General features: G+C 43.2%; 1 protein-coding gene across 1 annotated transcript; it reads left to right on the top strand.

Annotated features, from left to right (window-relative positions):
* Nucleotides 1-58,227: 58,227 nt before the first annotated feature.
* Nucleotides 58,228-275,457, top strand: CCBE1 (collagen and calcium binding EGF domains 1; the record flags this gene model as incomplete). Its single annotated transcript, XM_080919735.1, has 11 exons — nt 58,228-58,361; nt 58,777-58,857; nt 243,143-243,195; nt 251,589-251,723; nt 253,192-253,344; nt 262,200-262,303; nt 268,828-268,948; nt 272,303-272,442; nt 272,543-272,578; nt 273,255-273,290; nt 275,224-275,457. 11 exons carry the CDS (start codon nt 58,228-58,230, stop codon nt 275,455-275,457), a joined length of 1,227 nt encoding a protein of 408 aa, XP_080775861.1.
* Between the last annotated feature and the right edge of the window lie 12,901 nt (nt 275,458-288,358).

Genomic DNA, 288,358 nt, shown 5'->3' with positions numbered 1-288,358 from the left:
CAATATAGTATGTGTGCATATGGCGTGTGGTATGTAGTGTGTGTATATATAGTGTAATATGTCATGTGTGTGTGTATGTGGTGTATAGTATGTAGTGTGTGTATAGTGTAGTATGTCATGTGTGTGTTGTATATAGTATTCAATGTGTGTAGTGTAGTATGTCATATGTGTGTATGTGGTATATAGTATGTTGTGTGTGTAGTATAGTATGTCATATGTGTGTATGTATGTGGCATGTAGTATGTAGTATGTGTAGTGTAGTATGTATATGTTTATGTATGTCATATGTAGTCTGTTGTGTGTGTAGTGCATATGATGTGTGTGTATGTATGAGTACATGTTTTTGTGTATGATACTGGTGTGCACACACCATGGCACATGTGTGGCAGTGAGGGGACATCCTTGGGTATCAGTCCTCATCTTTCCAGCTTGTTAGAGGCAGTCTCGATAAGGCTGGAAGGCCAGGCTAACTAACATTCTTGGCATTCTCACGTCTTCACCTCCCATCTCCCACGGAACACTGGATTACTATCAATGTGTGCTCTGATGACCAGCTTTACATGGTCCTAGGGTCCACACTTGGGTCCTTATACTCTTCCCACTGGCCATCTCTCCAGCTTTATGTTGAATCCTTAACCTTAAACAGTACCTTAAAAGAGGGGATGTGACAGTACTCTCTTTATTCATGATTTTTCTTTTTGTTTTGAGACAGGGTCTCAGCACAGACTGGTCTGAAACATACTATGTTTTAGAGGTTGGCCTCGAACTCTCGTTTCCCATGTTTCTACCTACCAAGTGTTGTGGTTACTGTAAACATCGCCATTTTGGAACCGATCTTAACACCATGTTCTTAGCTGGGTGGTGGTGCAACACATATTTAATTCCAGCACTTGGGAGGCAGAGGCAAGCAGATCTCTGTGTGTTTGAGGCTAGCCTGGTCTACAGAGCAAGTTCCAGGACATCCAAGGCTACACAGCGAAGCCCACAGGCATTGTTTATTTATTCTTATGGTGGTGGGAATCCAGCAAAAGGCACAATGCATGCAAGATAAACATCCTACCAAGCTGTAGCTCTGGGTTGTACTCACGCCTTTACTCTCGGTGAGCTCAATCACCCGAGGCCAGTGCCCTTTGCTGTGGCCTCCTCTGATGATGTTCACATCACTTGCCTGGCTTCATCTCAACGTCTGGGAAGAGCATCATCTTACATGTTCACCAGAAGCATGGCCCCAACTTAACAAGTGCTTTCGATAGTCGAGCTCCCATACATTTGTGATACCTTATCACTGTTGTTCCATTGTAATATTAGTTACTGTTAATCTATTCTTATACCTAACTTACGAATTAAGCTTTACTTTAGGCATTTACATATGGGAGAAACAATATATTCAAGATTCCATATAGTCCATGGTTTCAGGTGTCCACTGTGATGTCTTCAAACACATCCCCTGCGGATAAGGGCTCTGCTGTGTTTGGAGATGGCATCCGGGAGGTAATTAAGCTTGGAGGAGGGCATGAGGGGTCCTCTATAATGAGATCAGAGGAGAAATTACAGTCTGTCTTCCATTCAAGGACACAGGAAAAGCCACTCTCTCCAAGCCAGGCAGAGTTCACACTTCGGGAACGGAATCTGGCCGCATCTTGACTGTTCTCATTTTAGCCTTCAGAACTGAGAGTTTGATGCTTGCTTGTTTTTTATGTCACCCATGTCTATGGCATTTTGTTATCACTGTCAAAGCCAGCTTGGATGCCTTCGTTTGGTTTTTATTGCTGTAATAAGCACCATGACAACTGAACCTTGTGAGGAAAGGGTTTATTTGGCTTACAGGTTACAGCGCATCATTGAGGAAAGTCAAGGCTGGAAATCAAGTCAGGAGCCTGGAGGTAAAAATTAAGGCAGAGAGAATAGAAAAACACTGCCTACTGGCTTGAGCCCCTTTGCTTTCTTATACATCAGGATCCTCACCCAGGTAGCAGCACCTATAATGAGCTGGACCATCCCATGTCAATTGTTAATTAAAAAACTACCTGGGACAGAGGAAGGGCCCAAGAATCAATGGGGTCAACCTTAGCTATGACTCACAGCATTGGGGATGTGGAACCTGAAGAGGCCACCTCCTGTAGCCAAGCACAAGCTCCAGTGGAGCAATAGAGACACCAACCCACTCACAAATCTTTCATCCCCCAAATGTATCCTGTCTACAGGCAATCCAGGGATGGGAGAAGGAGCAGAGACAGGGAATGGCCAACCCATACCGGGCCCAACTTTGAGACCCAGCCCATGGGGAAGCAGCAGTCCCTGGCGCTAGCAGTGATTCTGCTATGCTTGTGACGGGAGTCTAGCATGTTGCCCTCTGAGAGGCTCCTTCCAGCAGCTGACTCTAACAGATGCAGAGACCTACAACCAGTGGATGGAGCTTGGGGACTCTGATGGAAGAACAGCGAGAAGGATTTCGGGCCCTGAAAGAGATAGGAACTCGATAGGAAGACCACCAGAGTCAATTAACCTGGACCCTTGGGGCTCTCAAAGACTAAACCACCAACTAAAGAACATACACGGACTGGACCCAGGCCTCCCCACACATATGTAACTTGGTCTTTGTGTGTGTCCTGAACAACTGGAGTGGGGTCTATCCCCAAAACTGTTGCCTACACATGAGATATGTTCTATTGGCTGGGCTGCCTTGTCTAGTCTCAGTGAGGGAGGATGTGCCTAACCTCATAAAGACTTGATGTGCCAGGGTGGGGGATACCCAGGGAGGTCCCCACTTGTCCAGAGGAGAAGGGAAAGGTTGGGGGAAATGATTATTGGAGAGGTGACTGGAAAGGGGACAGTGAGCAGGATGTAAAGTGAATAAATAAAATAAAATAAAAATTTAAAAAAAGAAAAATTATACACATGGACTTGTGTGTGACGCAGGTGTTCTTCTCAGTAGAGGCTCTCTCTTCCCAGATGGCCCTAGCTTGAGTGAGGTTGACAAAACAGACAGACAAACAAACAAACAAAACCAAAAACAAGACTAACCAGCACACTTCACATCAAAATTTGTCTTTCTTGTCTTTCTGGCTAAAATGCCAACCATCATGACATGTTTGACAGACACAACAGTGATAGCTTATATTTTTAGCTTGAAGTAAAATAGCAGGATTTAGGGTCTCATATGTCAAAAGCTCCTTGGATGAGCTGTGAGTGGACTTGTTTAATTTTCATGGTGCATTTGAGATTTGGTACTGCTGACACCCATGTTAAGGCATTTTCTGGCCCAGAACTTCCTGGAAGCAGAAGCTCTCCGTTGTGGCCTTTACATCAAACATACCCGGGTTTGTTTCCTAGCTCTAAGGCCGACTGCAGGAGCTGCATGACCTCACATTGATGATGTAACTTTCCTAAGTCTACAGCCCAGGGGGATTCCTTCACGGACAAGCCTCTTCTCGTGTTAAATAGTAACTCAGCTAAGGCTTTGGTTTCCCTTTGTTCCAGCAGGGCACGTCTTTGGCATGCTCTTAGACAAAGTAAACAGAAGCTAGAGGCCATGTTTATGAGATGGAACATGCGTGAGATTTGCTTGCTTTCATAAGAAGCCTGTGCCCCATCCTCTTGAGCCCTCCGGGTTCCTCCGATGTTATTTGGATTGTTTCTGGGTTTGCCCATCTCCAACTTGGGTACTAGTTTTCACTGCCAGGCCAAGCCAGTTTCTGTTTTCCCTTTACTTCCTGCCTTCCGAAACTGCGTGGCTGTCATCTCTCCATGGACATTTTGTGCTCTCTGGCTTATGTTTATTTTTTTTTTAATCCTTTGATTGTAATGTAATTTTATTGGACTTTTAGAAGGATTACAGATACCCCAAGTATTTGGTATAGTGTAGCCGATGAGAAGGAAGACTGTTGTGAATTATCAAGAAGACTGACTGGTGTTCCTGTCCACACAGTGGACTGTATGTTTTAATGCAGTGTCTGGGTATTTGAAGAGTTGAGTTGGGAGGCAATTCTTTCTATTTGGGACAAGCCAATGCTGAGTGCCTGGTAGGAAAAAGGGAAAACTTTTTGAATTCTCTGGGTACAAGAACTTAGTAGATGATTCTTGGTTTGATAAAGATACGTGTAAGTCATAGAATGGGAGAAAGAGGTTCAAAAGAGTGTGGGGTGGGGGGGGGGGACCCAGGAGCAGAAGGCAGGTTATCCCTTAGCATCACGCAGAGGAGAATGTGTAGTCAGGGAGACATGACTGTTTCTCAGGGTTTGGAGCAGTTCACTATTCTCAAAATTCCTCCAGGTAAAAGAAAAATGTAAAGCAAGGTTGCATATTCTACTCCCTGTCTGTTTGTTGGAGACAGAGTCTCCTGTAGTCCAGGCTGCCTTCCATCTTGGACCGTAGCCACGTATGACAGACACAGTGGAACTTCTGAAGCTCCTGTTTTCACTTCTCAAGGGATGGGGTTCCAGGCTGTGCCCGTGTCTAGTTTATGTGGTGCTGAGGATCGGACCCAGGCCTCTGTGCATGTTAGGCAAAGACTCTACCGATGGAGGTGGCATCCCTTGCCCCGTGGGCTCTACCGTGCATTTTAAGTTGCCCACAAACTCACCTTTCTCCATTTCCTGGGATTATAGGTATGAGATAGTATGCACAAGTTTTTTTTTTTTTTTTTAATTTTAACCAGGATTTATTTATTTAGGAACCATGTCAGGTTCATAGTAAAATTGGGCCGAGAATAGAATTCCTGTTTCTGTTGTCCTCACAGGCTCTCCCATGGTCCAAGTCCCCTCACCCCCAGAGTGGCACATTTGTTACAGAGGCTGAACGTAAACTGAGACTTCATAATTCTGCAGAATCCATAAGTTATTCCACAACTCACTCTTGGTGTCCTTTCTGTGTGACAACTCTGCAGACATGTGTCCGTCAATAAAGCATGATAAGGAGTAGTTCTACTGTGTTGATCTCTGTGTGCCATGTTTATGTCCTAGGGCTGTGCAGCGCTGGCCCTGCCCCTTACTGGCTGCCTGTTAGTCACCTGGGCAGTGTGGGAGAACTGGGCCTGCACCTCGCTGACAGTAGCACTTGGGACAGCAGGCTCCACATGTCACCTGGGCAGGGCTGGACATCTGACCCTGCTGGTGTAAGTGAGGGTGACCCAGCCCTGCCCCCTGCCTGGGCAGATTAGGAGAGCTGGTAGGTTGAACAATTCAGTTACCACACAGACCCAGATCCTAAGGTTGGAGTTGGTCCACCCCCAACATCTACCTAGTGTTGATATCGTGGCAGAAGATAGAGGCCAGTGAAACCAGGCCGAAATCACTCGTAGCAATAAACGTGCAAGTAAAGATACTTGGACAAAAGGTATAGTGTGTGACACACTGAAGCTTCCACAGAGAGCTAATTTTTATTTAATTTTTTGTTTGTTTTCTTTTGGGAGTAGAGGTTTCGAGGACAGAGGAATGGGGAGATGATTGAGATTGGGGTATATGATGTGAAATTCAGAGAGTCAATAAAAAATTAGAGAAAAAAATTTAACTAACTAACACACACACACACACACACACACACACACACTACCAATGTGGCTGGAGAAGTTTTATACTATGACCAAGAGAAAGTCTTGTTTTGTGTCCTCGGTCTATTCTGAGCCTGGAGGATCTGGGCACCTTACCCATCTGGCCTACTCCAATATTTAGAACTGCCGAACAACGACAGAATATATCTATCCTCTAGAACATGACTCCAGGCTGTTTTCCTTTTGGGTGGAAGCAATCCACGGAGGGAGTTTATCTATGGGTGTGTGTGTGTGTGTGTGTTTGAGTGCAGATGCCTGTGGAGGCCAGAAGAGTGGCAGTTCCCCTGGAGCTGGAGTTACAGGTCACTTTGTGGGTACAGGAATCTGGTCCTCTGTAAGAGCAGCGATGTCCTTGGGCTTTAAGCCATCTCTCAAGCTCTAGTTTTTAATTTGCCATTTCTTTCAGTCTAGAGACTTGTATAGATGTCCTTATTTGAATAGTTTTAGTATTTGATGATGCTAAGATATAAGCATATGTTAACGATGTACAGGTTATAAGTTGAATTTGTGTCTGCATTTTTTAAAACAATACAGATTACACTGGGATTGGTTGTTTATGAATTTTAAAAAGAAACTCCATGGAAATGTCATTTGGTCTAAATACTCTAAAAAAAAAAAAAATCAGTCTTAAAGATTTATTGAGCATGATCATATGGCCATACTTATCTTGTCCTTGGCATTCATGGAGGAGAAGTTGGGCAGAAGTGTACACAAGGAGACTCAGAAACATTCGATTCCTTCTCCTGTCAGGGCTGGGCGAGCCCACAGAGCTCTCTCAATCTCATCAGCTTACTTACAGATTAGTACTCTGCACCCTGAAGGATGAGGACATTTGCCCAAATGGGAGCCAAAACAAACACCCGACGCTCCTGATTCCCCTCCAACAGAAAGATGCTTCATTTCAATTCCTGTCTTTCCTGGAGGTTAGTCAACATAATCAAACTGATGTGAGTGGGAGACAATGTGGAAGCTTCTCCTAAAATGTTCTTGACGGTATGGACTTGTGCTTCCTCTGAAGAACCTTTCTCTCAAGCTCAAGGCTGCCTGAATTCCCTTGTATGAAGGAGGCTGCAGGCTGGTAGACACCAGAGCTGGCATAGGGAGTGTCTGTGGCCCCAAACTCAAGGCAAGGTTGAGAGCTCAACTGGGAACAACATTGACATGTGGGCTGCACGTTTAGTGGTCAATTAAGAAAGGTCAGAGGGTGCCAGGGAAGAGCAGAGAGGTGTAAACAGGGATAGTCAGCAAAGAGCCACAGAAACAGGACACTTTGTGTGCTTATGCACTTGGGTACTGTTAGATCAAGGTCTAAAGAAACAATTAGTCAATAGGATCTTCTAGTGGCTTTTTAGAGTTGAAACAAGGGCAAGGAAAGACTGAAGATCCTTCCCTTGACAAGGCTGTCTCTCCTCCTCAGTAGTTTGTGTATCGCTGAAGCCTACTTTACTCTCAGCAAGTACGTCCCCCTCTGTGCCCCCTGTGTTTGTCTTTTCTCACTGAACAGATTCCAAAAATCCTTGGAATGGAATAGCCCATTCTGGAGAACAGAGCTAGCATGGGATTACTTAGACTCCATTATATAGATTAGAACAGTAAGATTCAGTTAGGGTTAGAATCGGTATTTCCTTGTCCATTTCAGTAAGAGAAAATAAGACAATGACATAGTATGAAACACATAGATATAATTTGAAAATTCCAAAAGAAGCAGTGAGTTGGCAACAGTGTGACTTAGGCCAGGCCCTTTAGAGAGTTGGAGGCTTTCTTAGAGCAGGTGGGTGAGCTGGCAGCCACAGATAGGATTTCCCATGGGCAGGACCTCTAGACAGCAGTTGCTGCCAGAGGGCTACAGCCTGTTAGTTCCCAGGCTAGAGAGCAGAGACCTTCTCCCAAGAAGAGGGCTGGGTGGGGCCAGCAACTTTCAGCTAATTTCTTACAATGAGCAAAACTCAACAAGTTTTCCTCTATTACACTGATAAGATCTCGGATGCCTACGATGGGCCATTTGGCCTTCCATGGATTGATCGAGTGGACTTTGCTTTGTTAGAACATTAAGGGCTCAAGAATCCAACAGAGGATTATATGCACACAGTGATTGGAAGTACTGTTTGTGAGACACAGCGTACACTTCCTGGACTGCGGGGTAGAAAGAACGCCCCATTCCTAGAACCTTGCCAAAGACACACAAGTTCACAGTTCAACTGCTCAGTGCTCAGCAGCTATCAGCAGCCATTGATACTGAGGACCGACTACAGGACGATTAATTTAGAGTTGCTGGGAAAGAGGTTTCCAGTGTCCACCTGGTTAAGAAGTGCCCTGAGTGATTACACTAAGCAAGGTATGAACCTCTCTAAAATGGGGTCCAGTTAGCAATATGGGGGGAGGCTTGCCTTTGGGCTCTGGCCTGGAAATGTGAAGAGAAGCAGCTGCTAGCAGAGAGACCAGGTTTTGTAATCAGAACATGTATTTCCATTGTCAGAAAAAGGGTCAGGCTATGGTAGGTTCCCGTCTCCCCATCTCTAATGCCCAGGTTCCTTTTGCTGGTCTGTTGTGGATTCCAAAAGGCTCCAGTGACACCCAGGTAGCATCAGACCAATCACACTGCAGGCTGCTGCTTTTACCAGAAGTATGGAAAGGAGCCATGCAAGACCCAGGGTACACAACTATTGTGTTCCCGTCTCCTTGGACAAGAAGGGTTAACTCCTTCCTTCTTCTTATTCAGGTGGTTGGGTTACATTTACCAGCAGCAGATATTTCTGAAACAGGTCAAGGAAGGAAATGTCACATTCCCCCTTTACAGACAGCCGTAGAATCAGAGTAAAACCTCTCAGTTCACAGAGTAAGCAAGAGACCGCCTCTAAGGTTGCAGATGTACTGGTTTGCAGAGGGGACACTGTCGCAATATGCATTGCACAGTAAGCAAAGGAAAGTTCATAGAACTGAGCCTGTTCATTTCATGCAGTAACTCCCATTGTTTCCCCGAGATGATGTACACTCTTGATTCATTGCTTATCCTTAAGGAAATATTCCCTGTAGCCTTATTGTGACCCTTACGGAGGATAGGAAGTTATAATGAGACATTTTCCAATATGTGTTCCAATAGATACTTTGAGGGAAAAGAAAGAGAACAATACTGCAGTCAGATGTGTTTGGGAACTGCTGCGTTCAATACATTTAAGTGGGTTTCTTTGCTATAGGATCTCTCAAATCTTTTATAGGCCAAATATATTACAAATCCCTACAGGTGGCAGGCAGCATGCAGAGCTTCCAATTTTTTTTTCTGCACAATTTCTTGTTCAGGGACCAGTTTATGGAACAAGGAGGCAATGTGCCAACAAAACATACTTTAAGAAAAAGTTAGGGGGTTGGAGAGCTGGCTCAGCAGTTAAGAGCACAGGACCAGAATTTGGCTCACAACTGCTGGTAACTCCAGCTCCAGGGGATAAACAACACCTCTACACCTCTCATTCACACACACACACACACACACACACACACAAGTACACACTTTAAAAAAGATTTTACATATGTAAGTACACTGTAGCTGTCCTCAGACATAGCAGAAGAGGTCATCTGATCCCAATACAGATGGTTGTGAGCCACCATGTGGTTGCTGGGAATTGAACTCAGGATCTCTGGAAGAGCAGTCAAGGCTCTTAACTGTTGAGCCATCTCTCCAGCCCATGTACACATGTTTTAAAAAAGAAAAAAAATACTAAGAGAAAATAATAGTAAAAGAAACAATGACATTCTATGATTTATTTTAATGTGAATAAACTTGAAAAAAAATGACAAACTTCAGCTATAATGTATTTCTAGGTTTCAACTGGATGTTTTAAAGAATGTGTAGATTCCAAAAGATAAGGGGATTAGAACACAATCAATATAAAAGTGTCATTTCAGTTCCTAAGTAGGTGAAGGTTGCACTAATCAAACTTATAGAAAGCTATTTTGATGGGCTAGAGAGATGGCTCAGTGGTTAAGAGCACTGACTGCTCTTCCAGAGGTCCTGAGTTCGAATCCCAGCAACCACATGGTGGCTCACAACCATCTGTAATGGGATCTGATGCCCTCTTCTGGTGTGTCTAAAGAGTGTGCTCACATATAATAAATAAATCTTTAAAAAAAAATACCTTTAAAAAAAAAAGAAAGCTATTTTGAGGACTCCTGGGATTGCAATTAAACTGCCTTATTGCTTTAAATTCATGAAGTGATCTAGTAACTTTCTTGACTAAGAAAGGTTTCCATAAAGTAACTGTCACATTACCAATTGAAATAAAAATATCTTTATTAGGAAAATAAATCAGCCAGACTCAGTGATCCACACCTTTAATCCTTGTACTTCAAAAGCTGAGGCAGGAGGATTGTTGCAAGTTTGAGACCAGCCTGGACCACAGTGAGGGAGTCTGTATGAAAATTAAGGAGGAGAGAAAGGAGAAGGATGGAAAGAACATATGAGCTGAACATACAGTTCATCTGGCAAAGGGCTTGCCTGACGTGCAAGAAAGACTGGCTGCATCGTACACACTGGGTATGGAGCTGCCTGCCCAAGGTCCCAGTACTTGGGAGGTAGGTAGCTCAGTATCATTGTAAAAGGCTGTGTGTGCATGTGTGTCTGATGTCTGTGGAGTCCAGAAGAGGGTGTCAGATTCCCTGGAACTAGAGTTTGGGGAGCTGAATCCTGGTCCTCTGAAAGAACAGAAGCGCTCTCAACTGATGAGCCATCTCTCCAGCGCCAGACTCAGCACTTAAAGATCACAAAAGGAAGATGTATCAAGGACCTCCAGAGACACAGAAACAAGAAAATGTGAGCACGTGGAAAGAGAGAAACAGACTGATAGAGATACAGATAGACAGAGAAATCAATTGATTTAGGAGACCACCTCACACAATTGTAGATGCTAACAGCTTCAAAGTCTGGAGGGAGGAGGAAGTCAGAGAAGGGCTGCCACAGCCTGAGGCCATAGGCAACCCTTTCTTCTTTCTTTTTGAAAGAAAAGAAGACAATTCATCGTTTTTATATGCATTGGTATTTTGCCTGAAATTATGTCTATGTAAGGTGCCAAGTATCCTGGAACTGGGGTTACACACAGTTGTGAGTGCTGGGAATTGAACTCAGGTCCCCTGGAAGAACAGCAGGTGCTCTTAACCACTGAGACATACATTTTCTTAAAGGGAGTTCTGTGCCTTTGCTCTTTAGCTCTTGAACTGATTGGACAAGGTTCACCTGCATCAGAAAGTAATCTGCTTTGAGTAAGTCTACTGATGTCAATTTTTTAAAATTTATATTTATTTATTTTATTTATATGAGTACACTGTAGCTGATTTCAGAAACACCAGAAGAGAGCCTTAGATCCCACTACAGATGGTTGTGAGCCACCATGTGGTTGCTGGGGTTTGAACTCAGGACCTCTGGAAGAGCAGCTGAGCAATCTTTCCAGCCTTACTGATATCAATATTAATCTCGCCTAGAGTACGTTTTTACAATAATATTTCAGCTAGTATTTAACCAAGTAACTGGGTATTGTGGTCAACTGTATTTTATATGTGTGATCCAACTTTATATGTATCCAAATTGATGTGTAACATTGACTACCACCATGAACTCTAGTAAATTAGATGGTTTGCAAACCATCCAAATCATGTAAGCTAAAAGATTTTTTAGTGTTCTGGTGTGGTGTGGCATACTTGTTCCAGGACTCCAGAGGGGAGGCAAGACTGAAGGTTAAGGGGTAGCTTGGGCTATGTCACCACTACCCCATTATCTATATCGGCTTCATATTGTGACTCAGAGTGTTTAAAAGACCAACAGCAAAACAGAGAGCAACATTTTCTGCTTCTCAGCCAAGATTCTACTGGAATCACTTAGAGCAGGGGTTGACAGTACGAAGTCTGTGACCAGCCCTGCCCCTCTGTTTTTATGTCTTTTCACATTTTTTCCCCTGTGGTCAGGGGAAAAACCCATCATAATATTTCATGACCCATGAACGTTATGTGAAATTTCCTGTGTACTGTAGTAGCTTTATCGGAGCTCGGACAACCATGCTCACTGATTTGTGACTTGTCTGTGGCTATTTTGGACTGCCCTGGCTAAAGTAAGTGGTTTCAATAAAGCTTACAGGGCTTCCAAGTCTGAAAATATTTTCAGTTGGCTCTTAACCAAAAACATTTGCTAAGCCCTGATTTAAACACTGTGTATGTGTTTGCTTGTGTGTATGGGAGGGAGAATATGCTTGTATCTATGCATGTACATGCTCTCTGTCTCTCTCTGCCTCTGTCTGTCTCTGTCTGTCTCTGTCTGTTTCTGTCTCTGTCTGTCTGTCTCTCTCTGTCTCTGTCTGTCTCTGTCTCTGTCTGTCTCTCTCTGTCTCTGTCTGTCTCTGTTTCTCTATCTATCTATCTATCTATCTATCTATCTATCTATCTATCTATCTATCTATCTGTGTGTGTGTGTAAGACCAGAGGTCAACCTTAGGTGTTGGTCCTCATGAACCATTTGTTTAAAAGTTATTTTTAATTTACTTTTAGTTAAAAAACTTAGACTATCTTTTATTTATTCTTGGACATTTTATATGTGTAGATTATGTATCTTGATCATATCCACCCCATTCTTCTCTTCCAGCAATCCTAGGTACCTCAGCACAGCTCCTCTTGTTTTTGAGACAGGGTTTCTTACTGCGACCTTGGGCTCTTCATTCGGTTATGCTGGCTGACCAGGAAACCCTAGACTCCTGTGTCCACCTCCCTGGCACTGGTATTACAAGAATGCACCACCACACCTGACCCTTTATAAGTGGGTTCTGGGAGTCAAACTCAGGTCCTCCTCAGTGTGTACCAGTCATTTAACCAATCTGTCCCCCCCAGAATCTAGAATAAAAGTTTGTTAGTTGCCAGGTTGAATTCTCATCCTGTGATCATAGCTTGAGAAAGACAGTGATGGAAGTTAAAAGTTTATTTGCAACAGCACAGCGTGAATCATACTGCAAAACATATAAGCCTTCAAACACCACGTAATGACGGGGACTGTATATTCTAGAACTCTAGGTGGAGTTCTGAGCAGGATGGGAAAAGTGGTCTTTTTGCCTCTTAATGCTCTGAAAACAGAGAAACCACCATCATATTAGGTCCAGGCCATCTTTGAAAATGTGTTCAGGAAGATCTGGGATCTTTGGAGATTGGGAATTGGTGTACTGGAGAACCTCACTTGCAGGTAGGTCCCTGTCTAACCAGAAGCATTCTGACCACAATGCTTCTCTTTCCACACAGCGCTGCACCACAGACCTCAGAGACAAACCCTTGCCTGTCTTAAAAGAGGGAGCCTTTCCACAAATACGGGGGCTAAGGTCTTGTGAAAAAACAGGCAGCTTTCTGAACCACATTTAAGGTTTCAACTGAGGGATGCCCACATTGCTATTGTCCTTTGAGTGAGATTTTCCACTGAAAGACATTTTATCCTACATTGTTAAAACCAGTGCTTTCGGCATTAGGGGCAGATAAACTAGAGAATAAATCCCGGCTTTGGCAATCTACAAGGATCTTCTGTTCAACTATAAGAAGACTACGTGTAGTGGTTGGAATGTGAAAAGTCTCTCATAGTTTCCTGTGTTTGAACAACTTGGTTCCCAGTTAGTGGCACTGTTTGAGGAGGTTTAAGGCACACCTCCTTTCTGGGGATGGGCTTCGGGATTTCCAGTTCATTCTTTCTCCATTGCATTTGCTATTTGAAGATGCAAGCTCCAAACTTCCTTTCACCAAGGAATGGCTGCTGTGTTTTTTCAGGCTTCCCTGTCAGGATGTGCTCTTATCCCACTGGAACCATAAAGCCCAATACACTCTTTCTAATATAAGTTGCCTTGCCTATGCCATTTTATCATAGTAACTGAAAAGTAGACACTGCACTGACTCATCATGGTTTAAACACACTAGCCCACACAGCTACCTTTCTGGTCTGGGACCAAGGGTGCACATTTGAACTGCCCACAATAAAGGAACTCTTCTCACAAAATCTCTTTCAGAGCCATGTTTCTCTTTGAGGGCAGAAGACCCCTGAACAGGAAGTATGGGTTCCCTAAAGAGACAATTGTCTACAAAGAATTTAAAATCATGCCTGACTCATTAAGTGCTCAGTAAATCTTAGAAAAGAAGATTGCAACATATTTTATTAACCAAAGTTAGTGTATATTAGAAAAATAGTGATGCACGTGTCTTTCCCTCTCTGCCTTAAGCATTATTCAAACTTTAACAAGTAGACTGCTACTTTCGTCTCATAAATCAAGGTTGTACAGTAAGGGAAGGGAATCAAAACACTTTCTTCCATCACTTCTCCAAGTTCCGAGGAACTCCAGTATCAGACCCTGAATGGAACTCCAGTACTTGAGTCAGCAAAGGGCACCAGGGTATCATTGAGCTGCAAGTTGGTTGACATCATTCCCAGGCTCAGGGAGCTTATTAGCTGTAACCATGGGAAGCTCTCCAAGGATTCGAACCACATTTTCTCATCCGTAAATTAAAGACCACTGTGCCATGTACAGTTTCTGGTCTAGTTTTGCCATCCAACATTAAGGTACCCACTAGGAGGCTGCTATAAAGGCAGAGGGATTTTTCAGTGCAGTGTAAACTATTTGCATCACACTGTTTATGCCACAGTGTCTAGAACACGGGAACAGGAAGAAGACATTGAATTGAATGGCTTTCTGGGGCCAAGTTCTTTTACACACATTTGTAGCTATAAGGCTTACGAGTCGCTTGGAGGGAACTGTATTATCCCTGTCTGTCAGGTGACAAAATGAGTGTGTTGGGCTGGTGTTTTGCCAACTTGACATTTGCCAAGCTAGTCACTTGGGAAGAGAGGATCTCAGTTGAGAAAAAATGCTGCCACCAGACTGGCCTGTTGGCATGACCGTGGGTATTTACTTCAGTGACTGACGTGAGAAGGCCCAGCTTTCTGTGGGCAGTGCCATCCTTGAGTTAGTATACAAAAGGAAGTTGGGCATACAATATTCTCTCCTGGCTTCTGTTCAGTTCCTGCCTCGAGCGCTGCTCTGACTCCCCTCAGTGATGGTATGTGACCCGAGAGTTGTAAGTTTAAACACACCCCCTCCTTCCCAAGTTACTTTTGGTCATGGTGTTTCGTCACAGCAGTAGGAATCCTAACTGAGGCAGTGAGACACTGCTGTCTGAGTACATACATCTTATACAATCCAAAAGTGATAATCAAAATTGTTTGAGTGAATAGATCAATGCCTGGATGAACAGATAGAAGACAGCTTCTTGTTTTCTTAAAGAACATGCTCCTCTAGACTGAGCCGAGATCCTCACTTCTGGCTTAGGTGGTGAGGAGGAGGAATGATCGGCATGATTTTGGCCTGAGTTTTCCTCATCCTTCTTGGATACCAGACATAAAATTCCCTCCCAACCTAACACAGTGTTCTCTTGGTTTATTTCTTCTCAACCTATATCTGTCATATTTCCAGCCAGCACAGGAGAGCCCTATTATTCACTATGACTCCCTTTTTCTGAAATTGATACAAGGCTATTTGATTGACTGGTTCTCTTGAAAGGTATTTTCATGTATTAATTCCTGGAAATAAATTACTACTTCTTTTGCTTTGAGTACATTATGATTTAACGTAATCTGGAGTCTCAGTGTTGGAGACTTCTTTAAAAACTGCTAGCACACATCCCGGAAAGAATGATTACCTTACTGTACCACTTGCAGCTAAAACTTGTTAGACACCTTCAATATTCAATTATATAAGGGAAGTGTTTTGAATTCCAGTCTCCTTATTAGCATCTTATGGGGACAGTCCTGACTTGACACGGTCATGTTGGACGGAAATGAGTCACAAACTGTCTGCTTTGCAGAGGCAATGACTAATGAAAACATGCACCTATGTCCATTAAAAGGAGACAGAGAAAACAGAGAGAGAAATGGAGGAGGAAAACAAAGACAGGGAGGGGGTATAAATAAGAGAGGTGGATAGAAAGAAAGATAGACAGACAGATACAGAAAGACAGACAGGCAGACAGATAGATGATAGATAGATAATCAGACAGATACAGACAGACAGACAGATAGAGATAGACAGACAAATGCAGACAGACAGGCAGACGGATGATAGATAGACAGACAGATACAGACAGACAGACAGACAGACAGACAGACAGATAAATAGATAGATAGATAGATAGATAGATAGATAGATAGATAGATAGATAGATAGATAGAGACAGGCAGACAGACAGATACAGAGAGACAGAGAGAATTATTAGGTTTGGAAGGGAAAGAAGGATTCAGCACTAGAGGGCATCTCTATCGACTTGTGCTGTACAGCCAACTGACATTTCCACAAAGCTCTTTAGCTCAGTCCCTCCGTCACCTCTTCATTCACGTGGGAAGGAGAACCATAGGTCCTCCCTCAGTGCCAAGTGGCGGTTTTTGGCTAAGCTTGCACGCTAGACTAAGAAATACTAAGCCCCAGATCAGGTGGCAGGGTGCAAGTCCAGAGCCTAGTTTCCTACTTTTCCCAGTGGCTTACCAGGTAATCTCAGTTTTCTAACCTGTGTAGTGGAGACGGTTCTGGGTTGATGGTGTTAACCTGGCTGAAGGATGGAAGTTAAGAAGAAGATGGAAATCCAAGTGTTTGAAGAGGCAGGCCTGATTGATTACCTGAACATGAAAACACTCCTGAATATACTTTTAAAAAAACAAATTTAAACCTATTCTCATAGGTCCAGCCATCATACTCATTGATATTTTATTCAACCACATCAAAAATTTAGGTGTCTGCAAAATCATGCACACAGATGTTTATAGTAGCTTAATTTGTAACTGTTAAAGCTTGGGGACAACCAACACATCATTATGAAGGCGAATAGATAAACAAATGGAACCAAATGATAGAGGCACATTCAGTGAGCTTTGAGGCCATGGGCAGACACTCAGGGACTTCTGGGAAATGAGAGAAGACAACCCAGGAAGACTGCATACCACATGATGTCCAGCACATTCCAGACAGAGCAAAACTATAGAGATAAAGAAGTTCGGTGGTCGCCGGGGGCTGGGGAAAAGGCTATTATGTACAGACGGTGAAAGAATTTTAGGATAGTCGATCTAGTCTATATAATGCTGAAGTGTCAGTTCCTGTCCTGTTGAAACCACAGAATATCTTAAAACCAAAGATGCTCCAGAGTGATTATTGCTGGTCAGTGTGGGATATTGACAGTGGTAGAGGCTGCGCATGGAGCCAAGGTACAGGAGCGCGCTCAGCAACTGACCAGCTTTAAAAATAAATTCTGTAAGTGTTTAAAAATGAGTACAAAAATTATGTGTCATAAGAAAAATCAAGTGAAGGTTTTAACTCTCAGAAGGAAGCTACTCCAAGCTTGACTTAACCTTCTAGCCATCTGCATATATAGAATTTCATTAAAAAAAAAAAAAAAGAAAGGAAGGATGAGATCAAGGAAAAACAATCAGAATTTGTGCAATAAAAAAAGAAATGGTGAAAATTAAAAGATTCTTTCTCAAAAGAAAAAGATGGACTCTCACTTTGCCCTCTAATCTCATGAACAGTTACGGTGTTCATAGGAACGTGAGCAGCAATCTGATCTACAAGATGGGGAACAAGCTGAAAGTCATCTGAGTCTTGCAAAGCTTCCTTGGAGATCCCTGTTCAGTGCCAGTGTGATGGAGAAGAAGTTGGCGATCTACATACAGCAGAGTGATGACCTTCTGAGCATCACAACTCTTCACTTACATCATATCTGTCAGTTTTCAAGGAAATGGGCATTTCGTAATGGCGATGTATCAGCTCATATGGGACAATGTCAACCGACAAACAGTTTAACATTCCAGCAGATTTATTCACTGTGAAGTAACTTACGTGTCACGAAGCTTGTACCACAGTCACATGCACCACAGGATGGTGACTATGTTCAGAATGACTCTTCAGGGGACTTTCCTTAAGGACCTGAATTCATGTTGTGGCCGATGATTTTCTTACTTAGGTCTTTAGCATATCCCATCTCTATGGCTTGCTGGAGAGCTTAATTCGACTAGTTTACCTAACTGGGTATTTCCTTTTTGGCCAGGAGCACAGATAGTAGCTTCCATTACATTTTCAGTGTGACTTTTATCTGATGAATAAGTCTGTGACCTAATGTCCTGTCTGACCACTTGACTGTGAGGCCAAACTGTTCACCATGAGTCAGGGGAGCTTCTCAGAGCCCCTTAGGGAAAATGGCTGTGAATAGGGCAATATCAAGAAGGAAAGGAGCCACAGAGTCACATAACAAATGTCTTTACTTAGGAAATAATGCCCAGCTACAGCAGAAATCTAAGGAGGAGCCTTGGGGCTGCATGAGATATAAGTTAGAAAGAGCTATAGAGACACAAAAGGAGCTAAAAGAAGCTTTGTGTATATTCTTTTCAATTTTTAATGTTTATTTTTCCATCCAACCATCTAGTCATTCATCTTACATCCCAATTGCAGCACACTTCTCAGTGCCCCCCTCCACAGAACTCCTCTACCCATACCCCCTTTCCTTCTCCTCTGAGAAGGGAGAGGTTACCCCCAGCCCCTGGTACCAACCGACCCTGGTATCTCAAGCTACTGCAGAATTAGGTACATCCTCTCACTTTGAGGCCAGACAAAGAAGCCCAGTTAAGAGCAGGCAACAGAGTCCTTATCCCCTTTGGGTTTCTCAAATCTTGCCCCAACTTTCCCATAAGATTTCCTGAGCTCAGTTTAATGCTTGACTGTGGTCTCTGCATCCGTTTAGTCAGCCTCTGGGTATTTTCCAATTGAAGAGATGTGTGTTCAGAAAGGTCCTGAGCTGTTCACATCCTGTGAGCTGATGGGGAACCTGGGAGTTGAAATATGAGATAAGGTACCATAAAGAGGGAAGAAAATGTAGCAAACACTTGAGATAGTAAGTAATAGCGTTTTGAAACATTAAGCCAGAGGTTCAGGACTTCTAATCCCTCTCCCGTGTGATCACTGGGATCTGCTGCCGTAAGTGTGGACATAAATACTCTGTTATCTAATGGATGACTGAGGATTGGGAGGCAGAGGCAAGAAGACTTACTGCAAAGCCCTTCCCCAGAGCTCAGAGGCATGCTTTCTGTGAGAGACCAGGAAAGCATGAGCAACGGAGGGCTCTGGTTTATGTCTTCTCTGAAGAAGTCTGCATGGGACACAGGGCAAACTTGACAGAAATGGAGAGTGAGAAATGTTGGCAAACGATAAGCTTTTAGATCGACCAGGGTACAGGGGCCCAGAGGGTACCTGAGGAGACAGGTCCTGAGTGGTCGGTGTTCACCTGCAGGAAACATTCCAGCCCTCTCTCTGGTCCACAAAGCATCTGTTGGCTTCTTCCTATTGTTCTAAAGAGGCACTAAATCAGCAGTATCTCCTAGCCAAGGCTAACAGATAGCAGCTACTATGAAAAATGGAAACACATAGACTTTTTCTGTCTCAAGACCTTTCTCCACACACCAACCATCGGGGCCACTACAAGCACCATGCCACAGCTTCAGGGGACTTGATACTTCAATGGGAAACAACAGGAAAGGTGGGATATGGAAGTTAAGCTTAGCCAAAATATCTTAATGAGAGAAAGACTTTGTGGCTGCCCTGAACCATTTTGAGGAGCCAGAGCCTATCAACACTTCATGAAGCTTCAGCAGCTTCCAGAAAGGAGGTTCCCAGAAATAATCCCTCAATAAATTCAGAACAGTCAACAGTCATTGAGAGAACACTTTTTCTACATGACTGGGCCAGGGCATGTCACTGTCTAGGAGGCTGCAGAGCACAGATGATGATAAATGGCCTCCCGATGCTGTGTTAAGTGCCTAGAGGAAGACTAAACATGTCTGTATGTTATCAAATCAGGGAACGACCAATGACAGAGTCATAAGCTTCTGTCCTTCAAAGTCAGGCTATATGTCTCAGTGATATGTACCTTTGGCCTTGGCTCACAGCTTAAGGTAGATGGGCAAGTCCACTTTCATTGTGTAAGCTAGGATGTGAAGTCATTACGAACCAGCCATGCAAAGCCCTGCAGTTACTGTTGTGGGACATAGCAATGTCTTCACAGCAGCAGTACAATGAAAGAGAAGAGGCAGACAGGTGAGAATATTCTCTTTTATGGTTAAGATATCACACATTCTTTCTATGAATCTATGAGAGGTTGTGGGACTAGAGAATTTGTTCAGATATGGACAAGACCCTTGTAATATGTTGAGGACCCAATTTTCTGCTCAAGTTCTATAGCATATGTAAGAGAAAAGATAATGTAGGTCTTGGAGAAAGGATTTGATAGTCTATTTTGTAAACTATGATCTAGGTTTGAAACAGCAAGTGAACACACAAAATGACATGATACTGTCAATTGGAGTTTAGTGAGGAATGCAGGATTAGAGGCTGAGAGGGCTCAGTGAAAAATGTATATGGAGAACCAGAAGCTTGCTTAGATGTGCAGGACTGGGTCACGTTTTAGATCTGTCTGTTTGAACAAGGGCTTTATAGGAGGTTTTCGTGCATAGAACACAGAGAAATTCACCCGAAAAAAATAGGTAGTTCTGCATGGAAGAGCAATTGGAAAAAGTAAGGTACTATTGCAACAGGGACATGGGTTTGTTGGACTGTGTCATCTGGTTTTACTGCTCTGAACAGATACCATGACCAAGGCAACTCTTAAAAAGGACAGCATTTAATTGGGGCTGGATTACACATTCAGAGTTCCAGTTCATTATTATTAAGGCAGGAGCATGGCAGCGTCTAGGCAGGCATAGTGCAGGAGAAACTGAGAGTTCAGATCTTCATCTGAAGGTTGCTAGCAGAATACTGGCTTCTAGGCAGCTAGGATGAGGATCTTAAAGCCCACCCTCCCACCCCCAGTGACACACCTACTCTAACAGATTCCATACCTTCTAATAATGCCACTTCCTGGGTCAAACATATGCAAAGCATCATAAATTAAAATTCCTGATCTGTTTCATCAAAGCAATGTGACAATGGAAAAAACACTCAACCTCAAAATTTTGGTTTCCCTATCTGTATGATGCAGCTGTACCTGTCTTTAGGTTGTAAGAAGTAAAAGACACAATCTGGAATTGGTGGGAGGGGACTAGCTGAGTCGGTATGTGTTTGATGTGCAAGCATGATGACCCAAGTTTGGTCCCCAGAACCACATTAAAATAAGTAAACAAACAAACAAACAAAAACCAAGACAAAAACCAAGCAGATATGGTAGTACACACTTATCATCCAAACACTGGGAAGTAGAAGCAGGAGACCCTGAGGCTCCAGCCTAGCTTAATTTTAGTCTCAGACACAAGTGACAGACCCTGTCTCAAAAACTAAGGTGAATGGTTTTTGAGGAATGATACCCAAGAACCTCTGGTTCTATGCATGCATGTGTGTGTAGGTATGCATACTACATACACACCATGACAATCCAAGTGAAGCACCCAGAGGAGAGCCCAGATTTGATAACTTGCAACAAATAGTCTTCTCGTCTCCATGAGGGGAGGAGGACCTGGGTGTCTTGTTTGTCATTGTGTCCTAACACAAGACATAGTAAACTGTCTACTCACATTTAAATACAATTAATTACTGAATGGATAGAGCGTATGAAAGCAAAGAAACCCAAGCAAGACACTCACAACAATGCCATCACCACTAAAACCAAGCTCCTTCAAACAAGTTGCCACATTTATTTAGATAGAATTTCCATGGGAATATTTCCTCCTTGGGTCATGGGAAAAGCAAACAACAAAAATACAAAGAACCTGATATCTCCTTAGTGGCATTATAATTAAAAAGAGGATTATCCGAGGGGATTATGCATGGTAACATTATCATGTTAAAATAAATCCAATTATACATTTGTAAAAGTTCAATGAGTGTTCAGGTTTCTCTATAAAGACACAGCAAACAGCTCTGTCAAGTATATAAAGCCCCAGGTAATTTGCTGAGCATACAATAGAACAAGCTATGGTTGTTTTAAAGAGTAGTTTTGTTTTTCTGATAAATGATGCCCGGAGCATTTATGATTATTTGCAATAGCTTAAAAAAATTAATGTGACCCCGATTCATCAGGTTAGATTATTGTACCTTAACTATAATTTTATGGTTCAGGTCACCACAGTATGAGGAACTGCATTAAAAGGTCACAGCACTAGGAAGATGAAGATTATTGTGTTAGAGCAACCAACAGGGAAACCTCGCCTGGTTTCCTATGAGGAAGAATTTAGAGTAGGTTCAGAGGAAAGACAGGACTTGTAGGTGGGACATTTCAAATGTCAGTGTCTTAGGATCTTAGGGTTTTTAAGTAATGTAGACTCTTGGGTCCCAGAGTGTGGAATCTCCATGTGCTCTGAGTCATAGCCAAAGTGGTGCTCATGCTGAAGGACTACCAGCCAGAATTTAAGAGAGTCCTTTCAAGGACTTCACTGAAAATCCATTCCTCCCTCCACTTGCTTTCGCTTTCACACACTCAGGTGCAAAAATGGAAAAGAGGTGATAAATATGTTGTTTCAACTTTTTCCATGATAAAAATTTAAATATTAGAATTAAAATATATGCATGTGTCTATGCTAATATAGACACATATTACAGTGAAGGTTTAGGACTTTGACCCCAGGCTTTGCTAAGACTCTGTATTCATTTCCTATTGTCATGGCATAGCTCCTTTTATTCTAAGGGTTTTGTTGGCCAGAAGTCCAAGTGGGTAGGAGTGAATTCTGAGCTTGGGTCAGATGTTGGTTAGATGGGGCTCTAATCTGGGGCCGATGAGGGAGTACTCATACAGATTGTTACCCCAAGTTTGTTTGTTTGTTTGTTTGTTTGTTTTGGAAAAGGATTGTACTGTATTTATCACCACAGACCCATATTCTTTAGAAACTTTGGAAAATAAATGTCACAGTCCTACAGGACAAATATTATGATTAGATTGTCAGTATATTGTCTCTTTTTTAAGATAATTTTTTTTAATCAAAATGTCACTTGTCTGCCAATCTCTCCAACTTGTCACTGCCCTTAACACATGTTACCATCCTCTTGGCCACCATGCCTCATTCAGACCCCAAGGACAGGCAGTGGCTGGTGGAAGACACTGTGGATACCTAGCAGCCATATGCCCTGGGGCTGCTGGGCACAGTGCATTATTTAAAACTCATTGTTAGTGACAACTTCTTAGGGCCAGGCTTTAAAACCGCAGTGATAATGGTGTTGCTTTCTTGCTCAGAGTTTTCACAGCTAGTTTGAGATCATCGATTTCACTGAGAATCAGGTGTTAAAAACAAGGAAATTGAATGACCAAATACATTTAAAATGTTTTAAAGCCCTGAGAATTCACAGACTGGCTTTAGGACATTTCGTTGTTGTTTCATTGGGACTCTCAGTGAGCAGCTTATAGGTTTGGCAAACCACATTTCCTACAATGGGGGTCTTGTAAAAACCTGTAACTCAAAATCCAAGTCTGAAATCTGGGAAGGAAGGCATTCTGTAAAATGGAGGATCTAATAAAACCAAAGATGTCTTATGCTCAATGCTGGCTGTCACGGAAGGGCTAGGCATCTGTTGGTCTGAGTAGCTGGTCTCGTGTGAAACCAACTTGGTACGCAATCACTGAACAATACAACATGTCAAGAGAAGTACATGGTGCACAGTGTGTCTTGATGGACCTGGACCGCCTTGGCCAGCGCTTGGTGATCTTGCCCATTGCTCTGCCAACAGGTATGGCTTCCTTCAGTGCTGTCCTGTTCTTTATCCACCAGGTGGTAGCAGACTCGGAAGGCCACCAGGTGAGCATAGTAAGCTGCCACAAGTATTGACACAGACTGTGTGCGGTGCACATAGGTGTGAAACAGCTGGTAGGTCAGAACCTGCAGATCATCAGGAGAAAACCGATTGTCATCCCAAAGCTCATGGTAGTGGGAAGGACGACTTGTACCCTGGATGCCAGCGTGACTGCACAGGTAGACGTCAAACTCAGTTGGGTGGGTGATCTTTGTGTCTACGCTTGTGCCTGCCGGAATGTTCCCACTCTTTCCAACCTGCTCAATCTTGTCTGTGCAGATGTGTGTGTGTGTGTGTGTGTGTGTGTGTGTGTGTGTGTGTGTGTGTGTGTGTGGTGCTGCTTCCCTGGCTGATAATCCTTCTCCAGCTTGATGCAGGCCTCTCTGATGGTCAAGAACTCATGATGGAGAACCTTCTGGAACTGGCCCTCGGAGATGCCGTCTCAGTAGAAGACAATGTAGTGGGCCTGAAGCATGTATATTTGTAGAACTGAATGATCTGCTCTCAAACTATAGCAGCCAGATCCTGGATGATCTCCTGTCAGTGCTGCAGTCTATGATGCAGCAATCAGAGGTTTCTTCCCATCCCCAGCTGGTGGGTGAGTGACATCAGCTCCCAGGAAGATGACAGGTTGCTGAAACCCTGAAGGCCTGCCAGTTTGCCATTGATCTTTAGGCAGAGATCGGATAGGGTCTGTGACGGGGTCCTCTCCACGTTCTTTATTTGGATGCACTATGTGGCCATTCCCAGCACTGTGTCTCCCACATGCTTGACTTACGCATACACAGGAGTTTCTCCAGGCAGGATGATCACCAGCAGCTGGAGATCAGTGCATGTGTTCTTCAGGTGTCAGAACATGGGTTCCACACTGTCTGCCCCCGTGCATATTTGCAGAGGCAGGGCTGATCCTGAATAGGCATTCAAGCATCTCTGGAGATCTTCCTTAGTTGCTCTTTGAAGGACTTGAGATGGACTTCTGTACACTGGTGTTGGGGTGCTAAGCAGGCTATGGCCCACACCTCAATCTCGATGCTTGTGTGGAAATGATGGTTTCTCATGTCCCCACACCCCAGACAGGGGAGACAATCACTTTGTTCTTGCCTCCTGTGGAGGATGAAGGCGGCTGCAGAACCTGTCCAGTCATATTTGATGTCTCATCTTTCACCATGATTCCAAATTCAAGGACATATGGGTTTGTATTGAAACTTGAAGTTTGCATCAATTTGCTGATCTACTCTTGCCCAAGTTTTAATAGAATTAAGTCAGTGTCTCCGGGGTGAGGGGCACCATACATTCATTGCCTAACTGATAATATTCATATTTCTAGTCCTCCCTATACTTCTGGTCCCTCTGATCTCCACCCCCATCAGCTGGATGGTTATCTTTTTTTTAAATTAGCGTAAAGTCAACTGACTAATAATGTTAATTATAGCTTTGAGATCTGTAATGTGAGACATACTTCAGGGGTGGTAACATATCATAGTTCTGGGTGTGAGGACGCTGTTGGGCTTCAACATGAGGATGAAGGCTCATATGTCCAAGGCTTGGGCTATAGATGCTAGTGATATTGAGAGGTGACTGGGCTCTGAGGTTTCTGTTTTAGTCCAATGACTCTATTGACAGATTCAGACTGAGATCATCTTATAAGACATGGCAGACACTTACAGAGTCCTAGTTGGAGTAAGCATATTATCAGACCCTTATGACAATGATTTTTGTCCTTAATACCTCCCTGGCTGCCGTGAGATGGGAAAGTTCATTTGAATATACACTTCCTCTGCTGGACAGCTTTATGTCAGCACAGTGATGGAACCAATTGCCATATACTTCTGAAACCCTGAATCAAAATAAGCATTTCCTTGCTGCTGTTGCTCTCTACAGCTGCGGCTGCTGCCTACTTACTGTTACTGGTTGCTGTTGGTTGCTGGTTGCTGTCTGCTGATGCTGTTGCTAGTTGCGTTTACTGGTGGCTGGTGTTTGCTGTGTATTGGTTGCTGTTGTTTGCTGTTTACTGTAGCAGTAAAAAAAAATAGTGATAACCTTTTAACCTGCACTAGTGCTGGCAATCGTAGGACCACATGGCATTGCTGGGTATCCTTATCTTAGTGGCTCCAAGCTACCTCTAAATGCTCACAGTGGCTTCTTTTGACCCAGGCATGGTCTACTCCACCCGCCCCTGCTGCTTCTGTCCTAGGTGGTCTCTGACTGCTCCAGCATGTTGTTTTTACTCACTTTTCTTTGTCATGTTGTTGCCAAGCCTTTCACATATATATCTCATTCCACAGGCCCTGCCCGCCCTCACCTCACATGGACAACAAAGCTGGAACTGCTAGTTCCAGCTGCATCTCAGCCATTTCTTTCACACACTGTCCTCCACAGCCCCGTAAAGTCACGACTCAACAACCAGTAATTTATCAAACAGGTTTATATGTTAAATTCTCAGTCCACAATCCCTCTACACAATAAGCTTACAACCAGTTGACAAAGATATAAACTTTCCACCTAGATAATATAAATTGACCCATAGAAACCCATGCGCTGAAACATCCCCGTCTGCTTCCATGTTGGCTCCTCTTGCATCTCTTCCTTTTTCTTCCTCTTTTGCTTTACCAAAACTTGGTTTCTTCCCACTCTCTACTGTCCAATCATGTATCACCTTGACATCAACTTAAAGTTTACTGGTTACTGGTTGCTGGCTATCGGTTGGAGATATCCTGACCAAAATTTCCCCAAGGAATTTGATGTTTCTAATCAGCAGAAAGCAGTGTAACAATATCGACCCTCCCACCACATCCTTCTTTCTCTCCTATCTAGTTTTGAGGGGTTGGAAAGGATAAGGGTGGATAAGGGTGGTAGAAATAGGATTCCACAAGTAGCCAAAAGTCCAGTTACCTTCTCTCCTTTCAACTGTTTGTCACAGCAGGAAACACTGACAGAAGCAGGCAATCTTGGAAGGCATTTTGAAACTGTTACCCTCTAATACCATTGTTTTCCATGCAGTTTGCATATCCCTAATCAAACATTGGAACAGAAAGTTCTGGAAAGAATGAGTTCTTCCTTGCATTGTTCAAATGTGTAAACACACTTTGGCCTGAGGAAGTGTATTTTTAAAATATACCCCAGACCCAGTGTTAAGAAAATTGAAATGACAAATTTTAAATTCTTTCAGTTTCCTTTCATGTTACAAGAAGCAACTCACTGTTAATCACAGAGTTATTGGAAATGAGTTTTCAAACTACAGTGATGTGAGCTGCTTTTTTTGCTAAGCCTCTTCTTCCATGAACCCAATGTCTTTAAGTCGATTTGAACTGGAATTTGGGGCGGAAGTACTTCTAGCCACTTTGCAGCAGGTCTTCCAGAAAACAAGCGTCACTGTCACTGTGGAATCCTAAATAGGCTTCTCCCCCAGGATCCATGCAAGCTCTGGAAATATCTGTCAGTCCTTAAACACAATCCAAGAGTCCTTGTTTTCTGGGTTTCACAAACTGTCAGTTTCGATTTTTATTGAGCAACAAGAAGTGGAGTTGTTTAATGGAACAAACAAAGCCAGCAAGCACGCTTTCCAAATGCTGGGTCTTTCTGTTCATTTAACTAAATGAGTTATTCCTGCTATGCCCGGAAGAGACAAGAATGTGGGCCTGTGGAGCATGCGCCTGGAAGGACTTGGATTGAGAGTGCCTCCCTGAGGTCATTTCTTGCAATCAGGCCTATTCTGAGTTAGTTTACTTTTTAAATCTCTAGGGTAAATAAATTAGATACAAATTGTAATTCCCTTGTGGTAGAATAAGCTGTAAAATAAGTAATAAATTAGAAGATGAAACTTCATGGTAACTCTTCATTCTCACTAAACCCCTCTAGTGGTTCTTTGCAGGAGTTTACAGACACGAGACTGGAGCCTCCCTTTCTGAGCCCAGTCATGACCTGAGATGGCAGCAGAGGTTTCTGTCCAGTTGGAAAAGACTGGTAGCATAAGATGCACTGGGGGGCCAACCACCAAACCCTGAGGCCCTTGACTATGCTAACTGAACAAAGAGCTCTTTATGTGCTGTTCTGCACTTTATGTGCCTGTAGCACCCACTGGTACGTTGAGACATACCCACTGAGGTACACTTACAAATGATTATGAAGTACACCCATGGTGCTGCTGAGGTACACCTATAGATGCTGCTGAGTTATACCTATAAAGGAAGGGCCTTTTCTGCTGCCTTGCTGAGGAGGCTCCTCTTCTTCTAGTGGGACCAATCAGAATGCCTTCAAATAGAGATGTCCTCACCAGGTTTTGATAGATGTTATAGAAACTGATCAAAACCATTCCAATCCACAAAATGCCTATGGGCCTGTGGTTATAGAAACTGATCCTGGCTGCTCATCCCAGTTCCCCTGAGTTTTTTTTTCTTTTGTTTACGGACTTAGTGATAGTCATACTGTGCCTTCAAGGGGTTTGTCTTTTGAGGGGCATACTTAAAATAAATTTATTGAGGTTCATAGCCAATCACTGGCATTTTTTCTTCTAATGTTTGATCTCTCTCTCTCTCTCTCTCTCTCTCTCTCTCTCTCTCTCTCTCTCTCTCTCTCTCTCTGTCTATCTTTAGTCAGGTCTTTTTCTATAGCTCAGGCTGCTCTAGGACTCACTCTCACTCTTTGGTCAGAGCTGAATCACACTAGCTATCTCTTCTCTTTAGCCTCCCACATGCTGAGATTATACACATACACCAACAAGCCTGAGCCAGATTGCTGCCCTCCACCCCTTCTCCTCTAATGAAAGAGCTAGATGTGAGACCCAGAGACTTAAGTATGTTAAATAAGGACTCTTCCATCCCTACCCCTATAAGAATAGAAGGAATTGTTCTAGCAGGGTTAGGCTCCTTTTCTGCTCTGTTTGATAACCATAGACAAATCACCAGCAACCATGGCAGTCAAATATTATTGTAAGAAATTCCAGAGTACAACATGGCTTTTCTGTTGTGTGGGCTAGTGCCATGCCAAAAGAATGAACTATCAATATAGTTCAAAGTACAGAAACTAACATGAATGACCCCAAACTTATACTGGATCTGGAAATTTAATGACAGGGTTTTTTGTTTGTTTGTTTGTTTTTGTTTTTGTGGTGAGGAGGTTACAATCATGAATACGAGATGTTTCTGACATTTATTTTAAACACATGTCCAATAGTCAGGTTTTGCACCGAACTGGCATTTGCTTGCATTCCTACCAAAGCATATAAACTTGCAGGAAATGAAAGCTGTGCTTCATCCTTTGATAGAAATGGAATCCTGGAGAAAGGTGGGATTTGAAGTTCCTCACTTATGCTTAAGAATTGGCTAGTTCCTGCTCATTTTTATTGAGTGTTAAGCTGGCTGTGAGGTTGTGTCTTAAAAACAACGTCCATGGTATCACCTATCCCACTAATCTTTCTGTTGATGTGTGTAACAAGAAAGGCAATTGCCCAACATCAGAGTAGGTGCAGATCAACTGAGGATGTCTGTCTGCCAAAATAATAATAACCTTTGGGTTTTCCCACAGTCATCAATAAGAATATACTTAATTTTTTTTTTATCACAAGCATTAGTTATTCAGGCAGTTAGGAATGTATTCCAGATCTTTTTATTTTTAGCAGAGGCTAAATTATTATATGATCTGAAACTACAGCCAGATGGTGTCTACTATTGTATATTTGACTTAACCAAACTAAATTCCAGTTTCCCACAAGAATACAATTCTCCCATCCAAGTATTAACCAGGCCTGGCCCTGCTTAGCTTCCAAGATCAGAAGAACATTAGACGTTTGAGCTGAGGACAACATTTTCCTGCAGAAATAGTTAGAAATCCTGGAAGCATTTTTTGATTGCTACGACTGCTGTGGGGGAGGGCCCTGCTGTCATGGAGTGGGTAGAGATGGAAGTCCTGCTAAATATCTCATGGCATACCAGACAGCTTCCACAAAAAGGATGGGGCTTCCAGTGCCTGTGGTGCTGAAGCTGGAACCCCAAAGAAAGAAGAGCGCAGTCTGATAAGTAGCTTTAGAATTCTCCGTACAAGCTGTGAAACCCACATTTAGAGCCATATGCTAGTCACAGAGACTGAGGAGTAACGAAAGCCTGACGCGTTTGAACTGCAGAACAGAAACTGCGGACTTTCCACAGGAGCTATTTACCCAGCCTAGTACTGGTGGTGCCTTTCTCATTGGCATTTTCAGTTAGATTTGCTCCAAATCTTTTATCAATAGAAATTTGCTTTCATGCTTTGGGATGACTAAATGGTTGCTTCAGGTTGGACCCAGCAGATGGCCCTGCTTCAGGCAGCAGGACTTACGGGGTTCAGCTCTTCTTTGGACTGGGATTTGGATTTGTTCCATGTGTGCTCTTTCCCGGGCCCAAGACACACCAGCTGTTCCTGAAAGGTCCTGCAGATGTGCAGGTCAGGGAGCAGACCCCATCAGGCATCAGGCCTGCTTTTTTTTTTGTGCTGAAGGTCAAGCCCAGAACTCCATGCATGCTGGGTTTTCACTCCATCTACAGAGCTACATCCCTGATCTCTTAGGTTGAGCATCTTAAAGCCAAGACTCCCAAATGGGACAGTCACTTCTTCCCACATCAGAGTCCAAAACAAGTCACATGGTCTAGCTATCATGGCCTAATGGAAAATTACCTCTGCAAAATCACATGGCAAAGAGTGTCATGGGTGTGTTATCACAGAAACACAGACACTCATATCCATTTCTTTCCATGATGTCAGAATTTATTAAATGAGCAATGAACAAGTTATGCCATTTTTGTTGACTTAACTTGCCAAGGAATTGCAATTTAATTTGATATTTGCCGTTAATAACCACAGGTTCTATTATTATAATTTTAATCATTAATGTTAATTCTTTAGTCATACACCAAACTCCATGGTCTAGCGTGGGTAGTCATTTGCTGCTGAATTTGAAGACATGACTTCAATTTCTGAACCTCTGTGATGGAAGGAGAGAGATGACTCTTACAAGTTGGCCTCTAACCTTTATATACATGCACATGGTAAATAAAAATGTTAAATTTAAAAAATATACTTCACACACTATGTAAGAGAGATAGAGTGTGAGAGACAGATAGAGACGTAAAATTGCCAGGAAAGGGTTAAAGGGTCTTTGCAGTTCAGAGAGGAGCTCCAGAAGCTGGAATCTGACATAGGAGTAGGGTGAGTCTGCTGGGGATTGGTTATGCCTCTGTGTGAGTCAGTTGGTGGGCGGGGCCTCTCAGAGGACAGCCATGATAGACTCCTGTCTGTAAGCATAACAGAATGTCCTTAATAGTGTCAGGGGTTGGTGACTGGGAGGGGAGCAATGAGCAGGATGTAAAGTTAATATTTTTTTTAAAAAGTAACCCTAGACAGAGATGCTCAGCGGCAGAGATATTAGGTCCAGTGGGCAGGCTGCTTTGAGGATTGGTGTGAAGTCAGCTGGATGTCATAGGTAGGAGAAACTGGAACTGGAGCCTGAGGAGAGAGGTAAGAACCCTCCTCTGTGGCAGTTTTTTAGAACAAGAGGACATGTGGCCCGTGACCGACGCAACATGTTGTTTTCACTCTCTTTCCCTTGGAATGTTGTTGCCAAGCCCTGCACACATACACATCCCAACTTCGTGGCTGCCCACCACTTTGAACTCAATTAAGTCTCCACATCAAAGAAAACACCAAAATACTCTGATCCAATTGGTATAATTTGCTCATCTAGATAAGTCAAATGATGCTGTACAATTCCATCCCTTATAAAATACTCATAACAACCTTATCCATATAGAGATGTGTGGAGAGAAACATCCATGTCTGCTTCCCTGTTGCCTCCTCTTGAATCTCTGCCTACTCCTCTTCTCTCCTTCCTAGACTTTTCTCTGCCCACCTTTCCTTCTCATCCAATGATAGGCTTGACCAGCCTTGTTGTATAATGACATCATTCTACAGCACTTTTATTCAACATGGAGTTACTCTGGTCAAGGCTGTTGTTTTATAAAGTAGAATCATTCAAGGTGAGGTATAGCTAGAATGCTGCTGCTGTTCCATCAACATAGTGTAACCTGGGACCCCACGACCACTCAACCCCCCTTACTCCACTAAAGTGCATATAGTAAGCAATCCCACACAGTAAAGTATATGTCTATATTTAATTTGATGATTTTTAACATGTGCTTTGAAAATCATACAGAAGATACAACGTCTCTTGATCATACCCACATCCACTCCCTTCTTCTCCTGGGCTCTCCATCACACAAGTCCCTTCCATCTTTATGTCCTTTTCAGGAGCTACAGAATGTTGATGGCTGCTGTGACAGGGAGAGTCACTTTTCTGGAGGATCGACCACTGGCAACTTGCCCATGCCCCAGCGGATGACCCAAGAACTATGAACATAGGAGCAGCTATAATTGGATTCTGTATAAAATGTATTTTATAAACAAAATGTTAACAGTAGTCAAAGTAATCTAATGTGCACCAGTCCTTAACTTCATTACCCAAACCAATTTTGTCATCATCATTTGTCAATCTCGAACCATTTGGAGTACGTATCTTTAAAATAATAAAGAAAACAATTGAAGATTATGGGGGAGTGTATTCTACATACTTTCACTGGTTAAAATGTAATGGAGGTAGCATTTCTAGTAAGGATGATGAGAACAGGGGCCAGAATTCACAAGTGCCAAAAAAAATCACGTAATTCTTTAAAAGTTTGTATCTACCATATATTTTAATTTATTTTTTATTGGAAATTTTCTGCATTTACATTTCAGATGTTATCCCTTTCCCACAATCTGATCCCCCTTCCCTCTCCCATTGCCTCCGTGAAGGTGCTCCCTCTCCCAACCACCCTCTCCCACCTCAGCACCTTGGAGTTCCCCTACACCCGGAAAACAAGCCTTTGCTGGACCACAGGTCTCTCCTTCCATTGATGTCAGACAATGCTGTCCTCTGCTGCATATGCACCTGGGGCCATGGGTCTCTCTATGCAAATTCATTGGTTGGTGTTTTATAGTCCCTGGGAGCTGTGGTGGGGTTAGTTAATAATTTTGTTCTTCCCATTCTCTAGCTCCTTCATTGGGGTTCTCCTGTTCAGTCTGACGGTTAGCTGCAAGCATCTTCCTCTCTATCAGTATGAATCTGGCAGAGCCTCTGAAGAGGCATCCACATATGGGGTGTATCCCCAGGTGAGGCAGTCTCTGGATGATCTTTTCTCCAATCCCTGCTCCTCTATTTGTCCCTTTATTTCCTCCCATGAACATTTTGTTCTTCCTTCTAAGAAGGACTGCGGCATCCACTTTCTAGCCTTCCTTCTCTTTGAGCTTCATAAGTTCTGTGGATGGTTCCTTGGATATTCCAAGCTTTTGGGGGTAGTATCCATGTATAAGTGAGAGCACACCATGAGTGTTCTTTTGTGACTGGCTCACTCAGGATGATAGCTTCAAGTTCCATCCATTTGCCTAGGAATTTCATGAGGTCATTGTTTTTCCAGCCTGCACAGAACTGGAAGAGAACAAGGAAGACACAAGAACGATCTCCTTACGGAGCCCATGGGCCTCCATCTGCACCTACGTGTACCTACCATATTTATTATCTTGGAATTTAAAGTAATCTCTGCTTTCCAGTGACTTTTTTTTTGGTCTCTAACCTAAGAATTAACAGAATGATAAATGCTCTGTTTGGTGATCAAACAGCTAGACCAAGAGACATATTACAGCTTTAAATCAAGAAATCTGAGAGCTCATGATGGCAAAGCTTTCTGTTGAAAGCTCTTTGGGGTTGTACATGGTGTTCTACAGAGATGTGTGTCTATAGACCTCTGCTTGACCACTTCGGAGGTGGCGGTGCTTATGCCGATGGGGTTCAAAGTGTAAGCAGTTTCAGATTGTTTAGGGATTAGGTTTTGAATGTTTATCAGCCTCTCACTCACTGCAGACTGACTTTGATAAGAGTTAAAAGAAGCATGAAAACCAGGAGGATTCACTTTCTGGGGCTGCCTGAAGAAGCGGTGCAGTCAAGAGCTTAAAACAACACAGAAGGTCATCATCTTACAGCCTAGCCAGCAGGAGTCTAAAGCCGAACTGTCAGCAGGAACATGATTCTGTGAAAGTGGCAAGGGAGAACTGTTCAGACCTTGGCATGTCTTTTCCTAGGTGTATGTGTGGGGGACATACATATGCACATGTGGGAGCACACACACATGTAGTATACATGTGTGCATATGGATGTAGAGGCCAGAAGTTGGCATTCAGGATTACCTAGAAATCTATTATCTCTGTCACCCAAGGGAGTGCTGAGGTTCCAGGCGGGCCACCACAATTGCCTAGTGTTTGTGTGGGTGTGGTGGAGGGGATTCTGGCCCTAGTGTCTGTTTGGCCTGCAGTAAGACATCTCCCCAGGCTCCAGTCCTTGTTCCTTCTTTGCTGGCAGATACAGCGCTGCAATCTGCACATGCTGACACATGGCCACGCCTTCTTGTGTGCTTTTCCTTCTCCCTATGAGGGCACTAGCCAACTCTATCCAGGTTCCATCCCACCCCAGCGTCACTTGGTTTTAACTAATTGCATCTGCAATGACCGCATCTCCATAGAGATTCCCATCTAAGACACACGTCTTTTTGAAGGACGCACCAGGAAGTAGAAAGTCCTTTAACTAACTGGGCATTTGTTCCCACTGCTTAGCTGGAAACAAAGAATAAATAGCAAGAGTATGTCCCTGCACTTCTGGAATGGCTTTAATTAACATGATGATGGAAAGTTCCCTTTGGTCACTCAGCAACCCAAATCCTGTTTGAATTCAGAACCTCAAGAACAACACATCATCACTCTGAGAGTGTAGCATCTACATAGGATGGCCACAGCATCAGAAAGATAACCGCTTAAGCTGATTACTGTGGTTTGGACAGTGGATGATTTAGCTCTTCTCTGCCTTCTAACTTTATTGATACAACCCAGTGTCACGGCAATGTATAACCCAGGGAGTCACAGACATTATAACTCAGCTTCTCTAACACTTTGTATGCTGGCTGCTAACTGAGCCCATTTTTATTCCAAATGAGCCAACAGGGAAGAAGCTATTTTTCCAGACTGGGACTTTGTTTAGAAAAGCTTGTCCCAGTGTATTTCAAACTGCAGGTCAACTCTCAAAGTCCCTAGTCATCAAAGACTATATCCGAACTATAGGCTTTCTGGCATTTTTCTCTTTATATCATTCTTGATAAGGAGTTACTGACTATTCTGAACTCTCAGAAATAATGCATACAAACCCCAGAGCTCACCGGTTAATTGATTGTCAGCTAACAAATCAATTACAGACAGATGTGATCTGCAGCTGAACTTTGCATGTGGTCTCTGAGCATCTCTGCTTGTAGAATGCTCCTGCAACATGGGGTTTGTAGTATGTTAAAAGGGCTGATTGTCTTAGTCAGGGTTTCTATTCCTGCACAAACATCATGACCAAGATGCAAGCTGGGGGAAGGAAAGGGTTTATTCAGCTTATACTTTCACATTGCTGTTCATCACCAAAGAAAGTCAGGACTGGAATTCAAGAAGATCAGGAAGCAGGAGCTGATGCAGAGGCCATGGAGGGATGTTACTTACTGGCTTGCTTCCTTTGGTTTGCCCAGCTTGCTTATAGAATCCAGGACTACCAGCCCAGGGATGGTACCACCCACAAAAGGCTTGGTCCTCTTAATCACTAATTGAGAAAACGCCTTACAGTTGCATCTCATAAAGGCATTTTCTCAAGGGAGGCTCCTTTCTCTGTGATAACTTCAGCTTGTGTCAAGTTGACACACAAAACCAGCCAGTACACTAACTCATGGGGGGGGGGTTGGAAAAATAGCTCAGCAGTTAAGAGCACTGACTGGTCTTTCCCAGGTCCTGAGTTCAATTCTTAGCAACCACATGGTGACTTACAACCATCTGTAATGGAATCCAGTGCCCTCTTCGGGTGTATCTGAAGACAGTGAGTGTATTCACATACATAAGACAAATAAGTTTTTAAAAAGCTTTTAAAAAATCCCCCTAGAACAAACTCACGATTGACACATAGGTAAGATACTCCTTACATATGAGAGGGCAGAGTGCCTTTCTGTGTTGACAGCTTTGCTTGTCAGTAGAAGTTAGACCACTGTTTAAATATTGTTTAGTTAATTGCCTTGACTCTATATTCTGAGAAAAAAAATAATATGGAGAGTGTGGTAGTTTAAATAAGAACAGCCCCCATACGCTCATATGTTTGAATGTTTAGCCATTAGGTAGTGGCACAGTTTGAGAAGGATTAAGAGGTGTGGCCTTGTTGGAGAAAGTGTGTAATTAGAGGTGGACTTTGAGGTTTCAAAGTCTTTTTTTTCCGCCTGCCTGTGGGGCTGAATGTACAATTTTCAGCTATTTCTCCAGCCTTGTTATGCTGTCCTATTCTCTGCCATGATAATAATAGACTAAACCTCTGAAACCATAAGTCAGCCCACTTAAAGACATTCCCTTGTAAGAGTTGCTGTGGTCATGGTATCTCTTTGTAGGAATAGAGCACTGACTAAGACAGAGATAAGTGATTTTCTTTATCCTGAAGTATTGGTGAGACATTATACATGATGTCTGTAGTCACAACAACACCCAGGAACAGGCATAGAGTTACTGAGGAAATGTAGAAAGAACAGATAACAATACAGAAAAGCTGGAATAAGGTGGGTGGTGCTCCCCCTGCTGGAGCAGTGCCAACTATGCAATAACTTGGAACCTGTAGAGGGTCTCCTCAGGGGAGCAGTGGGTTTTATACACTCTGGTCAATAGCTCTTAAATGCTGACACTTGGACCAGAGGAAAGCTTTGCCCTTGCTTAAAGAAGGATTTGCTAATTCCTGTGGATTTGAGTGAGGCATTGGCATCCTTGACATGGCTGTGGGCATGTCAACAATATATATTCACCCAGGACTTCTGCTTTTTACACATTCATGTGAAGGTGTGTGTGTGAGTGAGTGTGTGTTTGTGTGTGTGTGTGTGTGTGTGTGTATGTGTGCTTTTACATGCCACAGCAGACATATCATGTCACATGCGTAGTTCAGAGGCAATCTCAAATGTTGGTTCTTACCTTCTGTATTGTTTGAAACAAGATCTCTAGTTTGCCATCGCTAGCTGGTTTGTAGACTTCCAGGGATCCTGTGATCTCCGCCTTTCACATCACCAGGAAGGAACCCTGGGTGTAGGCACTTCCAAATCCAGCTGTCTGTGGGCTCAGGGAAATCCAAGTTCAGCTCATTACATTTGTGTAGCACTTTACCCACTGAGCACATTTTCTATACCTAGTAGTCTATCTATAAGATTTCTGTGCATTATTCAACATCACATGGCTGCGTGCAGTGGGAATTGTTCTTTCTTATGTCTGAAAAATGAAAAAACAGCTCGGTTAAGGTGCCTGCCTGTGGCCACATACCAGTGTCACAGCATCAATAGGAACAATGGCTAACTCCAGAATCTATGCTGGAGTTATTCCTAGGTTTGGGTTACTTAAATTATAACCTTAACTTATTTCTTTTGTCTTTTTCAAAGACAGTCTATAGCTACATTTCAGTCCACAATCACTTCAGAATTTACCGACCATGCGAGGGGAAATTCTGCTGTGTGGGCTGTAAAAGAGAAAAGATGCTAAGAGAGTCACTCTATCATCCAGAACCACTGCTGTGGTACTGCCTTTTACTATAGATTGGCCAGAATGTCAGTACTGAACGTTGGGTCTGAACTGAGCCTCATCTTCTGAAGGACAGGCAGAGACACATCTGTGCCATGAGTTGAACATCCCTTAGCCAGTACTCAGAAGGCCCTTGCATTCTTTCCCACTCACACAGGTTGTTACTCTCCCCGTGCAAAGCAAGTGTGCATATGTTCTGAATGAGAATGAGGATTATGTGTGACTATAAATAACATCCTCAGACACTACCCCCCATGAGCATATTCCAGGAAAACATTTGGGAGCCTCAAGGAAGATGAGTAAGCAGAAGCAACCTTGGCCAGCTCTGGTAAACTGTGAAAACAGGCATCTCAGGTCCCACTGCTGAGTTTTAACTCTGTGCCTGGGAGCTGCTGTGAGAATCACTGTTTCGCTCCACTTTGTTCTGAAAATACATTATGCAAATTCATATATACTCTCTCTAAAAGCAAAATAAAAGAGCGGATCATCTGGCTCTCACAACTGAATTATATGAAGTGTTAGGAAACCTTCGGATTGCATTCCTAGATGGGGAGATGAGAAAGGATTCCTTCAGAACACCTCTAAACGGCTTGCCAAGCCTGTCAGCTAAAGTTCTGTGCAGGACAGAGGATGGCATTCACCCTCTTGTTGACCTTGAGGGATGGGTTACTGCCATTCTTGGAACTTAGACGTGGCAAGCCCAAGAAGAGTTGCAACCGGGAGAGACAGTCACCTCAGAGCACAGGAGCACAGGATCCTCCCTCTCCATCCGTGCTCCCCATGGTGCTCACCATCACCTCTGGCAGACCTCTCCTGGATTACAGTAACTTCCCAGTGGGGAACAGGCCACCTCCAACAATCACAACACCTCATTAAGCCCTCCCTTCCGAAGTTCTCTCCCACTCAGGCTTCTAGTGGAACTGTGCCAACTCGGAAAGCCACTGATAGATTTTGAATTCTATTTCCTTTCCCTCCCCCAGACTGAGAATATCTGGTGAGGTAAATATTCTCAGAATATCTGAGAATTCAAGATTCAAGAAGAGCTTCAAGGAGGGTCTAGAAACTCACAAGCTCTCTGTAGAACGGGTGCTGGCTGGGCCGTGAGGACTGATCCAGAACCACAGAGACAGGGTTCAGTCCCTACTTTGTGTAACCTTTGGCTCTGGGCATACAGTGAGCTATGGCACCTTATTTCTGTGTCTGTGTTCAGCTCCGTGCCTGAATTGACAGTTCTGGCCTCTGTTCCAGATGTGGTCAGTTCTTGGCCTAACTTACCCATTTCTTTATATTTTTAATTGACCCATAAAAGACAATGTAATATTTTTGCACAAATATGCAGACATGAGTCAATCAATGTAGAATACTTGAGCTATCTATCATCTTAAATACTTATTATTTCTTTGTGATAAGAACATTGGAAGTTCTTCCTCTGAGCTACTTTGATTAGTATGTCACAATACTCTTAACTATGTCCACTCTCTCATTCCCTTACATCTCAGTCTCTAAGATTCTGTTAAGTCATTAGTCTTGGGGCCACTCCATACCCACGGAAACTTCTGCTATCTTTGTTTCTTTCACAGCTGTAGCCTGAAACTCTCACACGCTGAGTGATAGCAAAGAATAAGATGGTAAAACCCAGAAGGTAGGCAGGACAGAAGCTTATGTTATGACCTCCAGTATAGCTTGGGGTGGGGGTGGCTCTAGTAAAGGTGAGACTACCAGAATGAGAGCACTGTGCTTGGTCCCTCTGCTTTTATACCCAGAACAGCTGGCCTTTCTTACTGCTACTACCATGATGGTAGTAATAAATCCGAGGGAGCATTTTCAGATAGCTTCATATTTTTGATCTTCTTTAATCACAGCGAAGATGGAGGCATTTAACAATTAGGGAGCATGCATCCTATACAACAAAGGCCACAATGTTCCAAATAAGTTGGTTTCCTTTGTTATGCCACAACTATTCATTAGAAATACAGTGCAAAAGGCCTGTGTAGAATATTAAAAGGTGCATATAAGGTCCCCTCTTTTAGGTTTCTCTTTGTCCTTTTGCTTTTGTTTAGTTTTTATCTTCTGATTTTTGAGACAGAGCCTTACTATTAGCACTGGCTATTCTGGAGCTCACTATAAACACCTGCTCTTAAATTTTAAACTCAGACCAGCTTTGTTTACATGGGCTTTCCTCCTCTCTGCATGTGTTTGAGGCTGACATGATTGTGAAAATGCTTGTGGCCATCCATTTCCATTTGCCCACAAGACCTCTCAGCTCTAGGAATCTCCAAGATGGCTGCCTGTTATTATGTACACAGCCTGTGGCCACAGAGCTTGGCAAAGCTGTCTGGTCATGTAAGGACAGCCTTTTGAACATTGGTGCCATGAATCACCCCACTTGGCTAATTTATTTTGAGTGGCAAGAAATCTCTAAAGGACATGTGTTGAATTTAGTTCAGGCCATTTCTTCTTTTGGGGGGAAACCCAGAGCTTATCTGAGGCATAGGCTTCCCAGTTGGTGACTCAATTACAAGATGCCTGTGGGCTTGAGGGTATCAAGATCTATCAATGGAATTCTATTGAGCGATCTAAGGGAGATTTCTGCAGGGTCTGGACAGTGATCATGATGAAGAGTCTTTTTGGATAAGAGACAAAAGGAGGCATACAGATAGTGTGGAAGCTGACCCTGGGTATTCCTGGAGCAGATGATTTGTCTTTAGTCCAGGCTCCACCACTCAAAGCAGTTGTCCTTCCCAGGCCTGTAGTTCCTCATCTGAAAGATGGGACTGATATGTCTTACCTCATGAACTTATCTTCAGAACTGACACAGAACACAACAGATCATTTTGCACTGTGCTTGGATTGCCAGGAGTGTTTCTGAGGTTTGGTAAGTCACAAGCTCACCGTCTAGATCAGAACCAGAAAAACAGAGCACACTAACTTCCCAGAGCGTGAAGAATGGGAGGGTAATCCTCAGCCTGGCAACAGATAGCATATCACAAGTGAGATAATGGTCTTCGGGGGACATCCAGACCTCTGTAGGGTAAAGGCTTCTTTTCTGGGAAAACACAGACTGGTAGAGACATGGAAGAGGACCTGCAGTGTGCTTAGAGCTCCATTTGATCTCAGGGAGAATACATCTCTTTCTAACAAGGGATCTTTTTCTATACCAAAGTTCCTCTCACAGGAGCAGCATTAGCAATCTGTAGACAATCCTGATGTTTGCTTGTTGTAGCTCTTCACTTTGTTTTTCAGAGAAGCCGAGGCAGGAGACAAGTCATCCCCTTCAACAGGCGTGACACACCACAGCTGCCAGCATTGAGGAGATACCTGTGGTTGATAAGGGCACTTTCCTACGTTCATAGGCACATTCATCTCCAGAGAGCTCACCTGATGTTACCATGGGTGGTTTCCTGTGGTTATAATGCTATTTGGCACACCTCGATTCCTCGATTTCTTAACTATTCACAGATTTGAGAACAAGTATTTGGCCTTCAGAGAAAGAAAATAGTTTGCACAAGAAAGGACAACCCGCACATACAAACCTCTTTTTTTTTTTTTTTTTTGAGACTTGACTGACCATTGCAAGTGTTTTTTGCAAGCTTCGAGAAAGACACGAAGTTAAAACTCCAGGGCTGTCACGGTGGCGCTGTGCCCCTCGGAGCCTCAGGCATTTGTGTGTTGGGGTCAAATGCAGGAATCTCTGGTCACTGTGGTCCGTTCCTAATGGTAATCTTCCATGCTGGTGTTAGGGGAGGTGAAGTCACATGGTATGCCTGGATTCTTGCGATTTTGCTAAGCTGCACTGATGCCCAACTGGATCACCTCACTTCACAGTTCATCTGTAAAGGAGGCATCCTAGATAGGAGGGTGACGCAGCAGCAGTGCTGACTGGGGGCCTGACTTCTCTGTGCTGAGCTGTGTCCCCACCATAAAACGGGTGTCCACCATGGAGCCCTTCACTAATGCATTTGAAATGATCACTTTGCCAACACCAGGGAGCAAGCCCAGCCCAGATGCTTCTAGGAAATTGAATATGTTTCCTGGCCCTTTCCTGTTTGGGTCCAAACTTCCTTCCTTCCTTCTTTCTTTCCTGCCTTTCTTCCTTCCTTCTCTTCCTTTTTCTTCATTCTTTCCTTTGTTTCTTTCTTTCTTTATTTCAAAATTTTTAATGTGCACGCATGCGCGCGCGCACACACACACACAAGCACACATACATGTACCATAGCATATATGTAGAAGTCAGGGGAAAAGTTGTAGAAGTCAGTTCTTTCCTTCCACACAGTGTGTTTCAGGCTCACAGGCTTCATGACCCGTATTGTTATCTGCTGAGTCAGAGGTATTTTTATCTGCTGAGTCACCTTGCCAATCTAGATCTTTTTCTCTTAGTAAACTAAAAAGGAAGGAAAATGGCTGATAAAGAAACTTCTCACAGGACCGTTTTGTTTGATTGAAAGTCATCACCTCAGAAAAATAACATGGGGGCAGTAGTAATTCTGGGGGCCCAGTGGTCCTTTTCCCACTTACCAAGCTCTTCCTGGCAGGCCTTCTCCATGTTCTTGAGAGCATCCCTCCATTGTCCATGATCACAGCAAGTCAAACTGTACACACTCTTTAGAAACTCCAGTCATTTCACCGTCACACGTTCATTCTCTTCCCCCTGCAACTGGAAACAGGCTCTTTTGTTCTCTTAAAGACAACTGGACAGAAACTAGAGTCACCTGGGAAGGAAGGAAGGACTTACCCTGAGGAGTTGCCCATATCATGTTGGCCTATGGCGATGTCTGTATGCTATCTTCATGATTAATGTTGTAGGAGGAACCAGTCCGTGTGTGTGTGTGTGTGTGTGTGTGTGTGTGTGTGTGTGTGTGTGTAGAGATCAGATGACAATTTGTGAGTGTCAGTACTGTCTTGCTCTCTTTCCAGCCTGTGGGTTCTGAGGATTAAAATTAAATTCAGGTCTTCAGTTTTACCCACTGAGAAGTCTCAAAGATCACAGGCGTCCTTTCTCATTTCCTGGAATCTCCTAATAGAATTAGAACCATTTTCACATATTTTTCCTCTTTCTACTTAACAACATGTTAAAGATGACTGTTTCTCTAACTGTACTTAGGGTAGTTCAGGTGTGAGGCTCAGGTGTGAGGCTCAGGTGTGAGGCTCAGGTGTGAGGCAGACTCCAAGACTCTGGGACGTCCGAACCACAGATGGGCTCTGTGACTGAGCTTGGTGCTTCAGCAGCCTCAAGTGTGCATCAATCAGAATCCACACATTTCTTCTGCAGCGCTGTTTCCTGTTTCTCCATAAAGTCCAGCAGCTGACAACTCTTTTCTTCCTTGTTCTAGATAGAGTTTCATTATGTAGCCCTGGCTGCACTGGGACTTCATATATGTAAATGATGCTGGCTTCATATTTGCCAGCCTCTGCCCTGAGTGCTGAGATTTAAAGGTGTGTGCCACAGTGCTCTGTCGATAACAATTTCTTGAAAGGTATCAAAGCTTAGGGTTTTGGATATAGGTGTCAAGGACAGATTTTAAACTCTTGAAGGGTATTGTGTCTGTATTATTATTATATACAGGGACAAAGAGCCAGTCATTCCAAGCAGAAAAAACAAACAACACAAACCCTCCTCAAAACTAATAAAACAAACAACAATAACAACCACACAGGGAAAAAAGCCATACTGATCAAACAAACAAAGACAAAACCAACTTTAATCTGGAAGCAGGAAGCTCTAAGTCCATGTTTTGAATAACACCTGACATGATCTTTCTGGGTATGACCGGAGTTGGACAGTCCTAAATTGAAAATAACAATGCCCGCCTTGAAGACTTGCTTCTTTTCTCTCTATAACACCCTAGAGTGTGTTCCTAGGAACTGGACTCAGAAAACTGAGCTACATCCAAGCATGGTCTAAAAGAGCCCTGTTTTTCTTCTTCTTCTTCTTCTAGAAGCACCTAAAAATGGGCTGGCTAGGTTGATTGACAGTATTGTCACCAGCCAGCATCCACACAGCTCTAGCCTGGGCTGTGCACTGTGGGTCAAGGAAGGGATATGTGGAGTGGCCATTGAAGCTGAGCACTGTGCAGGAGGGTAGGGTTTTGTTTGTTTGTTCCTTTACTGTAACAGAGAAGGGCACCACTCACATTCCTTCCAGTCCCCCACCTGTCTTAACTAGGGTTTTGCTGCAACAAAACACCAGGACCAAAAGCAACTCGGGGAGGAAAGGGTTTATTTTGCTCACAGTTCATCATCAAAAGCTGTGAAGGCAGGAACTCATTTAGGGCAGGAAGCTGGAGGCAGGGGCTGATACAGGAGTAATGGAGGGGTGTGGCTTACTGGCTTGCTACTTATGGCTTGCTCAGCCTAGTTTCTTACAGAACCCAGGACCACCAGCCCTGGGATGGTACTACCGATAGTAGGCTGGGCCCTTCCCAATCATCACTAATTGAGAAAATGCCTTACCGGCACAGTAAAGCTAACCCTCATGGTGGGAACATAGGTGAACCAGCCCCGAGGGCGTAAACATGCTCCCGTGTTGGCCCTGAAACGTGTGTGCTGTACTGTGACTTGGTGGATGGAGAGATGCTCTCCTCACCTTGCCCCTGCTCACCTACGGGTGGTGGGAGAGCTGGTTTCAAGGTAATGAGAGCAGGAGAGCTGTCCCTGCCCCTCACCAAGGGCAGCACTTGGGAGAACAGGCTCTGTACTTCATCTAGACAGCACAACAGAGTTGACCCTGCTCGCATGGGGTAAGAGCGGAAGAGCAGGCTCTGCCCCTTGCTGGCTGTGGCATTGGGTGAGCTAGCCTGGGCAGAGCTGGAGATCTCGCCGTATGCAATAGCTGGTGGACTGGCCAGCTCAGGAAGAGCAGGCTCTGCCCCTTGCTGGCTGTGGCATTGGGTGAGTTAGCCTGGGCAGAGCTGGAGATCTCGCCGTATGCAATAGCTGGTGGACTGGCCAGCTCAGTTACTACCCAGCCCCAGGGCCAAGTCCAGGGCTTTGAATTGGTTCAACCCAACATCTACCCCATCCATGTACTGCTGGAGTGTGTGAAGGGGCTGGTCCTGCGGATCCACAGCTTCAGGATCTCCATGACACAGGGCAACGAGAGGATATCTGGGAGGAGTCCTGGTGAGGATCCAGTATTGGTCGTCTATCAGAAGCCAGAGGCCTCGAACCAGAGCTGTGACTCGTTGCAATAATCATTTGCAAGTAAAGAAGTGTGTACAAAACAGTCTATCACGGAACACACCGTGACACACTACAGCTTCCACAACAAGATTTTCTTCTTTTTTTTAGGGGGGACGGCTCCAAAAGCAGAGAGCAAGTATGAAGGGGGGTAAGTGGGATTGGAGTACATGATGTAAAACTCACAAAGAATCAATAAAAAAAAGAATGAAAGAGAAAGAAAGAGAAAGGAAGAAAGAAGGAAAAGAATGCCTTACAGCTGGAGCTTATGAAGACAGTTTCTCAGTTGAGGCTTTTTTCCTCTCTGATGACTCTAGCTTGTACCAAGTTGACATAAAACTAACCAGTGCCCCACCCTAAGGATGTGTGTGCCAGGCTCTAATACTGCAAGGTCTGACGAGATGGAAACAGTTGAACAGTGGTGAATACGGGGCTCAAAGGCCATTGGCTGTATTTCCACAGAGGCCTGATGAGTAGATGCTGCTAAACAGTGGTGATCTGACAGGTTCTCTACCTAATAGAAACTTGTCTTTCCCACCCTGTACACAGCCTTGGAAGGCTGGGCAAATGTCTTTCTCTCTCCGTGCCTTTTTCTTACTTGGTCCATGAGTTACGTAGATCTGTTCACAGTTCCCCATATCCTCCAGGTCCCCTCTCATCTTCTATAACAGGGCCACGACACTAGTCCCTATCACTTCTCTCCCGGCCTGTTCTACAATTTTAACCCCACAATATATTTTTCTCTTGAGCCTTGTGACCAGTAGGACACAAAGGAAATATAAGATGAGCCTCATATCACACAGCAGGTGAAGTTAATTCAAACAAACCGCTGAATCAGATATTTCGCAAGGTGTCGTTCATGTAACAATTTAATTAGCTATCGAGTGGATTTTCCCATGCTGAGTTTAAAAAAACACTCTTGTAGGTGCACACCTGCCACTTTGGACTGACCTCACTGTGTGTTCTGAGTTGCCAGTGTTTCAGACTACCTAGCACACGTCTGTATGGTTCAGCACTAGAGAATCTTTCAAAGTCTGCCTTTCACAACCCTACATGCCTACTGCCTGCAAGAGAGGCTTCAAATGTCTCTTTAAAACTTGGTGTTTGTCACCCCACCCTATCCAGACACCCCCGTGTTCCTAGCAAAACAAGATGGGGCTCAGCCTTTGCCAGATTTTACATATCTTTGCACATCTTATTTTTTAGCCTCCATTGGGCTCACGAGCTCTTTGAAGCTCCTTTCCTACCCTGATCAATGAGAAGTGTGGGGTAGGCTGAATTCTGTCTTCTAAATAGGCATGCATGGCTCCCTACAACATGCCAATATGTCACATTATTAGCAGACAAACTCTAGACATGTCCAAGGCTTCAGTGGGGGAGATAATTCTGTTTCATGGTTAGGGTCATTGTAATCCTAAGCATTCTAATAAGAGGGAAAGAGATGAGAGGCCAAGAAAGGGATACAATGAAGAAAATGGAAAATGCGCTGAAATGTTCTATAGCTGTGTTTAAAGACAGAGGCAGGACCATGAATTACAAACACTCTTCTGAGGCCATGGTTCTTATCCAGAGCCTGAGGGACACACTGGTCCTGTGATGCCTTGACTTTAGTCCTATGAGACTGATTTTGGACTGCTGACTTGCAGAACTGTAACCATTTTATTTAATTATCTGCTAAGCTGGCTGTAACTTGTTTCATTTTTATACCCTTCTATTAGTTCTGGAAGAACTCTGTACAATGTATCTTCATGGGACGGCTTCCCCAAACTCCAGATCCCTTTCTTTTTTCACCCAACTCCCTCTCCCTTTTTTTCTACCAAGGTTACTTTGTGCTGCCCAGATATTCTTGGATCTGTGACCTTCCACTGGAGAGTGGTTAATGTAACAGGGGCTACACATTCTTAGAGAAAACTAATTTTCCCTCTTCTAGAAGTTAGGAAAAGTGAGCTTCTTACCTCAGAATGGGATTTCAAGCCCTGTCTCCTCTCCGTCCTTTTTTGATGTGACTTGCACAAGTCTTGGCCTATCATCACAATCGCTGTGAACTCATACTCACAGCTCCTTTGCTGTGTCCAGAAGACACTTCCTCCCTGCACTCACCTATGCCTGTCTCTCACATTCTTTCCATTCTCTTTTGAAATGATTTCTGAGCCTTTGGAAGCACGGGTATAGCATATATGTCCTGTTTAGGGCTGAACGTTCTGAAGTCTCTTTTCTCCGAACCTTGGCCAGGTGCTGGTCTCTGCGTTAATTATCAACTACTGCTAATAGAAGCTCCTCTGGTCAGGGCTGAGAGACGCATTAACCTAGGGGTATGATAGGCCACTAGGAATTGATTTATACTATGTCTATTTAGCAGAATAGAAGTTGTTTTCTTTCTAGGTACTATTCCCCACACTAGGATATTTGACCTCTCTAGCCACATTGATGCCAGCTATGGCTTTCATTTTATGAGGTGGGCTTGACGTCTAATCAGAAAGTAGTTCACTCTCACATTTGTGTTCCTCACTGTGCTGGTGAGTATGTCTTGCCAGTCACTGTTGTAGCTCTTGCTGTTCACAGTTGGGTAAGACTGGTGATGACTTTTCCCCTCTGGTAGCAAGCAGAGCACCCTCCAGCGCCATGAAACTTCTGCTTGTGACTTGTTCCAGCCACTGTAGAGAGGAGACAGGAGATCTTCTCTCCCTAGCTCTGAATGTATCCCTTACCTCTTGCAAACAGCAGTGATGTTACTTTCTGGGATTTTTCTCTCGACTACAATTTCTCTCTACTAGTAGTTTCCTTTTCTGGTTGCCATGGGAAGCATATGAGACAAAAGGGACTCAAGGAAGAAAGGGTTTATTTTTCTGTTCGGTTTATTGTATTTGAGGCACTATGCATCGTGGCAGGAAAGGTGTGGCACCCAGAGCACAAAGGATGACAGTCACATGGTGTCTCCAGTCAGGAAGCAGAGATGGGTGATGTTCCTGCTCAGCTGATTTCTCCCATTCCCCCTTTTATTGCCACACTCAGTGTGGTTCTTCTCTGTTAAACATCATTGGGAAAAAAAGAAGAAAACAAACAAACAAACAAACAAAAAAAAAAAAAACCCACGTTAAAAACGTTATCTCCCAGGTGATTCCCGAGCCATTCAAGTTGCCAACGAAGACGTAGAACGAGAAAGCGACTGATTTCTGTCTCACTCGCTTCAGTTGCTATGACACTCAGCTGTGCTTAGCATCCGGTCAACCTTAGTCAGTTTTCCTAAAGAATGAATGAAGGCAGGGGAAAGCTCTTGCTTCCCTGTCTCCCAGTGGGAGAAGAGAAGGTACCACCATGTCAATCACTGCCATCATGAAGAACACAGAGCCTCCTCTGCTGCCAGCAGCAGGTGAGCAGAGGGGACACAGCTGGAAGGATGGAGGGGGTGAGGAAGGGTTCAGGATCAGAGTCCAGGGCTCGTGCAGTTGCATGGTTCATGCCCATGGGACCCGCTTGAGACTTTGAAACCAGAAGCATGGAGCTTGTGGGCTGCTTTGGATTTGTGGAAACTTGGAAAATAAACAGAGTTCTAAGGAAAATATTTTCTCTGCTCCTGAGGTCACTCCAGGACAGCAGAGAGATAAGGGAGTTGCTGAACTTTAAGACTTAAAAAAACAAAGGCAGAAAGACAAGGAGAAACCTCAGAGGGGTGATCAGACCAAGAAGGAGGACCGAGGGAGACAGGGGCTAGAAGACAGACAGCAGGCAAAGCAGCCAGATAAACGGGAGCAGAGATAAGAGGAGGGCTTGCAAGGAAAATCCTTAAAGAACTGGGAGTCAGAAACAGGTGATAAGAGTACAGTGGCAGAGGAGTGGGTGATTAAAGGAGTCCTTAAACTCAGCTCCACTGACATTATACAGCAGCTTTCTCCGTGAGTGCAGAAGGGGTAGCTCTGGGTATGGCCTATACTGTGAACATCCTATTTCTACCTATGAGCTGCCTGACACAAAGGCATCTTTCCTATCCCTGCTGTACAGCAACAGATGACTCCAGAGGTCATCAGATCTCCACTGCTAGGAAAATTGTTCCTTAGTCCGTAAGCAGTGATTTGGGGAGGGAAATGCATTAGGTGGTGGTGGTGGTAGTAGGTGTGTTTTAGGGCAGAGTAGCAGAAAGGTCAGAAAACAAAAAAAACAGTAAAGGTTAGAGCTAGAAGGTTCAAGAGTATCTGACTTCGCGAGGGATAACAGCTAAGACGATCAATGGTGGGGAATGGACAGAGAGAGAAGCAGACAAGGAGAGAAGGAGACCCCAGTGGACATGAGGAATCACGGTCCAAAGGGTTATGGCAGTTTGAGCTGGATCTGCTTGAGAATGGGACACTGGGAGGGTTCAGTGGTGGGTTACTGACATCCAGGGTCGTGGGCCATCAGTCTTCTATCCTTATGCTAAGATGCTAGAGCCAAAGCCATGTCAAATTGCCTACGCACGACTTCAGGCTCATTATAATTACACCACAGATAAATGCTGGAGCTGAAAGAAGCTTCCACAGGGCTCAACTCACTTTCTGATTAATGATCGCGATGCTCACCAGAGGTTTGAAACAGTAACCATCTCCGGGAGACACTCAGATCTAAACATCTCTGAAGCAGAAAGAAGGCAAACAGTTCCCTGATCCCGCAAGCAAAGACGGGTGCACACCAACGGGTGGAGTTAACGTGGACTCGGGGTATTTATCTGGCAGTCCTTTGGGATTCTATGCTGCTGGTAAAGAGGACTGAAGGAGGCCACATCAAATGGGTCTCAAACCATTCACAGCAGAGAGAGCTGGGGATGTGCGCTCTTGAGGCTGGGCTTGGGGGATGGAGACAGATGAAAGGAGAGAAAATGCGCATGTGTGTGCGCATGCGCATGAAAGAGAGAGTGGGTGCGTGTTAGATTGTGTGTCAAAGTAATCATCTATACTCGAGTTTGATTTGGATTGCTCACCCTCCTTTGTGAATTTTTCAAGTATCTGCTTCTAAGTGGAAAAGATTCCACAGGAGCACACCAGACTCTAAAATGTTCAAGAAAATCTTTTCCGCATCTTTCTTTCTACAGAAATGCTGTCCTGACTGCTTTTATAATGTCTCTGCTTTGGGCAGAGTTCTAGGTCTGTCATTGTCTTTCTTTGGGTCAAGGATGGGACAGGGAGGGTCCATTTCCAAAGCACCCATAGTTCCAGTGCCTTGAAACCTGATCTCCGTTTTTCAGCAGCCTGTACCCCTCAACCAGTCTGCCGTTCGCACAGGGCCAGCCCCCTAGATGCCGCTCAGCTTTGCTTCTTTTGTCCCCCACATTTTTATTGGATATCCTTTCATTTATACTTCAAATGTTATATCCCCCTACTCCCCTCCCCCTCCCATTGTCTCCATGAAGATGCTCCCACTCCCAACCGCCTACTTCCACCTCAGCATCTTTGCATTCTCCTACACTGGGAAAAACCCTTCGCTGGACCAAAGACCTCTCCTCCCATTGATTCCGGACAATGCTATTCTCTGCTGCACATGCACCTGGGGCCACGGGTCTCTCCTTCTGTACTCATTGCCAATAGGACAAAATGGCAACCAACAGATTGGAAAAAGATCTTTACCAATCCCACATCTGATAGAGGGCTAGTATCCAATATATACAAAGAACTCAAGAAGTTAGACTCCAGAGACTCAAGTAATCCTATTACAAAATGAGGTACAGAGCTAAACAAAGAATTCTCAACTGAGGAATATTGAATGGCTGAGAAGCATCTAAAGAAATGTTCAACATCTTTAGTCACTAGGGAAATGCAAATCAAAACAACTCTGAAATTCCACCTCACATTAGTCAGAATGGCTAAGATAAAAAATTTAGGTGACAGCAGATGCTGGTGAGGATGTGGAGAGAGAGGAACACTTCTCCATTGTTGGTGGGATTGCAAGCTGGTACAACCACTGTGGAAATCAGTCTGTCGGTTCCTCAGAAAATCAGCTTTGCTTCAGAGAGAGATGGGACATGCAAGTAAGAAATTAGGCTGGCCAGGTGGCTGATACCAGAGGAGGGACAGATCCTCGGGCTTATGACTACAATGCTGGACATTTCCCCCCAGGCAAACAGAGGGAATGTGTGCAAATTACCTCTCTTCTCATTTTCCCAGGAAGTACTTTGGTGTAGGGCTGAGATCATAGTGAGAAAAACCCACATCCTCTTTACAGCTCTATGTCTCAGACATTTAATTCAAACCACAGCCTTATTTCCTTCACCTCTGACATGCAGGAAGTAATGGAGCCAGGGACATAAGATTGCAAGCAGGGTTAAATGAGGTAAGGCTTGTATAGCAAACAGATCCATGTCTACATCACCAAGACCTCAAGAACTATTTGTTGTTTCTCTTCTTCATGCCAAATTCTTCTGAAATTATCATCCCCCATTAACAGCTCACAGGAATGTGGCTTTCTTAGCATTATGTCATGAGAGCATGCCTCCATTTTGATTAAGAAATAAGTCTGGTATTCCACTAGACAACTTTCGATATGAACGCTAAAATTTTTCTACACAGTGTGAACTGCTATGTTTTAAAACAATATTTTGGTTTGTCTGGAGGTACCGGAGCAGGGTTGAACCTAGAGCCTTGTATACGTTTGGCAAACCTTCATTTTTACTTTTTATAGGGAGATACTATGTTCCCAGGTTGGTCTTGAACTCAGTCAGCAGCTTGAGCTGGTCTTGGAGATACAATCGTTCTGGCTCAGCCCCCAGAATAGCTGAGATTCCAAATCCGAGCCAACTGACCCAGCTTCTGTGTTTCCTTTAAGCACAATCTTCTGGAAGACAAAGGACTCCTCAGACAGGCCTTTCACTTGCACATAGCACTCTATGTGTCTGTCATCCAACCAGAAGTGTTCAACAGCTGGGTACAGCTCAGAAGTGGACAGCGTGCATGAGGCCTGGGCCTTAGTCCTCCATCCCTCCCTCCCCAAAACTAAAACAATGCAGACATCAGTAGTGGGTAGATTTGAAAAGAATTTCCTAGGGCTGGAGCTTTTACCTAGCCATGCAAGAGGTCCTAGGTTTAATCCTTGATACTGGAGACACTGGGCATGGGTCTGCTCACAGATGGGTTAAACTAGCATTCCCTGACCCATGATTTGATTTGTAATAAGCAGAACTCTGGCAGACAGAGCTCAGAAGCACAGCTATTCTCAAAGGGGGAGGCATTACATCCTATTTTCTAGTAACTGTTACTGTGCTCAACCTACTTAGGGCCGTGGTAATTTCGTGTGATCTGACGAAGTGTAGTATTAATGATGTATCAGTGTCACCTCTGCTATGTAGATTAGGCTGTGCTGTGATGAGATGTCTCTTTCCATAGCAGTATATTTGACAGAGCACATTCTTGTGGGAAGCAGATTAGGTGAGACAGGTGGGCTGAAAACACGATAAAGATAAGGTTAGGTTTTCTTTATGAACTCTGGTATCACAGGATTAATGCACACCCTCTTTAATCTTTTCAACAATGCAGAGCTGGACAGTGGATTTGTATTTGTGGATAAACTGAGTCTTGGAGGTGATCAGGGGCACACAGAGTAGGATGCAGAACTAAAACTTAAGCCTGTGCAGATCTGAGTTGTAGGTCAAGAGTCGTCTTCCCATTTACGATGTCGTCTCTCCAAGCACTTTTGTGGGAAGTAATGTCAACTCCATATCCAGGAGGGAACAGTATTTTACTTTGTAGTAACTACACACACTGCACCTGTATGACTTTTATAGGTATATAATATAAAATTAATAATTAATGCTGTATACCTATATTTTGGGGTGAATGTCTAGTCACACCTGTGTGTGGTTGCCTGTATAGGACATAAGGACAAGAGGACAAAAGGTCCCTTGGGGTTCAGGTGCTTGTGAGCCACTTGTGCTTGTATTTGAAACTCTGGTTGATTGATCAAATGACTGATCAACAATCACTCTTGATGGCTGAGCTACAGCTCCAACTCCTATAATTACACTTATTCTACTAGAGATGTCTCAGTGAACTAGAAATGTATCTCATGCTAATATACTTTTCTCCATGAGCAAGGTCCTGGGGTCAATCCCTAAAACATGGTGGTGGTGGGTATAACTTACATCAGAAAAGTTTTGTGTTACTTAGTTTGAAATAGGTTCTTACATAGTCCGGGCTGAGCTTGAACTTGTCTTATAGCCAAGGATGACCTGCTCTGCCTGCCTCTACCTTGTACATGTGTGGATTTCAGATGTGGGCAACAGATGCAGAAAACAGTGATTGGTTTTTGCAGTGTGAGGAATCAAACCTGAGACTTTGTGCACACTAGGCAAGCAGTCTACTAACACTCTCCCAGCCCCTCCAATAAGGAAACTTTATATCAGTGTTCTTACCACCTGTCCAGTTAATCTGATACCTGGAGAGTCTTGTAGGGCTCATTGAGTGTTAAAGCCTTCTTTCTTTCACCAGTGAAAGAGCACGAAGGAGGGCAATGCTGTAAGAAGGGAACAGTGGCGTTAGTCTTAGCACAGCAGTTCCTGGTGTGATGCCAATGCTGTTTTCTAGAAAATCAGGGGACTTCACTGCACGTCTCTGCTTTTGGCTTCTTGTTTATACTTATGGTGAGAGCAAGATGGAAGGGTCACCCTCATCCTATGCATCCTGAACTCACTATTAGTGGGGAAAGGAGTTTCAGACTGGAGCAGTGAGAACACACTTCTCCAGCCCAAACTCCTAGACCTGACCCTACAGCTGCAACAGGCCAGAGAGACCTCGGACTCTCTCATCCGAAAGGAGGTCTGTCTCCCTGTGGAAGAAGCTTTGGCTGCTAGACCTGAGACTGTACAGTTTATATGTGCTTGTGTGCATGTGTGTGTGCATGTGTGTGTGTATGCACGTGCACACACATGGATACATTCAAGAACAAGTATCAATACATAAATAACTGTTTTTAATATTCTGAAAACCAAATACATGTTTGGTTTCTCTTTTTAAGTTTGTGTGTGTGTGTGTGTGTGTGTGTGTGTCTACAAATTAATGATTTTTTTCCTAGTGGCCTAATTCACCGTTTTAACATTGTACATAATTTTTTGGCCAGTAATTGGTTCTATCATGGACAGCAGAAGCTGGCACTTTTTCCCATTTTTGGAGAAGACTTTAAGCTTAGTGCTTTCAGTAAACGTTCAGAGCTCCATGCAAGTTAAAACCAAGGCTGGCTTAGTGGAAGAGAATGAACACCCCGCAGGCCAGGGCTTCAGTATTAAGTGTGTTCTGGCTGTTCTTGCCCTAAGCAATCTCTGACAATGGCACATAGACAAGAACACTTTTACACTTTTAAGGCGTAACCCCAGTTCTTTAAGCAGACCTGGCTGCTTGTCAATCAAAACTGAAACTGAAAGATAGCTCTCAGGGCAATGTGTTCATTCTCGGGACACCTCTCCCTAAGCCCATAGCTCACAGTACAAGCTGAACTTCCTTTGTTTCTGTCTTGTTTCTATGAAAGATCCTCCACCTTAGAGTTTGGTCCTTCTTGCTACATTTCAGGGAGATCAGTGTGTGTGTGTGTGTGTGTGTGTGTGTGTGTGTGTGTGTGTTCCATTACTTTTAAATTTAAAAATTATTTATTATTATTGTGTCTGTGCGTGGGTGGAGGTCAGTAGGCAGCTTTGTGGAGTAGGTTGTCTCCTTGCACACGGGCTCTAGGGGACAAAGCCAGGTCTCTGGACTTGAAGAACAAGTGCCTTTATCTCAAGAGCCATATTTTCCCTTCAGCCCTGTCATTCTCTCTCTCTCTCTCTCTCTCTCTCTCCCTCCCTCCTCCCTCCCTCCTTTTCTCCCTCCCTCCATTCATCCACTCCACCCACCCATCTATTGGTTTTTCCGAGCTAGGGTTTCTCTGTGTAACAGTCTTAACTGACCTAGAACTCATTCTGTAAAACATGCTGTCCCTGAATTCACAGAGCCTGCCTCCCAAGTGCTGGGAGTAAAGGCATGTGTCATCACCTCCCGGCCTCATTTTCATAAAAAAAAAAAAAAAACAATTGTATAAGCATTTTTTTTTCCCTTGACTTTTCTAACCAATTGTGTAAAAAATCTGACTCAACTCTTTAGGGTCCAAGAGCTGAGTTGTGATCTAATGTGCAGAGTCCACGGGTCAGAATCTGTCCAGCTTCAATTTCAGTCCTGATTTCTCCTTACCTGTGCTTCTCCGAGTGACTCTGAAACATGCGCGCATAGAGCATGCGCACGCTGCACACGCATCTATCCAACAGTGGCGACCTACCCTTTGCAGGAACGAATCTTCGCTAGCAACTCTCTGCTTCTAATTCCATGTCAGTTTTGTCCTCATAAGATGATGGAATTCTTGAAAACTGACTACCCCGGCTTCCATTCAAAGAGCACGCTCTGCTTAGCTTTCCTCTTCCCTCCCTGCCCCCACTTTTAGGGCACCCGCCTCTTTATTCTATAGCTACAGTTACCTCACTGGCTCCCAGGACATTTTCAGCCTTGCTGCTAAGATACCTGTTCCTCCTGAGCCCTGACCCAGTGTCACGCTCCCTCGCAGCCCAGCCCCCCTCAGATATGGTAAATTGTATAACTCTCCCCTCTCTGGTTTGTTTCAGGGCAGTTGACAGGTCTGTATGGGAAACACTGCCAAATGGTGTACTGAAAGAAGCAAGCACACAGTTCTCTCTAAGGTATGTGAGGTCCCGATCATTAATCTCCACTACTCTCCTGGGTAGGAGACTGTGGGCAAGTTCTCTCATGCCAGCTGCTTGGGGCAGATGAACTGGGCAGGCATGGTGTTTTGCAGGGTGCTAGAAAAAAATATGAATCTGTGGGAGGAAAATCTAGGACTCCCGAGCTTCCTGCCACTTGCAAACCCAGTTCTGAAAAACTGCCACTCGGGCATCAGGCTGCACAAAGGCAGGCTTGACGTTGGCGGGGCAGTTCCTCTTCTCCCACATTGCAGCTCAATATATGGCTGTTCGCATGCTCCCTCCACTGAGCACAGCACACCAAGCCAGACACGTTTCAGACCTGCAGGGAAGGAGTGTTTGGACGCTCTTAGCCACAGCTCTTCTCTTGAAGAGATGTGCTGACTATATTCCATGACACTTCCCCGGGCCAATGTGGATGAAGTGTGCGCTTGGCTGGCATCTTCTCAGGGCCCTTGTCCTTACAGATGCTGAGTGTAGGGACCAAGAGCTGGTATCAGCACAGGTTCTGACACCAGCTTAGTGCATACAGCCGACATGGCCCTGCCTTTACTTTCGGCCTTTCCTTTCTTTAATGTTGTTACCGTTTTGGTTTCTCTGTTTGAGACAGAGTTTCACTCTGCACAGGCTACCCTGGAACCAACTGTACAGCTCAGGCTGACCTCAAACTCTCCATCCTTCTGCCTCAGCTTCCCAAGGTCAGAGATTACATGGGTGCCCCACCACATCTGCCCGCCTTTGTCTTCTTGGCATTCATTGCCTTCCTTGAAAAGCAGCATGTTCATACACACGGCTTAGTACACGCTATTGAATACAACAGATGACTACTCTCCTACATCATGGTCTGCTGGTAGGATGACATCTATGATGTAATAGTGGAAATTTAAAACAGACATTTGTAAAAAAAAAAAAAAAATCAACATGTAACCCCTGCCCGCAGCTTGACTCTCTTCCTTCCAAGATGGGATCCAACACCTCTATGGCCCAGTTCAAGTTGATCCAGTGTGTCCTAAGCTCAGGGTAGGTTTATTTTTCACGTGTTCATCAAGATCTAGCCTCAAGAACCCAAATAACTGGGCTGGAGAGATGGCTCAGCAGTTCAGAGCACGGACTGCTCCTCTAGAGGTGCCGAATTCAATTCCCAAGCAACCACATGGTGGCTCACAACCATCTGTAATGGAATCCGATGTCTTCTTCTGGCGTGTCTGAAGACAGCGACAGTAAACTCATAAAATACATAAAATAAATAATCCTATAAACAAAGGAGAGCCCCCAATAACTGTTGTAAATAGGTTCCAATCTATCTAGAAACTTAAAAAATACCACCCTGAAAAGTTAAAAAAAAATCTGTTTTTGCAATGAATAACTTGTGCTAAAGATGAGGAGCCAATGCCCGGCGAACACTCGGAAGATGTTTTACATGACTCAGTCATAATGCCTCTAAATACACCCCTGCAGCTCACCAGTGTACGGACCAGAAAGCATGGTTTAACAATGTTAACTGGGACCACTGATCTACCAACTGCTACCTGAGTTTGAATCCAGGGATCGATCCCATGAAAGTTATTCTCAAGCTCTTCAGGACGAGCCAGTGGCCCCTGAACAGCTTATGCCTGTGAGGGAGCAGCCCCACTGGATTTTACTGTCTAGCTCTCTGTTTCTGTGAATGTTTATAGAAAAAAAAAAACCCTACCTGAATGAAGTGACATATGTAGGGATGTTATCGTGGGGCTCAGATAAGACTGTGACTGTCAAAGCCCTTGAGGGACACAAAACATTCAACAGATGGATATGGACATCACCAACACTAAAAAGGACAGTGTGTAGGTGCTGCTTGTGATATGTCTCACCAGAACAGACTATCATGCAACTCCAAACACCTCTTTACTTGGTCAATGGGCACCCGTGGGTTCCTTGTCCTTGTAGCCTGAGCTACAGAACCGATTAATGTTGCTCATTCCTCATTTAACTTCTTGTTTCTCTTACTTACTTTTGGGCCACGACTTTCTTCGCCTCACATTTCTGTTAAGGATTTCTCTCTGACAAGAACGGAAGAGTACATCGCAGCAACCTTACAACACTCTTAGGGTCCCTTTCTTTTTACTGTGATGGTGAATGGTATCACGAACTATCTGGTGGATGGTCCGGTGATTCGCACATCTTCCACGTCTTCCATACAGTGCCAGGTGACAACCCTAATGGCCAGGGCCTCCGGACCCGGGTGTCTTCAGTGGTTCCCCCAAGGCATTTTCAGCTCTGATGCTGTGTGCTGCAAGGACAAGGTCAGGACAGCAACAAAGCAGACAAATGCCCGGGCGGTCAGACAAGGAGAGGCCACAGGTAAGCAACCAGATGGCAAACTCCCACCTTCTTCATCACCCAGAATTAATATCCACTTCCGCCATGGCGGGGACGCCCTTCTGGCTGACTCTAGAGGTTCTGACAATCTGCACAGTGGAGAGTCAGCGCTCTGTGGGTGTGAGTGACTGTGATCTAGCTGCCAGCTGCCTCAGAGATTCTTCCTGCCTTGTTCAAAACGAACCTAGCCAAGACCCCTACAAGGTAACATTTAGGTACAGGCATCTGGATTCAAAACCCTCAGCTGGAAATTTCTCACTTGTCCTGAACTGCACTTACCAAGAAAATCGCAGCACAAAGGATCGTGGAAGAGAGAAACGACCGATTTTCCTCTAAAAAGGGATGAAGATTCTACACTTTCCTGATTGGGCTATTTCACGTTTGCAAGGGCGGTGCAGGAGACCCCCTGTAGCCGCTGCTCACTCCTTCATATTCTAAGCGAGAACTGGGACAGAGGAAAAGCACGCAAGAAGGCAAACGTTGTCTTGACCCTTTGCTATGGAAGTTAACTGACAACAGGAAGGAAGCTATTAACCCCGCTCCTCTCCTCCTCTCGCCCTGGTGACAGCCAGCAACTCCTCCTCCCAGGCTGAGACCTTGGAGCAAAAAATGCAAAGGAGCGCCTGGCTGCCTCAACTCTGCGCTTCTCTCCCAGGGGAGGAAGAGGGAAGAGAGGAGGGCGCAGCCTGAAGCCAAGTTCAGCCTGTTTGTGACTCGAGCCTGATCATCCAGAAGAGAATCCCGGGACTCCAGCATCCTCCCTCTGGCCGAGCAAGGCAGACACCCCTTTGACAAGCTTGGTTCACCCCCTCACCCTAAGTTTGAGCGCGCGGCCCGCAGGTGGTACGAGCGCCCCGGCTCTCCGGCGCCCCCTGCTGGAGAGACGGGAAAGCGGCCGCGGCCGCGGAGCCTCCCTGGGCACAGCGCAGGGAGAGAGCTCGGGCGCCGAGAAGAAGCGGCGAGCTTCCCCGATGGTGCCGCCGCCTCCTCCGAGCCGGGGAGGAGCAGCCAAGGGGCAGCTGGGCAAGAGCCTGGGGCCGCTGCTGCTACTCCTGGCGCTGGGACACACGTGGACCTACCGAGAGGAACCCGAGGACCGCGACAGGTAAGGGGCCACCTGCCTTAGAGGGAGGACGTGCTGGGTGCGATCAGGACTGGCTGGCGGGGTGCAGACGGACTCGGGTGGCGGATTCATAGGTCCCCGTTCGCTGAGTCGCTGGCCCGAGAGGTTAGCTGTTCCAGGTGACTCCCATCTCTTGCGGGAACCGCCTCGCGCTGCCAGCTGTGAGTCGGGACGCTGGATGCCCTCTGTCCTGCTTTCCCGCTGCGCTCCGGTGTGGACTTCTTTGGTTTTTCTTGTCGCTTGGTAGTGGGATCGCCCGGTGCCGGGACGCTGTCCTGTCTCCGCCCGGGAGCAGTAGCAGCTCTTGCGTCTGGACGCAGAGCCCAGAGCGTACTGCTCTTTGCTCTCCCGCCGACCTTATCGGAGTTTCCTCTCCAACTTTTTTTTTCTCCCTTAGAGAAGTGTGCTCGGAAAACAAGATCACCACGACCAAATACCCGTGTCTGAAGTCTTCGGGCGAGCTCACCACGTGCTTCAGGTAAAGCTGGGGGCCCTGCGGAGTCTAGAGGGACAGGCGTCACTGTCAAGCAGGGCTTTGGAAGGGCGCTGGTGGAGCTGGGGCTGTGTGTGCCCGAGTCGGGGTGGTGGTACTGAGTGGTGCGCCCCCTCAGTGCTCATGTTGTGCTCAGGGGCTGGCTGGGAGCAAAGCCGAGCAACTGAGTTGCAAAGTGCCTGAACTTTGAGAACCTGTACAGTTCCGCAAAAGGCTTTCACAGTAGAGGTTAGAGTGAAAAAGTTTGCAAGTCGATGAGAACCGATTGGATTGTGGGTGTAAACTTGGTGAAGAGGAATGGCTTCCTGCTCATTTGCGTTTTGTTTTGGAAATATAGCCAGCAACAAGGAAATGCTTGGCATTTGGCTTGCTTTTGACCTTGTGTTGGGACAGAGTGTACCACTGTTGAAGCCTCTGTAGGCTTAGTTCTAACCAGGAGGATTGTGGGTAGACGGTTGCCTTGAGTAAAAACAAACATCAAAATGGTTGAGACTCGTGGTCTTTAAGAAAAGGTCACAGGTTTACCTGGGAGAATGACAGCCACTTGGGGGTCTTCTTAAAATTAAACGTGCACAGGTCCAGCGAACGCTGACCGTGGTTTTAACCTGCTTCCCGGGTGATTCCTTGTGCAAGCGGGGAGTTAGAACAGGCGGGACCGATCCCCCAAGGAGAGGACCATGGTCCCTTGTTTTCTGTCTTTTGGAGCTAACAGTTGATTTGGCTTTTGCATCACTGAATTCTGAACTTCTGCTCCAGTCTCCCAGAGGATTGAGGTGGTACACACCCCTCAGTGTGTGCTGCTTGTGTGAGTTTTTAAGACGCTGTGCAAGGCGCTGGGTTAACACACAGCTGACTAAGAACCTGCTTGGGTGCTACAAGTAAAAGAAATCGCAGTGTGTTGTCGCTATGCTGTGGCCAGCACACAGCTAATCACACCGCGTTCTGTGCAGGAACCTTTCTCCCTCACGCCAAGGCTCGGGTGTGAGGTGCTTCCAGCGCAGGTCAGTGGGATCTGTGGAAGTACCATCAGTTTGTGCTTTTAGAGCAGCCATTGACAACTAGAATGGATTGATGTTAGCTGCATCACCTATGTGAGCTCCAAAAGGGGGCTACCGGCTCCTGCACGCGGTGGTTAGGAGAGCTGAACAGTATGAGAGGGACATGTTCTGCTGGTAGATGCGGCAGATGTAGAATTTGAGAGGTGCACACCGGGTGAGCAAGGCCATCCAGCTGGTGAAATGGCTTTAGTAGCACAGGCGTGTTTCATCCATGTGACCACAGTGTTTCCTAGGACATGTTGTTTTCCTATCATTGGAGCGTGTCCCTAAGATGGTTCCCTCATTTGTTCAGTCCCCAAAGGTCAGACGTCACATAAATCAGTGACAGTTACAGAATTTTTGTCAGGCTTTCAGAAACCATCGGCTCCTGATTGTTCTATTTGTAACGCTCTTTCTGCCAGTGTTTCCAGGTTCCTTAAAGGGGTGTGGTATCTCGCTTACCCTCGAACATTCAGATGCATTCACACATGCGTCTTGGCACAAGTGTTCGTTAACTAGTTGCTCCATGGAGCACCCTATTGGACCTAGCGTTCTGTCAAGGAAAAGAGTAAAGAATTTTGGTCGTATAACTGGAAGGGCTCTTTCAGCTTGAGAAAATGACACCAGTCCCAAGTCTGTTAATAGTATCGTTGTTTAGTTTGTAGTTTTCAGGAACTCATTGGACTGTCTAGTCTCATCTTGAACGCAAGATCTTTCTGACTATCCAAAGTGCTGGGATCGAGGTGTAAACCACTATTATGTGTGGTTGGCATAGTTTACAAATTTATTAATGTTTTTTATGGAGTTTTGTGCATATTCTGTTAGCTTTTTTCCCTGTTTTTATTTTGTTTTGCTGTTTGAGACAGGGTCTCACTCTGTAGCTCAGGCTGGCCCCTGGCTTCCAATCCATGCTAGCCTCCTCTTCCAACGTCCCAGGGGTGTTGCCCCACTGTGGCCAGATAATTTTATAATTAAAGTCATTTGGAAGTTTCCTCACTTCGTTGCTGTGAGATGCTGGGGTGTGACCCTATGGTTCCTTTCTCTTTCAAGTCTCAGCAGCAACTCTCATGACATTGTCTGAGCACTGGGTAGACTACCAGACTCCACTGAGGTCTTCAGTGGATCTGTGTCTTAATGAGATGTGTGTTGAAGTCAAAGAAATGCCATATAAAAACCAGGGTCTTCCAACCACAGACAGGGTATATATAAACCAGTGGTTCTTAATCTGTGGGTTGCGATCCCTTTGCCAAAACTCTATCTCCAAAATGGTATTTACATTATGATTCACAACAGTAGCCAAATCGCAGTTATGAAACAGCACTGACTGAAAATAATTTTATGGTTGGGGGTCACCACAACATAAGGAACTGACTGTGTCAAAGGCTCAAAGCATTGGCACTGTAAACTCTTTTGCTGGATCCTCAGGAGCTTGGAGAGGGGTGCATCCCAGCAGGCAGCTAGTGCTTTTGTCTGCACATCGCCCTAAGAGGAGAGCCATCACCACCCCGCGTGGAAAGCATGCTCCCACCCCGGTTCTTTTAAGCTATAAGCACCTAACAGGAAATGACTTCAACACTGAGAAAAGACCAGATGTCTAGTGAATGATTTTTAGCATATGAAAGGGATTTCCCCAACCCCCCCCCAAGGTCATTGTTGGCAAGGGGAGTAGATCTGAACCCAAGCAAAGTGAACAGGGGATGAGGAAAAGCCTGATTCGTAGCTGTGAAGTGTGAAGTGGGTTGGCAATTGTGTTTTGTCCTGGACAGCCTGGTGGCTTATGACTTCAGCTCTACTCTGTGCTTCAGCTCTTGATATTAAACAACAATAGTCTGAAGACTTACTTCGCACCCGGCGGGGCGCTGTGAGCATTGTTTGCACAGTCTCTGATGCACAGGGGCACCTGCAGCTTTTCTATGGTCTCAGTTTCCCTGAGTGGGGTCATAATAATCAGAAGAATGGAGCGTGTCATAGGTTAGCTCCTGCAGCCACACACACAACCACCATCACTTGAATCCAGGTTTGTCTAACTTCTAAGCCCTGGGCTCTTTCATTATCCCAGAGGAACCCCTAGGGTACAATGAATGTTCTAGATCCAGGGGTGGAAAAAGGAAGACTAAACTCAAATGGCTGAACATTTCTGACAGTTGGGGGGGTGGGGGGGACGTTAACACCCACAGTGATCTTGGGTATCCTTTAGAGTCATTGCCCTTGAGGTCTGTTTCGGACAGTTGAAGTTAAGGATCGTATTATATACGGAATGGGTTCATGCATTACAGCCTTCCTTTGGGTCCATGTCTCTAGAGTTTTTACTGCCAGCGTGCATACTGCCAAGCCCCCAGAGTTTAAACACTCTCTGCACGAGTGCCAGTGACAACTTCGTGAGTCTAAAGCTAACCTTTGCCCAGCATTATAGTCAGCACAAGGCATTCTCTCACCAGTAGTTAAGGTATCAGGGCCCGGGCATGATTTATCTGAAGTAGGGATTCATGACAGTCAAGTCAAGCGTGTAAAACAGGCACAGAAAGCCATTACGGCATTTGCTCTCCTACAACTATTATTACCACCTCCCCCATGATCCCCATCTCAACCCCTCCCCCATCAGCCACAAGGTGATTTTCCTTTGTCAAACCACGCACTTTATCTTTCTTTGATGGCGATGTACATCAGTAAAATGATGGGTTAAAATGTACATGCGTAGAAAAACAGTCCGGCTTTTATTGGGTGAGGCTATGCCCAGCGAACCTTAACTCTTTGGAATCTCTGGTCAAAGGTTTACATATCTATTAAGAACTTAGTGCCCTTCTGGATGATATTAGCACATAAAAGAATAAAGTGCAGATAGTCGAAGGACTTGATTTTGCACAAAGGCCTTTGCAACTGGATTGGGTACAGCTTAATTCAGATCCGTGTCCTTCTCCCTGTATTAATGACGGGAAAGAGACAGGAGCTAGGAATGATGTCTCAGGCAAGGGAAACCTTGACTTTGTTTCCCAAGGTGGCTCTTTACCACAGACTGTATTAGTGAGCACAGTTGAGAAAACCACCTGTGATTTTGGTCTTAGTTCCTGAGTCTCCAAGCAGAGGTGTGATACAGACGCCCCACCCCCCCAACCCCCTCCCAACCCATCCCAACACCCCCCAACTCCCCTTTCATTTTTCTACCCATTGCCTTCTCACGGTGGGGAAGTGGCGGGTGGGGGTGATCTAGACCAAGGTGGCTCAGGTTCCCATGGGAAAAAATGACATGGGATGCAGAAACTTGTACTTTCCTTCAAGATAGTACAACCATGTGGCCGTGTCGCCTGTGGGAATGTGGAGACCCATGTGGTGTTTCTGCAGATGTGTTTACTTAGAGAGAGAGGGCCACTTAATTAGGCTAGCACCGGGGGATTGATAGCACTGAGGTTTTGGTTGAAGGTCATCTCTCTGAGGGAAGGCCGCAGAGAGCGTTGTCCTGGCAGGTTGCCTATTGCCTTCCCCTTGGAGGGCTTGGATGTAATGTCAGAACACACAGGCTCTCAAACTCTTCGAATCTCAGCTCAGTTTTTGACCTTGAACTATGTCTCAAGATCCAGGCTTTCACTTTCTCCTTGGGAATCTAAGGATCGGATCAAAGGTGTTCCGAGCTGCTGTGAGCCTTGTAAATGAGTTAGCTTGTGTGATATGCTTTGGGGAGTTCAAGATGCAAGGAAAGTGCTGGATCAATCAGTGTCATTTCCTAGCACCCTCGAACCTCAAGTGCTGGGCATGGGGGTAGCTTGCAGAATTTGTGCAGTGGACACTCACTGACTTCTGTGAGTTTTACAATTGAGATTTGAAAAGAAATACACATATATAATTTTTTTTTAATTTTTTTATTTCTTCATGTCCTGTGGGGAAAAAAAAGCATGGTGTCTTCATCAATTGGGGCTTATTATCAAGTTCTGGAGGATAACCAAGAGCAATGATAGGAGTCTGTATTGTTCTGGGGTGTCCCCAGGATACTTCTGACCAACAGCTCTGGGGAAGTAACCCACACCTGGCAATGGGATTTTATCTGGTAACCAATGGTTTTTGGTAGGACCCAGCATACATTTAAAAAATAAAACTAGACTTAGATATAGCAGTGGTGTTTCTTTATTGGTCAACATGCCTTGTTTCTGGATGCTTCTCCAGGTGTAGGGTAGCCTAGAAATCTAGTGTTGTGGGAAATGAAACTGAGCGTCTTCACAGTCTTCCTTGCTGACCACCCAAGGTTCTCTACTTCAGACTACAGACAGACCTGTGGACATCACAGGCAGGTTGATTGGATGCTGACTCCATTTTAGGCGATTAGAGAGAAGTTTACTTTTTGCCTGGGGCTGGAAATGCTAGTTCCTGCAGAAATAAGATTTGAGATCCTTAGTCCGTTGGATTTTTCTTGTTTGTGGATTCTTTTGCTTCTTCCACTGCCTCCATCCCCTGGCCTACATAGCCGAGGAGGAGGAAACAGAGACTGTGGCTCACTCAGGACACGTGGCCTCTTTTCAGGAAGAATGCTTTCACAACCATCACAAGCCACCATGAGGAGGGGATGGGCCAAGGGCGGTAAAGAACAGAGAAGGCCCGACTCACAGCCAGGGAAGACACTCTCCCTTTCTGCACCAGACTGTCTATAACTGTCAACCCTCCCAGGCCATGGCCGTCTGTTTTCTCACAGCCTTGACCTCACAGGTTAGCTCTGTACTTGAAAAAGAGTGATCCGTCCATAGGCACTTGTTGAATGACCAAGTGATTGGCTGTTAGTGCAAAAAGAAAAAGAGCAGGCTGGAGAGATGGCACAGTGGTTAAGAGCACTGACTGTTCTTCCAGAGGTCCTGAGTTCAAATCCCAGCAACCACATGGTAGCTCACAGCCATCTGTAATGAGATCTGATGCTCTTTTCTGGTGTGTCTGATGACAGCTACAGTGTACTTATATATGATAAATAAATCTTAAAAAAATAAAAATAAGAGTAATGATGTTTGTTTAAAAAAAAGGGAAAAGAGAAAACTGGATTTAAATGTGTTAAAACATTGTAGGACTTCTGTTCCTGTTCATGTATGTGTTCTGTGTCCTTTGAAAGCTGAGCCACGGGCTGACATATGGCATGTAGGCAGACATAATTGCTGCCAACCCTAGTTACCTGAGTTCAACCATTGGGACCCACATAGTATGTGGAAACTAAATCCTGCAAGTTGTTCTCTGACAACCACACACATGTTATAGCATGACCATGCCCCCCAAACACACACACACACACACACACACACACACACACACACACACACACACACTCACTCACTCACTCACTAAAAAATAAATCAATAAAAGCTAAAAATGAGGAAGTTTTATTTTATTTAATAATCTTTTAAAGGAGATCTGGATGCATCATTAGTTCAGGCTGGCCTTGAACTCACTATTTTCCCGCCACAGCCTCCCAAGTCCTGGAATTATAGGTGTGTTACATCAAATCTGAAAGGAAGGCTGCTGTTGAAAAGAACTCAACCGCTCCTTTGTAGTGATACCATTGTATCCATTTTGCCCCAGCCCAGCCTGCTTCTCTGTCCTGCCCGCATGGTGCTCATGCTGGATACTGGTGATTACAGTGTCATCTCTAACTTCCTATCCTAAATCATACCCCCAAACGACACGGGGGCTCCTCCCCATGTGAGGCAGACAGTGATTGGGAGGACAGTTTTTAAGAGGGGTTCCTTTCCTTCTCACAAGTAGCAGAAGAGGGGAGGCAGGGATGAGAATGGTGGCCAAGGTCAGATTTTGTATCACTTTTCACGGTTCTCAGCTCACAGCTGCCCCACCGCTATGCTTTCATCGCAGTGTCCTGGGAGATCCGATCTTCTCACTCCCCATTGTTGCTGTAATGACTGCTCCCTGCTTCCTGTGGCTAACATCGCTTCATCTTTTCTAAATGAAGTTGGGGCAGCGAGCCTTCTTTATCCTAGAGGCTAGGTTTTCTCAAGAGCAGGTTTTCATTTCGCCGTGTCCAAATCCATGTTCAGCTTCCCCCAGATCTTCTTCTGCTTCCTGCTCAGCTGGACCAGGACGATTTTGTGAATGAGGGAGGCTGCTCCATTGTGAGGGCCCCCGCTTAGAGGCTGGAGAACAAAGCTTTCATTCTCTCCTGTCTCGTTCTTTATTTGGGGGATGAGAAAGCAGACAGCAATAGCATCTGCAACGCCTCTTCTGCCAAGTTAGCTCCCCTTCCCTTGGATCTATTAGCTAATTTTAAAGTCTTAGCGCTTTTCCCTTAGCCAGCACATGCCCAGTGAGTGCTTCCATTGGGCCAAGCTTGATTCTGGGCATGGAAAATGCATTTGAAGGGAGAATGCAAATGTCTGTTCTGGTTGGATATACAGGTTCTCATTTATCTTCCGGGAAAGATAAATATTTATCTTTATTAAATATTTTAATATTTATGTATATTTTTGGTGCACATCTGAGTAATGTTTATTTCCAGGACTAAGATCTCGAAGTCTCTTATAGCCTGGATGAATCTTTTCAGAAAAACAACAACAAATAAAGCAGCCCGTGCAGCTCCAAGCAGACACAAAACTACATGAATGGCAATGATCACTTCCCCCACCCCCGTCCTGCCAGAAATTAGTACGTACCACAAGTTTCTTCTAAAAATTTCAGGAACTTCCGGAGCACTATGGGAAAGCTAATTGGGGCCACGTGACTGACAGGTGGATGGCGAATTGTCCAGATGGGGACAATTCAGTTCATTGTTACCTTGCTCATGATGGTGAACTCTAAGCTAGACAGCTATGAATTTGGCTCCACACAGAATCATGAACTTGCTTAAAAACAAGAGTTTTTTGTTTGTTTGATTCTGACCTGTCATCTTCTTTCCTTCTGAGTGTTTCTGTGGCAAACCTTCCCTTACTGACAGCTCTCACATAGACTGTACAAGTATATGTCAAAATCAAGTGGCAGGGCCAGGACAGCCATCAAACAGCCTTCTGGGTGATTCATTCCCTTCATCCCTGACTAGCATATCAATCACAGGCTAGGATCCAAAGTGCCCTTGTCACACACGTGATACTAGAAAGCTTTTCATATTCAAGATAAAAATGCTAGTTATGTTTTTAAAAGTATACCTATAAAACAGTCATTTTCAATGAAAGCTGCCCTACTTTATAATTTTATTTGAAAATATTCCCCTCTCACCCCCCCCCCTCTGTGTGTATGTGTATGTGCATGTGTGCAAGTATGCATATGAAGGATAAAGAACGTAGAAATTTTCCTTTTGCCTTGTAGGTCTTGGGGATCAAACTTAAGCCATTAGGCTTGGCTATACACACCTTTTTCTTTTCTTAGTTTTCTATTTTTATTAATTATTTTATTTATTTACATTTCGAATGTTGTCTCACTTCCATGAACCCTTCTAAGAGGGTGCTCCCCCCACCTCACCCATTTAACACCCTCCTTCTCTGGAGTATCAAGCCTCCCACTGATGCCAGTCCTCTGCTACGTCTGCAGCAGGAGACATGGAACTGCTCACGTGTGCTCTTTGCCTGGTGGCTTAGTCCCTGGGAGCTCTGGAGGTCTGGTTAGTTGTTCTTCCTATGGAGTTGCCATCCCCTTCAGCTCCTTCAGTTTTTCCACTAGCTCTTCCTCAGCCCAGAGGTTGGCTGTATCTGTATAAGTACCTTTTTCTACCAAGTCATCTTGCTGATCCCCAAGTCATAATTGTATTTAGATCCACATTTGGCAAAAAGCATTCCATGTTACAGTTACACTGTATGTAAATAAAAATTTAATTTTTATTATCGTGCATGTGTGTATAATCTTAACTGTGGACTCAGTTCTTTCCTTTCTCCTTCCACTTTTACATAGGTTCCAGGGATGGACTCAGGTAGTTGGGCTTGTATGGCAAGTGTCTCTACCCCCGAGCCATCTTACTGGTCCCCAGTAAACAATTTCGAATTTGACTGTTATTTTCCCTTAAATGATGCCAACTGTTTGTTCTGGATAGTAATGTCTTCTGAGAAAATAGGGCAGATGGAGTGGAAAATGAAGAAATGAAAACTTCTGAAAGAAGAAAAATCTGAAGGAACAAGGAAAGTCATTTGCATCCTTTTTCTGTGCTAAGGATGTAAAAAAAGAAAAAAGCTGTCCAGCTAAGAGCAAAAGGCTAAAATTTTGACTGGGAAAGAAAAAGACACCATTGGGGACCATTTTTTAAAATATATGTACACACACATATGTTATATATTTGCAATAATATATGTTACATAATATAACTGTATATAATAAATTATAGTATATAAATTACATATTCTATACTATATAATAACCATATATGTTATATGATTACAATATAGTATATAATATATTATATAACATACTTAATATTATTATATATGCTATTATATATTTATAATATATAATTTATAATATATATAAAATATGTAACATTATATATTTAATAATTAAATATATCCTACCCATACCACACTCACGTGTGAGTGTTTGTGACAATTATGTTAATCCTGTGGAAGTTTACATGCTGGCGATGTGCCTGTTTTAACTGAATGAGTCTCAGTAGAATACAGACCAAGGTCTGAAAGGTGGTTGGCGAACCTGCAAACATGACGTTGTGTAATCCCTCAAGCCTGCCTACCTGCTACTATATCTTTTATTAGAATTATAGTAAAAATGCATAAGTACTATATTTTTAATATTTCCACCCTTCCCAAGCATTTATCCAACTCTTCCTGTATCCTCCCAACCCTCTCGAATTCATAACCTCTTCTTTATTTTTATTCTCTCTCTCTCTCTCTCTCTCTCTCTCTCTCTCTTTCTCTCTCTCTCTCTTTCTCTCTCTCTCTCTCTCTCTCTCTCTCTCTCTCTCTCTCTGTGTGTGTGTGTGTGTGTGTCTATAACCTAATGAATCCATTTAGTGTTGCTTATATGTACATGTGTTTAATGTTGACCATTTGGGATTGGATAACTCATCAAGGTCTCATTGACGGGGAAACCTGATTCTCCCTAAGCACCCATTCATTGATTATCTAAATCTCTGCATCTAGGAATGTGTCCTTGTGAAATGTCCCCCACCCACACCAGCATGTCCTAGTGTCATTGTGAGAGTTTTGTTTAGATAATAATACAGACGTTTCCTGGGTGCAATTGTGGTGGCGAGAAGACACTCATTCACAGCATCATCTTGGTTCTCTGGTTACAGTCCTCTCTTCTAAGAGGTGACCCATGGTGGATCTCTGTAGTAGTCTCTGTTCCCTGCACATGGAATTGTTCTTTGCCAAGGGGTGAGAGCTACACAGGCCCATGGGAATAAAGGTATGAATTTAGAGTGCAGTTAAGAAGCATTATGGTCTAGTAAACTGTTGGTAGCAGGTTGGCTTCACTAAGCATGTGCAGTTGGCTAGGTTTCTAGAACCAGGATGGTTTCAGTCCTGCTGAGAAGGTCTTAAAGTCCAACCTGAACAGCTGTTGGCTATCGTCAGGATGTGAGCGCCAACACTGCACCTTTGGGGGTATCTTACCAATGCTGATGGCTGTTGTGATTCATAAGCTTTGGAGCTGGGCACAGTCACTGGTTGATTCCCTCCTTGGTGGCTGGTATAGCTCCTTCTAGGACTATGAGGAGAGGAAGACACTTGGAGGCCTGGCCCCACCCAGTGAATCAGAATTCACATCTGGACAAAGTCCTGTCCCCAAGCAGGCTTTAAGGTGCCAGACCTCACTGCATCATTTCAGGCCCTCTCCCCCATCTGACTTGGCTCCCAACTTCTATTTGTAAGGCAGGGCATTTTGAAGACTTGAGATGAATGAGGATCCCGGCATTCAGGCTGTGGCCCAGAGGAGCTACTGTTGCCCACACTCTGGAGGTGGGTACCAGGCACAGCTTCAGGACACAGCACAGGTTGACCACCACGGACATCTTAAGCATAAAGGAATGGTGGACCTATTTCAGCAGAAGCTGGGGAAAGAATCTAGTCCTCATTTTATTGTGGGCATAAAGTCTAGGTCCTTCTCACTGCTTTTAGCTTTGCAAGATTCAGAGCCCCTGATGGAAACTTAGGATAATGTGTTAGCACCATCATGCTGGAGACTCTCATTCCTTGTCATTGGGGTCTGCTCTGTTACCCCGTACTTTTGCTTCCTACCATTTGTCGGAAGGTTTGAGGGTGTGCTTTGGGTTGAGAAGGATTGAGAGCATTCTTTATGAGATCTCCTGAGTCTAAGCTGATCAAATCCAAATCCCATACTTCAGATTCCAACCCTTTCCAGTGTTTGCTAACAGCTCTCGGCTCGGGGTCTGCAGCTACTTGGTGACCTCTGGTGCATTAAAATGTTTTGCTTTGTAGCTGAGCTGCATGAATTTTCTCGAGATATAAACACAGCTCCGGGTGTTATAAATGAAAGATGTAGTGTGTCAAGCTGGGCTATTCTTTCCCTGTGAGAATCAAACACAAACACTTTTTTCCACATCATATGCGCCACCCGGATTCTCTTCCCACTTACTCATAGCCAGTGCTTTAAAGTCCTCTCTTCTGACAGCAGAGCTCGAACACAGGACTGGTTGTGGGTTTTACTTAACTTCGTACAATACAAAGCAATATGTACTGTACTTTGGGCATTTCAAGGGCAAGTTCTATTTACCATCGATCCTGAAGGCAGTGCCCAAAGTACACAGCTACACAGCAAGTGGTTGTGTATGTACAATTGCATCTTCTTTTTCAGTGTTTTAACTGATTCCTTTGGTACAAAATCATAGAGATAAAAAGAATTATAGGTCAAGAATAAGAGAAATATAGTGTGCCTTGTTATAGAAGTGTTTGAGGGGTTCTTTATGGGGGATTTCTTGGAATTTGAGTCTGGAGAAATATGGATTGGTTTATAAGTGGCTTGTGTGTTTTAATACAGTTTTGGAGTTTGTTATACACCGAACATCACTGGAACAGATGGATGAAGCTAAGGTGGGAAGGAACCCAAGTGAGTGTCTGTATTAGGGTTTTCTAGAGAAACAGAGCTGATAGTTGGGTAAGTGATTGATTCTGTCTGTCTGTCTGTCTATCTGTCTGTCTCTCTCTCCCCCTGTCTGTCTGTCTGTCTATCTATCTATCTATCTATCTATCTATCTATCTATCTATCTATCCATCCATCCATCCATCTATCTATCTCTATATTTATCTATCTATCTATGGTAGATTTATTAGAGTGGTTTACAGCTGTGGTCTAGCTAGTCCCAAACAGGTTGTCTAACTGCAGAATCTCCAAAAATCCAATAGTTGGCCATGGGGGCTGGGTGTCTCAGCTGGTCTTCAAATACTCTGGAATCCCGAAGAAGAAGGCTGTAATACCACTGATGGAATGAACTTGTTAGCCAGAGTGAAGGCAAGCAGGCAAAGAGCAAGAACTACCTTCTTCTGTCTTTTATATAGGCTGCTACCAGAAGGTGTGGCCTAGACTTAAGGTAGATCTTCCCTTGGATCTTCCAATGTCAAATAATTCAGTCAAGAAAATCTCTCTTACATGTACCTAGCAACTTGGCTCCTAGTTAATTCTAGATATTGTTAAGTTGACCACCAAGAATAGCCATGACAAGGTCAGACAGTCTACCAGATATCCTTGTTAAAGCTCCTCCTAGCTTCCCAAGTTCTTTCCCAGAGGCCATGACTTTGGGGAAGTACATTTGTAAGTCTCGAAACACGTGTAGATTATAGTTGGTGGAGCTGACAACTGAGGTCCACAGATGAGAGCACCTGCCCTGGGGGAGGGGAGCTTTGTGTTCTGCTGCCATCCTGTTATCCCGGGGCAGGGTATTTCTATATTTCTATATAGTAGGAGCTCTATGTATATTATGGCTAATGCAGGGCTGAGGCAAAAGTTTGTATGATTCAGTTGCTGTGCTTCTAGTGTGGACTCTCCAGCATTTCCTGTCTTCTTGGTTATTCCAGCTCTTGTCCCTGCTTCTCGGTGACTCCTTCCTTAACCCTCTCATCTACAAGGCCCAGTCTCACTGTTGCTCAGGATAGTGGTAAACCGCAGAGCCCAAACAATGTTCACACCTCAGTCTCCTGAGTGGCTGGGACCACAGACATTGACCAACATGCTGAGATAGTGTCTATTTAAATAACGAAATGCAGTTTCTTGTTGTCTTGGAGGATTGACTCAATCGTTAAGAAAATAAGCAACAACAAATGCTGGTCAGACAAAAGTAGACCTGTATGCACTGCCGATCCGTGTGGAGTTTCTCGGAAAACTAAAACTCTGTCATCTGACGCAGCCACACTATTCCCCAAGTATTGACCCAAAGGCCTCAGCGTCCACATATTGCTGAGATGCTTGCACACCCACGTTTCTTGGTGTACTGTGTGATGTTGTAATGGCTCACACAGTGTTCCCTTCCTTTCTTCCCTGAGGTTGGCAAACCTTCCCTCCTGCTTTCAAGCCACATGAATCCTTTCCTCTTCACTTAAGGTCTTTTCTCCCTTCATGCTCCTTTTCACCCTTAATTTCCTTTTTTGTTTTGTTTTTGTTTTTTAAATTATTTACTTATTTAATGTATGTGTGCTCTATCTACACGTACACCTGCATTCCAGAAGAGGGTGTCAGAACTCATTACAGATGGTTGTGAGCCCCCATGTGGTTGCTGGGAACTGAACTCAGGACCTCAGAAAGAAGAGACAGTGCTCTTAACTGCTGAGCCCGTCTCTCCAGCCCCTACGAGTTCCTTTCTTCAAACTGTTCTTATTTATTGTTTTAATAACAACACCAGTATCTGTTCATTGCACATTTTGCATGCTGTGGCACACAGCTTAGCACTGAGACTCCTTTGCAATTTCAAATCACCAGGTTGCAGCTGTCAAGGGATTGGGTTTGCTTTTCCTGGACTTTTCTGTGTAGATGTGGGCAGGTGTACTTAGTTACTGTTTACAAGTGTTGTTGTTGTTGTTGTTGTTTGTTTAGTTACTGCTTACAGGTGTTCTTTTATTTTTGTTGTTTTGTTTCTTAAAAAATAGGATTTAAAAATTTTAACAAGAAAGAGGGGTTACTTATTGTGTGGACTGGCTGCACATGTGTGTAGCATAGTATCCTTAATGAAGGGTTGCACAGTAATTCATCTGTTTGGCAAATAGCTCCCTGTAAGGAAATTAGTGAATATTAAGGGCACCATACCTGATGCCTTAGTTTTAAAAATTATCATACTTTTATTCATTGAGAATTTCACTCATGTTTAGATTCTAAACTTAAGCACCAATTTTGTGTCCAGCCAGAAGTCACAGCTACAGTGACCATTGGTCAAAAAGATTGTACCCGTACTGAAAATGTAATTTTGTGCCCCGAACCAAATGGATCACATCTATCTCTCTAGCATTTTTATTGTTCTAGGTAATGCAAGTTATTTAATCACTTACTGCACACGGAATGTATACAGGAAGATGCACTGCCTTATCCTCAAATGCAAACGCTTTGCCACTTCTTGCAAAAATCCTGAGCATCTGTGCATTTTGATTTTGTGTCAGGGCTGCTGACCTTACCAGACTGAACCATAAGATGACCTGGTCTACCCAGGTATGGGCTTGCTGAGCACTCGGGAGGCATACCCCTAGTGTCCTATCCTTTCACGGTTCTGGAGTCAGTGGCTTGGTGAGTTCTTGGATGCCCTTGGTGTCTCTCTCCCTCTCTCTCCTCTCTCCCTTTCTCTCCTTCCCTCTCTCTTTCTTCCTCCCTCCCTCCTCCTTCCCCTCTCACCCCCTTCTCTTCACCCCTTCCCTTCCCCCTCCCTCCCTTCCTCTCTGAACCTAAGGGGAGAATGGCAGAGCTTTAGAGTTATTTCCAGAGCTAAAGTCTAACTGATCACTCACTTCTTAGAAAGCAGGGTGAACAGAAGCAGGCTAGGTTTATAGCTCCAGGGATTAGCTAGACATCAGAGTGAGCCTCTGGGCTGTGAAGACACTGAAGGCTGTGACAGAGTTATCTCTAATCCTCTTTAAAACAAGATGCTATCTGCCCCCCCCCTCTCTCCTTGATGCTTTTAAGGTTTTCTTACCCTAATCAGCTATGTAGAGAAACAAAAACACCCCCCCCCCCAAAATCCCAAAATCAAACCAAGCACAGCTGTTTAGCTCCCTGGGCATCTACCTTTGCCAGCCAGCTCTGTGCCTGCCGTAGGCTGGTGCTATGTGAACACAGACTCAATTTTCTCTCCGTGTGTGGATGTCTTCCCATCTGCCCACCTTTCCACATTCAGGCTGTTCATCCTCCCACAGGAGAGAGGAGGCTGAAGCCTGCTCATCGATGAACTCCCACATGGCAACTTCTTAAAGGAGAAAACCACTTTTATCTGGCAAAGCTCAAGCTACTGAAGTAGGAAGCAGAATGGGCTGAGCTTCCTCATAAAATTCCCCTTCCCATCCATTATCCAAACATACCGGGATTAGGATGCAAATCTCTATATCTACCTCTTTTTTAAAATTGTAAACCTACGTTTTGACGTGTGTAAAACCTTTTGATTTATTTATCTTACAGAGCAAAGTAACTGTCTGTAGATTCTAAGGACCTCCTGAACACACAGTGGAGCCTGCAGACTCTTTACTTCCATCACTGCTCCTGTGGGGTTTTTTGTTTTTTTGTTTTTGTTTTTGTTTTTTTTTTTTTTCCCTCCAGGCACCTGGTGAAACAAGACAGTTAGCTATACCATTTTGCTGCATGTGTTTAAAAACAAGAAGAAAAAAAACCTCTCTTTTTCTCATCCAGACTGCCAACATAGAACAGGGCTACTTCTAATGTGCTCAGTTAGTTCTCAAAATTTTTTTCTTTTTTTTTTTTGTTTTTTTTTTTTGTTTTTAAAGCAACTTTTCCTAAGCACTGTGCTGTCTCATGCAGGTTTCCCATTTAGTTAGGAGACTCCCGCCCCCCCACCCGCCCCCAAACATTTACACTGCTTGGGGTTGTATGACAGCAAATAGCCAGAAGCCTTTTTTTCATGCTAATAAGAACTACTCTGACACCAAAGAAAAGGTCACCAGCTTTTCTCTCAAAAGGCAGCTTTCTGTTTATTTGTATTTGATTTGAATGTATGTATTTGTATGCCAGTGTTTGGGCGTACACTTGTGTGCAGGCACATATATGCACATGTACAGGAAGACCAGAGGTTAACGTTAAGGGGAGGTCTTCCTGTCCACAAACAAATCTTTTAAAAAAATATTTTTTTTAAAATTGTGTGTTTGTGGGTCTGTGCACATAAGTTAAGGTGCCCATAGAGACCAGAGGAGGGAGATTTTCTGGAACTGAAGTTGCAGGTGGTTGTGAGCTAACAGACCTGGGTGCTGGGAATCAAACCAGGGGCACCCTGGAGAGCAATGTGTACTTTGTAACTTCTCCAGCCCAAATGTAGCTGCTTCTCACAGCATTTCAAATATGCCCGGGAGGCAGTATTCAGGGCATCCTCAGTGTCCGCCAGTGTGGCTGTCTTTGTTGTGTCTGCTTGTCGCATACTTTTTGGGGGCACTCTGAAGCAAGCCATACGTGTACCACCCCATCACCCACGTTTGAAGATCCCGTATAACCTGACTTATGCAGTCTCTCCACTGCCCATGAAAGCTTTGCTTCTCAGTGGTTAGTACTATTTCCTATGAGAGGCTCTTTTCAGTCTCATGGTATTTTCTGGTTAGCTCCCTCTGTGTGAATACTGTCCTCTGAGATAAAGACACCCGGCTTACTGATTTACCTCCATGCTTGGATTTATTCCAGACATGGAGCACATCAAGAATAAAGTAACGTAAATAAAAGAGAACACAAACGAGGAAAAAGAAGTAAGGCAAGAGATACTGGTGAAGCTGGGATTCAAAGCTGCAAATACATACTGGGAAGATGTATGGGTGGGCCATTTGGTGCTGAATTTTCTAGTATCCAGTGAGGAAAGATCAGTTACACACAGCCATATGGTAAAATCAGAATGATACCTCTGAGAACAACAACGGCTCCTTGAGAACAAAGAGGAACTTTTTACCTGAGCGTGCCTATAAAAGGAGTGACATGTAATGAGGGCTTCACCTCACAGCAGACACGCAGACCTCACAGGAGCTGTTCTTCCAGTGACTTGCTAGAATGTGGGTACCCCCTGCCAAGAACAGTAGGCGAATTGTGATGAGCGGGGTAAGGGTGGGGGCTCTAAGACGCTGTCTAGCACATGGTTATCGCTGCTGCCATCTGTGTTGCTGCATGCTTTCAGAGTTTATGAACTTGGACATGGGCAGACCAGGCGTGCTTCTTGCTTCTGACGTCACGTCCTTTCACTGTCTTAACCAAAAACTACAGACTTTCACCATCACGATGTTTCTCTGCTGCTGCCGAACGCCTCAGAAACCCTGCTTTTCCTTTCTTTTTCTTTCAGTCTCTGCTGTTAATGCCATCGTCCACCCCATCCCTAGGTTTGATATGTTCTCCCTGCATGAACAAATGCTGGGTCAGCAGGTTTCAACCTGTGGGTTGCGACCCCTTTGACAAACCTCTAGGTCCAAAAATTATATTACATTTCATAACAGCAAAATTATAGTTATGAAGTAGCAATGAAAATGATTTTATGGTTGGGGGGGTCATCACAACATGAGGAATTATATGAAAGGGTGGCAGCCTTAGGAAGGTTGAGAACCACTGTGCTAGGCAAAGGTTAGCCTCCTGGGAAGTATTTTGAGACTGTCTAATCCTTCCTCCTGTTCAGTCAGTTGGCTTGAGTCTCTCTGTCTTTGTTGCCTTTGTTTTTGTGTCTCTGCTGCCTTTTCTTTTCTTCCCCCTCTTCCTGGAGACAGGGTCCTGATGTATAACTTAGCCTGCACTGGAATTCATAGTCCTCCTGCTTCATACTATCGAGTGCTGGGATTTCTGGTGTGTTCCACTCTTAACTCTAAATAGAGTGACTTTCTAACCTCTGTGATACTTTTCTTGTTTACCTCCTGAATGTCACCTGGCTGTTTTTTGATTCAATAATGTGTACAAGTTCATGATCACTGAGAATTTTAGAGAGAATAGAGCCAGGAGACAGAAGTTGTTTTCTTTAGCTGTTTAGAAAGTCTCTTGTGGGAGCTATCCACTTGAAGTGGCTGCTTTGAACGATGTTGACTTCATTGACCATACACCTTCCTGTCCTCAGTGTCTGCGAGCTCTTGTGTGTGTGTGTGTGTGTGTGTGTGTGTGTGTGTGTGTGTGTGTGTGTGTGTAACAGGTTGAAGCAGATTTGAGCTTCAGTTAAGACTCTTTGCGTTTTCCTTTATATAGCGCCAAGGGAAAGCAATATTGGATGCACCAGTCACGGTGAAAGAAGACATTCAAGCTCATGGAATTCATTTAGTACCACACTGAGGTTACAGCGTGGATGTTTCTCCCTCAGAGCCCATTGGCCTCTGCCATTTGGATCTGGTAGAGATTAGAGAGCCCCACTTCCCTGAGCTCCCCTGATAACAAGGCTTTCATCACTGGGCACTGGAACTGCTCACAGGAACAGGGGTCACTGCTGTGCTGCTCAGCTTGGGCACAATTGACAGATCGGCTTTTGCTCTTTCCTTCAAGGTTTTCTCTCCTGATCCCAGCTACAATTTATTTGAATGCCGAGGTTTTTATTAACCATCCTGTTCCTATTTTGTCCTTTATGACGAGTCGTGGGTGATGAAGATAAGGATGTGTGCAGCTGAGTGAAGGTTAGCCTTCGACGGGGCAGAGAGCGAAAAGCCTTTTGAGCAAAACCTGGATATGATTAACTGCAGGCTTCGTCCAAGGATGTTTAGCTTTTATGGCTATTGTTGTTTATTAAATTCCTGCAGAAAATAAGTTTTGTGATAAATCCAAACTTTATAGGTCCTAAACCCCCTTTTCCTAGGAAAGCAGTTATTTTTTTTTATAATGTAGTTGCCAATTACACAAGATTCCTTACAAGTGTAAATATTTTGTGAAAGCAAGAGAGATTATGCTTGCTAGATGTTTCTGGACAGTGCCAAGGGGCATTAATAAACCATTAATTTTGGTTGTGCCAAAAATACTCTTACTGACTTCGTTTTTAATAGCAGATGTCATAGGTGATATGTACACGTTGAACGTTCACTGTGCCCCGGGCTCTTGTCAACAACATGCATTACACCTGTTTCAAATCTGGGGCCATTTTTAATTAATCTTCACTTTGTCTCATGGGCTTGTCAATCAACTCTGTCAAAATTGTAGAGCTTACACATTGGCAGCCGAGCATCTTCAGCTAGACTTGACAGCTACCTCTGCTCACTTCTCAGTCACTGTCATTGGAATTTTGCCTGATGTCGCAGCTCTCTGATAACACAACTGCTTAAACTATTCTCTTACAGCTCTGGTGTTACCGTTTGGGGTAGGCTTGAGGAGAGTTGGCCAGGCAGAAGGATCAAACTGGACCTCATTTGTTTCTATGGACCTCATTGTGATATTTTTGGCTTTGGTGTTGTCTGTCAACAGGATGTCTCGTTCTCTGACTGACGTGTCCCACCTTGTCACTAAGCAATATCAGGCTGGGTGGGACTTCCTTTCATGGTGCTATAAACCATCTAAGAACTCAAGACGGAAGTAGTCATAGGTAGAAATTCCCAAGGCCCGAGACTCTCAACGTCAGAGTTGGCTTGGGTCTCCAGGCAGAGTGGCCCAGGCCTGAATTCTTAATTCTTGTCAGAAAGAAACAGCAATTTGAGGAGTTTAAGGTCACTGTTGGCTACAAAGAAAGTTTGAAGCCAGTCTGGTATACATGAGATCCTGTCTCAAAATCCAACAAAACATAACAAATGAAAACAAAACAGTAGCCTAGGTGACTCTCTTTACAAAACCAGTGACAAAGGGCATGGAGGAATGGCACAGTAATTAGAACACAGCACTTGCTGCTCTTCCAGAAGAATGGGATTTCACAGCTCATGGTGTCTTGTTCACAAACGCCTGTCACTCGAGTTCCAGGAAATCTGACAGCCTGTGGCCTCCACATACATCTGCATGCCCTCATACACACACACACGCATGCAGAGACAGCCTCACCTCACACTTGGATAGCATACCTGTATTACTGTACCCCACTTTCATGGGTTCTAGGGATTTGAACTCAAGTCCTCACACTTGTACAGCAAGTGCTTACCCACTGAGCCATCTCCTAAGCTCACTTTATTCTTAAAGACCAGGTCTCACTATGTAGCCTAGACTAGCCTTGAACTCATGAATTTCTGGTCTCAGTCTCCCAAGTACTGGGATTGTAACATCAATAACATGTTTTCCCTCTCTCTCTCTCTCTCTCTCTCTCTCTCTCTCTCTCTCCTTTTTGTTTGTTTTTGTTTTCTGATACAGGATTTCTCTGTGTAACCTGGCTGCCCTGAAACTCGATTTGTAGACTAGGCTGTCCTCAAACTCAGAGATTTACCTGCCTCTGCCTCCCAAGTGCTGGGATTAAAGGTGTGTACCACCCCACCCCCAGCTTCTTTATTTGTTTTTATTTTAGGTGCATTGGTGTTTCTTTGCATGCACATCTGTATAAGGGTGTCAGATCTCTGGATCTGTAATTTCAGACATTTGTGAACTACCATGTGGGTGCTGGGAATTGAACCTGGCTCCTGAGACATCTCTCCAGCCCCACAGGCATCTTTTTTTCCCCTTCTTGTTTCATGGGGCCAATTTCCTTTTCCAAATAGCCACCTTTGACTACTTTGAAAAGAATTCCTTTCATGTCTTCCTCCACTGATCTCTGTGGGTGATAGTTTAAAGCCTTTACCTGCATGTTCTAGTCCAGTGCTACCTATTAATTCTCTTCTTGTGACTAATGACAATCTGTGTGTCCGAGAGAGGGCTTAGTGGTTGAAGGCACTCACAGCCAAGACATGTGATCTTCATTGGATCCCTACTGGTAGACAGCACCAACCCTCTCAAGTTGCCCTCTGACTTCCACAAACATGTCATTTCATGCACGTTTACATGTGTGCACATGAACAATAAATAAATATAATAGTTACGCTACACCGTCTCTTCACGTGGAGAGGTGAATGTACCACAACACAGGTGGAAGCCAGAGGACAACTTGCAGGAGTCAGTTTCTTGTCTCCACCCTTTGGGTTCTGAGGATTGAGCAGAGGTCAGCAGCCTTTACTTGCTGAGCCATTTCACTGGCTCCCAGGGTTTTTCAACTGATAAATAACTAAATAGATGCCCTCTGAATCCAATGGATGCCCTTGCCTTACTTTTCATCAGATTAGTGAACATTTCTGTCCTTACGCCTATGGTCTGATACCTTGAACCAAACATCCCACCAATCTGTATGTAACTGTCAATGGGACCAGGTTTTTATGCCCCACAAATTCAGCTAATGTCCTTGACCCACCAGGGTTGTTTTTATGAAGTTAGTGATTATCTTGTCCTTAGCTCATTGCTATTCCTTTGAACTAGCATTGTGACAATCTGCTTATAGTTGCCAATAAGACCAGGTTTTCTTGTTTGCTTGTTTGTCTGCTTGTTTTTTGTTTGTTTGGATATTTTTTGTTGTTTGTTTGTTTGTTTGTTTGGCTCCTTAGTCATGCTCTCCGGGAATGAAACTGACCCTTTTCCTAACAACCCCCACTCCACCCCCCCAGTTTTCCCTCTGACTGATTAGACCAAACAGCCTCTGAGCACACTTTTCTCTCCTCTTAATCCCTGCACACAGGCACACATACCCTCATCCCTCACATGACACAACTGTTCAAAGCGGCCCCTCTCCCAGCCTTATCTCTTCCTGCTCCTCCTGGTCTTCATACAGCAGCTGGTCTCAGGAAATTCCACTGAGAAGAAACCTACACCCAGTCACCTCCCCTGGAGATTTCCTCCCGTGCTTCCATGCTTGCTGCTGGGAATTTAAGCCCTGGAAGTATGCAGGTCCTGGTGGCTGCCCTCAAACTCAGCGGTATGTTAATGCAATTCGTCTCCTCCAACCTAATCATGAGCCTCCCCCAATCTAATCATGAACCTCCCCCAATCAAATCAAGAAAGTAGATTATTCCGTTGCCCCCCCCCAAACTCTGCTTGAGGGCAAACTGTGGTACAGCTTTTAAAATCAGCCTTGGGTTTAGACCTCATTTTGATAAATCTTTTAAAATGCTCTGTTTAGTGGGGTGCTAGGATTACAAATCATGTAGGATCATGGGAGGGGAGGGGGGAAATCACTTGCTAGGAAGAAACCAGCAGGTCATCTTGAGAGCTCTGCTCCAGTGTGTGGGTTGGTGCAGTATATGTTGAAGACAATGTGGCCCATCTCGTTATTTGGTATGTGACTGAGAGACGAAGTCTAAGGAAGATTGTGGCCAGCTGTCCTTTTAGCATTAACTTGTCTCTCCTGATCCCAGGCAGGTTCTTCTTAGTGTTCTGCTGTGAAAAACCCCTAGATGCCTCATACCCCGGCTTGGTCTCCCTACCCCTTTGTAAATAGCTCTCACAAAGCATTCCTCTGGGTCCCAAAGGAACACATCTGTGGACTCTAAGTTCTCTGCCATGACCAGATACTGCTTACAAAGTCCAGAAACGTGCTTTGTGGCATGGTGGGAGGAGACACAACTCCAGTAACAAACCCTCTTTCTACATACGATGAGGCATCTCCCATGTGCTCTATGTGACACTTTTCTGAGCAATCACGGTGGCTGGTCATGCTGCCTAGATAATTTTTTTTTTCCCTCATGCAGAATGTCATTAGCTCTCTGCTTGTGCCTTTTGTCAGCCATTAAACCATCAGTGTGTGATCTTCCTGAGGGCAATCTGGGCTACTCAGTCCCAGTTCTTCAGACCACCCCTTCACCCTAGCTTACTCAGGACTGCTTTGCACAGGCTCTATTCCACCCGTGCTGGCTCCCCAGTAGATGAGCTGGGCTCCCGCGGTGCTTTCTGCTTGGTGAAAGCCAAGTTCCCAGGCTGATAGTAACAGGCACAGAGCAGACAGATGTTCGCTCCACACATGTGCTCCACTGCCTGGTGAGCAAACTGCTTTTCGGTGGGAAACACAGAATCAGCAAGAAGTTGGCCTCGGGTTTATCCATCAACTCAGATCTATAAACACTGCTGCTCTGGAGTTTAATGCCTCCTGACACTAGATGCTGTTAGCTTTTCTTTTGCCTTCTGAGGAAAAAAACACGCTTTCCTTTTATTCACACACAGCGAAACTCTTTTCATGAACACCGCAGCATCTCAATCGGAGTTAGAAAATGTGACTTGGTGATTTGAATTGTGTGCTTCACGTTACGTTACTCCCTCCTAGTAAGCTTAGGAATGATTGCCCAACACTTAAAACAGGAGTAAAAAAATTCTTCCCAGGTCTTTGTACTGCTGTCAGGGCCTTTAATGATATACGCAGAGAGGGCATCACCAGTGAAGCTGCAATGGAGCTGAGGAGGCGGGCCTCCTCTGTCTGCATCTGAAGATGTCGTTACTAGCTTGCATCCTGTTTTTGCCTGTGCCCCTAGGACCAAGTTTCTGTCTCAGAAAAGTACCCCCTGGCTGATCGTAGTGGGCAGTAGAGGGCAGGCCTCTGAGAGCGGACCTGGGTTTGCAGATGACTGTGTGCGTCACAGAAAGATTCCAGCTGGTGTGTGTAACTGCTTTGGCCCTGGTGAACACTCCATACAGGAGCAGAAAGCTGCTGAATGATGTCTCTGAGTCAAGGCTGCCTTTTGCTCCTGGACTTATGGAAAGAAATCCAGCTGCCATGAAGAAACCAGAAGTATGTCAGAGTATGCAAGAAGGCTGTCTGGTTAGAATGAGAAATGTCCTCTCTGGACTCATACATTTGAGTACTTGGTTCCCAGTGTGTAGACTCATTTGGGAAGGATTAGGAGGTATAGGATGTATAGGTAGGTTGTTGGAGGAGGTGTGTCAATGGGTATGGAGTGGGAGGTTTTAGAAGCCCACACCAATTTCAGTTATCTCTCTCTACCTCATGCTTGTAGTTCAAGATATATGGACTCAGCTATTGCTCCAGCGCCATGCCTACCTCTGCCAAGCTTCCAGCTATGATGGTCACAGACTCACCCCCTGAAACTGTAAAGCCCCAAATAAACTCAATAAGTTCTGCCTGTTCCCTGGACCACCCAATACCCAACCCTACTTGTCCTTGGGAGTTGGAGGTGAGGTGGCTCAGAAGGCACAGACTCTGGGAGCAGGTGAGAAACATGGCAGCAAGCTGGTATGAACGCTGCTGCAAGCTCCTTTAATACCCTTCACCAACACACCACTGGTCCCAAAAAAGCATCTCTTCTAAACAGCAGTTCCCGATTGGCTAGTGCTGTCCGTGCACAATCCTTGATCTCTCAGCAAATCCTCAATTAGGTCCTACTGCAGGAGATGCTTTTGTCTACTCAGAGGTGGCAGGACAGTTCCTCCTACAGATAAGTTGCCTCGGCCACAGTGTCTTGTTTACCCCCCCCCCCAGTCCTAGTCCATGGCATGTAAGCTGGAAAATCAGTGCAGTTCAGGTGTACCATGGGAACAGTGACATAATTTGAGAATTCAGGGGTGAGTTCAGCCTGTTAAAGAAAAACCCTTATATTACCTACATTTATGTATGTCACATACCTTTTATTAAGTGGCATGAATAACTTCAGTCTAATTTTCCCATCTCCCCATTTGCCTTTTTAAGGAAAAGCCATTCACACACACACACACACACACACACACACACACACACACACACACACACAGACAGACACACACACACACACATCCTTATTCAATAAAAACTAAAAATAAATCAGAGTTCCCAGCTACTCCACTTCTACCTCTACTTTCTAGTTAGTGTCTACATGACATCCCAGCTGTCCCAGCCAGCTATGCAGCCCATGCTGGCCTCAACCTCATAGATACCTGCCTGCTTCTGCCTCCCTAGCGCTGAGCCATGCTATCCTATCATAGCAAAAGAAAAGCAACTGAGACACTAAAACTACTCTGCACACTTGCTAGTCTGCCACTTGCACCTTCCCCAGCTCACACCTTCAACTGTTTGGCTCAGTCACAGAGTCAGTAGCTCCTAAACAAGATGAGGGCCTCCACTGTGGCAGCCTAATTTAAAGGGCTGATGTGGAGGTAGCCAGCGGGTTTAGGCTGAGGCACTGTTTATGTTGTGTGGCTATTCTTTGTGGGGTTGTATGCCCGGGGGTGGGGGTATGTTCCAAGTTCAGGCTGTGAAACCGTAAGATGATGGTCCCAGTAGATGAGACTTTTAGAAAATGACCAAGGCTTTACCCTCCACGAGTGAGGTTAGTGAATGTCCTCACAAGCGGACCCCAGAGAGTTTACCCTTTCCCATGTGAGGAGAGCAAAGGAGAAGGCTCTCACCGGAACCTCACTGTGCTGCCCATGTGATGTTGAAAGGGAAGCTTCCAGTACCGAGATCCCCAAGTTCCAGGTGCTCAGCAGTCGTTTGGTTTGTAGTATGATATGCTGTAGTATTGTATGCAACACATCCCTCCATCTCTAATACACTTCCTCCTGCTCTTGATCCCTGTCCACTCTGCATCCTCCGTCTTGGCTCTTGGCATCTCACAAATACAGTCATAGCAGTTTCTCACAAGTTCCGTGTCTTTCAACCTCCACCGTATCTATGAAAATGATTCCTGTTACTTCAGAGCCTCACTAATTCGACCTTTTCTTTTCCCCATTGCCCTTCCTCTTACTTATGATCCTACATGACATGCTACGATACCTGCTATGTATTTCTAAAGCTTTGATATTTTTCATTTTATATGTATGCTTGACTGAATGTACATGTATGCACTAAGGGTGTGTCTGGTGCCTAAGATGGCCAGGAAGCGGCACCGCATCCCCTAAAACTAAAGTCGTAGAAGCCTATGAAAGAAAGCCATGTTGTGGGTATTGGGAACTGAATCTGCTTCCCTCTGTAAGAGCAGCCAATGTTCTCAACCACTGAGTCCCCATCCCCTGTTTATAGAGCTACATCATGTAACTGTTTAGTTTTCCATTGGTAGCAATGTTTGTAGCTGATTACTTGTTTAAGTTCCCCTCTGAACTATTAGAATAACGTCTGGATATCTTTTGTACCCCAGTGGTGGCAAAGAAACAGTAGATAGTGATTGAAGCATAGCTGGCCTTCATTTTTTGTCTATTACTAATTATATCCGAAATTGTATGTTTGAAAACTCATCCATATGAAGAACTTAGTATATAGCCGCTTGAGGTTCTTTCTCGTTATTTAGGAACATGAGTGTAAATCTGATATGAATATGTATGTGTATGTTTATATGCCTCCAGCTGAAAGGAAAGGAAGAACGATGTTCTTATTTTAACTCTTATTGTAAAAAGTTTTTTTTCTTAGCAGTCTGCATAGCACTGTGTTTTTTGTGTTTTTGTATTTAGTCAATGATATCTCTGTTTAAAACAGCCCCTAAGTGTAGTGTGGAGTCTCTGAGCAGTGTTTCTAAGCCAAGAAAAGGGCACGACACGCCTCACAGAAAAGGCTACATGTTCTATAGGTCTTGTTGACTGTGACTTTGACATTAATAGCTCTGTGTTACCTGTTAGATCAGGTCTTTGAACAGAAACACAATGGCTTGAAAATGTTATGACCAGAGGCTGACACCAGCCCTACCTAATTCCACTGGAGAATTTGGTTCATTATTTGCAACAACATTGTGATTACTTGAATAATGAGGACCAACTTGATGTAGTACCTTTGCAGAAATTGAAGCTTTAAGGGTTTTATGTTGAGTGTGTATGAACACATACATGCAGGCAGAGGTCAAGGAACAACCTTAGTTTTGCTCACTGGGTGCTGTTCATCTCAGTTTTGAGACAAGGCCTTTCACTTGGCCAGGAACTCAGATTAGACTGGTTAGCAAGCTCTAGTTATCTGCCTGTCTCAGTTTCCCCAGTGCTGAGATTAAAACCATGTTCCACCATGCATAATTATTTTATGTAGTTGGATTTTTTTTTTTTTTTTTTTTTGATGGGCGGTGTATGCTCCTCATACAATGAACTCTTTCTCTACTTACTGCTCTATCTTCTCATTCTCCATTTCTTTTCTTTTCCTCCTTCCTTCCCTTTATCCCTCCCTCCCTCCCTCCATTTCTTCTTACCTTTCTTCCTGTTTTTGAGGCAGAGTCTTAGTACTAGAAGTTGGGATCCTCTTACCTCAGCCCCCAAAAGAAAGCTCCAAGGAATTAAAGATCTTGCAACAGAGCATTTGGCTGATGAGGTTAACTGAAACTTTCATTTGTTCAGCAAATATTTATTGAGCCTCTACTTTTGAGTCAGGCACTGTGTACATTTGAGTCTCTGGATCCTTAACCTCCAAACAAAATGCATGTTGAACAGAGTCCCGACATCTCTAGTGAGTCATTACAAATTTACTCAGTTGTACAAATTATCAGCTCTTTTTGAGTTTCACCAAAAATATTTACTGTATGCTTTTGGTCTCCAGTCCCCATAGAGACAGACATCTGTTAGATGACTGAGATGTTTTCTTAAGTTGCAAAATTTTTCCAGATGAATTCCACAATGGGAATATGTTAACAGTATATTGTTGGAACATCTCCAGGGAAAATAGCTTTGGTCAAGGAAAAAAACACACATTAAGAAACAAAACAAAACAACCCAATCAATGGTCATTGAGTAGTCACAGGAGGAAATATTTTGCAAAGATGTATTTATTTATATTTTCCTCTTCATTCCAAAGTCTCCCTGGTAGTGGGATGTCTGGACAAAAAGGGCATTTGTAAATCTGTGGGTTGACCTTTTGGCCATGGAGTTATAAAGTTATTTTAATATAAGTAGATTATTCCAGCTAATTACTCCTTTGAATAAATTTCTGAACATTTCAGGGAGTACTCTTGGATTACTTCACATCATCTTAAAAAAGAAGAAATTGTGTGGGATTTTCTTTAGTTTGTTAGAAACAGCAAACAGAGATAGAACCTTTGACTTGAGTGGACATTTCTTATGTGGACATTCTCTCCAAAGGAAGCATTGAGAAGAGCATAGATGAAAATATCAAGGCACAGCAGCATTTGTGTAGTGTGGTTCAGTTGGCGTCTACCAGATGTTTACTTTAGGTTCAACAAGCCTTTCCCTATCACAGACATACCCAGAATATCACAAAGGGAAGATTCTGGGATGTGCAATTAAGGTTAATATCTAGGAATTGGAATACTGTCTGCTGAGAATGAAATATTAGAAGATGCTGTTTCCCTTGGGAAATGGGACTGGCTCCCGTGTAAAATGGAGTAATTTGAATTCTGTAAGAAGTCAAGGCAGCAATCTAGAACCCAGCAATCAGGAGACTGAGGCAGGAGGATACCAAGTAGTCAGTCTGCCTGGGCTACAGAATGAATCTAAGGTTAATCTGGGCAACTGGGTGATACCTGTCTCAAAACTTGAAAGAATATAACCCAGTGGTAGAATGCTTGCCTACCATGCACATCATCCCAAGCTCAATACTTAGTGTCACTTGTCTTCTTAAAGAGCATTTATGGTACACAATGACTGCTTAGTTGCTGAGTTGTTTGCAGCGCAAGCTTGGGGTTCATGGCACTTTATAAAAGACAGCATTTAATTGGGCTTATGGTTTCAGAGGGGTTCATGTTGGCACAGTAAAGACATGGTGGCAGGTACAGCTGAGTGCTTACATTTTTATCCATAAGTAGGAGGCAGAGAGCTAACGTAGAACTGTATGAGTCTTTGAAACATCAAAGCCTGCCTCCCCCAGTGACAGGCCTTCTCCGAAAAGGGCACACTTCCTAATTTTTTCCTTCCATCAACTGAGGACCAAGTATTCAGACATAAACCTATAAGGACCATTCTCATCCAAATTACCACAGAGACCCTGCTTCAAAAAAATAAGATGGCCATCAGTTGAGAAACACATACCTAGCATCAGCCTCTGGCTGCTTTACACTTGCACACAAGTCCACGGAGGAAATCAAATATGCATGAATGCATTTACTTTTTCTTTTTTTAGTCTACCTGTTAGACTGAGTGATCTTCGGCCTACTTAGCTGTACACTGTTAGAATTTGGAAAAGGCTCATGACCTCAGGACAGCAGCTGGTACCAAAGATGCTTTTGTTCGGATTGAGAAAAGCATCCTAACCTCTTGGCTAATCTTAAGCAGTGCACACTAGAGGTAGATCTCCTTTGTGCCCACATCTTGGTGTGCCCCTGATGAGGAAACAGCTACACAATCATACACAGAAGTCCTGAGCTCTGCAGGAGGATCCACAGAAGGGACCATCTGGAGAACGCTTATGGGCTGTTGTAAGCGCATACACTTCATCAGTGACCTGCTTTAAGGGCACAGCAAATGAGAAGCCATTTTGCAGAGTTCCTGGAGATAAAGAGACAAAGAAATGGAGAACTTAGCAGAGTGGGTGCTTTGCTCTGCCGATGCAACCTTCTTATTTCATATATGAACCTGTATGGCCCATGAGGCTTCACTCTGCATATCTGATTATACCACTCCATGGTGGTGGTGGTGGTGGTGGTAGTGGTGGTGGTAGTAGTAAAATGGTTTGCTTTAGTCAGCTATGCATGGACTTTATCTCTTCTCCCTGTCCCCGCTCCCTGCCCTGCCCAGTGTAGCTATATGTTTATGGGCTTTAAAGCATAGCCCAGTTGTGTTCTAGAAATGGGATTCTGTGGTCAGATTCACCCCTGGCATGGCTATCCTTTCTGAATACACATTAGGGAGCCTTGTGAGTTTTTGTTTCCAGGCGAAGTGCTAAGTCTTCAACCAGGTCAGTTCTGCCAATCCCTTTGAAGTTGTAGGAACAGGTTCCCACCTGCCCACCTCTCCATCTCTCGGTGTTAAAGAGGAGAAGGTATAAGGTCGCATGCATGTGTTCTGGTTTTCTGTTTGTTGTTCTTGCCAACTTGAAGCAAACTAAATTTATCTGGGAAGAGAATCTCAGGAAAATACCTCCATCCAGATTGTCTATAGGGAATCTTCTTGGTTACTGATCGATGCAGGAGGGCCCAGCCCATAAGGATGGTGGTGGTTGGTACCACCTCTCAGCAGGTAGTTCTGAGCTGTGAAAGAAAGCAGGCTGTGCACACCATTGAGCTTTCCTCCATGGTGGCTGCTTCAGTTCCTGCCTCTAGTTTCCTGCCTTGAGTTCTTGCCTTAACTTTTTTGATGATGGAAAAACATGTGGAATGGAAACATAACTGAAAATATATCCTTTTCTTCCCTAAGTTGCTTTTGGTGATGGCGTTTTATCATAGAGCAATATAAACCCTCACCAAGACAGCATGAATGAACGTTCACCATTGATGGTTTTAGAAGTGTCAATGCTGATCCTAGATTTTCTTATACAAATTGCTTCATGTAAATTATGAGACCACACCCTCCTGATATACATATTAAGAGCACTGATGGAAAATGTGCCAACTCCAGGGTTGGAGACCCATCTTTTTATACAGTTTTTTTAGTAACACAATCCACATTATTTATACTGAACTTCTTCAGGAGGCTAGAGATCGTCTAGTCCTTAGTGTTGGATTCTGCAGTCTGACCTCAGTGGAAGCCCCTCAGGAGACACAGGGCGTGCCTGAGCTTGAACTCCTTACCTCACTCATTCTTTTAGATGATCATCTGTCAGAGATGAGCAGCAAGATGGCGTTGACTGAGGTGTCAGTGGCCAAGCCTTTCTGATTATTTGGACCTGAGTCCTGTTTCATTGGGACAAGAAAGCTCATGGTCTCTAGTAGCCAGCCCGGGTCCTTATGGCCACGTATCCCCTGAATAGTCATTGCATCTTCTTCAGATCATAAACCGACAGAGAGCTTTTGCTTGTTTGCTTGCTTTTGTTTTTCAAGACATAGTTTCTCTGTGTAGCCTTGGCTGTCCTGAAACTCACTCTGTAGACCAGGCTGACCTTGAACTTAGAGATCTGCCTCCCTTTGCCTCCTGGGTGCTGGGACTAAAGTCAAAAGTGCTCCACCACTGCCTGGATATGACAGAGGTTTTTTTTTTGTTGTTGTTTGTTTGTTTGTTTGTTTGTTTTGCTTTGTTTTTTAATGTGCAACATTTTTATAATTAGGTTTAAAATAAAATTGAAGGTTGTCTTTAGTGTTTCTGTTATTTAAGAATTTCATACATTGTATTTTGATTATATCCATGTCTCCCTTCTGCTCCTCAGATCTACATCTCCTATTCTATACACACCCAATTTTCTGTCTTTTTTTTTTTAAACCCATAGAATCTCATTAGTGCTTGACTATGTGCTCTTGAATATGTGGCATTACTCGGGTCCTGTTGGATCTACCAGGGGCCATGCCCTTAAGAAAGCCAACTCTTCCTCCCTGGGCAGCTCTCAGTTACCAATAGCTCCTCAGTTAGGAATGAGACTTTGTGCCTGCCTCCTCCTCTCATGCTGGGGTCTTGTCTGGCTTGAGTTTCCGGAGGTGCTCAAAGCCTTCATAAATAGGAAAGAATGGCGTCACGGAGTCACTACCTGCGGAGGTTGGGATTCTGCACAAAGACTCTAAAGACTGTTCTACAGCTTCACCTTTAGCAAAGTCATAGAAGGCTAAGTTAACCCACAGGGGTAACTTTTTAACAATAGACTTACAGGTAGAACATTAGACTGTGAGAGACTAAGGGTGGAGCCTGTAGGTCCATGACCTGTACATTCCATTGACTCTGGGGGTCAGCCTAAGAAGCTACTTAACCCCCTCTCCATTTTTGCAGTTGTGATAACTTTTTCTCTTTTCTGGGGTCTCTCAGACAATGAGATGGTAGTACATGGTCCTTTAAATGCTGAAGCATCCTGTTCGATATTTTGATTCTCTCTGCAACTAAAATTTGTTTGTGCTTTAATAAACTAACATTGAATAGTTTCTCTAAAGGAAACCTGTAAAAAAGAGCGTTTGGTTATACGAGGAACTTTATTCTTTCGACAATATAATAAGCCACTTGTTTACAGTTTACCACTAAAATGCTGCCCACTTAAAATAGATCAATTAGTCAAGTAATTGCCCACTAGATGCCTCTGGGGGTAATTAGGCCAGCTGCTGTTCTTGCCTATCAAAAACTAAAGCCTACGACCTGGAATGCATATGCTCAGGGCTGTGTTCCTAAATTCCTTGGGCCAATTTAAAGCACTGGCTGTCTGGAAGCAAGTCAACTTCCTTCCATTTAGAGTATATTATATGCCAGCAGCTAGCAAATATGCAAGAAAATAATTTGGTGTTCAGGTAGTCATTTGTGCTTCTAAAACTTAATAAAAATCAAAATACAGGAGACATTTTTGAGTGAAATGAGACATAATTGTGAATATTTTTTTAGAGGGTTAAAGAAGAGGCCCCTATATGTCTAAGTAGTTAAAAGTATGTATTCTTTTTTTTTTTTCATTAGGTATAGGGAATTTCAGCTAATTCGTGTGCCAGAAATCTTACCCTATCCTTTAAAAATGACCACTCTTTTCTCTGAGTGACCAGAAGTAGACCTGTCCATTCACAGCCTAATTGTAAAATTATAGTGTAGAACTATTTGCCTTGGGGAAGAGTCATTAGTCTTTTGAGAGACTGACAAGTAGAAGTCCTGTCTGAAATAGCTTCTCTTCTCTGATGGACACCCTTCCAGACCAGTGCTCTGAGTAACCCTGTTTATTATGTTTACAATATAAACAACAATTAGAATAAATTATCAGATGAGGTACAGGTATGTACCACCCCGTCCTCCCCCCCAGGATTCCCACTGTGTGAGAAGTGAGCTTGGTGCTCTCTTTGTTTTGTTTTGTTCGTCTCTGTTAGAGCATTAATGTTGGGTGTGTGACAGACGGAGCCCACCAAGATATACCAAGAAGCCAGTGTATCTCAGTGGACGTGGTCTTGGCCAACAGCTGCCGACAGTGGGCCCTGCAGCTCCGACAACTTCCTGTAAACAGCATGGTATGCAGGGACTCCCACTCCTAAGAGCTCACAAAGCTAGTGCATAGGTTAGGCCTGGCCATGGCTCTTTTCACATGGAGTTTTATTGGAGCACAGCCACATGCCTTCATTCCTATGCTGTCTCTGGTGCGCTTCCTCATGATGATGGCTAAGTTGTTACACTAGAGACTTCAAGGCCATAAAACCTAAAAGGATTTGCTGCCTGGCCTTTCATTAAAAACTCTCCAAGAGAAACCCACTCAATTTGTTTTTTCAAAATCTGCCTCCTTAGCTGGTCATGGTGCCCTCTCATTTTCTTGGCAGTGTGGCTTTTACCTCTCGATTTTCACTCCTAGCCAAGTGAGCTGTCTGGCAGAGTTTAGGAAAGAGAGAAAGGCTCTCACCCACGCCTCGGATTTTAGTTTTGGATTTCCCCATTGAATGGGGGGGGGGGGGGGCACAGTCTCGATACAGTCACAAACACAGCACAAAATTGTGAGCAGAATTTTAGAATCAGGAGACAGCGAGCTCCTGGGAGGGGGGTGCGGTGAGCTCCCTCAAGGGTCAGGTGAAGGTGCAGGGGCAGTAAGAGGGAGGGAAGCTGGCCAGGGTCACATGACATAGCTATGGCGGGAGGCTTTTCCTTTGGGTCTTCTTCTCATAGTCATGTGTTGTCCTTTCTGCACATGCCCAGACAAAATACTCTCAGGATTCTTTTATTTCACCGTGAGTATTTTCGCTTTACTTTTTGCCAAATGTGAATTTATATTCGATTGACCAGAAGAAGAACCAATTAATGGTTAGAAGAAAAAAAAAATTAAATCACTGACTATTCAGGACAACTTCATTCTCCATTGTTTATCTTGTCAGTACAATTAAACAAATACTGAACATTGTGAAGCTCTTTTCCTCATGATTGTTTATCCAGTCATCTCTCAGCTACTGTGCTGGTTGGCCTTTTGTCAACTTGACATAAACTAGCCACCTGGTAAGGGCTAACCTCAATGAAGGAGTTGCCTCCATAAGATTAGCTTGTGGGTGTATCTTTTGCACATTTTCTCAGTGAATGATTGATGGGGGGTTGCGAGGGCATACCATTGTGGGTGGGTTGTATAAGAAAGCAGGCTGAACAAGCCTTAAGGCACCAACCAGTAAACAGCATGCTTCTGTGGTTCCTGTCTTAGTTTCTCTTAATGATGGAGCTCAAAGTAGAAGATGAAATAAACCATATTCTTTCCAAGTTGCTTTTCCTCATGGTGTTTATCACAGCTGTGAACATAGGATCTCCTTTGTTATTTTGTAGTTGTAGGATACACTTTGTTTATCACAGCGATGAAGAACCAGGGTATCCACTACAGAGTGAAATGTGTAACACTTCTTGTCAACAGTTACAATGCCTACTTTGTAGCTTAGTGTTTAACATTGTGACAAAGCATTTTGCACAGAGTCACGTTTTATGTTTCTAGACTCAGTTTATTAATTACTGCTCCTCATTGAGCCTGAAGTTTTGCTTATAGCATATCTGTTTATTCACATTTTTCCAAAGGGTGATCCCATTTTTATTTTTATGATTTTGCAAATTTTGAAATAACTCAGTTTTATTAAACGCAGGCTGGATTATCTAAGTTTTTGCCTAGGTAAAAATGAGCAAATTATTATTTTATTAATTATTTTATTTATGTACATTTAAAATGTTGTCACTCTTCCTGGTCTCCTTTCTGCAACCCTCCCATCCCTTCCTGGACAAGTAACCTCCACAGTACCAAGCACCTCCCCTCTTATTAATGCCAGAGAAGGCAGCCTTCTGGTACATATGCATTTTTATGCTTTGCAAATAACATGCAGTCATCACATAAGCCATATATGACAAGATTTCTCATTTTTCCCCTTCAGAGTAATCACAATTTGAAAAGAGTTGTTGAAAGAGGAAAGTTAGCAGAACCCACAGCAGGCACACAGCTCCCTCTCTCCGACCTGGGGCAGATCACTTCAGTGGAAGTCCTGAAACACCGTAATTTGTAATTTGTATAGTCAGCAAAGAACAGGATTAAACAATAGTGCCAGATTAAATGAACTCGTTTTTTAGGCCTGGAGTGTTTGTTGTCCTTCTGCTTCCTGGAAGGAAGGGTAATCCACTACGGGCTGGATTCATAGAAATACCTTTTGAGGCTCTCTCTGGACCCCTGGGGACAGAAGGGACATGTGCCAGCTGTGTAGTGAGGGAGGAATAGTGCTCTCCCTGAGAGAACTGGAGGAAATGCTAAGGCATCAGCGGAGGTGTATTGTCAAGGCCCCTGCCACAAACTTACTTGAGCGTTGCAGACCGTAGCTGAGGAGCGGCAAAGCCAGGTCATTAGAAGAAGACGGTGCTGCTGTATCAGGGGACCTCCTTCAAAAAGCATTTCAGTATAGGCTGCTATCCAACTCTACTAGACAGAGACTGTTCTCTGTAATGGGGAACTGTCTGTTTTACTTGCTTCTGAGTCAGAGATGGATTCTACTTGGCTTCAAAGCAGACTGTCTCGCCCTCCCCTTTATCCTGCTGCAAAGGTTTTACAGACCCAAGCTTGTGAAAGAGATTCTAACATTTTATTCTAAGTTATAGAATTTATATTTTACGACTCAATAGTCAGGGCTGCTTGGATGGCTTAGTAGTTAAGAGATCATACAGTTCTTGCAAAGGGCTTGAGTTTTGTTCCCGGCACCAAGGTTGAGCATCTGACAACTACCTATAACTCCAGCTGCTAGGGAACGGATGCTATCTTCTGTACCCCACGTGCATCTGCAGCCATGCACAAATACCCCCCATATATATATAATATACATAATTAAAGAAAAATCTTTAAAAAATAATAAAAGGATAAACTCACATCCTGTCTATTGCTCTCCATTTCAGGAGCAAGCCTTGCTAAGATGTGCTGAGCTGTGTTTACGAGTCTTGATTCTCAGAGGAAACTAACAGAGCAGAGAAAGCTGGCTTTCCTCCCATGGCTGATCGCCAGCCTAATTGCTTACAAAAGTGACCCAGCACTAGGCGTGCCTTCTAGGCAACAGTCTGACCTGAAGGGGCCATGGCCACTTTTCACTTAGAAAGGCAGAGTTTTGCTTCTGAGGCATGCACATTACTGAACACTTGCAAGAAACCCCCCTGTCTGTCAGCTCCTCAGTATGTCTCCATGTGTTATGTTGCTCAGAGGACTCAACATGTTCAGACAACCCTTCGTCCTCCCTTTCTGTAGCCCAGGTTTGACTGCTTTGTTTGTTATATCTTTGGAGAGAGAGAACAGAACCAACAATCACACTTTCAGCTGATGTTAACTCCATCCTATGTCCAGGTTCAGTGACTGACCACAGGCTGGAACCAATCTAACCAAAATAAACTCTTTAGCAAATTGGGTTTCCTTAATATTTTTATTGTTATTCCTTTAAAGATTCATTGACTTCTGTACGAAAACTATTTATATTTATGGTTGTATTACAGAAGAGAATACCAGACAGAAGAGGGCATCAGATTCCATTACAAATGGCTGTGAGCCACCATGTGCCTGCTGAGAATCAAACTCAGGATCTCTGGAAGAGCAACCACTGCTTTTTACCACCGAGCCACCTCTCCAGCCCCTGTTTTTACCCTTTTAAGGGTGGTTTGTTTGTGCCACAATTATGCCTAGTGACCATGGAGGCCAGAAAAGGCACTCCTTGGGGCTGGACTTACAGAGGGTTGTGAGACATCACGTGGGTGATGAGAATCAGACCAAGGTCCGCTGGAACAGCAGCCAGTGCTCTTAACCAATCAGCCACCTCTATCTCCTCTTTACAATTAAAACTTATTTTTATTTACTTGTATGCACACACTTGCAAGTGTGTGTGTGTGTGCATGTGGGGACAGAGAACATGGTTTTGGGAATCTGGTCTTTCCACCACATAGGTCCTGGGGATAGAACTCAGTTTGTCAGGCTTGGTAGCAAGAGTCTGTGCCTTCTGAGCCATTTTAACAGCCCATATGATCCAACTTCTGAGCCCATTTCCTGGGCTCTCTGTTGTCTCTGAGACACTTAGTTTCTTTGAGGAACGAAGATGAGCCCTTCTTCTCTCTCGGAGCTATCAGCCCAGATGCCTCCCAGCTGGGGTAGAGGGGTGTGAGTTTTCAGGGAAAAGACTCACAAGACAGTGCAAGTGCAGAAAGTTGCACCACCAGGAACTGTGTTAGAGGGAGAAGCATAGCTCTGGAATGTTGCGTGAGTTTTCCCCAGAGCATCAAAACCGCTTTGCCATCCAAATTCCATCTGGGATAATAACTTCAGAGGAAATGTCACGGAGCGTAAGTTGGTGCTAGGTGTTGCTGATCTCCAACATGATGATCTTCTGCATTAAAAGGATTAAGCATCTTTTAACATGTTGTGGACACTCTGCAACCTAACATAAGGAGTTGCCCAGAGGAATGGGAGGACAGTATGACTCATCAAGGGAGAACCAGGCTACTCTGGAGGTGTGGAGCCCCTGCATTTGATCTGAGTGCACTAGGCACGGTCTGTTCATTCACTCAACATGGTGTCTGGGGAGAGGTGGACACTGGCATCCTCTCTGTCTTCCACTAGGTATTGCTTTGCTTTTTCTTTTCTTTTTAAAGCATGTCTTTCAACATGCAGAGTGACCGATTTTTGGAACAGTCACAAATGGGTAAATGAGATAGATGTCTTTACCAGATCTGTCCCCTTGGGGTACAGGAACTCTGCAGAAAAGAAGGTGGAAATATTTTAAGAGCCAAGCCAGGTCGTGGTGGCACATCCCTCTCACCCCAGCATTTGGGAGGCAGAAGCAGGTGGATTTATGAGTTCGAGGCTAGCCTAGTCTACAGAGTGAGTTCCAGAACAGCCAAATCTGCCCCCAAACCAAAACCAAACCCAAATCAAACAACAACAAAAAAGAATGTGTCAGTATTGTAAGAGCCAGAGTGTCTGGAAGACACCAGAGAAACAGTGCCTTCCCAACGCAGCAGAACTGATGCACATAGGAACTCACAGCGACTGTGGGAGCGTGCACGTGGCCTGCACAGGTCCAAGCCAGATGGGGTCCCAGTGCTTCGAGGGGAAGTGGACATGCTTGCTTCCATCCCCAACACAGAAGCCATCTCCAACTGCTAACCGCTGGAAAAGGAGAAATGAGTTTTCTCCAATGGACTCTTAGTGGGTACAAGATCCACATGTATCCCATGTCTAGCAGAAAATGGCCACCACAAGCAACAGTATTTTTGGAAATTCCTTTTCTTGTCTTGGTGAGTTTGGACTTTTTTTTTTTTTAACTTTATTTGTCTTTTGCTTATCTATTATGGTTTCTTATTTTGTGTTTTTGCACATCTTGCTTATAAATGTCTTGGTGTATTTGTATTTTTTTTTTTTTTTTTTTTTTTTTTTGTTATTTTTGAGGGTTTTTTTTTAGCCTCTTCTTTTTTTTTTTCTGTTGCCAAATCTTTATTTATTTTCTTTTTCTACCTGTCACTTTTATTGAATGACTAACTTGTTTTCAAATTAAAAGAATTATTACAGAGTGTTAATTATGCCAATATTCTTCATAACCCAGTAAAATACTAACATGAAAACAATTTTTTAACCTGAAATCTATAAAGGAACCCAGGTCTTTTTTTCTGATTTTCTGATCCCAGGTCTCTCTTAAACTCATTAAAATATAGAAGACAACAGTGAAGTCTCACTGAAATAAACTGTATTTTAAAGTTACACATAATTTTGATCTTTGAACAATTAATATTAATTCTCTAAATGGTAACCTTTTCCGTTTTATTGAAAATAAATTTTTCTCATATGTTAATACACCCTGATTTGGTTTTCCCTCTCTCTACTCCTCCTAGTTCTTGCCCACCTCCCTTCCCTCTTTCCGTCTTGTATTAGAAAGCAGTCTTCTAAGGAGTAATCATAAAATAAAATAAGATAAAACAAAACCAAACAAATCTGAGTAACACATAAGAAAACAAGCCCAAGAAAAGGCACAGGAAACAAATGTGGACCCAGAGACCAACTGGTTTTTACATTCAGGAGTTTCATAAAACAGTAAACTGGAAGCCATGATATGTATGGACTAAAGCTGTAGGGTAAAAAGATAGAAATAAAATAGGATACAAATAAAACATAAGATACGATGAGAAAGGAAATGTCCCGTATGATGGAGATTATGGGACAAGAAGCCGTTACAGATGCTCTGAGTTCATTTTGTGTTGGTTACCCACCGCAGCTGAACACGCAGCCTGTGTTTGTTTTCCAGTGAGACTCCCATGGGGGGAGGAATCAATTTCTCATTTGCAAATGGTTATCAGTTATGCATGGCTTCCAGATTAGGGGTGAAGCATGTGTCTACTTCACTTTTCTGTTCTGGGCCCCCATCTTGTCACAGAGCTGTGCCGGCCCTGGGCATGCTACCACAGCCTCTGGGAGCTCTTGTGTGTACCAAATCTGTTGGTTTAGAAGACCTTGCTTCCTTGGTTCCTCCATCCCTTCTTGCTCTTACTCCCCCACTGCCTCCTCTTCAGCATGGTTCCCTAAGCCCTAAGAGGAGGGATGTGAGGGAGACAACCCAATTAGGCTTTAGAGTTCCAATCTCTCTCACTCTCTGCATATTGTCTAGCTGTGGGTCTCTCTTTTTTCCTATCTACTGCAGGAAGAAGCTTCTCTGATGACACATGAGCAAGGCACTGAGCTATGCATATAGCAGAATGTAATTGGGAGTCATTGTATTCATGCTCCTTAAGAAGAACAGTAATTTGGTTTTCCCTTAGGTCCCTGGGCTTTCTAGTCTCAGGTTCTCGGCCACCCAAGCCAGGGATGTGGTCCATCTCATGGGATGAGCCTCAAATCCAATCAGATAGTGATTGGTCACTCTTAAAGGCTTTGTGCTGTTAGTGTACCAGTGTATCCTGTGGTCAAGTCATCATTCCAGATCCAAAGGTTTGTATGTGGGTTGCTGTTTTCCTTTCTTCATTGGTAGTGTGCAGAGGACCTTCCAGTACCATGAACACTAGCCAGTAGAGTTACAGGCTCTGGGTAGGCACCACCTCTGCTTCTCTGTGTTCAGCGAGATTTGTAGATGCTGTACTGAGCAACAGACCTTGATGTCAGTTTGTGGAGAACAACCAATGGCCTTGGCAATAGCCTGGGTTGTCTGGGGGTTTCCATGAGGCCCCCTTTCACCAACAATTAGATGAGGTGCAACCCATCCCAGGAACTGGAGGCTTCATTCATGATCTATCTATCTATCTATCTATCTATCTATCTATCTATCTATCTATCTATCTATCTTCTTCATATATACCATTCATATACATGTGTACATATTATATATGTATATATCATATATGTGTGTATATATTTATTATATATATTTTCAATTATGTGTATATTTTAGGAAGCTTCTACTGTACCAAGAAGCAAGTTGGGGGGGTTATTCAGCTTACACTTCCACATTGCTGTTTATCACCAAAGAAAATCAGGACTGGAACCCAAGCAGGTCAGGAAGCAGAAGCTGATGCAAAGGCCATGGAGGGAAGTTACTTACTGGCTTGTTTCCTTTGGCTTGCTCAGCTTGCTTTCTTATAACCTATGTCTACCAGCACAGGGATGGCACCATCCATAATGGGCTGGGCCCTCCACCCCTTGATCACTAGTTGAGAAAATACCTTACAGCTGGATCTCATGGAGACATTTCCTCAACTGAAGCTCCTTTCTCTGTGATAACTCCAGCTTGTGTCAAGTTGACACACTAAAACCAGCCAGTACAATACCTAACCTCTGTGGTGAAACAGGTGTAGTCTGCTTATCAAGACTTAACAGCTAACATCCACACATGTGATTACAAACCATGTTTGTCTTTTGGGGTCTGGGTTATGTCACTCATAATATTTTATCCTAGTTTCATCCATTTATTTACTTGCAAATTTTGTGATCTATTTTAATACCTGAGTAATATTCCTTTATATAAATATGCCACATTTTCTTTATTAATTCATCTGTTGACAGACATCCAGGCTGCTTCAAATTTCTGGCTATTATGAATAGAGGCCACAGTTACCTTGCTATAAATCACATAAACACTCAATAAAGCACTAGAATTATAGACCAGTTCCTAAAATTGTCAGTAAATTATTTGCAAACAGAATCTAAGAACACAGCCCAAAGGCCATCCCTCATGATCAAGTAGTCTTCATCCAAGAAATGCAGAGATGGTCCAACATGTGTGAATAGATAAATGTAACCCACCATATAGACACACTGAAAGACAAAAATCACATGATCACCCCATCAAATGCAGAAAAGGCTTTTAATAAAAATCTCACAGTCTTTTCTGACATACGCTATGGAGAAACAAAGACTCTACCTCAACATAGTAAATTTGATTCACGGCAAGCCTACAGCCAATATCAAACTACATGGAGAGAAACTCAAATCATATCCTCTAAGATCAAGTACAAGACAAGGCTGCCCACTCCCTTCGTACCTACTCAATATGACATTTGAAGTCTTAGCTAGAACAATAAGACAGCTGACGAAGACCGAGGGGATATAAACAGGAAGGGTAAAGGTTAATGTATCTTCATTTTCAGATGTATACATAAGTAACCCTAAAAATACCACTAGGAAATCCCTACAGTTCATAAACTCTCTTAGTGATGTAGCAAGAAAGAAAGTACAAACGACAGGTATACTGAGAAAGAGATCAGAGAAACAATACATAGAAAGAATAAATATCTCGAGGTAATGCTAACCGAGTGAGTGAGGGACATGCCTGATTGCTCTAGCTTGTCATCAGTGCTGGAGTCTCTCTCCCAGCGCTTGTTTTTGTATTGTGTTGTTGAGGCTTGCTTCTGAGGTTCCTGTTTGAGTTGGTAAAATTTTGTTTCCATATTTCCCTCAGTCTGGGTTTTCTTTATGGATTCTATTTTCATTGTCATGCCTTGAGCTGTTTTCATTTCATCCATAGATGGATTATTCATGTCTTCTTTAAGGTCCTTGAGTAGATTCATAATAGCCCTTTTGAAGTCCTTGTCTTTTGCTTTAACGGCTTTCTATGTCTCAGGACCTACTGTAGTAGGGTTGTTGGGTTCCAGTGGAGGTGTCTTATCCTGGTGGTTACTGATTGTGGTTTTTACACTCAGCATCTGGCTTTGGAATGATTGTTATTGTCAAATCTAGATGCTGATATCTTGCCTTTTTTCAGGGTGGGTGTTTTATTCCATGGTTTCTGTTGCCCCTTTTGGTCCTTAAAGAGTGTGAATTAATGGCTGTGGATTGCATGATGTGGCCACTGAAGGCCCAAGGGAAGGACTTGTTTCTAGGTTTTGGGATCTGATTCTAAACAACAGGAATGTGCTAGAAGTGGTGAGACACTGAGCAGATTCAGAGGAAGGAAAATGTGCCTCTGCCATAGGGTCTGGTAGGCCTCTGGGAATGGGGCATGTGGGGAGCAGAGGCCCCAGCAGGAGATGAGTCTGGGCAATTTGGATTGGAGAACTGGAGGACAGGAAGGGCAGTAGAAAGCAGAGTAAAGATAACCTACTGGATTCCTTGACCAGGGAAGAACTCAGGGTGTTGGCAGCCGAGACAAAACAAAATAAAACAAAACAACCAACCTCATAAAAAGGCTCATACAATACATTCTGACCACAGTTTCCCTTCTCTCGTCTCCTCCCAGATGCTCCTCACCCATCCAACTCCATACCTTCTTTCTCAATATCTTTAGAAAATCGTCAAATAAAAAACCAAAACAAAAAAAGAACAAAACAAACAGGAAATAAAGCATGAGAAACATACACACACACACACACACACACACACACACACACCACACACAAAACATACACACAACACACACAACACACACACACACACACGTAGATATACACACATATACACATAACATACACAGACAGTCAGACAGAGAAGAGAGAGGAGAGAGAAATAAAATAAAAACCCAAAATTGGAAATTATACTCTACAAGCCAAAGACCAATAAGGTTAAAAAAAAAAGTTCAGACAAAAACCAAAACAAACCCAAAACCCTACACTTCCAAAAATACTACTGAGTTCGTTTAATGTTGGATATCTACTGCTGGGAGTGGAACCCACCTTTAAGTGTGGTTTGTATACTGGCGAGACTCCACTGAGGAGAGCTGTGTTTGCCTTTTCGAGCATTGGTCAATTGGATGTTAACTTCCAGCTTAGGGATGGGAGCGCATGTCCACTTCCTACTCTGAGAGCTGCGACCCCCATCTGGTTGAAACTGTGCAGTTCCTGTGCCTGTTGCTACAGTCTCTGTGAATTCATATGTGTGTCGGTCCTGTTATGTCTGGAAGGTGTCATCCATCTTTCTTGGCTTTTATAATCTTTCCACCTCCTCTTCTGTAGAGTTGCATGAATCTTGAGGGGAGTGTTTGACAGCAGCATCCCATTTAGGAGTGTTTTTTTTTTTTCCTCTCTCTCCTACAGTGCATCCTGACCACAGCTGCTCCCCCTCCCCTCCCCCAGATCCATGGCTCCTCAGTTTCCTTTCAGAAAAGAGCAGGTCTCCCAGGGATATCAACTGAAAATGGCACAACAAATGCAATAAGACCTAGCATGTATCATATCAAGGCTGGACAAGGCATGCCAGCAGGAGGGAAAGGCTCCCAAGAGAAGACAAAGGAGCCAGAGATAGCCCACACTCCCTCTGTTGGGAATCAAATAAAAACCCCAAGCTAAACAACCACAGCATATATACAGAAGACCTAGTGTAGACCCATGCAGACTCTGTGATTGTTACTTCAGTCTCTGTGAGCCCCTGTGAGTCCTGCTTAGTAGATTCTGTGTTCTCCTGGCATAGGACTGGATGTTCTAAGGTCTCTCCGTGCCTGCATATTTGTTACACAAATTACAGCATCAGCAAAAGAGAACAGTGGGTACTGATTTCGAATCTTGCACCTCCTCGTGTCTGAGAGGTGCTGAGCTTGGCTAAGTAAGTACAGGAAGATCAAAGAGAAGAGGGCGTGGAGCAGAGCTTGGTCTCCGATCCTGAGTGTGGATCTGGCCCCCTCTTTCCAGCTGTGGTTTGGTAAACTTGTTAGTTACTTTAATTTCTATGATCAAGTACTTGGCAAAAAAACACAGCTCCAGGGAAGTGAGGCTTATGCTGGCTCTGGGTTTGAGGACTACATTCCGTCATGGTTGGGGAAGTGTGTCAGTGGAGCATGGGGCTGGGTCTCCCCACTTTCTCTCATCTTGGTAGGATGGAATGGAGAAAAGGAGGAATGCCATTGCTCAAATGCCACCTTTTTTTTTTTCTGTTTTTATTCATTTCTAGTCCCTGGTGTCATGGGTGTTCAAGGTAGGTCTTAGCCCCTTATTCAGTGCTCCTAGAAAGGCTTCCTTAAGTATGCCAAAGATTTTCTTCAGTGATGCTGTAGCCATTTCTTTATTAAAACATGGATTTTGTTTATTACTGGTGTGTATGTGAGGGATGCATGTGTGCATGTGTGGAAGGCAAAAGTCAACTTTGTGGAGTGGATTTTTACTGGTACATAAGTTCTAAATACCCTTACCTGCTGGGCCACTTTGCTTGCTCTACTCTAGGTGTTTTTAATCCAATCATATTGATAATCAGAATTAACCATCATACCTGGACTTACAGAACTATCAGCCAAACAGGATCTGAGCTCAGATTGTCTTCTACAAGGTTCTGTGAGGCCCAGTCACAGTATATACAGAGCTCTCTCTCTCTCTCTCTCTCTCTCTCTCTCTCTCTCTCTCTCTCTCTCTCTCTCCCTCCCTCCCTTTCTCCCTCCCTCCCTCCCCCCCCCATGTGTGTGTGTGCATGACTGGATGGTTCAGAGTATGTCACAGTTATTTGAGTAGCTTCTAACTTGGGCTGCTAAGTGAGTTGTCCTCAGTCAGGCTTTCTGAGTTGTGCAGTAAGAGCAGACACAGGGAAATCTAGGTTTCCCATTGTCCACACACCCTCCTCACTGTGACTCCTCTTTATCTACGCTCCGTCTGCTCTTCTTGGTTACACAATGTAGTGCATTCATAGTCAGCAAGTGAAGACAACAGTAGATGTTAAAGTGAGGCTGCTGTGTGGCCTTTGAGAACAGCACAGAGACTCTGCCTGATGCACATCTCACAAACAACTGCACAGTGTGGGGAGACTTTAGAAAGTAATTTTGCATCCAAACCACTGAGTTTGTACATAAACCACTGAAAACGTTATCCACTTAGAACCCAACGTATATTGGTAGAAAAACAAAAACAAAAACAAATGAACCTTAGGGCAAATCATGTGGACACTTCTGTCCTTTCTCACAAACGTTTAGTTGAAAATCTCTCGTTTTAAGGAATTGGAGTTTATTTCTGGGAAGAACAGGTCTGTTCACTGCTTTCTAGAAAATGTAGGAAAACTGCAAATTCTGTCCACAATGCAATATGCTCATTGTATTAAAAAAAAAAAAAAAAAAAAAAAAAAAAAAAAAAACCTTGGACAGGGCAGTGGTGTTGCGAAGCAGTAGCAGGTGGATGTCTGTGAGTTCGAGGCCAGCCTGGTCTACAGCATGAGGTTCAGGACAGCCAGGGCTACACCGAGAAACCCTGTCTCAAAAAAAATCTTGGAAAGTGCAGGGCGTTATGCATAACAGTAACCCAAGCATAGCCGCTTCAGTGCGGTGGTAACCCTGTATTCTTCTAGTCTTTGTCCTTTATGTGACTGTTTCTGTGAGATCACGTGGGGTGTGCATGGTCTTACAATTCTTTTTCATGGTGCTGGAGACTGAATCCAGCGCCTTGAATATGCAAAACTGTAGCCTCAGCTGCAGGTGAAAATTAATCATAGCTGGAATGTTAAAATATAAAAGGGGGTGAGAGAATTGGCTCAGGAGAGAAGAGTGCTTGCTGCATAGGGACTTGAGTTCAAATCCCCGACACCTATGTAAAAACCCAGCACTGGGAGCCAGAGTCAGAGGCCAACCTGACTGAGACAGGGATCTTTTCATTCAGTGAGAGATTGCATGTCAAGAGAATAAGTCAGAGGGTGTCACAGCAGGAAACTTGATGTCCTCATCTGTTCTGCACATGTGTGCCTGGACATGAATAGCCCTCAACACGTGCATGTACCAGACACATGTACGCCACCCCTACCCCATAAATATATATATTAAAAAGTAGGGTGTGGTGTATCATATAATATTTTAGTTCATGTATATATTTATATATTATTGAATCAGACTAAATATATGCCACCAAATACTTGTTTACTGTGATTACCCTAACAAGCTGATGCACACCAGAACTTCCAGCTCCTATCTAATTACAGTCAGGTGTCCACTGGTCTTTTGTTTCAGTTACAGTTATATATGGACTCACGTCATTCATTATAGTTGTTAATATGAACTAATTCTATGTCAGAGTTACTCTTAACAAACTTCACTTTGCTGCACATTTATTTTATTTCGTTTTTTTTTTTTTTTTTTTTTTTTTTTTTTTTTGAGACAGGGTCTCAGTATGTAGACCCAGCAGGCCTGAAACTCACGTTGGAAACTAGACTGGCCCTAGACTCAGATTTGCCTGTCTGTGTTTCTCGAATGCTGGGATTAAAGGCAAGCATGTCCATGCATTTCTGCTGCGCTGAACTGAACCTATTTGGTGGATATTTTTAGGCAGAAATGAAGGCAAACATCAATAGAGATTAAAGAGGAGAAGCCTGGGAAACAGTTTCCAGGGCTCTTGCGAAGACTCTAACATCCGCTTTTTTTGCTGTAGTCACTCTTTTTATTATTAGATCCAAGCAACTCAGCACATTCCTTCTGCTTGGATGCCCCCATCCTGAGGCCGGTGGAATGACCAGAGCCTGGTGCTTGGTTTGCAATGGCCAGAGGTCCCCAGTGTCTGAGCAGGGGCTGGGATGGACTTGAAACCAGCCATCTGGAAGGAAAGGCTTTAGGGCTCTGGTCATTGTCTCGGGAGCCCCCGTGTTCACTGGACACTAGTGGTCCCCTTCACAGCTGACCTGACGGAGGAAACAGAGGACCAATGCTTCATTGGTGAAAGACTGGTTTACCTCCAGAGCACCCCGAACTCAGGACTCCTAGCCGGTAGCTGTGTAGTTTAACTGATCCCAGATTGTTCGCCGGGGACACGTGCAAACCGGGAAGCTGTAAGGAAGTAGGCCTGGGGTTATACAGACTTACGGTGGGGAAGACTTTCCTCTACTTGGAGTTGAAGTTTTCCAGATGGTTCTGCTTGTTGCTGGCAGGTTTTCCTAACCCATACTTTCCTTAAGAGTGTGGCCTGCCTTGGTCTTACATGGGTCTCGCACTTGAAGGCACAGCTGTTGTGAGTTCACATGGACATCGGCACCATCATATCTAGTACGTAGGATTCCACTGTAGGTGCTCACTCCCTCTGGCTTGTCTGCCCCCTCTGCCATTAAAATCCCTGAGCCTTAGTGGGGAGTGAGTATGATATGGATATCCTGAGCCAGCATGATTTCTTTCTTTCTGCATATTGTCCAGTTACGAGTCTGTATTAACCACGATGAGCAAAAAGAAGCCTTTCTGAGGAGGGTTGAGGGACTCACTATGGGTATAGGGAGAAGCCCGTGGACTCCATGCCTGCCTGAATGTAGAAATTCATCTACAACTCCATTAGTGCTTTCCTAGGGTAAGCCAATGTAAAACTTGTGTTTGAGTGTTTGCAATGATAAAATTTATCTGTTTTGTTTGGGTGCCAGGTCAAGTGCAGTGTTGATATTATATGAGTTTAATATGCATTATTAAATTTAGTGCACACTTTTATGATCTAAGCAACACAAGACAGTATATGTTTAATACAGGAAGATGTGGCCTGTCTTTGGATAGCTTGACCATTCTTCTTTCTGGATACTCAACCTCTGGACTATTTGGACAGGGTTGTCATTGTTTTTCCTCCAGGGCTGTGGCTGGCTGAGTATCTCTCACTAAATCTTCATGGGCCTAACAGAGCTTGGAAACACAACTTAATGGTGTGTGCAGATGGGGCAGGAGGAGGGGTATGTTCTGTTCTATTCTCAGCAGGAACAGGAGCTCAAGCTCAAGAGGAGGAGGAGAAACGAATGCTCCCAGCAGTAAAGAATAAAACCAGAGAATCTGCCCGAGTTTGAACTGGAGAGAATTGTTAATGTAACTTTGAAGACATGGTCTACTGTCCTCTGAGCAGTGAGTCTTGGAGGGGAAACTAGACCTAGGGAGTGACAGGTATCAAGGGGTGGGGAGGGTTGAGCTGTGGCTTCAGTGAGAACTGATTGGTCATAAGCTTAGCAGTGAGGCAGTTTCGGTCATTCTTAATACAATCGTTAGACTCCTAAAACAAGGCCTTGCACAGTGCTTCCCTGTCCTCAGACTGCTGCTCAGATCCACTGTTGGTCATTTCCCATGGGCTGAATTTTAGAAGGCCTTCTACCTGTGATGTCTTAAAGTCTGGGTCACAGGGAGGAGCCTAGGGAAGACCCCCTCCCTTATCCATGACATCATTTAAGGACAGTATAGGTCAGGCCAATTTCAAAAACAATTTTCTTAGAATTACTATTGCTATGATCAAGCACTCTGACAAAAGCAGGTTGGAAAGGAAAGGGTTTATTTGGCTCATGCTTCCACATCCACAGTCCAGCACTGAAGGAAGTCAGGACAGGAACTCAGGCAGGGCAGGAACCTGGGGGCAGGAGCTGATGCAGAGGCCATGGAGGGATGCTGCTTACTGGCTTGCTTCTCTTAGCTTGCTCAGCCTTCTTTCTTATAGAACCTAGACGTGGCCCCACCCATAGCAGTGAGAGCTCCCTCAAATCAATCATTAATAAAAATGCCCCACAGACTTGTCTATAGCTCCAATTTATGGATGTATTTTCTCACTTGAGGCCATCTCCCCCCGATGACATTAGCTGTGTCAAGTTGACATAAAACTATCCAGAACCACCATGATCTCAGGAGTGAATGTCCGACTTAGTCTTATGATCCACCCCTTGGCTTTCTCCATACCCTCTGCCGTGTAAGCCTGTCCAGTCACACTCCCCAACTGCATCTCCAGAGAACGTTCAGTTGTTAATCTCTGATCTTTTGTGTGACATTTGAGACTTTATTTGTTTTATTTATTTATTTTTAGTGAGTGGCTGGGAGGGACTCCTATAGTGCTGGATCCCTACTGTACCTTTAGCTTGTGACACAAAAATCCAGCACTGAGTTAGTTATTCACGCTATCGTATTAGATATCGAAGTTTGTATAATTGCTTTTCACTAAGCATGAAAGATTCTGGGCCAGTGAGATGACTTCATGGGTAAAAGCTTGCCACTAGGTCTGATGACCTGAGCTTGACCCCTTGGGAGTATTTTGGAATACATGCACACACCACATACACACATTCACTGAGCAAACAAATTCGATAAAAACAATGTAAAGATTATGGACATGTGTGGCTGATCTTAACTCTCTCTTAAGGACAAAGTATAATGTTGAATACACAGTGGCTACCAAGAAACAAAAGAATGCTATTCCAGGGTTTTGCTAATTTTTTTCTGTAACTTATTTTTTTCCTTTTAACATTCATCCTTAAAGCATTCTAATTACTATTATTTTAAAATTTTTATTTATTTATTTACTTCTTAAAATCTGCCTCCTCCCAGTCTCCCCCTCCCCCCCAGATCTTCCCCATGACACATCGAGTCTCTTCAAGATTAGGTGCATCCTCTCCCACTGAGGCCAGACAAGGCAGCCCTGTTGGGGATCAGATCCAACAGTCAGGCTATAGGGACAGCCTCAGCTCCAGTAGTTGGGGACCTACTAGAGACTGAGCTTTCATCAGCTGCCTATGTGCCATGGGCAGCCTGTGCATACTCTTTGGTTGGTGTCTGAGTCTCTGAGGGCTCCCAGGTTCCAGGTTAGTTGATTCTTTTAGTCTTCCTGTGGAGTTCCTATCCCTTCAGATCCTTCCATTTCTCCTTCAACTCTTCCATGAGACACAGCTCTGATTCTTGACAGCCTCTTTAGTAACACCAGGTTTCTACCTCCTTGATGTGGTGGCGCCACCTAGTGGGAGAAGCTGAAAAACTGCAGGTTGATTGGCACCCACGAGCTTTAACCCCTTGCAGTTCTTCCGTTTAAAGAGGCTGAGAGTTGGCTGAAGAGCTGGGGCAAATTCCCATGAGCCCCTAAGGCGATGGTGATATTACAGAATGTCCAGTAACTGGTGGCACTGGCTCAAAACATGGGCTTCAGCACTTTGAAATTTCTGCCACCGGAAGGTGGAGATCTGTGTTCCCTTCTTAGTCAAGGTGGGCTTGTGAATGTGTCAGCTGATGGAATATTAAAGAAGTAACAGTACAAGGAAAAGTCTAGAGAGATGACGCAGCCTCCTTCACTGGGATGCTCTGTCTTAGATCTTGGATCCCAGATCCCGGATCCACCACGTGAGTTTAGCATGGTTTTATTATGCTGAAAGGGCACAAGAAGAAGGCTCAGATGAACTGTACCAGCTGAACTTTGCCTGTCTGCCATTTTGTAAAGACTCTGTGGGAAACCCATCTCACCCACAAACCGAGTGGCACCTTGAAATCCCACTGATGCCACACCAAACAGAAGAGCCACCTTGCTAAGCCCAGCATAACATTTGGAACCACATAAGTATCAGCACAAAACGGTTGTGGTTGTGAGTCACTAACTTGGGGGATTTCTGTGGCAAATAGCTGTCTCTTCTACACCAGAATAAGAAAGTGATGATCACACATGTTAAAAATTGCTTTGGCTATGATCTCAATACAAATGTGTTTATACAAAAGATCTGTTTATGAAGAAAAATTAACTGATATTTTCCCCCAAAGGCTTTCAAATGATAAATTTTTCTTCTGCCAGCAGCTTTTGGCAACTTTTTCCTTTTATCTTACGGAGTGAAGGCGGCTTAACCAGGAGGCAGAGGCCAGAGTCGCTTGTCACAGCTTTGCTGCACATGGTGGCTTACAGGTCCTTGGGGACCTGGAAAACTTCTGTTTCCTCACGCAGACGGATGTTGGCATGTCAGGCTGAGTGTGTTCCATCGATGGGATGGTAGGGTTAGAAGTATGCTCCCTTTCTGGAAATTTTATTCTCCTTTGTTCTACAGATGTCTTAACAGCTGTGCAGGGAGAGAACCACTCAGCCTCCTGGCCTTTTCTAAATGTCCAAAGGATCTCCACCCCCCCCCCATTCCCCAAAGCTGCTCGGAACAGCCAGGCACATCACACATGCATATGCACATGTATGTCTGAGAACCAACAGTCACCTCAGGATCTGTGTCCCAGCCAGGGTTCACTGGGATCACTCCTAGAACACTGCATGACCCAAGTGAGCAAGCACAGTGACTTCGCTTTGGAAGGAATGTTTGGGACTGATATGGTTTCCTTAACTGCTCCCTCCTCATCTAATCAAACGCTCTGCAGACTGTTCTGTGCAACAGTGTTCTAGATCCTGGGAATGTGTTCAAGAACAAACCAGACAAAGATGCTATGGACTGTGGACTTTATCCTCTAACAGTGACAGAGGCTATGGGTTATAATCATAACCAATAATCAGAATGTACTATGTGTGAGAAGGCGGTGAACTAAGGGATTAATGCAGCAGGATTAGAAAGGAGCAAGGTGGGTGTGGTCTGAGGAGGCTTCCTTGGGACAATGGTGTCTAAGTAAAGCAGAGAGAGAGAGAGAGAGAGAGAGAGAGAGAGAGAGAGAGAGAGAGAGAGAGAGAGAGAGCGCTACATGATGTGATGGTTAATATTGTCAATTTGGCAGGATCTAGAGTCACCTAGGAGACTAACTTAGGGGCATGACCATGAGGGAATTTCTAGATTGGTTTAACTGATGCATCAAGATCCATTCTAAATAGAGGTGGCCTCACTTATGAACAGGAGTCCTGGTCTGAATAATTAGGCCTAGCAACAGCAATACTAATTTTCTTGTCTGCCTACTGACTCTGGGTGTACTGTGACCATAATTCTGCCTCAAACTGTGAGCCCGAATAAACCTTCCCTTAATTCTTGTCAATCATTTTTTACCCACATATCTGGGGGAAGATTTTTGGAAGAGGCAGCTGTTAATGCAAAGGCCTGAAGGTGGTCACAGAGTTTTCTTGGACCTCCCAGTGTTATGGGTGGATGCAGGCAGAGCTCTGGGAGGGTCACCATTGAGCCATCCCACTCCCAGAGATGTGGTAGCCATGGTAGAGTATGAACAAAGAGATGATAGGGTTTGATTTATTGCCTAGACACATTTCTGGCCACATTGGTGACTGCTGATGGAGAATCCACTCTTGGTGACCCGTTACGGATAGAATATAAAGTGTTCCTACAAGGCATGTGACAAAGAGTTGATGTCCTGCTGGTAGCATTATCTTGGAAGTCCTGGAAATGTTAGAAGATTGAGCATAGCATTATGAAGTAGGTTGATGAGACATGCTCTTGGGCCCTAAAGATTGCCCTAACTCCATCCTGACTTTCTCTGCTTCCTCACTGCCACCAAGCGAGCAGCTCTGTGTTCATGCTGCTCTGAGTTAGCACAGACCAGGAAAGAGTGGAGCTAGGTAACATGGACAGAAACCCCTGAGACCATGCATCAAAGCAAATCCTTCCTTGAGTTTGTCTTCTCAAGAAGGGTGTTACCATGACACAATCCAAGATGAGACAGAAGTATGAACAAGAAATCCCATGGGAAGCTACTACAATAATGCAGATGAGAGACCAAAGCCTGGGCCCCAGGCAGTTGAAATAAAAAGCAGCTGGGCTTTGAGTGAATTTTGAAGGTGGAGACAATAAGAGCAGCCCATTTTGGGTGAAGAGGTGAGGTCAGGGCGAAGGTAACTTCTGAAGTCCAGAAAGTTGGGTGACGTAGAAAGCAGGTTTGGGAGGTCAGCAGTCCCTTTGAAGCCACATCATATTTAAAATATGGAGTAGGCATCAGAAGAGAGAGATGGGTAGGAGCATGGACCTGTGGGTCTGAGGGCCATGATGGAGACCAGACTTTAATGGGTAGCTCTGTGTGAAGGTTGCAGGCGTGTGTCAGTCTAGGTTAGGTGGCCTAATGGTGGGGTGAGGGGACGTAGCCTTTTGCTAGTATTTGAAATGTGTTTCTGGCCATCGTGTTTTAATGGCTGGTATCTATTCCACAAAGTTCTAGACCATGTGATGATGATGGGATATAAGAGGTTGTGTGGCCCATGGCAACATTATTGGCCTGGAATATGGACTACATTATTGGCCCAATGAGGCAAGGGTCATTATTCTTTGATATTGTGTTAATGTTTAAGGGCTGTGAAGAGCTTTTTCTATTGCCTCTTGTCTTGAGGGTAGGGATGACAGAAGGGGAAATAAAAACCAAGAAAGCTACATTTTGCACATTGTATTCTAAGAGACTAGTAAAAGAAGAAACATCTTCTGTCTTATTTTCCTTCCAAATGAAATGTAGTGGCTTATGCTTAGGTGATTCTTTTTATACTGTTTATTAGTGGAAGCTACTCCCAAAGACAGAAGTTGGAATCCAGGAGAAAGACAAGAGTGGATAGTAGGGAGTGAAAGGGGCCAAAATACATTGTGTGCATGTATGGAAATATAATCATGAAATCCATTATTACGTATAATAAGTATTTGGCAACTAATTTTTAAAAATGGCTGCCAGCTGGGTGACTTAAGAAGACAAATATGGTGATGGGCCAGTCTCCCTCTGAAGGGCCAGTCTCCCTCTGCAGGCTCGGGGGAAGGTTCCTTCATTGCTTCTCCCAGCTTTGCGTGTTCGCCAGGATGCCTTGGCTGTCGTTGACTTGCAGATGGCTCCCTCTAGTCTCTGCTGTTACATTCACATGGTGGCCTTTCTGGGTGTCCAGATTTCCTTCTTGTGCAGACACCAGTCATTGGATTAGGGCCCAGTGTAATCCAACATGATCTCATCTGACTGTGAGCGCATCTGGGACCTCCCTGTTCCTAAATAAGGTCCCACTTTTGAGAGTAAGGATGTAAATGTGCCTCCCCTGGAGGACACAGATCTCATCAGGGCTGTATCAAGGGAAGATAGAAAGGTGGGGCTATAAAGCATTGTATAAACTTGGGAACTGTTGCTTTCAATGAGACGACTCAGTTAAAATAAATATCTGCAGTGTGGTGAATTTTTTGTTTCCTCTTTTCTCTCGTAAAAATTTAGATAACTTAAATAAGCCTTAACTTTTGTTGGGCTTTCTGGCGTTGAGAATTAGGAGTTCCATCGAATGTAACTATGCACAGAGAGTACCGTTTTGGTGCAAGTGTTTCTGTAGCCCTTAAGGAAGGCTGGAGACAGAACAGGTGCTTGAAGAAGTGGCTTTGTTGTAAGACTCCTCAAACTAATACTAAAACAAACAAACAACAACAAAAACCAAAAAAAAAAAAAAAACAAATCAAAACACCCCCCAAAAAAACACCCCCCCCCAAAATCCAAAAGCAAAACCAAACCTGCCCTTTAGTGTCAACACTAACTTTAACATAGAGTATCTGCCCTGAGTTTGGATGTGAAATGTCCTCCATAGACTCACATGTTTGAGTAGTTGGTCCCCAGCTGGTGGCCCTGTTTGGGAAGGATGTAGAACCCTTAGGAGGTGGAGCCTCACTGAAGGAAGTAGGTCATGGTACGTGGGCCTTAAGGCTTTATAGTTCAGCTCCACTTCCTGTTTACTCTCTGTTTTCTAAGGACAGATTCTGTGTGACCAGCCAGCCTTCCTGGTTGCAGTCATGTCTTCCCCGCTGTGATGGCCTGTATCCCATGCAAGCCTAAATAGACTGTTTCGCCCTATTTTGCTTTTGTTAAGTTATTTTATTACAGCAACAGAAACATAATCAATGTACCATCTTTTGAGGGAATTGTTGGGAATTAGAAATGGCATACTAAATGTCTTCTGGCTGTTGGTTCGTTGTGTAGCTTGGACTTCCCTCCTCCTTCTCTTCTTAGAATTGTTATTTCTTTAATGCATATGGGTGTTGAAACAGCATGTATGCCTATATACCATTTGCCTACCTTGGGCCACCAGAGGCTACAAGAGTGTGTTGGATCTCCTGGAGCTGGAGGTATAGATTGTTGTGAGCTGCCATGTGGGTTCTAGGAATCCAATCTAGGTTTTTCTCTACTCAGCACTTTAGTCTCTAGATGTAGGGAGAATGTTTTGTGTACTGCATGGAAGAATCACCTGTCAATACCAAAAGCTGTTGGCAACTTTTAGCTTAGGCAGGAACTAGTGGGTGGTAGTTCTGTCAGGAAGAGAGATCGCAGGATAGACTCAGTCACAGGAAGAGATTCACTCCAATATCTAATGAACCTGAGGAGAGGTAACTAGCTATGTGGCCAGACTTGGGATAGAAAAAACAGAATAACTTAGTTACAAGCTAGCCAGCCACAGCTTTTGGCCTAGGCATTTAGTCATACATAATTCAGTCTCAGGGTCAACATTAAGGAAACTTGGGTATGGGTGGAAAACTCTGTGGTTACATCCAGAACTTCCTTGTCAAAGATTACTGCCTTGGTGCTCTCATGAAATGCCTGAGACTGGGTACCTTACAACTACTATTATTATTTATCCATGACAGTATCTTCCTTTTTAAGGTGAGTGCTTTTTCATTCATTCATTCATTCATTCATTCATTCTTTCTTTCATTCTTTCTTTCTTTCTTTCTTTCTTTCTTTCTTTCTTTCTGTCTGTCTGTCTTCCCTCCCTCCCTCCCTCCCCCCTCCCTCCTCCCTCCCTCCCTCCCTCCTCCCTCCCTCCCTTCTCCCTCCCTCCCTTCCTTTCTTTCTTTAACCAGGCAACCACTACCCTGATGAGTTTCAGGAGTGACTCAGACCGGGTGTTGAACAAGTCGACCTGGCAGGCTAGGCACTAGCAGTGCCTCTGAGTTATTGGAGGCTCATTGCTGCTTTTTTCTATAATAGGATTCTTCTCAGGAGCTGAGAAAAGATGCTCAGTTGGTAAACGTTGCAAACTGTGTAAGCCTGGGGACCTGAGTTCAGCTCTTCAGAACCCATGCTGAAAAGCCATGCGCATGAGTATATGCCGGCAATCCCAGTATTGCAGGAGTAGGGTTGGGAGGACTCGCTAGCTAACCAGTGGGCTTCAGTGCACCAGTGAGAGACTGTCTCCAAAACCAAGGTGGAGAGTGAGGAGGACGCTTGGTGTTTATCTCTGTACCCATCCCCCAAAATGCTTCACATACTAGCACCAACTGTGTGTGTGTGTGTGTGTGTGTGTGTGTGTGTGTGTGTGTTAAAAGGACACTGAGGCTCCTTTGGATCTGGGCCATCCTGTTATACTTAAAACACCTCAAAGCTAGGCAGCCTGGGCTCTGTCTTTTGTCATCCCAGCCCCTGGAGAACGGCGAGCTTGGAAAGTGGTGCTCACTAGACGTTTGCAGTTCCAACAATCGCAAAGATACTGTAAAACTTTAAAAATAGCTTAAATTCATTGCAGGCCTGAGGTCTATCTTTCTAACCTGGATCCTCTGGTTTCCTCCTTTCACTCCTGAGCTGCCCCTGCCCTTGCTGTCTGCAGAGCTCCACTGTCCTCATGCAGGCTTAGCTTGGAGTGCACTCAACCACAGGCCAAAGCAGTTTAGACTGACCTATCCTTGTCTGGCCAGTGAAGAGGCAGTGACGGCATTGTTCTTGTCTAGTTGGTGGCCTTGCAGGGATGGCAGAGGGCAGCCCAAGTGGAAAAATGCTTCCTCACCAGAGGGTTCACAAAGCAGGTGACAGCCACGGGTCATTTAAAATGGCATTTGGTTGACCTCAGCAGGGATCTGGACAGACACCCCCCCCCCCCCATTTTTCTAGGAAAGTAATTCCATTGCTAAGTCTAGTCTTCCCTCCCCTTATCGCTTGGAACAGTGTACTCCGAGTGGCTCTGTGGTTTGCCTTGCTGAACACCAACAGATCACATTTAATGCAAACCACACACCTCTGACAGCCCTGGCCTCCTCCTCTTGAGCTGAGAAGCTGCTTGTGACTTTTGGCCCTGATTTTGGTCATGTGTTTTGCTTGCAAAATCGGATGTTCCTTTGAATGTGTATGTGCTCTTGAAAACACAACAGCTGGACACTGAGACTGCTGATGCTCCACTTGGCAGCTCATGAACTCAAAAGTGTGCCCCCCGTGTCTTGCTGCTTCAAGACAGAGGTGTAGGCGCCTCCTCCCAGGGTGCCACCTTGTTGCAAGGGTCTCTCAGCTTGAACCCAAAGTGACAGGAGAGTTTGGACATAATTATGTGCTGCTTTGTCTGTGGTCCCATCTAGGTTTTGTTTCTTCTGATGTGGTCCAGAGACCAATCATCCAGGAAAACATCCTGTATTGTATCCTCTCTTTAGCAAGCCCTAGGTTGAGCAACCAAATTGGTTAGCCAGTCTGCTTTTTTTTTTTTTTTTTTTTTTTTTTTTTTTAGCTTGAGCCACCATTTAAAAATAGACTTTCTTTGAGCAGTTTTAGATTCTTAGAAAAATTGAGAAGGATTAGGGGAATTTGCATCTAACCGACCTTGCACACATATGCATATGGCCCTCCAGAATACAATCTTTGTTACCACGAATCCAAGAGTGAGCCCTGACAGAAATATGAACTCAGCCATGGCAGTAGGACACAAAAAGCCATCGTATACTAAATGGCCAATTAATGCCACTTTTTACATCCCAAACAATAATACATACTCATCTGTTTCCCTCTTCGCTAAATCTGGCTTCTTGACTTTTCCCAAAATATCTGAATACATCGAAGTTTTAGGTACTGAGACTATTTAAGAGAATGTCATAGGGTGTAAAAATCCAGGAGATAAATCCATCCTAAGCTCCGAGGGATGGCAGAACTGTTGATGGGCATGCAGCTGCCTAACGTGGCTGTTTGACCTGTGCAGGATTTTAAGAGGGCGGTCTGGCATCTGTTCTGAAAATGAAGGCTTTTCTCAGAGGCAGGATGTATCAGTGAAGGTCCCCATGGGAATGGCAACATCTGATGGACCCTGGGAAGAAGGTGGGCAGGTGCAGACTGTGGAAGGAGACTGAGAGAAAGTGGCTTTGAGCTAATGCTGGGGCAGTCAGCTCCGAGTCAGGACACATTTGGGTCAACTTCTTTGCATTGAAGTTTTGAGGCTGCCCAACCGTGTTGCTTACTCATTCACATTGATCCTGAATGAGAATTATTCCACAGCTTGACTCCAGCCAATGGTGACACCAGTCTGTAGCCCATGGTTTTACCTCTGGGGTAATAGGCCCCACACGAGGTGACGATTTTCTGGTGGTTGGGATCTAACGTGAAAGCAAATAGTGAAAACAGTGACTATATGCTGAGACACAGGCCTTCCATTTCCTTCTGCAGAGTCACAACTACACAAGTCAGTTCCTTCTGAGTCACTGTGTGACTCAAACAAAAAATGTCTAACAAAACAAGGGGGAGGCAGTTTGTGTTTTAGTTCATTCAACAGGGAAAGCACTGCAGAGTAGCTCAGTTAATGGCAGCATGAACCTGTGCAGGAGACTGTTCACATCATGGTAGTCAGGGGAACAGTGCTTCAGGACATAGGGGCCAGGTATAAATTCCAGAGATTCCCCCAGCAGCAGCTCACTGCTCTCTTTCTATCACAATGGTACCCCCAAATGGGAGCAAAGTTTTCAGAACACAAGACTGTGGGGAACACTTGAGATTCAAATGCTGTCATGTGTCACATAGGTGACACCAGGGAGTCTATGGCTCTGAGAAGATTACTGATGGTTCTGGTTCCCTTTGTATCCTTCAGTAAACTGGAAATAACCACACCCCCCCCCCGTTTCTTTTAGGATCATTTTGGGGATTGGTTACACAGGTTTGAGGCCTGGGGTCAATGCTTGGTGGCTTGTCCCTGCCATCACTCGGTCCTGGTTATTTCTGACTCTGTGTCTAAGAGTAGAGTGGCTCAGAAATCCGACCTGTCTACAGACATCATCACTGAGTGATGTTGCTGACAAAATCTGTGATTCTGAGGACCCCAGTGCAGGTCACATGTGGTTGAGACATCTCTAATGATGCTATAATTAATTTGGACCCAAGGAAGGCAGATCTATCCAGGTAGACTGTCTGCCTGCAAGCTCTCAGCCTGGTCTCTATTAGCCCCTCCTGGTCTGCACGTGCAGGGGTTGGGAGGGGCGGCTTTAGCTGTTTTCTTTGGAAGTTGGGACCACCTGTGAGTGATACTTCCTGCAGCCCATGGCCTCAGCCTCCTGCTCTGAACAGCTCCAGTACCCTGGGAAATTCTTCAGAGAAAAGTAGCCCAGGCTTCACAGCTCTCATATTCCCTCTGGGATGAGCAGGGCTACTCTGGTCCCTGTCACTCCCTACCCCTGTTTCACCCCCTTTATCCCTGTAGCTTCTTCCATGGAGAAAAGAGTACAGTGAGCCCCCCCCCCCCCCCATAGCTCTGGCTAAACGTATCCATTAGACACCTGAATTGGGATACCTTGTTACATACAGTATCAGGATCTGTGGAACAGAATGTAGGTTGACAAACCCATTTTAAAGTGCTAAGAGACCACGGTGTCTTCTGTGTACAGCTGTAAGGTATGGCTACACACCCAGGGTGGAGAGTGGGTGAGGCAGGAATGTGTTCTGTTCTAATTCTCTAGACCAGACAATGAAGAAATGCTAAGGTCTGAACTGAAGGGGAAACATTTTTAAAACATTGTATACGTGTGTGAGCAAGCTTATGCTGCACACACACATGGTGGGAGAAATCCCAGGCTGCCACTCCCCTCCTGGGACAGTCATTCCCTTCATTTCACCATGTAGGTCTTAGGGACTGGTTGTCAGGCTTGGTGGCAGACACCTGAGCCTTTTCTCAGCTGTCTCTCCCTGAAAGGAAAACTTGTAGGCAATTTAGGAGGGCACTATAAGCCTTAGCTTTTAGGTTATAGAAAAGCAGGTACTTCTGCTGTGCTCCCAGCTCCTCCTCCTCCCCCTAACTTTCTCTCCCCTCTTCCCTCCCCCTTTCCCTTCTACCCAGCCTTCCCATTTCCTCTCCCTCCCAGTATTGCTTTTCTTGTTGCTTTTTTTGACAGCACAGCTGATGAAAGCAATAGGAAGAAAACTTGATTTTGACTCACAATTTAAAGAGCCATATAGGCCTGCAGGGAGTCATGATGGCAGAAGAGGGCACTCAACAAGCCGAGAGCAGACAGGAAGTAGGCTGGTTATAAAAGCTCAGAGCCTACCCTGGTGACTCACTTCCTCCAGGAAAGCTCTACCTCTTGAAGGAACAACAACCACCAAATGGCACCGCTGGTTGGGAACAGTGTTTAAACATATGAGCCACACAGGGAACACTGTGCCTCTGCTCTCTCAGGATGAGGTTGATGGTGATGAGGGACAGGTCTGTAGACCTGCTGACTAGGTAGGGATGTCTGGCTTTCTGCTGTAATCTCTGTGTCCGTGCATTAAAAGAATGGAGTGCTCTTTGCTTGAGTGATGTAGACCATGAAGCATCTGTGAAAAAAAATACTCTGTCAAAGGTGAGGTTAGATAAATTCAGCCGGAATGATTTAAGGCCTCCTTCCCTTGTGAAAAATAAAGGGGGTTTAAAAAAAATCTATGGCTTTAAAAACAAATCTAATATTCATTTGGCACCATCGACCAGTGAGAATATGAAAGAAAACTCCAAATGAGAATTATGGTATGTAGATAGCCTTACCAGATAATAATAAAAAAAATTACAGCATTAGGATCACTCTTTCACTGTGTTGGCCAAAAGCACGTATGTGGCACAGGATAAATCAGAGGAGGAATGTGAGGTCGGAGACTTCATTATTTGAGAAGGCAGGTGTCAAGGGTTCTTTATGGAGTTTAGAGCAACTGGCTCTTAATTTGGGAAGAGAGCTTTCACGGTAGTGCACAGAGTTAGGAGCTGAGAAGAAGCAGCATTTTAGATTCTAAGTGCATATCCAATTCATGACACTGCCACCATCTTGGAGTTATTTTCTACTTTCCGTTAACATTTTTTTTTAGGCCAATAAGGGGAAAGTTTAGTTTCTAAATGCTTTAAAAAAAGTATAAAACCTTAGTAGATGATCTGTTGTCATGATCATTTTAAGAGTCCTAATAGAACACTGTGTAGTTAATTGTATGTCATATTATTCAAAGGATAACAAATGTCCCTTCTTAATTTTCTCCATCATTACATACATAATTAAATTGCACTTACACTGTGTAATTGTAATTGTGCAAAGTTTCTCAGTCTGGACACCTATGATCTCAGCACTGAGGAGGCTGAGGCAGGAGGATCCTGAGTTCAAGGACAGAGAGAGAGAGAGAGAGAGAGAGAGAGAGAGAGAGAGAGAGAGAGAGAGAGAGAGAGAGAGAGAGAGAGAGAGAGAGAGAGAGAGAGAGAGAAAGAGAGAGAGAGAGAGAGAGAGAGAGAGAGAGAGAGAGAGAGAGAGAGAGAGAGAGAATAAGAACCCCCCACATATGGCATTATATAAGAGCTGGGAAGACCAAAGCTGTACATTTGAGTTCATTTTCTGTTGAGCTTCCACTACCCTCAAAGAGTAGCTTGTTTCCCGAGGGAGACTTTCTGAGGGAAAAACTATATTTTCATGTTCAAGTGGTTATCAGTCGGAGATATCTCCAGGGTTAGAGATGGGGCATGTGTTTACTTCTCTTTTCAGCTCTAGGACCCCATCTGACGCAGACCTGGAGGGACTGTGCATGCTGCTTCCGTTTCTGTGAGTTGGTCCTGGTGTGCTTTAAAGACCTTGATTTATTGGTGTCCTCCATCCCTTCTGGCTCTTACATTGTTTCAGCCCCCTCTTCCACAGGGTTCTCGGAGTCCTGAAAATGAGGGGTTTGATGGAGAGTTCAGTCTCTCTCTTTCTCTGCACACTGTCTAGCTGTAGGTCTTTTTCACATCTACTGCTTCTCTGATGATGGCTGAGTAAGGCATAGCAGAATGATCTATGGGCATAGCAGAATGCTGTTAGGACATTCTGTTGCTATGTTCCTATAGTGAAACAGTAGCATGTTGTTACCTCTAGGTTCCTGGGCTATCTAGAGGTTCTGGGGCACTAGAGCAGTGTCGTGTATGAGTTCCACTTCCTGGAGTGAGCCTGGAGTCAAGTCAGATGTTGAGCTTGGAGTCAAGTCAGATGTTGGTTAGATACTTCTACAATCTTTCTTTCACCATTTCCTTATCCTATTTTGCAAGAAAAACATCATTGTAGATCAAAACGATTGTAGTTGGGTTGGCATTTACATTTCTCCTTTCGTAGTGTGCAGGGCACCTTCTGGTTCTCTTTTATCTTCTGATTCCTTCTTCAATTTCCTACTTCAGGGTCTTAAAGTTTTAACATACACGCCTTTCACTTGTTTGGTTAGAATCACTCCCAAGATATACTTTTGAAGCTATTGTAAAGAGTGTTGTTTCCCTGATTTCTTTTTCAATCTGTTTGTCATTTGTATATTTGAAGACAACTAATTTTGTGAGTTAATTTTGTATCTTGCTACTTTGCTGAGAGCATTTGTCAGCTACAAGAGTTTCCTTGTTGAATTTTTAGTGTCATTGATATATACTATTATATCATCTACAAATAAATATACACTGTATATTTGGTTAGAATATATATTTATTAATATACTATTATATCATCTATAAATAAATATATGTTGACTTCTTCCATTCTAATTTGTATCCCCTTCATCTCCTTTAGTAGTTTCCTTGCTATGGCTCAGACTTACAAGTATTATATTAAATATGTATGGGGAGAGTGAGGAGCCTTGTTTTGTTCCTGATCTTAGTAGAACTGCTTTGAGTTTTTCTCTATTTAAGTTGGTGTGGACTATGGGCTTACTGCAAACTGCCTTTCTTATGTTCCAGTATGTCCTGTTTCCCTGATCTCTCTAGGACTTTTATCATGGAGGCAAACCACCATAAAATTAACATGTAGTCTACAGTATAAAACATTTGACTTTAGTATTGAACTAGGTACAATTAGATCACCCCTTAGGGCTTCTGGATTTTTAACTACATTTAAAAGATAAGAAAATGGAGTCTAGATTCACACTTTCAAATCTTTGTTTCTAAGAAGTGACATAATTTCCCAGTTAGCTCACAGCCTGTCTGATCATTCTCCACAGTGCAAGAGCTACATGGTGAGTCTAGTGTCCAGGGGTTGTATTCTGTTCTCCCGAGCTCACAGCAGGTCAAGTCTGACCTCGGGAATCTCCGTGTTAGGTTAATTGGCTTGAAGAGTGTTTCTGTGGATCCAGATGGAGAAACCTGAAAATTACAGTTGGTGTAAGGTAAGAGCTCCAGGCAAAGGTATCAATTGGCAGCTGCAGCTCAGGTATTGCTTTCAGCCCGAGAACAGGCAGAAAATGTAGCCTGAAGCAGCCTCTGCCTTCTGCTTTTATTGCAACTACTCACACTCACCCCCACCCCGACTCCTGCCCTGTGACCTGCTCCTGGCCAGACAAAGGCCAGCAGTAGCTCCCCGATGGAAATTGCATCCTCTTCATTTCGGAGCAATTGAGGGGCTCACATTTCCTGTCCTGGTTCTCTGAAGCTGACCTTCAGGTTAAGAAGGGAGTTTGAAGATAATGGCTTAGTCATGGGCTGGGCTCCTGTTCCTGTGGGTACCATCCTCAAAGGCAGTCTGCTGAACAAAGCATCCCAGGCTAGAATTTGTGAGCATTTCCAATTTCCATTTGTCATCAAAGGAGCTAATCAATGCTCTATGTTCAGCTGGTAACAAAGGGAAATACAGGCGCTCTGCTTCTTGCACCTAAGCCAACTTGAAATAGGTCTACGCCCCCAGTTTATGTGAGCCGTGATCCTGCCATGATTTATGCTTGCTAGAGTCAACTTTGTTATGTTGGGAGTTGTTGTGGCTCAGCAGTTCCCTACTTAGGCAGCTTATTCTAGTCTTCAGGAAGATTTCTTTTTGGAAGAATGATTTATTTATTTTTATTTTATGTACATTATTGGTGTTTTGCCTGCTTGTGTTATATGCATAAAGATGTCAGGTCCCCTGGAATTGCAGTTGCAGACAATTGTGATCTGCCATGTGGAAGTTGGGAATTAAACTCGGGACCTCTGGAAGAGCAGCCAATGCTCTTAACCATTGAGCCATCTCTCCAGCCCTGGGAAGCTTTTTTTTTTTTTTTTTTTTTTTTGTGACAACTGATACTTGGGCCCTACTCCTAAAGTCAGATGAAATTGGTATAGAGTGAAATATGAGAAACTCAATCTGTACCATCAAGATTGGGAACCAGGGACTTCACAGTGCCCTGTGAGACACACATGATTACTAATAGAATCCTTCCCACTTCATGGCTAGGAAAACCGAGGCCTGGGGTGGTCAGCAGACTTGCCCAGCATGGACATGGTCTGCCGGTGCCAGTGCTCACCTGTACAGGCTCACAAGGAAGTTCTGGTGAATGTTTACTGCACAGTGGGCATTGTGGGAAATTCTTTGTCTATTACAGTAGGGCTCAATTTCTGGGGAATGTAACACATGCTTAATCCAGGAAACAGTCTCTCCTTAAAGACTCTCTTCTCTGTACCCAGATTTCTGGGGCTGAATGGAGAAAGAGGAAGGTGAGTGAGCTTTGGAACCAGGACTGAAGGGGTGGCCTTGGCTTTGAGCCCTGGACTTTCACAAAAGATATGTGTAGCCGGGATGGCACTGCCTCCCTCCAGCCTGAAGAGCAGTTTGCGTCACGTGGAGGCACGTTCTCTGTGAAGAATGGGAAGGGCCAGATTTTGAGCGTCATGTTCTTCCTATCTGTTCTTGAAGTTGATCCAACTTTCTGCATAGTTGAGATAGTACCATATGACATGACCTGTCTTACCTCAGAGTTTGTATCAGACCATTTGCTGGGAGGGTCTCATAAATCCTGTGTCTTCTATTTTGCAAACGCTCCTCTGGCTCCCTCTTTTTATTTATTTCTTTCTCTCTTTCTTTCTTTCTTTCTTTCTTTTTTCTTTCTTTCTTTTTTTTTTTTCTTTTTTTTTTTTTTTTTTGCTAACTTTTCACTTAAAACAAACATTTCCTCCAGGTTGTCGTTTCTTGGTCTCTCTCTCTCTCTCTCACTTCCCCCAGGACTGAATGTTCTCACTCGGAACACCGCAGCAGCCCAGCTTGTTGGATAAAGCTTTCCACCTTCGGCACCTCTCTAGGGAGTCTTTACTCTTTCCCACTGGTCCTTACCACATTGATTTAGGGGAGTGGTGGGAGTTGGGGAGCGCTCTGGAACTGGATGGGTGGAGGCTTCTATGATGCTTGTAGATATTTCTATGGCTACCCGCATGGTGATGGAGGGTGTACAAGATTTTTTTTTGTAGCCTATGTTTAGTAGAAGTCTCCTTGCTAAGTATTCCCCTTTATCCCTATAAGTTTGCTTGCCTTTATCTTACAGTTATCTTTCCTTTTATGTACAGAACTCCTGCTGCAAAGGAACACAGCAAAGCTCCCTCAAGTATCTAGAGTTCTGACATTGACAGGGTCTTTGGGAGGCAGGCACTTTATTTAACAGCTGATTTCTATCAGGAAAACGTCACAGACTTTATGGAATAAAGGAGACGTTGAGTAAGTGTCTTCTAAGTGTTGTTCAGAGAGAGAAGAAAACAGTTTCTGGACCCCTGCTCGTTACTAATCTAGAAGACAGGAACTTGCAGTATGGTGTAATGACGGTGCGGATGGGAAATAAAGAGGTGATCTTTTGTTCTGAGAGCTGGCCAGGAGAGGCTGGGCATAGCAGATGGCACTGGAGATGGTCTTGGTACGAAAAGTAGAATGTGATGAATGGTCAGGGAAAGGAATTGAAAGTGGACTCCCAAGTAGGAATAAGCATTGTGCCAGGAAACAAAGAGGATGGGTGGATTCTGGCTTGGGATGAACTGGAAGTAAAGTCTTGAGAGGGGTCATCTAAACATGCTTTGCAGACTGTAGGGAGCTGTTATTTAAATCTCAGTGACTGATACTATCTGAGATGTGTGTTTGCTTGGAAGGACAGAGGACACACAGTAGAAATATTGGCTAGGATGCCCAGTCACAGAGTCTTCTAATCAAGATGTTGTAAGTTTGGACTCCTAGGATGAGAGAGAGGTGTGAGAATTGGACAGAGGTATGGCATGCTCATAACTGAATATAGTAAGAGACAAAGAGAGGAGTGTACATCTCCAGGGCATCTGTCTTAGACATCTAGATGCACCTTTCACTGAAAAATAGAATGTACCATGTAGAATGTTAGGAAGATGCCAGGGAGTTCAGTAAGCTGAAACTTGGACATGTTCTTCTTCATGTCCTAATGTTAACTTTTTATTTTACATGTGTAAATATTCTGCATGCATGTGGGCATCTATGCATGCCTGTGTCTCATGTGTGTGCAGTACTGGAGGCCAGAAGAGGGCATGGATCACCTGGGACTGGAGTTACATGATTATTGACCATTCTATGGGTGCTGAGAATCAAACCCAGGTCCTCTGAAAAAGTAGCCAGTGCTCTAATCACTGAGACACATCTCCAGCATCATTCTAAAAGAGCCTGAGATGTGTGGAGGTATCTAATGTCACCATGTCATGCAGCAAGTTAACAGAATCTGGGAGGTCAGTGTCTTCAGTTCAGATTTAGAACTGTGACCAATGGGGCAAAGCCTGGAAGAGAAAAGGGCTAGGGACCACAGAAATGAAAACCATATTCTAGGATGAAGGGCTGTTAGTGGCAGTCTTGAAATTCAAATTCCTCAGACTAAGAGGTGGGCTGCAAGCAGGAGGTTAGTGCGGGGACGTACTTATAAGTGTACATTCGTATGCATTAACTTGAGGACCTTGACAGGAATCTCAGTAAAATTGCCCTACATGCTGGCAAATGTTCAAATACAGCCAGTTGAAAGGGATCCTCCCAAATGAACTTGGATTGGCCACTCAATCATTCAGAAAGACTTCTTTCTTTAGTGGGAAGTGCTTTAAATTTAAACTAGGATGAAATTAAAAGGGTAAACAGAACACCGTTCTTGGTTGTTGCATTTGTATTCAAATATTATAAACTCTTTTCCATTGGAAAATACTCTTATACTTTAATTTTTAAAAATATCAAAAGTTCAGGTATAGAAACATGGGAGATATTAAAGATAAATCATGTCGATATTTCTAATTAAAATAGCATTAAGTTGTTAGGCAGTTAACTACTCTAAAAAGAATGGAGTGTTACAAATACCTTTTAACTTTGTTCTTTGTTTTTTACATTTTATTTTTTGGTGGGGGGACAGCGATGTTCGTGCCACAGTTTAGCATGTGGAGGTCAGAGAATAATTTCAGGGTTCAGTGGGCTCCAGAACTCAAGTCCCAAGGCTTGGCAGCACATGTCTTTATACAATGAGCCATCTCTTCAGTCTGGGATATTTCACGTTTCTAAATGTCGGTGAAAACATTAAAATTTGCTTGTCCCAGAGTGCTCATAATTTGAATTTTAATTTTAAAGAGAAAAGTGAATTTTAGCTGGAATACATTGAATGAATACATGGAATACTTTTGAATAATTTCTCCCTCTAAGAAGCACCCTCAAGGGTATTACAAAACTGCCCCATGGCAACTGTATCTCACTCTTGGTTAACACTCAGAGGGTAGGAAGCTGAATGCAATGCCTCGATGTCACTGTGGCACTCTGGTCATCTTCACCTGGCTCACACATCCCCCATCGCTCCTGTGCACACATGTGCACATGCACACACATCTGCATTTGCTTCAGTCATTCTCCTATTGTGAAGGCCTTTGCCCTCACCTACCCCGCCGCCTGCCTCCAGCCATCATTAGGGAGCTTCCTTAAACTCCATCCCCTGTCTGAATTCCTCAGACTCTAAAGTCTATGCCTTGCAATTTAGCATGTAATTATATGGTCCCTTGTCACAGTCTCTAATTCTTCCAGAGTTCTGTTTTCCAACCAGACTAGGAATTATCTCTGCCCTCACTCCCAGCATCTTGATTCCAGACCTCTAATGGAAGTGCTCAAAAGGAAAGTGAGAGCTTACCTCTTGGGTGACTGGCTGTGGTTTGCATTCTTTCCTCTACCAACTTCAGGGACAGAAAATCACAAGGGTGTACCTTAAGGATTCTCTGTGTGGCTCCCACAGCACAGCACTGAGCCCAGGCTTTGGAGCACCTTGGCATTCACATCCTGGCTTCGTAATATTTTAGCCGTGATCCTGACTAATTGATTTCATCTGTCTCAAGCTCAGATTTTTTTTTTAGGCCTTGCCCTAGAGCCTGGCAATAATAAATCCCTGTACTAGTCATGGTCATTGGTAAAGTCATCTATCCAGAAAGTTTCTACTTTCTAGGGAAGAAAGGACTGGCTCAGCCTATAGCTAGGGATGTTTCTGAATGGCCAGGCCAGAGTTGTGGGTGGCAGTGGGTAGCATAATCATCCTCTATTATAGTCCCGAGACAGATCTCACCTCTGGACAGCCTGGATATTGGAACCTGTGCAGAGCACTCAGTCCTTTCCTTTCTCAGTCTCCTAAGCCCCAGGTAGTACCCCTGCATTGTTATTTATTTGAGTGTATGTATGTTTGTCTGTATGGCCTTCCTAGGCTGGAGTTCTAGCACTTGTGTGCTGCCTGAGTGGGTGCTGAGAAGTGAATTCGAGTCTTCTATAACAAAAATATGTGCTCTTAACAACTGAGCCATTTCTCCAGCTCTCTGACTCTTATTCTTGCCAGCCTGAACAGAATCAGGGGAAATGTTGAATGTCAAATCAAAGTGACCTGTGATTGTTCACAAAGGATGTATTTTCAGATGCTACGGTTTGCACCCTGAAAAAGCCGGCCATGAGGTAGGCAAGGGAATGGCTCCGTACTCTAGTTCTCTGCAAACAAGCATGCAGCTGCACACACTTGTAACTACACTGCTGCTTGTCTCTGTGCTGGTACATGTGGGAGATCCTGGGCAGTGAAAGCAACTTAGTAGGCCAAGTGACCTGACTCAGAGCGTGGGGGCTTCTTGGTTGTTGATGGCATGGCAGAGCTGTGCCCACTGGAAACACATGACACTTCCCTGTTGGCAGCCGGTAGATCCCAAGGGGTTTGGGAGAGGATGGTGAGTCTAGAGCTTGAAATTCACTTCAGTAGCTGGCTGAGTCGACAGTGCCACTTGTCCTTTGGATGGTGGCTGGAACTCGGTTCTGTGTGTTTTATTCTGGATGTTGGCCTCATGTTTGGAGAGAGCTTCGCAGCACTCCTGGGAAGTGAACGGGGTTGTGGCAAAATGTCTGATTTACACAGATGATGACTTTGCTCACCATTAAGGGAATGGGGGAGGGGAGTTGAGTAATGATTGGACAGTAGTGAAACATACGGTGTCTACTCTTGGCCACCAAGGCAGTGAAGCCTGGGATTCCCTGGGCATTAGGCAAAGTTCTTACCTGTGCACAATAAATACTTTGCTTATGGTAAAACTCCACTTGAAAAGTGTACAGTCCACTCTTCAAAGTTTCTCTGAAATCTTCAAGTATGATGAGTACTTGACAAATTGAGCTTTGATGAAGAAATTTCCAGAAGATTCTATGGCCAAAATGCCATTTTGAAATCTCTGGAAGATTCTATGGCCAAAATGCCATTTTGAATTAGGTCATACTCACATGCTTCCCTGAAACATATCTCCGAAGCAGGGGAAAAGACCAGCAGAAGCTCTTTCTTAGGTGCTGTTAGCAGGAATACTATTCCATTGCTCTGTCTCAAGTATATCACGGGCCTCTTTTGGGTCAGGGAGATGGCCCAATGGTTAGAGGTGCCTGTCACCAACCACAAGGGACCAAATGGTGAAAGAGGAAAACCAAATCTTTCAAGTTGTCTTCTGACCTCTCAAAAGTATACCGTGTTGCAGGCACATCCACATACATGCCCACATAAAAATAAGATAAAAATGTAATAAGGTGTTTAAAAATAGCCTATTTCTCATTGTGTCTGAAGTAGGGCTTAGGAATCAGGCATACTGTGTTATTCACCTATAAGAGACTTAAAAAAGAAATCTTAAGAAAGAAATTTTGTAAAAACAGTTTTCACACACCAGGTGTCATGCACTCTACTGAGTGGCACACTTTGTTATTACCACTGTCACACCCATTTTTGTACTTGACTCACAGCCTGGGGGCAGAAGCAATGACGAATATCTCACACCGTGAATGACTGGAACTTGAAATTGTGTCAACTCCAGGATCTGTCTAACCACTTGATCACATTAGCTCTCAATTCCAGTGTGCTGCTCTGAGCGAAATCTAAGGTCACTGCGGGCAAGAAGGGAACGTAAGAGAAAAGAATGTGGACATTCCACAACAGGCAGATAGGGTCACCTATGGGGCCATGTAACTGCACCTTAGTTATTCATACAGTCCATCCATCGCCAATCACCGTAGGTCACTGGGCCAGTTCTAAAATTTAGAGTGGTCACATGATGGAAAAAACCCAGCAGTGGTCAGGTCTCCAGCCTGTTCATGTGAGAATGTAAGCTAGCCTGTACCTTCTTCACGGGCCATCAAATCTTGAGGGTCTAAGGCTTTGCTGCTACACACGGACTCTGTGTCTTTCTTTAGTATGTTGATTGGTACACCCAGAGCTGGGTATGAGCCCATTCTTTTATGATTTAAAAGAATGCTACAGTTGAAAGAATGCATTTGCTGGACAGAACTTTTGCTTTTTGGCCAGTCCCCTCCCCACAAGAGTAAGCACCATGCTTTTCTTTTGTCAGCTTGATTAACACGGTGTGCGTGCTTACGGATCTGCACTTGGAATGTGGGCATTCATCAACACTCTCCTTGGGCAGCTGGTCAGATGCAAAATGAGATCAATGCATACACACTGCCACAGTAAGGCTAACTATTCTGGTTCGTAAAGCAGTCTTGCTTGAAGATAAAGCCAACTGATTTTTTTTTTTTTCCAGTCTAAAATAGCTGGAGTAACCAAAGATCAGGGATTAAGGCACAACCACCAGAAACTATTCCTGGTGAGTCCTCTGAAACCCCTCCAAAGTTTGTTGATGTGACTGGGACACAGTGGGGAGACTCGGGTTATTCAGACCCGAGAAGAAGGCAGGGGCTCACATTTGGATACTATCTCTGAGGAACAGTCATGTTTACTATTTCACCCAAAGACAGTTTGTAATGAGATGTCATAATTGGCTCCTGAAGTATGTAGCTAATGAAAACAGACTCTAACTTATAAACAAACACTGTGTGTGTGTGGGGGGGGGGAGCGCACCAGGAAGTCAGCATTTCATATTTCATGTGTGCGCTTTGTGGTTTGTTCTGTGGACATTTCTTCTTCTTCTTCTTCTTCTTCTTCTTCTTCTTCTTCTTCTTCTTCTTCTTCTTCTTCTTCTTCTTCTTCTTCTTCTTCTTCTTCTTCTTCTTCTTCACCTTCTTATTTCCATGACAGGGTCACAGTGTCCCTGTCACAGCTGAGAAATTTCATCCCAAGGAAGATTTTTGGTTTTTTGGGGTTTTTTTGTTTTTGTTTTTGTTTTTGTTTTTAAGAACATGTAGTAGTTTTCATTCGAGGGCTGTCACGGAGCATGCAAGAGATTCAGGTGTGCTCTGCACCTCAGGATCTCCGAAAGTTGGTTGAAGCAAGCAGTCAAATAAGATTATGCTATTAGGAAAACAGAGTGTGCATGAGCGCCATGTAACTTCAGGGTAAGGAGGGGTTTCACCCATATCACTGGGAGGGTGATATGACTTTTATTATGTTTTTCCCAATGTGGATTTCAAGGCTTGAACATGGATCTATATGCTTGTAAGGCAAGCATCTTACCAAGGGAGCCGTTTCCCATCCCCTCTAGTTTTCTTCTTCATTAACTCTCCCAGATCAGCTTGTTTTTCTTTGACCAAAGTAGATGAGGGAGCTGTTCCTTCTCTAGAAACGGGCCACTGTTAGCTGCTCACTGGTGTGTCTGCTGATGATGAAGGAGTAGAAAATGTGGCCTTCTATTATCTGCCCAGTGATCAGAGAGGGAAGAGGAGAAGCCCAAACTCTGTTCTGGATAAGGGTTCGCTTTGCATGGCTTCCCATGCCAGCTCCTGCACCAGGGAGAAGCATACTCCTTCTGGCTGATGCTTGAGCCCTACCTGTAATTTATTTGGCTGTGAATCTTCTTGTGAAAAGGAAGAGGTGTCTCATTCATTTCTCCAATTTCTCCATTGTGACTCCCCACTTATCTGCCGTGTCTTGAAGTACCCAAGAAATGGAAGGTACTTCTTGTCACTTCCAATTTAAATAACAAGGACATCCCATCCATTGAGTGTCAAGCTTTCTCCTCCGTCACTCTCACAGCAGATTTGTGGTCATGTCCTTGTGAGAGTGGAAACTGAGGCACATTGAGATTGAAGACCTCCCACCCAAGAGGTGGAACAGCATGAGCTAGACCACTGGCTCAGGGTCATACTTCAGAAAGTCTGCATCTCAACCGCTTTTCTCTCTCTTCTGGTAACTTACTGGCTCAGTCACCAACAATTTCGCAAGGCTGAAGGGTCATGTTTCTCCTAAAACACGACCAGTGTGTTTCTTTCCAAAAGATAAGCATTTTCTAGGGTGGGAGGAAGAAGAACCAGAAACAACTTTGTAAAAGGAAGAGAATGCCAGTTTTATTCCATGTTCCTGTCGGATTTAAGAGTGGTCCCTGCACCATAAGCATTTAGCGGCTAATTCTGTAATTACCTAAAGATGAGCAAAACCTTGCAAGTGAAGCGGGAAGGAGAAAGTTTCTTGAAGCCGGGAGATGGTCTCCCTGGAGGGAGGAAGCCAGAGACTCTTACAGTCAGATGTTTTTACTGAGAGACGAGCCATCTTTATCTCCAAAGGTCAAATTCTGCCTCCTCACAGGGACAGAGTCTAGAAGGATTGTGTTAGAAATAATAATAAAACCTTCATTTGCTAAAATGTCTTAGCCAAGACCCGAAGGTCTGAGTGCACATGGATTCACGATTCATCACAACACTTGGCTTCTCTCATTTCTTCCCCTGGGACCAAACTTTGTGCCCTGACATTGGAAGCTGCTGGCTTCACAGCTTCTTTTCTTCTAGTGGTCCCTCTGGAATTTTCTGAATGATTGGTTAACTGCTGCCTATGGTAGACCTTGTCACTTTTCTTAATGCTGTGACCAAATACCTAACAAAAAGCTTAAGAGGGAAAGTTTTCCTTTGGCCTGCAGCAGACGAATGTAGTCTGTGATGAAGGAGGTTGTGTGCCTGTGGGAGGCGAGACATGGTCATGTTTTATCTGCACCAGGAAGCACAGAAAGATGATTGTAAACACTTATGATATCTTTTTGTTAGTCCAGGGCCACAGCCCAAGGAATGGTGCCTTGTTTGGGATGGGGCTTGACCTGCTTCCATTACCTAAGCTAGACACCCCCTCCCCCCAGATGTGGCCACAGATTTGCCTCCTAGGCACGTCTAGATCCAATCAAGTTGACATTAACTCTCACATAGACATCCCCTAAATCTGTTCAAGTATAACTTCAAAGTAAATGTTTTGGCCTGTTAGTCTTCCATGAGTTGTAATTGCTAATAACCACAAGGATTCCCCTGTCCCTCCAAGGGACATGTAAAGGAAGCCTCAGCATTGTCTACTTCAGGCCCATGCTGACCCCAGGAGGTTGGTATTATCACTTTTTTCCCCATAGCTCAAGCCAGGAAAGAGGTTTAACAAGCAACAAACCCGTTAATGAAGTGTGAATGAAGCTGGGCTGAGGTCCTCATTCTGATGAGATAGGTCTACCCTTCCAAGAGCACTGCCTCTAGTGACCACAGGCCTTTCTTCTGCTCCCATCTCTTGCCTGTCCTGCTGTTCCCAATTCTGTGACCCTGGGGACCAAGCTTGCCAACACATGCACCTTTGGGCAAGAAAGGGAAGCAGCAATATTTAAGCTTTAACAGCAACCTATGCAGTGTGTTGACTGTTTTTCGTCACACGGGTTACAGGAATACAAAAGAACCACAGGAAAGAATATAAAGGCAGGCCTTTGTTTATTTCAGTCCTAATGGGCCATAATGAAAGAGGGAAGAGGCCCACCTGAAGGTGCAGGAAGCTCACTGTGTGCTCTCTCCTGACACGGTATTGATAAATATAGAATGAGGAAAAATGGTTGCAAGAAAAAAAAAAAAAACATGACCAGTGTCTCTCCCTCGTACATTCTTGTTTTCTTCTCAAACTAAAGAGATCTGGATTCCAAGGGTTTGGAAATTTATTTGGTCCTCGGAAACTACTGAAAAGCTGTATAGTGGTGTTAGTGAAAGAGATGAGCTGGGACCCACATCTGTCACCCTTGCAAATGGCAGGCACTCTGGTGGATAAAGGTGGGGCCCCTCCTGAGACTTTTTACCCAGTCTGGCTATGTTACTGATTTTTAAATGGTTCTAATCTGTGAAGAGAGTCACTTCTCTACACAAGCAGCCTGATCAGTTGTTGGATTTGCTACTTATTCGAAGATTGCCAAAGCAAAAGTGAAAAGCACTCCTGGGAAAAGAGACCAAGTGTTGTGACAGGTGTATGTGACAGGGAAGCAGCTTCTTATAAAAGAGCAAAGTCTGAAACTGGAGTGCCTGGCTTGACAAAACTGGGAGCAGCTCTCGTCTGCCCTGAGTCTATAATGATCTGGACTAGACACAAGCCTCTTTCATGTAAGTTTTACTATGAGAGACGGTTATGAGAGAGCCGAAGTACAGCTAAGGTGTTTAAACGAACACCAGCTTCCTCTCTCTCCGTTAGGAGGGGAGATGGCTGTAGCAGCCTAAGGAAACTGTATTTACACACTCTTCCCTGTTGCCACTCACAGTGCTTGGTTCTCTCTGCAGAGATCAGCACAAGTGAATAGTCCCTAAGGGAAGAAAGGGGGTTTATTACTGCGAGTGAACTTCCTGCGGGTTAGTTTGTTTATTACTAATCAAGCATTTCATATCTCTGTACAATGTGTCCTTGTCACACCAACCAGATCCCTCCCACCACCTCCCCATCCCATGATATATCTCTCTTCTAAGTTCATGTCCTCGTAGCTTAAAAAATAACCCAGTGAGTGCAATTAATGTTGCCTGGATGTGCATGGGTGTGGGTTTGAGCCTGCCAGTGGCAATCTCTCCAGAACAGTGACTCTCTCTCTATCAGAGGTCATCAACTTCAAGTGGCTCCTCACATAGGGGTGATAGTTTTGACTGTGGACTTGTTCGGTCATCTAGCAAGGGTATCTCCGAGAGAAGTTGCTTAGATGAAGCTGACCTGTGGACATGCCTGTAAGGAATTTTCTGAGCTGGGTTCTTTAGAGGGGAAGACCTACCCTGATTATAGGCATCATGATTTCATGGGTGTTGCTCTGGACAGAGTGAGAAGGTACGTGTATGGATTAGCATGGTGGTCTGCTTTTGACTGTACAGAATGCACGGGGCCTTTAGTGAGTGTCTACTCTGTGACATGGCCATAGTGAGTGTGTACTATGTGACATAACCACAGCCATGTCAAGGAAGCCAGTGCTTCAGTCTCACAGGGGTGGCAAAGCGTTCCTCTCAGTCTGAGTCTGAATGTTGACAATGAGTGCAGAAAATGTCCCTCATACCTTTTCCTCCAAGTGCTTAAGGCCCGAAGACTACAGAGATGACTCCTGCTGCTATAGAGATTAGCTCCTTGTCCAGTTGTGTGCCACAAGCCTTCCCTCCATGTTTATTCACATGTAATAACCCTGTATCCCTATTCAGCTGTGTGCAAAAGCACCGCCTCCCTGTTCAACTGTATATAATAAATGCACTGAGCTTCCCAGGTCCTGTGGCTTCTCCATCAGAGGGCTCAGTCTACCTCATCCCAGATTGTCTGTGTCTGTGTGTTCATGTGTCCATGTGTTCATCTTTTCAACCATTTCCTCGTCACCCAAGGCAGGTGAAATCTTTTGAGCCATGCAGGGATTGTGGGTGTCACATGACTAGCTATTTCACTCTCCTGCTGCTTTGGCTCTCCATAGAGGGTGGACTGTAATCTAGACTTGTGATGCTTTTCTCTTAAGCTACTTTGGTCAGAGTATTTTATTGTAGCAACAGGGAAGAAAGCTGATGGCTGATCTTGCTTGTCAACTTGACTGCATCTGAAATCAACTAGAACCCAAGCTTCTGTACACTGTGAGAGATTTCCTTAGGTAGACCATTCGATATAGGAAGACTCAGCCTGAATCTGGGCCATACCTTCTGGTGATGGTCCTCATAAAAGGACAGAAAAGATGGAATCTTCTTGTCTGCTTGCTCTTTGTTCTCTCTAGCAAGTTTATCTGTCCTGCTGCTGCTGAGTTTTTTTGATAGTACTAGAACCCACTTCATAGAAACTTAAGACCAACTGAGACATCCAACCTCATGGACTAAAATATTAACCAGTTCTTGGAATTTTCATTGAGAACAACCATTGTTGAACTAGCTAGGTCATGGTGAGTGTATTACACACACAAACACACAAACACACACACACACAGACACACACACACAGAGTTTTTCTCTGTACACCCAGACCCATCTTGCATCTACTTGCTAAGGGAGGAGGATAAGGCTTACCTATGATGTCAGATAGCTAGAAGTAGAAAGAAGGTAGAGTGGTGAACCAAGAGAAGTACAGAGGGGTAAAGTGGTCATTTAATGCCACCCAGGTTAGTGGATGTGTCTGGCTGGATTCAAAGTCTCACTTAGTATCTTCAGAATACTCTTCATCTCTGTCTCTAAAATGGCTTCAGTCACAGGTACATTCAGCACATTCTTGTAGGTTTATATACAGAGAAAATAATAGATTCCTAAGTATCATGGGGTTGAGTACAGTCCCTGGCTTGGTTCAGGTGCCCATCTAACAACCTGTCACAGAGATCGGGGAAATATGAAACTCGGATCTTCATGCTTGGATCACATGCCTGCCCTTGACTATAAGAGTTGGACCATTGCTACCTCAGCAGCCCAGATAGACAGTGGGAGGAATGACTCCAGAGAGAACTCAACCACCAGGTTGTAGATTGGTTAGCAGAACAGGATGACTTCTAACCTTCACTTTTCCCAGTGGTTGGAAACAACATTCCCAGGTGCCTTCTATCCAGGATTCTGCTTGGACTTTATATCCTGCCTGTTATCTGCACTGAGTTCAGGTGAATTATTCAGTCCAGAGCAGCTGATGCAGGCCATGCCCAGCCCAGTGTGAATCAAGCTGTAGCAACTTTATAACATGAATTTTTATAGCAGTATAGCACATAGCTTTCTATAGCAGTAAGTCATTGTCTAGAAGAGGAGGCTTAGATGCTGGGGAGCCCCACGACCCAACTGCCCATGTCCCTGCCCTCCACTGCTCTAAATGTCTCTCTTCCCTTTCTCCAGTTGCCTTTCACCTCATTGTCTTCCATTCCATCTAAGGCTTCAAATTGTGTTCCTCAACGAGAAGTCAGAGGCAAGCTATCAATCCCATTCTTCCAGATTATTAGGATCGGACCCCCAAACGTCTTAGACACACCAGACTTGGTACCCTGACCTTGAGAAATTGTTTTGTGTGTTTGGAGTCAGCTTCTCTGCCTTTAACTGTGGAGTAGCAAAACTTCTTGTATTTGCTCTTAGGCTTAAGCAGTGCATTAAGCAGTCACGCATGGCTTTGGTATAGATCCCCTTCCCCTTCAGCATTAAGCTTTCCAGTTTGCTACTTTTCTGATTCCAGATTCCATTAGCATAACAAATGCTCATCTAAACAATGGGCTTTATAGGTAGATCTAACCAGCCTGAGTTCACTCAGCTAGGCAGTGGTAGAAACATCAACAGTCACGAATCAGAATTGGAGTTCATGACAGTTCAACTGTCCAGACCCATAAATCCTGGCACCAGGGCCAGCTAAACACATATGAACACCTTGCTGAGTGAAATATGTCATCTTTCCTTTCTGAGGATTTCTTGGGAAACATGTCTTCAGAAGTTAGTGTTGCTTCGTTATCACTAGTGTCCCTGTGTCTGTCTGCAGTCGTGCACGTCCCCATGGCCATCTTAGCAACTAGCAACTTGTAGTGCTGGTGTTGTAAAAGTATGTGTGTGCTTGGGCTGTGGGATGAAGGATTTGCTCATGTGAGAGTGGAGGGGCCCCTCAGGCCTGTCTGTGGTTTTGTTACAGCTGAACTCTTGTTGTTTTGTGTGGGATTTTTTTTTTATTCTTTAAAGTTATAATTCTTACAAGTTTCTCTAACTTTGTTTGTGCCCCATCTGTGGTTTTGTTGCAGCTGAGATCTTGATTTTGTTTTTTTTTATGGTGGGTTTTGTGTGTGTGTGTGTGTGTGTGTGTGTGTGTGTGTGTGTGTGTAATTACAATTCTTACAAGTTTCTCTGACTTTGTTTTTTATTTCTTTTATTTTCAAGATTAGAATTGTATTAGACCTTTGCCTTCTTTCTTCCATCCCCTTTCCTGTTATATCTTTTCTTGATCTTTTTCAAACTCATGGTTTGGTTTTTCATTAAGTTTGGTTTTATATATATATATATATATATATATATATATATATATATGCATGTACATATGTATTTCTAGACACATCTACAAAATGAGCTTTGTATCTAAGGCTCAGGGATTATTGAGGGCAATGAAGCTAAAGGACTGTAAGAGACAGAGGACCAGTGTGTTTGCTGTGAGGTTGTATCTCCTAGGAATGCCAGAAGCTCTACCCATAGTCTCACCAACATGACTGCCCAAACATGAACTGAAGGAAAATGACCACAAAAGACATGCTGACATGGTCACGAAGAAGCCCAAGAGGCCTTAACCCTAGACAAAGAACTACAGGAATCTAAGGAATGCTGAGAGTGGGAGAAACTGTATTCCCCCAGGAAAGAACAAATCCACTGGTTATCCAGGACCAAATGTGCAGCCTTGAAAACTCACATATAAGTAACACTATACAGACCGAGCAGGTTATATGCATATACTGAATGTATTTTAAATTAAAATATAATTATATTGCTTTCCCCTTTCTTCTAGTTTCTCTCATGTCCCATTCCCTCCAATTTCTTCCAAGCCCTTTCAGGTCTCAAATTAATAACATCTTTTATTTACACACACACACACACTCACACACACACACACACACACACACACACAAATATGATCTTCCAAGTCCATTTTTGTTGTTTGGATGTTTATAGTTTAAGGTCAACTATTTTGTTTTGAGAAACCAATTATGACCTCATCCCTGGGAGGGGCTAACGTTCCTCTTTCAGCCATCATTAGTTGCTTATAGATGTTCGTCTAGAAAGAATTAGAATCCATGAGATTATTCCCTTTCTGTATTAGCATGCCTGTTGATATTTTGTCATTGTTTCAGGCTAGTTTATGCATCTGTTTTATATAAGACTTTCACGGGAGATACACTCCTACAAATTTTCTGCTCCTTCTTCTGCAGTGTTTTTTGAGCCATACATTCGGGAGCTGTGATGTATCTATTAGGACTTGGCTCTCTACTTATCTGTTGATCTCTGTATTGTGTCTGGTTGTGGTTTTCTGTGATAGTCTCCATGTGTAGAGAGAAGCTTCTTTGATGTGTGTATTTATGTGTGTTAAGAATACAGTTATATGCACTGTGGTAATTTTAGATAAATATAAAATAATAGGTTTTCTTGAGGCATTACCAAACCATCTTGGCATGAGCTTTGTTTCAATCAATGAACCACACCATCTTCCAATCTCAAACTTGACATGGCTGGACAAAGCCTTTACTACAGGATAGAAATAGACAAAAGGCTTACTGGACTCTCACTGATTCCGTTCTAGTGGGCAGCAGATGACCCAGAGATAAGCACCCTGCTCAGCATCAGTTGGGAGAACCTGAGAGGCAGGTTGGTGAATGAGATGCATGACTCTAGCTACTGCGGAAAAGCTGAAGTCCTTTGCTGCTTAGATCACCCCCTTGCTATATGTGATGAACCAAGAACGATTTTCTGCTATTGTGGCCTTAGCATGCTTCTGAAATACATGTTGCTTCATCTGGAGTCATCTGTAAATGATGCAGATAATTACATGCATGTGTTTTCACAATGGCCAGTACCCCTACTCCAGTATCTCATGGCAAACAGGGAAGACTCATTTGGCAAAATTATTTCTAAAAAAAAAAAAAATGACTTTTGCCATTGTAGTCTGTTCTCAACTGGCCTCCCTTTGTATTTTCTGTCTAAGAATCACCTGCCCCTCTACCTTGAGTCTGTGAAAAAGACTCCCTTTTCTGTTCAGGGCCAGCAACTATGCCACGTGGACTGGTCATTTCCTGCGGCCTTCTGGTACTTTCTCTAGTAAAACATTCATTGTCATAGAATTAAAAATTCCAGATCACTAGCAGGTAGATGATTGTGTAGACTTCTTTTAGCTGAAAACAATGGAGGTTTTATGACTGTGGATAAGAACTCAGTCTCACCCAATTGGCTGTGAGAGGCAGTGGGTTACAAAGAAACAACCAACATACATTTGTGAATCAAATCTTCAACATTGAACTGGGTGAGGTGATGTATGGAATTCCAGCATTTGGGAAGCTAAAATAGGAGGATGGTAATTTAAAGGCCAACAGGGTCTATAAGAACCACCCCCCCCACACACACACAGAGTTAGATAATTTGGCTGTGCTTGTGCAAGAAAGGAACACTGAAGGTTTGTTTCCTAAACTTCCTGACAGTCCAGCTTTGAGAACTAATCCCTTCCGTAGTACCTACTGTCACGGGCATCCCACACTGAAGCCAGCCTTCCATGCCCCATTTCTGCTGCCATCCACACAGTAAGCAACAGAGAGGAGATGGAAATCCCTCAGGATTATAGCTGAAGTCCTCACCAATTTTAGTTAATTCACATTGCTGTCTGCACTTTGCTTTGGGGACTTGGGCTAAGGCCCTCAGGGATGTGAAATGTGGTTTGTGCAGCTGAGCTCCAACTTTTCCCTCAGCCCCAGTGGTTTGCAAACAGATAATCTGCCTGATGCCCATAAGTTAACCTAAACCTTCCTGTTTGACCCAAAGATACCCTTCATGTTTCTCTTTTACATTGTGGAGAAAAACCACATATCATTAACTTGATTTTTGGTCTTAAATGAGTGTCTAGGTACCATCCAGTAGATTTGTCCTGTGCTATAAGCATCACAACCAGGTATCTCCAGAAGTCTCTAATTCTTCCATTGGAAACTCCATACCAGGAAGCATTTATAGAGGACATTTCAGCCCGGGGACCCCACAAGCATCATTAATTAGTCTTGCCTTTTATATTCTGTAATTAGATCTTAACTTTTTCCTTTCTTTTAGCATTTAATGCATAAAATTTCAAGCCCGTGTCTGCATTTTCCACATCTGTAGACATTAGAAGAAAGTAGCAGGGAAGGCCTGGGGAAGCAGCTCTAATGTTTAGCACTATAGGGTTCCCAGGACCTTGAGTAAGGAGAGATGTGTTTTTCCCAAGGTTACCTTGGTCTGGTGCTCATATAAAGGTGGTCTGGCTTCTGAATAGGCAAAGTGAGAGCAGTAATGAGTTAGGATGCTGCCTTTGGGATGGGTTGGCTCTGCCAGAACACAGACCCATTCCGGTAGTCATTGATGTAGCTCCCATTTCTTGTTCTACATCCAGGGCCACATTCTGTAGTTCAGGCTATCCTGTAATTCACCATGTAGCCCAGGCTGACCTAGAACACCCAGACAGCCTCCCAAGTGCTGGGATAATAGGCATGAACCACCAGGCTCAGCTTGTAACATTTCTTAGGACCTAAGTGTGGTCTGCCTGTGTACCTAGACTTAATTGGTTACAGTTCACACAAACCAATAGAAGCTTGATAGTATGAATAGTTTTGATTTTACTCCCCCTCCCGCAAGTTAACATGCCTATACAAGGATATTCAAGTCAAAATTGCCTTTGCCTAGTATTATGAAGTTTATAAGTGTGTCTAGGGAATGCCCTAAACTTTCATGGCTTTTTATGTAGAAGAACTATGTTCCCTGTGTCTTAGATTTTCCTTTACAAGACGGGGTTCTACTTTCACTGTCTGTGCTACTGAATAAGGATGCCAGGACAAGGAAATGTGAAACAGCCCATGGAGCGCACAGTTTAGGATTTACGCTTGGTATGGAATGCATTACAGAAGTTATTGTTGGCAGTACTTAAAGCCTCCTATTCATGCTTTTCTTTAGCTAATCTGAAAATTAGAATGTGTCCTTTGATCCTGTACATCTAACGGAACATGTTACAGGGCTGGAGTGAGGGGCAGAAAAATGCTAGCTCAATATTTAAACGTGTGTCTACCTCTAAACACAACAGAGTGACTGAGAAATGGCCAGAGAGCCAGGTTTTCTATCCTGTTCCTGAAAGTCTTGTGCCAAAGTGAATGCTGTTCTACAACAGTCCTCAGAACAGCCGCACAGCTTAGGAAAGTCAGACATATTTGTAATGATCATCCACATTGAAATATTTAGCTTTGCCAACAACCTAAGGGTCTTTCCATATCTATGCAGTTAAAACTATGCAGGGGTTTGTGATTTATTTACTTAAAAACATTTAGTGTGTGTGTGTGTGTGTGTGTGTGTGTGTGTGTGTGTGTGCCATGTGCCGTGGTGTCCCTACGGAATTCTGAGGACAAGTTGCAGACGTGGGTTTTCTCTTTCTACCACATGGGCATTGGGGATCACACTCAGGTCTTCAGACTTTTGGACAAGTGGCTTTACTCACAGAACCAGCTCACCAGTCCCACAAGCATCACATTTTAGAATATGCTCAGCATCCTAAAACAGAAATCTTCCACCCTTTTCAAAACCATCACCCATTTAAGCAGCCCCTCCTTGTATTTTGCCATTTAATCGTGCGTGTGCATCTCTGACCACTAGAGCTTGCCCATCCTCTCGAATCGACGATGCCCTTTAAGATGTCTTTCAGGGCTTCATTTCCTCTGCTCTCAGTGAGACTGCTTTCTCAGTGTTTGAACTCCGCTGATGGCATAACACAAGGGGGGGGGGTCTTTGAATGTGTGAACCCTTAACATATTTCCACTGGGCAAATACCACCCAGAAGGCAAAGGTCACCCAGGAAGTGACTCCCCACTCAAGTTCCTTTGCCCATTTCTACTTTGCTGATTATGAATTTTTCAAAAACAAAGAAATCCACGAATCCTTATCTAGCTGTGTGCCTTTCTTACTCACGTTAGACTCTGGCATCTCTTGCACTGTGCTTTCTGCAGTTAGCACGGCATTATGAGTGTGTAAAACCTGACATATGGTTTAAAAAATTGTACTCATTTATTTTGGAGCATATGGGCATGTGTGTAGGCACAAGTGTGCTCACTGACAGGCACGTCTCTCCTCCTGTCATGTGAGTTCCAGGAATCGAACTCAGATCATCAGGACTAACAGCAGCACCTTTGACCCAGTGAGCATCCCAGCGGCTAGGATCTTTGCTGTTTTCTTTGTTTGTACATAGCCACAGAATGCTCTGTGATGTCATTCTGCTGTGGTTCCTCCAACTTCCTCTATATCAGGTTTGCCACCAGAGTTTTCTAAATCTCCACAATCCTGGGAGGAGTAACCTTGTGTAGGTTACATAGTTTGTTTGAAGTGTGGTTTTCTAACTGTGAGATTGCTGAAGTCAAGGTGTGAAGCAGAAAAAAAGGTTTTCCCTCTATTTTCTCATATCATCTAACAATATGCCTGTCCTCTCCTGTCCTAATAAGAGTGTACCTTTTATCTGTTTATTTTTTTTCAATTTTGAAATAATTGGTGGTATTTCAGTATACATTTAGCTTATATCTAAATAAGCTCAGATATCTTTCAGCATACTTAAGGACCATTTGTGTTATATTTGGTCTCTTTGTAAATTTTATTTACTATATTTTGAGATTTTTTTTTCTTTCTCCAATTAAAAAATTTTATATATCCAGATATAGCACATACACACAGAATTCTTAATCTTTATAAAAAAATTGTACTAGAAGCTAGATATGTGGCTCATGCCTCTGATCCTAGTACTTAGAAGACCGTGGTAGGAGGATCATAAATTTGAGAGGAGCCTGAACTGTTAAGCTAGACACAGAAAAAAAAAAAAACAGCACAACAACAACGAAATATTAGACATGTTCTTTTAATGCCTAGGGCACAGAGAAACCACCTGTGTTTTCTTCTAGTGCTTTTCTGGTTTAAATATTTCCATTTGCACCTGAGATCTGTTCAGAGCTTGTTCTTGTACGTGGAGTAAGATTTACATCTACCATTATCTTTTTCCAAATGGTTAGTATACCTCGTTGAGAACACATATGCACCCTGAACTTGAGATTGCACATGTCACAAAGTGAGTTTCCAAGGTAACCAGGTCTCCTCCTGAGTCTCTGATTGGGCTGCTTTCTGTCCTTGTGTGCTTTGCACCACCCTGTTTCAATTTAAAGAGGCACTGTGGTATGCTTTCATTTCTGGCAGGGCTGTTCCCCCTGCCTTTTAGTGTTTTCTTAACTATTCTTGTATGTTTGTTTTTCCATATGAAATTTAGTGTCACGCCTAGCTTCATAAAACCCTCAGAGTCTGATGTTTTCATTGGACTTGGTAATTTTATTGGAATTTATAAATTAACCTAATCAGAAGTGACGCCTTTATGATGCTGCCATCCTAGCCAGGCAAGAACACAGCATAGCTTGGAAGTTGTCCTCGTCTGTTTGTTTTCCCTTTGGTAGTGTTTTAAGACAGTTTTTGGACAAGTTTCACAAGGGGCCTGGGCTCACTGCTAGGTTCTCGCTGTTGCTACGTTGTATTCCACTTTGGGGAACTATCTACTGTGGACCACTTTGTTATCTTTGTTAGCTGGCTGTTTCTCTGTCTCCAGGCCTTCTAGCATCTTCAATATATAGTTTGATTTTTCCAGTTCTTGTGCCTATGGTTGATTTATGTTGCTTTAAGAGTTTACTAAGTAAAAAATGATGAGCTACATAACAGCAGCGACATTGTATTTTATCCTTGACTGTGTTGGTTCCCTCTCCCTTGCTGAACACCCTGACAGAAGCAACTTAAGGGAGAGAGGATCTATAAGCTCCACCAACAGCACCACTTGCCGAGTGGGCAATTACATAAGCCTATGGAGGACAGTTCTCATTCAACCCACAACTTGAGATGGTGGAAGTAATTCTCTTCCACCATTAAGGATGGACAATGACATCAAGATGTTGACTTTAGGAGGTGTAGCCAACTGTGTTTTAATTGTGCTGAGTTAGAGCAAAAGCTTTTAAAACACCCATAGAAATAATAACATTCCTCTCACTTCTGCTTATCTTGATATGATTCTGGATGCTAAACTAAAATATTCTTGAGGTACCCATCTCCCTGTTGTTTGTGGGTCACAGTAATTGGTATGGGGGTTTGGTTTCTGTTTCATACTGTGCTTGGAGGATTCCACATGATTATAAGCAATAACAATTGTGACACTGTTCTGCTGTGATAAATGACATCATTTATGGAATTCTGGGCCCTTCTGGTCCTTGACAGTTCAGCAGAATGAGCAGAATTGTGTGGAACTTGTGATTTTCTGAGAACATTTTTTTTTTTTATAAAATTGGTTTGTGCACTTTTTTGTCACTATGTGGACCATGCTGATGAATTACTTTTTCTAAGATCATACCATTTACTGAATTGACAATGTAGAAAGCAACTACTAGGTATAAGACAGACAGAGACCATGGGACAGAGTCCTTCACCACTCTTGCTCTCCAGGGTTCCCAAGGATGCCTTGTAGATCTTGAAAAGGGTGTCACCGTGGCTTAGCAAGGAATGAAAAAGCTCCTAAGATGTTCTTCTAGTGAAACCTTCTAGAATCCCTCTCACTAGGATTCTAGGAAAAGTTATCTATTAGGAAGTATCATGTGGGGCTGGGAAAGTGGCTCAGCCATTAACAGCACTGGCTGACTGCTCTTCAGTCAATTCCTGAGTTCAATTCCAAGCCACCACATTAGTGGCTCACTAACATCTATCTATCATGGGATCCAACGCCCTCTTCTGGTGTATCTGAAAAGCAACAGCATACTCAAAATAAATAAATAGATAGATAGATAGATAGATAAATCTTTTATTAAAAAGGAAGTATTATGCATTGAAAATCACAGAATCACAGAACTTTCCTCATAGCATCACTGTGAAAGCTACTCCATAGGGTTACTGGTTTATTAACAGCAGTGTTCAGCTTCCAGGTTGGCTAAGTATGCCAGGGATGCATTTATGAGGTATATCCTAGATGCCCTTCCGTTGTGAAGCTTCTCTAAAGGACACATGGGGAAAGCAACAGACACCAGGCTTTGCAGGTTGCACATTGTTGTGGAAGTTTAGTTTACAGCAGGAGCCAGATTGCTCCTGAACTATGGAAGCTGAACAGAAATGAAAACCAGAGAAAGAAAGAAGAGTTGCTTCATGCAATCTGGTCCAAAGGTGGGCTTAATGTAAGAGCGTCTAAATCAGTCAAAATGAGAACAGTAGCATGCAGTTGCGATTACGGGATGGTAACAATTTTTAACACTGAAAAGGTATTAAATTTAAGGCCTGTGTAAGTGAATGTCTAATCTAATTTGAGTAGACAGCCTGTCATTTATTAGCTGTGACTTTTTTGTGGTGGGAAGCCTTTTGAAATTCTGTACTTTGGGCTTGTGAGATGGGTCAGTGGGTAAAGGCCATTGCTCTGGCCTGATGATCCGTGTTCAGTGAGTTTAATCACCGAGATTCACATTGTGGAAGGAGAGAACCAACTCCCACGAGTTATACACATCCATACATGATAAAGTGCAAAATGTTTTATGTGGAATTTTTCAAAGTTTGTATTTTACCTACAAACAAAGTTAATTTGGGAACAGTTATTAAATTATCTTAGTTTTCTGTGTGATGGAATGTAAGATTAATTTTTGAATCTACAGTTCTATTGTGATCAGAAGGCATCTTGGACTAACAGCCCACATAAACTATGAAGGAATCAGTCAAGAGAATCACTATGGTGGAAGTTAGAATAGATATTTCATCATGTAACAAATCCCTCACCCTAGTCTCTCTTGTCTGTGTGTGTGCGCGCATTGTGCAAATGTATATGTGTATTATGCACATAAATGTTTGTGGGGTGTGCATGCACCAATCTTCATTACCCTTTGCCTTTTTACCTTGAGACAGAGTTTCTCACTAACTTGAAGCTCAGGGTTTTAGCTAGTCACAAGTTCTAGTAATTGACACCCATGCTTGCTTTTCCTGTGGGTTCTGTGACGTGGTGAGTGCCATTACTCAAGTCTCTCTTCTCAGGGATTTCAGGACAGCAAAGCACAGAGAACTTTATAGAATGGGAATGTTTACATTTTAGTTGATGTGGTGTTTATAATGTATTTATGTAGAATGATGATCACACTGTACAATGAACTCAGTGTGAATCCAAATTCTCTGTATATCTGCCATGCTGAATACGAATGAAGTTTAGTCCCTGTATAAGATCCTGAGTTTGAGTCCCAGCATTGGAGGAAATTTAACATATGGTACTTATTAGCCCTTTAGTGTTTTATTTAAATTTAAAAATCAGTGTGTTCAATGCCAACAGTTTTTATTATGGATTAATAAAGTCTGTAATAAACTCTGCAGATTAATTTGAGAATCTAATGTGTACAACGCTAAGTACCCAGCTCATCTCTGGGGCTTTGCTTTTTCACACCTTCAATGTATCTCAGAATTCTCTATTTTCTTTGCAGAGCTATTTGCTTCATTTTATCACTAACCATCCACCTAAAATTTTAGTGTAATCAAAGCAGTATCTAGACAGCCTTCATCTGGGTAGCTATGTCTTATAAAGACACAAACCTACATCTCACACACGCAGTGAACTTGCTTTACATGCTAGTGTTCTTGCGTTCATTTGGATTTTTGTCTTATAATCTTATTTGATCACTGTATTTTGTTTTGGCAATTTACACATCTTTTATTACTTTTTCTTGCTAATGTCACTAGCCAAGACTTCTAGAAAAGTGCAAAACAGAAGTGTTAAAAGAAGCCCGGAGTCACATCTTGGCAGAGGGCAGCACTTGAAGGGCCTGCAGACCCCTTCCACACAGACCTGTGAGTGTGAAGCTGTCGAGTCCCTCTGAGGTGGGTCCTTCCTGGAGCCCATCTGTCATCCAGTGAAATCAGACAAGGGCAACGCTGTGCCTCGCTTTCCTCAAACACTGTATCACTCAGCAGCGGTGACTCCTACCAAGCACATTCTGGCACCGGAGAGGGGTGGTGTGTGTTATTTTTCTTCTTTAATCTATGGCTTTGACAAGTTCCACTTATTGTTTGCAATGGTGTGACAAATCTCCGATCAGAAACGCCCCTAAGATGGTCCTGACCTGAGTCTGTATGTCACTGGGCGTGGCACTGCTGCTGTGTTGTGGAGAGTTCACACTGGTACCCCTGCTGCAGATCAGGTTCCATTCTCATGGTTTCATCCTTACCAGTCTTTGTTACTCTCTCTACGGAAGGCCTTGGGAAGAATTTCCTCTTGGTTCTCAAAGATTCTGTGCAATGGAGACCGAAGAACTCTGTCTGTATTTGGTAGAATTGTCAGTTAACTTGCTTTCTCTTCCTATGGTTTCACATTTGGGATAAAATAGTCTTTATTTTCTTATAGATTTCTTTCCATGTGCATTATTTTTTTTGCTTCTGATTCATATCTCCTAACAGAAGTCGGCTATTCCTTCACCTTTTTAAAGAATGAAAGCTCGTAGGGGCAGAGGTATAATTTGGTGGTAGCCTGCTTGGCAAACAGCATGTTTGAGACTCTGGGTTCAGTTCCTATTACTGTCCCCACCCAACCTTCCCCCCAAAAGTGTACTTTACATTAAAATTACTTATTATACCCTCTTTACCCAGGTATACCAGTGGCCGCTCTGATTTACTGGGTCTATCTTGTGTTTCTTGTGGGGTCTTCTGCTAAGCTTACAAGTTCCCATGCAAACTCGCCTCACACGCTTCTGTTGCTGCCTCAGTCCAGAGTATAGGGCTGTACACCCTCTATGTATACATCCAAATGGATGGCTCTAAACTTATGTACAAAGTATGGGCTTCCTCGTTCAAAAACAGAATGTAAGGCTGTGGATGATGCTTGGTTGATGGAGAGCTTGCTTATCACATGGAACAACTCTGGATTTGATACCCAGTTACTGAGTGAGCATGAATCTCAGCACTCAGGAAGTGGTGGCAGGAGAATTAGAAGTCAACGGCTATCCTTAGCTCTCCTGTGACTCCAAGGGGATCCTGGGATACAGGAGTTGGGGGAGGAGGAGAGAGCCATGCTGGGTCCCGTGTTCTCTTCTGTGTTGGGCATACAGCTACCGGCACATTCTTATTCATTTGTGAAGAATATTGAGTCTCTGGGCATATCCAGGTACTTAGACCTAATGTCAGTCTGCTCATTACTGAGAGGCTTGCTTCTAGTTGCATCCTGAGGCATGACTGGCTGTGTCTCTGGAGTAAAAAGAAGTCCACTGGCTTTTATCAAGATGCTTTTAACCACGAAATGTTTCACTGTAACCCAGAGGTGGGGCTGTCTCCTTGGTTTCAAGTGTGATCCTGGTAATGCCTTCCCTCTCCCCACACAACAGTTACATGAAAGAATTGATATCATGAAGGAACATACACACACAGACACACACACACACATACACACATACACACATACACACACACATACACACACACACATACACACACACATACACACACATACACACACACACATACACACACATGCACACACATACACACATACACCCATACACACACATACACACACATACACACACACATACACACACATACACACACACATACACACACATACACACATACACCCATACACACACATACACACACACACACACACACACACACACACCTACCTCTGTTTTTATTGACATTCTATGACTGCTGTTAAAGGTTTGTTGCTTAATTGGACTCCAAACTGAACTGAGGAGTCTCTTATCTAAAATAAACATTGAAGTTGGACCGAACACTTCAGCGGCCATGGGATTTAGATTTCTTTGTCATTTGAGATACAGAATAATATTTCAAACCTTAAGTGAAATTACCAGAAAGACAAGAGTGGGGAGATTTCCTTTTTTTTTTTATATCAACCCTTCAACAAATATAATCCAGTAAACAAAGTTTATTCTTTTCACCTCAGATTTTCACTGCTACATTTTTAGAGATCATGGGAATTAGGCTACAAGTACTAATTAAAATACAAATGTACAATTTGAAATCTTAGACAACAACTAGGTGTGGCACACCTAAAATCCCAGCATGTGGAAAACAGAGGAAGGGGAACCAGGAGTTCAAGATTAGCCTCAGCTATATAGCAAATACAAGCCATGTGATATAGTCTCAAAGTCCAACCTTCCCCCACCAAAAAGAATCTGACAGTTTTTTCCTTTTTCTCATTCTTTGGGACAAGTCTCACTATATAGCCTCAGCTAGCCTGCAACTCAGAGTCCCTGTGCAAGTTTTCTGAGTGCTGGCTTCAGAGGTCTGTGCCCTCATGGCTGGTAAGACTGTCTGCTCCCACTAAGTGATTTTCTTTTGAACAAGTTTTAAAGGCTGTAAAGTCCTGCGCATGTGCTGTAAGCTGTGTGCCCTGAAGACTGAGGATGTGGTGCTGAGTAGAGACAGAGTCCAGCTGCCAGGCATCTTCAACATTTATTTGTAACTCTCTCCACACATGGGTTTACAAGACCCAAGACGTTGCTCTACTGGTGCTTAAGGAAGGGATAAGATCTCAAATGTAAATACAGAGTGTCTAATAAAAAATATGAAAAAAAGAAGGAAGGCCAGAATGTGGATGCCTCAGTCCTTTTTAGAAGGGAGAACAAAACACTTAGGGGAAGAAATACAAGTCAAATAGAGGAGCAGGAATTGAAGAAAAGATCACCCAGAGACTGCCTCACCAGGGGATCCACTCCATATGCAACCACCAAACCCAAACACTATTGCTGATGCCAAGAAGTACTTATTGGCAGAAGCCAGATATGGATGCCCCCACAGAGGCTCTGCCAGAGTCATACAGGTACAACTGAGGATGCTTGCAGCTAACCATCAGACTGAACATGGGGACCCCACTGAAAGAGCTAGAGAAAGGTCTGAAGAAGCTGAAATGGTTTTTTTCAACCCCATGGAAAGAACAACATTATTAATCAACCAATCCCTCCAGAGCTCCCAGGGACTAAAACACCAACCAATGAGTACACATGGAGAGACCCATGGCTCCAGTTGCATTGTAGCAGAGGACAGCATTGTCGGGCATCAATGGGAGAAGAGGCCTTTGATTCAGTGAAGGCACATTTTCCCAGAATAGGGAAATTCCAAGGCACTGAGGTGGAGAGAGTAATTGGGAGAGGGAGCTCCTTCATGGAAATAAGTGGAAGAGAAGGGGGAATGGGGGGTAGGTGGAAGGGAATGGCATTTGAAATATAAATACACAAAATATCCAATAAAATAATTTTAAAAAATTAAAAAAAGGGAAAGTGTGATATCTCCCACCTTCCCGTCACTAGAAAATCTAGACTTTGAACTTTCTAGAAGAGAATCTTAGTAGATTCTAAAGAATTTGACTCTTCACTTATTTTTCTGGATGTTTCGTTGAACTTTTGTGACATGTCAAAGCCCACGCACAGTGCTGGCAGCTTCCAAGTGTTAACGCCACTACATATCACCCACAAGCAAGTGAGAAGTTATTATGATGTAAGGACATTACATGGGGCAGAGGGGGTATAAGATGGAAGTCTCCCAGATAGGCGATGTGGCTGAGATAAGAAACAGGAGTAGGGGTGTTACAGTAGAATTTCAAAAAATAATAAATTGGTTTATATCTCTACCGGCCCTGAGGTCTCACTCCTCAGGTCTGGTTTTAGTTTGGAGCCACATACACCTCTGGCACCCGGTCTGAGCCATCATCACGGCCCAATGTGTCTGTGCAACTCCCTTCCCTGGTGGTTTTCTACCACCATCCGTGGTGTTTCTCTACTCCAAAATCCCACATAAATACAACTCTACAGCCGGACAGCTTTTCATACAGGTTTATATATTCAACTCTCAATCCACAAACCCTCTACACTACAAGATTGCATCAAATAGACAAAGATACAAATTGCCCTTCTATATGAGATATTAGACCTATAAAATCCTTAATGTTCATAGCCATTTAACACCAATTAATATCACCTGGGTCTATCTGGTCCTTGGGAACCTCCATGTTGCCAGTACGACCTTCACCCTCCATCCTCTGACCTCCTCTGACCTCCTCCAACCTCTCAGTTCTCTCTATCTTCCTTGCCCCAACCAGTTACTGGCTTTCCTTTATTTTACTAATTAAAATGAGAAGGTTCAGTTGGAGTCATTTGACTAGGCAGCCCTTCTTGGGAAAGTGAAATTAACATTAAAGTACAAACAGCTTCAGGACAATCTACATAAGGGCAACTGTGTTACAGGGGCAACTTGGAGAAAGGCTGCATGGTACGCTCTGGGATGCACCATGCTGGAGACATCACAGGACTTGGTTGATGTTCAAGAGTAGTGAGGACCACAGTGCATTTGTCAAGACAAAGGAGGGGAAAAATCGAGTTTTTCCCTTTGGAGCAATAGCAGGGAGGTGCTGTGATCAAATTTGTCTTTTGAATGATTTCTCTGGCTGCATGCAAAGATCTTGATTTTTAATCTCAAGGATCTCATAGAGAATACGGCCAGGCGCATAGTTGGGACTAAAGACTTGCTCTTGTCCGTGTGGGAAGATCTCTGCCTTCATCAAATAGCCCAGGACCCACAAAGGGTACCAAGGGGAATAAAGCTTCTGACTTATTTTTAGGGGAGGAACATTTCCTGGGCCAATAAATCATAGGGAATTTATATTTTAGAAGAAAGAATATTGGCTGTTTGGACAAGAAAAATATTGAATTCAAAGGGCAGAGCATATCTCAGTCTTCTGTGTGCCTCAACTTGGGATAGTTCTGCCCTCTGCCCCACAGGAGATGAGTTATGGTCAGATATATGGAAGAGATCTCAGAAATAGCCAGCATTAAAATAGACAGATGGAGATGCCTTGAAGTCCCCTATCATCATCAGGAATCACCCTTTTTTAAATCCAAAGAGTTTAGGAAAAGTTCTTTGTGTATTTTTTTTTTTTTTTTTTTTTTTTTTTTTGCCCTGTACTCCCACCCCCACCCTATAGCCCTGGGCTTATAGTCAAAGCTGAAAGCATACATTTAAGTTAAGGTTAAAATGCTCAACTGAGTAAAATTATCCACAGGGTAGCCTCACGTGACAAGTCCAGGTTTAGAATTTAGCCTAGAACATGATTAAATGCTAACAAAAGCTAAGCCTTTTTCCCTTATAAAAATACATAACTAATTCACAGGAGTAAAATCTTCACTTCGCCTCAAGAGCAGGCAGAAGAGAAACCCTGAGGCAGCCTGATCTAGGGAAGTGCCTGGTAAAGGAGCGCTGGTCCACCCAGGACTCTGATCTTGCTGCTGCTGACTCTCTGTGAAACTGCCCTCTTCCTCTGTCCCTGCCTTGTGTGAATTATGTATTAATACATCACTGAAGTTCAGTTTTGTTTTTAAACCAAGTATTTAGCACTGACGGTGAGATCTGCTGGTCACCAAGAAAGTGGCGCCTGTTCTGCTTGGGGGGACACCTATGGCTTGGAGGGAAGAACCTCGAGGGCTAAGACTTAGAATCCTACAATGGAAAACCCTCAGAGGCTGTATGAGGGCTAGTCCTGGTCTGTTTTTATGGTCTTTGTAGGAGTTTAACTTCCTCGGTAAGTGAAAGAACAGCACTACATCTTGGATTTGAGATGTTCCCCAACATGCATGCACATGCACACAATCACATGCGTGTGGGCATGTAACCATGCAACTACACGTAGCCTCTGTAAAAAGCTTAGCCCTGTACTTGGAACTGTTGGGAAGTAACAAAAGCTTTAAGACATGTTTGCCTAGTGGGAGATCATTGGGTCACTGAGGGATTGGCCTTGAAGGGGGTTTCGGATCCCTTGTCCCATCTCCATTTTCTCGATTCATTTTCTGGTCCTGAAGTGAATGGTTCAAATTTTCCTTCTGCATGATCCCTAACTGAAGCAATGGACCCAGCTGATTATAGTCTGAAAACCTCTAAAACTGTCAGCTGAATTCTTAGTTCTTGGTGAGTTTAAGATCTCACATATTTGTTATGATTAAAGAAAGCTAATGCAGAGAAACAGTGGATAAAATTTCACGGGAAGCTACTTTTGATTTACTTCTTAAAGAAGAAGCATTCTGTGTGGCAGAGAGAAGACTGGAAGGGGAGGGGAATTGGACCCTGAGGGGTAGGAGCTGGCTGGTCAGCCTCAGAGGTCTCATTTTCTCTTTATAGTTAGTTCATAAGGCAGTGTGGGGGAGTAGTACCTTAGTATTGTTAGCAACAAGGCTGGAAAACCCAAAATCATGGGGCTGACAGGGCTGACAATACTGAGGATGTGGCTCTTTTGGTAGAGGGTACAAAGCCCTGGCTGTCTTTCTTAGAATCCCATTATCTGGGTGTGGGGGCACACACCTGTGATCTTAGGTCGAAACAAGGCAAATGAAGGCTGGTGGTTGTTTGAAGCTGCATAGAGAGTTTGAGGCTGGCTTGGGATACATAAAACCCTGTCTCAGTGACCCTCCCACCAGAAACAAAATGAAAATATTGAAATGAACAGCAAAGCAAGATGGGTAAGCCAGAAGGCAGGAGGTCTGAACCTTCGGTACATTTAGGAGACATTTTTAAGCACCACAACATAGGATGGTTGTTTTGACATCTGGTGGGCAGAAGGTAGCAGTTCGGCTCGGCATCCTACAGAGCACAGGATAAAAGCTTCCACTAACAAACCAGGTGTCTAGCCCTAAAAATCAGTAGTTGTGAAATGAGAGTATACTATCAATGTATGCATTTCCAGGGACCAGGACATCTCCCTTTGGGATTTACTGTTGGTGTGACTTAAACTGGAGCAACCATGAAATATTTCTAAGTCTAAGAGGCTGAGAAGAATGTGTTGCTTACACGGCGAGTCTGCTAGCTGCTGTGTTAAGCAAGGCTCTCACTCCTGCTCCCCATAGCTGCCTCTTTGGGACTTTCTTTTCATGAGAGTAGAAGACAGCTGAGAACGCCTTGAAATTTTTCCATAAGGAATGAAAAGCCCGCCCAGTAAGTTTACATTTCTCCTGTCAACATATATCCTCTTTGGCATCTCTTGTTGCTGAGCCCTGTGAAAACTTGTCACTTCTTCCTCAGACATGTTGGCAAGTGCTGCCCCAAATTAAGGGAAATAAATAACACAAGCCAGAGGCAATGGCAGAGCTCTGGCCCTTTGCTTGCCCACGGGGGAGGTAGAGTTTAATGGAAAGACATCAAGATAAAGAAATGTTCACAGGCTGGGTTTGCTCAGCACGTGGCAGTTACACTTGTGAGATCCCTACTCTAGCTGAGGCATGATATCCCAGCAAAGACATCCCTTCTTCCTACAGGAATTAGTTCCCTTTAAATCAGGTGTGACTTGTCTCCTTTGAGTTAAGGACCGTGACAGAGCTTTGGGGAGATTCTCGAACTACTTGCTCTTCTCCTTCCTCTTGATCCCAGAAGCATCCTTCCTCCGCAGGCTTAGCATCCCCAGTGGTGAAGGTGGTAGTGATGCTGGATTCTATTTTAATGGGAGAATGTGGGGGTCAGTGTGTAGTGCTAAAACAATTATAAATCCTGGGACAGGGAATACTGCTGTTGAGGGCCAGCTGTGGAACACTCCCACTGGCAAGAACACAAATGCCTATATATTTCCTTCTGCTGGTAGCCTCTGGGGTAGTGGCTACAGCAAGCATTGTAGGGATAATGAAAATCCTTGAGAATGATGTGATTTCTGAGATACACATATTTCTGTGAATGCTGATAAGCACATTATACAGAGGGTTTAATGAAAGCTGTCCTCAGTTGGAACCAGAAGAATGGTGATCATTTTCAACCTTCTGAGCAAAACGAATGAGGAGTTATCAAAGCACCTAGTGCCCAAGTAACACAGGATAACCTCTCAGTGAGAGCCTCTGGCTCTAGCTTCCTGGAGTTTAATGTATGAGATCCCTATGATTCCAAGGTTCTGGTGATGTTAAAAATAATCTACTCTTGGTAGGTACATTGTCAGATGTGTGTTCTATATCCTATTTGTATAATTATGGATCTGTAAAACATTGCTCATTTCATGTCCATAATATATTATATTAAAACTAATATACAGTATAGACTATTACTATATACTATACATAATATGTATATATGTATGTATACATATGTATATACAAGACACATATATACTATATATAGTATATATATGGTATATATTATGGTATATTAGTTTTAACAAATACAAAGCTTAATTAGTGCTTTATTAGTTCAATGGGCAATTATAGCGATTGCCAAAATAATCCAAAAAGTTTCAAAACTTACCAAAAGATAGCCCACTTAGAGGTTTATCAAAAGATTCCTCCTCTCTTCAATTTAGGTAGACTCTGCCTATGTAGCCCTAGCTGACCTCTATCTACCCTGTAGTTAAAGCTAACATTAAACTCATGATCCTCCTGCCTCAAGCTCCTTGGTGCTTTAACCACAGATGTGCAAGACCACACTTGGCTTTGCCATAGGGTCCTTATGTTCTGCAGGAAGTTTAACATGAACCAGAACCACATTTATCTCTGACATCACTCTGGGAAACTGAAGCTGACCTGCCTCTAAGCTGGCAGCCCTGTCTGTACAGTGATTTTAATATCTTCATGTCCTCGGTAATAAAAACAAACTTCTCTTCACCCTGTTCCAGCTCCTTTGGAATCAGGTCACTTCAGCCAAGTAAATCACATACTGAAATAAAAAAAAGTACTTCTTGTAGCTCAATATAGTAATACAACCATTGGGTGTATGTGCTGTTCCATCAATACACATGGATGTGTATCAACGTCTGTGCCCAGGTTTGTGTTGCAGCTCTGCTTATTAAGTCATAGGTACATATGGAATTGATTCTTCAAAGCCCACACATTCGCATTAGCACTTCTTTCTACTGGCAAGCATATTTCATCAAATGTGATGTAGAGGGTTTGAGACGGACTTTGTTATGACTCAGTGTGAGGAGTTGGGAATCACAGAGAGCGTGCTGTCAATCAAGTAGGTTGGTCCCTCATGTCCTCCACTGTGCTTTCCTTTTGCAAAATTAATCTTGAACTCCCCCCACTGCTCTGACAGACTTGACTCTCATTGGAGAGAAAACTAAGTCCAGCTGGACCTGATGCACAGAGGGGGGCATGGGGCTGCCTCCCACATAGAACTGTCAAGTCCGGTGACCTGGAACCACTGCTTAGCCAGAGTGTGCCCGCCCCACCTGTGTTCTGACTACTCACACTTTCCCTGACTTCAACCCCTTCCTATCCTCTCCCAGATCCACAGAGAATATGGCTAAGTTGACAGTTCCTCCCCTAGACTCTGCTTCTTCAGTTATGAGTTCACATGAGGACCCTCCGGAGAAGAACCTGGAGTCTTGTATTCTTTTTATGTGAGCATCCCTAGAGCTTGCTACCAGTAGCTCTGTTGGTCCTGAGCACAAAAGCATATCCATGACTGGTGTTGGGTTTAGAGAGAATGGAGATCAGGGAGGAGCCAAAGACAAGAAATCTAGGGGCTGGGGAGGTTTCTTGGTTGCTGTGTGGGCAGGAGGACCTGAGTTTATTCCCCTATGTAAAAATAGGGTGTGGTAGCACATACGGGTAATCTCAGTGCTGGGGAGGTAGAGGCAGGAGGATCTCAGAAGCTTGCAGGTTAGCCAGCCTAGCTGATGAAAGACCCTGTCTTTACAAGGTGAATAGATCCTAAGCAACCTCCAAGTTCCTCATCTGTCCTCCATATGTATATGCCTGCACATGTGCCAACATGTACTTGGGAACACACACACACACACACACACACACACACACACCATTATACAGACTCACTGGCGTCCTTGCTTCAACACTGAGCAAACAGATCATAGGGAAGGTGTGGGCTGGGTGAGACCCATAGATGTTCCGTCTCCTTCAGGCTTTTAGAAGCCATCACTCGTTTGGTACAAAGCCAGAAGCATTGAGGACCTGCTGCGTGGAGAACATTAGGAGGGAGGAAACTGGAAGGGCTTTCCCAGGGAACCATGGCTTGTCCCCCTCTCACAACTCTCTGCAGGGCCTAGCCAAAGTGAGTTCAATCTCACATCTAATGAGAAGAAAGAGGCTTTGATTCTAACTCCCCTGTTCCTTGTAACTTAGCAGTTCTTGTTTGCTTTGTTCATATACATGTTTATGACAAGTCAGACATCTTCATATGTAATGCTGGTCCTTTCGCTGAAGCCACTCATTAGCTGGTTTACTATAACCTTTCTCTGAAATTCTTAGGCCACAGTGAGGGAAGTACTTGGGTCTACAATGGCACAGTCAGAGTTTTTTCTTTCACTGAAAATAGATTTTTCTCCATATACTTTATTCTATTTACAGTCTCCCCTACTTCTCCCAGTCCCTCCCCATCTCACTCTCTCCCCGCACCCCTTCCCCATTTCTCTCTCTCTCTTTAGGAAACAAACAGACATCTAAGGGATAATAATAAAATACAATATAATGTAATAGCATCTCTGGAACTAGGAAGGCTAGCCAGCTGAAAGGAAGCTTCCAGTTCAGCTCCAGCTTGAGTTGTCTGTATCATGCAATGAATGTTTGTGGTGTCTTCAGCAACGGGGTCTTTAAAAAGTGTTTATGTATTTATATTTGATTATGCATGTCTTTGTGGGATGTGCATGTGTGATTGCAGGTGCCAGCAGAGTCTAAAAGCAGGTCAGACGCCCCTGGAGTTGGAGTTTCAAGCAGCTGTGTGTAGCCTGGGAACTAGACTTGGGTTCTCTACAAGAGCAATCAGTGATCTTAAGTGTTAAGTCCTCTCTCTCACCCTTCTTTTTTTAATGGTGAAAAATTTATTTTTTAATTTTGCTTGCCCTTTTGGCAATTAAACAATTAATTATGATATGATTACATTGTTTTCTCATCTTTCCTTTCTCTGCTTTCTATTGCTTCTCCTGCCGATCCCTTCCATGTCTCCCTTACTCACTCCCTCTCAAACTCATGGCCTCTTTTTTCTTATTATTGTTGCATTTATATGCAATATAACTGCATAAATATAAACATAACCTGCTAAGTCTATTTAGTGTTGCTTGTATATAATTTCAGAGCTAACCACCACTTGGTACTGCATAACAAACTAGGGACCCATTTCTAGAAAACTAACTCTCCCTTGATCAGCAGCTATTGGTTGCCTTTAGTGCTTGATCTAGGGTTTGGAGCCTTGAAATTTCTTCCTTCCATATTGCACATTTTTTGGTATTGTTACTGGTCGGGTCTTATTGAGGCAGCCATATGGTTGAGGTATCATGGGTATCTATAAATCACATAGATGCCTTGTGATTTATAGGAGACAATCTCACAGAAGACTTTCTGATCTTCTGGGTCTCTCTTCCCATGCCTTCAAGGTCAACTAGATAGCTGTTGGTTATTTTCTAGATATGAATACCATTATTGCATCTTTAGGGATATCTTGCCATGCTGGGCATTGTTGTAATTCATGGACATCAAAGCTGTGTAGGACTATTTCTTGACCTTTCTTGACAGCTTGCATAGCACCTTCTGGAACTTAGAAAAACCTCTCATTAGATATAGCTTGAACTTCTCAGTCCTGTGTCCAACGTGCATGGAGTCTTCATCAATTGGTACTTTACTTTCAACTTTTGGGAGGCAACCAAGTGCAATAGCAATAGTCTATTGTTTTCAGAGTGTCTCAGTTGCTTCTGACCAACAACTTGGAAAGATGTTTCTAATGTCTGTATATGGGTTTTGTAGATAATCTATGGCTTTGGCGGGTGGAGTGGTATAACTTCATTGAAACTTTCTCATCCCATCCTTCTCTCCTCCTCCTCCCCCTCCTTCTCCTCCCCCCTCTCTATCTCTATCTCTATCTCTTTTTTTCCTTATTCACTTAAGTACAACTGATACTTGACAAAGAGGTGAAAAACATAAACTGGAGAAAAGATAGTTCATGCTATCTGGTTTGTGGCCAACTATCAGGGGCCATGTCCTTCATGTTCTTAAAGATAACTGATTCTCCTTCCCATGGAAACCATCAAGTATTTATAGTTTCTCAGTTAGAGGTAGGGCCTCATGAACTGCTTAACACACTATGCATCATGTTGACTGGCATGCTTTACAGCCATGTTGAATCTGTCAAATACTGTTTGCTCTGGTCCTTCCTGGCCTCTGTCTCTTATAGTCTTTCTGCCTAGTCTTCTAAAACTGTTCCTGTTCTGGGAATGGGAGTGCGATATGGATGTCTTGTTCATTGCTGACTACTTCATTAACACGTATTCTCTGCACTTTGGTCAGGTATGAATTTTTGTACTGTCCACTGGGCAGAGAAAATGATCTGTTGAGTTCTGAGAGCTACACTCATTTATGAATAGAAGGATACAATTTTAGCAAGCTGGCTGAAACTACATGCATTCATCAGAACAAAGGTACTAGGTTCATCCTTGGAGTGAACTCAACCATGGGTCTCTGGTTAGGATTATAGTACCAGGCATGTGTTTCTTCCTATGGAGCAGACCTTAAGTACATGCTGGTGCATATGGCAGCAATTCTGATTTCTTGAGATGACAGCAGTGTGTTCTACTAGTGCTTGGGCTTTATCTACAATAACACTTAGAAGTTCATTGATTTGTTTTTAATCTCTGCAATTTGAACCATATCATTTCATCTGGAATGATCAGAATCAAAGAATAGTGTGAATGCTGTGAAGACTTTGACTCAGGATTTTAGGGTTACATTGGTTGAGGCTCCTCAGTGAATAAGGACCACCAGAATGCAGTAATCTCTCTATATCCTTGCAGGTATTGGTTTTCAGATCCCCATTGATATTCAAGTCTGAAAATAAAGCTCAAATTTCTTATATAATATGGTATAATATGTACATATAACACATGCATATACACTTTAAATGATCCTTAGGCACCATGTAGCATCCACTGCAGTGTTAGTACTATGTAAACATTTGCATGACCACATTAATATTTTGAAATGTCTTCTAAATTCTGTGTAAACAATTGTCATATTGTGTTCTTCAGTATTTTGACATGTCTCATAAATGCTATGTAAACAGTATCCAACTGTATTATTTAGGAAATAATGAAATGAAAAATCTTCTATAAATATGCAGTACAGATGCAATTTAAACATTTTTATCTATAGCTTGTTGAAACCCCCCTCAATCTGGAACCTGTAGATGTAGGGAGTTGACTGTCCATCTAGAGCAGTGGGTTTTAATCTGTTATTTATGACTCCTTTTGGGGGAATCAAAGGACTCTTTCACAAAGGTCACCTAAGACCATCAGAAAACAAAGATATTTACATTATGATTCATAACTGTAGCAAAATTCAAAGTTTAAAACAGTTGTTATGAAGTAGCAACAAAAAATACTTGTATGGTTGGGGGTTACCACATGAGGAACTATATTAAAGAATCTGAGTATTAGGAAGGTTGAAAACCATTGATCTTGCTATTGATCTAGAAGGAAAGAAGAAGGGGTGTGGAGGAGAAGTTGCATTATTGGCTCATAATATTTCAGAGATGGTAAAACTAAAATCCATGCTGCCAATGAAGTCTTGTGTATGAAGGGAAGAATGACATATTCTTTCTATGCTTCTGACTGGAGGCTGAGTGCTTCCTGCAGTGGAACAACAGGTCTTGTCTTATGTGAGACCTGTCACCATTAAAGTTAATCTGTTTTGATAATGGTTGATGGGCTTAGATGTTAATCATCAAAATTCTCTTTCCAGCAGCATGTAGCCAGCTGTTCATCCAAAAAGCCAGGTGCCATAATCTAATCAGGTCAACACATAAAATTAGCCACCTAGAGGCACATACATGTTTACTTGTCACCATCTTGAAGACCTGGCATCCTAGATGAAAACAGGCCTTCAGAAGTCATGGCCCATGTTCCTGAAAACTTAGATTTCAGCTACCTGTGCTTGACAGCTGTCCAGAGGACCTGCAGGCCACCCACACTGCTCTCTCTGCTGAAATTTGAACGTGAATAAGGTCATACTAGACAGGCAGTACGAGCTATGGCAATCAGCTGACATATTTTGAAGTCTCACCAAGCAGACACTTTTGAGCAATATGGCGGAATGGTGATGAGGACGTTAAGGAGGGGAACCTGGCGGGGAGGATCTTCTTTGACATGTGTCATTTAGAAGCATTGTCAAATCAACGAGGAAAACTGTTCTGTAATATTGCACATGTATTTAATTATGTTACCAGAAAAAAAACTTTCATATATTATTCTAGCATCTCAAAAAAAATAAAATAAAAAAATTGATCTGTAATAACAGGAAATCCGGAGCCTTTTATTTAGTCTCACTGTAACAATTGGTTCCAGCTTCATAAGACAAGGGAATGAAAAAAAAAAAAAACATAAAACTTTAAAACTTATGACAGCTGCAATAATACTCCCAGCTGCACTGAGCCCAGGCGCAAGCTGATTGGACGATTGGTTTAACGCAGAAATCTATTTAAAAGCACACACATGCTGTTGTGGACCTCATGGTTCCTTTTCACATTCAGCAACCAGGAAGATGCCAGCAAATGCCAAGAGGATGCCAAGTCGTAAAGTTCTTTTCATTTTTTTTTTTTTTTTTTTTTTTTTTTTTGTTCCCTAGATACCCATCTCTGCCAGAACATCTGCCGGCTACAAAGGCCCACATTAGTGTCAGTTTTAGAACTTGAAATACGGAGGTAGGGTGTTAATGGGTTTCTCTCATGACTAAAGACTAGACTAGTCTAGACTCCTCCCCAGTAGTGTAAGAGTGAGATGTGTTCAGTGTCTAGACAACATTTATAGCCAACTTGTTGACAACCTCATCGCTGAGCCCCACCCTGGTTCAGATGCAGTAGGTCTGGGATGGAGCAGAAGGATCCCCACGTCTAGCCCATTCTTGGGTTGGGACCAGACTTTGAGATCCACATCCCCATGTGTAGTCAGTGAGGGAATATACTAGGAAGTCATGCAAAGCTTACCTTACATGTTTCTATTGCTTCTCATCTGTTAATCCACTTGCTTTGTTACCTGGTGATTCTATCTGTCTGTCTGGCTATCTGGCTGTATATATAAAAAATATCAGTCATCAAAGATCTTCCAACTTCAATTTTAAAGTAAAAAGTAAGAGAAAGTTATGTAATGGTATAAAGTAATGGTATGTAATCATAAACTAAAGGCTTCAGACTTTGCTAATGTTATCAATAAGCCGATCTATAAACTGGAAGGAAATTAATTAGTCTAGGCTCCTCTGAGCTCAGAAGCATATTTCTACGGTGGCTGCCTGTCACTGCCCATGAAATCCTGGCTCAGGCTCAGGTACCGTAACTCAGCAGCCATCTTGCTCTTTTGATGGAGCATGAAATTAAAGCAATATGGCCCCTAGCTGAAGGACCAGTTTTGTGGGAACTGGACCCAAAGCACGGCTAGGGGACCATGTGAATGAGAGAGGCTTCAGTGTTCATCCTGATTGGTGGGCAGCCTCAGCCTGTCAGTTCTTCAGGAGCCAGTGGACTGGGGGTGGGGGTGCTCTGATTCCAGTTGTACCTTTGTCCTTTCTCGTGTAGAGGAGCTTGCATCCCATATGATGATCAGCCCCATGAGGACCTGGGAAGTCCTGGTCCCTCAGCACTTCCCCAGGGAATGACTTCCCTTGAATTTTTTATGGCAGTCACTATTCTGACCATGTTACACATGATTTTCCTGCCTTAACTATGATCACAGAGATTTTGCTTAAATCAAAGAGAAGGCATACAGAACCCCGAAGAAGTCAGAATCATTTCCGCCATCAGTGTGAGGCCAGGCACCCTTTTGACTTTCCTGATCAAAAACTTTCAGTTTACATGTGTTCATACAGAAGATGCTCCCCTAACCCCCCTCCCCCCAGTGGCTTTAAGTGCTGGGTTTATGGCTTGGCCTTTGAAGTAATATACCCTTTCCCTTGGAGCCAGTGACCTGTTTCAGCATGTAGTTCTGCTTGGCCGGGATGGATGAATGCTCTCCCCTTTGTGTGGGCCCAGGCTCTAGCAACCCTCGATGCTCTCTCCTAGTACAAATTGTGCTCAGTGGAAGTGTTGTTGGAGGACTTCAGGTTCCTCTTAACCCTGCATCTCAGTGAAGTGGGGAAGAAGGCCTTTCTGCTCAGCTGGAGTCTCATTTCCCGTTGAAAATGACCACACTTTACTCCCTTCTGTCTCCCACTGGCCACAGGGCAAGGCTCACATTAGGAGCTCAATAAAATGAATACTTCCGTGATAGGACCAAAGAGTAGTGAGAGATGTTAAAGACAAATTGAAGTCACTTCACTCATCTTGCTGGACAAGAAGAGGTTTTGGATCTGCCATGATCCAATGATTGCTTTATAAGTAGAGAGCCAAGCTGCTAGCAAGAATAACATTGTATATAACTGTTTATAACATTGCATAAGCAAGAATGTGGACTTTGTGTTCAATACCAGTGTGGTTTTAGTTTACTTTATCTTATTACTGTTTCATTATTTGCTAAATGGGACATCCACCCCTCCATATATATACAATCTTCTAGGAGGAACTGCGGAAATTAAAGGAATAGGTGGATCCCTACTTTCTAGCAACATGTTAGTAAGCTAAGAATACCCCAAGATAGTGAAGAGACTGTGGGGAGCTTTGCCATACTAGGTACAGCAAAGGTCTTAAGATTTTTGCACTAGGACATAGCAGAGTCAACAGATTCTATGGAATTTTAGGCCAGGATTGCTGGCAGGGGAGCAGGCTAGGTAAGGAGCTACTTACATAAGGGGTACATCTTCCAGAATAAATGTAAACATCATGAGTGATGACCCCAATTGAAGTGGCCCCTGGAGAGGGGACAGCCAGTGAAGGAGGTCTGTCATGCAATTTGCAAGGACACACAGATAATCCCAGACTGTGGTGGTGAAGGAGAAACTTGTGAAGATGTCTCTCCATGGAGAGAGTTCATAACCTACCTGAGAATCAGCCTCTGTGAGTCAGGGGCTAAGGATGTGCCAACATCAGGTATCTAGTTCATCCTCTTCCTTGTGAGCAGGATGGGAGGTCCACCTGCACAGCTTGCCTGGGCCCCATGAGACCTTCCCAAGAGGGAAGGAGGAATATTCTCAGCCAATGGCTCATGGCAGGTCTGGGTTTCCCACAGTGGCCACAGGGTCTGTGTCATGGTTCATGCTCAACCCCTATGGGAAACCCCTTCCTCCTCTTCTCATGCTCACACCCACTGTTCAGATTTGCTGCCTCTGATGGTCTGTCCAGTGCTATTTCTCAGGTAGACATGGCGGCACTAATGCCTTGGGACTATGAACATGACAACCCCTATAATGTTTCAGAACCATGGCTTGTGCTTTACTTCCCCTCTACATTGTCAACTTCTTTGTTAGCGAGGACTAATTTCCAGTCATTTTTAATGTCTTTGGGAGTATGAGAATCTCGTGGCCCCAACAGGCAGTGCACAGGGACTTGGAGACTGAAGTTAAAGTCTGCAAGATGAGATTCTAGACAGCCCAGCAGCTGCTACAGAACCTCTGATACCTTTGAAGCTGGGCTGTTGAGTCCTACAACACAAAACAAATAGTGATGTCATTTTCTTCATTCACAGGATGGAGAAATTCTGCAGCAGGATTTTCTGTTGTGTGGCCTTTTGTAATTTCTCGCTGCCATGGAGCCTTGCTACTGAATATGTGCTTCTGACTGTTGACCACATGGCCAAGTAATGTGCAAGTAGCAAAGCACTGTTATTGAAGAAAATCATAAGCAGCTGATGATGTTTATTTTAATGTTTTAGTCTGTGCCCTGTCCCCAACACACACATACACACACACACACACACACACACACACACACACACACCACACCACACCACACCACACAAACACACAGACACATACATACACGCACACACACACACACACACACACACACACACACACACACACTACCAAGGTGGCTGGAGAAGTTTTATACTATGACCAAGAGAAAGTCTTGTTTTGTGTCCTCGGTCTATTCTGAGCCTGGAGGATCTGGGCACCTTACCCATCTGGCCTACTCCAATATTTAGAACTGCCGAACAACGACAGAATATAACTATCCTCTAGAACATGACTCCAGGCTGTTTTCCTTTTGGGTGGAAGCAATCCACGGAGGGAGTTTATCTATGGGTGATTTCCCTCCTTAACTGCAGCCACTCAAGTAGATAAGTGGGAATCTGTCTACAGGCTCAGGCAGGACAAAGGTCAACAAAAAAGACAGGCCACCACCTAGAGTAGAGACTTTCCACACACTACCTCAGGTGCAAGCCTTTGAAATGGGAAATGAAGAATTTCAGGGAAGGCCCCTGCCATAGCTGCTCAGGGCCAGAGACTAACACATGACAAATTTAGTATCGTGCATGGGAGAACATGTGCCGATTCTGGTTAGATTTCATGTGGTTATTGAAGACACTGGTAGAAATCAGTTTTATTGCAGAGTAACTCAAAGGGCTGTGGCGGCAGCGCAGAAACCTGCCTCTGCATTCAACCCGCTGCACTGTTGCCATGTCTCCAGTTTTTAGATCAGTGGCTCCCGACCTTCCTAGTGCTGTGACCCTTTAATACATGTTGTGGTGACCCCCAACCAAAGAATTATTTTTATTGCCACTTCATAACTGTAATTTTTCTACTGTTACGGATCATAATGTAAATATTTTTGGAGATAGAGGGTTGTCAAAGGGGTCACGACCCACAGGTTGAGAACAGCTGCTCTTGAGCCATGGAGTCTTCGCCTCCCCTCCCCCCAGACCATTGTCTGTCTCTTAATACATGCCTTCTTGTCCCATGCTGGACACTGTCCCCTCCTTGGCAACATCTGAACCACATCCCTAAATAACTTAGTTAATATTCTAAAAAGACAGATTCTTACCTGGTGTTTGCTTTACCAATGGGTCAGGTGACGTCTGAGTCACTCCCCTAAGAATTATAGTTAATAATCTGAAAACAGATTTTGATTGGTATTTCTTCCACATGAATGTGTACATGTCTATATGCACACACACACATACACAACACACAAATATGCAAAAGGGACTTAAAAGAAATGTGGGTTATTGCAGAATTTTATTATTTGACTATACCTTTAATTCTTACATGTTGTTTAGAGTAGTCAGTAAGTAGAACACAGGTTTACAAATTGTATCAGCTTAAATTTCCACCTGTCTTCTCTGTCTATGTATTTTATTTAACCTAAGAGTTCACGAGTTTATGAAAGCTCTCCTGCCGGTCTTGTCCCTGGTGTCCGATTTTCAGCTGTACAACACCACACAAGGAACCCAGACTTCCAGCCCCAGAACTGTCAGCAGTCAAGGTGGCAGACTCGGACTGCTATGTAACGCGACGTTTACTGGCTCAGTACACCAGCTGGTCCAATGTACTTTGGCAAGTCCGTTGGAAAGAGTTTTAAGAAGGTATCTTGTGCCTTAGAAAGGAGACAGAGAATGCCCTTGAATCAAACAATAAAGCAGTCTTCAGCTCTCCAATAGTGGAGTCTGAGGGCTTTTCCTGCTGACATTTTCTGACTTTAAGAAAAAATTACTCTGTGTATGCATGTGTGTATGTCTCTATGTGAACGCACATCTCCGTATTAGTCTGTGTATCTGTCTGTTTCTGAACTCTTCTCTGTGTGTGTCTTATTGTGTCTGTCTGGCTATCTCTCATCTCCCTCTCTATCTCACCACCCCCTGTGTATGTGTGTGTGTGTGTGTGTGTGTGTGTACAAGTACCCAGGGGATGGCTCAAGCACACATATGGAGGAGGTCAGAGGACACCCAGTGGAAATCACTTCTCTCCTTTCAGCTTGAAGGTTTGAGGGATCCACCTCATGTCATCAGGCATGTCAGTGAGTGCCACACTCCTTGTTGGGCAGGACATCTTCCTTCTGTCAGCTGTAATAATAACATAGTCACAAAAGGGAAAGTAAAATATAAAGCTCAGAAAAGTAAACCTTTCCATTACTCTGTGAAACTTGACAAATACATGTGTATCAGAGAAAGAATTAGGGTAGCAGATGAGTCTGTTATAACCCTGCAGCATTCTGCAGTTATGGTTTTGGACCCGACATCTCTGTGAAGGTATTGCCTTAATCCTTGGTGCTGAGTCCAGATGGGAAATACCCTCTCTCAGGAAAGACAGACAAGCTGGGACCACAGGCTAAGCTAGCACCTCACAATTCAATTCTCCTCCATACAGAAGACCTGCAGGGAGTTCAGGGATGCTCATGATGGTCCAGAGTGCAGAGAAGTTGAAAGGGAAGCAGAGCAGGAGTTGGAGGACTTGGGGCACTAGCTGTGGTCTGTGACCGAGACTGATGCTCTGTGTTGACCTTGGGAATGTACAAAGCAAGTTACTGCTGCATGTCTTCCAAGTTGTGTGCATTGTTTTTTGGGCCAGGAATTCTGAGAAATGCATCGCGAGCTCAACTAAGCTGACACAGCCCGAAGGTAGCAGAATCTGGAAGTGTGCACAGTCCTATAAGGAATGTAAACAACACTGTCTTTGTTACAAGATTAAGCTGACTACCAAATTTGACTTGTATGGAATAGATCCTCTACTTTATTGAAAGCTACCTTAGAGTGGGTTGGGGAAGTTCCTGTGATTTTGTAGCAGTTCTCCACACGATTGTTCATTTCAGAGCTGAGTGTAACCTACAGAGAGTGGCTGGCTTTCTAAACAGAGAGGCACCCTCTTAATTAAATTCTGCCTTTCCACGTGTGCCCTACAGTTGTGATTCTGTATCCAGCTGCCTTTAATATTGCATAACCTTTTGTGTCCTGCAGCTGGGTCACATTCAGTAACTACTTGCAGAGCATCTGAGGAAGGTCCTCCTGGAGCTCCCATTAATCATCTGCAGGAAAAAATGCTGTGAGGAAATGTTCTGCAGGTCACTCCCCCTGCTGATTGAAGCCCTCCTCGAACTCGGTGCTTGGTCTTAGTGCCCCCCACTTGAATCAGTCTTGGAAGATGGAGTACAGGCTCCTATGAACCCTGGGGACTTTGGGCACAGTTTAGATTTGGCCCTGCTACTATCTGGAAACTGTGCGAGGACAAAATGCCTTTTGTGTGTCTCCCAAAACAGTGCATGGTAAAGCCAAGGCAGATATGTCACCAAGCAGGACACTGGGTACCAGGAAGCAGGGCAAAGTTCTGTGTATCTATGTGGCTGACCTGACGTTTGCTCAGCCTAGAATACCTGGACTCCCTGCTTCAGACTGCAGACCAGAAGCGGGAAAACAATTACCCTGAGACCTGTAGGAAGATACTTCATTAACAAGGTTATAGACAGCAAGACGTTTCTTTTTAGTACTTACCACGATTCCCCTAAGCTCTAGAAGAGTAGATTTACTGCCTCAGCACAAATGGGTTTAGGCGGCTTCTCTAGGACAGCAGTTCTCAACCTGTGGGTAACAACAACCTCTTTGTGGATCAAACAACTCTCTCACAGGAGTCACATATCAGATAAGCTGCATATCAGATATTTATATTACGATTCACAACAGTAGCAAAATTACAGTTATAAAGTGACAATGGAAATAACTTTAGGGTTGGGGGTCCCCACAACACGAGGAACTGCATTAAAGGGTCTCTGCATTAGGAAGGTTAAGAACCGCTGCTTTAGAATGTTCAAGTTATGAGCAGGATTGGCTTTCTTTTATACAACAACAACCCAAAAATGACACCTGCCATTTTCACACTGTAGGACAAGTATGTATCTTAAACTTTGGCATATTTGCACCCTTGAGTGCTTGGAAATAACAGCTTTGCTTCAAGTTCGATTATAAGAAAACCACGTGGCCTGCTCAGGGCCACTATCTTAACGTTTCTGAACGGGAAGCCCAGGAATCTGGTCCAAGAACAGATTCTTGAATTGTGACTTCTGGATCTGGGCTTCTGAAGCCAAGAGTGGGTGTGACACCTGTTCTCAGACCCAGCCGAAGGGGACAAGAGCTCAGGGTCAAGGTCACAAGGCAATCTCATAGCTTTTGTGACTCAATTCTGCCTCTCCTCAAGAGAGAACCAAGCATCTGCACCCTTTAAACTTTCTGCCTCTTCTCTTTGAGTCGGTGCTTTCTTCTTTTGGGGGAGTTTTGAAATGTCCTCTGGAAAGATGTTGCAGACTTTCGGGGCTGGACAGACATCTCAATAGTTAAAAGCATTTGCTGCTCTTGAAGAGGACTTGGCTCTGGTTTTCAGCACTCACATCCTGGCTCACAACCATCAGTAACACCAGTTTAGGGTATCTGACGCCCTCTTCCGACTTTCAGGGGCACTAGGCATTCATTTGGCTCATGCACATGTGTGCAGGCAAAACACTATTACACATAAAATAAAAATAAAATGAATCATTTTTTAAAAAAATTCCAAATCCTGAAATGGTGTGTTCCCCACTCCGCCTTTGTTAGAGTAGAATGGGTCACATTTTCAGCTTATGCTGGAATGTGTGGAACACACGTGCCTATTGGCTGAGCTGTCAGGGATGAGATGAATGTCTGGACGAGGAATAGGGGGACTCATGCCCTCCCACTGCCAAATGGTGAAGCCACTGCCTGCCTTAATCAAATCCATGTGGTAGCTGGCAGAGACCAGATGTCCTGTGTTCTAAGTTCCCATCCAAGGCCTTTTCCCATGTACCAAGAAGCTGCTTTATTCTTTCCAAACAATGGAGCTGCCAGTGGGACACCTAGGGTCTGATCAAATCCCCTGGAGTGGTGACTGGGAAAGGTGAGCAGGGCCAAGCTATGAACTTTGACACCTTCTTTCTTTTCCTTGAAGTAACCCCCACAAGACTGCCCTACCCAGCCTAGGGGAAGATGATGATCCCTGCTGGACCACAGCTCCTTTCTTATTACCTTCTTTTAAAATGTCTCTTATAGAGGAATGAGAAAAGAACCCCAGGTTATGGCTATCAGCCTATGACACAGCCATTGTGGCTTCTTCTTTAGAACTTTTAGAAGTCCTCCAGCCTACCTATATCTTAGGACCAGTGAGGAACAGTCAATGCATTAAAAATAGTTTGGTAACTCAAAGGACCACTGGTTCCTAGAGTAAACTAAGTTAAAATAAAATAAGATAAAACAAAATAAAGGTCTGTGTGTGTTGGGGAGCCAGGCTGTTGTGTGATAACACTGAGTTAATGTGTAGTTTCAAAATGAGAAACACGAGGCAGTAAATCACAGAAACAAGAAGCCAACTTTTCACCCTAGTACCTTATCATAAGCTCAGGTTGTGCATGTGGGGGCTGGAGGACAATCTCCAACATCCTTCCTAAGGAATGCTAACTACCTTAATTTTGAGAACAGGGTCTCCCATCAACTTGAAGCTCATCCATTAAGCTAGTCTGGTAGGCCAGGAAACCACCTAAGTACAGGGATTAGAGGTGTAATACCACCATACGGAGCTCATTTACTTGGGTTCTGGGGATCAATCTCTGGCTTATAAGGAAAGCAATTTACCAAGGAAGCCATCTTCCCAGCCCCTTGACAGAAGTAGGCTATTCCTCTGAGCACTGACTGGTAACTAAAACTCTCCTCCAGATGCTAGGTGACAATAGGCAATGCCTGGCTTAGGGTCTGGAGGAAACGAACAGGTCCAGCACTATTCACACCCATGCTCCAATACCACATTCTCACCCTCTGAGGCCAGAGCCCTAATTCACCAATGGTGGTGATAGCTGCTCCAGAGCTGGAGGAAACTTCTGAAAGCTGCCCAGTGTTGTTGAGTACAGGGCCATGACGCTGCAGGCGTCTCTCTCTTCAAAGAGAGACCTGTCTTTGTCTCAGTAGTAGGGAAATATCTACAAGGTCACATCTGCCTTCATAGCACATTTCTTTTCTCAAGCAGAAGTGGTTCTGTGCCTGGCATGAATTTTGTCTTAGACTTTCTTCTTCTTCCTCCTCCCACAGAAATGGAAAGAATTAATGGCTTGAATTTCTGATGGGGATGTGGAAGCAGTATCAGCATCTCTTGGCAGCTAGAAGTCCACTGTCACACAGGACCCATCAGTCTGTTGATTTTATAGGTGGGGCTGCCACTACATCTAGGTTTCATAGGCTTGGCTTGTGACTCTGGTTGAATGTTACTACAGTGACCTCTCTGAGCCTCAGTGTCTTTATCATTCAAACAATAGCGCTCCCTTTGTTTCTGGGATCTGTGATGCTCTATGTGTTTCTGTTTATATGAGACTTTGGGTTGATTGATCTGAGATGCACACTCTTCCCCTTCTAACGAATGACTGAGTAAGAACAGACACAGCCTGTGAGTTAGACTGGTTGTGCCAACGTGTTTTACTTCAACTTGACACAAGCTAGAGTTACTTTAAAAGAGGGAGCCTCAATTGATAAAATGCCTTTACCAGATTTTCTTGATTGATGATGGATGTGGGGGTGGGAGCAGGTCAAGAATAGTGAACTCAACTTGTTCATAAGTCGACAGCAGCACAGGTAGCAGGAAATCTTCAGAAGCACAAAGGAGCAGACGCCTGACAGCAGACACAGAGGATTAGAAGAGACACCCCAACACACCGTGTTAATTTTATCCCCTGGTGTTCTTTTCTTATGCCTTTTTAATGAATGGACTTGGTATAACTGTGTGGTAGATGAGAGGGAGGCCATCTTGACAGCTTTGGTCTAATGGAATCTATTTCAGGGACATAGATGTATGGTCTTTTTCTTTTTTCTTTTCTTTTTTTCTTTCCAAAGTAATTGAAAGTGTGAGTCCATTTCTGACAGAGGCAAGTGAAAATACTCCCAGCGCATTCTTTATAGGCTACCACCTAGGACTATTTATTGTAATAAATGGATGTGACCAAGAACTTTTCCCTTTTATTTAAACAGTTTCCCATAGTAAAGTGCTCTTTCCAAATCAGATTTCCCAGTAAAGAGTTAGGTCGAAATTCTTACCAACTTTTGACAGGGGGTAGGATCCTTTTGAATTATTAACTGAAGCAAGTGGATGCTTTGGATAGCTGAATTCTAAGGAGTTGTTGGACTGGCTCCAGTGGGGTACGAATCAGGATGACTGTTAATAGGAGGAATGTTTGTAAGACACATAATTTTGACAAAAACTGGATGAAGCATAGAGAGACGTTCCTGCCCCAGGAAGTTCATGAACTGACCCCGGATGAAACACTCAGCATGTGTTGTTTCATTCTGTAATCACAGCAAGCACAAAAGCATGAGTATCCTGGAGGGCATGAAGCCACAGCCCTCTGGAGCCTTTCATCAAGACGTGCAATCTGTTGCCCAACCCCTTGAGGTTTTCCTAGCAAATAGAATGTGGCAGAAGAGATTCTGTGCAAGCCCCAGGGTCTAAGTTCCTAGAGGCCCCCAGCTTGGAATGTTGTAGGAGGTTAGACTTCTGAATGATGAGAACAACCTAGGGAGAGGAAGGCCTGGTTGTCAGCTAACACTTGTGGACCAACCACCTGCATGAGGCCATCCTAACGCCTGCCAGATCCAGACCATCCATGGGATGCCTCAAATCATAAACTGGAATAAGAATCAGAGAATTGACTCTGAGAGGGAGAATGATAAACAATGAATCAGTGGTTGTTTTAAACCCCTAAGTTTTGGGGTGACATACTATACAATTATCGATACTCAGTTTATGTCTCTACAGAAAGGACAGGAGTAGGCAGCCATCTTCGTTTGAAGCTAATCTTTTCCCTTCCAATTCTTCTCCGCTTATCTTCAGAATTTGTGGTTACCGACGCATGTGGTATAAAGCCCTTTCTGAAGTGCCATGATGCTGGCTAGACAAGTGCCTAGGAACCTTCTGGGAAAGACCAATGTTTGTTAACCTTTTAAGGCTTTATGGTGTGTCATAGTTAATCAACTCTGACCTCTAGCTCCTCAGACACAGGCCGTAAGTAAAATAAATAAGCGTGGCTGCGTCTTCGTAGATTGTATTTGTGAGGATTAACAGTGGGGCCGGTTCAGTTTAACCAGCTCCTGCTTAGAGGAAGAGTCTGTGTGCTCCAGAGTGTGTGGCTGTTCTGGCCTGACATCTAGAGGAGTGAACTGGCCACACAGCTTGTAGCTTCTGCTGTGTGCTCCAGCTACCATATCATGTCTCAGGAAATGGCTTAAAACAACCACCCCATATTCATTTGCTTCTTGTTCTCCATTACAGCTAGACTTAGCTCACAGAGTCTTACTTGGGCTTACTGATATGGTAATTGCAGCCAGGATTTATGGAAGTGCCCCTTCCAACAATGCCATCATTTGTTGGACCTCCAGCAAAGCAAGTCAGCAGGCAGGGGTGTGGCAGATAGACTTCGGGCAAAGGCAAATGTCCAAAACTGTCCTGGGCAGACTGCTGAATGTCAGCTGGCTTTTCTGGGCAGCTAGGAGGGTAATGAGTAGCAGACTCAACAAAATGGGTGGGCTGTTGATGCCAACCTTGTGAGTTCTTTATGCCTTGCTTGTTCTTGAGAGAAATTAAGTCTAGGACTATTATCACCCTTTGTAGGGAGCAGCTGTAGATAATTCAAGTCACTTTGTGCCAAGAAGTTTGGGAGCAAGCTGATTGCTTGGCTGGGCACAGCTCTCTTGACAACAATATTGATGGCAGGGTCTTAAATATCGTGTCCTATGGTCTGTCTTGGAATCTCCCTTGTGACAGGCACTCAGATGGTAATTGGATGTGTCAGGAGCTTTTTGGGATATGTTTCCTCAGGGGGTTATTGCCTGATCAATACAGGTTCCGTCTTCAGCCCAGGCTCCCCAGATGGAGTTTGTTTGTAAAAATCAGCCTCAATCAGTGAGATCAGATATTACATGCTTGTAATTCACTTTGCTTTTTGGAACTGTCTTGCATCCTCCAGTGGGGTGGCCATTAGCATTTGCTCCTTCAAGTTTGGAGCTTGATTTATTTTTCTGGAACACTTTTGGAGATGGCAAAGTAACACAAACAAGAGTGGTTTAACTAAAAGCTGCATCCAGGGGGATGGATTGCTTTCTCTAGTATTCATGTCTAGGATGCTGCCATGTTTGAATAACATGCTGCTATTTGTAAGTGTGGATTAATTTTTAAAATCACATGTAAAGCACAGGGTGGTCTCAATTTCCATGTGGCATGAAGAGTCTCACAGTGGGAAGTGTGTTTCTTTGGAAGCGAATGAATTTGGCTTTAAGAACTTTGTGCAAAAAAAGAAGTTTTGTTTATCTTTGTAGCAATTAGGTATCTCTATGTGGTGTTCACTGTGTGGTTTCATAAGTTTTGTTTTGTATATAATTAACTGTTCCATGTCAATCTGAGAGTTTAAGTAATCTCTACATACCCTCTTCTCTATTTCTTTTTCCTTCTCCTCCTCACATTCCTCTTCTTCCTTCTCCTCACACTCCTCCTCTTCTTCCTCCTCACACTCCTTCTCTTCCTCCTTCTCAGATGTGTGATCTGTGAATTATTGGTGCTTTTATGAGCTACTTCAAATTATATGTCAGCTTTTACTTCAGATGCTAATTTAAGTTGCTCTCTTTTGATGCCCACTCGTATAGCATGAGCTTCAATCCAACTTAATTTGCATTTAGAACGGCCTCTCATTTGTCATCTGTGTAAGGCCTACATTCTCCAGTCATATTGGCCTCCTGTCTAACATGGATTATCATTATTGGTGCTAGGTTGTAATCCAAGAGGTATAGTAACAGTATGCTGTGGGAAGCCACCGAATTCGCCATTACAAGATGGCGCCCAGCCCGAAGGGAGGTTGGCCAGTTTTGAGATAAACAACTGAAGTGTGCATGCGAATATGCATGTTTTGATGACTCATGCTGACTCATTCTCTAGTCCCGAGTATGCTAATTAGGGCGCACAGAATGCACCAATCAGGTAGCAACACATTTCTCCTAAGCATATATAAGGAGGGTTGATTTCTGGGCTCGGGGTCTTTTGCCACTGCAATCAAACCCGCAATAAACGCCTGTAGAAGGATCCTGTTGTGGCAAGTCTTTCTTGCCAGCGAGATAGGCGATCTCTACAGTATGCAGTTACAGGACAACAGTGAGCACCAACACAGAAGTCTTTCCCTTTCTGCCACTGGCCCTGGGAACTATGGAATTTGTATTTTGTGTCTTCCAGACATCACAGAACTTGTAGCCCCTCTCTGCCTTCTTAGAATGTCATTTCTTACTTGACTGTGGCCCAAGGAGCCTGCTGTTGTACTAAGTTGTACTAAGTTGTACTAAGCTGATCATGGATACTAAAATGGAGCCATAGGTTTTCTTGTGGTCACAGCTGCTTCTTATTCTTGTCCATGCTTAGACAGATACCAAGATTCCCTTGTCTTGCCTTGGAATACACCTTACAAAAAGAACAGCCATTGGGCTGGCTGGATTGTGAATAAGGTTTTTAATAACAAAGTGTGTTTGTGCTATAAGTGAGAACAGAACCGAGATTTCAGCTCAATCACCCCGTCTCTTCCCAGGAAAAGTAGAATGAAGAAGTAGAATGAGGTGGAGCATAAGAGGAAGAGGAGTCTAGACGCTACCTCAGCTTCTCGTGTATTTGTTCTTCATGTGTCTTAGAGCTGAGAATAGAGACGATTCACTGCCAACCATTAGAGCATTTTTACACCAGCAAAAAAAAAAGTGTGCAGATTATAAAGGACTGACCAGTAAGCTAATTGACACTGTTCATTCACGACAGGAAGAACTGATTTTAAACATGCACACACACACACATATACACACGCGCAAGATACATCACACACAGAGATCCATAGGCACAGAAACACACAGAAACACACACACACACACACACACGCACTAATGTATGCACAAAGGCAAGCACACCACAATACACAGACACAGACATACATTACATATATGGACACCGAGAGACATAACACACACAAACACACACACATACACACCACACACTACCACAATAAAATGCTTAGTCATTCCTTAGCTTAACCAAGCTTTGGCCATCAGAACCTCAGAAAAGTATCAAATGTCCCTCTCTGGGAAATTCTCAAATCTACATAGGTACCCACCCACATTCTCTATTGTATGCTTGTAGTCTTGGCTGGCCTTTTGGCCTCACAATTTCACCTGGGACTTATTGCTAGGAGGGTGGGTCTCCAAGAGAGGAAAAGAGTATGTGTGCAGCATCAGGAACCATCTGATCGATTCTGCAATCCTTCTACAGACAGAGACTGGGCTTTTGAAGGCCCATCCATGCCGAGCCTCTTAGAGGGAAGTGTGATGGGATTTGCCTTTTGTCTATGAGTGTCACTATGCATGGGTGCTGCTTCCCAAAGTTTCCTCTGGAACAGCCTTTCTTACCACGCTTCTTCTCCTCGTGGAACTATACACGAAGAGAACCACAGGCAGAGTGCTTCAAGAGGGCAGATGACAACCCATACTAAGACAAAGTGACCTCTATGCCAAGTCTCAGGACTTAAAACTACCCTGTGTCCTGCAGGGCTGTGTAAGCTATGGGCTGGGCCAGATGAGGTTCTTATCAGGGATAGGAGTTCCTGAGATGTTTATCTGCTGTTTCAGATGGCACAGGGCTCAGAGATCTTTACCAAGCCCTCTTGGTTCCATGTGGAAATTTCTCTCCTTTCTTTTCTCTCCCTGCTTTCTTTCTCCCTCTTTTTCCTCCAACATCAACCCTGCTGGTCCCACATCAAATCTTCCCCATACCCCTCATTGGGACATTATAATTACTTCTTCTTTTCTCTTAAGCAGTGTTACTCCCAGGCTCATCCTTGAAACAGATCTACAGAGGCTCCCAGCTAATTAAGACCACATGCTTCAATCTGGTGTTAGATGCCTCTCTCAGCTGGGTCCCTTGTGACCTTTATAACAGCTTGCCATCACACACACACACACACACACACACACACACACACACACACACACACACCCTTTCCTCTAGGACTCTGTGCCTACAGCTCTCCCTAATGGCTCACATATGTAGCAAGCTTTACATTCAAATTCCATGACCTTGTGGGTTCAACCCACATGCCAATCCCTCCCACGTTTTAACTTCCCTTTCTGATCTTGAGTTATGACTATGGCCACATCACTGTTCATATGGAACGTCAACTATCCGTGGCGAATAACTGTGAGTTACTGCTTTATATAACTGACTTTCCAGTGTAAGTATTTTTGCTAAGGGTTGGGTGGTGGTGATGGTGATACTGGTTGTAATGGTGGTGGTGGTGATGGTGGTGGTAGTGATAGTAGTAGTGATGGTGGTGGTGGTGGTGATGGTGATGCCACTGGTGTTGTTGTTGGTGGTTGTGGTTGTATAGAGCATCATGTAACCTAGACAGCTCTCAAACTTGCTATGTTTGGAGGCTGGCCTTTAATTCCTAATTCTTATGCTCCATCTTCCTAAAATGCTCCAATTGCTATCACAGGCCACCACTCTTGACCAGGAATTATGTTTACTTATGCTTTAAGTCAATTAAATATTTTCAACATGCATTAACTAATCTTTTATATACCCTATAGATGATCATATCCTAGTAATATATTTAAACACATTTTATTTTCTGGTTGTGTGCATATGTGGTGGTGGTGGTGGTGGCTATAGGCACATGTGAATAATTATGGTGCCCAAACAGACCAGATAAAGCCATCAGATTCCATAGAGCTGGAGTTACAAGTGATTATGAATCACTTAACATAGGGCTGGGAACTGAACTTGCAAGAGCAGTGTGTGCTCTTAACTGCTAGACTATTTCTCCCACCCCTTGCACTTAGAAATGTCCACAAATTGTGGAAGATTGACTTCAAATGGATGTGAACGCGGAAGTTCTTAAGTTAGATGAACATAGCAACACCCCCTGGTAACTACAGACTAAAGCCTTTCAGGACATAGTCTTTTTTAGAGTGGGAAGAGAAAAAATTCTGGAGGCTGGAATAAAATGAGGAGGCTGTGGAAAATTCAAAGCTCCATTAGTTTCAACAGTAATTTGAAAACATTTATTGTAGACAGAAAACCTGGAAGATCTACAGATGTGACTTCATAGATGTTCCCCCTTGGAAGATTAGTACGTTTATATCCAAATAATAGACTTGGGAAACATTTAGAGAATGTATAATCGACAAAGGATTAATATTCCTAAAATTACTACCAGAATAGTAAAAATTAAAAATAACAAAAACAGAGCAAAGCTTTTGTTTCAGTTTGAACAGTTTGTAGTTCAATTATGCCCCTTTACTATATAATCTTGGGTGCTGAGCTCAGCTGGGTGGTTTCCCTCTTTATTGGGTCCACAGGGTCTCAGTAATCAAGATAGCTTCTTTATCTGGGGTCTCAGCTAATATAACTGGAACATCCAGACATTTGCGTCTCTGTGGAAGTTTACTAAAGAAAAGGTTGAGCTTTATACGGTAGCTTAAAATTCTAAGAGTCAAGTTTCTCCAGGAAGTAACCCACTGTCAATGTACCTATTAGGCCTGTGGAAGAGTCCTGATTTCCAGTTGACCACAGCAAGCCATGTGACCAAGGCCACACCCAGAGCCTAGGTAGGCTATGAGAACACAGAAGTGTGAATCTGAGATGGATTCACTAGAAGCTGCAGCACTGTGGTTCTAGCACACATGTGAACAGTTTGCTGAAGGAATGGGAAGGTATGATAAATTTGGAAATATGAAAGTTTGTTAAAGGAACACAGATCAAGCTGAGATTTGCATTAGGACAGGAACTAACCATGCATGCCATCCATACATTTCCAAGAGTGCCGGTAATATCTAGTATTTACAACCTTATGGAACATGGAAAATAGCACGATTCAAGAAAAGGTTTATTTGACAATGTATATCCAATTAAAATATGTGTAAGCTAAAAATTTTCATTTCTCCATATAAAAGTATCCCCGGAGCATTCTCAGAGTGTACTGTATATAGATTTACTTTTAGCATTTTGGGAGTTCCCCACACTGAATTCCAGTGAAGGGAGTTCCCTATCCTACGTCCACTCCAGAAATTCTTGTTGTTTCCTTGATCTTGGCCATTCTGGTAGGAGTAAGATGGGATCTCAAAGCTGTTTGGATTTGCATTTTCCTAATTGCTAAGGATGGTAGACATGCCATGAGATATTTCTTAACTATCTTTGACTCTTCTTTTGAGAACTCTTTGTTCTGATTTGTGGTCCATTTGTTTGTTGTTTGGACTCTCTCTTTCTCTTTTTAGTTCCGTATGTATTCTAGCTGTCAAACCTCTGTCAGATGTATACTGGCAAAGATTCTCCTATTCTGTGGACATCCTCTTGGTTAAACTGATTGTTTCTTTAGCTTTGCTGAAGCATTTTAGTTTTGTGAGGTCCACCTAGTGTTGGTCTTTGTTCTGGGCAAACGGGATCATTGTATAGAGAAGTGTCTATATTTATTTCTATGGTTTCTGTGTTGAAAGTTTCACATTGAGATCTTTGATCCATTTGAAGTTACTTTTGGTTCTGGGCTATAGAAGTGGATTTAAGTTTGTTCTTCTTCAGGTAGACATTCAGCTTTTCATCACTGCTTGTTGAAAATGTCTTTTCTCACGTGTATATTTTATTGTTTTTGTTTTGTTTTATTGCAACTTTGTCCAATGTTAGAGTTCTATAGTTATGCACGCTCATATTTGGGTCTTCTATTTTAACCTGCTGGTCTGCAGGTCTGTGTCTGTCCCAGCACTGTGCTGTTTTCATGAATATAACTTTGTAATATATCTTGATATCTGGAATGATAATCCTTTCAGCATTACTCTTTTTCCTCGGGATTATTTTAGCTATCCAGGGTCTTTTGCAGTTCCATACAAATTTTGAGTTTTTTTTTTTTTCTATTCTGTGATCAACGAAACGGAATTTTATTGGGATTTCTCGGAATCTATGAATACCTTTTTGGAGGATGGCTATTTTCAAAATGTTACTCCTATCAATCCATGAACACATGGTCACTTTCTTTTACTCTCTTTTTTCTTCCTTCCTTTCTTTTTTCCTTTCTTCCTTCCTTCTTTTCTTTTTTCCTTCCTTCCTTTCTTCCTTTATTTCTTTCTTAGTGTTTAAAGTTTTAAACTAAACGTTAAACACTTTTCTGTTTCTAAAGTTTATTCTGTTTCTTGTCATTTGACCAAAATTGTTGCTCATTTCTGAAAGTTTCCTGGTAGAATTTTTTGGGATCGTTTACATATAAAACCATGTCATCTACAAAAGGGGATAATTTGACTTCTCCTATTTCTATTTGTACCCTTTTAATTTCCTTCTCTTGTGTTATTGCTCCAGCTTTGACCACACTGATGGGGAAGTATGGAGTTAATGAACAGCCCCACTTAGTTCCTGGTTTCAGTGGGATTGCTTACAATGTTGGTCACAGGTTTGTCATATGCCTTTATTATGGTGAGTTATATTCCCTCTGGTTCTGCTCTCTCTAGGATCTTTATCATGAAGGCATGTCAAATTTTGATCTTTATCATGAAGGCATGTCAAATTTTGTCAAAAGCATTTTGTGCGGCTATTGAGATGTTCATTTGATTTTTGTCTTTACATTCTCTTATGTTATTTATTGTATTTATTGACTTGTTGGTGAGGCAACCCTACATCTCCAGGATACAGTCAGCTTGATCATGGTAGATAATCATTTTGATGTATGTCTCTACTGGTTTGTGAGCATATTCTTGACAGGTTTTAAATATGAGTTCCTCAAGAAAAGTGGCTGGTAGACTTATTTTTATGTATGTGTGTTTATTTGGATGTTTCAGTGGTACTGATTTCATAGAAGAAGTCTGTAAGTGTTCATCTGTCTCTGTTTTTTTTTTTTTTTTTTTTTTTTCTTCTGAATAATATAGGAAGGTTTAGCTCTAGATCTTATTTGAAAGTCTGGTAGAACTCTGCTATGAATCCATATGGGCCTGGACCTTTCAGTCAGAAGATTTTCCATTACTGACCTAATCTTCTTTGTTATTGTTCAATCCCCTCTTTTGTTAAGTGTCTATTTAGTTTGTTGATCTCCTCTTGATTTCACTTTGATTGGATAAGTCTAGAAATCCATTCATTTCTTTCAAAAATTTTAACTTACAAAGTACAGGATTTTAATCTATATTTTCCCTTTTAATAATTTGAGTTTCCTTTTGATGTTGGAATGTTTCCCTGTTTGTTTCTGACTCTGTTAATTTGGACCCTTTCTTCCTTTTGCTTAGATGGTCCAAAAGGTCTGTTGATCGAATCCTCTCACAGAACCAGCTCTGGATTCAGTGATGCTTTGTGTTTATTCTACTCACCTGTTCTCTGGCTTTTATTGTTTCTTACCATCTTCTGCATTTGGGCTTGATTGTTCTTGGTTTTCCAAATTCTTGAGTTGAACCATTAAGTCATTAAAGTTTGCCTGTTCTGATGCTTTGATGTAGGTACATTGAACTAGAATGTTCTCTCATTATACTGCTTTGAATGTGTCCCAGAGATTTTCGCTGTAGTTTCAATTTTCATTTAATTCTAGGAATTTTTAAAGACTTCCTTCTTGATTTTTCCTTCAACCCACTTATCATTCAGTAGTGAGTTGTTTAATCTCAATGAGTATATGTCCTTACTAGATATTTGTATGCTGTGCATTTTAAGTTTTATTGCATTATGGTCAAATAGAGTATGTGGAGTTACTTGAATTTTTCTGAAATTGAAAAGCTTTGTTTTATGTTACGTAATATGGTCTAATTTAGAGAAGCCTTCATGAGTTGTTGAGTGTAATATATATTCTTTGATGTTTAGATGAGATATTCTATAGATATCTCTTAGGTCCACCCGATGTATGAAACCATTTAAACTTGATGTTCCTCAATTTATTTTCCTTTAGATAAACTGGGTGTTTGTACTGAAATCATCTGCTATCAGTGGTTTGATGTTAATCTGGGTCTTTCATTTCAGTAATGCAGATTTTATAATATTGTTTGTACCAGAGTTTGAGGCATATATGCTTGGGATGTAAATTCTTCTTTATCAATTGTTCTCTTAGAAAAAAAAGTGTCCTTTTTATCCCTTCTGTTAGTTTAAAGTTTGGTTTGTCAGATATTAGGATAATAGTACCTGCCTGTCTCATGGTCCCCATTTTTTTGGAAAACTTTGTTCTATTCTTTCAAATTAATCTGGAACATATCTCTAAAACTGAGGTGAGCCTCATAGACAATGCATGGATTGATTTTATTTCTTAATCCATGCAACCAACTCATGTCATTTGGCTGGACAATTAAGGCCATTGATATTTAACTATTATTGTGTGTTTTGTTGATTGCAGTCATTTATTTATCTTTGTGTTTCTGTAATATAGCTTCATTTGTTTCTTTGTCTACAGTCTCTTGGCTATGTCTATTTCTCTCTTCAGCCCAAAGTATTGCTTTCTATATTCAATTAAGCATTGGCCCGCTTGATATGATTTCTTTAAAGGCTGTTTGCATTATGTAAAGTTTATTTCCTGTTCTCCTGAACTAAGGTAGATGATTTTGTAGATACAGTAGTTTAGGTTAATAGCTGTGAACTTTTATAACTTGTATTATTGTGTAGTGCATTGGCTAGAGGCTCCTCTGACTTACAAAGTTTCCATTGAGAAATCAACTGTTATTCTGATGGGTGTCCTTTTTGTGTGTATGAATTATGGTTTTTTTTTTTCTCTTGACATTTTCAATGTTATTTCTTCTGTGCATTTAGTGTTTAACTATGGCATGCTGAGAGCAATTTATTTTCTGGTCTTATCTGATGTTCTGCATGATATAATGTGTGTGTGTGTGTGTGTGTGTGTGTGTGTGTGTGTGTGTGTATGTGTGTGTGTGTGTGTGTTTCCTTTGTTTGTAAAATTTTTCTTCTATAATTTTGTTGATGACTGGTCTATACCATTGACCCTGGGTTCTTCTTTCTTATCTATACCTATAATTCAAATGTTTGGTGTTTTTATAGTGATACATTTTTTGTATGTTCCCTTTCTGTGTGTATGTATGTGTATTTTTAAGTTGTTTTGGGTTTTTTTTTTAACCACTCCTTGCTTGTTTGGTCTAGTTTCTCATAATCCATTTGACCTATAATATTTTCACTTGAGTTTTCTAGTTGGCTACTGAGATTTTCAATTCTATCTTCATTTCATTTTGCATTCTCTTCAATATCTCTATCTCCTAATCTAATTGATCTTTTAATTCCTCTGTCATCATCTTTCTCATTTTATTTGTTCTTATATTTGTGTTTGTCTTGGACTGTTTCTTTATGTTGGTTTTCAACTCCTTGAATTCTTTGAGTTTGTGATTCCTTTAAGTTCTATGTCAAGGTTCACCAAAGTAATTCTCCTCAGAGAACATTTCTATAAGAAGAATAGACCTTGGGCTTGGGGTTGAGAATGGGGGGGACATTGTCTTGATTTTCCATGTTGTCTGTATTTTTACAAGACCTGAGCACATTGGCCTCTTCTTTGACACAGTAGTCTGAGACAGAGCACATGAAGTTCAGAAAATGCAGAGCCCAGAAAGCACAGGGTGTGGATGTGTAGTGGACCAGATGAAGTCCTAGGAACACAGAAGTCTAGGCTGGCACACATGGTGTATGTCCTGATCAAAACCTGAAAGTTAGAGGCAGTATGGGTCAGACTGACCAGAACAGACTAGAGCACTGGACACAGAGCTTAGGCTAGACCTGGCGCTAGGAGAGGATTCCTTTGCAATGGAAGGATCTGGCAGACTCAGGGCTCAGGTGCAAGAAAGGAGGCTTCTGAGAGGTTGAATGTGGCACTGTTGTTTCTTTCTTATTGGGGTCTAACTACAGAGCCCTGGTTAGCTTGGAACTTACTATGTGAACCAGACTGGCCTCAAACTCAGAGAGATTGGCTTAACTCTGCCTCCCAAAGAGTGGGATTAAAGGCTTGCAATACCACACCCAGTGACGCCTTTCTTATAATTCTGGAAGGAATAATGGAAAAGCGGGGGTACTTAATGACTATTCTAAGTCTGTGAAGAGAAGGCAGAATTCTGGGGTTTTGTTTTTGTTTTACAGATTGTCCTCTGTTACCTGAGCTCATCACGGTCATCCAGGTTTCCTCTTTATTCTCACATCTTCTCAGTGAAGAGACTATGAAATTTTAAGTTTTAGGGCTGAAGAGGTTGTTCGGGGGTTAAGAGTATGTACTGCCCCTGAAGAGGATCGAGTTTGGTTCCTAGACTCGTGTCAGGGAGCTCACAAGCACCTATAAGTCACACTTCAGGGTGATCTGATACCTCTTGCCTCTGCTGGCACCCCCCCCCCCCCATGCACATAGTTTAAAATGATTTTAAAAACTTCAAATTTTTTACTTTGTTCTGTGATGCTCTTTATGGGACATCAGTAAGGAGTGGGGAAAGAAAAATAAAGAGAGAGAAAATCTGTCCCACACAAATTCTGCAAGATCTGATACAGACCCAAGATGCTGAGCCCCTAGAAGCAGCAGAGGAGTGTGATGGGTACCAGAAGCTGTGTGCGAAGATAGGTTGACTAGTACAAGGTTAGACTCCAGTGCTGGTGTTCAGTTACACGGGAGGGTGATTACAAGTTAACAGGATCTCAAGCTATAAATCACAATAGCCAGCGAAAAGGAGCCTAATGTTCTCATCACAAAGAAATGAGAACGCTTGAGATGACAGGGGGCTTAGCATCCAGAGTCAGCCTGTGCACAACATGGAATGCACCCTGCAAAGCTGCAGAGACCTGCCAATGTAAAGCCATGTAGACACTTCAAATGTCATAAAGCAGACTTGGAAGGAAAACAGAAACAAAAGCAACCCCCCCCCCCCACATCCTGCCTGACGTAGAGGGATGAATGGTTGTTGATACGCAACAATTCCTACTTTCCACATCTTGTGAAACCAATTTATTCTCAGTCTCTATAAAGAATGCATTCCTGCAAGTCACTCCTGGATCTGCCTCATGTCCGTCATGACAGAAATTCTCTCCTGGTACAGGGGTTGTCTCTGATGAATGAACTCTGTGGACTGCTTTAAGACAAACAAACAAACACAAAACAAAACGAGCTCGATGTCAGGTCAGAGCCAGACATGCCTGGGATGCCAGAGTGAGCCTCAGTTCGTTTGAGGAGACATTGGAGGATGTTACTGCTCTCAGCATTTGTATGAGGAAAACGCCATATATGCAGATAGTTTTCCTTTCATAGTGGAGAGTTAATAAAGTAGAGATAATATACGGGGATGGGTGGATAGCTGCTCAGCGGTTAAGAGCATCTACTTACAGCTCTTGTGGAGGACCAACATTCAGTCCCCAGCATCTGAGTCGGATGGCTCACAATCACCTGTTTAGCACATCTGACACTTTGGTCTTTGAAGACCCTTTCCTTCATTTGCATACTTCAACACACACACACACACACACACACACACACATGCACGAATGCACACATATGCACATGTGGGTGTGTGCACATAATAAAAATAATAAAGATAAATCTTTACAGCTACATGTAGATGTATTGTGAATGTTGCTATGGGAAGGATCAATGACATGCCATGACCCCAGTTTTCCTCAGTTAAGAAGTCATCCAATACAGAACTCATGTTTTTTTTTTTTTTTTTTTTTTTATAAAAGGGACAGTGTCCTGTGAGGCTTGGCCATCAGCTGCCTGTTGTAGTCCTTGTTCTGTATGTATTTTATAAATTTGAATTCATGTGCAACATTCTGTATCCTATTTCAACCCTTTTTATTTTTATTTATTTGAATTACTTAAATTTATTCTTTCATATATTATCTCCCAACTGCAGGTTTTCCCTCCCTTCTCTTCCTCCCATCCCTCCCCACTTCCACTCCTCCTGCAACCACTTCTCCACTTCCCTTCAGAAAAGGGCAGGCCTCCCAAGGATAGCAACAGACATGCATATCTAGTATCGATAAGACTAGGCACCTACCCTCATATAAAGGCTGGACACAGCAACCCTTCAAAGGCTGGACAAAGTGGGAGGAAAGGGTTAAGTTATTTTTATGAACTGAAAAAAATTACCTAAAATCTGCCTTCATGCTACATGCGCTGTAGCCTTTGCATTTTTTTTTTTTTTTAATGAAGGAAAAGACGATCTGTAGACACACACTGAGACTCCTACCACAATCTGCTCTTGCTGTCAGATGATTACATGCTACCTTCAGATCTATAAATCTTGTCCTTAACGTTCGTCTTAACAACTTTTGCATTTCTCTGAGTGGGGTCACTTAGCTTAAACACACAGCCAAGTGTTTCCTTTTTTAAGGAAAGTCACGTGCCTGTGTGTGACGGGTGTGTGAATGCATTTACCTGTGGTGGCCAGAAGATGGTGTCAGATTCCCTGCAGCTGGAGTTACCATTGGCTGTAAATTGCCTTGATACAGATGGTAGGAACTGGATTCGGGTCCTCCATGAGAGCGGTGCATGCTCTTAACGGTTGAGCCATCTTTCAAGTTCCCCATTTCTACATCTTAAAGTATTATCCATTAATTCAAGTCTTTTTCAGGGTAGAAAGAGATATATGGTTTGCTGTTGCATTTTTCACTTGAAGGTCTTCCCCTGAACACTGGATGTTACTGTGAAACTGATGGGGGTCTGGATTCTTTAGTTGGGTTGGTTGGGTGTCCTTCACAGATCATCCATGTCAGACTCCACAGGAAGTAATTTGTGTGGAATTCTAGGCTCCTGCCAATCAAGCGCATGGGCCTGTTTTTTGTGTTTTAATTGGCTCTGTACATGATTTCAGAGCCCAGTGGTATATGAAGCCATTAGTATTCAACACATCAAAATGGAATCTTTCTAAGAAGGAGTCCAAATAAATCTTAGATATGTTTGCTGTTTTTTTTCCCTTAAAAAAACAAACCACCACCCCCAATCCCAACAACAACAAAATCCACTTAAATCATGTTTAAGGGCAGGTAGACCACTTCGAGGTGACCTGGGCTTGGTGAAATCTTGGGACAATCAGTCTTTTTTCCTAAATGGGCTTTGAGCATTCAGCAATAACAAAGGATTCAACTGAAGCCACAAGAAAAAGGATATATCCAAGGAGGGTATTGGAAGGCTCAGTTCCATGGGGTTTTTCAGTGGGGACACTTGGACAACAAGGATTACTATTCCACGGGTAAGAGGGATAATTAGAAAGCAAGGGGGGATGCCACTGCAGAGCACCATGCTCTCCTTAGGTGGCCATTTGTACATCTCTGGGCCGTGCGTGTTTACCACCACAGTTACACAAAGTCTTTCAGACAACTGTGTAGTTGTACTTTCAGATAATCTAAATGCAACAGAACACCAAGAACGACTCCTAATCCTAGACAGGCAGAAGCACCATTTGCTGCTCCTTGTTGGCTATTTGATCAATAAGGCTATTTCTGTGATTTTACCAATGGGTCATCATCCAGTCCATACCTCACCTGTAAGGCTTTAGGTTTGCAACCAGAAATAGTATTCTGCCTCTTTGTAAGAGGTAGTTTCTATGTCTCATGGGCAGCATATCCAGAGGCCTTTTAGAATGTGTTAGGAAAGTTTGTTGGATCTCACACTGCCCAAATACCCCTTAAATTCTGGGAAGCTTTCAACCTCAGCCCATATGATATAGTTCAGTTCATTGCTTGAGCACAATCTCAGGACAGTTTCTTTAAGAATAGCTGTGGCTATGGGAAAGATGCTTATTAGGGAAGCAAAAGCTCTTGTTCTCTGTGTCTTGACTCTCTGGAGTTGACATTGCACAGTAAACAGATGGATGGAGTCTAATCTAGTCTTCTGCTGCAGCTCCTCACTTTCCTCCCAATGTGATTCTGTCTTTGTTCTCTGAAAACATTTCCACTTCCTGCAGTGGTCCTGCATCCTGGATGCTCACTGATGATCTCCCCTGGATACATCCAATTATCCAGTAACCAATGATCCTTGAGAGTGGATACCCAAGACTAAATCTTGTCCTTAGTAGGACCTGAACCAAAAGTTCAGTAGGTGGGTCTGAAGATGGTTCCGTGTTAACAGCACTTCCTGCTCTTGCAGAGAACCTAAGTCCAGTTCTAAGAACCCCATCTGATGGCTCACAATCACTTATTAACTTCAGCTCCATGGGGATCCAACACCTCCAACCTCCACCAATACCTGTACATAAGTACGTATACCCATATGGGGCACATAATTAAAAAGAAGAAAACCACATATTTGAAGACAACAGAGTTCCAGTTGACTATCTCTGTCTTCTGAATGCCATGCTGTACTTACTGAAATTGCTGCCTGCCTGGAGACCCTCACTAAGAAAGTAAAGCACATACTTTCAAGTGCTTCCTTTAGTAAGTTGATTTTAATTACAGATTATTTCCATATTTTCTCTCATCATGAAGCTCCATTTAAGTTACTTAGTTTAGGATTTTTGCCCATTTTATTACTGAGTTCCAAGACAAATTGTTACAAATTTGTTTCCTGTTATTTTTGGTTTTGAATTGCCAGAACCTTCATAATGGTTTTATTTTCTCTAGACATTTAAATACAGAACAGGCTCTTTCTATCATCTTGGTGCCTAGGGAAATCTGGGCACAGGACTTCTAAAAGGCAAACATGTCTGACAGGTTATGGTGTAAGGTCATGGTAGTCACCCTATCACACTGGTCAGATTTTAAGAGAAATTATTGAATACTACTTGTCAGATATTAAGAGAATGCAAATAAGTATCCCAGAATTCCTATCTGTGAAGGCATAGGAATCTGAAAATTTCAAGTACAACCTATCTTGTTTGGGGAAGAGGAAAGTCTTTGATCCTTGTCTAACAGCCTTACCTACTGTACTGCAAAGCAGTGGCTGAAGAGATACTCTATCTTAACATCTTTATTACAATGTGGTTTTTGTCTTGTTTTAGAACATAGAATGCCAAACAGTCTAGTAAATCCCAGATGTTAAATATGTCATCCTTAAGGTCACAAAGTCTCTGCTGCATCCTTGTGATGAGGTGGGATGCTACATAAACAAGGGGCCTGGTACCGTTCTGGATGAGACAGGTAGAAGGCTGCATGTTTTAAAACATAAAAATTAGAAAAGAAGAAAATCTTGTGGTGTAGATAGATTTGAGTTTATCCGTGGAAATGCTTCTGTTGGTGACATCATCAGTTTTAAAACCTTTGAAAAAGGACCTACTCCATTCCTTCAGAGTGGAATAATGGCAAATACCTTGCCTATGCCCACCCACAGTGCTGACTTTGACCTAAATCCAGCTGGAACAGGGACAGAACCAGTGTGCTCACTGAAATTTATCTGACCCTGAGTTATTTTGTGAGATCTAGCATGTGCTAATTTCTTTGGTTGTATTTATAATTTACTTAGTTAATGCTGTTAAGATCAAGGTGTTGGCTCCTTTGGATTGGATCTAATAGATCAGAATAAACTCAAAACAACCTCAGATGGCTTACATAAATTTTTTCCCCTTCGATGGAGAAAAAAAAATCATCAGTTTCTCAAGTATATACATTAACCATGTGTAAATAACTTCTCATTCCCATTGTCTCACAACTAGGAAGTTTATGGGTTCGAAGTGATACACCAACAGAGGGTTTCAGTGAGGATTCTAAAGATAAGACAGGAGCATTAACAAGTAGAATCACCTTGGGTAGATCAAAGGCATGCCAAATTTGGGAAAAGAATCCAAACCCATCTATTACAAAATTATTTTTAAAGCAGAAAGTCTTGAACTGTGTCCAGCACATAACTTACAGAAAGTTAAACTTAATAATCATAGTCTCAAGAATATTATATTAGATATGAAACATCATGACTTTTAGTGAGTATGCTTTGAAGGGTGGTCACATGATGCAATTTTGGGGAGAACAGGAAATTTTCTTTATAGTTTCCAAACTGATAAAAAGAGGTGGCTTGTTCTGGGAGAAGTGTGGGCATGGTGAGATTCGCCAGCCCTGGAGAACCAATGTGATGTTTACTTTCCTTTCTGATTTCCATCACTGGATGGTGGAATTTGTTCTTAAATATGTGTATGTGTATGCTTGTGTGTATATGAGAATATATGCCTGTGAAGGCTGGGGAAAGTGTGTAGGGTCCCCTGGAGCTGGATCTATAGGAAATTGTAACATGGGTACTGGGGACTGAACTTGGGCCCTTTTCAAGAACAGCACCCACCCTTAATCACTGAACCATCTCTCCATACCCAAGTGTCAAAACTATGTTAGTTATCAGTTGCTAAGTAACACACTACTTCACAACCTGACCACTTAAAGCAACACACATGCTTCTATTTAGTTTCTCCTGGTAAAGCATTTGTTTGCTGTCCGGAATCCCTCCTGGATCATAGTATGTGTCAGCTCAGTCACAAGGTTTAGGTTGCTTCAAGGTTCACTCAAGGAAAAAAGAGCTTTCAAGCTCCTGTGGTTACTGGCAGGGTTTAGTTTCTCATGAGATGCTGGACAAAGGGCTTCAGTTTTGCACTGGCTCCTGGCCACCCTCAGTGGTTTGCCAAACATGTTTCTACAGCCTAGCAGCATACTCTACAAAAATGTACAAACCACAAAGCAGCAGAGATAGTCTGCCCGTGAGATGGGGGTGATGGGCTTTTATAACTGCCATGCAGAGGTGGTACCCTATCACCTTAGACAGAAATAAATCACTGCCTTCAAGGGGAGAGGGTTACATGAGATATATTGCTATGAATTTAGAAGGTGAAGTCAGGGGCCATCATACATACCTGTGATTCAAAGGCCTCTAAAGTCCTGTCAGGTCACTAATAAGGAAATCACCTGTAAATGTTTCTAGTGCTTTTCACAGCATATAACTTGTTTCCGGTCCCTTCATACAGGGCAGTAATATGTATAGAGTCATATGTAGTGCCCTTTATCTGGTATTCACCATAAGTAAACACTACTATTTCAGTGTCATTAAATTGTCCTTTGGGGAATTTGGTATTTAGTATAACAGCCAGAGAACTTGTAATTTGTGGACAGAGAAGACAGAAGTAACTGGCGTGGAAGACACTGGCTATGGTGTTCATTTGTTGGCACTGGCTCATTGTTCTTGGCTATATCATGATAGTAGATAGAAATATGTTTGTGGTTAGGTTCAAAACTGGAATTTAGTTTCTCTGATGAATACAAACTTTATCAGAGATTATTCAGAATGGAAATTAGGAGAAAACAATGATGCGTGTATATTTTGGCAGCTGAACTTTAAGTGTTCCCTTGAAGTCCTTTGAACTTTGGAATACATCTGAAATTTGCTACGGACTTTCTGAGAATGAAATCATCCATTTTACAGCTCTTCTATATTACATTTAAATGTACTCATATTATTCTTGGCATCCTCACTTTATGAGGCCATAAATCTTTGGGTATGTTATCTACTTGCCATATTTAATGGAAAGCAAAATGTTTTGCTAAGTGGTACTTTATTTTGACAGTATTGCATATTCATAAGCATATCTATTTGAAATGTATTTTGAAGTTACTGTATTCTAGACACTCTCCAATTTTCTAAGAAGTAATTCAGAGTCTGTCCCAGTAGTAAACACTATTAATACTTCCACTTACAGATTAAAACAAGCAGTGCATGTGGAGTTGAGTGACCTGCCTGCCCAAGGGCACAGCAGAGCGAGAAAGTGTATCCTGAGTCAGATTTTATTAAGTTCATTGTGTTCAGGTTTAAAGGGTCAGATAAGAAAATATATTGAAAACAGAAGAAAGACTATCTACATGCCCTTTGAGTGGACACACTGAATACAGAGTCCTTTACTTACTGGTAAAAATAACAGCACACTCTGTCACCTTAGTTTGACTGGCTTTGTGTCACCAAAGACTATAATATTAAAATATTCCCAGAACCAGAGTTTAGAACTTAGAAACAAGGATTGGACAACAGTGTCCTTGGAAATAGATCAGAACTAATATGAAAAAGATGAATCTAACTGTGGTGTTTTGAATGTGAAGTCTTGCCATGGTGTCCAGTTGGTGCCATTGTGAGGGCGTGGCCTTGCTAGAGAGAGTAGGACAGGGTTGGGGAAGAGGATGGGTGGGTGTGGCCACATGTCATTTCCATTTTCTCTCTGCTTCCTCTTTGTGGCTTGACACGTGTGTCCTCAATTCTCAGCTTCCAGCTCCAGGTGCCACAAGTGGTACTTATTGCCACCCTGTCCCAATCGTCATGGACGCTAAACCTCTGGATCCAGAAGCCCCAAACATGCCCTTCCTTCTGTTAGCTGCCTTTGTCATGGTGTTTCATCACAGCAATAAAAAAGTAACTAATGCACTGACTTAAAAAATCTGCAGCCCCGAAGAGAGTCTCAGGCCTCTAGATGAAACACGGGGGTCCCTACAAATCTATACAGAAGTTCCACATTAAGAAACATCTTTAAAATGTCTTTTGTGGTTTATAAGCTAGTTTAAACAATTTTACTTTTTGAGGGAGGTTAGTGTCAAAAATGAAGAAGATGGAATATAATTTTGTTTCATGACAGTTTGTGCCCGTTATCCTTACAATTTTTCTTCTGTTATCACAGACAAATTGTATTTTTTTTTTTCTGGGAAAGTTGATGTTTTCCTAGCCAAGATAACCTTTTTGTTCTGTCTGGGTATAGAGTTCCCTCTTGCATGGCCCTGAGTAGTCCCAAGGTTAGACCAATTTCCTACACGAGCTGCAGCCTTATAGTCTGTAGTTAACCAGAGAGACTTGGTCATGTCATGGAAGAGAGAAAGAAGACCCAGGAAAGGATGTTTCCAAGTTTATTGTGTGGGCATCTGAAAAGCAACATGAAATTCAGTTTTCAAGACTCCTTCAGGCCAATTGAGAAAACAAAGGCTCTTAGAGGCTGATTGATCCAAGTCCCACTATTAAGAAGGGCTGAACTTGAGATTGTTTTTGTTCTAGAATCAAACTTATCCTTCATATGAATCATTTCAGACCTTTGCAATTGTCAAAGAATAATAAAGCTTTGTATTCGCCTGAAAACCATGTAACAAATACGACTGAGCCTTCCTGAGTCCTGGTCGCCCTCAGTGAAGTATCTGGCATCTTATTTAGGGTCTCTATTGCTGTGATAAAGACCATGACCTAAAGCAGCTTGGAGAGGAAAGGGTTTATTTATGCAAAGAGTCCATTACCGAGGAAGCCAGGACAGGAACTCAAATGGGGCAGGAAACTGGAGGCAGGGTCTGATGCAGAGGCCAGTACCGAATGCTGCTTACTAGCTTTTCTCTTATGACTTGCTTGGCCTGCTTTCTTCAGGCCACGCAGGACTGTTTGCTCCGTGGTCACACCATCCATGATGAGTTGGGTCCTTCCACATCAGTCACCACTGAAGAAAATGTATCACAATGTTGCCCATAGGCCAGGCTGTGGGGACGTTTTCTCAACTGAGCTCCTGCTTCCCAAATGCCTTAACATGTCAAGTTGACATAAATCTAGTCAGCACACATGTTGATTTTTTTGTTAACCCTACGATTCAATTAAATTTGGCTGGGAAATATTGGGAAAATTACACCTGTCCAAACTTAGACATTTTCCTTGATATTGGTCCAAAAATACAGTTGAGCAAACATTTACAAGACATTTGCATTGTATTAGGTCTTATAAGCAGTCTAGAGAAGAGCAGAATACAGGAGAGAGGGTTTGATGTAAAAGAGTCAAGTCCTGTGACTGTTACTCGCCACAGGATGTCCTGGAACCAATACCCTTTACTATTCAGAACAACTGAACACACTCTCCCAGTGTTCAGTGTTTCTAGTCAGTGTACTAACATGTATATCCCTTGACTGCAACTGCTATTCTCTTTGGTGTAAAAGGCATCCTGACGTGTCCTAACCTTATTCAGCTTATGTTTGTATCTGGTGTTGATTATTACAACACGCTATCTTTCTGGGTTTACATGTCATGTAAAGAATAGCTTGATCAACTTTTGGGATGCTCTCAAAACTTTCAGCTCCTAGATGTGCTACTGCAGTGCCTTGTGGGTAAGTGCTTTTGTTTGTCCTCAATCCACTTAAGAGTGGAGCTGCTGGGACTAACTGAGCACTTTTAGTGCGGCCAGGCGCTGTGTATTATTCTTTACGATCCTGCTGATTTTTACCTGTACTGACAGTATGGGAGTTCCAGTTGTCTGTACGTTTACTGGTAGTTGATAATGCCAGCCCTTCCAGTTTGTCACCTTTGAGGGTGCTTTTAATTTGTATTTTTTGTAGTTATTACAAAAAAAAAAAAAAAAAAAAACCCATGAACAAGTCCCCATGCTCAGTGAACACTGTCCCATTAAGTCTCTAACATGTTTGTCGCATAAGGAAAGAGCATGAGGTTATCATGAGAGTGGCCTTGGGTTCAGTTCCTAACACACACAGATACAGGCAACATGGTGTCATTAACATTGATAGTCTCATTTCTTTTCAACAGTAAGGTTTAATTACACTGTTGATCTCATTTTTTTCCTTAGAGTAAAACAGTAGCATGAATAATTGTTTATCCCGAGCGTTAGAGTTCTTGGTTCAGTTCTCATGGTTCTCTTAGGCATTGTAGACTTAGGTACTCATTAATGAGCTAAGAATTAACCATCATGTAGCTTAACTGTGGGGGATAGGATAGAGGACATAAGAATTTTCATTTCTTCTAAACCTCGGTGCCTTGCATATTAACTTTTTGGGCTACAGTGTGTGCTTCTTTTCTATATGCATGGAAATGCAGTGGATGTGTGCAGACTGTGAACATGTTATGCAAATCTAGGTGTGAGAAGGTTAGGAGCTGCAAGATGGGTAACAAGACAAGGCCAGGACTTGGATGTGAGACAAATGCTAGATACAGGAGATTGAGGAGGATGCATGGAGGGTTAGATCAGGCAGATTCACATGGAGAAACCCTGGTATAGGATGTGCAAAATCTAGCAAGGGGAGAGGTTGTGATATGTGGGCCTATAACATACATAATCTTCACACAGGTCTTGATAAACAGTTGTTGTGCTGATATTGTTGGATGTTATGAGCATCATATCCAATACACGTTGATGTATGTCGGTTTCTTCTACAGCAAAAACACTTTAAATATAATAAAGTTCAATCCAAACTTTTTACTATTTTCACTCTGAATTCCTTAGATGTGGGAGAAATTATGCATAGTCGATGTTAGCAGAGGACTATATGCATGTGTGAATATAAAATTTACACTAAAAGTAACTAAGATTACTCTGCATGATCTTCATTTTTGTGCGGGAAAAATTCAGCTAATCAAGAACATTTACCTTGGTGTACATTCCATTTCTGCATTATTATTTCAAAAGGCAAATGCAGTTACAGAACTGAAGTGGTTCTTCTGTTATTTTTGAGTAATTCCAGAATCATGAGCACTTGATCTTAACCTAAGAAAATTCCAACACTCAAGTTCTTTAGAACTTACCGTGTTCATAATAAAATGCAATTCCTGGTCACAATCTACTTTCTGTTTTATATGTAGCAGCTATGTTTGATCATATATTAAAGACAATGGAATAGAAGCCAAGAATAGCTCGGGGAAGGGGAAAGGGGGGGACTTGGGATCACGGTTTCAAAATATTATGAAAAGGAAATAATCCAATGCAACACTTCCCCTTTCATGTCCATGTCAGCCTGGCTCCTGACTCTCCACCCCCACCACAGTGCTCTCCAGTCTGTGGCTACTGGAGAACTGCCAGCCATCTACCAGGCAGATGTTGTCATCCAGCGTGTCACTGGTGGTATATGAGAAAAATGAATAAAGCCTAGATAGTCCCCCAAGTAATTTCATTTTATACAATTGTTATTCCAGAAGGAGAGTTTAATTTCAGTCTCTGCATTCCAAATCCTAAGTGGCTTCCCACGGTCAGTAGGACATGAACTGTGAAACCAGATGTATACAACTTCCTCCTGTTTGTGATTGGCACACACACACACACACACACACACAGAGAGAGAGAGAGAGAGAGAGAGAGAGAGAGAGAGAAACTTACAAGAAGGACATTGTGAATGATCATTTGTGAATTTACACAAAGTCTGCTGAATCTAGGAGTAGTGTGGCTTTTGAAAAAGAATGTGTCTAAAGGTCTTTAAGCCACACTTAAGTGTTTAAGACATGTGCTAATTTGGGGACCAGAGTGAGAAGTGATACTTTTCCACCTGAGGTGTCCTCTTAAGTACCTTCCAAGTGTTGACTTTTCTCAAATGTTAAAAACCGTAGCAAAAGCCAGGCATAGTAGCACGTATCTTTAATCTCAGCATTTAGAAGACAGAGGCAGGTGGAACTTTGTGAGTTCAAGGCTAGCCTAGTCTACAAAGTGAGTTCCAGGACACCAAGAGGTACTCAGTGAGAGATGCCTGTCCTCAGAGAAAAAGGACAGAAAGACCTGGTGTGATGTTTCATTTTAATTGTCAATTTGACAAGCACGATTTCTGATTCCAAGAAATACTTACTGGCAGGAGCCAGATAGGGAAGCCTTTTCAGAGGCTCTGCCAGAGTCATACAGATGCAGCTGAGGAAGCTTGCAGCTAACCATCAGACTGAACACAGGGACACCAATGAAAGAGCTAGAAAAAGGACTGAAGGAGTTGAAAGGGTCTGTAACACCATGGGAAAAACATTATCAACCAACCAAACCCTCCAGAACGCTCAGGGACTAAAACCCCAACCAATGAGCACACATGTAGGGCCCATGGCTCCAGTTGCATATGTAGCAGAGGATAGCATTGTCTGACATCAACGGAAGAAGAGGCCTTTGGTCCAGTGAAGGTGCCTTTCCCCAGTGTAGGGAAATGCCAAGGCACTGAGGAGGAGAGGGTGGTTGGGAGAGGGAGAACCTTCATGGAAGCAAGTGGAGGAGGGGGAGGAATGGGAAGGGGGAAAGGGGATAACATTTGAAATGTAAATACAGAGAATATCCAATAAATTTTTTAATGAAAAGAATAACAAAAAAGTGAACGTGGCCCCCAAGTAAGCAAAAAATAAAGAGAAAAATCTTAAAACAAACAAAAAAATCCAAAAAAAAAAAAAAAAAAAAAAACAAACAAAACAAAAAACAAAACCAAAAATCAAAAACCGAAGAAAGGCTTCAACTCTGAGAGTCTGGGCTGCTAATGTGCTCTGACTGTAAGCTGACTTGAAGGGTTTGCTTCCTGTTACTCTTGAATAGCCTCAGCCCTAATAAATATTCAGTTGAAGATAGTCTATCCTAGGCACAAAGTCCTATAAACTTGTAGTAGGGATTGTATTGTTTCTTTTTGTTCCCAAGAACAAATATTTATGTTTTTTCCCTTTTTCATATCCATTTTTTCTTTTTATTCTTCCTCATAAGAACCCTGAATCTATAGCCGATTAGATTCTTGGACAGAAGACAGGAAAAGGAAAGAAAGAAAGAAAGAAAGAAAGAAAGAAAGAAAGAAAGAAAGAAAGAAAGAAAAAAAAAGAAAGAAAGAAAGAAAGAAAGAAAGAAAGAAAGAAAGTCACATGATAGAAAATCGTGTGGTTTTTATTTTTATCTTGAAAGTGTCTCTTCTTGTCTTTCATGCAGGCTAGGGCAGGGATGAGACAAGACTTCCAGTGTCTGGGTCATTTCTCTTTTTTAACGTTTGGCATTCTTTTTGCTGAGGAATTGCATGGCCAGCAAGTTGATTTGGAAGATATCAGATCGTTCAGCTTGCCCTGTCATTCCACATTATGCTGGAAGGACACGGAGTACTCAGATGTATTTAAAAGGGTCCTCTCCATGGTTTCCCAGCTGGAGAATTTGATATTTTAATAATTTTGAATGCCTCAGTTCAGGGCCAGCACTCAGCAGATGCTGTAAGAATGAAAGAATTTGTTCCTTGTTGTGAAGCTTTCTATTGAAACATTGTACACAAGAGAACAAATTTATTTGCATTTAAAAATAATTGAAATACCACACAGTAAGAGAATGTGGAAGTTCTCTGGGAAGTTGTCCTCAGCAACAGTGAACAACATGGTTTGCTGATGACTTTTGAAAAGGAAGTTCTATTAGAACAATGGAAGGCAACAGGAAGGAAATTCATTCTCTATGTCTGTCTTTGTTTTTGTGTCTTCACTCTTGTCCCTCCATTGTATACAGTAAACTATAGTTTTAATTATATTCTCTGGAGAAGCACAGACGCCACATCGATCATTGCCTCATATCTATACAGATGTATTTAAGTAGTATTGCTTTTCTCAAAATGAGTCAGTCCATAAAGGCTTAAGAACACCTGCAATTGGCTTAAAGAATGAAAGTGTTCCATTTCTAATATACAGTGGGCTGTCCTGTAGTGTTACGGATTGGATGGTCTACTCCACAAGTTTAGAGTAAGGCCCAAGAGAAAAAAAAACATGTAAAAATATCAATGAAACAGTAATGTGGCTCATATAGAGTTGATCCAAGGATACCATAGCAACCCCATCATGAAAGGGCTTATAGATGTCTTGTCGTACTTTTAAAGTTAGTTCAAATCTTGTCATCCTTTCTGCTTTTTTCTAGCCAGTCAAGAACCCATAAGCCATAATTTTGAATGATTTTGAAGATGTTGTCACCACCCCCTCCCCTCTCGCTTTCTCTTGCTTCTCCTCCTCCTCCTGTTCTGCTTCCTCCTCCTCTGCCTCCTCCTCCTCCTTCTTCTCTCTTCTTCCTTGTGATGCTTTCTCCTCTAACCTCCTGAACATCATCCCTGCTAATGGGGCTGGAAACACAGAAAATCTTAGAGGGAAAAGCTTGGGATGGGCCAGCACCTTCTCTTCAGAGTTTCTTAGAATCCAAATTTTCTGGTCAGTACTCTGGATTCAAAATTGTGGGTTTGCACCAGAAAATATTGTTTTGATACCTACAAGTGGATCTTACATACTGGAGCTACTGTCGCCTGAAGAAAGTGTATACCTCGCTGAGATCATAGTTTTGCCCCAAATCTCCATGTGATGGAATAACTTACCACCAGAATTTTAATACCACCATCTTATAAAATATAGATTGTTAAGTCTGCTTGTTTATAATTTCTTGAAAATTATTTTATCAGACAAGTTTTAAAAAGTAATTTTTGTTCCTACCCTTCTACTTAGAGTTGGCAAATGTTTGCCATAAGTAATTAAGCTTTCCTATTTCAAGTTTTAGAAAAGTTAATTTGAACTAAGTATAATTAGCTTCTGAATGTTCTAATGGCCCATTCTGTTGAAGTACAACCCCAAAACATTATGTGGAATATCTTATTTGACCTTAATTTTCCACAATTCTACACTAATAAGTAATGTGTTATTTAACTTCTAGCTTCAAATAATTTCAGAGGGACCTACTTCTTAAAGGAGAGGTATGCCTGCTTTAAGGGTCTATCTAGTTCTACGGTGGAATTTTATATTAAATCTGCTAGGCTCTAAGCACATCCCATCATCACTTGGAGGAGCGCAGAGGAAAGGAGGAACCCAGATACCAATGTATAAACCTGATATACAAGAAAAGAAAAGAGTGTCTAGGGAGGGAAGATGAAAGAGATGCCTATGACCACCCATCTGTAACTTCTAATCTCTGCCCAATCGTTCCATCTGTTTATAATAGGACTACAGCCACGGTCCTTGGAGTTTGCATTACAAGTTTACAGAAGCCTTGATTATTCTTTTCTTCGGCTTTATAGTGGTTTGAATAGAAATAGCCCCCATAGGCTCATGTATTTAGATGCTTGGTCATTAGGCAGTGGCTCTACTTGACAAGGATTAAGAGGTGTGGCCTTGCTGGAGTAGTTGTGGTCTTGTTGGAGGAAGTATGTCACTGGAGGCAGGCCTTGGGGTTTCAAATGCTCGAGCCAGGCTCAGTGTTTCTGTCCTACTGCTGCTTTATGGATCCAAATGCAGACTTCTCACCTACCTCTTCAGCATAGTCTACCTGTGTGTCACTGTGCTTCCTACCATGATGATAATGGACTAAACCTCTGAACCTGTAAGCCAGACCCAGTTAAATTTTTTCCTTTGTAAGAGTTGTCAATGTCATGGTGTCGACTAAGACAGGTTTAAAGCAGAAGGATCCCTCACAAACTTTAATAACTAATTCCAGATTCAAAGCTATATAATCAATCATGTCCCCTCCCTCAGGAACTGAAATAACAGAAACTGAATCATAACCATGAGTGGGTTAATGATGTCAATCAGGTTCAAAGTTCATGTTTTCCTGGATGTTTGAGAGGTTGCACTCATTTGTGCTGTAGGTGACTCTGAATAGAGTTTCATAGACAGCTAGCTAAAGTGAGCATAGTCACCTGAAAACAAAGAACACAAGTCCATATTGATTCCTGGATGTAGCAACGAGTCTGACTACACGCTGAAAGAAAGGGTGTGGCTGCTTTCTAAGAACTCAGTTTTCAAGCCGGGGACCAAAACAGATTGGTTTTACCTCCCTTCGCTGTAACTCATAAAACACAATCCCAAAGCTTTCCTTCTATCATCTCTCACCCAACAGCTGATCGGTTGTTCAAACAGCCTACTTAATAAAGATAGGCTCATAGAGGGAGTGGTAGACTTGGGAGGATGCTTCACATACAAATATCTCGGGCTGTCTCACAGTGCTCAGTCACTAACACAGAAAACTCAACTGTAAAATGTGGCTGTGAGTGGGTGGGGAGGGCAGCTGAGAACTTTGACTCTGTCCTTGTTCACCTTAGACCCATCCCTGCCTTAGCTTCATGGTTTTTTTTAAACAAGAATTTAACATTATTATCATTCATTATGAGTATCTTTGGGAAAATAAAATAAATATATGTGAAAACACTTGAACATCAAGTCTAAGTTATAAGCTTATTTTATTTCAGTTCTCTATGGTCTATAACTATATTAATAGATAATTAGATGATTGGTAGGCATATATTATACATCAGGCACAGTCTTAAACATCTTATAGGCATCACCTAACTTAAACCTCATATGCCTTAAGGTAGGTATGTACAGTTGAAGAAAGAGAGATGCGGAAAGGTGGGGTGGCTTACTTAAGATCAAACAGTAAGAAACTCAGGTTTTGAACACAGATATCAGTCTAAAGATAATTTTATCAGGGCTCAGATGCCTACCACTGAGCTCTAGCTAAGCTAGGAGTGTGTCATATCCCAATGACTATTCCCACACCAGCATCTTAACACACACTTTTTTAACTGGAGAGTTTACAAGGTCTTTACTCAGTGCTAATGCAAGTCATGGAGGATGGCTGCTTGTGTTATGCTGATTGGAGTGCTCATTGCCAAAACTGAAAAGCAATTTGGCAATCATGTCAGTAATACCAATTAAAGGATTTTATGTGTGATCATCAAAGTTTGTATATATAAATAATGCACTGTGGAGAAAGGAAGCTGGACCATGGTTAACCTCTCTGATAGAATAGAATGTGACCAATAAATGTCATGTGTTCACGAGATATTTAACAACAATGAATATTTATTATTCTAAATTAAAGCCAGGACTGAAGTAGTATAAATAATACAATTTTAACCCAGCAGCAGTGTCTGTCTATATCAGCATTTATGGGGGAAGGCAAGAAGGTCAGGAGTTGAAGAGTCACCTGGGCTGCCATAAATACCAGGCCAGCCTGGGCTGTCAAGCAAGATTCTGTTGCAACTCCCATCAGAAAGAAATGCCAATTTTTAAAAATTTTATTATTTGTTATTATATATAATAGTTCTTAACCTTCCTGATGCTGTAACCCTTTAATACAGTTTCTCATGTTGTGGTGGCCCTTAACCATAATTTTTTTTTTTTGCTTCTGCTTCATAACTGTAATTTTGCTACTGCTGTGAATTGTAAATATCTGTGTTTTCCAGTGGTTTCAGATGACCTCTGTGATAGCATTGTCTGACACCCAAAGGAGTTGCCACCCATAGGGTGAGAAACACTGAGATATGTATATGTGTATTTTACATAATTAGCATTTATGAGAAACAGGATTATGCAATTGGTACCATTGACTCATACCTAAGACTTTCAATTTTGTATATTATAGTACAATAGTTTCTTTTTAGAAAAACTATGACCTTAAAACTTTTTCTTGACAAAGTTGACTGAGTCTGATGGGTTCACGGCTTGGAAGTGGGATTTCTCAAAAAGTTTTTATTCCGTAAAGCACACAGATTGCCTGTAGCATTTTCTCCACATTCAAAACATTAACAACAAAAAACCCAAATGAAAACAGATCCACTGGCAAGATGGCTTGGCTTGTGAGAAAAGGCCAGCAAGCCTATCAGATTCCATTAGAAACTGTGGGCGTTTCACCTGAGCCTAGAGGGTGGCTGCCACAGGGGAGGGTGACGGTTGGCTGACTGGATAGAGAGAAAGAACACAGCAGGCACGGCCTTTGTAGAGGAAGCATTGGAGACTCCCAGATCCTCTTGGAATTCCCTCCTGAGCTCCTTGTGGTTCGGGCAATGTTTTCTCAAGGAAAAAAACAAAAAAAGACAGTAATATATTTGATCCAGTGCTTTCTTCAGTCCACATAATTCATGACTACATTTCTAGATTGTCATTGCAACCAAGAACCAGAGAAATCTGTACTGAAAATGCAACTGTGTTGAAATCCTGATTCCGATCCAAACTCACAGTTCTGATACATCTCAATATCAGAATTAGGGGATTTTCATGTGTGTAATGCTTTTCAGAATTTGGCTCTTAATCTTGAACTTTATAAAAATTCTTGCATGCTTAAAAATAGTCATCTCTGCTCTTTGTTGGGCAATACTTGAATGCAAATGTAGCACAGAAGATAATTGGCAATGAAAGTTAACGATTCCCATTCAGGGCTGTAAAATCTGTGCCTCTGGCCCAGGGCTGAGGACAGATGGATTAAGCAACTGGACAAGTTCAGTCTTCAGTGACTATGGTTCCAAGACATAGCTTTATAGTCCCTTTGACTATTGAAAATAAATAAAACTCTATTGAAGATCACATTCAGTGTGTGTGAGTTAGTTTTATATTGCTCTGACTAAAACCTGATAAAAACAATTTGAAGGGAGAAAATTTATTTTGGCTCTCAATTTCATAGACATTTCGTGGCAGTGAAGGCCTGGCTATAGGACAGTGTGGGAACAGCTGCACCAGGCATCACAAGCCTGTGGGCAGAAAAAGGAGAAGATACATCCTTGAAAGGGTGGCCCCAGCACCCTGTCTCTACAAGCTAGGCACCACTTCTGAATGGTGTTACAGTCCCCAAAACAATACCAGCTGGGGGACTATGAATTCAAGACATGCGCCTTTGGAAGGTATTTCAGAGTCAACAGTAAGAGAAAGACCCAATGGCGTTAGCTTAGTTAGTGTTTGGCATCTGCAGGATCTTCAGGCTTTGGATGAACGTGTTTCAGAGCTATGTGCTCATTTAAGGGATCACCCAAGTTCTCTTCATCTCAAAATTCTAGAAGGAAGGTGTGTATAATTCTGGTGTGGGGGGAGTCTAGAAAAAAGCATCAATTCATGTATTCTGAATTGTAGTCAACTTTGTCTAGTTTGTCAATCAGCCAACACATAGGATTACAGAGCATTGTCTCTCTGTGTATGAAATCCCCAGTGGTTGGCCAAAATCTTCATTGCAAGATGTCACTTAGCAAATGCTCAAAATGATGCTCTAACTTAAAAATTCCCCTTTACTCATTGTTAAAGCAGATATGCCAAGCTTTACAAAATTCACTTATCACCAGAACTCACTTCTGTTGGTGCCAAAATTTTATAGTTCATATCTGTTAAGAAATTCTGCCAATGGAATGCTTCCTGCAAAACTTAGAGCATGGCTTCAGAAAAAAAACAAAATATTTCCTATAAAAGCCATTTCCCCTGGATATACTCAGCAAAATCCACTAATTGCAGGGTAGCTTGCTCGCATTGAAAAGTTAGTTTTATATTGGCATACAGCACCAACTGCCTGCCTAGGGGTTGGACTCCCCCACACTGCTGAAAGGCCTCAGAAATACCTCACAACCCAGATTAAATAATTAACTCAAGATAAAATTTAAAGCAAGATGAAAGGTTAGGTTAGGCTTTGTTGATATAGCATGGAACGCAATAAAATTTCATCTAAATATGGAAAATGAGATTTTTGGGAGGCAGCGATCATAAATTACAATAAAAGCTGAATGAAAATATTATCCTGTGAAATTAGGTCCAGAAAACTATACAGTTGTATCACATGATCTCAAATAGTGAGAAAATAAAATGTGTATTTAAAGCAAGATATTTGACATTAGCTTCATTTACTGTTATAGATATCACTTATATCTTCCTGTAATTTCTGAAATCTTACCTATTTTAATTTTTAAGCACATTACCTTTTATAGCATTGTAGCTGTCAGTAAATAGTCAATAGCAAACTTTGTGTATTTCTACTTCCTTTCCTTACATCACTGTCCTCTCTTCTAATTAGTCTCTGTTTGTCATTTCTGTAGAAGACCATTTGATATACTCTACAGGTTCTCATTTGTATTTTCTTTTTCAAAGTCCAGAGGAAATTATGGAAATCCTGAGGAAAGTCTTTAACCTAGTAAAAGAACAATTTTTAGATTGAATTGTAAATGTTTACATTGAGTTTTCTATTTTTAATTGAAATAGGGCTTTTTACAATATATTCCAACTATGAATTTTCCCTCTCCAATCCCTTCCCAGATGCTCCCCACATTCCCAAATACACATCCTTTCTTTCTCATCTCTAACTGGGATACAAACAGGCACCTGAAAAGAAAAAAACAATGAGAATAAAATAAGATAAAATAAAAACAAACCAGAATAAGGTAAAACAAGCCAACAAGCAGGACAGGAAAACAAGAGCCGAAGAAAGAACACAGGGAACACAAAGACACCGAGACACATGCTCGCACACCCTGAACCCCTCTACCCCCCCCCCCAAATAATCCAAGATTCGAAACCATAATAGCCAGCAAAAGACCTGTAAGTGTGTTTGGAGACATGTATAACAGAGGTCCTGAGTTCAATTCCAGCAGCCATCTGTAATGGGATCTGGTGCCTTCTGTCCTGCAGGCATACATGCAGGCAGAACACTATATTAATAATAGTTATTATCATAATCTTATAATTATATAAAATTATTATAATAATAAAATTATTATTATAAAAATATATGAGGAAAAAAATGTCCAAAGAACTATGAGAAAAAAACAAAACAGCAGCAAAACTAAACAAAATGCCATTAAGTTTGTTTAATGTTTACTGCTAGGCATGAGATTAAATTTAGTTATCTTTCAAGGCAAAGGTATTTTCATTTTTTTTCAAAGTTTTAAAAAAAGAAAACAAGGTACCATAGGGAAGTCTTCATTCTCAAATAGTGAGCCTGTCAGTCAACCCCACTGAGCATGAACAGTATGTCATCGTATGCTGTGTGGACAAATACGGTGATAACATTTCTTGCCTTTAACCTGTGTACGTTTAGACGTATCCTAGAAATGTGTGGTGCAGAACATAAAGTGAAACATTCGGTTATTTCGTTTTTCTATCTCACAAATCTTAAAATTTAGTCAAAAACAAGTCAGTAAGCAATTATATTTTACTAGGATATTTTTCTGCTGAAAAATGCTATACTGTGTCTGATGTAGCCCAGTTCAAAAGTGATACATCAGAGTTTATATGATATGCAGAGAAACTCAAGGAGCAGCCTTGTGTGGCGGGCGAACAGAAGCGGGCGCTCGTTTGTTTTCTTTAAGCCGCGTTATCACGGCTCTACGGTACCAGCGTGGGAGAGCACTGCAGAACAGTGGTGAGTTCAGCTGGAGCACAAATGACCGAGCAGCACGCAGTGTAAACTCCCCTCCCAAGCAAGAAGGCTGACGGTGCGGCTGTAGAACCAGTGGAAAGACTATGACTAAGCTATGGGAAGGTGTTTAGATTGGGCAGGAGACCAAGACATGGGGCCTGGGCACCATGGTGCGAGATGGGGGTGCAGAAGCTCACAGACGGGAGCTCCCTGGAACTGAGTTTGAACGTCACTGCTTCACCTCATCTTCCTGGGGAAGACGCTTGCGCTGCAGTATAAAAAGAAAGCTTTGGTTTGCTGCAGACTTGGAACCTGAAACTTGTAAGCATTGTGTTTCCTCAGACGCAGCGCAGATGCACAGAAGGCACAAACAAGCAGGGAAAGCCAGCTACGGAAAGGGACTGAAGAGTCCTACGGACACAAGCATAAGACCTAACGCTTTAAAATTATCTTTATTTGTCATGTGTGCACATGTGTGTGCATATGTTTGTGCATGTGGGGCATATGGGGAGTGTGTGTATGTGTGTGTGTGTTGTGTGTATGTATGTGTGGTATATGTGTATATGTGATGTATGATTGTGTGATATGTGTGAGTGATGTGTGGCGTTTGTGTGGGGAATGTGTGGTGGGGAGGTTGTAATATGTGGTATATAATGTATGTGTGATGTGTACGTGATTGTGTGATTGATGTGTATGTGGTGTGTATGTGGTATGTGTGGCATATAGAATGTGTATCATGGGTATGTGTGTGTGTGTTTGGTGTGTGTGGTGTAACATATGTGATTGTGTATGTATTTTTGGTGTGTGTGTGTGTGTGTGTGTGTGGTATGGTGTGTGTGTATATGTGTGTAGAATGTATGTGTGTGGTATATGGTGTGTGTGTGTGTGTGTGTGTGTGTGTGTATACAGGCCAAAGAATAACTTTCAGAAGTTGGTTCTCTTCTATCATGTTGGTTACAAAGATTGAATTCACATCATCAGGCTGTAGGCCAAGTGCTTTTAGCCACTGAAACATCTTGCTGGCCCCACATATTACCTTTATAATAACATAATAATAAAATATCAAATTACATAAAAATAATTCTTAAGAATTCTAGCATCCTGTATATAGAGGTGCATATATGTACAAATATATCCCTCCTGTGAGTAAGCTGTGAGCTAAAAGAGAAATCTTAACTTCAAGGAAGGGGATGATGTTCTTGCTGTGAGTAAGTAATTACTAAATGAATGTGAGAATAGCAAAACATTTTATTCAATTAAACTTACCGCTTTCTTCAGACATGGCAACTTACGGAATAATGCTTTCTCTGCAGCATCCATTCCCTGGTTCCATCAGTACCACACTGCTTTGGGTTTGGAGAAAATGCTTCTTTTTATTCATCTGGTCTAGAGTCAACCATCATCCTGATCACAGGATCACAGCACATGGCTGAGGTGTCACTAGTTAGAGCCTTGTCTTCCAAAACATGGTGATAGCTTCAGAGCTGTCTTCCCAGAGGGCAGACTCAATCCTAGGGTATAACAACCTTGAGCTGGCATGCATGAATCCACCCACACGTGAGAAGTCAGTCATGAATCCTTGGGGCAGGACCCAGGAAACCTAGTTTACTATATTTTCTTCATCCCCTGATTCTAAATTTTCTTAGAGTGCTTGTACATTAAAGGTTCAGTGTTCACCCATTAGACTGTCTTCTGTATTCTTGTTTCTTTGACATATCAGCCACAGTAAACAATAAATAAGCAAATAAATAAATAAACAAATAAATAAACAACCTACACAAAAACTCCTCATTTTTAAAGAACTGTTCTTTTTCTCTTATCAATTAAAGCTATTGTGTGCTTTTTTAAAGTGAAATTTTTTAAATTATTATTTACCCACAACTAAAAGAAAAAGAAAATTATCAGTGTTATTCTACAAAGATGATATTAGCATTATATCATTATAAGATTATAAGGTTTTCTAGATCTCAAATAGAGTATAAAGTGATTTCTTTGTGTTGTTCCCCCCGCGCCCCCCCCCCGCCTTCCAGTTTATCTTGTGCTAATTCTACACTATCCCATTGCTCCCTTTTCAAATCACACAGCTCTTCATTATATGACTCATAGTTCCTGCTTTAATGATGCGGAATAGTTGGATATTATTTATTTCCTTTAATGTTTTTCAGTGATAATTTAAAATAATCTTCATGATCATTTTGTTGGAATAAATTCCTAGGTGTCAGAATTCCCTGGATCCAAGTTCTCATAAATTGCTGTCTAGAAAGTTGTACGTGTTTATATTTCAACTTTAGTGGCATGAGGAGGTTTGTCTTAGTCTCATCTACTCTGGACACTAACATTTGGCCAAAGTTCCTTCTACACACGTTCTTTTACTATAGGGTGTAAGACTTAGAATCATCCTCCCCTCCTGTACCATAAACTCTAGGGAGAGACATAGATATCAGCCTGTACCTCCCACAATGCCTAGAACAGAGTGTGTATTAGTTATGGGGCTGACGACTGGGGAAAACAGACAAAATTAACTATCAAGTTTTGTTGAGTTACTGACAAACTCTAAGCCCTTTCGACTACTGAATCCTTAAAACTAAGAGTCATCCATCTCCTTGGCTATAAATCCTGTCTGCTGCTATGTGGTGATAGGTCACTGTCACCACAGCTCAGCTTTTTTGGGAAGGTTGGAGCTGATTAAAAGAGCCTGTCTACGTTATCATTGTCTCCTCTTTCCCATGATGAGTAAATGAATCCATTATCAAATGAGAACTATTGGATTTTGTTTTTCCTTCAAACAATGGCTGTATTAAGTTGTGTGTTGCAGCCAATCGAGCTGTCTCTGGCTCCTGCAGGAAGCGCAGCAGAGATGCCTGACACCCAGAGAGCTTCTCACTCATACTCAGGCTGCCTCTGCTGACGATGGCGCCACTTTAAGGTTGTCATCTTTCTGGCTATACAGAAAGGTACCCACACAATCCTTTCTGGCTTTTTGTTTCAGTCTAGCATTCAATAAAACGCAGAGACTCAGAACTACATTATAAACTAGGCTAATTTGTGCAAGATGGGTGTTGATCAGTCAGAGGCTTCATGGGCATCCTCTGATCACCTGCATCTTGGTGTTCCATGGGTTTTAGACATATTAAATACATGTATTTTTGACTTATCATATTTTCCTTTCATGGTGGCTTTTAAGGAGGTAACCTCGCCACAAATTAATGTATAGAATCTGCACTAGACTGAAGTATCTAAATGTCGAATGTATATCTGAAGGGGAGGGCTAGGGGTGTTTGAGAGAAAGCTTAACGCGCATTTTATTTATGTGGAAATGACCTAAGCCTGAGGGTAGAATTGGTTTGAAAGAAGGGATGCTTGTAGCTAACCATCCGACTGAACACAGAGACCCCAATGAAGGAGTTAGTTAGAGAAAGGACTAAAGGAACTGAAAGGGTCTGCAACCCCATGGGAAGAAAAACATTATCAACCAACCAAACCCTCCACAGCTCCCAGAGACTAATACACCACCAATGAGCACACATGGAGAGACCCATGGCTCCAGGTGCATATGCAGCAGAGAATAGCATTCTCTGGCATCAATGGGAGGAGAGGCCTTTGGTCCAATGAAGGCTTATTTTCCCAGTGTAGGGGAATGCCAAGGTGCTGAGGTGGGAGAGGGTGATTGGGAGAGGGAGCACCTTTGTGGAGGAAATGGGAGAAAGAGGAGAGTTGGATGGGGGGAAAGGGGATAACATTTGAAGTGTAAATACAGAGAATATCAAATAAAATGGGGTAACAAAAGCAAAAAAAAGGAAGGGTATATAGTACCTTCTAATGAGGAAGCATTAGAGCACTGCGCTTTGACATGTATGATACTATTCAAATATAGTAATGTAGGTTACCAAGTCAGACCCTCACTAAGGATCCATCTGCCTGGCCTACTTACCTACCCAGCTGTGGGGACTGACCACCAAAGAGTCTTGAGTATGAGCAACCAGCCAGACTGTGAATATCAGTTAAGTAGAAGTTTGACTAGCTAGCTAGGATGGTCACAGTTGTGAGCCAAATTATTTCTCAGGAAGAGAAACAGACCCCAATGGTGAGTCAGAACAGAAGGGTGAGCCAGATAAAATGCGCTGACACCCCTCCTCTCTGCCCAGATCACTTTGCCCCTTCAGTGGAAAGTTAAGGACTATCATCTATCCCTAAGCACCAAGGGAGGCACCTTTGCAACAACAAACATTGACGGCTCCTGCCCCCATTCTTGTTTTTTTTTTTTTTTATCTGCATACCTTAATGAAGAGTTGGAGATATTTACATTCCTAGTGGCAAAGGGAAGACTAAAGTCTTCTTGTAGAAGAAAATCTGTATCTTTGTCCCCTTTTCATGCAGCTTCTATGAATAAGGGCGTTGTATTTGGCAAAGCTAATTAGAAGAAAGTGAAAATGCTTTAAACATTAAAATGTGGCCAGCACAGAGCATAAGTTTTGCTTTTTTTTTAACCCCTTTAGTCTCCCCTTGGAACCTATCAAGTAGGTGTTCCTGGTCTCCGCTCCTGCAGCTAAGGAGCCTGAGGAACTTTCCCACATCAAAGCTGAACTTGGCAGAGACAGCTCCAGTAGCCAGGGAGGTTGATGCCGGCTCCTCTGTAATCTCATTTCCCTTCCAGGATGATTTCATCCAAGCCAGGGGAGGGACAGCCCAGGACCGTCTTATTTTTTTGTGTAGGGTTTGTTTCTGTCTCTTCATCTGATGAAAGTCACCTTGACCCTCTGCTCTCTTATCACATCTGAAGGGCTTCCTGTGCCAACTACCCAAATGAACAACCGAACGAGGTGGTATGAATTGGTGGGACCAAAAACTGAAACAGAGGATCTCTGAGAAAACATGGACACGAGAACATCTTAATAGCCAACAGAGAGAAAAAGCCAGTGTGTGCACACTTGGTAGGACTGATGTGTGGATTACAGGTCTGGGCAGTTCGTAGGAGTAGCAGCCCCTGCCTTTCTTGTATCCTGTGTTCAGTGTTAACACCAGTGTGGGGCTCATTTTAGACAAGAGTGGATTATGACAGGCATCTTCTTTCTCTCTTGGGTTTCACTCTCCCTCTTGCATCTCTAGGGCTTACAGGTTTTTTGTTTTTGTTTTTGTTTTGTTTTTGTTTTTAATTTTTGTTTTTTTTTTTTTTTTTTTTTTGCTTGTGTCTTAACAGGACCATTTGTCAACTTTGGAGACAGCTAAACAGACATTAATTTAAAACATAAAGAATACATGAGAATGTTCTGCCTCTTAGCTTTGCCAACAGAAGAATAGAACTATGTGTGTCTGAGCCTGGCCTCAGTTGTGGCAATTTTGGACACTGACTGAGCTAGCGTCCGAAAATCTGTAATGGCAGATGTTTGTTGCTGGTTACTGAAGCCAGAGCAGGGCCTGAATTAGGCTTCCTGTTGCTGTGCTGAAACACCGTGACCCAATAATTGAGGAGGGCAAGTTTTGTTTGGCTTACACTTCCCCAGCCCCATCACTGTTTGTGAAGGCTATTCTTGGTGTCAACTTGACTACATCTAGAATTAACTAAAACCCAAGCAGCCGCTTGGTATATCTGTGAGGGATAATTTTTTTCCTAATTAAGTCATTTTGTATGGAAAGACTTTTGAGGTGGGAAGATACACCTTTATTTGGACCACACTTTCTGGTGACAGCCTAAATAAAGGACAGCATATAGCCTGTAAAACACTCTAATAATCTCTCTTCCTTTATATAGATTTAGTCTATTTGTTTTGTTCTTCTACAGAACTCTGAGTAAAATACTCTTCACCCTTGAATGAAGTCAGGAAGGGAACTCAAACAGGGCAGGAACCTGGAAGCAGCAGCTGATGTGGAGACCAGGGAGGAGTATTCATGATTGAATTAATTCTTATAGCTTGCTCAGACTGCTTTCTCATAAGACCCAGGACCACCAGCCTGTGAGTGGCACTACCCACAATGGGCTGGCCCCTCCCCCACTGGTCACTAATTAAGAAAATGCCCTACAGCAGTATTTCTTAACCTGTGGGTCTCGACCCTTTTGTGAGTTGATTAATCCTTTTATAGAGGTCACACATATCAGAAATCCTGAATATCAGATATTTAGGTTATGTTTTATAACTGTAGAAAATTACAGTAATGAGCTAGCAATAAAAATAATTTCATGGCTAGAGGGTACCACAACATGAGCCATTAACTGTATTAAAGTGTTGCAGCATTAGACTTGAGAAATGCTGACATACAGACTTGCCTACAGCCTGATTGTATAAGGGCATCTTCTCAGTTTAGGCTCCTTCTGTGAAGACTCTAGCTTGTGTCAAGTTGACATAAACCTAGGCAGCACATGCAGCCAGCCAGCCAATACAACTTAAACTCTATCTGCTGAAAGTCATTTCTGGTCTTAGGGATCAAAACCAAAAAGGCATTCTTTGTCATGGTGGGCTTTTTAAAACCGGTGGTTGCCTCTCAGAATTGTAGCCCTTAAAAATACATTCGGTATTTCTTTTTGATGCAGAAGAGAAAAGTATGTTTGAATCCCTACTGGGCATCTTCATTCCACAGAAAAGGGAAGAACTGGACAGTGGCCACCCCGACACACACAGGGCTCCAACCTCAGAGCTTGAGCTAACTGCAAATGTCAGCTGTGGCTTTTTAAGCCACGTGAGCCGTGAGGTGGTGGTATTGGCTATGCAGACGACCAAACAGCAAGAAAGCTTAAGTGACAGATCAAGGCAGAGAGGTGACCACACTGGTCTTCTCACCTGGAAGGCCCCATGTTGACTAAGGAGCCCAGCTGGGTTGGTCAGTTTGAAGAAGGGTAGGGTGTCGATTGCCCTTCAGCTGTTGTTGTTTAACTTGTCCTGTGCTGGCCTTGAACTGTTGGGCCAGTTCATCAGCAGGGGCCTACTGGCTGGAAGCAAAAGCCCACGGGTCCTTTGTTTTAAGCTGCCAGGCTTCTGGCACAAGTCAGGAGGGTAAGGAAGAAGCTAGTCATCTTGAAAATTTGCTACCTTTATCAACTAGCCGTGGCTTCCAAGGCACAGCCTAGCAAGGCTCCTAACCCCTTAGCGGTCAGCTTTGAAGTGCTGAACATAACACTGTGCCTTCCTTCTCTCTGCTTCCTGGGAAATGGTATGACTTGACAAGAATACTGGATTTATAGAAGCAGCCAAACTCAAGTCCAATCTCCAGCTCTGAGACTCGATTTTACCTGGGTTTTGAAAATCCAACTTAGAATGTCATGTTTGTGATGTAAGCTTTCACCTACTGGACCTTTTTCCCAGCTCCCTCTGTAACATGGGTTTCCCAGATCTGCTGCAGACAAGGCACATACTTCAAGGTAAATATTGTCGAGTCCCTACCTTTATTTTCATTCTTTAAGCACGGCCTTTGTCAATTTAAAGAGCAACCAGAAGCTAGGTTTCCTGTTACTCCCGGCTTGTGGGCTTTCTCTACTACTGAAAGCTCCCAGTCTGCTCAACAGAAGTGACCATCACTCAAACTGCACATCTGGCTGCAATGTCAAGTTCCCTGATGACATTCTCACATTAGGCCTGGGCAGCCTTAGAATAAAATCACTAAGAAGGAATAAGATGGCTGGAGTGTTCCTGGACAGGCAAGCAAGAAAAGTCTCAGTTCCTGGATGTCCCTTCCTTCTCCATTCTAACGCTCCTATCCCCCCATCCATTCCACCCAGGCATTTCCTTCCTCAATAGACCAACTTAAACTAAAAGAGTACACCACTTACTTGAACAGGGTTCTGGAAAGTTTCCTCTTGAGGGCACCAGAGGGGCTCACAATTCTTACTTACTTGTGCCAGTCCTGCCAGGATCCTGTGAACATGCCCAGGATGCCACTGAGATCTGTCCCTCTGAGGGGTCTTCAGTTCCTCTCCTGTGTCTCTTGTTTCTACAAATATAATCCCAGTACTCTTCCCTTGAGTGAAAATGGGAGCTCACTGGAAGACTAAAAAGCAATCATTAAACCTAAAGACAGAAAATGTACACATGAGAACGTAAACACATGAGCCTCATGAAGACAAGAATCAGGAGCTAAGATCATTTTCTTGTGTCTCTTAAAACACCTGCTTCCTGTGGCTTCTGTCTGCGTCTGCTCCACTCTGCCTTTCTTCTCTTCCTGTGTTAATTAACCTATAGGTGTCCCCAAATGCCTAACCCAGTCATACAGTCAGCCACCGGTGCTTGGCTCTGTTTTCCACAGCTGACGGTAGGATCAGTCTCTTACTTCAGAACTCCTAATCGGTTCCATTGCTCTAACCCTGCCATGGGTGGATCCCTTCAAAGCTGGGTCCTCTCATAAATGAGGAAGGGCTTCCAAACTATGAGGCACCCAGGAAGGGGAACTGCACCTTGAGGAAAGGGTCAAGTGCCCTAGAAGTAGAAGAGGGTGTTTATCTCCATTCTTAGCTGTCAGGGCTTCTCAGACAAGCAGTCTTGCATTTCGGTATCAGTGAAATTGCAGTCAGCCAGTAGCAGTTCGTATACAGCCTGCATGGCCCCCACCTGCACAAGCCGTGAACTTAGCAACATCAACACTGTCACCAATGTCTCAGTTGCCAGGACGGAAGTCTGAAGACACAGTAAAGCGCTCTTCTGGCACTTGGCAGCCAAACATTGCTCACAGAGAGGAAACAGTATTAAGGTCTTCAGAAGCTCTCTTAGGAGGAGTCTCAGGCCCGCACTGGGTGCCCATGGAGTCAGGTTCTACATGTGCAAGCATTTCAAGACTCTCTTGCCTTTCATCTCAGCAAGGGGGAAAGAAGGAAGGAGCAGGCAGATCTCTGTGAGTGGGAGGTCAGCCCTATCTACAGAGTAAGCACCAGACCAACTAGGATCTCAGTAGTGAGGCACTGTCACAAAACAAAAGAGCCTCTTAATCAACCTGCTGTGCATCTCTGTATGTGTATGCATACTTCCTGTGATGTCATAACCCACCTGATTAAGACAAAAGGAATAACTTCAGATCTTCAGTGAAACTCAACTAGGATTGGCAACTAAAAAAAGAAAGAAAGAAAGAAAGAAAGAAAGAAAGAAAGAAAGAAAGAAAGAAAGAAAGAAAAAACAAACCTTATTACCCAGGCTAGTGGCTCATTTCAGCGTTAACTGTGGGCTTCCGTCTAGTGAAACATCACAGTATCCTCCACAATGGAAACAGCATAGTGAAACTCCCATAACTGTTACCACAGAGAACCTTTCCTCAGGACACACATGGCAGACAGCCCAGCTTTCTCCAGCATCCAGACAGCAGCAGCAGTGAACAGATTCCAGTGTGCATTTGTCCTTCAAGGTTAAAGAAGAGGATGCTTGCCATGCTGGACTTCTCAATGTCAGCAGCATTTAGGGTCTACATTGACGCGGGCTCATATTTCAATATTGGCTCTCCCTGCATCACCCTGGAGCATAGATGCCCCTGGCTTTTCGACTTGCTTCCTGTCTCTGACAGCCTAGCATCCTATCCAAGAGCTGCAATCTTTCCCTCTCCCAGTTTCCCCTGAAGCCACCCTTACCCCATCCATTTAAAAATGTGCTGGTTCACCTTAATAATTTCTCTCTTTCTTGCCCAGAAGAAATGGCATTTAGTCAGTGAACTAATCCTGTCTAAACATACTGTTCATCGAGAAGAATCTACCTGTTTTTAATTCCTTCCCATATGAAATGGCACGTTTCCACTGAATGGCAAAGGCTCTCTACCATGCAGTGTGCTGCCGTGAGCTTCAGAAATGTGCTAGATTCAAAACGGGTCCAAACGCTCATTGTTTCAATATGTGCTCATGAAGATTTCTGGTTAAGAAAAAAAAATTCTTCATTGTTTTGCCTTTTTATTTTGCCTCCTGGTATCCATTACATTCAAAATAGAAAGGTTAGTATTTCATTAGAATTGATCTCCCATCTCTGAATAGAGAGAATTGCTAGGGCCTTACTTCATATGTTAATTACAGCGATTGATAGGTGGGCGGCACCTCTAAAAGCCTAAATGACTTAGCTGACTGTCCATCACAGCCACTACATATAAGCATTTGATTTTCATCCCTGTTTGCATATTCACAGAGATATCCTTCAGACTGGCTTTTGATTTTAATGGTTAGGCCATCTGCAAGAGGCAGCCGACCGTGCTAACAAATATGGAATTAAGGAGACAGCCCCTACCTATTGTTGACAGTCTGTAATAGAGGACATGGGACAATTTGTGATAATTTGTGAACTACAGAAACAGGGAGTCTAGGTTAATTCATTAGCAGCACAGCAACAGCAAAACCTGTGCTATGGAACTTTTTTTTTTCTGCTTGTTCCCCGACCTGAAGTAGACAAAGAAAATGACAAAGAAGACCATGCGGTGTCACCCATCAGGCAGCTGCTGACATCTGGGCCAAAGCAATTTAAATTTGACTTCAGTGTTTCTGGAAGAATTAGGTCACTGGGAGGGATGTGGTCCTGGGGAATATTTTGTCTAGAAACGTCTTATCACTATTTCTACAGATAGTAAATGGTCTATGTGTAAACAATCCTTCTGTGAAGCATCTTAAGCCTAGTATGTCTATGTCCCCTCAGTAGGTCTGGGAACCTAAGCAGGTCTGTCTGACTTCAGTACCCAAGCTGTTGCCGAAGTGCTGGGATTTTTCTTTGTTCCCATAGCAACACTAATCACTGTAATACTTTACCTGAAGATTAATCTTAGAAAGTAGGGCATAAAGAAAGGCCTAAGTGTTTGGTGAGGTTGGTAATCAGTTGTAGTCATTAGGGAAATTCTGGCTGTACACACAATGTTAAGAATGTGCTCAGGTTAGTTGGATTTGTGGTAGACCCTGGTATCTGAAGTTTGGGTAATGGTTGTCATTGGATGGTAAGTGGATCTGGAATACTGTAGTGTGAGGAGAGGACAGTAAAGGAGCCTGCTCACAGTAGGTCTGCATCAGCACACATGGGGAAATGGGTTGGAAAGTCCAGTGGGTTTGGAATATAAAGAGCCTCAGAAGCCAGCATATGGATTCTGACAGGCCCTGACATTCAGAGACAGTGAGTGAATCAGGATTTAAGCCAAGACAGTTTAGAGAAACAAGACAAGCAACTCTGAAGATGTTGGTTTTGGAAAAACGCGGATGGCTCCTTTTCAGATGTTTTGACTTGAACAGTTTCTGAGATCCCTTGGTGATGATTTTCTGGGGTCATTGGAAACTGGACTTGGACTGGATTAGGAGGTCAGACTAAGGATGCGGGTACGGGAATCAGCAGTTCCAGTAAATGCCACAGTGAAGGCTGCCTGTGCACACAAAAGAACAGAGCCAGAGGGAAGCCTGAGTCAAGGAAACATCAACTGAAAAGGGGTTGAGGAAAAGTGGACCCGACATGGGAGCAAGGCACTGGCTTGTGCTCACTTGACCGAAAGCAAAGATGTAGGTTGACGGTTTCCAGTTTTATCGCCTCAGAGTTGACCTTTAATCTCCTAGTTTCTCTCATGGGAACCTGCCTCAATATGTGTATGTCAGTAGAGCTCCCTAGCCATCTGGAAGGACTGCTACATACTTAAGGAAGTGGGGTGCTATCCTAGTCTCCTTGAGCTGCCATAAGCAATGTCCATGGATGTCAGAAATGGAGCAGGTCAATCAATGTCTAGAATACCAGAATTCTGAGATCCTTCTGGAAGCCTTGAGGAAGGGACTCTCATACACCTCTCTTCACCTGATACTGATAGATGCAATAGTCTTTGGTGGGTACTGTGGGGTTTTGGGTTTTTGTTTTTGACATGTAGGTAACTCGTTCCACTCCATGCCTCCATAGTTACATGTCTTTGCATACTTTTAGTGTCTCATTAAAACGTGGTTAACTAGATCTGGAGTGATCTCACCTCAGTCTTTATTTACATCTTCATAGACGTTACTTCCCAACAAGATTATATTCTTAGAGTCCTCAGTAAACATGGAATTTTGGAGGAATGCTACTCAGTCTTAATGTCTCTGCTGTGTTTGACTACAAGGATTCGTGCCCTTTGACCTCACTGTTTCTTTAGACCACTACCCTCGCCAGAGCACCTGTAGTTTAATTTCTGTGCAAATGGTATCTTCTTGAATTATCCTAATCCTATTTGCCCTCCATTCTGAATTAGGCTTCACACTACTAAACGTGCTTTTTAATAATGTCTTAACTCCCATATCAGTCTTCATGAGAACAAGTCCATCTCTCTTTTTTGGCCCAGTATCCAGGATTTTTAGCCTTAAATCTAATGTTCTGCTGCCTAGACCTTTGCAGCCCAAATTTCTACTAGTATTTATCTTTTATTCTGAATGACTCTTTTGTTTCCATCTTAACATTCCTTTATTAATTAGTTTAGAAGATATGAAATTGGGTAACTTAGTAAAAAATTAAAAAAAAAAAAAAGCCTCGGTTCTCCAAGTTTCCAAGTCTCCTTTACTCTTGCCAAATCAGATTTGTGTGTCTATTTTTTTATATCCATGGAGAGGTGGACAGTGGCTAATCTAAAGCAGGATGTCTATGTTCACACTGCTTGGTCATGGTTGAAAGGGATGATTAAATAGGTTTTTCTGTGCCTGCAGGTCTATGTCTATACATAGTTATGATAACTCAAGTTTAGCATAAACGTTTAATAGTATGACTGGTACAACCTATGGCATCAGGCCAAGCCATGGCCTCTCTTATCCTTCTGAGTTATCTCTGGGTTTCAGGTTTAGTTTGAATAAGTCATCGTGTGGGCCCCTTGGAAAAAGAAGAGGAGCCTAGCAGCCAGACCATTGTTTTCAGCTGTTAATAGCTTGGATGTGGCATAAAGTTCTATAGGTTTCCACTTCTCCTTCCATCTCACTGGAAAGCTTCCAGGCATTACCAAGATATTCTGACATTTTTTTTCATACACATTGGGAGCTGGTAGAACACAGAGGGGCCATCTTACCCAGACAGCATCGCCTTCTCATTCTGCAATGAGGAAGTGACCGGGAAGTGAGTCTGCTTCCTGGTGTTTCAGGATGCATTCCTGCCATGGCAAGGAGGAAGTTGTGGATTTTACTTCCATAACAGTAACTTTTTCACTGTGATTTGCTGTGTGGCCTTCACGCAGCCAGAGTGGCGCAGAAAACAAGGACTATAGGAGGTTACGAAGAAGAAGGCTGCAGCCTCTATGGCTTAGAGAGCAAGGAAAGATATCTGTGAGGGAGAGAGACTGAAGACGAATCCTGGATCATAGGCAGAGTTAGCAAGATCCTATTCCCTGTGGGGTAGGCAGGAGAGTTTAGGCTCCAGAGCAGTGTCATTTGAGAGAATTAATCTGTTCTGGAGTTTGCCTGAGGACACTACTTCTAAGGCATGGCAAGTTTAATTTGCTAGCCAATGTAATCTAAGCTTCCAATCTTTAAATAAGTGAAAATAGTAATTGTTAATAAAATCCTTAATTAAGAGAACTATTTCCAGGCTAAGAAAGAAAAGGGTAGATATTCATGTCCAATATTGCTACCAATAATGGTTGAATTCTGCTAAGGAAAAATACCTTTCAGTGGAATAAAACTGGATTACAAAAGCAAGAAAACATGCATATAGCTAGAATTCAATTATTTAAATCTAGTATCTTGGAGTTATTCCAGAAATTCATAAAAAATCTAGGAACTCTAGCATAGAATTGCTTAGTTTGATTACACTGAAGCCCTATGCATATCTATTTAGTTGTCAAAAACTCAATGATCTGAATAACTTTTCTCCACCCTTGGGATTCTGTCTAAGACATGTTTAGCACTTCAGCCAGATCCTGAGGAAATTGCAGAGATGAACCAGATGGGACTCTTGCCTTCTAAAAGCTCAGGGTCCACATAGGACAATGACTGTGTCAACAAATAGCATATGAAGGAAGAAGAGAGGGTGTTTTCAGAGGGTATCTATGGCTTGGGCCGGTGGGTAGACAGCAAGGTGCATAGATGAGGCCCTTCCACCAATAGTAATCTATTTATTAGTCCAGTGGCTGTGACTGGATCAATGATGGTTGGGTGATTTAAAAAAAAAGCCTGAAAGAGTGAGTAAGGCTCCTTGTGCTTTGTAAGAGATTCAAATGTGTCATTCAGACAGTGGGCGCCAAGAGATTAAATTGCGGTGTGTGTGTGTGTGTGTGTGTGTGTGTGTGTGTGTGTGTGTGTGTGTGTGTTTGTGTGTGAGTAGAGATGGTGGAACGCAGACATGTTCAGATGTCAGTTCCTGCATTAAGGGTTTGTGTTATAGAATAATTAGGAACCTGAGCTTTGGAGTCAGGCATGCCTGGGCACAAATTCCAACCCAGTCACCTGCTTTGTTACATAAGCTGGCCAAGGTGCTCACCCTCTACAACCTTCAGCTTCCAAATCTAATGCCCTCACACAATACTATCCTATGGCTTGGTGTCCTGACAGAGTGTAAACATTCATAGCATATACTCAGTGAAGAACAGCACTGTCTGGCACCTGCTACCCAGGTACCCTGACTTCCAGGTTTTATTTCCAGTGCCCTTACTGCCAATGACACTTGATGGTATGTGTGTAGGAACTCAATTTACATCTGGGCAGATCAGATCTCTCATGCCACTCCTACCTTCTTTGCCCATAGCCGAGTGGTATCACTGCCTCACCACAAGCTGGTCCCTCAATAGAATAATCATAAACTCTTTGCTACAGAAAGGGACAGCAGGGCAGAGCTTAAGTCTGAGGATGCCTGGAGCCTGTCTGTGTGAGATAGCCTCTCCCCTTGTTACCTTTGCCGATCCGTTTAGAGGTCTCTGTTGCTTCGTAAGGGACTTTGTAGTTCACAAGGGATATGGAATGTTATGTGTGCTCTGATGGGAGAGACAGCTTAAAACTGGAATAGCTTCAGCAGCTCTTCCTTCCTGCCAGAGAGTTAAGACTATTTGATTTCAGCATCCTAGCAACAGATTTGCCGCCAATGGACCAGCATGGTGTTTGCATAGCTCTTCTCTGGCAAGCCTTCCCTTTCAGAAATGGAATTTATGGCTTTGTCCTTCATGGACCTTCCCCCCACCTCCCCTCGAGGAAATTAAATCCACAATGCCAAGTCATGTAAGCTCGAAAATCCCAAGGCTGCAACTTTGGTTCAAGTATACTGGGCATGTATGGGCAGCTGCCAGCTGTCCTCTGGCTCACCTTTGTTTAGATAAACAACTGAAAGTGTGCCGTTTGGGGCCTCTCGAGTCACACAAAGGAATCTATCTGGCTGAAGCCTTCTTAATTGGAAGCAGGAGATAAGAAGGGACACAGCCTGTTGTTTTCTTGAGATGTTAATTGCAGAAAAGGCAATGGTTGCCTTCAAGTTGTTTGCTGCCCAAGTCACAGGGTTAGACTGGTCAGACATTTACCTTATAGAAAAGTAAACCATGTTCCCAGATCCCACAGGGAGTTGCCAAGAGTGTAAGATACTAAGGTAGAGTATGGGTGGGGGTCAGGGTGGGGCTGCAGACAGCACTATACAAGGTCCAGAGTCCATGACATTACACCCTTGCTCAGTGTTGGGTGGTTTAAGAAACAGTGGTGCCTGGCTCCATCCCAGAGATTGTGACTTAATTATTCCACGATTGAACCTTGGTGTTCCAGTAAATATTAAATTTAGAAAGGCTTATCTCTTTACCGGCCCCCGAAGCCTCACTCCACAAATGCTACTCTCTAGTAAGGAGCAGAACGCACGGACTCTGTCACTCAGTCCATAAGATATACTCCCCACAAGATTCCCTTCCCAGGCCGTCACTCCGCCCACCCTGGTGCTTCTGCCCAGACAAGTTTCTTTACCCCAGTGCCCAACACAAACATGACTGTAAGGCCCGATAGCTTTTCATGCAGGTTTATGTATTCTCAATCCACAAACCCTCTACAGGATAAGATTACATTCAATAGACAAGGATACAAACTGCCCTTCTATAAGAGATAAAAGACCTATAAAAATCCCTTAAAAATATTCAATTCTACCTAATGCTAATTACGGCCACCTGGATCCAGGTCTACTTTCTCCAGCTCCATCGTGATTCCCCCTGCCCACCAATCTCTGTTCCTCTTCCTTTTCCCTACCTTTTCTCCTACCTCTCCACTGTCCAATCATGTATCGACTTAACATAAATCTACACCTTGGTATAGTTATTCTTAACTGAAAATTTTAAAAACAAGAAAAAAAATTAAAAGGCTTATTTCTGAGCTTTCCTCTAGTTGGTTTCCACATGTAGCCAAGACTGAAAACCCTCATCTTTGCCCTCTTCACTTAAATACCTCAGACTGGCACAGATTGTGAGAATGAGGAAGTTCTGAGAAGATAGAAACCCCTTTGTGGGGGCAGGAATTTATGGAAGGCTACCAGGAAGAGGCCGTAGAACCAAAACTTGAATAATAGGAAAACTCTGTGTCCCCCGCACCTGAGCAGGCAAAGGTGTGATTGTACCTCTTCTTGACCAACTCACCTCATCTGAACAGCAGATCCAGTTCTTAGCCTTAAACATACTTCCTCTGTTAGCTTCCCCACAGTCCCAGCTTACGTTTAAAGAAGGGCAACCTGGCCTGTTTTACTTTCTTGTGTCAGTATAGTAACCATGGGACCTTTGTTCCACCTTTAAAACCATAGGCATAGAAGGGAAGAAACCATCCTAGGTGAGAGAGGGGTAGAGCCCCAGCCAGCACACAGTCCCCAGAAGCCCCATCAGCCAGATGTTCCAGTCAAGCCTCCTTGGTACTTTTCCACCAAGTAGGCCTGGCAGGTGAAGGCATGGAGGTTTCCACATTTGTATTTCTTTTCATTCAAAGTTCATCCACACCTTACACCTGGGCCACTGAGACCTGGTCTAATCCTCCTCACCAGTGAATCTCAGGCAAGATTCAGAAGCCGCCTGATAAATGTCTTGTCCCATACAATAGAGATAGCTGCACACCTTACCTTCTCTGCGATCCTGAGGATGTTGAGAGATGATAGCCTCTTGCCTTGTGACTTAGCCCCATATGCAACTGCCAACAGAAGTTTTCCACACACTTTCAGAGTTTTTGCTGATGCCAGGCTGCAGGATCTGACCAAAGGAGGGCCACTATCTTTGGGAGAAGGGAAGGAAGACGCAAAGCTTGGATTTCCCTTCTCCTTCTTGACTTTCCTCTGTCAAGTCCAAGGAGAGATGCATGGGGAAAGCAAATAAATGTTTCCCATTTCGGGTACTGTTTCCTTCACCACATGCCTTCCAGAGGGAGGCTTTTCCAACTGACCCAGTCTTGGGCAAAGCTGTTTCATAAAGAAGGCTGATGGATACTTAAAGAGCACCAGTGACCATTTGGTACATGAAAGAAGCCATCATTCCACGGCCTGCACCTGCTGAAGGCTTCTAGACACCTGAGAGATGGCACCTGACTAAAGTCAATGTGTCTGTGCACAGTGCCAAACCAAAGTGAAATGTCATGCCCAGCTTCCAGCCTGATGTTTGACTAATGACTGTCTCCACTGCTGTGACTGTGGAAATACAGAAAATCAGTGTGGCATTTGCTCATGGTGATCACTCAGATAAGAGTCACAAAAGGAGAAATCATCATGTCATAGGTCTTCAAGGCTTCGCAGGATGACATTCTCCTATGAGATGCTTAAGATGTGAGCTATCAACACAATTTAAAAACAGGATCAGATTCTGACCAGCATTGTTAAGTCATCCTTGGGACTGTGTGTGGCCTAGATGGTCCTCAAAACAATGTTGCAACATCCCCTGTGAGTTGTCTGTTCACAACCTTTAGTCTCTGCCTGGGGTAAGCATGGAAGGGGTGGCTGAGCCCTGTCCTGTAGAGCTGAATGGTTCATGGCTTTCTCTCTCTGTCCCTCTCTGTCTCTCTCTCTGTCTGTGTTTCTCTGTCTGTCTCTCTTTCTCTCTGTCTCTCTTTCTCTCTCTCTCTCTCTCTCTCTCTCTCTCTCTCTCTCTCTCTCTCTCTCTCTCTCTCTCTCTCTCTCTCTCTGATAGACTATTCCATGCTTGTCAGAAGATCTTGGCCCAAAGTTAAAGTCTCTAACATAGTGGTTCTCTACAGTTCTCCATGTTGTGGTGACATCCCCCAATATAAAAAAACTATTCCATTGCTACTTCATAACTGTGATTTTGCTACCGTTATGAATTGTAATGTAAAGATCTGATATGCATAATGGAGGCTTTTGTTGTCTGTACCTAAACTCATACTGCTGATCATAAATATACTTCCAGCCCTGGAGTAATCTCAAGATCTTCCCAGTGTTAATGTGGCATCTCAGGCACAGTGAACCACCATTCATCTGAAAGAGGAGAGGGTTTGCCTGGTGTCATTAATCACACACCAGATAGTACCCCTTTCTACCCTTCCCACAAAACATCACTCCACCACAGTATTTGAGACAGTGATGGCAGTGCTACCTACTCTGCTGAGAGCCGTCATAGTTGGGACTCTTCATTTTATCATAGTGTCTGGGGTTCTATACATGAGTTATACCTCTCAGTTGAAAGCCAACCCAAGAGCTGATAATAGAAAATTTTGGCTCTTCTAGTGTCTGCTTCTCCTAACTGACTGTTGTTTGGCTCTTTCTTAGAATTTAGCAATGAGTACTTCCATCAGTGGACTTGCTGGTGGTGATTGGAATTCATGAGTGAACAATCTTGAGCCCACCATGGTTCTTATCCAAGATTACACATGCCTTTGAATGTGTAATTATGTGGCCCTCTTTGCTTTTTGTCTTAAATGCCATACTTAGGTTGGGGAAGAAACTGTTCTTACCAAGTTTAGGGGTCAGTTGGCCATAGAATACCCTAGAAGACCAGATGGAAAAACATCTGAAATATCTGGGGGAGGCAAGATGGTTAATGGCCAACTCTGTGAAGCAAACATGTTATTTACCAGTGTTAGTGCTCAGTACTTTGGAGCCCATGGGAGGGTTTCTTTGGCTAGAGACAACTACGGAAAAAATCAAAGAGAAGACGGATTGTAACAAGGCACTGCCAATGAGCCACTTGGAAGTTGCCAAGGATGAAAAGCTTCCTCATGACTTAGAGCAATCACACATTTCTAAAACACGTGTTTTGGACCCTTTCCTTGCTTGGTTGGCTCTGCTTGGTACAGATGGGATCTCGTTTAGACCTGGGCTCTAAGGCTTCCTCAGGGCCACCAGTAAAGAATTTACTAACGCTATAAAACATCCGGACACTCAACTGTTCTTCGTAGAACTGAAATTTCTATGACCAGAAAGGCTTCTATTTGAACTCTGAGTGATTTTTGTCCATACTCAAAGAGTAATTAATTTTTGATAACTCATAGGAGCCTACCTGGAATGAATCTCCAACTCAAAAGCCTCTTCAAACCAGATGTTGTTTTCTATGTTACTGAGATAACTGGAAAAGAGCAGAATTTTGGTGGCAAGTAACACGGACGGACATGAACTACAAGGATGAAGGGAGTTTGGGTTAGGATGGCAGGAGAGTGGTCAGAAGCCAGGCAGTCTTAAGCTTGCTTGCTCCAGTCTCTCTCCTGGCAGTCTTACCTGCTCCAGGTTTCTTTTCTCGTCTACCCCTTTGTTTGAGATGTTAGCTCATTCTGCTCATTCAGGACCCCTTTTCCACTGCCCAAGCTCAGCTCTATTTCCAGAAATTCTGTGTACATAACAAAGGGGTCAGTAGGCCCTATCTGTTGGAAATTGTTGGATAGAGTTTGTTTTGGCATCTTGGGAATGTTCTGATTTTTTTTTTTAAAGCAATGGTTCTCAACTTGTAGGTCACAACCTCTTTGAGAGAGGCCAAATGACCCTTTCACATCAGTTGCCTTAAGACCACAGAGAAACACAGATATTTACATTTCCACTCATAACAGTACCAAAATTACAGTTATGGAGTAGCAATGAGAAAATTTATGGTTGAGGGTCATAGGGAACTGCATTAAAGCATTACAGCATCAGGAAGGTTGAGGACCACTGATTTAATGTTTGTGTTGATAAGTCTGTATCATGTCAGTGGTACAGACTCTGTTTTTATCTCATTACTATGAATTTTTCTGAGGTAGCTATCACAGCTTGCCAAAGGTCAACATTCAGCTATTTGTTGTACTGCTTAATCTCTCTCTCTCTGTCTCTGTCTCTCTCTGTCTCTCTCTCTCTCTCTGTCTCTCTCTCTCTCTCTCTCCCTCCCTCCCTCCCTCCCTCCCTCCCTCTCCTTCTCCTTCTCTCTCTCTCTCTCTCTCTCTCTCTCTCTGAATGTGTATTTGTGACTATGTGTGTATTTGTGTGTGTGTGTGAGTATATATGTGTATGTGTGTGTGAAGGCACACAAATGCACGTGTGAAGGGATTCATTTAGTTTTCCTTGTAATAAATTTTTTTTCTTTGTATATAATACCTGTGTATAATCCATGTTAATAACCTCCCACACCTTCTCTTTTCTTCCTGCCACTGAGGCCAGTCCTACTTCTTCCCTATATCTTTTAATATTCATGACTTTTTGAATACTGCCTCATGGCATTTAACTTGTGTGTTTGGCTATGAGTTTCGAGTTGTCCAATGGAGGTGGTAGGCTCAAGGTTTTATACACAACTGGCTATTATGACTTCCCACCTCTGAGAATCTGTTACCTGCTGTGAGTTTTACTAATAGTAAGAGGTTAGGGCTCTATGAGTCCCTCCTCAATTCATAGCTGACTATTAGCCAAGATAGTCTTAAATGTTACCTATAATCTTAACATATAACACACACACATACACACATCATTGTCATCATCATCATCATCATCATCATCATCATCATCATCATCATGCTTTTTACTTATTCATAGACTTGATTCAGTCAGGACTCCTAAGAATAGATATTAAATGTCCTGGGTGGCTTTGTAGCTTCAAGTAGCCTAGTTGCCAAACAGCCCTAAATTCTGGGTCCAGCTGCATCACTGCAAGTTATGGACAGCTTGCCTGAACTGTGTCAGCTCCAGTTCCTCATCAGAAGCAGCAAAGTAGATGGTATTCACTCCAGATAAAGTGGAATGCTCTGATCCCCGTGGGTCAGAAGATGGTAGAAGCAAATCCATTCGTCATTATTTCCTACAAGGCTCACTGCTGAGGTTCTACCTTGTGCCAGGCAATTTTGAGTCAGTCCTTTACTTCTGCCAGTCCATAATTCCTTTTATTCTCTGTAATACAGACAGGGAGGGAGGGAGGAAAACTGAGAGCCCACAGGAGACAAGAAGAGATAAAATGGGGTTGAGAGGGATCGAAAGGGAAGAGGAGAGAGAGCCGTAAAGTCTCTTTTTATAAATAGTATCTAAGGTTCTTTCCAGAAGAAAGAATTCTAGCCAACTTCAGTTCAGTAAAAACAGACAGAGCAACTGTGATCATTCAGACACTTGGGTAAGTGCTTGCAGCAGCTGGGATTCTATCTCTGCCATCTTAGGGTTCATACCAGTAAGTAGTAGAGGACATATGTAAACCACATAACAAAGCATTCTCTATAAAGGTACTACTTCAAATTATTTGCTTTCCTTTTCTGTGATTAAACACCATGACCAAAAGCTACATAGGGACTCTACCAGTGAGCTATGCACCAAGCCTGTTTTGCATCTTGAGATAGACTTTCCCAGGTTGACCTTTTACATCATCTTCCCAAGTGGCTGCGAGTACAGGTGCCTATCCTCAGGTCTAACCTCTCTAGCTTCCTTCTTTATTCTAGCATGTTATGAAGTCTTGGGTACCTATAAATTTTTCAGAGCCCAGCTTCATTTTTTAGTGATCACAATCCTTTTTTTTTTTTTTTTTTTTTTTTTGCCTTCTACACCTCTAGACTTCACCTCTGGATATTTTGGTTTCATTTTAAATGCTCCTGTCTATGATTATTTTAGTTAACCTCTAGCAATGAGCTGTGGCTTTCATGATTTCTATATTATTACTGGATTACTCCATTAATTACTTAATAAGGGGTAAAGGGAACCATTGCTTGGAAGTGAGCTTCGATTCCCAGCTGAGAAACTACTGGGCTCATGCAAGTTAGTAGTGAAGCTGGTAGTCAGCATCAGCAAGTTACCCTGCCTACCATATATAACTCCTCAAAGGAGGCCTCAGCCACCAGTGCCTCTCCCCCATGATCCTGGCATGCCATTCTGAGGTGGCCACAATGGCAACATGCCTGTGTTCATCTGGCCTCTGTAATTGAGTGAATGATCTTCCCTGTGTACTGAATGCAGGATGTTTTGTTTCTGTCTGCTGTTGTCCCTAGTCACACATATGCATTTCTGCCATTGATTGTCACTGAGGACCAGTTCCCAATAATTATCATCTTTGTCTCCTGCACCACTAGCTCATGGCAGGGGTGGTCCTTGGTTTCCAGCAGCCTTCCTTCTTGTCCCAGCTCAGCTACTAATAGGTGCTATAAGCCTCTGTTTTCTCAAGGAAGGACTATGAGAATTAAATAGTCTATGAAAAATCCATAGCTTAACTTATAAGAAGATTTTATGTGTGGGTTAATTAGGTTAAATTGAATTCTTTGGGGTTTTTAATACTCTTCAATTTTTAAAAAGAAATTTAAAAGTTTTATTTTTTATGTGTATGTATGTTTAGATGTGTGTGTGTGTGTGTGTGTGTGTGTGTGTGTGTGAGAGAGAGAGAGAGAGAGAGAGAGAGACTGTGTACACACCATGTCAAACAGGACCTGAGGAGGACAGAAGAGGGCATCAGATCCTCAGATCTCCTTGAACTGGAATCTATAGACCTTTGTGAACAGGCATGTTGGTTCTAGAAATTGAGCCTAGGTTATCTGGAAGAACAGCCAGTACTCTTAACTGCTGAGCCATCTTTCCAGTACCTACTCTTCAATTTTTGACTCTGATATTAAATTGTTGTTTATAAAGTTCAGACTTTTAATAGATGTCTGCTTCCATGTGAAAGTGATTTAAATGGGTAAGTCTAGCTTTGGGATGAAGTTCTCCTTCCAATGACTTAGATATGACTTAATATCAGGTATGCTTTATTTTCTTTAGGATTATATGTGTATGCGAAATAGGAAATGGCATGTCACAATTATCTAGCCTACAAAAGAAGGTGTCTAATCTGTTCCTCTGTCTTTTCATGGGAGACGGCACCTTTAGACTTCCTCATTTGGTTCCCAAATGACCAGCTTGTGGGCAGCAACTTGAATTATCAAATTGTATCTGCACATTCTTGTACTAAGATCTAAGATGGAAATGTCCCACTTTCATTGTGAAATATTTTTTAAAAGACCTAGTTGTCAAGAGAACTTAACCTGTTCTGTGAGGAAAGGAAAGATCATAGCCCCATCAGGGCAGAGCATCCTCAGCTTTGAATAATTCACAAGGAAGGCTCCAGACATTGGCATTTCAAGGATAGGCAGTTCATAATGTTCAAAGGCCCTGTGCAATTTGTTTTTGGAGTAAAATAAAGGCTACATGTCCTTTGGACACCTTTCTGCTCACTAACCTTGTACCTCAGTAGCCTTTCTAGCATGGATCCAATTTGTTCTGTCACTTCAGCTTTGGATGTGTGTTATGTTCCAGTAACCAAGACCAAAAATAATAGCTTGAACAAGATGGATTTTTTTTTTCATCTCTTGCACAACACTGTCAGGTGTCCTTGGCTCTCTTGATGATCCAAGTGTCTTAGACTCAGCTTCCTTGGGTATTGATTTTCCTGTCACTTGATGTATTAGTTAATTCTCTCATTGCTGTAACAAGGTATCTGACAAGATCAAATCTGAGGGTACAGTACATCCTGGTACGGAATCTGTGGTTAGGAGCTGGTCACATGTCTAGAGCCAGGAATGAGAGATTTACACACCTTTTTCCCCTTTTCTGTCCACAACCTGTGCCAGCTACATTCAGAGGCAATCTCATTTAGTTAGACTTTCATGGAAATGTGGTCACACACAGGCTCAGAGGCTTGGCTCAGAGGTGGTTCTAAGTCCTGTTAAGTTGGCAAGATTAGCACTCAGAGCTGATGCTGACTTCTCATTCTACCTCCACAATCAGACACCCCTCACCCACCTTGGGGAAAGCTGAGAAGGGAAGAGAGAGAATGTATGCCTTGCCATTTAAGGATGTTACTTGAAAAGCAAAATTTCCTACAACCTCCAGCATCCTGTTAGCCAAGTGTAAGTCACAACATCACCCCAAGTAGGAAGAGAGGCTGGGAAACAAGGCTTCCATGTGAGAACTTACAAACCCAGTAGAAACTTGGGTTTCTGTGACTGTAGGAAGGGCCACATAGAAAGAACAGTAGACTTGATGGCTATGAGCTCATTAATTGAGTTGAATCTATCAAAGCTCTGTTTTCCCTTTCACTTAGCATAATCCCTTCAAGTTTTATCTATGTTCCATATGTTGGGGTATCTTTAAGACTGATTCTCAAATCCCTCATCTCTGTCTTCTCCCCCCGCCCACACACACCACATGTACTCACACACACATGAATGTACACACACACACAAACACACACACGGGAAGGGGGAATGTCTTGTTTATCTCCCTATCAGTTCGCACTCAGGTTCCCATCTTTGAGACATTGAAGTTGACGCTGCTGTGAGCACTGGTGTGCAGTGTCTATTTGGGCCAGTACTTTCTCTTCTCTTAACAGGGGTCCTTAGGACACATAGTAACTCTGCTCAATTTTTTTAGGAACCACTGCAGCATTGTCCTCATTTGGTCTAAAGCTCGAGTAGTTATGCACACAGCAGCAGGTTCATTATGATTCTTGTATATTTGTTGTCAAGACTTGGTAATAACAAGCTGAAAATGTAGATGAGTAGTTAAGTAGGTTGTGGGCATTTCTTGGTTTCGTTCTGGGTTTGTGTTTAACAATTGCAGCACGAAACACTAGACTATGGCTTTGGCTTGGGAGCAGCACTCTCTGGTTAAGTCCTGTTAAAAAGGCAGAGCCAAGTATGCCCAGATGGGAAGTGAATCATTTTATTTGCTTCTGTTCTCAGGGCTTTGGTGTGAAAGGAATTGTGGTAGCTTGCACGAAGCTAAGCAAAACACAGTAAAGATTTCAACAGAAGGAAAAGGTTAAAAGGGAGAAAGAAAACAGTCCTCACTTCAAGGAACTTTACAGGGAAATTCAAACTCTCTTTAAAACACTGAGCCCTTAAGAATGAGCCCCAAAGGGACCCTCATCTTTGCATTCCCTGGCAAGAGGTTGTTTACACGTTTGCTTCTCAGGCTAACTACAGCCTGGTTGGCACAGGGAACATAAGTTATGCAAACTCTTGTGTTTTGGTTTTGTTGTATTTCAGGTTTTTGTTTAGTTTTGTTTGTTTGCTTGTTTTGGTTTGTTTTGGCTTAGGGCTCATCTGTCCTCATTTAGGACTGAGAAACTGTGAAGATGTCCTATCTCTGTTGAGTTTTGAAGCCATTCCTCTGTGGCCATTTCCCTGGAAAGGAACTTGTAGACCAAAGGAATTCTTTAACACTTGGGTTCCCTGGGCCTAGACAGTAGTGTCACCTACAGATGGGAGCTTCCACCAGGCTCTCTGTTTACTGTCCCAGAGTCTGGAATTTCTGAATATGATTTTCCAAAATGAATACATTTCTCACAGCGGTGGGAAAAGGGTATTCTGTGGACTTCCTGGAGCTTGGGAGAGAAAAAGAATAAAACTTTCTCAGAGGACTGTCAAATGACCTTACCTGCTTCCTGGCCTCAGTTTTCAACAGCTGATGAGAGCCTTGTAAACTGTGGTAGAAGTGAGGTTGTTTCTCTGCTGTAACCACATTTGAAGGTAATTTCCCTTTATCCCCTATCCTCTCATCAATTCGATCCATCCATCCCATGATTTCAAGGGAAAGTGGTCCCCTAAGTCCTTGAGATACAGATTTTCAAGTTTGTTTTTCATTATTATTTGGGGGTGAATTTGTGACAGAGGGAGTGAATAAAATTTGTACTTTGCTCCCTGAATTAAATCAGAAATTCCTTCCTTTCTCCCATTCCATTTTGGTTTTTGGATGAAGAAGTATGCCTTTTAGAAGTGGGAGAAAGGTCAGCACCAGTAACCAAAAATATTCATTACCTGGGAGCCTGCTGGCCATGCCAGCCTGGGAATCAAGTAGGTGACTTTACTCTCCTTTCTGTCTCGTCTCTGGTCCCATAGCAGTTCATCAGAATGTGCCTGTCTTCCCTTTCGGTTTCCATTCCCTGGGGAATGCTCAGAACCTAAGGGCAGTCCCAAATGTTTGTCCTTTACCCCATCCCTTTGCGTCAGGCAATAGATGCTCTTACCTGGGAAGCCACTGGAAACATGGCCCTGGGAATCCAGTAGGCAATCTTCTCTTTCATTCCTGTCTTTTTTTTCTCTATTACAACTTTATTTTTAAAAAAGAAGGATACATATACAAATTTTTAAAGGTATTTTGGCATAACACTATATGAATATATTTTTGTCAGTACTTAATTCTTTTAGAGGTTTGATAGCATGCATTGAAATCCCACTAGTTACCATAAGCATAAAGTACATGTAGGACAGAACGTAACATGGAAACAGTTTTCTTGGTGAGTATAGATTAAGCATAATGATCTTTGAATACAAAAAATTGTCACAAGGCTATATTCTTAGCTCTTGGATTATTAATGGTTTGAGGTCCAGGTGTACCACACTCTGAGAGGGTGCTATACATTTATTTTTTTCCTAAGAAGGACTGAGGCTTTCTTTTTTTTTTTTTTTTTTTTTTTTTTTTTTTTTTTTTTTTTTTTGGCCTTTGTTTTTCTGGAGCTTCATATAACTGTCAGTTGTTTCTGAGGTGTTCAGAGCTTTCTGGGGTTAGAATTCAATTATCAGTGACTGCATATTATGTCTGTTCTTTTGTGACTGGGTTACCTCACTCAAGATGATATTCTCTAGATACATCCATTTTCTTAGGAATTTCATAAAGTCATTATTTCTAATAGCTGAGTAGTACTCCATTGTGTAAATATACCACATTTTTTGTATCTATTCATCTACTGAAGGACATCTGGGTCCTTTCTAACTTCTGACTATTATAAATAGTGGTGCTATGAACATTGTGATGCATGTGCCCTTATTGTATGTTGGAGCATCTCTGGGGTATATTCCCAGAAGTGGTCATTTCTTTCTTCCATCTCCAATTACCTAATTTCATTCCCCTACACTATATACACCAGCAGGGGCCTATCTTCTAACGTCACTACCTGAAGACTCTATAAAACCTCGTGGCAGACCTAGCTTTCCTTCTTCCTGTAGATCCTCAGCACTGACCATTTCTACCCCATCCCCATTCCTATCTGTAAACATCCAATACCTAAAGACACCTTCTACCTGGGACCATCAAGGATGGGGACTCAAAGAATCACTTAACAGGAAACCCAAACCAACCACACTCTCCTAGGATCTAGAGAGGGTAACAGAGATCAAGAAATGGAATTCCCACCCAACAGAGGAGACCCAAGAACTACAATTATCCCAAATGAACATGTCTAGACATCACAAAAACACACATAACACACACATAATAGCATCTAGGACAATATAACACTACAAGAACCCAATGATCCAATGTACAGCAGGGCTTGAGAAACGTAATATAGCAGAAGCACAAGACAAGGACTTCAAAATGGCTACCATGCATTTGTTGAGGACATTAAAGGGATGTGAAGAAATACATTAATGAAATACAAGAAAGCACAGCAGAATGAAGTGTTGAATATAATTCAAGATGTGAAAGAACAAATATAAAAATAATCAGAATAGAGAAAGAAGAAACCCAGGTGAAAGGCACATAAAATATTTTTTTAAAAATCAAATAATATCTCTTTAACCTAAAGAAGTAGATGATACCAACGTACAAGCAGCACATAGAATACCAAATAGACTGGACCAGAAAAGAAATTCCCATGATTCCCATGACACGTAACAATCCAAACACTAAAAATACAGCATAAAAAAATAATATTAAAATCTAGATGGGAAAAAGACAAAATAACATATAAAGGTAGATCTACTAGAGTAATATCTGGTTTTCAATAGAGACTAATGGTCAGAAGTGCTGAGACATGTTCTTCAAGCTCTAAGAGACCACAGATGCCAGTTTCTACTGATAAACATGGCAAAACAAAACAAAATCATAACAACAGAGAAGAATTTTTATAATAAACCCAAATGTAAGAAGTGTCTGTCTACAAACCCTACTCTACAAATGTCACTAGAAGGAAAACTTCAGTAAGAGGTTAACCACACCAAGAAAATACAAGGAATAAATAATACCAAACCAGCAAATCAGGAGTAGCGGGGAGGATGGCTCACACCAGAACAACACAATAAGAATCAACAAACCTTGCTCATTGATAACTCTAAACACCAATTATCTACATTCCCCCATTAAAACATACATGCACACACTCACAGACACACAGACACACAGACACACACACACACACACACACAGAGAGAGAGAGAGAGAGAGAGAGAGAGAGAGAGAGAGCACAAGAAAGAGAGAGAGAACATCCACGTTTACAAAATTAGAGATGCAAACATAACAACAGTCATCGAGGAAATCCAGAGTCTCCAGAGTCTCACAAGGATGTGTTTTAAAATTCTGTTATCCTGTACTCTACCAAACTGAAAAAGCTAAAAGCAGTAGGGAAATTTTTTGTTATGTACCACCTACAAGATCAAGATCAGGTAAGGAATTTATACCCTCTACTAAAACAGAAGGGCCTATCACTCCCCTAAAAATGCCCATTACCAGCATTCACCTTAGAGTTCTCCCAGATTTTCAAAAAGGAATTAATGTCAATAACTCTTAAATTATTCCACAAAGCAGAAAAAGAAGGAACATTGCCAATTCTTTTTATGAGACTACAATTACCCTGATACCCTAACCACATAAAGACCCAACAAAAAAGAAGACTACAGAAAAATTTTCTTAATAACATAGATGAAAAAAAACTTAATAAATAATTGGAAACTAAATCCAAGAACACATCAAAAGATCATCTACCATAATCAAATAGCCTTCATCTCAGAAATGTGGAGGGATCATTCAACATATGTAAATCTATAAGTCATACATATAAACACACTGAAAGGCAAAACTGCACAATCATCTCATTAGACTAAGAAAGGGCCTTTGATAAAATCCAACACTCCTTCAGGATAAAAATTGGAGAGACTAGGGTTACAAGGAGCATACATCAACATGATAAAGGCAGTTTACAGCAAGCTCAGGGCCAACATCAATTTAAATGAAGAGAAACTCTAAGCAATCCCACTAAAATCAGGAACAAGTGAAGGATGTGTCCTCTCTCTGTGCCAATTCAATATAGTACATGAAGTTCTAAAACAACTGAAGGAGATCAGCGGATACTAATAGGAATGGAATAAGTCAAAGTATTCTTATGTACAGATGATATGATTGTATTTATAAATGACCCTGAAAACTTCACTAAAAAGCATCTACAGATGATATACAATTTTAGCAAAGAAGCAGGCTACAAAATTAAGACTGAAAAAGCAGTAGCTTACTATAAGAAAATGATAAATAGAATGGGAAGTCATGGAAACAACACCTTTCCGAATAGATTCAAAATAAATAAATAATAAAGTACCATGGAGTAACTGTAACCGAGCAAGTGAAAGGCACGTATGGGAAAATCTTTAAGATCTTGAATAGGAAATTGAAGAAGCTATCAGAAGATGGGAAGATACCCATGCTCATAGATGAGTAAGATTGGTATAGTAAAAATGGTGATCCTACCAAAACCAAACATATCCAATGCAATTTCCATCAAAATTCCAACACACTTCTTCACAGAACTTGAAAGGGCACTTTTCAGTTCCATATGGAAACACACACACACACACACACACACACACACACACACACACACATGCACACACACATACACACGCACACACAGAAAGACAATTATGATGTATTTGCTTATATGTGGATGTTAACTGTTAAGTAACTGATAAGAAAATCACAATTTGTATAACCAGAGGTTAGGAGTAGAGTGAGGGAATGAAGGTAAAGGGTCTCTCTAGGAAAGGTAAATAAAATAGATAATTATGGATGGGAGGAAGGGTTTGTATTGAGATGATCAAATGGGGAAAAATAGGGAAGGTATAAAGGAGGAGATGCAGATGAGGAATGGAGAAGAACAGCTAAAACAGTGGTCCATTTGAGGGGTTGTATAAAAACCTAATGTGTGTGGTATGTGGTTGGTGTGTGTGTGTGTGTGTGTGTGTGTGTGTGTGTGTGTGTGTGTGTGTTGCTCTCCATGAACTGAATGAAAGTCCCTATTTCTAAAAGCAAGAAGACAATAACTACATAGTTCATTGAACACAGAGAAGTTGAGCTGCCATCTACCTAAAACCTTCACTTTTCAGACTAGTGTTTAGGCTGTGGGAAGGTCCTCTTCATGCTACCACAGGGGAAAGGTAAACAAGTGCACACCCTGCGATCTACAGCAGTGGCCTGCCTGCATGATACACTAGTGCTCTAATTGTATAGTGACCAACCACTATCTGATTTGAGTTAAGACCCCCCCCACTCTATGACATGGGGCACATATCCAATGCTGCTTCTGTAGGCAATAATCTGGGGGTATATAGACCAGGGACCTAAGGGAAAACCAAATACTACTGTCCTGCTATCAGAACACAGCAATAGAATGTCTCCTAATGACATTTTGCTGTACTCATGTCTTGCTCAGCCATCATCAGAAACATGTCCTTCCATAGTAGATGAAGGCAAATGCAGAGACCTACAATTGAACAATGTCCAGAGAGTGAGGAAGGGGAACACTCAGTCTTAACTGGGACATATCCATCAAATCCCTCCCAGAGGCTTAGGAAATTCTGTGGAAGAGAAGGTAGAAAGATTGTAAGCACCAGTACAGATAAAAGTCACCAGGGAAATAAGGCCTTCCAGACACAACAGGACTGGTGCACATAAGAACTCACAGAGACTGGAGCATGCACAGGGCTTGCACACATCTAAGTCAGACAAGGTCCCAGCCCTGAGAAGGAAAGTAGACACAAGCCCCAGTCCCTAACTCAAAAGCTATCTCTGACCGATAACCACTTGCAAAGGCAAAGTTAGTTGTCTCTAGTGAACTCTCACTGGGTATACAAACCACATTTAAGGGCAGAGCCAATGCCCAGGAGTAAATACCCAACACAAAATGAACTCAGTGACATTTTTGAAGACTTTTTGTCCTTACAGATCTTTTGCTTACACACTATGGTTTCGGATTTTATTTTTATGGCTTTCCTATGTGTGTGAGAGTATGTTTCCTGGGCTTTTTTTCTGTTGACTCTTGATTTTTTTTTCTGCTTGTTTTTGCAGTATTCAGCTTTGTTTTTGTTTTTACTGTCTTTTTGTCACCATTAGCATTATCTTAGTTGCCCATTTGTGTTCTAGTGAGAGAGAGAGAAATAAAGGGTGTGCTTTTGGGTGGATGGGAAAGTGGAATGGACCCAAGAGGAGATGGGGAGGGAAAACCACAACTAGAATATCTTGTATGAAAGAAAATCTATTGCCAATAAAAAAGAGAAGGAAGAGGAGGAAGAGGTGGTGGTGGTGGTGGTGGTGGTGGTGGTGGTGGTGGTTAAAGAAAGATGAGTTTCAAGGTGAGAGCAACAGGGAGACATTGCTTTTGCTGCTTGTTGTTGAAATGGTAAAGCTGCAGCATGAACGGCCCGTGCTGGGCACATCCGTGATGTTGCCCATGATCTCTACAGTGGTCCCTTGAGGCCAATAACATGTATCCATGTTTGTTCAGTGGGAAGCTGAAGTCCAGCAAGTGTAGGAGGCAGACCTGAAGTCACAGCCTTAGCTCATTAAACAACAGAGCCAGAATGGTGAAGTCGAATTCTCCAGATCCCCAGCTTGTCCTGCATTAGTGGAGACTAAGACTAAGAGCTAAGATGCTAAGAACTGTCAAATGCTATCAAAAACACAGTCCCCCCATTAAACAGAAAAGCTGTGTGTCTGGAATGTGAGTGAGCAGTTATGTAAGAGAAACCCCAAGCAGATCTTGGAGAAATTACAGTAAGGGTGTAAATATTGGTCTCCTACCTTATTTGACCCTTGAAGGTCCTTTCTAGTCTTCTGTTTGTATAGATTTTTATAAAAGTTCTAGGCTAATATAATGACCAGAAATAGCCTGGTGAACTTATCTTCATCTTGTAATTTCATGTTTTCCTTCTAAAAGTGAGCATGCACACACACACACACACACACACACCTGACGGCAGGGCTATGTTTCTGGCTGTATAGTTTTTATTCACAATTTTATTCGTGTGCTAACTCCCATGGACACCCAGGGGAATCATCCTTAGGCCTTCTTGATTAGCAGATGTTGCTCTTGCTATGTAACAACAATCTAATCACCACTTCCCCTTGCCAAGAAATGAGGAAAGCATCCTCATTTGGAAGCCCAGCTATAACACATGATGTGGATTAAGAAGGGCTGCCTCTCCAGAGTCCCCGAGAGTAGTCTTCAACATAGTTTGTTTTTCTTAAAGATAAAAACTGCACAGCAGTGTTTGGAGTTCTAACAAGTGCCTGGCTTGCATGACAAGATTTCACTTGGGCTATCTTCAATTTTTACATATAAATTATGTTGTATGAAATCTTTGGCATGGTGTGATGTATGTAGCTGGTGTTTATTTTCCTATGCTTGAGAATCCTTCACTTATTTTTAAATGTCAATCTATGATCGGTGAGTATTTTAATATGCTATATAATCATGTGTCCCAATAAATTCTGGGGAAAGTAGGAAGGTGGTGACACATCTGAGTACCTCTTCACTGGCACCAAGAGCTGGGCTCAATGATGCAATGAATAAAAACCCAAAGTGCACATTAGTTGTTAGTTAAGCTGGTATTTAAGTGGTATGCACCCAGCTAGAAACTCAGAACTTCTCTCGAGTCTTCTGAAACATACCAAATCACTTTGGCTGTCATTTCATCTTGTAAAAAGTCATCCAAGGAAAAGCTATGCACTTCCGGTGTACATCCCTTCCTCCAGCACTGCAGGGCAGAGATGTAAAGATGTCTGGAGATTGTTGGCCAGCCTGTCTGACCCAGGCTGTGAGCTCCAAGTTCAGTAAGACCCTATCTACTATAAAGTACATTTTATTTAAATATCATGGAGAGCAACAAGGAAGACACATGCATGTGTATACACACACACATGGCATACAAAACTACACCCATCCCCCAAATTTCCCTTAATAGAAATGATGGAACCAGGAAAAAACTGCACAGTCTGAAACCTTTCAAATGATCAAACTGGAGACAGTACCCAAGAGTAATGTCTTGAATGAAGAGAGAGTGAGGGTGATAACGTGTATTATGAGATCTGTCATGTGTCTTCGGGTGCATTAGGAGCGGTACCTAAGATGTAACACTTACACAGAAGTAGGAAAAAACTCATACTTGGATGATGTTAGATTTAAGTATCAAAAACATATGTTTTTCCACCCAACTTTTCTCGTGGATCACAGAGTGATCCAGAACTCTGCTTTTCCTCTTAGGGCATTCTAAAGAACAGCTACAAGTATCTCAGCAGGTCATAACTGTAAAGTTGTGATGAATTGTGCTATAAAGACGGTGTTCCTCTTGGCTGCAGGTGGCTTAGACTGTTTTCTAAACTGTGGAAAAATTGGCTGGGTTTCGGTTCCATAGAAATATCAAGGTTGGACTCTCTGGTCATCACCTAATGCTAATGTGTTCCACATGGGCTTCCCTTGGAGTGAGAAATTTTAGTTGGAGATGTTGGAAAATGATGCCTAATTGTGTCATCCATACTGATACTGTAAACTGTCACTGGAACACTTCTAGATCAGTGACCATTGGCTGTTTATATACAGCCCCACTTCCCTTAATGAAAGACAAGCAATGTATACCCCTCTCATATAACCTCTACTACAGCATGGCAAGGGTTACCACTTGAGTCAGTGGTCTTCAAGCACTTCTGAGTCAATGGTCTTCTACTGCTTGAACCTTGGGGTACTCTGTTAACATTAATGGAACTGCTTAGACTGGGGAGAGGGTCTATTTATTAGTATCATATTAGGGTTGGTGTTCAACCCTTCTCAAGGTCCCATCCACAAAACAAGGAGCATAGTCACATGACCTCACCATGGAAAAAAGAACTGCCTACTCCTAGTGCCAAGCTCTCTCTGCCTGGATCTGGCAAGAGGTGCCACATACAATGCTACTCAACGGGAGAAGATACTGATTCCCTTAGTGAGTAGATGGTTTCCTTCTATAAAAAGATGCTGAAGAAGGGGTCAAGTTCATAAGTCTGTTTCAAGAAAACCTGACACCATTTTTCGTGTGTGTGTGTGTGTGTGTGTGTGTGTGTGTGTGTGTGTGTGTGTGTTGCCTGCATCCTTCGATGTGCACCATGTACATGCTTGGTGCCTTTGGAGGCCAGAAAAGGGCATTGGATCCCCTGAAACTGGAGAGAGAGCTGGTTTTGAGTTGCTATGTGGATGTGGGAATCAAACCCAGGTCCTCTGGAAGAGGGGCTTGTATCCTCTAGCCCAGCATTTGTTTTCACAAGGACAGTTTGCCTGTGTGCTTCTGAAGTGAGGTTGCCCCCAGAGCTGGCTTCCCTAGGAGAGATGTTACAGGAGATAAAATGAGGCACCGCACCCAACCCAACTTCAGAGTCTCTTACAAATATGATTTTCTGTGACTTTTAATAAGTTTTACAAAGATTTACAGAATAGGCACCTTGTAACATTCTTATATTTTTAGAAGAGATTAATAAAGTATCTCCTCCAAACAGTAAATCACTTGGCAGACAAGTCATGTGAGTTGAATTGGCCAATATTATAGACTGTAAAAAAAAAAGTCTTTATTTTTCTTCTATAGAAAATAAATTTTTTTCGAACAAAATATTCTGGTTATGATTTCCTCTCTTCCCACTCCTTCCATCCAGATCTATGCCCTTCTGTCTCTCCTTAGAGAACATGCAAGCATCTAAAATAATCATAATAAATTAAAATATGATAAATCAAAAACAAATCAGAATAAGACAAAACAACTACACACACAAAAAAAAAAGAACCAAAGAAAAAGCACAAGAAATACATGTAGATGTAAAGACACACAGGTTTGCCACTAAAGAGTCCCACAAAAAACCCGAACCGGAAGCTATAATATACATGCAAATGAGCTGTAAGGTTAAAAAATATCCCTGACCGCTGAGGTGGGAGAGGGTGGGTGGGAGTTGAAGCATCTTCATGGAAGCAAGGGTAGGCAAAGGGGGGATTGGAGGGGAACAAAGGGGATAACATTTGAAATATAAATATAGAGATTATCTGATAAAAATAATAATAAAATAAATCTCCGACAACATAATAAGGCAAAGAACCTCTGTGGAGTTTGTTTTCTGTCAGCCATCGACTGCTGAGCATGGAGTCTACCCTTAAGAGTCTGTTTCCCCAGAGAAAACTAATGTTTCATTTGCAAGTCCCTACAAATCGGACATAGCTTTATGAGTTTGGGGCGTGGTCATGTGTCTAGTCCTCTTCAGCTCTCGAGCCCCATGCGGCTCAGACCCAGGGAGGCCCTGTGCGCCCTGCCATGGTCTCTGTGAGTTCTTATGTGCACACAGCCCTGCTGGGTCTAGAAAGCCTTGACTCGTTGGTGTCCCCTATTCCCTCTGGCTCTTACACTCTTCCCATGTCCCCTTTCCCGGGGTTCCTTGAACCCTGAGGGGAAGGATTTGATTGGAGACACCCCATTTAGAATTGAATGTTTCAAAGACTCTCCTTCTCTAGATATTATGATTTTCTAATTGTAGGTTCTGTATCTGTTTTCATCTGCTTCCGGAAGAGGCTTCTCTGAGAAAGCTGAGCAAAATCACAGATCTAGGAGTGTAGCAGAATGTTGCTAGGAGTCATTTATTGCTTCATTTAGCAGAGCAGTAGTGCTTGGTTTTCCCCATATGTTCCTGGCCTGTGTAGTTTCAGGTTCTTGGCCACACAAGTCACAATAAATATCTATGCCATCTCATGGAGTGGGCCTAAAATCAAAACACAAGATTTTTGACATTATTTTTTAGCAACATTTATTGTTGGCAGGTCACTGGCGTAGAGCAATGGTTTTGTAGCTGTGTTAATGGTAACCTTTCTCCTCTGGTGGCATGCAGAGAACCTTTTGGCACCATGAACATTTGTCAGTGGAGGCAGTTCTCAGAAGGCACCAGTACTTGTCTGTGTTGAATGAGTTGTGTAGGCGTTACCTTCGGTAACAGGGTCTTGCTGTCAGTTTGTGGAGAGTAACCAATAGCCTGGCTTGTTCACGGGTTCCCACGGGACTTCTTTAACCAAGAGCTTCATTTGGTGAGGAGAGATGTCCAGTTGGGGACCAGTCTCTCCCAATCTTTGGGGATTATATTCAAATGAAAAATAGGTCAGTGAGCTACTCAAAAAATTCCGAGCCCACCAGGACATGTGCCATTGGCCCCATTTAAACAGCTTTCAAGGGAAAGAATCAGTGTTGAAGGGCAGGAGGCTTCTCCCACTGCTGATAACATTTGTGGGTTTTTGTGTTTTTTTTTCTATCTCCAATCTATCTTTGGTATCTCAAAGCTGTATCACCAAGGCAGTGACATAAACTGACCATTGAGTATTTTTACTACAGTTTTATTTTAATATTTAGAGAAGTTTTATAGTTTTATAATTTCAATTTTATAGTAGTAGTAAATAACATTACTACTATTTTTAGAGAGGGGAAAGGGGGCACATAACATATCACACATGTAGAGGTCAAAAGCCAATGTCCAGGAGCCAGCTCTCTCCTTCTACAGTGGGATTCAGGAATTGAACTCAGATCATCAGGCTTGTGTGCCAAATACTGTAACCCACTGAGCCATCTGGCTAGCCTTAGAATTTACAATCATTGTAGTTTCTGTTTCTTTGCTAAAATTTGTTTAATTAATTACAAGTATATTTTCCTTTATGCCTTTGAACCGTAAAGAAGAAACTACTTTGAAGTCTGACTGTTCTGACATCTGGGAGTTGAGTCTCTGATGGTCTCTTTGGGGGAGGGGAGGTCACATTTGTACAAGCATCTGTTAGTAGCTTTGTGTCTTGTACTCATTTAGAATGTACATGCTTTCCTTGAGCAGACAGCTTACTAGATTAGATGTGAAGTAGAAAAGTGGTCATGGTAGGTGGTAGTTCAGGATTCATCTAATCTTGTCTGTGGTCCTTCCTTTATACACTAAAACTGTATTGTCCTCCAGAGGCAATTAATCTACTTTGTAGGACCCAGAGGGTTTTATATATTATGTGGTAGGTCTTGGTATTTGGAAGATATGGCCATCTGATTTTAATAATTTTCTTTTTAACCTCAGATTATATTAAAAATACTCCACCTCTATCTTTTTTGAATACATTATTTTATACAATATCGCTAACTATAAATAACTTTATTTACAATCTAACGTCAGGTCTAAGATGCTTTTTTTGTTTGTCTCTTAGGAAAAAATGCTGCAAGGGATATAAATTTGTTCTTGGACAGTGTATTCCAGAAGGTATGTAATTTAATATATGATTTCATCTCCCCTTTTTTTGGTTTTTTTTTTGTTTTGTTTGTTTTTATCTTCCCTTTTTATAACTAATTACTGAAGCCCACAAAGTTTGTGTCCATATGGGATGTGTTAGCTATATGTATATTATGTGCACCTAGTTATGGATGCTATCATAATTCTCCTCTATGGTTATTAGATTCTTTGTGATGTGTTCTGTGTAAGTCACTGGCATGCTTAGATTTTGTATCCATGCTTCACAAGCTGTAAACTCGTCTCTGGCATTACATGTCTAGTTGTAATATGCTCCTCTTCCTGAACGCTCTACCCGCTCTCATGCATGAAACTTCAACCCCTTTGGATGATTTCTGATAATGCCAACCAAATACACAGCTCAGCCTTAAAGTTAGAAAGGTTGAAGGCACGGAGTGATCCTCTGTCCACATGCATCAGAGTAAAGGGACAGCAGGTGAATCACATTGAACACCATGAGCAGGTTTTAATTACATTTTTGTGTGCTACGGAATAGAGCTCAGGCAAATTACTTTCTAAGTCTTGCATTTACAGTCAGGTTTTGCTATCAAGTCATACAAGCATTTGAGAATTTTGCCTGCCATATTTAAAAGACTTAAACTAGGGGCTGATTATTATAAAGTACTTGATGATTGGTGGGTACTGATGCTATTATTACAAATGTCAGTAAGTATCACAAAGACATTACTGTGGAGACATTCACGGCAGATCCAACACAGAGCATCAGTGGACAGAGGCAAGCTCAGGATAGCGAGACTTGAGCCAGGGTATCAATCAAACATAGCTTCCCAGGGCGTAGGTAGGACAGGAGTACTGCAAAATATTCCAGAAAAGATATTGACATGAAAGACTGTTTGAAGAGCTGGGGGTTCATGTTCTTGTGCTGGGGTGGGGACAGGGAATAGGGTAATATAAAATAGCTTCTTCACTGTCTCCCTAGAAGCTGTGTCTCTTTTAGAGCAGTGGTTCTCAACCTTCCTAATGCTGCCACCCTTTAATACAGTTCCTCAAGTTGTAGTGACCCTCCCCCAACCATAAAATTGTTTTCATTAGCCACTTCATAACTGCAATTCTGCTACTGTTATGAACTACAATGTAAATGTCTGATAAGAGTTGTTCAACCCCCAGAAGGGTTGTGACCCACGGGTTGAGACCCACTGCTCTAGGAGCCTGGAAACCCAGAAAAGCTAATTCTGTTGTGTTATCTCATTGAGCAAAATGTCTCCAGCATCTTGAATTAATTGACTCTGTCTACTTCTGCCTTTTACAGAAGGATGGAAGAATTTGCTAAACCATAGACATACCCAGGCAGAAGCTGTTAGGGGTTAGATCCACACGTGACTTCTCATGTCTTAGGTCTCTCTGAGCGGAGAAGCCCTGTCCCAATTGATTCTGTGGGTAAAAGCCAGGTGGGAGGGAAAGCCACGTAAGTCAGAAGAGTCCCATCAGACCTCAGCTCTTCTCGGTCACCAGCTGTGTCATTTAAGTTGCAGCTTGGCAAATAGCAAAGGAAATTAGGTTTAGGCCTGTCAAGCTAAGATCGTAAATAAAGATTATGTTCGACCTAATTAAAAACATATGGATACTGTTATTTGGCATTTCTTTAAATGGTAGGCACTGAAGTTTCAAATGCCTTGGCTAAAATCTAGCCTCCCCCACCTTAAAGACAACAGCACCTATGATTGGGAACAACAAGAACAGCAAGCAGATTGCCAGGGAAAGTAGGTCTGACCCTGTTGTAACTCCCTGTTCTATTGCTTTCCATCAGAATAGCATTTAACCTTTATTGATTTCAATGTACAGGAATAAAGTGGTGATTCTTTGTTTTCTTTCCTGATGATGTCATCTGTAAAGAGGTTCTTATCACTCAAGAATAAAAAGAAAGAACCAAGGCTGATGGCACAGCCTGTTGTCCCCACACTAGGGTGACAACAGCAGGAAGATCAAGAGGTTACAGGTCAGGGGCTGGAGGGGTGGGTCAGCCATTAAAATGTGTGGACGGCTTTTTCAGGGGACTGGAATTTTTTTGCAAACAACCACATCAGACAGCTCATAACCACCAGTCACTCCAGCTGCAGGGGATCTAATGTCCCTTTTTGGCCCTGGTGGGCACCTGAATTCCTATGCACATTCCCCATACAGACACATATACAGCTACACAAATGAAATTGAATCTCCTATTTTAAAAAGTTCCAGGCAAACCTGGGCTATAGACTGGGTTCCAAGACCACCAAGACAACAAAGAGAGAACACGACCCAAAAATGGGAGGAGAACTGATAAGGAATGCAAAGTACACAGACAGGACTTCAGATTAGACACAGAGCTAATCAGTGGTATGTGTGTACAGACACACACAGACGGGGGGGGGGGGGGAGACAGACAGACAGACAGACCAACAGACAGACAGACAAAGAAATCGATTGTAATTAAGTAAGACTGACTCATGAGCATGTGGAGGTGTCTAAATGTCAAGTGAGTCACCTGGTTTACGTTATAGTTCAAACCCAAAACCAAATTATTAGCAGCATCCCTCTTCAATAAGATTGCCCTGCCTTCCAACCACTGAGCAAGGCTGACCTTCACCATGGAGTATAATCTGATTTATTCAAAGCTGACTAAGTTTATATGTTAAACCTCATCCTAAAAATACACAGAAATTGAGCTGGACATGGAGGTCATGGGCAGAAGGGTTGCCTCAAGGCACCTGGGCTTCAGAGTGAATTCCTAAGCTACAGTGTAAGACCCTATCTCAAAAGCAAAACAGTCCACACAGAAACATCCTGGAATAAATATTTGGCTGGGTATTTGGATATCTGATTTTCAAGTAACAAGGCCATGACACCTAACACAATGATACCGTGCAAAAACAGCCTAAACATGTCCCTGAGGAGGCTACAAAGCGATGCTAAAATTTCTCCTTGCTATTCTAGAATATAAACAATGTGGTGTCAAAATGAGTAGCACTTAAATGTGATGATGTGAAGTTAATCCATCTTATGAGCCACAATATGGAAGGGAATGAAGATAGAAGCACACAGATATTTAAGGATATTCGTGAGAGAAGAAATGAATAGCCAGGGAAACCGTAAACCTCAGTTTCATTATTAGCCACATAGTCATACTTCCCTCACCTTTCATTCATTCCTATTACTTTTAGCCTAATTAATGCCTCACCTCCCCAATCACAGTTCTTATTACATGGACAAGGTGCTCCCAATCCTCATTCCTAAAGATTCTAAAATATCAGTCCTACCTGAATCAACATAGTTTTCTGTTGGCTTTAGACTCTGGTCATAGTATTGACAACACTAGGAGATAACCAAGGGCCCTTATGGTCCACACCCATTTACTTAGCTTATGCAGAACTGCAGAGCAATTTCCACTCCGTGTTTGGAATCTGTTGTCTGTGGATACACTGACTTCTTTCCTTGACTGGGACACAGGCATGAGGAAGCCAGTGCCCCAGCAGGAAATTGGTGGAATCTCTCTTCTTTTTCCTAGATGGAGCATGCTCCATTTGGAGCTGAGATAGCTAAGCTGACAGAGCATAAAGCCACAGAAACACCAGCACTTTCACAGAGAGAACGCTCGAGTTGGGTAGACGGGCAGACTGTGTTAGTGTGACTGTTCTCTTTCTGTGTATTCCTAGGATGAGATCAACCTTTAAGTCAGTCAAATTTGAATAAAGTAGATTATATTCTTGGTGCAGGCCAGCTTCATACACTTTAGGAAGGCTTCCTCTCCTGTAATGAAGGGTGAACACTACCAGCTCACTGGGAACTGCATACTGGCCCCTGACTTACAATACATACTCCCTCTTGAAGGACTTTCACCAAAGCCAATATTTGGGTACTCTGGCCGCGCCCGACTGACTTCCAAATTAACCACCCCACAGATAGCAAAAAGAGATTAGAATTTCTAAGCAAACCTGCTGCTGATGGAAATAAAGATGTTTCCCATCTAATACTTTAAGTCCAGGAGAGTGAGCTATAGCACACCTGCAGTGGGTTATTCTGGCCACCTTACTCTGGAAATGGAGTTCTGTTGAAGCCCAGATCTAGCCATTCTCGTAAGCACTGCCTGTGGCCTCTTTACATGTCAACCATAAGGCTAGGTGGCTGAATGTAAGGCTGTAAACCCAAAGTCTACCCCTTCCCCCCAAAAAATGCTTGCTGACACATTATCTAAGAGGAATAGCAGAATGGTTGGGCAGATTCATTCCAGCTAAGCAGTTATGAACTGAGCGTCAGCTGGAAAGGGAATCACACTGTTTATTCCAGGGGACATCATCTCTGACAGGTAGCTAAGCAGTAGTAAGAACTGAAAGCAAGAAACCAGAAAAGTAGGGATAATTTTCCCCAGTCAGACACTGTCCCTCGAATAGCATTTAGTGTCACTGTGAGATCGCTGTGATGTGAGGATGTATAGTTTTGTTATCAGTATTTTAAAAGAGAAGAAATGGAAACTACAAAGCCTCAGGATCAAGCTGGGGAAAGTGACTTTATGCTTATAATCCCAGCACTGGAGAAGCTGGGATGGAAAAGAATGACCCCAAGCTAAGGCTAGCCTGGGCTACATAACAAGACCCTATCTTAAAACAACAAAGGCCATCAGAACACTCTTCGGGTGTTTAAATTAGGCATGTGAGGGAAGGTGACAGAATGTCTGACTGTCAGAGAAGAGCATTATGGGTATTGGTGAGACAGACTAGGCTATGATGAGGGCCAAGAAAGATGTGGCATTAGCAATGTCACTAGAAAGCCGTTTAGTATATCAGCTGTGTGGCACTGAGGTAATTTTGAAGACCTGGCTGGATTTAATTGGAGGTGAAAACTTGTGTAACGGTAAGAGTTATGAACACAGGACGAAGAAATGGAAGTAATCGTGTCTAAGCAATGGTTTCACACACCTTTAATCCCAGTACTCAGGAGGCAGAAGCAGGCAGATCTCCATGGATTCAAGGCCATCCTGATCTACAAATGAGTTCCAGGACATCCAGGGCTACACAGAGTAACCCCCATCTTGAAAAGAAACAAAACCAGCCAAACAAAAACTCACAAATGATGCTGGCGTTTGCAAGTCTCAAGGGCTCTAATGCCAGACCCCAAATGCAAGACTGTACAATGGCTTAGTCCTGATTAGTGTAGGCTGAGAATCCCTCATCTGAAATGCTCAGGACCAGACATACTTCTTACGTCAGAGTTTTGGGACTGGGGAGTATTTGCCCAGACCTTGCTTTTTGAGCATCCCTAATCTGAAAAATCTGAAAGGCTCCAAAATCCAAAAACATGCCACTCAGAATCAAGTTTTCAAATTAGGAATCCCTTACCTACATAAAAAGGCTAGATTAGTTGATCAGGAATGAACTGCACAGAGCTCTCAGCCTTTATGAGGATGGCCTGGCAGTGTTATGTACAGTAAGTAGATTTAAAGGTAAAGACTCTTGGTTAATATGCTGTTTACAGCAAAGACTCTGGGTCTGAATTAGAACAAGCTGAGACGATAGAAAGTAGATAAAATGGAAAGATAGGAACTGTGTGGCTGAAAGTGGGTGAAAATGGTGTGGAAAACAAAGGAGTGCTCCCCTCAGAAACCTACAAAGTGGAAAAGGCATAAATCCACAAGATTAAAAGGAACGGAAGAGCAGATATATCAGCAACAGAATGTTGGAAGCTAGAGAACAGACTTGGGGGTGGGAAAACTTAGCAAGATGGGGAGAATGAAGACTTAACCAGCACCAGGAAAAGCTAAGGACAACTGGCTTCATACCAAACAAGACAGTCAAGATCACTACAGAAGCCAGAACAAGCAAGTAAGCAGTACTCACGGCCACTGCATCATCAGCTCTGTCTCCTAGTCCCTTCCCTGCTTGAGTTCCTACCCTGACTTCTCTCAATGATGGACAGTGACATGAAACTATAAGACAAAATAAACCTTTTTCTAATCCCCCCCAAAGTAGCCAAAGTAGAAGGGGCTTTGGGGTCACTCCATTGATAAAGTACTTAGGGTACAAGCATTGAGAAGCTGTGTTCAGATCCCCAGTGCTCACATCAAAATGCCAGGTGATACTGTCTGAATTTTCATGGATAACTCCAGAATTTTCAAGGGCAGAGGTAAGTGGAATCCCAGGACTCACTAGCCAGCAAGTCTCCCAGATGTCGGGCGCCTCCAATTTCAGTGAGAGACCCTCTTTCAACAAGCGAGGGAGAACATTCCCAAGAAAGATACCCAACATTGACCGTTGACCTCCACAGACATGTACATACAAACACAGAAACAGAAAGAAATGAATTAGCTAAAAGTTAAAGAGGTTGCCCTCCAAGATCTTGTTCTGTGTCAGACAGAACACTGACCTCACATGAGTAGGCAGAGGGACCCCGAGATAGTTCTGAGAAGGTGAAGCACAGGCTTCAAAAACACAGTCTAGTGACAGCAAGAATTCAATACCTAGAACAGGGGCATTCGAGTCATGCTCAAGCACTGCCAATTCAAACACCAAACCTGGATCTCTGTTTATTTGAGATCTGGTGACTTATTCTCAGGCAAACATTTGGAAGTATTACGTGGTGTTACACGACATCAGTTGTAGTCATGACTAAGACAATATTGCTGGATGGATCCCAGACCTCTGGGGCAACAGACAGTCAGGATTGTTGTTCTGAACTCAGAGAACATGACCCATGGGTCTTGAAATAAAAATGTCCATTGACCCAAAATAAAACATAGCCCACGGAAAAGAAGGTGAGGCAGGTTCGAAACCAATAGCAACCCCAAAACATAAGATTGTCTTAATTTTGGAAAACCTCCAAACAGGGTTATCTGGAGCTATCTTAATTCTGGAAAAGTAAAACAGGGTCCCCAAAAGATAAACAGTCAGAATTTATAGCTAAGCTCAGCAGAGAACAGCTTTCAGATACTCGGTGTTTTACAAACACTAACATATCATTCACCTAAAACTCCAAAGAAATTGCTGACAGTATGGAGAGACTGGGAAGTGTGTTGTTTGAGGAGTTCAAGGAGATGATCAACATGCTAAACACACCTCCTGCATGACTGGAACTCAACAGGGAGTACTTACGGGAAAGAGTTGATATAAACCGTCCACTGCAGATGCAGGGGTGAATGTGAGAAGGAGGTAGAAGGAACACCCCTGGAAGCAGGAATAGAAGCGGACACTGGCACAGTTGCTTCTCACAGCAAGCCTTGCTGGGTACCACGGCTGGCACAGGTTCTTTAGGCAGGCACTCTTGTCTTTCCTCCTCTCTGGGGTTTCTGCCCAGTGACGGGAACCACTGGTTGGAAAGGGTTGCTCACCAGCCATCCTGAGACCTTGCTCTCAAGCCAAAGGAACCTAGAATTTCATTGAGAAGATTCTACAGAACCAAACAGTTTGCAAGCTGGTCATCATCTATGCAGGCAGAACAGACCTAGACCTGTGGGAAGGAATACTTAGAAAGGGCAACTTCAGGGCATCATGAGACTAACATGTCACACTAACCCTGCCTGTGTCAAGAGATGACAAGCCCACCTGTTTGGCTTCATATATACCAGAGCAGAGAAGAGAAGAGCCAGGCTCTTTCTGTATCCACGGAGACTGTATCTGTCAGCACGTGAGGAGAGCAGAGGTGATTAATGAGATGTTGAATCTTGGCTGGAAGCAAATGCTGAGCCTGAGCTACTGACTGAGAGCCAAAGGCCCTTCAAGAGAGGCATTAAACACCAGTTCATCTGTTCCCAGAGAAGCACATGCCCTAATTCCTTGGGTAATAGAGGACCCACTCTAATTTGCATGGGCTGTAGGCTGGTAAGACATTTATAGCCAGAGTGTAGGACCAACCCTCTGAGTACCCCTGTTATACTCACTTGCGGAAACAGGCTCTGAAAAGTGTCCGCAGCTCCAAAGTATCCACGCTACTCCTCAGAGCCTGCCTGACTCTAAGCACTTCCTCTCACAGCATAGCACTCAACTGTCACCATCTCTGGCCTGTCCTTACATTCTGCTGGAACGAGTTCACGCTCTGTAACATTTGGAGGAAAGGACAAAACAGGTCTCATGGATGCTATGGCACAGGGATGCCGCGGCACCTGGCCACACTCTGGGTAGCGATGAAAATGGGAGGGTGAGGAGGTGCCTTAGGGAAGAAAATTCTAGTAATGTTCACTGTTAGTCATAGAGATGCCGTGCATTTAATCATCCAACGTGGCACTCCCGGTAACGTTGAAAGCGTCGATAGCCCTCTAAAAGTAGCCGGTCGTACTTACATTTTAACCTGCACCAAAGGACCGCTCTCAAAGTCTGTTCCAGGCTACGGCTGGTTTACCCACCTCAGGCTGAGACTGACGCGAATCCGCTCTTCTCTTCCAGACTATGACATTTGTGCCCAGGCTCCCTGTGAGCAGCAATGCACGGATAACTTTGGCCGTGTGCTGTGCACGTGCTACCCAGGGTACCGATACGACCGCGAGAGGCACCAAAAGCGGGAGAAGCCATATTGCCTGGGTGCGTAAGAAATGCATTTCCGGCTCCCAGAAACATGCCGGGTTCCGGTATGTTCTGTTGTTGGATTTGCTGCGACCAGTTCAGAGGAGTCGCTCTAGTGTGTGATTCCTCCCCTGAAGTCCTTGTACTTGTGGGATGGAGTGTTGTTTGGTTGTAGCCTGTGGATCACCCAATAGCTTCCTTTCATCGTGTTAATCAAAACAAATTATGTACAAGAATGTCTTTGGGAGCTACAGCTGGAGGGACAGAGGAGAGATAAGAGCTAGAGAGAAGGGACAATGTCCCTCATAAACTACAATGGTGTAAGACAGAAAATGAAAGATCAGAAGCCAAGAATCAATCCAACACTAGGGTGACAGAGGCAGGCAGATCTCTCTGAGTTCAAGGCCAGCCTGGTCTACATACTGAGTTCTAGGACAACCAAGTTTACATAGAAAGACCTTGATACCAAAATAAAATAAATCAGAAACATAAAATCACAGATCAAAAGGATAGGTAGTTCCAGGGACATGTCCATGTAGGCTTCAGCCGAGACGGCCAGCCTCCTGATGGCAGTGTGTGGGGCCAGGGTAACACTTACAATGCCACACTCTCCTTGGCACCCTCAGCTCTTGTCAGAGCAAGGCCTTTGGCAGCTTGCCCAGGGAGCATTTGGGAAGCTGCCAACTGCCTGAAGTTCAGGGCTGGGCTCTGCCTCCCACACGTGTGGAGTCTGAGGTTGGGTCATTGTTCTTATCCACGGCAACCAGGTATCTTCATCCAGTGGTCAGCGAGTGGAAGGCAGCTTTCCCTTTCTTCTGTGGTGAGAAACGTTTTTGTTTCCACCCCATACCACAGGGAACCTAGGGACAAAGTCCATGCTGACCCTATTGTGGTCTCTTGTTTGATAATCTCATGGCTCATTTCCACAGCTCACCAGGGGTCAGCTAGGGTCAGTACAGAGCAGGGGCTGTCTGGAGAAACCTCTCTCCAGGAGGTCCATCTGACTGTTTACTTTTGTTGGAAGTAGCTTTTTCCAATTACTGTCATGTCTCTTAACTGGGAAGAGACCATTGCTAAGTGACCTTTGGGTCCACCACCATGCTGTTGGGAACGTCCCATTACAAAGTGGGGGAGCTAAAGCCTCAGAGCACAAAGCTCCCTGTGAGAAGTAAGCTATGTTGCTGGGCATCTTCCACAGAGCCCTGGGGAGTGCTTAGGGCTGGCCTCATTGTCACACTCTGCAGGTAAGTGAGTCTCTGAGGCACCAAGCCACATGACAGACAGGAGCTCCGCCACTCTAGGTCTATGACAGGCACATGGATGGTCCAAAGGGAGGTGTTCATGTATGTCCCACATTCCCAGCACTGGTCTTTATCTACACTTCTCTGGTCCAGGTCTAGAAGTGTCTCTTCTTCGTACCAATAGAGGGACCAGGGTAATGTTGCATGCTGTGTTGAAATTGTTCTATGCATTTGGTTCAAACCAGATATCAATGAATGTGCCACCAGCAACACCTCTCTTTGTGCACATATCTGCATCAACACCATGGGCAGCTACCACTGTGAGTGTCGGGAAGGCTACATCCTTGAGGACGATGGGAGGACCTGCACGAGGGGAGACAAATACCCCAATGACACTGGTGAGCAGGAAAAGCATAATTCCTCTGTGTGCATGCTTCTGTTAGATATTATATAGACTGCCAGCTTAGAAATTATTTATATAGATAAAATGATGTCTAATATATTTCTATAATTTATATTCTATAAATGTAGCTTATGTGTACAATGCATATTATATGTTTACATGTATAATGATACTTCATATATATTGTGATATGCCCATATTATATATAATATACATATTGTTATATATAAAATACATTTAGGTTTAGTCTATAATCCTTATTATATAATTATACTATATATGGTAAATTCTATTTTAATGTTGCATATGTATTATTTGTTTAATTTTATGCATTTGTATATAGTATATATTATACACAATATGTAAATTATAGGTACTTGGGAACCCAACACTCTTTTGGGGACTCTGTGCATGATGGGGCACTTACAAGGGGGACCTAGGTGCAAGCCAAAGACCAAACACATTCTACAGAGAGTTAATGGGAACAGAGTCCAGGTCAGCTTTTGTAAGCTGGCATGTACTGAAGGGGGAGGGGTGGCATGTACTGAAGGGGGAGGGGTGGCATGTACTGAAGGGGGAGGGGTGGCATGTACTGAAGGGGGAGGGGTGGCATGTGCTGAAGGGGGAGGGGTGGCATGTGCTGAAGGGGGAGGGGTGGCATGTGCTGAAGGGGGAGGGGTGGCATGTGCTGAAGGGGGAGGGGTGGCATGTGCTGAAGGGGGAGGGGTGGCATGTGCTGAAGGGGGAGGGGTGGCATGTACTGAAGGGGGAGGGGTGGCATGTACTGAAGGGGGAGGGATGGCATGTACTGAAGGGGGAGGGATGGCATGTACTGAAGGGGGAGGGGTGGCATATGCTGAAGGGGGAGGGATGGCATGTACTGAAGGGGGAGGGGTGGCATATGCTGAAGGGGAGGGATGGCATGTACTGAAGGGGGAGGGGTGGCATTACTGAAGGGGGAGGGGTGGCATATGCTGAAGGGGAGGGATGGCATGTACTGAAGGGGGAGGGGTGGCATGTACTGAAGGGGGAGGGGTGGCATATGCTGAAGGGGGAGGGGTGGCATGTACTGAAGGGGGAGGGATGGCATGTACTGAAGGGGGAGGGGTGGCATATGCTGAAGGGGGAGGGGTGGCATATGCTGGAAGAAAGTTGAGAAATCAGTAGCACTTGGCTGTGTGTTTCCAAGAATCTAAAATGAATAGAGAAGAAGCCAAATGTACTATGTTCCCTCAAATAAAATGTGCTGAAATATGTATTTGTATAATTTACACATATGGTCTTAGTCTATTTCAGCACAAGTAAAAACTCAGTCTATATCATGTGCCCATCTGTGAACTAGTTGATTGGTTCATGAGCAGATAAACAGAAAATGAGAGAGCTTGTACATTTTCACACCAATTTGAGAGAGGACATTTATTTAAATTCCTAATTTTATACTTGCATTTCGCATATGCTCTGTCAAATAACTCATTTTGGATCAGTTCAAGTCAACTACAAAATTTCCACCAGCTGGGGCTTCGGCATGGTACGGTGAGGCTGCTGGGCATCAACACAGCAGCCAGAGTCATCCAAGGTGGTCACTAGAGCCTAGGATCAGCCTGTATGTGGGGTTAGTTCTGTGAGTCTGAAGAAGAAAGAATAAAGCAAATGAGGAAGAAAGAGAGAGGAGAGAAAGAATTCCCAGATTGGTGGGCAAATGCTTATAACATTCACTTGCAAAGTAACTGTGATACCTCCGCCAAGTGCCGAGCTAGTCATTAAACTTTAGAATTGTAGCCTTTGGAGACCAGTGCTAATCACCTTTCATCTGGAATGAATTTTGTGGCAAAATCATCTTTGATACCAATCTTGGCCAGACAAGTTCTTTACAGAGAAGGCCTAAGCCATTTAGAGGACCAGAAGTTGAGTTCTGTGACCATTGTGAGCATGTATATGTGTGTGTGCATATCTGCACACACACACACACACACACACAGAGACAGACAGAGACAGAGAGAGAGACAGACAGACAGAGAGAGACAGAGAGACAGAGAGACAGAGAGAGAGAGAGAGAGAGAGAGAGAGAGAGAGAGAGAGAGAGAGAAGGGCTGAGCCATTCCTGGGAAGGGAGGAGGCTCCTGGGGCAAATCACATTAGGAAGATGTGCAGGGAGATGAGAAAACCAGAAACATCTGGACATTCACAAGATGGAGCCTCAGCTTCAAAAAGGACCAGGAGGCAGCACACAGCTGGAGACCAGCTGCCTCATCAGGAACAACTACAAAGGCAGATTCTGAAGGGCAGCTTGGTTGAGTCATGGAGAAGCCACCATGTGCAAAACGTAAATGCAAAATAGCTCCTTGGAGCCAGTTCAAAACAGGGCATTTAGGGATCCTGTGCATGGGCTAGAGGAACTAAATATGGGGACCCCTTCGGCATCTCTGAATCATGTGGAGCCTACCCATCAAGAGGGCACGCTAGATCAAGGGAGAGCAATCTTTGAGGAACAATGTTTAATTGAGAAAATAACTTAGAGACCATTTTTTTTTACTCAAAATTAAAAAAAAAAAAATCTCTCCACTTTTGGCCCAAGAACAAAGAGGATGGGAGAGAGTCAGGGAGGTGTGGGGTATCTCAGGGAGGTGTGAGGTGTGGGGTATCTCTTAGTTGTCCTTTATTGAAATGAAGGTGTTCATTGACACTGGGTGCCTCTTTTTAGCAATCCATGAAGATGTGGAACTGGGGGAATCGTCCTACAGGCAATCATTTTTGCTTTGTAGAAATGGCTTTTCTGTTGGTTGCCTAAGTCATCATAGTGATTGGTCTCTTAAAAAAAAAAAAAAAAAAAAAAGGCAGGATGGAGTCTGGAGAGGCCAAAAGCAGAGCAAAACCATCAGAACAGCAAACACGTGTTTCTGAGTATCAGGCCAGAAATCCATACTGGTTAGGGTTCAGATACCCATAACAGAGAGCTGGCCCTTCCCACAAGAAGTGCCTGGGTCGTAGGGTGGAACCGTCTCCAAGGACAGGACAGAGGCAGTAAGACCAGATGAAAGTTTCAGAGGCCTCTGCTGGATTTGATGTTCTAAGTTCGTTTGTTCTCTGGTCTCCAGAAATCTCCATCCCTTGCATGCGGCAAGTGTCAGGAAGATGATGATGACAAAGCTTTCATCATGTGGGGCAGGCCTCAAGTCCAAGCAGAAAATGGTTGTCTTACTCTCTGGCTCTCACAGGTTCACACCTAGTAAGCTATGATGTATAGCCCAGGACAACTTTGTCTAGAGATAACCCACAGTGGGCTAGGCCCTTCGGCATCAGCTAACAATCCATACTATCCCCCCACAAACATACCAACAAACCAATGGGATCTGGGCAATTCTGCAATCCAGGCTTTTGTCTCAGTTGAATCTAGGCTGTGTCAAGCTAACTGACTGCCAGTTAAAGCTAATTAGGACCCTAGGATCTCACATAATTGCTTAAGCGGCCTCAAAAACCTAACAGGGCTGGAAAGATGGCCTGGTGGGTGAAGTGTGTGCTGTGCCAGTGTTAGAATCTGGGTTCAGATCCTCAGCTCCCACAGAAAAGAGGAGGTGCAATAGCACATATCTCGAACCCCAGAGCTAAGGGACTGGAGATAGGCAGGTCCTGGGGCTCGTCAAACCAAGCAGTCTAAGCAAAATAACAAGCTCAAGCTGGAAGTTCATTTGAGACCTTATCTCAAAAACTGAGGTGGAGGGGCTGGAGAGTTAGCTTAGTACTAAGAGCTGGGCTTAGGTTCCAGCATCTATGCTGAGACTCTTAGAATGACCTGTGATTCTAATTCTAGGAATGGTGCTCTCTTCTGGCCCCCTCAGCACCTGCATGTGCACAGTACACATACATATACCCCATCACACACATATGCGCATGCACACACACACACACACACATACACACACACATATTTTGAGCTTTTTTAAATAAAACAAGCTGGAGAACACAAGAGGAATTCACCAGATATCCACACTGGTATATTCATGTCACGTAGCCACACATACATGCAAACTAATAATTTGTAAAAGGGATATTTATAATTTTAGTTTATGGTTTATTATATGTGTGGGGTGTTTGCCCTACTTGTATGTTTGTATACCACACGTGTGCAATGTCTGAGGAGGCCAGGATAAGGTGTTCTATCCCCTGGAACTACAGTTACAGATGGTTATGAGCTGAGGTTTGGATATTGTAGCCATCTGACTCCTCTGGAATAGTGACTGGTGCTCTTAATCAATGAGCCATCTCTCCAGCCCCAAAGTAATTTTTTAAAATATATCATAGGTAGTCATGTCCTGAAAAGCACAGATTAGAAACTACCTATGTCAAAAACCTGAGCTCTGGGCTAAACTTGATAAGACATCTGGGCATTCTCAGACAAAGGTGTTAGCAACAGATAGAGTGGCTGGGGTGTGAGGGCCTGGCTTGGAGCAGGTGTAGACAGGGCAGACCTCTTTCCTTACTTCGTATTCTGAGATACTTGGTTCCTCTGACGGTGGCACAAACAGGAAATGTCCCTGTCTTTCGCTCCTACAAGCCATCTGGTGGTTTTGCCACCAAGCCTTACTGAGACAAAAGCTTAAAGAACCTGCGGTGAGTTGTAGATTTTCTCTTGTTTCCCTCTGTCTCTTCCTTCACCACTGTCCATATAAAGCAACTCCGTGGGTTTGGAACAGATAAAGCACACTAACAAAACGCCACTACCAGGTCCTTCACACTCTCCAGAAGTGTGATCCCTACAAAATTACTTGACAATACTTACTCTTAATTTTTCATTTGACAGTCTCCACTGAACTCGGCAGCTATGTGCAGAGGGATTTGATTTGGTTTTATAATTTACAAAGAAGCATCGTTATTGCTGTGTTCAGTGTCCCAGTAGAAATTGAAAAATATCATTCATACAGATAGATATGAGAAAGGACATGTTCACTGTGCACCCAGAAGGTCCCTAACCTAATCCAACTGCCTGCCCACAGAGCCACCATTGTCTCAAGACACTTTGTCCCCTGCCTCTGATGACTCTAGGGACAGAGAGAACAAAGGAAGGGAAGGGCCCTGGAATCTCCTGTCTGACAGCCATGATGCCACAGGAAGTTCATTGCCTGGAAAGTTAGAGCAAATGGCCGGGGCTGGGTCAGTGCTCACTGACTGTGGTTTGAGATTGATCTCTGGGCCCGTTTTCCTAAGTGTCTTCTGACACTATTGATCTCCAGCTCCAGGGCCCCTTTACCCTTGGGAAACTTCCAGATTTTCTGGGATCTGCATAGCAATGCAAGTCCTGCCTGCTTTTTTGTTGTTTTTGTTTTTGTTTTCCTGTCCTCTCTCTATGCAAGTTCTCAGACATAAAAACACACCCAGCTCTAACACCTTCTGTGTAGGGTCCATTTCTTATTGTATCTCAAGGGTGAGCAATTTCACATTCGAACAAGCAACTCCATAGAAAGATGTGCTCTCTGCAAATGAAGCCCTCCAGACATGAGGCAGCTAAGCATTTCCATCTGCTTTGAGCAAATTAGTCAGCCCAGTATTTCATCGCCCCTTTTTTTTTAAATGAAGATAATGATTATTGAGTATAAACATATGACCTAGAAGTCACTTCTCCCTGACTGGTATATGTTTTGAGTTTGAGGGAAGTTCTTTAGGGAGAGATATTTCTTAAGCTTTTCACTGTACAATGTCTATAACGTTAAGTCAGACAAATTTAAAATGGAAGTCCAGGGCCAGTGAGCTGCTCATCAGAGAAGCTTGATGGCTGGAGATTGATTCCAGAACCCATGGAAAGGTAGAAGGAAAGAAATAACTGCACAGAGTTGTCTGACCTCCACACGCATGCCTTGGCACACATGTACATTCTCATGCATGCACATCATGCACAGAAAGCGTAGTAAGTGTAAAACCTGAAAAAATAGTGGTAGTCATATTAATAATAACAGCAGCAGCAGTAACAATAATGTGGAAGGCTAGCACAGAAGGGGTATGGCCCCAGGACAGCCTCCACCGATTTGAAAGATTACGTCTTGTGTGCCTGACACAAGCCGTCTGACGTGGTCATAGCAGTGTTTGGCCACTCTGATTTTTTTTTTATCTTTGAAAACCCAGAGATGGAGCCAGTCGAGACACAAGGGAGTCTGTGTCCCGCAGCAAGGAGGCAGTGGAGGAAATGTTGTCTCCATCATAATTAGCTTACGAGTCTTTATTTTCCAACTGGTGTTTATTTTCTGATAAAGTTACCGTGACCCCAAGTGTCAATCAACCCAGTTCAAAGACTCAGAAACCACCAGGTGTTTCAAATAACTCTCAAGCTCTGGTAATACATAGATTAGCAAGTTCTTAACATGGGCAGTGTTAAAACACACTGACACTGTCCCTTGCTGCCATCCGCAGGAGGATGGGTGGAGAGAGATTCCAAAGAAGCTTTCAAAGACCCCTGGATGGTTGTGATGTATCAGGACTGAGTTCACGAAGCAGCGCGGTCAATTTCCTAAACCGAGATGCTTTGCTCGCTTGTGGTGCTTTCCGTGTGGGGCACACTCTCGGGTTTTCCCTCCGTTTATTTGATAATGTTACCATAGTATCTAAGCCATTCATTCCATCTCTAACACTCTGAATGTTTAACCCAACTCTCATAAAAATTAGAGCTCCATGCCCCCTTGTGGCTGCTTAGTAGTACTGCGTCTTTAAAAATCTGGGAAGTCAGCAAAATTGAACACGGCATATTTGGATATACAGTAAGTTTAATAGAGTGACTTCCCTGGGCCTGCCTGACCACATCTGGATGTTCTTAACAGAAACTCCAATAACAGCCTCCCTTCCTGCCTACCCTGCACCCCAAAGGGCCAGTTGGGTGGCCCTTTGAATTGTGTGGTCTGCACACAGCACTTATCTGTAAAAGAAGGCTACAGTTGTATTAGTTCTAAGTTTCCATGGTCTATATAACGTCAGTCCAGAGCCAAGTGACAAGCAGATTTATCCTGTCATTCTAATAAATCAGTTGCCACACCAACACTTGGAAAATTCATTTGAGAATGGGAAATCTAGGGCTAGAGATGAGCTTCTCACTCCTGTGTGTGTGCCCTCAACTGGTGGCTCGGCCTTACATCCGAGTCAGATGTAAATCAATGAAGCAGAAATGGCCATTGATCGCCTGTTCACAATAACTATGTCACACAGTGGGTGACCCTACGGAAGACGGGTGAATGGAAGGGTGGTGTAGTGGTTGGTGCAGTCAAGTTGACACTGAATCATCTGAGAAGAATTTCAACGAGGAATGACCCCAGTTGAATTGGTCTATAGGCATATAGGGGAGTATATTCATTATGTTGACTGTTAACTGAAGATCCAGCCTGAAAGTGGGGAGCATCATTCCCCAGGTTTGGGGCCTGGACTGTGTGAAAGAGGAGAACGTGAGCTGAGTGTAAAATCATGTACTCGCTCTCTCTGCTCTCCACTGGGTATGGTTTCCTGCCACCTGGGTTACCGTGACAGGCTACGACCTGGAATCGGGAGCAAACATAAGCCCTTTATCCCCCATGTTGCTTTTGGTCAGGGGATTTCATCCCGGCAACAAGGAACAAAACTAGGATTGGCAGTGGATGAGTGGCTCAGAGAGACGAACGGCTCCATGCAGACGATGGAGTTGTGTCCGTCTCAGTGAAGAGGTGAATCCCTAGCCATCAGATACACTCACTGTAGAGAACGGAGACCACCTACAGGAGCAGACAGCTCAGCTCTTGGTCTGGTGGGTTTGTAGATGCTGGGACCGAGGAATGGTACCCCTCTCTCCCGGCTGAGATGCTGGGACCGAGGAATGGTACCCGTCTCTCCCGGCTGAGATGCTGGGACCGAGGAATGGTACCCGTCTCTCCCGGCTGAGATGCTGGGACCGAGGAATGGTACCCGTCTCTCCCGGCTGAGATGCTGGGACCGAGGAATGGTACCCGTCTCTCCCGGCTGAGATGCTGGGACCGAGGAATGGTACCCGTCTCTCCCGGCTGAGATGCTGGGACCGAGGAATGGTACCCGTCTCTCCCGGCTGAGATGCTGGGACCGAGGAATGGTACCCGTCTCTCCCGGCTGAGATGCTGGGACCGAGGAATGGTACCCGTCTCTCCCGGCTGAGATGCTGGGACCGAGGAATGGTACCCGTCTCTCCCGGCTGAGATGCTGGGACCGAGGAATGGTACCCGTCTCTCCCGGCTGATATGCTGGGACCGAGGAATGGTACCCGTCTCTCCCGGTTGAGCGATGCATCCAAGGGGATGAGAACTCATGGCACCATCTTCAATCAGTCTTCTCTCCCGAAAAGTCCTGTCTTCAGACTCAACGTGTTGGGCCCACTCAGCTAGGCTATGGTCTACCCCTTGAATGCTGCGCCATCAGAGTTGGAGGCGGGGCAGTGTGCAAGCCGCTGCTCGGGTGTGAGAATTTGTGTTGCACGTGAACGTTGCCCCCCCCCCCCCGAGAACAATCACGTCAGAGTTCTAGAGGCACCGTTCTAGGATGCATTAACAAATGCACACATTTCCACACGTGGCAGATGCTAATAAAAGGACCCTAACACGTGTTTTCACACGTTCAGGATGTCAGAGAACAGCTGGCTCCAAAGAGTAGGAGGGCCTCTCTCTGTGTCTCTTCCCCTCTCTCCTGACCCTGGGTCATCTGACAGGGTCAACATGAGAACCTGAGAACCATAAATCTGTCAACACCTACCCCTTGTACCTTCTATGCCCAGCCTTTCTGTACCCCCTGCCCAGGGGCTGCCCTCCTGGTGCCATCTCTCCAGGCATCTGCCCTGAAAACCTCCCAGCTGAAGCTGAGCCTATCTCCCTTCCCCAGGGCATGAGGAGAAGTCCGAGAACGAGGTGAAAGCTGGGACCTGCTGTGCCACATGCAAAGAGTTCTCCCAGATGAAGCAGACGGTGCTGCAGCTGAAGCAGAAGGTACACTGATCTCTGCAAGGGGTGAGGTAGAGCCCACGTTGGGGGTAGGAGGGTGGATGAGCCAATAGATTGAGCATTTATTGTGGTTGACGTCAAGAAGATCTGGATTCTGGATGTTCCCCAACTCCAGAGTCAAACTCCTAAACAGCAACAGAACATAGAGCAAAGAGCTAGGGAGGGGGTTACTATAATATAGCAGGCCTGGGAATGGGTACATGCAAAGGTATTGAAAAGGTAGAAGGAATATTGCCATGACCTCTTATAGAAGGTATAGATTTGCAGTCCTGCGCAGACCTTTGCAATGACGTTTAATCTGTTTTATTCACTGAGAACTTTCTCTCTTAAAGCTTCTACAAGCTGACATCATTGTGTGGGGCCTTTATTTTCTCGTGTAAACTTTATGGCCTGGGAAAGAATATGCCTCTGGGAAGACAGTCCTCTGAGTGCCTCTTGTCACCAGGCATAAGGACCAACTCCCTTTCTTAAAGACTCCACCTGATGAGATGGGGACCAGGGTGCTGGTAATGTCATCCAGCTGTGTGGAGGGGCCTCATGATGGATCTAGTGGCCTGAATCCTTGGGTGACAGTTCTGGGCTGGTTGTTTATTACACCTGAGGTCAGCGCACTTGACGGCGCGTTGGCCACTCTGAAATGGTTCTTTAGCTGCCCAAACATAAACTCACCGCTTTGTTTGTTTAATCGTTTCCACTCGAGGCTCTCGGGAGATCAAAGGGGAGGGTGTGTATAATCTGTTTAACTTTGGCAGTCAGTTATTCTAAAGGGCAAAAGGGTAAACATGAGATGCTGTCTCCTTACCACAGCCTGAAAACTGGCCGCCACCATAATGAGAATCCCGGGTGCCAGCTAGTCCCTTAAAATAACAGGCTGAGAAGGGAAGTGATATTTCCAACCTCTGATGCGCAGGCTGGGGAGGTCATGATCGACTTAAACAGAGGCGCATACCCATATATCATATATTTACATAATCATGAGTAAAACACGAACCTAATCATAAATAGCTTGTCATGTAGTAGACAGGCAGAGAGCCTTGTCTGTGTGCCAATATAAACAAAGAAAAAGGAAGAAATATTTCCCATACAGCTAGCCCCAGGTGACATTTGAATTGATGTTAGCATTTTTAGCAGAAACTAGGAAGGTTTGTGGCAGCATTAAGCTTACCTTTCATCGGGCTAGAGCATCAGGCTCGGGGGAGGGGGAGAGGCAGTTGATTATGGTCCCAAGACACAAAGCCACCGCCCCTCACTTTTCTCCTCTGGAAGTAACCTATGATCCTCCATAAATCCTTTCCAGATGGAGTGATTTTAAGGCACTCAGTGTTGCAAGTGGTTCAGGCAAACTCAGTTGCTGAATCTGGCCTTCTGTTAATCGCCTCGAGATACTCTGTTGTCAGTGCTTGCTGGGAAGAATGAAGGCGGCGAATAAGTGATGTTGAGATGCACGTGACCCTCCGAGATTTGCTGATGCTCCGTTGGGATAATGAGCTTGTCTTGGTCCTTCACTAGATCTCCTGTGCTTGGGTTCAGCAAGAATAATTGCTCTGCCTTATGCCTCGCCGTCCCCATGAATGCTGCCATCCATGGGGGAAGTGTGGGAAGTGATAACATGTGTGTGTAAGGGGAGGGGTCACATATGTGTCTGTGTGTGCGTGGAGGGTTGCTTGCCCGCCTATGTACCTGCATGAAGACCAGAAGTCAATATTAATTGGCTCCCTCGATCATTCTCCAACATATACCTGGAGACAGGACTTCTCACTGATCCTGGAACTAACCATTTCGACTAAACTGACTGACTGGAATGTCCCTGAGATCTGCCTGTCTCCTGCTGTAGAAATTATTTAAAACCTAGCTCAGGGTTTCTACCCCACTTTTGGTTATTGAGTTCCCAGATGAAACACGCACACAGCCTTTCTATTTTTAATAATTGTCAGGCAGCCCACGAGCTGGGCAGGAACCTAGCCTTCATGCTGTTAGAATCTTTCTCATGGATAACCCCACGTTATTACTATGTTCCATCTGGTCTGCTCTTTAACTCCAGCCCACGGGGCCACTTTTTCTTTACTCCTAACCTGTGGTGGTTTCTCCTTCCTCCTCCTACCCTATGGTAACTTTCCCTCTACCTCAAGCCTTTGAAACCTAAACCCACCTATGTCTCTTCTGCCCAACTATTAGCTGTTGGCATCTTTATTTACCAATCAGACATAACTTGGGGGCAGGCTCGCTCAGTGTGTATTTGCAGTTGCCACAGATTCTCTCTTGACTCGGTAGCAACCAGTCTTAGGGGCCCAAAGCTAGCATCAGAATACAAGCAGCATTAGGCCAACACACTACATCCTCCATCACCCCAGTGCAGGGCTATAGACGCGTGCTTCCTGCATTTACATGGGTATGGAGGATCAAGCTTAAGGCAAGCACTTTGTCCACCAAACTTTCTTCCTATTCCTGCTTCTTATTTTTTTTTAACCTTTTCTTTCCTCTTCTTCTATTCCCTCCCTCTCTCCTATTCTTCCTCTTCTCTTCTTTGAGACAGGTCTCATTAGTAACCCAAGCTGGTCTTCAACTATCAGTGTAGTAGAGGATGGCTTTGAACTTCTGATCTAACCTCTACTCCCCCCCCCCAAGTGCTGTGGTCACCGGTATGGGTCGCCATACCCAGCTGATGGCTAATACTCTTTGAAAAGGTACCTTCTGGGATGTATAGCTTCCTGTTGTATGCAAAGCAGTTCTATATACAAATTCCCACGTAACTGTTACCATGGCCTTGTAAGAAATGTGCTAATGTTCTCAGGGATGAAGTGCATGGTACAGACGTCAGACTTCAAGTCCAGGCCTTCTCCTGAACCCTGGGGTAGATCATCATTTGCTTTTACCATTCACTTGCGACTGCTGATACAATCTGTTCTTTTCATAAAAACATGGGGCATTTATTTGCTCATATAAACACTATCCAAGTAATAGGTATGAGGGGTGGCGTACCGGAGAGCAGCCAACCTCCCAGTATGAGTCAGGGTCTCTCACTGGACTTGTATGCACACATGTTGAACTACACCATGAATACACAGTAGGTAAAAATCTAGCCACTCACACCAAGAAAACGTTGACTAATTCCGGGTTACATCCTGTTTTACATGTACTTTTTGCTCATTGTAACTAGTAAGACCTTAATGCAGAGTATCAAACCTTAAAAAAAAGAAGGAAAAAAAAGCCAAGCACTGACACAATTGTATTTGTATACATTTATGCAAAAATGTTTAAATTTTTTTCTTTTATCTTTGTTTTTTAAAATAAAGTTTTAAAAAAAATCTAGCCACTGAAGGTGCTCCAGATCAAATCCCTGGGCTCTTCAAAGAATTGCTTGAAAAGGAAAACCCCGTAAAACAGCAGCATAGAGAATATAAGGAATCTACAAGACCTGTTAATTTTTAACTAGAAAGGTTTATGTAAACCACAGTGTTTAGATAAGGAGTGCTGGGTGGTGGGTTGTTTGTTTACTGCAGGAAATAGTGTATAAGTCAGGACAGTGGCTACTTCTGGAGGAAGAAAGGAGACTGGCACAGGACCCTAAGGGTGGCTGGGAGTTCTGTGTGCTGGCCTGAGCGTTCACTACCTGTGCCTGCTTTAGTCGTTTTCTAAGCTGCATTGGTCCCATGAAACTTCCTGTTTGGGGGCTTCTATCATCCGCTCAGACCTCAGTGCTCCTCCTGCTTCATCTTTTTTAAGTGATTAGGTGAGAAAGGGAAGGGATCTCAGGGACATAGAGTACCATCCATTCAACTTCCAGTTAAGCACCAAGAAAAACTAAGAGCCACACAGCCTGTTAGTTTCTCTTTTGAAATTTACTCTCATGGCTAAAGGTTCTGCTAGGAGTAAGACAGCTACAGAGGGCCAGGGGAGAAAGACCCCAAAGAGAGAGGCAGAGCCCCTCAGTAACCTTCCTCAGCAGCTCTTGGCCCACAAGTGTGCTCGGCCTGCAAAGGCCAATGTACAGGGAGCAGGGGATCTAGAGCCTCTTAAACCAGCAACCTGCAGTTAACCCAGTTGAGATAATATTGCAAATGTTTACTGAGCACCCTCTGTGCCCTAGAGTAGCCCGAACAATGAGGAAATGCAAACAGTGTGAAATAAAGTCCCGCCTCAAATAAAATTACATCTTACAAGAGAAGCCAACTCGACAGTGTGACTTTATGGTGATTGAATCGAGTAAAGAAATAGGCAAGTTTGCAAATTCAGGGGTCTGAGCAGACCCACTGTGAGCACACATTGAGTAGGGCCACTTGTTCACTCTCTTACCAAGCACATGCTCCGGTTCTGACCTGGCCTCCCCAGCTATAACACACACACACACACACACACACACACACACACACACACACAAATACATGTCATAAGATTTTTCAAAAATATGCATGTACATATCATGGAATTTTATTTAACCACAATGAATAATTATGTAATTTCCAGAAAGATAGATACAACTAGATATCAATATGTTTAGTGGAATTAGCTAGACTCGAACCAAGAAAAAAAAGTGCATGTTATCTTAGGAAGGTTTCTGTCAATAAAGACCATGACCAAAAGGAACTTGAGCAAAAGTGGCTTATTTGGTTTATATGTAAGTCAAAAGTCCAACATGAAGGGAAGCACAGGTAGAAACCTTGAGGCAGAAACTGAACTGGTCTACAGGGAAACACTGCTTCACGACTTATTCACCATGGTTGGACCGGCCTGCTTTCTTACACAACTCAGGACCTCCTGTCCAGGGGTAGTATTGCCAATAGTGTGCTGGGCCCTCCTACATCACTTACTAATCAAGAAAATATCCCACAATGTTTGCCTACAAGTCACTTTACTTAGGGCATTTTCTCAACTGATCCCATTTCCAAGTGGCCAGAGCTGGTCAAACTGACAAAAAAATCACTAGTACAAATGTCGTCTCCAGTTTGCAGATTTTAGATTGTGTCTCTGATACATAAAGGTATTTGTGCGTGCCTGCGTGTGTGCATGCATGTACCTGCGTGTGTGTGTGTGTGTGTGTGTGTGTGTGTGCGCGCGCGCGCGCATGTGCCTGCGTGTGTGCGAGCATGTGCATGGCATGAACACAGAAGGTGACTGGAGGAAGGAATGAGAGGAGGATGAGGGAAGACTAAGAGGATTATGACAGTGAATATAGTTCACATTCATGATGAACTTGGGAGAAGTGGCCTTCGTGAAAGGAGATAGAACCTGCTAAATATAGTTTCCATGGTGTCTAATTGCTGCTCATAAGCGATTTATAGCAGTACCTGCTAGCTGGACAAGCTCTGTATCTACCAAGCATGTGCTGGAAACTAACAGTGAGCATTCCATAGTCAGATTCCAGCGAGCTCATGCCAACAGCTCTCTGGGGTCATTGCTTTAATACAAAGCACATCTCATCTGAGATAATGGTGACTGGAAGCCTACTGATTGACAATCAGGAGAAGTACAGGCCCTACTCATATTTCTATAGTCTTTACCCCAAAACACTCACACTCCACAAACCAATTTCCTGATATTTCTGCAAGAACATGGCTGGCCACTACCTTCCCTTCCAACTTGCCATAGGAGTGTGGGATCTACATGCAGCTTGAACACCAAGGTTGTATTCACTGGCGCATCTTATAACATGAATATGACATGCACACTAGAGCTAGCCAAGAGGAAGGGGCAACAGAAATAGTGTTAAAGCCCAACCATGGTAGATTCCCCCACCCCAAGCCAGATTACAGAATTTTGAATATGATGATGTGATCATCTAGTGACACGCACCACATTTTATAGACATGGAGGTGAAAACTAGAAAGGTAAGAAGACTTAACCTGAAGGTACTGCTTTGTCCCACGCAGGCAAAACCTTCCCCATTGGGCAGTGACAGTGGCTGGACATTGGGCCCAGGTGTCCATTTTCCTGTACAGCAGACATCTTAGGTTAATGTTCCCATCTCTTTTATGGATGAAATCCAGGCCTTACAAGGCTGAGATGTCAGTGTTCCTCTACCCCAAAGCCAGAGGCCTCACACCAGCGTCCCATCTCAGTGTCTCAACTAGTGGTGAATGGTAAAAGTGGACCAGGATTCAGTGTAGTCCAAGAGAGTAGATTTACTTTAGCTCCTCCATCATTGACCCCTGTTCCCTACATTCATTTTCAAGTCGTAGCTGTTTACCAGACACCAGCAGCACGTATAACGAATATGCATTTGATTTATAACATCAGTACTTGAAACATTAGAAGTACAAAGCTAGCATGCTTGATCGGTCATGGTAACTGTTCTATAGATGTTCCTACAACCCTGAGTTCATCTGGTTTCAACTTCTGACTCCCTGGGCTCCTCATGCAAGAGGCTTGCTCTGGCTAGACTGCATCACCCTGGCCCCTTTGCACTCTGACTAGCTACAGTTAAGAACAAAATCATGAGCAGATGACTCTGACATAGACTTCCCCATGGGGCCACCATGGCTTTCTGACCCAAGTCTGCCTTGTCCTTATAGATTGCTCTGCTCCCCAACAATGCCGCCGAACTGGGCAAGTATGTCAACGGTGACAAGGTGCTGGCCTCAAACACCTACCTTCCAGGACCTCCTGGCCTGCCTGGGGGACAGGGCCCACCTGGTGAGTACAAAGAAAAGCCTGGGAAGCTTGGTGTCGTTTCTGCACTATCCACTAGCTAGAATGGAGACCGGATAAATGAAAGTTCATACTCAGAGAAGCTGGACAGTGTTCTCTAGTGCTCACAGGTGAAACTGGATCTGCAGGGCAACATGGTTGTACAAGGAGAAGCCATGGGGAGTCGGATCCTGCAGCTTAGGAAGAAGGGATAAAATTTCTGGGATCAGAAAAGACTCCTAATGATCATTATAAAAGCTGAGCATGGCACTACACACCTTGAATCCCAGTACTCAGCCAGTCGGTAGAAGAAGGATCATGAGTCACAGGCTAGCCTGGGCTACATAGTGAGATCCTATCTCAAAACCAGTGAAAAGCACCGTGAAGACTGTTAATTAAGTTCACCCTAGGAACACTTTAATGTAGAATAACAGAATCATAAAGTCATTCAGTTCTTGAGTCTCAGCCAGCCCCATCACTTCCCTCAGCTCTATCTCTACCTTCTCTCGTTGCTTAATACATTTTCAACTCTCCTCTTCCTCCTGATATATCATAGATGGGATTTGTTGAGGTGTAGACCATAGAATGAGGTAGACCATCCCACGGTTGAGTTGGAGTTTTGACAAGCAGAGACTCCTTGGAACTTATGCTCCACATTAACCTTGTAACACAAGAAGTTCCCACCATGCAGGACGTTCCTGTGAGACACGTGCCACTGGTGTGTTCTCCCCACACAAGTCCTAGGTATTCACCAAAGGCTTTCCTTTACCAAGGCTTTCCCATTCTAGGGCTGTATACCAAAGGATTGTCTTGGCCTATGCTCTGTACAGCTGGCTTTGTTTTTCTATCAGCATACAGTTTGGAGATTCATCATTACTTAATTAGAAGATATCAAATGCCCTGCCCTTTCACCAGGAAAGATATAGTGCCAACTTACTCCTTCAAGTTCTGAGATGTTTTGCACTTTATTGTGAAACTCTCCACTCATACATCAGTAGAGTCACTCCAATGGCTAAAATGACATTTGAGTTAGTGTGTTACTCTAGACCATGGCTGTCTTATTTCTGGTTATCAACTCAGCATGGTGCTGGTTCCAACCTCTGGTGCTCTATCTGGAAAGAGGTGACCTATACAATGACTACACACAGGATAAGCAACCCAGACATACGCCCATAATGCTAGCACTGAGGAGGCTGAGGCAGAAAATTGCTGTGGATGTGAGGACAGCCTGGGCTGAAGAGTAAGACCCTGTCTCAAAAACCAAACAAAATCAAGAAAGGTAAGAACCTCCCTCCAGGTCTGAGCACAGGACCTTCTCTTTATGGAGGTTGTAGGAAGAAAGCATGAAGCTTGCAGTCAGAGGAGGGCTTTGGGGGATTGAATTGGACAAGGAAGATCAGTAACGTATCAGAACGGGAGGGCATGGCCAAGCTTTTTGTCAAATATCAGTAGAAAGCAAGGCTCAGAGTTCTTTCCAACGGGTCAGGTGCTTTCAGTCTACTTATGTCTTAATCCCCGGGTCTCCATTACTTGCCTGGGGCTCAGTCTACATAGAACCAACCCAGGACTTTAGTTGATCTTCCTTTTTCATCCTATGGTCTGAATAGTTTCTGTATCATGACAGAATTTTCTCAGGCAGCTGTGTCACACCAGCATCTTCTTACTTTGTCTAAGAAGGTAGGTGCTCTTGGGTGAGAGAGATGGTTCAGTGGTTAAGATTGCTGACTGCTCTTCCAGGGGTCCTGAGTTTGATTCCCAGCAACCACATGGTGGTTCACAACCATCTGTAATAGTATCTGATGCCCTCTTCTGATCTGTCTGAGGACAGCTACAATATACATTAAATACATGCATGCATGCATACATACATACATACATACATACATATATACAAAAAGTAAATAAATAAGTAAATCTTTTTATTAAAAGGAAGTAGGAGCTCTCTCCTTACAAATTGATTCCTATCACAGTGGCCCCAGCCCTTCTATAAGTGGATGCCTTTGTTGGTATCTCCAGGCAGTGTATGTATCACTAGAACAAAGACAGCTACAGAAGAGGGGAATCCCTTGGCTATTGGTTTCCTTAGTAAATGACTAACTACTTCGCCTTCCAGTTCTGCCCTCTGGTTTTCTAACATGGTTTGAGCTGTCCAGGGTCCTTGAGAGTACAGCATGATTGAAGATGGGCTTTTGAAAAGCATGAAGAATTTGTAGTTTATTTCTAGACTTGGGTTACTTTCCTGCAAAATGTATTAGAGTGGCTAGAGAGCTCATGAGGTCCTCTCACTTATAAACAGAAGTCCCACCCAGAGCCCATCGTGAGTTTCATACTGAAGCAGTCGTACAGGAGAGTGCACTGGGCTGGGGGAATGACTTTAGCTCCCTGGCCTCCAATGGTATAACAGGGTCTTCCATTTGCATAGGAAAGTCCTACATTTTAAAGGCACTTGACATACAGTGACCCTGATGTTTACTGATTAGGTGACAGCAGATGACATCTCACCTCTAGCTTGTCTTTCTGCTATCAGACATACAATAGTTACAGCAGTGATCTGTCCCTTCCCAAATAAACTCTTTCAATATGTACTTGGAATAGGTGTTGAGAGTTGGGACATGAGACACATTTGAATGAAACATCAACAGCCTTCAACTTTGCCTTAATTATTCTGTGAGCTGGAAATGACTTCTCCAAATATGAAAAGCCTAAGGCCTTTGGTTCTTTGTTTTGTCTTCAAGAGTCTGAAATTTTCCTATGCTGTTATTATATTAGTAGTGTGAACATGAAGAACGAAGGTCAACATCTTGGTGTCTTTCTGTATCACTGCCTACATTTCACATTTTAGATAGACTGGCTGACCAGCAAGCCTTTCAGATCTTCCTATCCTACTCACCCTCTGGGACTCAGTTTATAGACATGCACCACCACACCAAACTTTTACATGGATTCTATGCATCTGAATGTGGGCCTTCATTATTATGCAGAAAGTGGTTTATCCACTGAGCAGTCTCCCCAGACCCCAAACTTTGAACTCTTAATCATCATACACTCCTGTGATCCAGGAGTAGAGAGACACAGAGCAGGACATGCCTAAGGGGTTAAAGCATGTAGATCACTGACCAAGTAGGCTGGTTGTGGAAGTAGAGATCTGCTGTAGAAGGATTCTCCCTTGAGCAGGTGGGTGACTGAGGCTCCAATAGAAAGAGAAAGATGACGTCACTTTTAGTTGTGTTGAGTTTAAATTTCCATGGTTACATTAATATAAATGCCACAAGGCAAAGAACAGAGTTAAGAGACCAGTCTACAGTGACTCCTAAAGTCTGTAGTATTGGGTGAGTGCTAATAAGATGTTTTTGATTACAGGCTCACCAGGACCCAAGGGGAGCCCTGGATTCCCCGGTATGCCAGGCCCTCCTGGACAGCCAGGCCCACGGGGCTCAATGGGACCTATGGGACCATCCCCTGACCTGTCTCATATTAAGCAAGGCCGGAGGGGCCCTGTGGTCAGTATCTTCTCTGAGATCCATGTAACATTGGGAGCAAGTATGTTCCTTTCCCCCTTTTTTGTTTTCAGTTAAATCATCACATGTTTTTGTCTTCTAGGGTCCACCAGGAGCACCAGGAAGGCATGGCTCTAAGGTGAGTCTTATAAACTGTCCTTAACAGCTGCAGGTCTGTCTCTAACCACTGTGGCACCCGATGAAGCTCAGTAAATCATATTTTTATCCCCCGTGTTGCATGTAGCAAAGTTGAAACACCGATACACAGATTGACAGTGGCAAACCTGGCCAACCTCATAATCTATAATGCTTGAGAACCCTAAATTGTCGGAGTACATGTCACACGATGGGGGGTGAGGAATTCTGAGCTGGGTGTTGTGGCTCAAGCCTTTGGGTAGTGGTGATCACACTGGTGTTTCTCACTAGTCTATGGTTTTTAGAATGGCCTCACTTGTTTAAGTGGAGAACGACATATTCCATTCTGCACAGGTGGTGGCTTCCCTGTTCAAAGCTGACCGCTGCTTGTCTCATAGAACAGCCACTGTAGCTTACTTTGAGAGCTTGGTGTTTCCCACATTGTCTAGAAAAACAAGAGTCCTGATCAGATCTGGTTTGAAAATATATAGCCTTGTGAGGACCCAGCAGCTGAGCCACTTGACACCCAATCTTGCCATTTCCAATAAAAGGTCCCCGGAGCCCAACTTTGACCCCAGAGCTTATTTCCTATGCAAAATGCATATTTCCTGAAGGAGTGTGATTGTGTAGTGCTTTATCCGCATGCTCCAGAATGCTAACCCTTCCCCCTTTGGTTTTAGGGGGAGAGAGGTGCACCTGGGCCCCCAGGGTCTCCGGTAAGTTGCATGGTCTGTCCTGCTTGGCCAGTGGGTGTGGTTCTCAGAGGCATGGCACTCATAAAATGGTAGAGTGGGGTTGGTGTGATGGCTCAGTGGGTAAAGGCACTTGTCACCATGGCTGTTGACCTGAATTCAAATTCCAAATAATGGAAGGAGAGAATTGACTCCCACAAATTGTACTCTGACCTTTATAGGAGGACTATCCTGTCCCCAAACCAATAATAATAATAATAATAATAATAATAATAATAATAATAATAATAATATATGATTTTAAACATGGTTTAAGAATATATCTGTGGATCTTGGTGGCAGAAGCCCGCTCTCCTGTGCTCTCTCAAGCAGTCAGCTCTGTGGTTAGGAGGAAACTTGTAGCTTGTTTGGATTTATAAATTTGTTTTCTGCTATTGCGTTCTCTTTTCTCTTGAGTACTCTTTATGTGAAATCTCTCCTCTGAAGTCCACTATTTGAGGAATCCATTTCCAAGTGCATCGTAAGATGTTTGAAAGAAGGCCCGAGGAGAAGGCTTAGCCCAGATAGTGCATAGCCTGCAGGCAAGGGGACCCGAGTTCAGTCCCTAGAGTCCATGTGAAAAAGTCCGAGCTGGCTGAGTGCGCTGTGATCCCAACAGAAATCGGTGGCTCCCTGGGGGTGGTGTCAGCATTTTCCAGGATAGTAACAATAGATCTTTAAAAAAGAAAAAAGTAGTGGACAATACCTAAAGAATGTCAACCAAGGCTGGCTAATGGCCCCTACACACACCTGCACACAGACACACACACAGATGCACACACACACACACACACACACACACACACACTGGAACATATTGTCAGATGACCACTGGCTCCAATAAAAGAGCAAAAAAAAACAGGCTCTCCGAGACTGTATCTATTTACACTATCTGGGAGATTTAAAATGAGCAGAAATAGGAGAAAATTCGAACAAGTCTGCTATTTCTAGAGAAGCAGGTATGCATTCTGAGGAAGGACCCCACCTCTGGCTCCTACTAGCTTCCTAACTTCAGGCTTTTACCTAGCGTCTGTTGACATTGGTTCCTTGTCTACACCATGGGCTATGATTTGCCATACCCCTGTATGTGCATGGTGAGGGTCAGATGACATCAGAATGCCCCATGTCGGTGTGTCATGGCATCTCTCACAGCTTCTATGGTGGAAGCTGCCGAATGGCATCCATCTGGATGCTGGTAATGATTTTACCTTTAAAATGCTCATGGACTCAGAACATGCTTACGTAAATGCTTTTGGTTTTTTTCCTTCAAACCGTGCTCCACAGCACTACATGAATATTAAGTTTATATTTAATATTACCGAATATTGTGCATGATAGAGAATGTCTAATAACAGAATTTGGGAGGTGTAAGTTGGATCTTTCTAGATGCTAAGGCACAACACACTCTCTGTTTCATTCAGTTGCTTATCTTACAGACATATTAACAATTTCATGTTTTAAAGAAGAACAGAAAACATTAGAACTATTAGTTCTTTCTGAGCCCTTTGCATCCAACTTAAATGTCTACCTATGAGCCCATTGGAAACCTGTGGTGTTGAGTCTGTATTTTACACATGAGAAAAGCTTAAACACATAGAAATTAGGAAAGTTGCCATGGTCACACAGCATGGGAGAGGTTGGCTCAAACCCAGCAGGACCTCAAACCTCCTAACCACTGCTCTGACTTCTGGGTTTCTTTGGAAGCTCCCCTTGAGAAAGGAGAAATGACTGTATCACAGGCATCAGATTTTAGGGGTGGGTCCCAGGCTGCTCACACAGTCTTTGAGTCTACTTAGGTTACAGAGTTGCTTAGAAGGTTGTCACTTGCAAGCATCGGGATTCCTGGGTGGCAGAACTAGGCTGACTGCTGCTGCTCTGATGAGTAACTTCCCAGCTTTGATTCCTCCCATGTGCACAGGGACCCCCTGGTTCTTTCGACTTCCTGCTGCTTGTCTTGGCTGACATCCGAAATGACATCGCAGAACTGCAGGAGAAGGTGTTTGGACATCGCACTCATTCTTCTGCAGAGGACTTTCCCCTACCTCAGGAATTCTCCAGCTACCCAGAGACACTGGACTTTGGGTCTGGGGATGACTATTCCAGAAGAACAGAAGCAAGGGACTCCGAGGCTCCGAGAAGCTTTTATCCATAGCACATCCCATATCCTCACAACACCAGAAGAGAAGCATCCCTTTGGCCTTCCCTTAACTTGGTTTCCAAATACTGCTTTCCAAGTTTCCTGTGCTTCACACTAGCAACAGGAGGAGGTGATGATGTGTTAACCTGCTGTTCTTGAAGAGCCAATGGGTGGTTAACATCAGGGCTTTCTTTGACATCCTAGTTTTTCAAGAACTTTTGGATTTCTGAGTTAATCCCTCCCACAGAATCTTAAACTTTGGCAGAGTGCAAACGAGGGGGAAATGGCAGCAGCATGGGTTCTTAGAAGTGTAAGGCTCCTGCTAAAAAGAAAAGTATGTTCAAATACTTGACTATTCCATCTCTACTGTCAAGAGTAAGGCTTTTTAGTTTTCAGGGGAGGGGTGTGGAAGGAGCAACCACGTAGAATGACCTTGGTAGAAAATGAATTTCCTTATCAATGTCACAGATTTCAATTTTTGCATCCTATTTTCCAGCGTGGTTTGTGTGTTTGTTTTAAATTTGGTGACAGAAACAAGAAATTGGACGTAATGTGTTCAGGGAGATGGAGAATTAGCCTTCTACTTCCTGTCACATAGGTTGCCACAATTTAAAATTCAGATATGACAGTCATTGATTTGTACAAATCCTACAGGGAGAAGGGAGTTTCTTTGTTGGTAGGGCTGGGTCATGCTTTCTAGGGGCCTTAGAGTGATGAAACACCCTGCACATTCCTAGAACAGAGAGCTTCCGGGGGCCAGGACAATTGAAGACTATTCAGTCAAAAGAGTTGTCCTGCTCCGGATATGCTGAAGACCTGTGAAATAATATTGCTGACTTTGAAGAATAAATGTAAGATGCCCCGGCACTGACAAGGGAGCCAAACCTGCCCAGCAGGCCCTGATCCAGGCTGAATCAAGGCTGGGGGGAAGTTACCGGTCGGGGGACATTGAGAGGTGATTCACTAAAACTAGACCTTCAGAGGCCGATTAATCCTTATCCTGGGCCAGCCACGCTTACCAGCACACTTGGAATAGCATACAGCTGAGAGTTCTCGGAGACAGAGAAGGAAGAGGAGTTTTGCTAACTTGGAATACTTTTCTATTATCCACCTTTCCCCACCCCAACACACACACCATTTGGTTTAAATCCCTGTTGTTCTAGGTCTCCTTGACTTTTGTTGTTTGGGTCCAGGAAGAAATATCTCAGAGACATTTCCCAATGTCTCCCTGAGTCCTTCCTTGAAGTCCTTCTAGTTCCCTAGGGAATCATGTTCCCAGAAAGGAGCAAGAGGCCAGCAGGCTCCTCCTTGGTGTCTCTGGGTTTTTGTTTCAGGGATTGGCTACTGGGTTCCTTAGTGAACACTCTCTCCTTGGATGTGCACTTGCTCTTTGATCTTGCTCACATGATCGCCCACACCAGGGTCTCCATTAGCTGTCTTGCATTTGCATTTTTCTTTTCCCTATAAGTCTCCATCTTCTTCCCACCCCTCTGTGACTGCTATTGGTCTGCATGATCGTACACCATCCACTCTTCTTTCTGAGCACTGAGAAGGGGCTCTGTCTACAGGGCCAGCCGGAGCCTAGTGGTCTCTCACTTCCCCTCCCCCAGCTCTCTACCCTCTCATCCCTCCCTCTTGGTTCCCTTCCCTCTCTTTTCTCTTTTCCTCTCCTCTTCCTTTGCTCCTTCTCTTCTTCCCTTCCTTCATCCCTATCCTTGCTTCCCTGCCTTTCTCTCTCTCCACCTCTCCCTTCAATTCTCTTGCCTGCTTGCTTGCTTCCATCCTTCCCTCCCTCCGTCCACCCCTCTCTTACTCTCTTCCTTCTTTTTTCCTTCCTTAGTTCCCTTCCTCCACTCCCTCCCTTTCTTCCTACCCACTTACTTACTTACTTTTTTCCTTCCATGGTTCCCTCCCTCCACTCCCTCCCTCCCTCTCTCCCTGCTTGCCTGCCTATCTTCCTATCCTGTAGAAAGGCAGGATTCCCACACACTCCCACAGAAATCCCTGCTGGCTGTCCACCAGCAGTTCCTGACGAAGGCAAGCACACACTTGCACTACTTGCTTGCTCCCTCTATTCCCATCAGTATCTCCAGAACCTGAGCATCACCACAGATGGATGGCCTTGCCAACCATGGCTTCCTGGAGAGATGGACGCCATCACAGCCAAGTGCCACCTGGAATCTGTTCAGTGCCTGCCTATAGAACCCATTCTTCATAGGCTATGGACGGATGAATTCTCAAACCTATGCACAGGCTCTGTGAGCAATGATTGTGCCCATCTTTTTTTAAGAGGGATTTCATAACTATGTTTTATGTCTTACCTTTTTTTTTTAAACAGTGAAATGTATGTAGAAGTATAATCTTTATTGCCAAATGCTGGTAAAATGAAAGCACACTCCATGCTTGGCTGGAGGCCAGGATCATATACTAAAAGGACAAAGTGAAAGTCACAATATCTGGGATTCATGAGTCTGTCTAGATTATTATCTCCAGGAAAACATAATAGCCTGTATTTTGTAACCTCAAGATGCTCAATATGCCATGTCAATTTAGATGATCATTACCCTCAGACTTTCAAAACTTAAACTACTAACTAACAAGATCAAAGCATGTCATCTACTTGTCCAAATTATGGATGTTTACTGATAAGGCATCGTTGCTCACATAACTTTTAGTTGTGGATAGAAAAATCAAAGCTTTCCTGTCTAAACAAACTTCTGCTCAGAATACCATAGGAAGACCTTTGGGAGGAAGGACGGTTGAGAACAGATTTACCAAGTCGTTTCATATCTCATGGGGAATACATTTTAGGGTTTTATTTGCCCTTCAGCCCTCTAGTGGAAATGTACTGCTTTTCTAATATTTCCACAAGTTAAGAGTTGGCTGTGAATTGCCTCTGGTTTTATAAAGCAATGAGAATAAAAAAATTACTGAAAATAATATAAAGAAAGCTTGCGTTTTAGTTCAGGAAAAACAGAATTTTCCAGTTCCACAGGAAAAATAATCAGCTTCCCTGTGCCAGGTACGTGTTAGGAGCCAGGTGCGGTGGAGGATCCCAGCACCTGAGAAGCAAAGATAGGCAGATCGGGAGTTCAAGGTCAACCTCAGCTACATAATAAGTGTGAGGCCAGCCTGGGCTATCTGAGCACATATCTCAAAATGATGATGATAATAATAAGATGATAATAAATAATAATAATTAGTAGAGGACTGAAGAGATGGCTCAGACGTTAAGAATGCTTGCTGCTCTTCCAGAGGGGCGGGGTTTAGTTTCCAACTCCTGCATCAGGCAGCTCACAAACTCCTATTACCCCATGTCCAGGTGATCTGATGCCCTCTCTGGCTCTATAGTGCCTACACTCCTGTGCACACAGCACATAGATACACATACACATGATTACAAATACAATCTTTTTTAAAGGAGCTGGGTACAAAGAGGATGCTGCCTTTTCTTGTTTCCTATGTTACTTTCCAACACTTGCTACAGAATTAACTAACGTCATATTGCTGTGAGGAGTCAGTCCATTGTCCAACAGAAAAATAATAAGTGCCCAATGATCTTAGAGGAAAAGGAAGAAGCATTGGACCCATCAAAGCCTAGGTGCAGAGCCACCTGGTAGAGCCACCTGTCCGAACATCCTTGGCCTTGGAAGTTTCACTATCAGGAACGTTGGCACAGAGCTTCCTCGTGACCAAGCATCAAACTTTACCTTGAGGTCTCAGGAAGCAACTCACTATCTTATTTTGAGCATCATTTTCCTCCTCTTCCCAGAGACAGTCTCAGGAGCCTCCTTCAAGCTTATCTTCCAGACGACTGTCCTAAAAGGGAAAGCTATTGGAATCTGAGCCAAAAAAATTAATGAAATAGAGACTTCTATTCACGGAAATATATTGGTCATTTCCTGACACAGTAATTATGTATGTTTCACAACATGTCACAAATAATTTTCTATTTGGACTTTTTAAAAGGGGGCCATAATTGTTAAAACTGAAATGGTGTGCTTTATATACTCTTTCTACAAATGTTACCCTAGTAGAGAAACCAAGGAAAAGGACATATGGACAATATATCCCTCAGGGAGCTCAGCATGTTTTATCTGATTCCCAGAGCTTGTTCCCTGAGTGGTTCTTGAGTCTTTTTTATTTCTCAGTAACTGGTTATATACTTCATTATCTCTGTCCATTATTTATATCAGATCTTATAAGAGTCAAACTGATATTCCAACAGTCGTGGGTTTAATGCTATGAAGTGATTTGTATGACTGTATCTGCTTAATAACAAAGTTATTTTTCTTATGTGGTTCTCCTGTGTTTTGTCCTGGCACTGCTGTAAAGGAAGCCGTCCTTTTACAACCAAATACTCTGCATCTGTTACTTTTCTCACTGTATGCCATAATATCTGAAGCAAGAAATTTAAGGTAGTTTTTTCTCCTTAGGGTTTGCGGGACACTTTGTCATGGTGAGAAATCATGGCTGAAGGCAGCATGGTGGCTGATGACACTACATTTATAGTCAGAAGCAGACATTCCTGCTTCCTTGTTGATTGTTGGCCTTTCTGAGAATTAAGTATCTATCTATCTTCCTCCTTCCTAGATTATAAGGGGCCCTGGGATGGCCGAGGAGATGGCTTACTTGGTAAAATGTTTGCCAAGCAAGCAGAAAAACTCAAGTTCAGATCCCTAGAACCCATATGAAAAGCCAGGTGCTGCACATGCACCTGTAATCCCAGCCCAGGTGCTGCAGCATGCACTTGTAATCCCAGCCCAGGTGCTGCAGCATGCATCTGTAATCCCAGCCCAGGTGCTGCAGCATGCACTTGTAATCCCAGCCCAGGTGCTGCAGCATGCACTTGTAATCCCAGCCCAGGTGCTGCAGCATGCATCTGTAATCCCAGCCCAGGTGCTGCAGCATGCACTTGTAATCCCAGCCCAGGTGCTGCAGCATGCATCTGTAATCCCAGCCCAGGTGCTGCAGCATGCATCTGTAATCCCAGCCCAGGTGCTGCAGCATGCATCTGTAATCCCAGCCCAGGTGCTGCACATGCACCTGTAATCCCAGCCCAGGTGCTGCAGCATGCACTTGTAATCCCAGCCCAGGTGCTGCAGCATGCATCTGTAATCCCAGCCCAGGTGCTGTAGCATGCACCTGTAATCCCAGCCCAGGTGCTCAGCATGCACCTGTAATCCCAGCCCAGGTGCTGCACATGCACCTATAATCCCAGCCCAGGTGCTGCAGCATGCACTTGTAATCCCAGCCCAGGTGCTGCAGCATGCATCTGTAATCCCAGCCCAGGTGCTCAGCATGCACCTGTAATCCCAGCCCAGGTGCTGCACATGCACCTATAATCCCAGCCCAGGTGCTGCAGCATGCACTTGTAATCCCAGTTCAGGTGCTGCAGCATGCATCTGTAATCCCAGCCCAGGTGCTGTAGCATGCACCGGTAATCCCAGCCCAGGTGCTGCAACTTACTTCTGTAATCCCAGCCCAGGTGCTGCAGCTTGTTTCTGTAATCCCAGCCCAGGTGCTGCAGCATGCACCTGTAATCCTATTTCAGGTGCTGCAGCATGCATCTGTAATCCCAGCCCAGGTGCTGTAGCATGCATCAGTAATCCCAGCCCAGGTGCTGCAGCTTGCTTCTGTAATCCCAGCCCAGGTGCTGAATCTTGTTTCTGTAATCCCAGCCCAGGTGCTGCAGTTTGCTTCTGTAATCCCAGCCCAAGGAGATAGAGACAAGAAAATTCTTGGGGCTTACTTGTGGTTCAGTGAGAGACCTGACTTTTAAAAAAATGTAAAAATGATTGAGGAATACATTGTCTATTGACCTTTGGCCTCCATTTGCATAGATGAACACATACATACAAGCACATATGAGTACATACACTGATATTTACACACACACACACACACATCACACACACATCAACTTTGCTTTCCTTTCCTGGTGGCATATGTTACAACTCCAAGTATACAGAAAGAATTGAATAAATTAGTTATTTAATTAACATGTATTCTTCACAAAACTCTAGGGTAGGTGCCTTTATTATGCCACATATCCTGAGAATTACCTTGTCTACTGCCACAAAGCTAAGAACATTTTGAAACAAAAAGTGAATTTTAGAATATTTAATAACTCACTCTGTTGACTCTGTATAAATATCACAGACATACAATGTCATGATTTGAAAATGCTAGGCCAAAAGAGTGGCTCTATTTGGTGGTTTGGTCTTGTTGGAGTAGATGTGTCACTGTGGATATGAGCTTTAAGACCCTTATCCTAGAAGTCAGACTTTTCCTTCAGACTTTAGATAATGATGTAGAACACTCAGCTCCTCCTGCACCATGCCTGCCTGGACACTGCCATTCTCCTGCCTTAATGATAACAGACTGAACCTCTGAGCCTGTAAGCCAGCCCCAATTAAAGGTTGTCCTTATAAGAGTTGCCTTGGTCATGGTGTCTATTCACAGCAGTAAAATCCTAACTGAGATATACACACATTCTTTCCCCACTTGGGAATCTGCCATGGTACAGAAGATAACACAAGGAAAATGTGTCAACAAGACAACACAGGGTCATTTGCTTCCCAGTTCTCCAATATACACTGGTTTGACAACCTTTCTGACCTTCTGCTATAAAGAAACTGAGGAATGCAGATGCAGGGCTGTTAAGATTGTCTTCAGTGGCAAAGAAAAAAATAGCAAAATGAATACAGTTATTCCCCAAGTCAAGACTTCATAAGGACTACACAAAGGGGGAAACAGAGTAGATTTAAGAAATAGTCTACTACAAGAAAGCATGCAATGGTTTGAGATAGTTTTTATGTCAATTCCTTGTTAATAGCCATTACCAATGCATTTCAGATTCAGCTACATGCAAACAGTGGGGGCCATGAAACATGCACTGATTCTCTGCACGGGGCTCTTACTCAGCAGACAGTGGTCTGGTGAGTTAATGTGATGACAAGAGAAAGAGCAGAATGCCTTGAGGAGTGACCTGCCAGATCATAACTTCAGTGGTTTTCAAATGCTTCCAAGCATGACCCACTGAGAAAGCATGGTTTACACAAAGTGCCAACACTTACGTGTATAGTTGAAGTAAACACTTCCCAGTGTATACTCTTACTGTATAGACTACATTCTCATGTTTTCTCTACACAATTGTTTTTAATTTGGGACACACCCATGAGCTGTTTTTGTGACTTACTGATTGGTGGCAGCCCATAACTTGAAGACCACTTGACTAAGTCAGAACCCCTCAAACTTAGCTGTACACATAATTACCTGCAGATCTTTATGAAAATGAAAACTAACTCGAAGGGTCTGAGGTTTGCATTCTTGCAAAGCTCCCAAGTGATGTGATGTGTTCACAAAATGACCTGTATGTAGCAAAGACTCATCTCTCTCTCGGGAATGTATGCTCCGAACATTGCACACAGGCAGGGCAAAATAATTAATTTGCAACTATGATAGGATTTGGGAGTTCACAAATGGTTATTATGTCCTGATAATTCAGTCCCTTTGCCACTTTTTTTAAAGGTGTGACTGGTCCCATGTCTGTGGATTCAACTGAGGATATAAAATGTTCAGAAAAACACTTTGTGCCTGTACTGAGTATTTAGACTTTTTTTCTTACCCTTACCTAAGCAGTACAGGGTTTTTGTTTTTGTTTTGTTTTGTTTTTTACACAATATTAGCAGCACGGTGCTGCTTATGAAAGTAATGGAGAGATAAAAAGGGGTTATGTGCAAATACAGCACTTTTTAAGAGTTGTTTACGTATGTGCAAATGTGTCTGGGTGCCTATATGCCATGTATGTGTAGTGCCCTCAGAGGCCAGGAGAAGGTGTCAGATCCACCTGGCATAGCTTCTGGGAACTGAATTCAGGTCCTCTAGAAGAACAGCAAGCACTCTAACTGTTGAGATACCTCTCCAACCCAAGTACACTACATTTTAATAAAGCACTTGAAAAATCCTCAGAATTTGATAGCTACAAAGAAGTAGGGTTGTTGGGGTCAAGGCCTTGAATTCCTGGAAACTGGCCAATTCTCAGACAACCTGCCAGGATGATACTCACCCTTAACTCCAGCACTCAGGAGGCAGAGGTAGGAGATTTGAAGCCAGCCTGATCCATAGAGTGAGTTCCAAGACAGCTATGGCTACATGGAGAAACTCTCTCTAAACAAAACAAAAACAAACAAAAAACACCACCCTCTCAAGTAACATTTTATAAAATAATAATAATAATAAAGTTTCAGCCAACACAGGGAAAGACAGTGCCAGGAGGGGAAGGGAGACCCTAAGGAAAGAATGGAAAGATAGCAAACATGACCCTTGCCTTCTTTATTGACTCTCTTCCCAGCCTGGGTTCTGACCTTGCCACTTTGGTTGGCTTTTAAACTGTAGTTGTGAATTTCCATGTCCTTGGCTCCCTCTCCCCGACAGTAACATAGCAACACGCAACGTATTCCCTGACTCATATTTCAAGTTGCCGTGGACCTTTTCCTGTGAGTCTTCTGCAGAGAACACACTGCCTTCTGCCTCATACCACGCAACAGAAAAACCCTATCACTTGAAAGAAATACTTCTCCAGTGTACCGACAGGACCATTTATTTACAGCTCAGTAAAATTCTCAGCCAAAACCAGCTAATCACACACATAAACTTTGCAAAGAACTGTCTGCAGACGCTTTGCCTTCTGGAAAAGAAAAAGGTGCCACAAATTGAATTAAGCTCAGATTATTCAGAGAGAAAACAACAGCTGGAAACCATTTTGAAAAGAGAGTCCTTCAAAACAGGCTTCTAAGGCACCAGGCAGATATATTGTTCTTCCAGGTTTTATTCTATTAGCGTTGTTGGCTGTTGAGACCCAACACTACCAGCCAAATGGATGCTAGCTTTGTCTGTAGATACCACTGTGATATGGAATGAAAATCTTTGATGTGATTTGATCTGGGTGTTCCAGATATATGAAACGGGGCCCTGGCAATAGCTAGCCCACATTCCTCAGTACTGTCACAGCAAGGGTGACTCTGTGCTGTGTTAGAACGGTACTTTGTCTTAGCTCTATGGAGGAATAATCAACTTGGTTGCACCTACATCATCACTGACTTCCTCCATGGTTACTATACCTGAAGTTGCACCTCATTGGCCGGCCCATCATCAGATGGAATCTGATGGCTGCTGCTCCTGCTTTCTCTTCTGCACTAAGTATGAACATGCAGGTTTAGCAAACTCCACAAGGTCTGTTCAGGAGATGGAATTTCCATGTCAGAGCCGACATGTGTTTTAGACACAAAGCAGGGAGCAAAACTCACCAGGAAGCCCCACATTCTAAAGGACACATTCAAAGGAGGGGCTACTGAATGAGCAACTTCTATTTAGAATTCTCTCTCTCTCTCTCTCTCTCTCTCTCTCTCTCTCTCTCTCTCTCTCTGCCTCCCTATCCAACCACAGGTTGCAGAGGGAAAGACCAAGAGAAAGGACATGCAGACAGCCACAGAGAGCACCCAGTGCTCTTGATGACAAATGAGTTTCTATTCATCAGTCCCTACCCATCCCCATAACTAAGAGAAAGGGTACCAAAGTCATTTGTCATTGCAGGGTACCAGGTGTCTTTGCTGGAGAGGAGCCAAGCTGCAGAACACACAGGTCTCTGCTGTGATTCTATAGCAAGGTTGGGCATGAGCATTCCCAGGAGGAGGATGGAATTGTCTGCATGTCTGATTAGTTGCCCTTTTAAGGTTAGAGAAGGTGCTTGGCATGGGTGCCAGCAAGAGGTGACATTATTATACATAGAGATTAATGACTGCTGCTGTGATGTTGGAGGCCTGGTCCAGGCAGACTCTTCTCCCCTGTAGGTGATGGTCTAGCTGCGTACAAGGAGACCTGCCTGTGTATGAAGGGCATAGAGGTAGGAGGAGAGTGGAAGCCAATGCCAGGAATCTGCTGCCTTCCTCTGAGGCATCCATTGCAAAACTGGCCCTCTAACTCCTCCCTGAAATTTAACTAGTAGAGGCAGAGGGATAAAGACACTCAGAACCAGATCCCTACTTCCTTCCCACAGCCCTGGCATGCCTGGAACTGGGAGCAAAGACAAGCCGAGGCTTCAGTCCAGTGCAAGGTTCAAGGTTTTCAGATAAACAGGACTGGGCTAACAATGGTAACAAGAAAGTTAGAAACTGAAAAGAGCCACAGCCCACACTGGAGGGAGGGCTTTCAAAAAGCTTAACCTCCGTTTTTATCCCCAATGAGACTTTTAAAGATCCGATTAGAAAGGCATGTTTTAATTGGTGCTTTTGAGTTCCCCTTTAGAGTTACTGGGTATTAACTGTCTTTACCTGTACACAGCACTGGGTTTGAGCTGGTTATTTTATTCCATCTTTTTTCCAACCCCAACCCAAACAAACCCCATGAATGTCTGTGGGTCTGAACCTGCCCCCACCCCAAGCTGTTCCTTCATCTTGTTGACATGTAGCATCGAGTTGCCATTAACACTGATCCTCAGAAATACTGCTCTCGATGAGCACAAGAGACCTGTGCTGGAATGAGTCACAACTAATGTGACCTTGGGGAATTTGAAGAGGAGATCCAGACCTGGCAAAGACCTGCACAAGTGACAAATGGCCAGCCAAATCCAGAATCATCTGCCTTCAAAACAGAGGAAAATCCCATGTGTAGAGATCTGTCCACAAAAATTTGCAATCTGTGGCCTCAGTAATAATTAAATTGTGAAGTTGGCTTGGGGAATTTGTCCAAATGTTTCCAGGATTGCTTTTGATTGGGGTGACTCACGTGGGTGTTAGATGGAAGAATGAAAAAGAAAAAGAATAGAAAATTATTTTTTTGTTTGGATTTGTGAAATTCTGACCTGTGAGTTTAGGGAGAATGGTATATAACTAAGACACATTTTTCAGGGGTGAAGAGGGTAAGATGTGGTCTCATGTAGCCCAGGCTAGTCTAAAACTCACAACATGGAAGAGGATGGCCTTGAACTTCTGCTTCTTCTGCCTCCACCTCTCGTGCTGGGATTCCAGGCCTGAGTACCCACACCTGGACCATTGAAACACTTAGTGTTTTTAAATTTTTCCTATCTTGTTTATTTTTGAGGTGGTATTTTAATGATACCTCTTCCTTCCTTTCCCCCTTTCAATCCATCCCAGATGCTCCTTCCCACTCTCCTTCAAATTCATGACCTCTTTTAAAAAAAATCAATTGTTACTGCATCCATGTGTGTGTTTGTGTGTACATAGATACCTCTAAATGTAACCTGTTGAGTTCAAATAATGTTGCATGTGTGTATGTTTTCAGAGCTGACAGTTTGGTACTGACAGCCAAAGGGTATGTTCTTCCCTCTCCTCCCAACAGCTTTATCCAGTCACCTATAGTCCTTTGTGTAGGGGTGAGGCCTCCTGAGCTTTTCCCCATCACTGTGACATGATCATTCACATCCCTCTTGTTTGGCTCACATGCAGGCAGTCATGTGGGTGAGACTTTATGGCTGTAGCTTTTGGTGTTACTAGGAGACACAATCTCACAGCAAACTCCACAGTCCTCTGGATCTTACAGTCTTTCTGGCCCCTCTTCCTCTATCAATAGTTATTTGCAAAAGCATGATGCATGAGTTGAGTGTACTAATCCCAACAGGAAGTAGAGTGTACTAATCCTAACAGGAAGTTGGGATAAGAGTCTCACAAGTTCAAAGCCAGCCTGAGCAACATAGCGAGACCTTGCTCTCTCATCCATTAAAAAGTAAAAGTTTAATGCCTGTTGTATGATATATTTGTTCTTACTGGGTAAATGAAGTCAATATAAGTATAGATCAAACAATATTGTTTGTGGATTGATAATAGTCGTGTGATAATGAATTGAAATCCTAACTCCCAAGAAGTTGGAATTTGAAGTAAGTCCTTTGAGATGTGATTGTGAGGACAAGGTCCTCATATGTGAGATTGGTGCTCTTTTAAAAGGAATCCCATTAGGTAGTTGGAATAGAAATGCCCCCCCTAGACTCAAGTGTATGGAAGCTTAGTCCATATGGAGTGGCACCATTAGGAGGTGTGGCCTTATTGAAGTAGGTGTGGCCTTGTTAAAAGAAGTGTGTCACTTGGAAAGCTTTGAGGTCTTATAAGCTCACAACTGACCAGTGTGTCTCAGTTTCCTTCTGCTGCCTGTGGATCCCAATGTAAAACTCTCACCTTCTCCAGCCCCATGTCTGTCGGCATACCACCATGTTTCCCACCATGATGAGTATAGACTAAACCTCTGAAGCTGTAAACCAGCCCCAATTAAGTGTGTTCCTTTATAAGAGTTGCTATGGTCATGGTGTCTCTTCACAACAATATAAACCCTAAATAACACACCCCCAGAAAGTTAGCCTCTACGTGAGACAGCCATCCATGTACTAGGGAGTGACTCCTTACCAAACATTGAACCTGCCTATGGCTTCATCTTCAATATCCAACCTCTAGAACTTGAGAAATAAGTTCCAGCTGCTTATAAGCATCCCATTTCATAGAATTTTGTTACACCATCTTAACAAACTAGAAACATTGTAATATCCTTCTTGATTGGTACAAGCTTAAAAATGAATATGTTTATAGAAGCTTTTCAAAGTTGCATGACTGGTCGGAAGAGAAATTATGTATATAATCACTGATGGTCCATGAAGTTGGACAGAGGCAGAGTCTGCTAATTTTCCCCAACTCTCTTCCTTAGGCATACACTGCAACAAAACATTCCGACTTTAGCATGTGGCCATATAAAACAGATTCTCTTCAGCTTCACTTGCAACTGGTTTTGGCCACATGCATGAATGCTATATTTTCATTTCTAAAATGTGTCCTTAAAGGAAGCTGATTCCTGGAGCTGTCTCTTCCTTGCTGACTGAGAAAGTAAGCAGTTATCTATGTCATGAATTGCC

The sequence above is a fragment of the Micromys minutus genome (genome assembly GCF_963924665.1).
Source record: "Micromys minutus genome assembly, chromosome: 8".
NCBI classification, from domain to species: domain Eukaryota; kingdom Metazoa; phylum Chordata; class Mammalia; order Rodentia; family Muridae; genus Micromys; species Micromys minutus.
This window is presented reverse-complemented; position numbering and strand designations above follow the sequence as displayed.